Source organism: Panthera uncia, chromosome D2 (genome assembly GCF_023721935.1).
Source record: "Panthera uncia isolate 11264 chromosome D2, Puncia_PCG_1.0, whole genome shotgun sequence".
Classification (NCBI taxonomy): domain Eukaryota; kingdom Metazoa; phylum Chordata; class Mammalia; order Carnivora; family Felidae; genus Panthera; species Panthera uncia.
In genome coordinates this window covers 58642533-58922419 of record NC_064818.1, presented here as the reverse complement: position 1 = coordinate 58922419, position 279887 = coordinate 58642533, and the positions used below count along the sequence as shown (strand labels likewise).

General features: G+C 49.6%; 11 protein-coding genes across 29 annotated transcripts in view; 5 read left to right on the top strand and 6 right to left on the bottom strand.

Moving 5' to 3' along the window:
* Nucleotides 1–14666, top strand: part of ARL3 (ADP ribosylation factor like GTPase 3) — a 37235-nt gene extending 22569 nt beyond the window's left edge. The window contains exons 4-6 of the mRNA XM_049645652.1: nt 3743–3793; nt 5370–5555; nt 14388–14666. Coding sequence (XP_049501609.1) covers nt 3743–3793; nt 5370–5555; nt 14388–14435 — 285 coding nt within the window. The 3' untranslated portion in view covers nt 14436–14666. The remainder of the gene's footprint in view (nt 1–3742; nt 3794–5369; nt 5556–14387) is intronic.
* A 13563-nt stretch (nt 14667–28229) lies between these two features.
* Nucleotides 28230–42158, bottom strand: TRIM8 (tripartite motif containing 8). Its single transcript, XM_049645640.1, has 6 exons — nt 41255–42158; nt 31589–31684; nt 31002–31235; nt 30147–30178; nt 29898–30013; nt 28230–29545 (listed from the first exon to the last, which is right to left on the bottom strand). The coding sequence occupies exons 1-6, from the start codon at nt 41822–41824 to the stop codon at nt 28938–28940; spliced, it is 1656 nt and encodes a 551-aa protein (XP_049501597.1). The 5' UTR covers nt 41825–42158; the 3' UTR covers nt 28230–28937.
* Nucleotides 42159–50502: 8344 nt separating this feature from the next.
* SUFU (SUFU negative regulator of hedgehog signaling) lies at nt 50503–163287 on the bottom strand. 3 transcript variants are annotated; one of them, XM_049645641.1, is made up of 12 exons: nt 162885–163287; nt 159389–159523; nt 126851–126987; nt 87589–87731; nt 86568–86653; nt 86219–86291; nt 82441–82597; nt 80495–80606; nt 66960–67094; nt 64991–65129; nt 56156–56224; nt 50503–53734 (listed from the first exon to the last, which is right to left on the bottom strand). In XM_049645641.1, the coding sequence occupies exons 1-12, from the start codon at nt 163064–163066 to the stop codon at nt 53645–53647; spliced, it is 1458 nt and encodes a 485-aa protein (XP_049501598.1). In that variant the 5' UTR covers nt 163067–163287; the 3' UTR covers nt 50503–53644. The 3 variants fall into 3 exon arrangements, with proteins under 3 accessions (XP_049501598.1, XP_049501600.1, XP_049501599.1); XM_049645643.1 differs by having other exon boundaries at nt 50503–53082; XM_049645642.1 differs by having other exon boundaries at nt 82441–82594; nt 162885–163286.
* Nucleotides 163288–165207: 1920 nt separating this feature from the next.
* ACTR1A (actin related protein 1A) lies at nt 165208–181409 on the top strand. The gene is made up of 11 exons (XM_049645639.1): nt 165208–165368; nt 173105–173169; nt 173651–173726; nt 174470–174595; nt 175470–175594; nt 177053–177269; nt 178005–178097; nt 178457–178631; nt 178733–178794; nt 179406–179446; nt 179609–181409. Exons 1-11 carry the CDS (start codon nt 165321–165323, stop codon nt 179709–179711), a joined length of 1131 nt encoding a protein of 376 aa, XP_049501596.1. The 5' UTR covers nt 165208–165320; the 3' UTR covers nt 179712–181409.
* Nucleotides 181410–182944: 1535 nt separating this feature from the next.
* MFSD13A (major facilitator superfamily domain containing 13A) lies at nt 182945–195994 on the bottom strand. The gene is made up of 9 exons (XM_049645638.1): nt 195912–195994; nt 188522–188764; nt 188092–188174; nt 187065–187517; nt 186790–186913; nt 186091–186187; nt 185139–185310; nt 184872–185065; nt 182945–183782 (listed from the first exon to the last, which is right to left on the bottom strand). Exons 2-9 carry the CDS (start codon nt 188687–188689, stop codon nt 183520–183522), a joined length of 1554 nt encoding a protein of 517 aa, XP_049501595.1. The 5' UTR covers nt 188690–188764; nt 195912–195994; the 3' UTR covers nt 182945–183519.
* Nucleotides 195995–202819: 6825 nt separating this feature from the next.
* On the top strand, nt 202820–206237 carry CD2H10orf95 (chromosome D2 C10orf95 homolog). The gene has a single exon (XM_049646010.1). The coding sequence runs from the start codon at nt 202843–202845 to the stop codon at nt 203500–203502; it is 660 nt and encodes a 219-aa protein (XP_049501967.1). The 5' UTR covers nt 202820–202842; the 3' UTR covers nt 203503–206237.
* A 6480-nt stretch (nt 206238–212717) lies between these two features.
* CUEDC2 (CUE domain containing 2) lies at nt 212718–220401 on the top strand. Of its 4 annotated transcripts, none has more exons than XM_049645633.1 (9): nt 212718–212832; nt 218415–218501; nt 218857–219000; nt 219094–219155; nt 219240–219370; nt 219456–219638; nt 219778–219839; nt 219921–219981; nt 220067–220401. In XM_049645633.1, the coding sequence occupies exons 2-9, from the start codon at nt 218428–218430 to the stop codon at nt 220211–220213; spliced, it is 864 nt and encodes a 287-aa protein (XP_049501590.1). In that variant the 5' UTR covers nt 212718–212832; nt 218415–218427; the 3' UTR covers nt 220214–220401. The 4 variants fall into 4 exon arrangements, with proteins under 4 accessions (XP_049501590.1, XP_049501592.1, XP_049501591.1 ...); XM_049645635.1 differs by having other exon boundaries at nt 218325–218501; XM_049645634.1 differs by having other exon boundaries at nt 218322–218501.
* Nucleotides 220402–220516: 115 nt separating this feature from the next.
* FBXL15 (F-box and leucine rich repeat protein 15) lies at nt 220517–229887 on the bottom strand. The gene is made up of 5 exons (XM_049645632.1): nt 229873–229887; nt 222514–222644; nt 222188–222341; nt 221362–221867; nt 220517–220853 (listed from the first exon to the last, which is right to left on the bottom strand). The coding sequence occupies exons 2-5, from the start codon at nt 222564–222566 to the stop codon at nt 220664–220666; spliced, it is 903 nt and encodes a 300-aa protein (XP_049501589.1). The 5' UTR covers nt 222567–222644; nt 229873–229887; the 3' UTR covers nt 220517–220663.
* On the top strand, nt 224899–240040 carry PSD (pleckstrin and Sec7 domain containing). 2 transcript variants are annotated; one of them, XM_049645629.1, is made up of 17 exons: nt 224899–225032; nt 226287–227023; nt 227306–227408; nt 227898–228258; nt 228985–229425; nt 230645–230839; nt 231000–231080; nt 231287–231399; nt 231966–232024; nt 232132–232221; nt 235930–235973; nt 237370–237560; nt 237645–237715; nt 237825–237982; nt 238155–238299; nt 238586–238729; nt 239219–240040. In XM_049645629.1, the coding sequence occupies exons 2-17, from the start codon at nt 226370–226372 to the stop codon at nt 239447–239449; spliced, it is 3081 nt and encodes a 1026-aa protein (XP_049501586.1). In that variant the 5' UTR covers nt 224899–225032; nt 226287–226369; the 3' UTR covers nt 239450–240040. The 2 variants fall into 2 exon arrangements, with proteins under 2 accessions (XP_049501586.1, XP_049501584.1); XM_049645627.1 differs by lacking the exon at nt 224899–225032 and having other exon boundaries at nt 225232–227023.
* Nucleotides 240041–240119: 79 nt separating this feature from the next.
* On the bottom strand, nt 240120–248008 carry NFKB2 (nuclear factor kappa B subunit 2). Of its 2 annotated transcripts, XM_049645630.1 has the most exons (23): nt 247916–248008; nt 246480–246595; nt 246124–246205; nt 245967–246007; nt 245605–245703; nt 245374–245525; nt 245039–245145; nt 244771–244929; nt 244376–244480; nt 244162–244247; nt 243937–244075; nt 243588–243716; nt 243240–243449; nt 243020–243161; nt 242480–242594; nt 242158–242371; nt 241849–242018; nt 241624–241726; nt 241344–241495; nt 241146–241215; nt 240742–240914; nt 240505–240616; nt 240120–240402 (listed from the first exon to the last, which is right to left on the bottom strand). In XM_049645630.1, the coding sequence occupies exons 2-23, from the start codon at nt 246498–246500 to the stop codon at nt 240281–240283; spliced, it is 2703 nt and encodes a 900-aa protein (XP_049501587.1). In that variant the 5' UTR covers nt 246501–246595; nt 247916–248008; the 3' UTR covers nt 240120–240280. The 2 variants fall into 2 exon arrangements, with proteins under 2 accessions (XP_049501587.1, XP_049501588.1); XM_049645631.1 differs by lacking the exon at nt 247916–248008 and having other exon boundaries at nt 246480–246810.
* Nucleotides 248009–253673: 5665 nt separating this feature from the next.
* GBF1 (golgi brefeldin A resistant guanine nucleotide exchange factor 1) overlaps nt 253674–279887 on the bottom strand; it is a 119364-nt gene continuing 93150 nt past the window's right edge. For 2 of the 12 annotated variants that reach the window (XM_049645615.1, XM_049645616.1), the window contains exons 7-41: nt 279809–279869; nt 278483–278537; nt 277661–277759; nt 274678–274825; nt 274123–274346; nt 273414–273582; nt 272767–272978; nt 272333–272431; nt 271552–271746; nt 271125–271314; nt 269598–269738; nt 269193–269281; nt 267808–268010; nt 267269–267392; nt 266879–267004; nt 266528–266610; nt 265622–265858; nt 265240–265333; nt 264652–264828; nt 264265–264329; nt 264058–264181; nt 263790–263861; nt 263550–263644; nt 263137–263290; nt 259463–259688; nt 258537–258697; nt 258156–258402; nt 257826–258031; nt 256561–256711; nt 256324–256454; nt 256021–256122; nt 255630–255743; nt 255318–255498; nt 255024–255152; nt 253674–254531 (exon numbers count right to left, since the gene is read on the bottom strand). In XM_049645615.1, the coding sequence (XP_049501572.1) occupies nt 254251–254531; nt 255024–255152; nt 255318–255498; nt 255630–255743; nt 256021–256122; nt 256324–256454; nt 256561–256711; nt 257826–258031; nt 258156–258402; nt 258537–258697; nt 259463–259688; nt 263137–263290; nt 263550–263644; nt 263790–263861; nt 264058–264181; nt 264265–264329; nt 264652–264828; nt 265240–265333; nt 265622–265858; nt 266528–266610; nt 266879–267004; nt 267269–267392; nt 267808–268010; nt 269193–269281; nt 269598–269738; nt 271125–271314; nt 271552–271746; nt 272333–272431; nt 272767–272978; nt 273414–273582; nt 274123–274346; nt 274678–274825; nt 277661–277759; nt 278483–278537; nt 279809–279869 (5165 nt within the window). In that variant the 3' untranslated portion in view covers nt 253674–254250. Of the gene's footprint in view, nt 254532–255023; nt 255153–255317; nt 255499–255629; nt 255744–256020; nt 256123–256323; nt 256455–256560; nt 256712–257825; nt 258032–258155; nt 258403–258536; nt 258698–259462; nt 259689–263136; nt 263291–263549; nt 263645–263789; nt 263862–264057; nt 264182–264264; nt 264330–264651; nt 264829–265239; nt 265334–265621; nt 265859–266527; nt 266611–266878; nt 267005–267268; nt 267393–267807; nt 268011–269192; nt 269282–269597; nt 269739–271124; nt 271315–271551; nt 271747–272332; nt 272432–272766; nt 272979–273413; nt 273583–274122; nt 274347–274677; nt 274826–276006; nt 277632–277660; nt 277760–278482; nt 278538–279808; nt 279870–279887 lie in introns of those variants that run through there. The other 10 variants (XM_049645618.1, XM_049645617.1, XM_049645619.1 and 7 more) reach the window with 10 other exon arrangements.

Below are 279887 nucleotides of genomic sequence, written 5' to 3'. Positions count from 1 at the left end.
TATGAAACTTGACTTTTGAAGGTTTTAAGATCAGTCAGGAGCACTATAAACATTTAACTTTCCCTGATACTTTCAGAGTATTTTTTTTTTTTAGTAGTAGTAGTTTGTTTTGGGATTAAAAACTTTCTTTTTTTTTAAGGTTTATTTATTTATTAATGTTTATTTATTTTTGAAAGAGAGCGTGAGTGGGGGAGGGACAGAGAGAGAGGGAGACAGAATCCAAAGCAGGCTCCAGGCTGTGAGCTGTCAGCACAGTGCCGGACGCCGGGCTCCAATCCACAAACTATGAGATCATGACCGGAGCTAAAGTTTGACGCTTAACCAACTGAGCCACCCAGGCGCCCCTATTTATTTATTTTGAGAGAGAGAGAGTGAGCAGGGGAGGAGCAGAGAGAGAGAGAAAGAGTCCCAGACTCTGAGCTGTCAGCACTGAGCCCGATGCAGGGCTCAGTCTCCCAAACCCTGAGATCATGACCTGAAGTGAAACCAAGAGTCATACACTTAACCGACTGAGCCATCCAGGCACCCTTTGGATTAAAAAGTTTCTAAAAACTTTTTTTTTACATGACTAGATTAACAGCTACTTAAAAAAAAAAAAAAAGATAGAAGGCTACCCTTATCCTTAGCTATTGACCAGAAGAAAACAGATACTTGCATGAAGAAACTGGACAGCACTGGGGAAGGGAGGTGACAGGGAGAACTGCAGAAAAACAGATTTGTGGGATCACCAAAAACTGGCTTGTGCTAATGACTTTTTACTTGGCCCTTTTAATAAATTCGGCAGTTATTTTATAGACTCCAGGAACTACTGTGTAATTTTCAAATTTTGTAAGTTATGTGGGAAACATACTAAATGATAGAATTTATGTGTAGTTGAGTAAAATTTTCCTTTGGAATTTTTTTTTAAGTAATCTCTACCCCTAACGTAGGCCTCAAACTCATGACCCAGAGAGAGATCAGGAGTCACAGACTCCACCAACTGAGCCCACCAGGAGCCTCCTCCTTTTGTATCTTTTAATGAAAATGTTTCCTGTGAAATTTCACGTCAAAGCAATAAATAGCAAGTAATTTAGCAATTTTAAGTTAAAAATGCCTTCTCATTCACCTTCAGACTCTGGTATTTGGTAATCTTTTCTTGTGTGTGATTTAAACCACCTTTCCCGTCCTCACTTCTCTCCAACTGCCTGTTTTTCATCATGTCAGACATCAATTTCCTAACTGTGTCTTTGTCTTCTCAGCCTTGTCTCAGCCTCCTCTTTCCACTCTTACCTTCTTACACCCTTTGCTCCCAAGCAGAGTTTTTCCTACTTTATAATTTCTTTCTTGCCCAATGACCTGCTTCCTGCCTTTGGGCAGCCCTCTGAGCCCAAAACCCCCTCCCAGCGATCACCTGACCCCTCTTCCCTTCCTGGCACTGTTGCCTGAGTGAAGACCATCCTAATCGCCTATAGACCCCCAACTAACTCCAATCAACTCTATATTGAGGTTTACTCTCCTACTGCATTCCTTCTTTCTGCATCTATGTTTATACAACGCCTCCTTTTCAAAAACATTTTTTAAATGTTTATTTTTGAGAGAGGGAGAGACAGAGTGTGATTTGGGGGGGGGGGGGGGGGAGGGGGCAGAGAGATGGGGAGACACAGAATCCAAAGCAGGCTCGAACTCAATGAGCCATAAGATCATGACCTGAGCCAAAGTCGGACGCTTAACTGACTGAGCCACCCAGGCGCCCCTTCAACGCCTGCTACTTTAAAAATGCCCACCCCTCCAGGAGAAAAACAAAGCTACCACCATGTTCTACATGCTTACTTATCAGTCAGTATCAAATCTGGGGTATCTGTGGTGTGCGGAACCCATTAATGCATATATTGACATTGAGTCAGAGTAATATTAACAACAACAATAAGGCTGCAAAAAAAAAAAAAAAAAACCAAGGCCAAACACATCCATCTTTCATTCTCCTGTGATTCTCCATGAAAGACACATAGGTAGAAAAATAGGGTATTCTTCAGAGGAAAGGCTGAAACTTGGTTCCCACTATAATATTGGGCACTAGTTACTCTAAATGAGAGAGCATTAAGCAAAGGAATTTTAATTTTTCTTTCAAAAGAGTGAATTTTTAGAATAGCACAGAATTGGACATGCATACAGAAACGCCTGTGTGCATCACGGTGTACCAGTTTATGTAACTGAAGGGAGGTAAAGGTGAGACTTGCAGATTGGTTTTTTTATTGTTGCTTTTTGGTGAATATTCTCTTTTAAAAGAGTGTTTCCATTAATACCATTAGTTTAATAACAATTCTTTTTTAATGTTTTTAAATGTCTATTTTTTTGGGGGAGAGAGAGGGGGAGAGAGAGAGAGAGAGAGAGAGAGAGAGAGCAAGCCAGGGAGCGGCAGAGAGAGAGGAAGAGAGAGAACCCCAAGCAGGCTCCGTGCTGTCAGCACAGAGCCAGACATGGGGCTCAAACTCACAAACCATGAGATCATGACCTGAGCTGAAACCAAGAGTTGGGCGTTTAACTGACTGAGCCACCCAGGCGCTCCCAATAACAATTCTTTTGCAGGGGCACCTGGGTGGCTTAGTTAGTTAAGCACCTGACTCTTGATTCTGGCTCAGGTCATAATCTCCCGGTTCATGAGTTCAAGCCCCACATCAGACTCTGTGCTGACAGTGTGGAGCCTGCTTGGGGTTCTCTCTCTGCCCCTCCCTCTCTCCCTCCCTCAAAAATAAATAGATAAACATCTTTTTAAATAAAAAGATTTGCAAATTTGATAATTTTTAAGATTAGCAACTGGGAAAACATTTGTCATTTAATGAAAAAAAGGCCTACAAAATTATATCTCTAATTTTTTTTAATGATAAAGAAGAATTAGAAGGGAACTTTCATAAGAAATTAAAATAATTAACGTGTTTGGGTTCTAAAACTATAGATGATTTTTCTTTTTTGGTCTTCATTTCCCTTGTTATTATAGGATGTTATTTATGCAATTAATAAAATTCAGTGATGGGAGAAAAAGCTTGGGATTTATCATTTTAACAGAGAATCTTGAGACTTCTCTTACTTCCAACAAAGCCCTTGCTATTTCCAGTACTTGATCTTAACCTCCCGGCAAGCCTAAGAAGGTGGGGATGGAATGGAGATCAGAGGGTCTCCTACCTCAGCAACAGGATGTCCTTTCAGAGCCATGATGTTCCAGGACTATAGCACTTGTAAATGCCTCAAAACACCATCCCTTTCTGACATTTTGGGAAGCAGAACAGCAGAGTGCTTAAGAGCACCTGTGGACTTCACTGTCGGGTAGGTCCGGGTTTGAATCCCACTCTTGTTGAGTACCAGATAGAACTTGAACAATGAACTTAACTTCTTTGGGCTCATGTTTGTCTTTGTATAAAATGGGAGAATAATGAAACTGATCTCATAGGGTCATAACAAGAATTAACAGGGTAAATCTAAGCAAGAATGTTTAGTGAGTGCACAACACACATAGCTGTTTTTGTCCTGCTTGGTTCTCCTGACATCTCTTAGCTGGACATATTTTTTGGATACCCCCATTTAATCAATCAATTAATTTGTTAGTTTACTTTGCATGCATAGATGAGGTAAGAGTTTTCAGTTCAGTTTCTGTATGCTGTGCTAATGAGAAATCTACTGACTGGGGATTCTTTGCTCCTTCCGCAGAAAGTGCCCCATCTTTTTCCATATCTGCTTATTAAAGTAACCTTCTCCTTTTACTTTACAGATATATGTAATTGACAGCGCAGACAGAAAAAGATTTGAAGAGACGGGTCAGGTAAATAATTCTTCTGTTGAGATATTTTTAAAATAACTGGGTATTCATTAATCTACCTTGTAAATATATGAGAGTGAGGAAGGTATTGTTGTTTAACCTTTGAGGTTTAAACAAGGCAGTCTTTCTGGCAAGCAGGCAAAAATACCAGTTGCAAAAAAAAAAAAAAAAAAAAAAAAAAACAGGAAAAAAAGGTTTCCTATAAGGAAATTACTTGAGAATCCTTTAAACTATTTTTTGGTTACAGCCTTTGAGTTTTAGTCAAATTAAATAAACCAGGATATAAGCAAATGGACCTTACCACCATGCCCAAAAGCTCTTCCAGTGTCTTCCCAGGCCACTGAGAAATGAACCCCGAGGAACAGTTCATTTGTCATTTCTGGGTACAGTTTTCAATACCAACCTAATTGATCCAAGGGTACCTTTGACAGATTTGAGGGGATCTTAGGAAATATGCAAGCCAAGACTAAGCTGCCCTTGCTTCCAAGCCAAGAGTAGATATGCTTTGAACCCAAATATGGCTTCAAATGCAAAGTACATGTCAACATGATTACACGGTGCAATTTGTGTACACAATTTTAAATGGAGAAGCAGCGGGCATAGACCATTTTACCGAGACTGAATATACTGATAAGGAGCAAGAAGAAGAATGACCTCTTTAGAGAATTGTGCAGAGTCCTTGGCCTGTGTCCTAAACTACCACAGGTGGCCTTCCAAAGGTAGTACTCCCCATGTTTATGTTCCTTTTTCCTGAAAATTAGTTTGAGAACTTTCCAGACTCCTGGAGACAACCCCTCTCCTTTCCATACCTTGATGGTTTCTCTGTCATCACTCATGTGAAGCAATGCTAAACATGAGCTTAGGGGTAAAGGGTGTTATAGAATGATCTGCCTCTTGAACCCTCCAGTTCCCTTTGACAGCCTAAGTATCTTAAGTAGCTAAAATGTGAGTTTCATAGGGAAGAGGGGAGTCCTCTTAGGTAAATACATACCCTCTCCTATGCATATTGCAGACAGAATCAACATACGTGTAGACCCCAACCAGTAACCAAAACATCAGAGATGTTGCCAAATGGATTTTAGGATGTGGGTTTGATGAAGTGCGGTGCACATGCACGCATGTTTTGAAGGTAGAGATTGAGGAAACAGAATTAGTCTATAAAGTCATTGTCATTTTCAGTTTAAAATGTGTGTGTGTGTGTGTGTGTGTGTGTGCATTGAAAGTCATTTGCAGAAAATAAGCTTGAGTAAATTTTAAATCTCCGTCCACAACCTGTGTTTTCTTTTTAACAGCATTTCTTAAAGTATGATCTCTGAATCCCCTATAGCAGAGCCACCTGGGGAGTGTATTGAAATGCAGATTCCTAGGCCCTACCTCAAACATCCCACAGTCACCTACTCTGGGCTGGGCCCAGGAATCTACCAGGGAATTTTTCCACAGCCTCGAGTTTGAGAACCACTGCCCTTGGAAGTTGCTAGTTGATCAGCTTAATACTTTTATTTTTTTTCTAATTAGAAGTACATGGTTAAATATCATCGTTTTCATCCTTCCCTTCCCATCCATTCCCAAAATGATCCAGGAACTAGCTGAATTACTGGAGGAAGAAAAACTAAGTTGTGTGCCAGTGCTCATCTTTGCTAACAAGCAGGATTTGCTCACGGCAGCCCCTGCCTCTGAAATTGCAGAAGGACTGAATCTGCACACCATCCGAGACCGAGTCTGGCAGATCCAGTCCTGCTCAGCTCTCACAGGCGAGGGCGTTCAGGTGAGATTACCAGAAGGCTTGGTTACCTGGCAACGTGGCACCCAACCAGCGTGGTCTGTCTCACTGGTTGGGCTGATCTAGATAGAAAAAGATCTGAAACAAATAGCTTTCGATTAGTAGATGAACCGCTCCAGGATGTGAAGGGCATGGAGGAGTTTGGTTCTTTTTACTTAGCAACCAATCTGATAATCATTAACTGTTCCAGGAAAGCCACAGATAAACCACCCACACACAGGACAAACTACCCCACTGGGTAGGAGGTCAGAACTGAAGACCTTCGGAGATGCTAACTCTAGGATTCTTTGATGATTGGGTTGGGGGTTTATGTTGTGTCTAATATTATGGATGCTAAATAGTTGTGTTCCCGCGGTAACAGCCATCAACAATACACACGCCAGTTATCCTAGAAGTGTTTTGATTTTTCTGTTGGCTATCTCCACTGCCCACGGGGTTGGTGTCTCTTTCCTGTTACTTCAGGTTGGTTTCCCGCCGGGAGGCTTCTGCTGACAGAAAGCCCCATGCTTTATACTGAGGAACCGTATACCAGAAGAGCAGTCTCCCCCTCATTTGTTATTAATTTAGGGCAGAAAATGGTTGTATCCCAGATACCTGAGAGCCTGTATCCTCAAAGAATGATAAACCATTTCAGCTCTGATGCTTCCCACCAGGCAGCCTCAAACCAGTTGACACTCAGGGCTACTTCTTTATGCTGGAGCCCCAGCATGTTCCCCATGCCTCATTTTAAACATCTGGTGTACCTGCCAGGGAAGTGACACAGTGCTGTGAGAACCAGGCAGTACTGCTCTAGGATGCTGTGGGGGCTTAACAACATCTGAAGAAATGGTATCTCCCCTCATTGCCATATGGCGTGTGTCATAATAGCATGGCCGGTTTGCTTTTCTCTCAGCTTGGTTTGTTGGGATTTGATTCTCAATTTTTGTCCTGCAGCCTCTCTCCATTTCCCTTCTAATACCCTTTCTCCCTCTCTCCTAAGACATTTGACATTGATTTGTCTTAAAACTGCCTGACTGCTTTTATCTCAAGCAAATAATCACTTCCAAGAATTAGCTCAGTTGTTCCATCTGTTTGCTGCCTTGGATTTTTTCTTTTTGTTACACAAACAGCCAGAGCCTGCTCCTGTGCTTGGCCTCCAGATCTGAGGGCAGACCAGCCAGCACAGGGCAGGCGCCTCCTCCTCCACACTCCTCAATACCTGCACCCTCGGAAACGCTCCGTGCGCGTGCGCGTTACAGGGCTCTCAAGTAGCCAGACATTACCTTCGCCGCGTCCCCAGAATGGATGGCAGAGCTCTGTGGGTCTCTGTGAGTTTTAGGTTTGGGGAGGGGGCAGGTGTGGACTCTTATTTCTGTCCTTCCTTTCTAGACTCTGATTATAAAAGTAATATATTAAAAGTAATTGTTAATCATATACAAGTATATAAAACCAAAAACTGAAAAGTTCTTTACTCTCCCCTAATCCTGCTCAACAAAGGAACTAATCCCACTAATAGTTTTTTCTTCTCGAGTCTCCTCCATAAAATGGCAGTCACATATGTGATTATAGGTCTATCAGGTTTCAAATTAACTGCATTTTTCAGCTTAATTCACAAGCTGGTCCAACAAGTATGCTACAACCCAGGATGGTTTTGATAGGTAAACTTTAATCATTTTATTTAGCTTCTCACTTAAAAAAAGAAACCCAAGTTTTGCCTAAGGCAGTTACCTGGATTGTGCATAAAATGCTATTCAGGAAGCCTGAGGTTATTTTGGGGAGGAGGAGGCCCAGGAAAAGACAGTAGCTTTCTTGTGTTTGCACAAACTACTTCAGGAAGAGGAGTCTGCCTCTAAATGGTTTAGAATGCAAATATAGAAAGTAGAGAACAAGGATGCCTGGCTGGCTCAGTTGGTAGAGCATGGGACTCTTGATCTTGGGAGTGTGAGTTCGAGCCCCACTTTGGGTATAGATTTGAAAAAAAAAAAAAAAAAAAGAACATCTTGAGATGGGGACTCTAAAGGTGGGACTGGAGGAAATAAATACATTTTGTGTTCATACGCCTGAGAAAGTGGGAACTGACTGTAATCCTCACTGGGCCAGAGTGCCAAAAGGAAGAAAAAGCAAAGCTGGAATTAACAGTGAGTCTCTTGTTTCTTCAACCAGCCTTAGGGATGTCAGAAGGAGGCCTAGAGTTATCTAGAATCAGTATTTAGAGTAGTGGCATTCAAGTCAAGGGTGCTTCTTCAGAGGGGCCTGGAGGTTGGGAGGGAGCCCTTGTCATTGTCTGCCTGGCCTCTGCTCCCCCTCTCCAGTCAGGTGGAGATTACAAGGGTAGAGAGCTCTGTGTTCCTGGCTGTGTCATCACCACTCTAGAAATGGAGTTCCCTTTAAGTCACAGGATCTTTATGCCAAAAAAGACGCAGTGAGCTATTAGACAGAGGGTGGGGGTGGAAGGGGAGGGCTTTAAAATCAACCAGTTTGAATCGAGTGAAATAGTCATGTGTGGTTTGATTTTGTTCAGAAAGTTCTTCTCAGATCAGGACCTTCAGCAACCAGGTTCAAAAGAAATGATATCAAGAGAGATACAACAAAGAACTGTGAACCAAAAAAATAATGATTTTATATGGAGGAGAAATAGTTTGAAGGTCACTTAGTTTAGTAGATAGTACCATGGTGTATAGAATTGGGTAGTTAAGACTGGGATTTCAAGGTTAATGAGATTAGATTATGGTTAATAGAATGATATAAATTTAGAGAATTTAACCATTATTTGAAATGGGTTATTTAATAAAAATGTTAATTAAGAAGGGAATCTGCTGTCTATTGTCCTTTAATGGTAACCTTTGGGGACTGGAGAAAGGTCGGGGAGTTTTCTGTGGAGTCGCTTTTCATTGTGAGGCACTGATTGACCATGTCCCTCCCTCAGGTAATACTTCTGACTCCCTCTCTTGCCCACTCAGCCAGTTTCTTGGTTTTCACTTTAAAAAGAGTCACTTAACATGGAATTCTTTTCCTGCATTGCTTAGTTCAAGTGCAAGACTTTAATGATTCTTAATTCATTAAGGCTTTAAGTATTCCTCAAAATGAAAGGCGTCACTAGAAAAATGTCCATAAGATCACTTTCAGGCATGGATGCTGTGTAATAATTACTAAAATTCCCTAAACTCCTGTTTCCTCCTCCCACTCTACCCTCCCACTTTTCCACTCACTGCCCCCTGAAAACTGGTCAGTAATGGGCAAAGCTTGATCAGGTGTTAAATGGGTCAAGTAACATCTGGCACCCCAGCTCTAATGACCCTGAAAGAAATTGTACAAAGGTTTTAAAAAAGACCTGGAATTTCTGTGACAGTTTCAGGTGTTCAAAGATAATGTCCCTATTTACATTGTGCTTGAGTGTATATGTTTAATCTAAATTCATTTGTGAGACCTGCCTCCTCCCAGAAAAGTGACACCCTCAGGTGGGTGAACGGAGGAGCAGCCACAGATCTGAGCTAAACCCTCCGGACTGATGGGGCAGGTGTATCATTTCTCCTTAGCTGAGTAGTTTAGACACGTAATTTGAGATTATGAAAGTTAGTGATTCCTGGGATGGATTTCAGGTTCTTCTTCTACCTGATATTCTGGAGGCAAACATGTGCGGTCTTTACAAGGACAGGCGGTCCACGTGTTGTTCAATAGCTCCTGCTCTGGGTGTGGAAATTGACTTTTGAGGGCTTTGGGAGAGTTCAGAACAAGTCTTTCTTTGCCTGATTGATGGTGATGAGGAGGCCAGGCCATCATGTGATTAAAGCAGGTTTTCATGGGAAACTGTCAAAAGCAGAGCATAGGTAAAGGGCACTAGAAACTGAAGGAGAACATCAATCTTAGAAACTCTGTCCTGCTGAGAGGCGCATAATCCCGAGGAGTGAACAGAAAAGACCCAGTTATGTCAAGTAGTTGAATGCGGAGAGAGGAGAAACTGAAAAATGTCTGGGATGGGAGACCTGCAGCCCCCTCAGCCAGACTGCCTTGCAGACATGGGGGCAGCCTCCCTCTGTGCCCTTGGGGCTCGGCCCTGTCCCAGTGCATGACATCTGGCTCCAGGACTCTCGTCTGTTCCTGGGCGCCTAGAAAATAGTGAACAAAGGATCTGGCTTAGAGCCAGAGGAAGGTAGTGAAGTCCGTCCCTCTTCCACCCGCAAACCTGAATTGGAACCCCAAACCACAGCTCTCCTCTGCTCTTGTACAGTTACAGCTGTTTGAAGATACTCCCTCTCTAAAACACCAATGTGTATTTAACTAAAATTACACCAGATTATCATTTCATTTCAGCACAGAGATCAGCAGTTTCAACCTGGCCTCTAGCATCAGTCATAACCGAGGTCTGTCTACACCAGTAGTTTGGAGCTAGCAGAAGGTTTCCCTGGGGATCGCTTTCCGGGGCCCTCCACCTTGTGCTCACCTTCTTTCCCACATCTCTCCCACATTCCCTGTCTTCCTTCTCCAAACAGGAGTAACGATCTGGCTCACAACCATCTAACCTACGTAGAAAAGACCACTAGCAGTCTGAGCCCCGATGTGTGAGCTGCACTTCAGAGTGCTTTGCAGATGGCCGTTAAACATTCACTGGCCAAGTTTCTTGTTTTTGTTGCTTTTTTCCTTGATCTAGGGGATTTTTCCCTTAATCAGCCAACAGAATTTCAGTATTAAAAAAAAAAAAAAAAAACCACTTCTTTCTAAGGCCTGACATCAGTTATTTTTGACTCCAAGTGTATGTGGAACTGCTTATCTACAAGTCAGACCTCAGGTTTATTTTTAAATTTTCAAACCTCTCCGTAGACCAAGAAAACAAACTTGGGACATGCGATTTTGCTACCTCTCTGGTACAGTACCCTTTGTCTCCAGAAAAAAAGATTAATAGCAAGCAATATTTTATGTACGCTGCACCCAGCTGCTCCTTGACCCTGGGGGCCCAGTGGCACAACAGGATAGACAGCAGTGCTCTGAGCTCCTTGTCGTCTTAAAGCAATTACTGATGTGACTAACTAGTCCTCATGGCATTACAAGCCAGGCCCACCCAACCACGGCTACTACTGCTCTCTTCCAACCATCAGGCAGTGATGGATGCACTGTAGAGAGAGCAAGCTCAAAGGAGCAGCGCAGTCAGAGGCCACTCTTCCCTAGAAAGGGGCATCACACCTCCAATCTTGGAACGCAGGGATCTGTGTGTGACTCCTTGGCCTCCACCCATGTGGTTAGCGGGAGCCTTGTATGTTTCCCAGCATTTATCATAGGGAGTAACATCATGACATAGTAAAATGCCTTTCCTTTCCATGATGCTAAACAAAGCCCAGTATTTGAGGGTCGAGGTCTCTCTTTAGTCTCTATTATTGCACTGAAGCTAATCAATTCAGATCCAGTTTCAGCAAAGCTGGTCAGAGGTAGGTTGTGGTGGAGGAAGAGAGGGGAGGGCTACCCGTGCCATAAGATTGTCGTCCTGTGACGAAGATCAAATGTGCAAAAATTTGGTCAAACCAGTTTTTAAACAATAAAAGTTCAACCATTAAACAAACCTATGAGTTCATTTCCTTCTTTAGAGGCAAAGCAGTAACCTGCTTCAAGTAGATGATCACCTTTACCCAGTCATCGGTTTTTAAAAAACAAAGCCTTGCCGAGTTGAGGCGCGAGCAGTGTGGTAACACGAGGAGCAGAGAGGGTCCTTCCTTTTAGTTTCCTCTAAACGTGGACTTGCCACCGGAGGCAGTGGTCTGGCACATAGTTAATATGCTAACGATCGCAAGGTAAATATGCAGGCTTCCACACGCAGCAGCAGCAGCCGGGAATCCTGAGAGTTAAGTGGCCAAAAACAGCCTCTGGCACCTGAGCTGCAGCAAAACCGAGCAGGGTGCCTGGCTGGGGGCTCTTCCGGTCTCATGACCCTGTATCAGCTGGAAGTCATAACAAAGAAGACCCTGGATCGCCCTCTTTCCCAGCTTCAGGGCGATTCCCACCTTCTCTCTAAGCTTGAGGCATTCACTGAGAAATGGTAACTGGCTAAAGAGCGAGGGTGCTGGAGCTCTTGCCTGGGTTCACAGCCCGCCTCTGCCTCACGTGATTCTGTGCCCCCATTTCCTCACCGTCCTGTGGAAATTATAATAGTGCTTACTTCGGGCGTTGTTACAAGGATTAATTTAAAAGATATAAATTAAGCGTCTACTGGGGCACCTGGGTAGCTCAGTCGGTTAGGCCTCCGACTCTTGGTTTCAGCTCAGGTCATGGTCTCATGGTTCGAGCCCCACATCCGGCTCCCTGCTGACCGGATGCAGAGCCTGCTTGGGATTCTCTCTCTCCCTCCCTGCCCCTCCCCCCCAAAAGTAAATAAATAAACTTTTAAAAAACTAATTAATTGTCTACTGTAGATCAGATACCATGATACCACGCTAGGTTCTGCGAACACCGCCTCGGGCCAGTCTGACATGGACCCTTGTCTCAGGGATCCTGGACAACACCACTGTCTTTCCTTTCCCGTGGGCAGCTTGGCACAGCCTGCCCTGATTTGATTGAAGAGGCATTATTAACCCGTTAACCGTGGCCTCCCCAATACCTCTTACCTCCAGCTCAGGTTCTCCACTGGATACGAACAGGAAAGGTACAGTTCCCCAACCTCCAGCCGCTTTCAGACCGGGACAACCTCCTCCGAGAGAGCAGCCACAGGGCTTTGCCCTTATTCATTCTCCCCGTGCTTCCCACACTCCTTCAGGTTGCAGGCGGCAGCTGTGCTGGCCTAGGGGCCAGCAGGTCAGCCGGTGGGTGCTGACCTCTGAGCGCCCTCTGTTGGCAGGACTGTGGTTGGAAGGGCTTTGCCACCCCTGGCCCACATAGACATCTGGAAGACACTGCCCCCCCCCCCCCCAGGGCTCCCTGGTTTAAATCCCCTCTGCCTCCATAACAGATAACTGGGGGAAAGCTGCCCCTCACCCTCCACATTCTGCTTTGCGTTCCTGCAGCTGAGTAAATATTTTTCCTATCTCTTTGACTGCATTCATGTTCTGTTACATATAATAAAAAGAACCCTCCCCTCCCCGTAATCAGCCATAAAACGAGGTGGGGGGAAGTGCCATTCATGTAGTGTGGGAACACGGTTCTTGATTTCTCTGAGAAAATTTGATAAAATCTGCAAGTCTCTCTAGAGGAGAAAATATTGAGGTACACACCTTTTGATAGTGTTCGTACGGGTTCCTGAAGGTGGAAAGTGCTACGTAAGTGCTGAGCTATTCAGCTTCGAAGGCAAAGAGAAGATGGTTATCTTATTCATCGCTCTTTTATTTGTAAAATCTTTTTTGTCTCCTGGCAGGTGATCTTTTTTTTTTTTTTTTCCTGGAAACCAATTAGCTACTAAAATTAAACATGCTTCTCTTTAAATTAATCCTTTTCATAAAATGGTCTTAAAATTGGCCTCAGCTTTTCAGAGTAAGTAGCTGACCCAGTTGTAACTGGAGATGCATTTGGAGCCACCTTCCTCCCACCCCGCATCCCCCCACCCCTGCCCCCACCGTTGCCAGGTGCTGTCCACCTTTGGGCTTTGGGCCATGGCCAGCCACATCTTGGCAAACACCCTAAGGTCTGCCCTGGGACAGCCAACGGATTATCTGGTTCTCCTGCCCAAGTGCTCTGATGGCAACTGGCAGAGTTTTAATCACTGTAAATTCAGGTTATGGTCAGATTAGCCAGGAGATAGGATGCCTGCTGGTTGTTTTGCAGTGATGTATTGTTTATGGGATTAATGCTCCGAATGGCCAAGGGTGTCAGCTGATATTTATTACTTTAAGCTGCCTCAGCTGTTCAGGTTCAAGTACTAGCTCCATGGTCACAGGAAATGCGGGGCTCTGCATGTCATGTGTGCCCTGAGATGTGCAAATGTGACTGGGAGCGTAGTGAGTATGTGTTACAGATGCAGAGGAAAGGGACTCATTGCAGGAGCTTCCTTTGATTTTGTGCGAGGCTTCTGAGGGAACTCCATACACCCCTGAAGGTCGGAGGGACTCTGGGGAAAGGGAGAGCATTCAGGGATGGCTCCAGAGGGGGCTGAAAAGGAGGTCATCTCTGGCAGACCTGGCATCCATGAGAAATCATGCTGCCTGCCAGGTGGCTGTAGGCATTGTGTGGTTTTTACCCCTGTCCCTCTCCAGCCTTCTAAGAGAGGACACGTTCAAGGTCACTGTGCCTTTAAGGGAACCTTCTCCCCAGTCCCTCAGCTTGGTAGTGCTTAAAGCTGCAAGAATCAGGCCAGCGCTTTTAAACCTCTGTGTAGCGCTGCCCTAAGAGAGAGAAATGCACATTGCCCCAGTGTGCGTCTCGTAACACACACACTGCAGTTGGCTTGTTTTTCCAAAAAAATTTAATTTAAGCCAAGTGTACACTGTCACACTGTAAACACACCGGGGCACCAGAAGGGTGACTTATTGAATTAAATGCCCTAGCAAAGGTCAGCTTTTAGAAAAAGCCAAAAATGGCTGGAATCTCTGATAGCTCTTCAATCAGGCCTTGGATCCAGGCAGATGTGTTTATTTTTTCAGAGGGAGTTCCTGAGGATCCATCTCAAGTTCAGACACTGGGAACTCCCCCTCCCATCTTCCCCCTGGGCTCTCAGAGGCCCCCCCCCCTTCTCCTCCCCAGGAGGCCACTGTGCCTGGTCGGTCACCCAGGTGGGCCCCTGGGGCCACCAAACTCCCTGGAGCTCAGGGGGAGGGGAGGGAGGACCCAGGACACCCACCCCCGCCCCCCACTCCCTTCCGGGGTTTGAGCGTGTTGTGCCTTTCTTACAACTAACACTGTCTTTCTCTGCCCATTTCCCTCAAGGACGGCATGAACTGGGTCTGCAAAAATGTCAATGCAAAGAAGAAATAAAATCTAGACGAATGGAGACGCGGGAGCTGCGGGAGCTGAATTCTGTCCTGAAAAACACTAATTTGCTGCTTTCTGACCAAATGTTTTTCCATCTGTGTACAGCTACAGCTGTTTGAAGAGAGGGAACAACACAGTTTAAAAAGAATCCCCATTCCAGCAGTAGATTTAACTGATCTCTGAGGTTCAGTATCATTTTTCAAATAAAGGAATTATATTATTTCCTCTGCATAATTGAAATAGTATTAAATGTCTCAAAGCACATGATTAGAAAATGAGATCTTTTAAATGAGCAAGAGATTACATTGCAGTTTAGACAATTCCAGTGGGCTTTTTTTTTTTTCTTTCAAAAAAGAAAGAAAGGAAAAGAGGAAGAAGCAGCTTATGCTGCATTCATTTATTTCCTGACCTGTCCCTTACATTCCCCCCTCCCCCCATGGTTCTGAAGCCACAGACGGTGTTTGCTGGTGCTGGGCGGTGAGTTTTACCATCACTAACTGAGCTGGGGTGGGAAGGAGCTGGGGGGGGAGGGGAGGGATAGCAGATGATTAAACCATCTCGTCCTGCAGGTAGGAGACTGCGTGCGTAATCCTCACCCTTTGGAGAGAGAGGGGAAAAAAAAACCTTTCTTGCAAACAAGTCACCACAGAAACATACCTCCTCCCCGCCAGCCAGCCACACAGGGAAGCAAATTCTTATGACTTTTGACTGTAATGACATCTGGAATGTAAGGAGAGGTGGGAGGTTTAATTCCAGAAAAATTACAAGTTCCTTAAAAAGCCCTCACATCGAGGGCTCAGGCTAGCGTAAACAGGCTTTCTCCAGCTCAGTGAAGCAGTGAGCCTCCGACTCTGAGATTAGCCGGCTTCTCCGTGGCCGTCCTATAGAAGGGATTTCTAAAGCTCAAAGAATTCCGTTTAAATGATCACAATAGGCCGCTGCTATCAGATTTCAAAAATAAATGCAGCTTTACCATGAACCTGCTCCACTGAGAAAAGGCTGGCAGATCGATTTTTAGAAAAGATCAATTTTTACAGTGCTGGCAACTTGGTGTGGGATGCTCATGGGTGGAGAGGGTTTGCTGCTGGGAAGAACACGGTGTGTGTGATTGCCAAGGCCATGCCTAGGGGAGCCAGAGTCACCCCAGCCGCTGGTGTCCTCTGCCTCTCTTCAGCAAAATGTGCCTCTGAGGGGGTCGAGTGGAGAAGGAGGGCAGGAGACTTCTCCCGCCCTGTGTTGCAAAAAGAGCTTGTTTCCCTGAGCCCTAAGAAATCCCCAGCTTCAGACACGGGAAAGCAGGCCAGGGCGACGCTCGGCTCCTGAATTGAACTCTGTTCTGGTGCCTGAGCTCGGGGGTTTTCAGAGAGTGAATAAGAGACTGTTCAGTGGCTGGTGGGTCCCGGGAGGCCAGCTGCCTTCTCATCCTGGGAGGTGGCCCTTCCCAAACCCGCGGAGGCATGGGAGCAGACCGAAGGGGCCACTCCAGCCCCGGGGCCTCAGTACCCAGCCTTTTTTTTTTTGGACCAAGTTGTACAGGTGAGGCTCTAGCAGGATCAGCTTCCAAGATGGTCTGGGGTGAAAGTCATTAACAACGCCAGACATGAAAAGGTACCCTGGGGTGGCTGTGGACAAACCAGTAAGGACTTGCAAAACAAAAGCGGGTGAGGTCTTTTTAAACCCCTGAGCTCCTTGCTCTCTGCAGCCTCCTCCTCTGGCTTCGCCGTCTCACCCAGGTGCCTCTCTCGGCTTTGAACAGAGGCAAAACAGAATGAGAAGGAACCAGCAATCCCTCTTCTGTCAGGCTGGCAACGTGGGTCTAGCACTTGAAAATGGCTTTTCCCTCCAAATAGGGCACCAGGGATGTTACCTGAGGGGCAAAATGCCTGCTTTGAGCTCTGCCATTTGGAACACTGTGACGTGAAACTTTTGATTCTGGCAGTGGACCGCCTGTGAAGTATTTTTGTTCTTTTACCATCAACTTAGGGAACTGTTTGAAAGAGCCCTCTCAAGGCCTTGGCCAGCCCGCAGAAGCCACCGGCCGTCCTCTGATAACAGCCTCTGTGAATACTCAGATTTGCTTTGCAGCTAAAGACAGAGCCATTGCGGATGTCACAAGCTTTCATCTTCCCTTTGAGCCCTACTGAACCCTCCGGGGGCTCCTGGGCTGGAGGAGCGGAGCCTGAAAAATGCAGCTTGAAAGCTCCCATTTGTAAAAACAAAACGCTCCTGAAAGTCCTCTCTCCTCTCCGGGCCCCACCCCACCCCTGCGGCCAGGACCAGAAGGCGGAATTTGAAGCCGAAAAGGGGACACCGGGTCTCGCGCCCTCCCGCCCGCCGTGGGGGGTGCTCCGCACGCCTCGCGCCCGGCGGGCGGCCTCGGGACATGCGGGAACCGGCGGGCGGGCCGCGTGCTCGCGCAGCTGCGGGACAGGCTCCCCTCCCCTCCTGCGGCCGCCCCGGTGCGCCTCCCGCCGGCCGGCGCCCGCGCCCGGCGCCGTACACCCTTTCCCCTTCACTCTCCCTCGGTTACTATGGAAACAAGGGTGTCATTGATGTGGGCTGAGCTGGGGAACATGTCGGCGCACAGCTGAAAGTCAGCGATTATGCCGGCGGGTAGAAATGTGCCGGGGCGGAAGAAGTCCGCAGCTCCCGAAACTGCTGGAAGGACGCGGTCCTGCCCCCTCCCTCCCTCCAACTCCACTTCTCTCTCTCCGAGCTTTTGACAAATTTCTTTATTCCCCTCTGGGCTAAAGCGGGCGGCTATTTTTGTGCCACTCGGTGCCCCACCCTCACTGTCGGCCGCTCCTTATCCGGCCTGGCCTGGAGGGTGACACCGTGTCACCCTCGCCAGGACTCGTCCCTTGATTCCAGTCAGAGTTTGCTTTGATTTCTCTTTCCTTCTCAGGGGCCAGTTCTTACTTCCTTTTATTTTTAGCTCTGCACTCCATGTGGTTTCAGGGTTCAGTCTGATCCATCGAAAGGTTCTTTTTTTATAGTCCCTTTTGAAAATGATAATCAAAGGAAGGGACGTGGTATTTGGTCATGTGGAAAATTCAATGTATAATTTAGACGTCTGTCAAAAATCTGACAAATGAAATTTAGCTGAAAGGAAGGCAGCCTGGAATGTGTTGTGTTCTTTGCCAAAGCTCGGAAAGGGCCTCGAATGTGTTTGTCCTTTCAGAGGTTAGCATTCCTCAAGGTGCTTCTTTCAGAAGGGTGAAATACTAACAGCACCACCACCAATAAAAGCAACGCTTTCCGGAGCCCCTCCTACACAGCGTGAGCCTTACATACCGTAAGGGGCAACAGTAGTCCCACTTTTCAGTTGAGAAGACTGAGGTACCGGCCTGGGTTGAGGAGTTGGCTCCACTTCACGGAACCTTCAGGGCAGAAAAGGGCTGGAGCCTGGTTCCCAAAGCTGTGGCCTTCCAAGTCCACACCAGCAGTGCTCCCCGGGTGCTCTCTGTCCTCACCCCAGGGCAACCATAGAGTTTGTACCATCTTTTTGCACGGGCGGGGAGAAAGAGAAGACATCAAGTATCAGGAAAGGTGTCAGGAACAGCCTGGCGAGAACACTTGCGATTACCTAGTGCCTAAAACTGTGTCTTCCTTTAAGAGAGGGTTCAGAGAGGGAAATAGACTTGCCCAAAGTCACACAGTAGGTGACAGAGCAGGCACCCATCCAGGGCTCTGCCCCTAGAGCAGAAAAGCGTCTATTTATTCCCCTTGGGCAGCCTCACTTCGGCAGCCTAGCGACTCACCAGAATGGCTAGTCCCAAGGGCCCGCCTTTAAAGGCAAGCTGTTGGCAGAAAAGAGGGGTGCTCGAGGCAGAAGGAGAGAGGTCTAGGGTTGCCAGATACATGACAGGACATTCAGTTTAACTTGAATTTCACATAAACAAAGAAATTGTTTTTAATACAAGTATATCCCGTGCAATATCGGGGACATACTTCTAATACTCAAAAATATTCATTGTTTATCTGAAATTCAAATTTAACTGGCCTTCTCGGTTTTTTGTCTGTGTTGTTTTGCTAAATCTGGCAACTCCATCCAGAACACCCTGCTCAATAAAGAGACAGTGAGGTACAATTAAAAAGTCTGTTCTCTGGAGTCAGAGAGGCCCGGAGTTTAATCCTTGCCCATCATAAATCAGCTCTGTGATCTTGGGCAAGTTACTCTCTTGGAGTCTTGCCTCTTCATCTATGAAATGGGACTAAAATGGTAGGGAGGTTTAAAAAAGATATAATGTAAATAAAGTACCTAGACCTGGGGCAACAGCTAGCACAAAGCAGGGACGCTCTGTGCCTTGGTTTCTTATCTGTAAAATGAGGTAACATCAGCTAGTTCTCCAGACGACTGGACGAAGCTATGCATGTCCAGTGTATAGCAGGTGCTAAATCATTGGCAGCTATTATAACTGGCAGAAATTCTGGAGTCCAGACCTTCCCAGGCCCCCAAGACCTCTGCCGCCCCAGCTCCCCTCCCATGTCGTTCCGGAACTCTCAAGGCGACAAGCAATCGGCCAACAGTCTCCTGAAGGTGCCGGCAGCCCCCTCCTCTCCAGGGCTCCCAGGGCCACCCCAGCCACACGTCTTGCGATTAGATTTGTAAGTGGGAACAGGCTCTTGTCAGAGGCTCCTGATTGGCTCCAGGCAAAAACACAGTTTAGCGCTCAGTCAAGCTGCATTTTAGGGCCCCTGTCTCTCTCTCCCCCCTCTCCCCTCTTAATTGCAATCTGTTCAGTAATTTCCTTTTCCAACACTGCAGAACACAGGGAAGCTGCAGCACCAGGAGTTGGGCAGGGAGGAGGGAAAGAGAGTTCCTGCTCCCTGCAGTGAAATCTGCTGGTCCAGCACTGTGACAGTGTGTGCGCGCGCGCCCGTGCATGTGCGTGCACGTGTGTGTGTGTGTCCAGAACCAGCCACACACACGCACGTGTGGAGATGTGACCAACAACCAGGCCCCTACTGCCAGACCAGGGCAAACTGTCAGGGGGACACCCCCTTACACTGGGGACTTCACAGTTACGATCTTATTTAATCCTTTAATCCTTGCAACATTATTAACTGTAGGTATTGTCACAGTTTGGGGATGGGGCTCACATAATTTGAATCGCTTGCTCAAGATCATACCAGCGGGGCAGAATCCGGATTTGCACCTGGGCCTGTTTGCTGGGCCCCAAGTGCGTACCATGACACAGGTATTCGTCGCTTTCCGAAAGTCCATGTTTCGCCACTTCACTTTTGCGAAAGACCTGCATCAGTACCTGTTTTCACTAACCAAAAGAAATCTGCAGAGGATTTTCGCTTTAACGAAAAAAGCCACTACGATACTAATGTAGGTCTTGCATAAAAGCAAAGTGGCGCAACATGCGCTTTGGGAAAGCAGGGCGTACTCTACACCATTTCGGCTTGTGAAGTTTCGTGTGAAAGCTCTACTTTCAGATGGCAGGGGAGTGGCGGGTGGAGGGGGGGGAGCCTGCCCCTTCTCACCTTTTGGCTTCTAAGCTCCGAAAGGGAGCTAAGGAAGCCTCCTGCACAAAGGAACACGGGGAGATTTTTTTTCCCTACGGTGAATAACAGTGTCCAAGGGACAAAAAGCCTTTGCTTAAGAAATAAAACATTCATGACAGAATTGAAGAGATCACGCTAAGTCAAGGAGGGGCAAGGGTTATGGGAGAACTTACTCGAATACCTGAAGCTGAAAGCTGCAAGGGCTGGGGGCAGCTTCGCTAAGCAAACTGCTAGCCCTGTCAGTCAGTCGCTGACTGGATCCGTGGAGTGGCCCTGCGAGATAAGTATCCCCATTCCTGTTCCCTCACTGGGGAAACCAAGGCTCTCAAAGGTAAGTCACTTGCCTGCAATCACAAGGCTAGGAAATGGCTTGTCTGGGCTTCCGGCTGACTGCAAAGCCCGTTTTTCTCCAGGATGCCTTCTCGACTAGACACAGGGCCGTGACCTGCTGACACAGGGTCGTGGTGGGGGTGAGGCTCCGGGAAACAAGGAGGTGGGTGAGAGGCCTACCTCCCTCTTTGTCACACCCCCCTTCGGGACGCACGAGACCCTTCCTGGAGTCCCAGAGGTGGCTGCTGCTCTGGAGACCGCCGGCAGGGGGGGCAGGGGGGCCTGGCCCCACCCCGACAACAAAGGAAGAGGCTGGGAGAGCTGTAGCCCTTTGGGCCCCACCCAGGCATCAGCCACCTCCATTCTTACCTGGGGCTTAGTCCAAACCTATGTCCTGGCCCAAAATGGAAGAGAGGGAGCGCTCCCTCCCTCCTCAGACCACCAGAGGGAAGGGGGAAGGGCAGGCTGCAAACAGATGCACGGGGACACTGTCTGCCTACGGTCTTTCTTTGCCTTGTTAGCAGAATGCATATTCCTGAGACTGGACAGGCCCATCACCTGGGCCACTGCTGACTCATATGGGAGCGGATGCCCCACATCAGGGTGTGAGGCTTGGCGCTAGCTGACAGTCCCTCAGGCACAGGCTGCTCAGCCATACTCAGTGGCCCTGCCCATGACACCAGCCAGACCCCTCCCTGGGTCTGGCTTTTAGCTCTCGCCCCCTAACCCGATCCCTGGTCCCACCTGCTTGACCTGCTCTGGGGAGTTGGAGCCCAGCAGCCCCCCTTCTTCAGCCTTCCTCGATGCCAACAGTGAGGAATCTTGCAAAATCCTGCTGGCACGCCACCCCCACGCCCCTTGGATTCTGTCTGGGGGCACACGCAGCAGCCTGATCTAGGGCTTTCGGTATGAATAAGGCTCCTCTGAGGCCTCCAGATGAGAGGGCCAAAGCACATTTCCTGCCTGGATGCCACAGATGGCTTTGGGAGAGAAAAGGATAAGGAGCTTTGGTTTGTAAGCGACGGCCCATCCTGCGGCCAGGGGGTGGGGACAGAGCCCAGCCCAGCTCTCCCCCTCCATTCCTCCAGCTCCTGGGGGTTCACCCTGACTCCCTGGGCCCCTTTCCCACCCTGAGACCTCCAGATCTCCCAGAGCAGTGGGTTGGGAGGAAGAAAGAGGGAGGAAGGGGAATGCAGGGGCTGGGCTGCTGCTCCAGGCTGGGGGAGGCGTCCGCACAGCTGCAGGCAGGGCCCCCCCTGCCCCCAGTCTGTGAATGGGCACATCGCCCCCTCCTGCCCGCCTGCCACCACTCCTGGAACAGTTGGTCCTAATGAACGCAAAGCAGGCAGGGCAGCTGTGAGCATTATCCATATGCATGGGGAGGTGTTTATTTATCCTCACGTCCCACCCCACCCTGCAGCTGCTGCCGCCCCCTGTGCCAGGAGGGTGAGTGGGCATGAGCACCCAGGCTGCTCCAGGGACCAGGGCCTCCTCTCCTTCCAGCCCTCCCTCCCCAGCCCACGCCCACAGCCTTCACTTGACCCATTTTGGAGGCAGAAGTTTGTGTGTGTGTTTGAGAAAGAGAGAGAGGGGGAGAGAGAGTGCACACATCATTTCCCCAGTTGGTGCTTTTGATTTCCTCTGAAGTATCTTGATTGCAGACGTACAATGGCATCTTGCTGCCAGTGCTCCCTCAGCAGCTTCTGGCTCTGCACCGCCTCCTCCCCAGGGCCCGGGGTTTTCTGCTGACTCCAGGGCCCATGGCTCGCTGGCAGGGAAGGAGAAGGCCTGATCCGGCCTTCCATTCCTTGGCTGAGCAGTAGGACCTGGAGGCCCTTCCCGTCCTTGGGCTGGGGCCAACCTGCACCCTGCAGCCCAACCTCCTCTCTCACTTGGGCCTCCCTCTGCCTCCTTGCTCGCCATCTTCTACCCTGCTACCTGGCCCTCACCCCCTTAGGGCTCAGAGCCATTGTCCTAAAACACAGTTCCCCTGCTCAGATGTCTTCAGGAGCCCTGCGGCACTGGGACTTGAGGCCAAACTGTTTATCCTGTCATTCAAGACCCCTCTGATCTGACCCCAAACCTTTTTTATAGGCCCGTCAATCATGGACTCTCACACATATCCTGACCTTCACATGAGGATCCTCGCTGTCCCCCAACCTATCCCCCCCCAGTTTTATGTCCCCACCTTCTCCCTGGAGTGTCTGCCCCCTCTTTTGTGCTTTTCTTCCTCCTCTTTTAGGGCATGATTAAATTCCCATATGCCCAGGAAGATGGCCCAGTACCCTCTAGTCCACAAGGCTCCCCTATGAGCTCTGAAAGCCTAGGCATTTGGCATGCATTCATCCAACCATCCATCCATCCATCCATCCATCCGTTTATCCATCCATTCATTGGTTCATTCATTCAACAAATTATCACTTGAGCGGAGGCAAAGCACTTATAACGTCTCATGTCCTGGCTCTGTTCCCTCATGCCTTTCTGACTTCACTGCTCACTGCTCTGCCCCTCACTCTTTCCAGCCACTCACACTCCCCCTTGCTGTTGCTGAAACGAGCATCATCTGCCTCTGGTCTTTGTGCTTGTTCCCTCTGCCTGGAATACTGTTGCTTCAGATACCCTGAGACTTTGCCTCCTCACATTCCAAAATATGTGCTCAGTGTCACCTTCTCAGTAAAGCCATCCTCAACCATCTCCCTATACAAAAACTCCCATGCCCCCTTGCCCCTACTGACATGTCCTCTCCCCTCACCTTGCTTTACTCACCTTCACAGTGCGTATCACCAACTCACTGTATTGATTTATGGTTTGTCATCTGTCCCTTCCCCACTAAATTCTCAGCTCCAAGAGGGCAGAGAATTTGTCTATTCTGTTAACTGATATATCCTCAACGCTGGACCAGGGCCCAGAACTGAAGGCACCTCGATAATTATTTGTTGAATAAATAAACGAGTGAATGAATGAAACAGGCACTGTCCTAGGCTCTGAAAAATCACAGAAGACTAATATTTCATGTCCTCCGGGGACACACAGGCTAGATGGACATGTAAGCTATGCAGCTGGTAAGCTGACATGTAAACTGCAATAGTTAGAATACCATGTGAGAGCCCTAAGTGCATGGGTGTGTGTTTGGCCCACAGGAACGTAACCATTGTGATAGCTATCGATGCCCCAAAAGTGGACGGTGCCAGCAGCAGACCGGGCACTTAGCATGCATCAGTTCACTTTTTCCTCACACCCTCCTGGAGACGGTAGGGAGGGGTACACAGAGGAAGCAAAACTCTGAGTCTAGGTATACAATCCAGGCAGAAGCCTCGGCAGAACCACCGGGGCACAGAACCACCCGGGCTGCTGGAGGACCGACTCTAAGCCTGGGATGTGACAGGTGGAGTTTGGGGAGCTGCAGCTCCTGGAGATGGCATTTAGTGTGGCTGGAGAGTCCCTATCTGTTAGGCCTTGCTGCCCATTTCCATCCGAACCCCCTCCCTACTCAGTGCTCCGCAGCAGACACAGACATGGAGAGCGTCTGATGACAACATCCAATTCACAACCAGGCAGCCAGGACATCCATACGTCAAATGACGCACGGCCATTTTTTTTCCAGGTCGACCAGGAGTCCACACCATCCTTCATGCTTAGGTCTTGGACACCTGCTCCTGCATTTCACTTTTTACCTGCAATTCTGCAATGTTGCCAATGCCGCTACTAACACCCTATTCTACAAGCTGTTGAAAACTATGCCACACACCACCCCGTGCACCACCCTCTTCTTGCCTCCATGTAAATAATGAAAAATAATCTATGGCACTGAGCAGATGGGTTCTTTCTTAAGAAAGACCCAATTATTGAAGATCTAATGCAAGGGGAAGTCATAAATATCCTGGTTTGCTGCAGTGGAGAGGAATTAACGACACAGCAATTAAAGAAAACGGGTTGCCCATGGAGGAAACATGCAGACTTCCAGTGCAGAACTCAGGGGGAAGCCCATTGTCAAGGCCCTGCGTCATAAATGCCAAGGACAGAGGATTTTAGAGAAGAAGCCCTGGGCTCTTGAAGGCTTCCCTCACTCAGTGGGTGTAATTCCCATATACCATGGAGAATATGGTAGAGACCAAAGCTCTATCCACCAGATTTCTATTTCTATCTGTGAGAGCTTTCCCTGCAGAAGGAGTTTCTTGAGGAATTCAAGCACAGAGTGACTACAGCTTGCTCGGGAAGGGAAGAAAGTTTTTTGGAAAGGGTAGAGTTTTGGGAGGAAGAAGGAGAGAGGCTGAAGGAAGATCATGATATTCTTGAGGCCAGTCCACCTTCTGGTCCCAGTCTAGAACCTCTCCCCTGATGACCCGCCTGTCCTGGCTGCCTCTGCCCCACACCCGGTCTGTCTCTCATTTCCTTCAGCCTCCATGGACGTTTATGAGATCTTAGCCCTGAATCCCAGGGCCTTGCCAGGCACTTCTGCACAGAATATAGGGAAGGGGCAAACCAATAGGGTCCTTAATTTCCTTCCCTGCCCCTTAATTCAAAGAAACAGAACTCACAGGGTTCTAGAACCAGTATAAGGATCCCAGGTTCTAGAGACCACTGCTTCTAAGGCGCCTCCAAGGGAGAGTTTTCCAAAATCACACAGGGAGACACTCACCGTAGAAGAGGGGCTAAAATGTGATGGGTTCTGTCCAGGGATACCCAGGAATCTTTTTTTTTTTTTTTTCTACCTCCCTTTACTTTGCAGCCCCAGGAGGATCCACATCCCACCTCCCCTTTCATTTTAGGCCTAGATCACTAGGCTGGGTAAGGACATATCCTAGACTCTCCATCCACCCACCCGGAATTTACAGGACACAGAGGTAGGGTAGGGAATCCCCCAGGGGCCAGGTTTGGTCCTGAAAGTGTTCATCGGTTCTCCCCCACCCTCAGATGGGAGAAACTGACGGTGGCTGAGGAAGTGGCATGGTGACAACGACAGGGCCTGAGTGGGTGGGTGTGAACAGGGCTGGAAGAACCCGCAAGTGAGCTTAGAAGGTGGGGTCTCGCTCAGGAGAGGGGCCTGAGGCGCTGACTCAGCGGCGACGCCTGCAGGGTGTTCCCGGCTGCCGCCCCGCCCGCCCCGCCCGCAGGGTGCCCTTTGAAGCCCGGAGGGGGCTTTGATCTGGGGTCTGCCCCTCTCTCAGCTGGCCCGGCCAGATGCGCTGGGGGGAGGGGCGGAGGAGCCGACCACCCCCCGCCACGCCTTCCCCGCCCCCCTGCATCCCCCCTTCACCGCTCCCCGCCCCCCCACCCCCGGGCCCCAGGACTGTTTCCGGCTGTTGCGGGGGCACCCGACCCTCCCCCCCCACGCTTTGCAGCTGTTCCCCAGCTGCGCGGCCCCACCCCAAAGACAGCTGGGAGAGAGGCTGGGGGCGGGGAGCGGGGCACAGCTGCTGGCCCGGGCTCGGACCGGGAGGGCAGAGACTTGAAAGGGCTCGGGCGGCGCGGGTGGCGGGCGGAGGAAAGCCCCCGGCGGTCGCCTCCCCGCTGGCTGCGCACATCTGGGCCACAGCAGCCGCCGCCCCCCACCGGTGGGGTGGAGGAGAGGCGCTCCCGACACCCAGCCCTTCCCGGAAAGGGGAGGAGTGACCGCCTCTAGGGGAAGGCGGGAGGGCAGCGCCTGGGGTGTGAGAGCCAGTATCTCTGAGTCGTTCGCGGTGTGAGGCGCAGGGTGTGCCTGTGGGTGCCCAGAGGTGTGGGAGTATGCACACCAGGGCAGGGTGGGGAAGGCCCCCTTCACACCTTCCCCTGCAGGCCTTGTGTCTTGGGGCAGCTCCAGCCTTTTCTGGGCCTCCTCTGCCCCTGACCCTTTTGGGAGGAGGGTGACAGCTGCTCCTACAAAGCCGGGGACAGCTGGGTGGCTGGGGACAGCTGGATGGGGTTAGTGTCTCCCTGCTTCCCTGGCTGCCCAGGCACCCCCAGGCTGGACTACTGGCAGCTGGCTGCTTTGCCTGCAGCCTGTGTGCTTAAGTGTGTAATTGTTGGGGGGTGGGACCTGGTGGGGCTCAAGCCGTCCCACCCCCACCAGAGTTTCCCTCCATATCCCAGTCTGACCCAAGTATCTGGAGAGAGGAAGGACCCCTCCCAACAGCTAAAACGAAACTAGGCCAAGTGGGAAAGAAATTGGGCAGCTTTCTGCCTTGGCTCCTAACCCTTGGCACAGAGGGCGTCCTAGGGTCCCTGACAACTATAGAAAGGGAGAGTGAGACAGGAGCAGATGTGAGTGGAGTTAAATGTCTATCTGGCCACCAGCACCTGCCCCCAGGCATCCTTCCACCCCTGGGCTGCAGGGGCCCTGTGCTCCAACCATCTGCCCTCTCGCTGTAGCCCCAAACAGGTGCAGGGGAAGAGAAGGGGGCAGGCCAGCTGTTGTCATCCTGTCCTGGCTCTGGCTCCCTGCCAAAGTGAGGAAGGGGAAGCAATGAAGGAAGGGTCCACCCACCCCACACTGAATCGTTTTCTATTCCCACAGGACGGGAAGACGGCTTCTACTTAACAGGACTAAGACTCTGGTTTGGTTGGCCAACCCAGCTGGCCAGGGGAACATGGCTTGATCATGCCTTCCACCCTAGGTCGTTACTTGTATGAGAAGGGGAGTAACTAGGGCCGGGTGTGGCTTGGACCCCTGGCACAGGACTCACTCATGGCTTTTGGGGGTAGGAGGCATTCAGGCCCTGACTACCCAGACAAGGGGAGAGAACTAGGCACCAGCAAAGGTTGCCCCTCCTTCTAGTATGGAAGGGCACAGGCTGCTTTATGACATAAGATCCAAGCAGAGTGTTAGGTAACAAACCAGAGATCCTTTTTAAAGTTCACTTCCCGGCCCCAACAGAGGAGTGCCTTGGAGTGCTCCAGCCCCTCCTTCCACCCAGGGGTCCCTATAACAAGCAAGAGCCTAGCAAGTCCTTCATCGCAGCACTTTTAACTGGGGAACTAAAACGCAGATTCCTGGGCCCTTGAGTCCCACGGAGTCTAAGCAGGCCCCAGGAATCAGCCCTTTTAACAAGCTCCCAAGACATGGTCGAATTTGAGCAGTTCTGCCGAGGGGGATGGGGTAGAATGTCTTCACCTACCTCCACGTGTCTCAGAGCCAAGTATTTTCCTGTCTGCTCTTCTTCTATGCGCGGGGGCAGGGGCCTAGACCCAAACGAAGCATGGAGTTGAGTGACTCCCCCAGTGGTGGCCAAGGCCTAGTTCAACTAAATCCCCAAAAGAGGGTCTGCTCTGTTTATGCCCATGGCCCCACACAGTGCCTGGCACTTAGCATGTGCTCAATAAATATTTGTGGACTGAAGGAGGTAATTTTGCAAGACTCAGAGAGGTATTTCTTTCTTTGTCTGTTCTAGCTAAGAACATGCTGGCAGAACCTCAAAGAGATGCCAGGGCCTATGCAGCAGGGGGCTGGGCCTGGGAGGCCCTCACTCAGCAAATATTTGTCAAATGAACCCAAGGCTGAGAGTGGACGTAGTGCCTGACAAATTGACATTCACAGGCCTGGAACAGACTAGGCCGAGCACAGAATCAAGGCAAGGAAGGCAGGGGCTTCCTTCCCTCAGTGCCCTTTCTTGGACCAACACCTAAAAACTCCAGGCCTGGGGGAGTGGGCGGGGTAAGAGGCGAGGCAGGGAGCGGGACTGCGCCATTATGTTTATTAGAAGGTTGGATTTCGGTGTGTGCTCTAGATAGATTACAGAATAAATACCTGCGTCTTGAGAACAGGAAGTCCACGATTCATACAAAGTGCTCACTACAGGAAGTTGCTGTGTCAAAATCCAGGCAAGGACTCAACTCGGGGCAGCCCCTCCTCCCCCACTGACCTCAACAAGGGCTGTGCTATGGTTTTTTTATTTTATTATTTCTTTTATTTCTCTTTATTATTATTAATATTATTATTATTTGCTTTTGCTGTGGTCACTATCATTGGCAAAGTTCCTTTTCCCCTTTCCTGGACATGGGGTTCCTGTCTTTAAGATTCCACTCTGAGGCTGAAGGTGCCAAAAGCTGCTTGAGAAGTGGCCTTTGAACTCCATCTGGGAGGATGTTGAGAAGAAGGAAGCAGGAGAAATCATTCTTGGTTTTAAAAAAATTAAAAAAAAAAAAAAAAAAAAAAAGCCCCACAATCTACAGGTCATTCCTTACTCAGTCAGTGATCAAACTGCCCAAAAGAAAAACAAGACGAGCAACAGGCCAGTGGGCACTGGTCCATCCTCCCCGGGCTGGGTGAGGAGGGTGGGATCCCCCAAGGCTTTAGGGGAAGCTGAGGCTCCTACCAGCCAAGGGGGTGGGAAGGGGAAGGAGTAGAAGAAAAAAGGAGAGACAGAGAGAGAGAGAGCTCAATGCCTTGAAGTAGATGCTTTCCCAACTCCAGGGCTACCTGCAGCCCAGCCCAGGCCAGCTCTCACTGTCACCTCCGCGTCCAGGAGATTCATTAAAAAAAAAAAAAAAAAAAAAATCAAAAACAAAGCCCAAAACAAAACAAAATCCAAAAGGAAAAGACTTGGGGGGGGGGGGGAGGGGGGAGGAAGGAGGAAGGGAGGGAAGACAGGAAGGTAGAAGGGCAGGTCTCTGGATGCATAATTCCCGAGCCACTGGGGGCTAGGGGGGAAGATTCCCCAGCTCCCCACTGCCTGCGTGGCGTTAGCTCGTCACGTAGTGTTTGGTGGACGGCTGCCCATACACCCTGTAGAAATCCTGGTGGCCAGGCTGCTGGGAGGCGTCGAGCCAGTCTCTGACCGCCAGGCCAGGAAGGGACTGGGGGACGGAGGGTGTGGGCGGGAGCGGGTGTGAGTACTCCTGTGAGGGCACTGTCCAGGGAAAGTGGCCGGAGCGGGGGTAGGGCTGGTGGCCACCATGGTTGGCCACGGAAGAACAGTAACAGTTGTCCACAGAACAGACGAGAATCTTGCGGCCGCCATACTGGGGGAGCATGGGCTGCTGGGTGGCAGAGCCATTGGGATACTGTGATGGGGGGAACACAGGACTTGAGTGCACTGGTTGGGCGCCGCCCGGCAGGGCCACCAAGTGCTGCGTGGAGCTGCAGGGCCCCAGGGGCTGCCCTGACTGGCCCTCGCCGCTGGCTGTGCCTGCTGCCCCATATTGGCTGCCCACAGGGCCTGACGACGTCTCTAGGAAACTGGCCTCAGGGAAGGCCGTTGAGTGCTTGCGCTTTTCCGCCCCAGAGCTGCTCACGCCACAGGGGTACAGGGGGACGCTCTGCAGGAAGGGCACCGGTGTGCTGAAGGGGCCTGTGGAGAGTTTGGGGCAAAAGTCGCCAAAGCTCCCATCCCAAGCAACCCAGGTCTCCTTTCCCCACTTTCTGTCTATAGGACCAAGCTCGTTACATCATGCACCATCTTGGTCAATGCTGACTACTCCATCAGCAGGTAGATACTATTATTATTCCCATTTTACGGCTGAAGGAACTGAAGTTTAGGGAAGGCATGTGGCTTTTCCCAAGGTCCAATAGCTAGAAGGGGCAAAGCCAGGATATGAAGAAAAGACTATCTGACTAGGCCATGCTGCCTCTCAGAGAGAAGGCTCTGGCATTTACCCCTGCCCAAGGGGTTCTCTCCTTTCCATTGAGGATACCACCCTCACCTTCTAGCATCTTGCGCAGCTGCTTCTCCTTCTTGGCCACCTCATTCAGGAAGAGCTTGGAGTTCAGGTGGCCGATCTTAGGGGGAGAAAGGCTGCTGCCCGTGCAGGTCTGGGTCCTGGGGGCAGTGGACGGGGCATCTGCTGTGAGGAGGTATCACCGGTGAGCCTGCCCTACCTCCCCCCGTGGGCCTGGCCCTCCCTGCCCTCCCCCAGATGTGTTCCCCTGGGGGCTGGTGGCCATCTGCTCACCTGTCCATTAGGATTTTCACAGACTTGGTGTTCTAGGGGGAGAGAAAAGGGTTAGTCAGCGGGTAAGGCAACATGAGAAAGCAGAGCTGCCCCATGCTCCCTCCCCCCAGGCAGGGCTGACTGTCTGATTCCCCCAAAGTATGGTAAGGGCCGATGGGGGGTGGGGTGGGGTGGGCAGTCCTCCATTTCTAGAAGTTAAGAATAGCTAACGTTTATTGAGCACTTACTACGTGACAAACACGGTTAAGTGCTTTCTATACATCCATCATTTTATCTACACAACTACGGTAGCAAGGTGTTACAGGCACTCAGTCTTTTATCTGAAATTCATGGGGCCACATGTGTTTTGGAATTTGGAAACTGTTGGATTGTAGGAGGGAAAATATGGTGCCTGTTCTATATGTTACGTATTATCCCCAGTAGGACACCATCATCCAATACATCAATGTTTCTGCAGCAAAATGTTTGAATACTTGTGTCAAGCAAGATAAATAAAGACCATTAATTGCCAACATGAGCTCAGGTCAATTTTTTTTTTCTGTTAAATGAGTTGTCAGAATTTTTCCTATTAGTTTTCAGAGATCTTTAAAATTTGGAATTGTGGATAAAGGATTATAGATCTGTATCATCAACCCCATTTTATAGGTGAGGGAATTTAGGCATAGGGAACATATATGACTCGCCCCCAAGCTCACGAAGCTAGAAAGGGCAGAGGAGGAGGGTTCTGAGTCCATGCAGGCTGGCTCCAGAGCCCTGGGAGCATACTGGTGGGGGAAACTGGTTGGGAGCAAAGAATGCCAGACTCCGGCTGAGGAATGACCCGGATCCCACCGGCTGGTCCCGGTCCCAGCCCACCTTCATGAAGCTGACGTCTTCTGTCTTGTCGAAGAGCAGCTGCAGGGAGCCCAGCAGCTTCTTGGCCTCCTGCATGCGCTCCCCGAGGTGCAGCGCCTGCGCTGCGTTCTCGCTGCAGAACTTGGCCTGGGCCTTGTCCAGGACCTCCACCGTCTGCCGCAGGTCCTCGTCCAGCAGCTGGTGTAGCTTTTCATACTGCAGCCGCACCTCTTCCTTCAGCTGGCTCACCTTCTCCTGCGGGCGCAGGGGCGGGAGCGGGCGGGCAGTGAGTGCCAGGGACCTCGGGCTGCGCTTCTGCCTGTCTCGCGTCCTGGGCGGTGGAGTCTGGGACCCCGAATCCCCAGGCTGCCCACGGCTCCCCACGGCGAGGTCTGAACCTGCTAATTTCCCTGCTGGTAGCACAGGGCTCTGGGCCGGCTACCCCTGACATCAGTGGGGGCTCAGCAATCGACAGTTCATTGAATAACTGACCAAGGGATTCTGGCACAGCATCGACCACACAACAGATCCTAGCCCCAGCAGGGAGCCAGCCCAAGGCCCTGCACCCAAGCCGGTCCACCCCATACCACGGGCTTGGGCTTAGCTACCTCCACTAGGCGCTTGTCGGACTCGAGTTTGTACAGCTGGTCCTCAATGTCCTGCTCTCGCTCCTCCAGACGGTCCTGCTGCTTCATCAGCATCTTCTGCAGGGACAGGTGGGGAAGGGGTGTCAGAGGGGACTGCGGCTCTATCCCTTACCAAGGATGGGTGAGCACCATCCTTCCTGCTACAGAACAGACTCATCCTATAGATTCTTGGACTCAGATGACCTAAATTTCTGCCATCCAACCCTTTCTGGCCCCCCATGCAATCCCAGGGGCCTGGTGACAGCTGTCTGGGAAGCCTGTTCCCAAGAACTGAAAGCCTGGAATAGCTTCCCACACGTATCTAAACCATGAGCTTTCTGAGGGCAGGGTCCAGCCAGCCCGTTCTGAGTGCTTTTCCTATACAGACTTATCTAATCATCCCAGTAATGCTGTGAGTTAAGCACTACTATTATCTTCATTTCGGAGAAGAGGAAACCAGAGAGATTAAGCAATCTGTCCAAAGTCACACAGCTAGGACACAAACCTAGGTGATTCAGCATGTACAAGTCATGCGGCTTCTCCGGGGAGCCCCATCCTAGAGATGAGTACCCTAGGTTGAAGAGGGACAAACAACCTTCCAAGGTCATCCAGGCCCGCTGGCCTAGTCCAGAGATATCACCCTACACTTGCCTTACTTGCACTTAAGGGCATCAAGGGCAGCTTTGTTCTTGACGCTGAGGGTTAGGCCTCTGAAGTCCTTGCTAAAGCCTCAAATGAGCCTCCAAATGAGAGCCTCAGCCTCTCATTTGGACCCAAGTGGAAGGGAGACTCTGTGGCTTGCTTAAGAACCTGAGGCCAGTCTACTGGAAGGTGCTGGATGAAGCTGTTATTCTCAGCCCTTGATCTCCTGTCTCCACAATCCTCCCCTCCCGGCCCTGTCCATCCTGCCTGTTCCATCCATCCTGTCATCCTCCCTTACCAGACATGCTTCTTCGAACACGGTCTCTTCCTGCTCAAGAACCTCAATGACTCCCTCCTTCCAATATTTTGGCAATGACGGCTCTCTTACAACTTGACACCACCCCCCGCCCCCCAGCCAGGTGGGCTGGTATCCTGTCTCCAATGCTCTGTGCACACTTGAACTCCCTGCACTCTGCTGACGTTTTTCTTTTTTCTTTTTTTAACATTTTAATTTATTTTTGAGACAGAGAGAGAGCATGAACAGGGGAGGGTCAGAGAAACAGGGAGACACAGAATCTGAAACGGGCTCCAGGCTCTGAGCTGTCAGCACAGAACCCGATGCGGGGCTCGAATCCACGGACCGCGAGATCATGACCTGAGCCGAAGTCGGACGCTTAACCGACTGAGCCACCCAGGCGCCCCTCTGCTGACATTTTTCTACAGCCCACCAGTGCCCCCTTCCTCCCTCTGTCCGTCCTTCAAGGCCCAACTTAAGGCCCACTCCCTAGGAAACTTTCCATGGCCCCTGTTCGAAGTTTGCACAGGTCACTCCCTGTCCTTGCCATGCAGTGGGGCTGTCACAGCGTGCCTTCCCTCGCAGCTGTACTGTCCAGTATGGTAGCAGCTAGTCACATGCGGCTATTTAAATTTAAATAAATTAAAATAAATTAAACATCAGTTTTAGTTGTACCAGCCTCAGTTTGAGTGCTCAATAACTATATGTCACCAATGGCTAATGTTCTGGACACCACAAATACAAAACATTACCATCATCACAGAAAGACCTATAGGACAGCACTATTCATTTTTAAAAATCATTTACTTATTTATTCATTTTATTTTAGTGAGAGGGAGAGTACGAGCGGGGGAGAGGGGCCGAGGGAGAGAGAATCTTACACAGGCTCCACACATAGTACAGAGCCTGACGCGGGGCTTGATCCACACCCCTAGGATCATGACCTGAGCCAAAATCCAGAGTCTGATGCTCAACGAACTGAGCCACCCAGGCGCCCCAGGACATTATTCTGTAGCCTGCCTCTCCAAGTTGGTCTGATTTCCCTGCAAAGCTCTGAGCCTGCTGAAAATAGGGTTTGCTGCGGTCTTTTTCTACCTCCCTTCTCAGCCAGGCGACACAGAGACCCCAGCACTCGACAGTTGCATAGCATGTTGACTGAATAAAGGCACGGTTTTGCCCACAAAAATAAGGTTTGCAAAGCAGGTTACACAGAACCTAGCTCACAGTAAGTGTCCACTCAACAAGGAATCGTTCTTTTTCTTCCTCTGCGGGGGCCTCAGAGTGACCCTCAAGTTTGACCTAAAACCCCCATTCCCACCCACACCCAGCTGGCTCCCCAGAGACAACCACTAATCCCTTCCTCACTCTTCTGACCCATTTTACATTTGGGGAAACCAAGGCCGGCAAGAGAGTTCAGCAACCTCGCTGCGAGTTGCTGGCTGCCCCAGAAACAAAAACCCGGGGACAGGAGGAGGTGGGGAGTATGAAGCCGGATTCTAAGCTGGAGAAGCCTGGGATACTGTCTGCCCCATCAACTTGACCAATGACCTAGGACAGGACCTGTAAGAACCAGCCCCAGGAGACCTTGCCCTGTCCCGGGCACTTTGCCCTTCCAGCAGGTCCCCACACCAGCCCAACATGCACAAGGGTCGCTGCCAGCCTGAGAGTCAGAGCCTGTAAGGAGACACAGCTGAGTGGCAGGGAAGGAAAGAGGCAGTCATGCGTCCTCCCTGCCAGTGAGACTGCCCACAGCTAGAGCAAGAGGGTAGCAGCCCCTGGTAGAAGTGCCCAGAACACACACAAGCACGCATCGCCACTTGGGCCCTGGCACCACCTCATGCACAGTGCCGCACAGAGCTACACGTATACTTGCATCCGGCCCCCTACAGGTGAAGACTGGGCCTCCTGAAGGCCCAGACACTTAAGGGAGGCCTGCCATAAAGGCAAGGTGGCCAGGACACCCCTTCAGGAACAGTAGGGCTTTTTACCTCCCTTGTAACAACTGGCCCTCAAATTTTTGCCTTCTGGATGCCTTGTACCCACACTGAGAGGACAGGGCCCCTCTCTGCAGATGTGTCTCAGACAGCGGGCCATTCCTGCCTTCCCAATGCTCAGGATATTGGAAAGCCCCCCACCCCTGACTCCATCCCATACATCTGCGCACTATGGTCTCCCCACCTAGCTAATTCTCATGACCAAACCCATCAGTATCAGATTAGGGGCACACCTGGGGCTAAGTCCCAGATGAGAGACAGGAAGGAGGCAGCACCAAGGTTAGCTTCCCAGCCCAATTTCCCTCAGAGGACTGGAATGGGGGCTGTTCCACTCCCATCCTTTGGAGCAGTGGGAGGCCCCTCTCCCGCCCCTCTGGAACCCTTCAAGGAACTCATGGCTGACTCCTCAGGGAAAAGCCAAAGGAGGCACCTCCTGTCCAGTTCTAGGGGTGGAGCTCAGCCCCGGCCTTCTTCCAGACCTTTCTCAGAGCCTTTCCTGGCAGTACTTCTACTCTGGGACATTGCCTGCCCAGAGCCCTCTGGGGTGGGAGCCCAATCTAGGCCTAGCAAAGGCAGGGGCCACACTCTCTAGCAAGTGGCTGGGTTTCACTCCCCCTCCCCCATCTCAGAGGACATGGAGCTCCTGTCTCTGCTGCAGGGGTAGGTAGGGGAGGGGGTAGGAATGGGAAGGAAACTGGCCAAGAGTTGCCAGTCATCACAGAGGGCTGGGAGGAGGGCCCAGGGACCCAGGCTGGCCAGTTCACCCTTGCAGGGATGGCCCTCTCTTGGGGCCAGATGATCTTAATCCTGCCACAGACAAAACCTGAGGGAGCCAGAGGGTTGGGGGAATCACTATTACCTCAGGCACCGGGAAACTGGGGGAAGGGACAGGAATATTCACTTGTTGCCTCTTCATTACCCCTCACCTCAATTCCACCAAATGACTGAATCAGGCTGCTGAGAAGCTGGAAGACAGGGGCAGAGGAAGCAAGGCCTATACCCCTTCCCGCTACCAGCAGCCTCTTTCCATCCCAATGTCCGAGGAATCGCTGAGAGCTGAGGCCCCATTTCCCATCTGGGAAAAACCCAAAGCTGAGAGATAGGACCAGATTTTCCTGCTTGATTCAGAGCAAGGGCTCTCAGTGCAGGGGGTAAGGATATGGGGGCTCTTTACAAACCCCTCCCAGCACTCAGTGAGTCACCTGGACTGTGGCACACCTCAAGAGTGCAGTCCAGGAGCACAGCGGAGTGGAGAACCCTGGTCTAGACTAGCAGCGCTGGAGGGACCAGGCCTCCAGCAGGAAGGAGGAGGGGCGATATGAGGCCCAACTCCACTCAGAGGCGCTTGTCCCTTAGAACCTAAGTAAGGCCTTTTGTGGTCTCCTCCTGGTCCCGTGAGGGCAAAAACATCAAGAAGACATGGGGGCACTCCATTCCCATTCCATCATACATGACAGGTATGAAGAACAGGCCCCAGGACATCCTGATCCTCCTACCTGTCGCCCAATGTTCTAGACTCCGCCCGGAGCTGCTCCCTCTGAGAGAGGGGCACTCCTAGCTCCTTACATTCCTGCCCCAGGAAAGCCTCACATCCCTCTGGAGTCTGACTGGTCAGGCCCAGCTGGCATTGTTGATGCCAGACTGGACTGGGCAGACGGGTAGGCCATGGGGACTCTGGGCTGCATAAAAGTTAATAAATAATAATACTAAAACCCTCAAGTCAACCTTGAAGAGAAGCAAGGTCAGGAGGGAACAGGGCCCCAGGGGTTGGGCCAGAGGCAACCCCTGTCTGAGATTTTCAGACAGGGCCAGTGCTGGATCCAGCAGCCCCTGTGGTGGTGGTGGTGGGGAAAGTCATGGGGGGCAAGAAGAGGGGGCTGGGCTGCTGAGCACCTCTCTCTGCTCACACCCCTGCCCAGAGAGCTGCCATTTCAGCTCTAGCTCTGGCTGCAGCCCCTGCTCAGAGCTACCCCATCCTGACCCCCTCCCCAGCTTCCAAACCTGCCCCCCACTCTCACTATAGGCCTCGTCCCAGGAGCATGCTGGCCTCCTCTCTCCCTGGGCCACAGCATTCTCCCCTTGTCACAGGGCAGTTTCCAGGCCTCGGCCCTTACCTTGGGCTACCATGCGGACCCCCAGGCAGAGGCAACCACAGACGCAGGGGGAAGAGGCTGGAGGGCAGAAGCCAAGGCAAGGAGAGAAGCAGGCTCTCTGAAACAAGCCCCGGCAGACCCTAGAGAAGGTTTCCCAGCTGCAGAGTGGAATTAGCTTTTGCCATGCAGAGAGCAGCGCTCTGGGGCAGCAGAACAAAGAGGCGAGAGAGAAAGCCCCCCTTTGTCTGGGTTTGAATACCAGGCCGGCCGGGAAGGAAGGCTTTCCCAGAGCAGGGAGGAGGCCAGCCAGGCCTGCCTGCTTGGTCCAGGGCAGGGGCCCAAGCCGGGCTCACCTTCTTCCTAGGCCCACCCACACTGCCCCCAACACAGCATCGCAGGAGCCACCTGGACCTCTGCCTCCGATACCGGCCACAGGCAACAAGCTCGCCCGAAGGTGAATTCCATCTTTTCTTCCCCTCCCCAACACCCCCACCAGTTGAGAAAGTCGCACAAGTCTCAGAGCCCGAGCAGGCAGCCACATGCTAGCAACATGGTGCTGACAGTCACGCAATACAACCTCAACTTCCAATCACAGGTATACAGCAAGCGGGCCGTGCAGTCAACCTCGTCTCTCACAGACGCGCGCTTGCACGCCTTCTGGACCCCACAGCCACACGCAGGACAGCTACACAATTAAGTCGGTCACTCACGCTGTACCTTCTCAGAGATACACACAGGAGATACAAGAAAATCGGTCACATGGGGGATGCACAACCAGACACTCCAGTTACATGCGTGCGCGTACACCTGCAGACAGACATGGACGCACGGCCATCCAGAGCTGCAGGAGGCCGAGTAATCAATAGGGCGTGCACGACAGGCGCCTGGCTGTGTCAGCAGGATCCTGGGGTGGCGGTGGCGGTGGGGGCTGGGCCTCTGCCTCAGACTCCTCTCTGCCTGGGGCCCAGGGAGGAAGGCCGAGCCAGACCCACCTTCCCTGCAGACTCAGGATGATCAAGGAAGGGACAGCTACATTGCCATTCACCTTACACAGGTCAGCTGCCTCCACACCTGAGAGGTCAGGAGTCTGGTCTGGGGAGGAGGGAGCAGTGGGGTCTGTGCTGCCTGAGTCAGCTGGGCCAGGGCAGCCTCCACCCCCACAGCCCACCCAGAGATGGACACATGGGGTGGAGACCTAGGGTCCCCGCCAGGGTCCCAGTGCAAGCCCTCCAGCCAGGGGCAATGGGGGCAGTGAAAGCGCCACCTCGCCTCTGGCAGCTACAAACCCCAAGTTGGCCCTGAGCAGTGGGATCCTCTCCCTGCCCCCCCACCCCACCCCAGGGAACATCTCTCAACATTAAACCTATGAGACATTTAAGGAAAAGGGTTCTGGCAACATTTCCAGTCTTGATCTGGGGGCCTAGGAATGACACGGGGGCACTACTATGACCTGAACACACACACACACACACACACACACACACACACACACACACCCTGCATAGTCCCTCATACATATAACTAGGTCTTCTTTTCTTGTTGAAGGAGGTCATGAGATAGGGATACTCCCGGCTTACACCAGTTCCCTGTTGCTTAGATGAACCCCTAAACCTGAGGGCTGGAAGGGGCTTTGACTACCTAGGGCTGCCAGACTCAGGCCCACCTGGATAGCCCCATTTTGGGCCATTATCCTCTCATAGCCCCAAGGGAGAACACATTTGGGGTCTGGGCATGTCCCACAGAGTGGTCTCTGGGGCCAACCCAATGGGCCTCCAGGCTTCAGGGCAATGTGGTCTACACAATGGCTTTGCAAGGGCAGAGTGGGGCAACAGAGTTGGCCTGACTCCCCTGCTAGTGCCCTAGGCTGCAGAGAAGCCCTGCTTGCCTCCCTGCTGGGCTCCTGCTCTAGGCTACTGGCCTTTGCACATGTGGGTGCTTGTGAGTATGTGACTAGAGCCACCAAGGAGAGGTTGATCAGAGTTTCCTATTTCTAACCGATAGGACGTTTCAGCAGCACCTCCCACCCCTACCCCACAGAAGACATAAGAGGAAACACAAGAAGCAGAGCCGTATTTTAAGGCATGTGCCAAGTCTCCATGTATCTGCTCCTATATCCCGGAGAATTCTGTTGCTCTCATCCGTATCCACGGCATCAGAGGCCCTCAGGCAAGGGAAAAGAGGCCCAGGAAAAGGCCCTTCTCCCTGGCTGGAGGAAGGACAGTGTGATGGGTTCTTCCATTCAGATTCCCTATGGCTCTTCCCCTCTCCTGAGGGTGAGGCCCCTTTCTCCACGTTCAGTAAGTCCAACTCAGACTGAGGGGTGCTGGCCTGTTGGAAGGGTTTCCAACTCCAGTGCCCTGAGTCACCAGAGAGAATCCAGAGGGCCTGGGGTGGGGGCACCCGGAGGGGAATAAGACTCAGGTTGCTGGGTACACAGATGCTGGGTGCACAGAATTGCACATCTGGCCCTGATGCAACCCCCCTACTTGTGCGCCTGCCCACATCAGGAACAGGAATGAACACACACACACACACACACAGGCATGCTCACAGGGGCTGACAAAGTTCAGCACTTCCTTCCCAACCAGTTCCTTCCACGAGCCAGGATCATGGACCTGGTGGTGGGAACCCCAGAGTATACTCTGCATGCCTGGGCAACCCCTTCCCCCACCAATTATACAGACGGGAGACAGGTGCATTTAAGGGCAAAGCAAGCAGTCTCAGAGGCACTTGCAAACATAGACACACATCTAAAGATACCCTCCTACTACCGAATCAGGCACAATTATGTTTTCTCCCCACCCAAATGAAAAGCACCCCTAGCACTCAGACACAGTTAAGAGCAAAAGCGTGGGTGCAGGCACAAATTCACTCATCATCCTGGCTGCTGCCCCCTCCTTGGTTCCTTTCAGCCACATCTCGGTCTTTTCCCTTCCCGTCACTTTCCACTGCCAAACCCAGGACAGAGAACTGGACAGCGCTCCTTTCTCCTGCCTTTGCGCTTTTCCCTTCCTCCCCCAGTCTTTCCATCTTTATTAATACCAGCAGCTTCCCCATACTGAGAAAAGTCTGGGCTCTGCCTCCCGGAGTTGCAGGTGGGCACTAGGGGTTCACTGCTTTCCCTAGGCCTCTGATTCTCAACTCCAGGGAAAGGAAGAGAATGGCTCCTCTCTCTATCCCCTATGCTTCCTTTAAGAAACCATAGGTCCTGTCCTGTACAAAACCCAGAGTTAGCCCATCCGATTGGAAACTAATTATACAGCAAATTTTATTTGTTATCCCTGCCCTCAGCTTGCGGTGGCTCTCCTGCCTTTTGTTAGTTGTAAGTGTATGTTTTTTAATTGCTAAACAGTGACTCATTCTGACTGGTTCCCCCCCACAGGAAACAGCCCCCATCCACAACCGTCCAGGCTCAGAGCTTCCTCATACCCAAGCTCCCCACTGGTCTCAACTAGCCTCCAGGGCCCCCACCCATTAAACGCTCCCAGTGCAACCAAAGCCCAACCTCACCCCCATGATATCACACCCGGGCTCCAAGCTGGGGCTTCTGAGATGGCTCAGGCCAACCCCTTCCTTCTGGTATGACTCAATGCTGAAAGCCAGGGGACCAGGGAGGGACCTAGGAGGAGCCCCCCTCCACGGAAGGGGACGGAAGTATTGCCTCAGTCCAGCTCCAAAGCCAGGCCCAGAGGCCTGAGGGAGAAGGCGGTTTTGACATTGGCCGCTGCTGCCGGGTGTATACAATGGGAGGGGATGCGGTTCTGTAATCACCCAGCCGGCAGCCCAGGGGAGCCAGCTGCCTGAAACCAGATTGCAAGGCAGCTCAACCTTAAACCCACAGGATTCTTTTTCCGTCTTCCACTTCCCCTCCCCAAATGTGGGAGGGCTGTGATAGAGGGCTGGGCTGGGAGAAAAGGGTTCACAGTGATGAAGACACATACTTTAAGGTTTGTTCATGCAGACGCATGCAATATACACAGGCACACACAGAGCAGTGATTCTCACAAATGAAGAGTGGGCAATTGGGAATAATCAGAATGGCTGAGACTGTTCAGTGATGCCGCTGGCTGTCCAGGCCTTGTCCAGATAGATACCAGAGTTCTGTTCTCCCTCCGGAAGCTCCCCTCCACCCCACCCCCCCCGCCCCCAGTGTGTTTCCAATCGGTCTTGAAACTAACATGGCTGCTTTTGTTTACTTCCTCATTGGTATGCCAGCATCATGGATCATGTCAGCCACAGCAGCGGCACCAGGACACTCATTACATAAACAGCAGCTGGAGAAGCAGGACCTGGGTCACTGCCTTGGTGACTTCCCATAGGGCCCACAGAAACAAGGCTGGGGGAGGGAGCCGTGCGCAGAACAGAAAAGCAACACCCAAACTCTACCCCTCACCTCAATTCTATAAATGACTCAAAAGATGGACTCTATGTGCACAGGTGCAGAAATGTATCAAGTAGTGGGAGACCTTTCTTCCCAGGACCTTGCCCCCAAACTTTCAGGGTATAAGAGTTTGGAAGGGTGCCTCTGGCCTGATGTCACAAGAGTTAGCCTGTCTGGAAGGGTGGTCCCGAGGAGGTAGGGAGTGTGTGTGTGTGTGTGTGTGTGTGTGTGTAGGGTACTTGCCCGGATCTCATTCCTCCGGATCTCCACGTCGCACACCGAGTGTCCCTGATGCGCACCGCTGTAGTAGCAGCAGTACTGGCACACGGCCACCTGCTCGGCCTCGCAGTGGTAGAGGCGGTAGGCGTTGTGCTGGGGGCAGCTCCAAGCCCGCACGTCGTCCGCCTCCACCAGGAGGTGCCCGCGGGCGGTGGAGGGCTGCTGCAGGTGCGTCTGCACGTGGGACTGGCAGCAGGGCGCCTCGCAGCGCAGGCAGACCTTCTGCGCGGGCAGCGGGGGGCCGCGGCGGCAAAACACGCAGTGCAGCGCCGCCGGCGGCTTCTCCACGTGCAGGGCGTTGAACTTCTCCACGATGTTGGTGAGCTTCAGGTTCTTCTCCAGGCCCGGCTTCTGGTTGTAGGCCTGGTTGCACTCCGGGCAGCGCACCAGGCCGCTGTCCTTGGCCCACGCCTCGCCAATGCAGCCCCGACAGAAGTTGTGTTTGCACGGCAATTGCACCGGCTCCACGAAGACATGCAGGCAGATGGGGCAGATGAGCTCCTCCTCGAAGCAGTTCTTCCAATTCTCCGCCATGGCTGCTGCGGGCAGGGGGCCCGGGCAGGCCTCCCTAACTGCCCAACTCTGGGGGGCCGTCCGGTGCAGCTGCAGGCCCACCGAGCCCCGAGCTCCGGCCCCAGGAAGCCCCGACAGTCGCTCAGTCACCAGCGCCCTCCGCGCGTCTGCCCCCCAGAGGAGGGAGCCTCGGTCGTCCCGCCGCGCGCGCAGCCGGCTGCGTCTCCTCCTCCTCGCGAGCGCCTAGCGGGAGGCGGCGGACTGCGCCAGGGCCGCGGCCGGGCACCAGCCCTGGAGGGGAGCGCCGGGGTCCAAATTCCATATAAGAGGCCGGCCCCCCGACCGCGCGGCTAGGCCAGCGGCGGCCCGCGGCCTGCGCCCGGCTTCGCGGCTGACATTGGGGCGCGCCCCGCGGCGGACAGAGCCAGGGAGCCGCACACTTCCTCCAACGACGGCGGCGGCGGCGATGGGGCTCCCTCTCAGGTCGTCAGTGCCGCACCTCACTCGCCTCGTCCGGGGTCCGAGAGGCCGGGGAAGCGGGAGCGGCCGCGCCGAGGACGGCTAGATCCGGAGCGGGCGGGCGAGGCGAACTGGCGGTTCTCGGGCTGCGGCGCGGGCGTCCCCCGGCTGGCCGGCCGGGTGCGGGTGCGGGCTGCGGGGCGCAGGCGGGCCGACTCCGGGGCGCTGCGTGCGCGCAGGGGCAGTCATTCAGATGAAATTCCAGTCCTCGGCCAGAGACACCAGCCCGCCTCTGCCTTCCTCCTCCCTTCACAAATAGAAACGGAAGGGGGAGGGAGAGAAGTGGAAAAAAAAAAAAAAAAAAAAAGCCAACCAGAAAGGGAGGGAGAAGCCCCGGCGGTGCTCCGGCCTGACCCCCTCTTCGCGACTTCTGCGCTTCCCGGAGGCCCGGCGCCCGGCGCCCCCGCCGCAGAAAGACCCCGCTCTCGGTCTCCGCGCTGGGCGGGCGCCTCGGCTCTGCCGAGGAAAACAAGGATTGATCAAACTAGAAAGGAATTTTTCTCAACTGCTAATGAACAGGAGGCTCGGCTCCCGGCCCTCCCCTCCCCCCCGCCCCGGCCCTCCCCCTTCGCCACCCCGGCCCCCCTCCCCCCCACTTTCTTTTCTTCTCGGCCTCTGCTCCGGCCTGGAAGGCTCGGGGCTGCGGTCGGAGCCAGCCTGCGGCGGCGGGGCCGGGCCGAGCCAGCCGGGCCAGGCTGCCTCCCTCAGAGCCCAGCCATCTTGGGCTCCTGGCGGCAGCCGCGGTGGCCGGGGGTCCGGGCGCGCTTGCTCGAGGGTCCTGCAGCGGGCTTTCTCTATCTCTCTCTCTCTTCTCTCTCGGTGGGATTTTTTTTTTAAGGGGAGGGCTGGCGGCCTCCCTCAAATTAGGAGAGAGAGAAGAGAAAATGCCAAGTCCCGATTTCTCTCCACCTCTGCTCCACCCACCCCGGTCCTTTCCAAAAAATAAAAAAAGATTAGAATTGGAAGAAGTCGGCAGAAAGGCGAGCGCCGGCGGCCCCCGGCTGCTGCCCAGGCGACGCGTCCGGGGCGGGCCCACGCCAGTCGCTCGGTCTGTGGGTCCGTTTGTCCGCCCGAAGCTTCAAAACTGAGGGGAGGGCACTTCGGGCAGGGTCTCCGCAGCGGCAGTCGCCTCAGAGCTTTATCCTCAGATCAAAAAAAAAAAAAAAAAAAAGGGGGAAAAAAAAAAAACCCAACAGTCTCATCAGGGCCACCTTCAGCCATCTTGCGCGTATTATTATTATTTCAGAAATAATCTGTTTAATAAAAATAGCTGCGTCTCTAGCCCCCTCCCCCGCATCCTGCGCTCCCCGCCCCCTTTTAATAATAATCTCGATAATAAAAACGAACTGCGCGCCGGGCAGTTCTTTTCCTGCCTCTGCTCTCTAGGGCTCCGGCTCTCCTTCCCCGGGGAAGGGGGCGTTGGGGGGGCGCCGCTGGGGATGGGGGGGGTTGAGTCCCTGCTGCCCGCCTGTTGGCCCCCTCCGCCTCTGCACCGAGGGAAGGGCGCCCTCGCCGCTACCTCGCCGTTGCAAAGAGGGCGGGCGGGGGAGGGGCCCGGCTCGTGGGACCGCTGGAGGGGCGCACAGGGGTCCCCGATCTTCCCGCCACGGCCTGGCTTCGGAGTCTGCAGCCGGGGGCGAGGGGATACAATGGGCTCGGAGCAGAGTGCGGCCGGCAGGGTGGGGATGCGGGCGGGCAGGGGGCTGCAGTGAGCCGGACTCTCGAGCTACAGCGGAGACAGGAGGAGGGTGGTGTCCCTACATCAAGGCCGGTCCCGCTACACGGGAAGGGGGCGGGGAGACCGGGAGGGGGACGCGAGGAGAAAGCGGCATCGCTACGGCGGCGCCTTTAATCGGCACCCGCTGGTTCTGCCCACCCGGCACTGGAGACCCAGACCGACGGAGAGGGGAGGAGGATGAAGGCGGAGCATATTGTCCGGAAGTGCTGTTACAGCTGCTGTGGCTCCCGGCTCCTCCCCTTTTCCCTGTCTGGAGTTGGGGCTGTTCCGGAGGCTGCTCCTGCTATTGGTCTCCAAGCTGGGGCTCCGCCTCTTCAAGGCGGGGCAGCCCCCAGAGCCTCACGTGACTAGCACTTACTTCGGTACATTAAACACTAGGGTGGGAGGAGAGTTCCGCGCTTCTTAAAAGGGCGATGGTGCCGCTGCGTAGTGGGACCTCTTCTTCCTGGGCCTTTTCACCCACAGCTGTTTTTACCTGGGAGGAAAAGGAGGGTTTATAAGTGTGCACCTTCTGTCTGAGGGAACTGAGCAAGGAACTGCGAAGGTTCTCTGTGGGGCAGTTTCCTGATGTCCTTAACTTTTCCCCACATTTCTGACGCTTAAAACTACCAAGCAAAATAGGCATTATAATCCCCCTTCTATTAATAAGGGAATGGAGGCTTAGAAGTAGTCTGCTGGAGGTCCATTGGTCAGTTAACAAATATTTAACAAAAGCCTTTAAGTGCCCGGCATTTTTTAGGGGATTCCCTGGAAAACATATACATACATACATACATATATACACAAAAAATACTAAATATGTAAGAATTTCTGTGATAGAGCTTAAGGGGCTCACAGACCTCTCTGGAAAAGCAACATCTGAGCCAAGACCTGAATGTTCAGGAGGAGTCAGGCCATTGACAACCTGAGGAAAGAGTGCTTCAGTCAGAAGGAGAAACAAATGGGAAAGCAATAGATTAGGCATGTTCCAGGGCAGAAAGGAGGCTTTGTGGTGAGAGAGAAGACGGTCACCGCCAGAACACACAGGGCCTCGTAGGTCACGGTAAGAAGTTTAGACTTGAAGCTAGTTATAAGAAGCATCAGATTTGGGATATATTTTGGAAGTAGTGCCAACAGGACTACATATGGGTTAGATATGGGGGGGGGGTGGTGAGTCCGTGCTGCCCACCTTCCCCATACAGAAAAGGGATAAGAATGGGATCGAGATGTGCTTTTCACTGTATATAGTATATCCTTACGAACTTTCTGTCTTTTTTTTTTTTTAAGTTTTTATTTATTTTGAAAGAGACAGAGTGTGAGCAGGGGAGGGGCAGAGAAAGAGGGAGAATCTCCAGCAGGTTCCACACTGTCAGTGCAGAGCCCCATGTGGGGCTCAAACTCAGGAACCATGAGATCATGACCTGAGCCAAAATCAATCAAGACTGAGGTCACTTAACTGACTGAGCCATCCAGGCACTGACCCCCAAAATGTTTTTAAGTGATTGTTAGGATTTGGGCTTCAGCAAGAGGCTGGATGGTCGTGTCATTTACCAAGAAGAAGAGAATTGAAGATAATTAGCTCTAAGTTGAATTTGAGTTGGCTCAGATATCCTAGTGGAAATGTTGGGACGACAGACTCAAGGGGAAGGTTTGTCCTGAGATTATAGATTTTGGAGTCATCAGCAATTAACGTTCTAAATGGTAGAACTGAGATTCAAATCCAATTCAGTATAACCCATGGGTCACTGATCCTTCCATAAAACCAGAGAGCCTCTCTGCTCTAGGACCTCCATCTCTTTATTCCTGATGGGGGGTGGGGTGGTAATGTAGTCCCTTTATGGACAGAGCCTCTGTCTTCAGCACTTGGCATCCCCTCACATGGGAAATCTTATCCTGAATGGATGAATAAATGAATGCTTGCATGTCTGAATGAACAAACAAGGAGAAAATGGCTTCCAAGTCCTAATTCTTAATTCCATGTTCTAAGATGGTGAGGAGAAAAAACAAGGTCTATCTTAGAGCAACTACAGGGTCCTTCTCTGTCTTCCTCACCAATGCCCTCCAGGATAAGGATTCCTTGCATTCCTTACCTTTCTAGACCGCTCCCCTTAACTTGTAAGACATCACACTCTTCTTCTGATTTTCTTCTTATCTTTCTAACCACAGACTTCTCCCATTTCCATCTCATAAAAGTTGACAGTCCGCAGAGTCCTGCCCTCCAACCTAGTCTCTTGCTAATAATCGACACTGGCTACCTGGAGCCTTTGGCTCCTAAAGCTTTATTTCTGTCTACTGGTGACTCCCCAGTCAGTATCTCCAGCCCACACATTTACCCTCCTGATTGCAGATCAGGTAGCCAACCAATGCTGTCCACCCAGATGTCCCACGGGCACTTTGAATTCAATGTATTGGAAACTAAACTCATCTTCTTCTTCACATTCCAGCCTGTTCTACTCCACTGCGTCCCCCATCTCAGTCAGTGGACCTGTCAGCCACTTAATCACCAAGCCAAGGATCAGGGAGGCTACCTTAATATCTCCCTGTCTTTCACCTCCCTTATCCATTCAATCAGTCATCAGGTGTTATAGATCCTTTGTTAAATATCTTTCAGATTATCCACTTGTATACTAGTTGCCTACTTGACATCTTCACTTGGAGGTACAATGAATATCTCAGTCATCATGTCCTAAATTGTACTAATTTCTGCACACTTCCCCCCACTCGCCCCTCTCCCACTGCCGTCTTCCACTTCTCGGTGAACATTCCATAGCTAAACCTTCAGCAAATCTCGACTACTTCTTCACATCTCCATTAGTTCACCATAATCTCTAGCCTGGATTGTTTCCTAGATCCTGACTGGTTTCTCTGCTTCTGCCTTTACCTTCTGGAGTCAGTTCTCAACACAGTAGCCAGAGAAATCTTTTAAAAATGTGTTAGATTGTGTCACTCCACTGCTCAAAATCTCCCAATGGCTTCCCACTTCAACCAGAGTAAAAGTCAAAGTTTTATAATTGCCTGCAAGGTCCTACACAATCTGCCATCTGTATAAGTAATCTCCCGTTATTCCTCTCTCATTCTGCTCTAGCCACACTGGCTTCCTCTTCTGTTCCTTAAGTAAACCTGGTGTGTCTCCCCCTACCCCTGGGGTCTTTGCAGTTGCCCTTTACTTTGCCTGGACCACGTTTCCTCCAGATGTCCCTATTGCATGCTTCTTCCTATCATTGAGATTGTTTGCTCAAATGTCACCTATGCAGCGAGGCCTTCCTTGACCTCTGTATTTAAAAACACACTCCACCCCAACCCTCACCGTCTCTCCTCCTCTGCTTTATGTTTTGTCCAGAGCGCATATACCCATGTACTCTGTATTCTATTTTTCAAAAACTTTTTTTAACGTTTATTTATTTTTTGAGAGACAGAGAGTGAGTAGGGGAGGGGCAGAGAGAGAGGGAGTCACAGAATCCAAAGCAGGCTCCAGGCTCCAAGCTGTCAGCACAGAGCCTGATGCAGGGCTTGAACTCAAGAACCACGAGATCATGACCTGAGCCAAAGTCAGACACTTAACCAACTGAGCCACCCAGGCACCCCTCTGTACTCTATTTTGAACAAATATTATCCACCTCCCAACACTAAAATATAATATCTGTGAAAGGAGAAAATTTTTTTTAAAGTTTTATTTATTTATTTATTTATTTATTTAGTAATCTCTATACCCAATGTGGAGCTCAAACTCACGACCCTGAGATCAAGAGTGCCATGTTCCACCACCTGAGCCAGCCAGGCACCCCAGGAGGAATTTTCTTTTAATGATGTATCTCTGGTGCCTAGAATGGGACCTATCACGTAGTAGGTGCTCGGTAAATATTTGTTGAATCAATGAATGAGTTCCATTCTCTCCATCCCCACTGCTTCTCCCTTAATCCGGGCCTGCCTGGGCCTTACCTCTAATCTTGCTGTCTTTCAAAATGTTCTCCATCCAACAGGCAAGGGAATGGCTCTCAAATGAAAGCTTGATGCCCTAAACCTAAAGCAATTTGAACTCTACCGATCCCAAGAAGAGTTGGGTGGGCCTTTGTCCTTGTTCCATCTGCCTGGAGGGCTTTTGAAAGTAAAGACCCCTCTTCATCCTTAAGTATCCTTCAGGTTTTGACTTAGATGTCACTTCTTTCTGGAAGCCTTTTTTAATCTCCCCAGATGGGGTTGGGTACCTTTCCTATGTCTGTACCCTAGCATAGCCCTTTAATAAATGGTTAACGCTAATTGAGCAATTACTATGTGCCAGGGGTCTCATGTGTATTGTCTCATATAATCCTTGCAAAAGCTCTGTGAAGCGAATATCCATTTGCAGATGAAAAACCTAAAGTCATACTGACAATAAGTGGTGGAGCTGGTGTAGGACGGAAAGCGGCTTACTGCCTTTCTCTTTTATGGCTCTTCCTTGCAATTGTTTCCCTGTTTTCCCCACTGCACTACATACTCTTTAAGGCTGGGCCTGTGTCCAGTCTCCCAGAGTATAGCAGAGGGCCTAGCATGCATTTGTTCAAAGAATGAGTGAACGAACACAGACCATGGACTCCCACCAGCAGGCATCTTGCCCCCTCCCCCATCCTGTCCTTAGCTCTCTCCCAAAGACTTCTGGAAGTAAGGAGGAGAGAAAGGGACTGTCCCATGGTACCCCCAAGGAAGGGGCCTGGAGATGGTTGCCCCTCCCAAACCACATCCTGACCTGCCCCGCCCTCCCCCCTTCCCCCCTGCCCCCCCTCCCCCGGCCCCCAGCCTCCCCGCTGCTGTATTGGGACAGATCTCTCCCTTTTCCTGCCCTGCGCCTCAATCCCTCACCCCCACCCTGGTCTCCCCACCTCCTCTGGGCTGCAACCTGTAGCTGCCTCAGTGCCTGGCAGGCTGCACTGAGTCACTTCCAGCTTGCATTCTCCTTCTGGTCAGGCTAGTCTGGCAAATCTCCCAGGCTCCCTAGCCCCATGGCTCTGGAGCCTGTGGGTTCCCCACAACCCAGGGCCCCTGAACCCCATCCCACCCCCTGCCCCCCAGATGGGGCAGAGCGACACCTGGAGGAATGTACAGGTCTTTTGGAAGCTACATTACGTAACACATGGCAGATTTCTAGGGTGGGGTCTCTGATATAGGCACAGGAGCCTCTTTCCAGAAATAACCACAGCCTAGTGCTGTCTCCTGGAACTACCTAAACACAGAATCTTGCAATTCTGTACTCTCTGGGGCAGGAACTCTCTGGCCCTGGGTCCTTCTAGGTTGGTCAGATGAGGAAGATTAGATAATCACCCCCCAACCTCCAAGGAGAAAAGAAAAGGGGAAGGGGTGTGGCCTGGGCCGCCCTGCGCTTGTCAGCCTGGCTCCAGACCCTCCCAGCTCCCTTGCTCTGACTGCCAGAGTGACTGAGGGCCCCAGACAGGACCTGCCCCACTGTTCCAGGGGCCAGCCACAGTTCAGTAGGAGTTCACAGGGAAGGAGTACTGACCTCGGCTTGGGGAAAGTCCCCCAGATACGACTGGTTCTCAAAGAGGACAGGGAGTCCAGTCCCTTCATAAGAAATGACACCCTTTGCCCCCTCCCTTCTTGTGATCCCCCCAGGACTTCTGCCAGTAGCTCCAGCAGAAGCCTCTGGGTGCTACGGCTCCATCCTGAGGACCAGAAAAAAGGCCCTGCTGTCCTCCCAGACAGACAGCTAGGCCTAGCAGGAAGGGAAAGAACACGTGAAGGCCCAGAGCAGTCCTGCAGGTTCTGGGTACCCTGTCTGGGTGTGGATCCTCTCCTTCCTGCCTCTGAGGTCCCAGGCTGTTGTCTTCTCCCCACGGGCACTGGGCTCTGTTGTTCCATGCCAGGCCCCGAAGAAACAGGAGCCGGGCAATCCACGGAAGGAGGATCCATCACCTCCTCACCCAGGCCACAGGAAGGGAAGGCTGGCTTCTGTGTCGCCCAGTGGGTGTGACGGCTCTGAGGCTGCCCCCTCCAAACTGCTATCAGGCAGTGGGTTAGGAGGCTGAACTTAGATGGTTAGGGGAGTGGCTGTCTCCTGGCCCTTGCTGGAAGGGACACGAGGACTCTAAAATGGGAGGTAAGGAAGGCCCACCTTCCCAAGGGGAAAGGGCTTTTTGGTGAGAGGAGGGCAGAAGGGGAATAAAGAGGGTCTTGACCCACCCACTCATCTCCCCAGACCTGTGCCTTGCACCTACCCCCACGACCTTAGAGGAATTTAAGACCAGTGAAAAGGAGCCTGTCCCTGCAAAGTCATTTCTGCATGACTGAAGAGTCACCAGCTGCGTGATCCTGCTCCTTGGCACCCCCACCACTCCCGACAACAGTCTTCTGGGGCCTTCCCCCATCCTGGCTTCTTCTAAGTGGCTGCGTCCAACCCACCCCCTCTACCAGGGCCCCAGGCTTTCCGCTCCCCTACTCCAGGCATCCAGAAAGGAGCACAAGATCCAGGCACTTCTGCAAATATGTTTAATGCACTTAGATTACACAGAGGAAGAGGGAGCAAGAAGGAAACGACATCTAAGTGAGTCACCCAAAAATTCTTACAAAAGTCCCAAGCTGGCTGCAGCCCCCAGGAACCGAGTCACAATTGACATTAGAAACTAATATAAAATTTTACAAAAGTCTGCTCACTGCAGCATTCAGGTACTTATACAAAAGGAGGGCTCTCCCTACAGGGCTCCTGTCTTGTAACAGGGACCCAGGTACCTCCCCTGGCATAGAGGACCTGGAAGCCAGAGAGGAAAGACCACCAGATAAAAAAATACAGTCAAGGGAGTTCTCTACTGGTCTGCCCCATAGGGGCACCAACCTTCAGGGTTTTTTCCCTGCTCTCAACTCAATCTCAAAACCCAGTCCCAAGACCCTGTGTTTATTTTTTAAAATGCTCTAGCCCTTTAGACTCTCCCCAAGGCTTCCTGGTTCCTGCCCTGAAGGCTTGCCTTTGGAAGAGGAAGAGAAGGGCAGGAAGAGGCACCCAGCTCCCTGGCCAGACCTGAGACCTTGCATGAGCCGCTCTACCAGTCAGAATGACAGCTGGGTCTGTGGTCCTCTTGTAGCTCACACTGGACCTGAGAAGTTCCAGAGTGTATCATATGTACGTGGAAGTCCAACTGCATGGGGGAGCCCCTTCCTCTCAGAAGCTTTAGCCACAGGGACCTGGAGGGAGGGACTGGGCAAGCCACAAGGAAGCCTCTGAAAGGTGCAGATTTGGGGAGGGAGGCTTCTTACCTCCCCAACTCACTATGTCAGGGCTCCCAAAGAGCTGCAGGGAGGGAAAGAGGCATTTAATGAGTACCCACCATATGCCAGGTGCTATGCTGGGCATGCTACACGGTCGGCCTCACTTGGTCCTCAGTGAGGGTCCCTTCTCCCCAGCCAGAAGCTCAGTAGAGAGTCCCCCTCCCAGAGAAACCTCTGGAAGGCCAGGTCAGAGATGGTGTATGCTCTGCTACTCCACCAGAGCCAATGCACTGTAGGGAAAGGAGATGGACACCTGGCCTCAGCCGGACCTTGGAGGTTCCTGACATCACGGGGCAGGAAGGGGCCACAGGCTTCAGGCTCATTGTCTCAGAGCTCACCTGCTTCCCGCCTGCCTCCCATACTGATGACAAAGCTTAGCCCAGAAAATACCCTCCTCCCCATCAGCCAAACCAGACAGGAAGAGGCAGGTCCCCAGAAGGAAAGCATTTGTGGAGAGGCAAGGTCAGGGTGGCAAGGAAAGGAGACAAGCTAAGGGCACCTCTCTGGCCATGAAACATCAGATGACAAGAGCTTCAAAGGCAGTGATTCTATGGTGCGCGAAGGCCAGAAAAAATGTCCTTTTGGAAAAGTCCTTGGAGCAGAAGGCACAGCTACTGCCAACATCAGGTCCAAAGGAGCTTCCTCTTCATTGGTGGAGGCCTGGAGCCTATCTTTCCCCCTACTCCAGGCTGATCTACCTTGAAGCTCTGAGTCTGATGGAGTTAACTGAGTAGCCCTGAGGGTATGTGCAGAGAAGCAGCCAGGCCCCAGTGGTCCCTTGGAGGTCCAGATCTTGCTCCCTGGAGGGCCTGGCCACTGCCCTCATGACCCCTAGAGGCAGCTCTTTGGCTGAATCTCTCATCAGAGGGGTCCTGCCCCCCATGGGCCTCCTATAGCACTATGGTGGTGCCCACGTGTGTATGGCAGTGCAGATGGGGCAGTGCGTGGTCCTATTAGGTCCCCGACAAGACAAAAGGAGTTTGCTTTGGAAAGGCCTGAGGGGTGATCTTGAAATAGCAGTCCCTAGAGTCAGAGGTAAGAGGGCACGAAAGGGGCTTGTTGATTCCAGGTCAGAAGTGGGAGATAACCCAAGAGGAACCCTAAACCCACGGGCCAGAGATTGGTCTGTTTCTGGGAGGAAGACCATGAGTTCTGCAGTAGGGGGGCAAGAGACAATGAGAGGCCAGGATGCAGGGAAAGAGACCCAGGGAAGGAAATGGGGAAGGAAAGACGAGAAAAGAATGGATGCAGGGAGGAGGAGGGCGGCAGAGTGCAGTGTTTGCAAAATCAAAGTGAAGGACATGTTGAGAAGTTGATTTTTTCCATTTTTAATATGCCAGAGTCCTGCAGCCTGGAGGCTGGGAGGCCCAGGGGATGAGGAAATGGGACCGGACTGGTCAAAGAGCTGGAGACCTAGGCCCTGAGGGGCAGGTGGGGATGGTCTACACAGTGCTGGGCCTCACCCTCTCAGGCGAGCCTGGCTGGGTGGACAAGGCCCGGAAGATGGGGCCGGGGCTACCAAGTCTCTGAGACCCTGGTGGTCCTTGAACTCTGCCAGGGGCCTAGTCCACTTGAGAACAAGCAGCACGTCCTCCTGGCCCCAGCGAAACTCGGCTGAAGGCTGCATGGGGGCGGAAGTCAGCTCTCCCCCTGCCCCAGGCTCCACCAGGCCCAGCTGGGAAGAAAAGCCTCTCTGTGAAGCTGGCTCCTCTGGGCCCTGGGCTGGCAGGCGGACACCGGCACCTTCTCTGGTGGTGGCTCAGGGAGGGCGAGACGGCCCTAGGCCCCTGTCCTAGAGAATGAGAAAGTTCATCTGGGAATAAAGTTCTGTTTAAAAAACATTATATACACGGCTTCTGGACATCTTTGAAGACCAATAAAATACCATCCGGTTTCTACAAAATAAAATAAGGAGGAAGAAAAGCAAACACGGCCGGAGGAGCTGTTCCGTGGCCAGAGGAGCTTGCCTACCAAAGGCTTCCCAGAGCAGAACTGGGCAGGACACACACGCGGCCACTCCACTCCCTCGTGCTGGACTGCGTGGCAGGGGATAGGTGAGGATGAGGCCTGTCTCCACCTAAGGGCACATCGAAGGTCCAGAGTCAAATCTCAAACCACAGCCTGTGGCAGCAGCTGGAGGGGAAGGTTTGCATTTGCCGGCTCCCAGCCCAGGGGGCTTGGCTGGCTGGGGGGTGAGGCCCCTGAGCTGCAGGTGAGGCGGGGGTGCGGTGGCTGCGCAGTCATCCTCACACTTGTCCTTTTATTTGTGGGAATCTCTTTTACGCAGTTGTTATACTGGAAGTCACCGGGGAGCAGCTGGGCTCTCCCTTGGCCCCTGCAGGGCCCAGCCCAGGCTAGTGCAGTGGACTATCGAACACCACGTCGGGCAGAATGGAGACTTTCAGCTTCTTTTCAGGCCAGCTGTACTCTTTGGGAAGTTTGAACTGTGGAGGGAGCAAGCACAGAGCCAGAGTGCACACAGTTAGCAGAACTTACTGCCTTCTTTCCAGGCTGCCTAAAGAGAGGCCAGGGCCCTCACCCATGCTCTGTCCCCCAGGTGCTGGGGGCAAGAGAGGCCACTGGTTGCCTGGCTTCAACTGCAAATGCTATTCCCAGGTGGGTGGCTGGGGTCAAGCTGCTGGAGTTCGGTGACCCCTTCTTTCCCCTTGCCCTGCCAATAATTAACTGGGGTTGGAGGAGGCATGTTTTCTAACTCTTTCTTGACTGTGCTGACCTCCCTCCAGCTCACTTCCTTGGTTCTGCCTCCGGCCACAAGCATGTAAGGAATCTGCTCCCTGAGGCCCTGGGGCTGGGGGGATGGGGGGCAGGGGGAGGGTGCAGATGATACAGGGAAGTGGCTTGAGGTCTGGAACTTTGTGGTCCTGTCCCTGCCATGGCTTCTCTTCCAGAGGCTAGTGCAGAAGGACCCTGGAACCTGCCCTCTGTGCCCTTGGCCAAAGGGTCCAAAGGGAAGGAGGCCCTGGCTTGGCCTCAGTGGGAGCAGGGGAGCAGGACAAGGGTGGCTGGAGGTGATTTCTTGGGCCTGGTGCATCCCCATCCTGCTCTCCTTGATTCAAGCTCATCTGTTACCCAGGGTTACCAGCCTGAGCATGGTGCCAGCGGAAGCCAAAGAGAGTCCAAGTTCTTCCTACCCCAGCCCAGGAATCACGGATTTGCTTACACTTTTGTTTCTCCGGCTTCTGTTTAGGGTAGGGGAAAGAGGCTGATACATCTTATTCCCTCTCCAGGACCTTGCATGTGGTCTGGTACACAGCTGGTGCTCACTAGATGCTCACTGACTTGGAAACTGGGTCTGCTGTTTATGTCTCCTACTGTCCCAGGGCTAGGTGAGAAGTCAGCCCAGCCTGGAAAGGTGGGAAGAACAGGGCCCTCAGCCTGCCTAGAGCTGGGGCTGGAAGTGGACGGGCCTAATACTTCCTGGCTGGCCCCCTCTCCCTTCCTCTGATGGGGGACTTGTCCAAGCCAGGACCAAAGTGAGTGGAGAGTGGGGCAGGATGTGGGGACAGCCTCTGGACAGAGAAGCAAAAAAAAAAAAAAAAAAAAAAAAAGTCATTTTTAGTGACCTACTTTCCTAAGCTCCCCCTGGCTCCTGTCCCTCCTGCCTGGACTGTCCCCCTCCTACCCCTTCAACACCCAAGCTCAAAGCAGCAGTCTGGCACGGTGCCATCCTAGTGCGACACGGCCTCTCCGGAAGCACTTCTGGGCAGCTGGCTCTGGTCTGAGTGAATAGGAGCCAGGCCTCAGGGACCGATGACTTGTGGGGGTTGATTGGCTGGCACAGACTGGGTGCTTGGTGACTTTGGAATGTATAAATGAGTTAATTTATCAAGCCACATCCCAGAGGGCAGAGGTGACCTCAGGTTCTGAGGAGTTCCTGTCCACCTGGAGACCTGGATAGGACAGTCTCACCCTGTGTTCTCTCCTCCACCTGGTGGACATCAGAGGCCACCATGTCCTGGCTGATACGGCCCTGGGAGCCCTGGCAGCTGTAAACTCCAGCCCTGGCTGAAATCTAGCCCCTGTATGGCCTCCCTCTGGCTTGAAAGCCTGGCTGCTGGGAGGTGAAGGAGTTCTCCCCCAAACACACTTCCCGGCAGAAAGGCCAATAGAAGCATCTGTCTGTCTCTCGCATAGGCAGAGGAGGGCCCTCCAGAGGCCTGGCTAGGTTGCTAATGTTCCACTAACCTATGGGGCATTGAGGCCAGGAAGGCTCAGATCCCACTGGGGTGCAGCTTAGTAGGAGGCCGGGGGAGGGGACGGGACTTTCCAGGATGAGGTAAGTCCCTGCAAATGAGGATGCCAGGAACAAGGAAGAAAAACAAAGGGGATTATGGGCTCCATTCATGTACCCCAGATGAGTAGCCAGGGAAGGCACAAGCCCCCACCTGGCCTGCCAGCTCCTCCTGCTGGAAGAGGCAGACCAAGAAGGGAGAGCTCATGGCTGGAGAAGGAAGGAGGCTGGCTCCTGGGTGGCCTGAGGCGAGAGCAGGAGTCCCTTACTGCCCACCAGAACTCCCCAGTGGAATGTTCTCTGGCAGCAGGCGTGGGCTTTCTGTTCAGAACCTGCCAGGGAACAGCAGGGGCTGAGGAGAACCACTAGCCCAAAGGCCCTGGCTGCCTCTTCAATGAGGTTCTCAGAGCCACCTATTTGGACAATTTGCTGGGTGTCCTTATGGCAGCTGGGGTGGGGCAGGGGGTGGTGGGAAGACAGAAATAAAGCTGTTTAACATCTCCAGGGTCTCCTTTCCAGCCTATCCCCACACCTTGGAGACAGACAGACGGAAAGACACACACAGGCTCCTGGAGACTGGAAGCCGCTGTTAGAGAGAATCAAACAGGCTTACTTCCTCTGGAGAAGTCAAATCTTCTAAGTCCTCCAACATTTTCTCTACAAACTCTTCAGTCAACAGAATCTGGGAAGAAGGCACAAGACAGGCTTTTATTATTATTTCTTAATATATGGTCTTTTTGCCAACTGCCAAGCTGTGGATCTTTCTTCTGGCCACGGAGGAGATATGAGCCCGTGGTGGATCTGTTCTAGGGACAGAGGGAAGTGCTGGAAGCCTATCCCTGACTGTCATTTCCCCCCAACTCCCACCAGCCTGCCATATCAGAGGGACGAGGACAGTGAAAGAGGGCTGTCACAGGACAACGGGGAAGCAAGGTGCAGGTACGTGGGAGAATGGTACTGCCGGTCCCCAGAAGGGACAAAGGAAAGGGCAGGAAAAGAGCCTGTTTGGCAGTTCGGGCCCCCTGCACGAGGTAGTGCAGCAGAGGGGAAACAGAAAAGCTGATGGCTGGGGAACGGAGATTGCCAACCATCCTCCGTGCCCAACTGGGCTCACATGTTCCTCTTTACCCCCCACTTGGTAGGACAAAAGAAATCTGTTTGGATTTGGAATACAAGCCTCGCCTGGAATCTAGAAATGCCCCAGAAGGTACATCCAAGAATGTGTGAGCCGGAGAATTTGCAGATTATGCACCAATCTCTCTCATTTTACAGATGGGAAAGGGGCTCTCAACCTGTTTCCCTCCGCAGTATCCACATCTCAAGCTGGAAGCTCCCAAACCCCTGCCCTGCTGGGCTCACTCAGCCACTGAGCTCTCCAAAGCTTCCTTCGAGAAACCTCTCCTCCAAGTCACCTCCCAGCTGTCCCACTTCACTGCTCTAGTCTGATGCCTTGTCACTTCATGCTTTGATGTTCAGGACAGCCTGGCCCCACTACTCAGCTGGCACAACCACTACCCTCACAGGCCTTCTTCAAGCTGGTGGGCCATTTCCCCAACTGGCTCAGGCTGGCTCTGCAGAGCTAGGCCAAGCTCACACCAGGCCTGCACCACAATGGGCCCAGGCTGAGGATGTCTTTCCTCTTCCCAACCTGACTCTCTCTTCCACCCTTTTCCTTCCTGTGCTGGTCCAGGAGCCTCCTGGTCTCCACACCTGACCCTTCCCTACCCTCCAGGCTGTGGCTCCACCTGCCTCTGTTCTGCCTCCTCCAGCAAACTCTGAACACCTTGGGTGAGGCACAGAGGAAGAAGGACAATGGGGTGAAGACCAAGGTGAGTGACTCTTCTGAGGGAAGCCCCTTTAGAAGGATGGGGATTGAGAACTTGAGAAAATACCCTTCAGGTTTCCCCTGGGAGTTGTCCACTCTGGGAAGAAGAGAAGTTTCAATATTTGGAACACAGTCAGCTTGTGAGATGAAGTAAAATGGCAGAGCAGTGTGGGAGAGCAGCAAGCAGGGTTGCTGGGGACCACAGAGGACGGAGGGCTCCAGAGGAAGGAAGTTGATGGCCTGGAGGTGGGAGCGAGGAATGAGAAAATGACCCCGAGCGAGCAAACCACCTCTGGACCAAGCACTGTGTTAACTGCTCAGTGTATCTTATCCCCTTCAGTCTCCTCGCAGATGAGGAAACTGAGGCACAGACAGGTTATGTAATTTGCCCAATGTCACGTGGCTTGTGCATGGCTGAGCTAAGACCATATCCCAGTCGTGTCTGGACTCTAAAGTCATCCCTGAAGTACTGGTCTTCCCCCCACAACATTTACACATTTATTCATTCTTCCACTCATCTGCCCATCAATCTGTTCAATCCCACAGCATTCCCTGGGTGCCTCTGCTAGGCCTGGCCCTGGGCGGAGCCCCAGAGACATAGGCATGAAAGCAGTCTACACTCTACCTGGACATGCACCCTCTCCTGGTTGACAGGGAGCCAAAGGACATCCTCCCAGGCTGCAAGCCCACAGTCAGCAGCAAACCGGCTCTGACCATTGGCTCCCATCTCACCGAATTTTTTTTTTTTTTTTTCTTCTGTTTGAGGAGCTCAGGCCTCAGGTGAGGGCAGAGACCAGATTTAAACAGGCAAAATCAGTGGAGAGAAATGCCCACTTGGGGTGGGGGTGGGGCCCTCCCACCCACATTCTTCTTCCAAGTGCACCTTGAGCACTCCCAGACTCCAGGGACTCTTTCCTAATCACACGTCAGTCTTCCCACTGCCAGGGCCCATGCCCCTCCATTATCCCAGGGTCCCCCCCTCTCAAAGTCCAGAGTTTCCCTACCAGTTATCGCCAGTCTGCGGGAGGAGTACAAAAGTCACATTCATGGTTTTGGCATTTCCGGGGCTTGCTGCCATCTCTGCAAATGCTAGCACAAACACGAGCATACCTAAAACCCAATTACATTACAATGGCTCCAGTCTGGGCCAGGCCGGGCTGATTTCTAAGCCACAAATAATCTGGAGGGAGGGACTTTCTGCCAGAAAGGTAAATAGGTCTGGGACTATAGTGCTGGGCTGAGGTGGAGGGGAGGGTTCACCGGGACTGGACCACCCAGTGAGACACCAAAGAGCCATTTTTCGACAAAGGGAAAGGCAACCCCACTAACGTGGAGTTCCGTCCTAAGCCAGTTCCTGTGACAAAGGTCTGGAATAGGTGGGGGAGAGAGGGTACGCTATGGTGGCTTTTAGCAGAACAACCACCAAGCGGGTACCCTCTGTGTGTGGACTCATTTTATACCCGGCTGGCGGAAGGGATGGCAAGACCAGAAAAGGGGACAAACCCTAGTTACTCCTCAATTTTCACTTTTGGTGCTTTGCTGGTTCCTGCTGGAAACTTCACATTATTTTAAAAGAATTAAACAGAGAAAATTATACATAAGATCTGCATGATATTAAGGGTGACATTCCCTGCAAAGAAACACGACAGACTGTCATAGCTGCAGGCAGCTAATTTAATTTCCTTTGGGAGTTAAACCTTAGAAGCTTGGATTGAACAAGCAGGCCCTGTTCTTTGTATATTTCAGACCTGGAGCTGAGAATGGTAACAGATCTTATCCACAGGACACTGGAGATAGACAACTGTGACGGAGCAGCTCCTGGGCGCTCTCATGAGCAACAGACTCGCCGTTGTGATGCAACTGTGGGAAAAGCCTGCGATGCTACGCTTGGGGCTCTTGAAGCTCACTGGGTCCCTGTGGAGCTGCCTGGCTCTGCCACAAATGAAAACAGGATGGTTATGATGACAGTGGCAATGATAACACCACCAGTGGCAGAAGCAGTGGTGCCTCCTCCATGTGCGGGGCACTGGGCTAAGCGCTTGACTGGTATTGTTTCACGGAACCCTCCTGGCAGTCCCGCAAAGGCGGTAACTATCGCCCCCATTTTGCAGACGAGCCGGTGTCGAGAGGAGACAAGGCTCCTGGACTTTAGAACAGTGATCTGACCTCATGGTGGTAGAGGATACTCTTTTTCCTGTCTGGAGAAAATACCTCAATTCTAGAAGCCTTGTTTACTCACAGCTAACTCTTCTCTCTCTCCTCTGAAAGGGGAGGTAAAGGTGACTTTGGCTTCTACCGATGGCCTGGAAAACCAGCCATCCTAACCCCAGCCAGACCTGTATCTCCTCGAGAAGAACAACCCTGATTAGCTCAAGACGGCTGAGTACCATAGACACCCAGCTGCTCAAAAATTGAGTTGGCCAACTGGAAAGGAAGGCAAACCATGTCCAAAGATGGTTTCCAAGTGGGAACAGCAAGGCAAATTTCCAGGCCAGCTTAGTGAATGCATACATAAGGGAACATTTACTCTAACCCAGAAAAGAGCAGTAGAAATAACAGTAATAATACTGAAAATAACAACAGCACTCAGTAACACGTGCAGTCCCCATGAGCTGGGCATAAAATGCTTAGGTTTCTGTATAACCAGCCCTTGGAGGCAGGAGGCTCTCTGGTGAGAGGAGAAAGCTCCCACCAACCAATCTGAACAGCAAACTCCCCTGGCAAGCTTCTGAAAATATGAAGATGCCATCCAGACCTTCAGTATTGGAATATCCTGGCAAGGCCAAGGCATCTGCACTTTTGAGACACCCCAGGGGATCATGGGTGGGAAATACCCAGGCTCACAGGGGAAGGGGGCTTGGGCACAGGCTTAACCAACAGGGGTGAGGTGGTGGCTGCAGCTTCAACACCTTCTATTTGGCCAAGATGTGAGGGGAGCAGTGGCTCCCTGCTCCCCACTACCAACCCCCACTGTTGGTCAGAAAGGGGGCTTGGGATCCAGATGGCAGCTTACTCCACGTGCTCACACCAGGTGCCTTAGGACAACCTGGCTGGCTGGTGATGAGGGAGGGGTGTCAATAATCTCCCAATTCCCCAAGCCCCAGCAAGGTCCAGAAGGAACCCAAAAAGTGATCTTTCATGGGGCCTGCCCTGGGCAGGCCCTGCTGTGCCGCAGACAGGAGCCCAGCTGCTGCAGATCTGATTCAAACGTCTGTGGTTGGTGCTATTTCTGAGTCTGCAAACAGCGTTGACAATGCCCACTCCTTCCCCTTGATACGACAATCCACACTTTGTCCGGGGCCCTGTTTGCTCTTCGTGTTGACACGTTGTTCTTGCTTCCCAACAAGTTTGGCTTTCTTCTTCCCTCTCTTTCCTTCTCTCGGAGGCGGAAATGTGTTGTTTACAGGGTAAGGCCTGCCAAGGAGCTGCTCTGGCACCCACAATGGCCGAGGAGGAGGCAGGACGAGGAAGCAGTCCGGTCTGTGTCCACCCCCCTCCCCAGACTCCAACAGGCCAGACGAAAGCCGGAAAACAGCCTGGAGACCCCCCAGGCTTGGGGGCAGAGGTGTGTGTGGCACACACTCATTTCCTGTTCTCAGTGGGTGGTGAGAAGTTGGCTTTGGTGGCCAGGAGCAGGCTCAGAGCCCTCCTGCTCTGGTTGCCGGCTTGTGAGGGCAGAGTGGGCCATCACAGTCTTCTCCTAAAGGGAGGGTGCTGTACTCCCCAGGCACAGTGCTAGGATTTAAACCCTGATGGGTGTACCCTGGGACAGTGAGGTCCCCAGGACGGCAAACGTCTCCAGGGAGAACAAGTTGTGGCCGGGTTTACCAGAAGAAGGAGAAACAGTAGAGGCACCGGAGAGGAGCTGCCCAGGGCCTGGGCCAGGGACTGCCAAGTGTCTTCCACACAATGTCCAAATGGGTGGATGAGGACAGAAGGCGGGGGCTTGTCCAGAGGACAGTGGTGAGTCAGCCACTGGGCTAGGACGAGAGCCCAGTAGTGATTCCCAAACTTGGCCTGGAGCGGTGAGCCCACTCAGAACAGCAGCTGGGCATCGTATCCTGAGGCCGGAGCCTCCCATCAGGGCTGGCAGGGAACGGCTGGGAATGGGGGCTCCACTTGGGTGAGCTATCAGACACCACACAGCTGAGAAAGCATTGCAGGGCCTAAAAAAATATTCTCATATTTGGTGATATGACCTCCATGTGACCTCTGGGGCTGACTTCTCCCCCCTTCAGATCAACCCTGGCTGGGGATAGACGAACGACTCAGTTCTGGGCTGGGCTCCTGCTCAGAAGACTAACAACCCAATGTTGACAGCCTCAAGGGAGAGAGGCTTGTTAAAGCTACCGGGATGTGGAATGCTGGGGGAAGGTGTGCAAGAGAGGATGCTGGCATGCCTCCCCCAGGGCCTGGAGACCCTCCTGAAAAGCTCTGGAGCTGGCTGACAGGCTTTACAATCTCCACGAGGATGAAAACAGCAGATGGTAGGGCAGATGGAGTCAAGGTGTTGACCTCCGGAAACTGAGAAGCCTATGGAATTGGTGCAGGATTCCTGACTCTCCAGCTCCTCCAGGAAGCAGGGAGTGTCCACTGAGCTCACCCTGGGGTTGCAGACGGCCCTGCCTTTCTCTGGGCTGGAGCCTTGACTTTCCTGCGGCTGGAGAGTGGGGGAAGGGGAGGAGCATAGAGGGTAGGTGCAGGCCCAGGAGAAGGTGGGTGTGGAGGCCTGTGTGGGGCCACTCTGCACACTCCAGTGAGGGCCCAGATTCCCTCACCTTCTGCCTTTTCCTCTCAGCCTCTCCTTTGTCACTCTTCCCCCATGTGGGGTGTCTTTGCCATGCCTTTTCCCCAAGAGATAACAGGCCCGGGCTGGTAGCCAGAACAAGGTGCCAAGGCTGGGAGCAGGGCTTCCAAGGCTGTTGAGGCTGATGTAAGAAAGTCATCCCAGCCCCTCCCCATTCAGCTGGGATCAACAGGGAGAGTTCAAGCAGCAGCCAAGAAAACAGAAGTCTAGAGCTCTTCACGTTCTTGGGCCTGCCGCATTCAGCTCCTTCCTGCTCCTCTGTCCCTAACAGGCCTGGCACACAGAGGCCAACGAGACACCCCAGATCCTGGGAGCACGCGCAAGAGATGCCTGCAGCGGGGGGCTGTCCTCTCTGTGTTGGGGAACTCCCTCCAGAGGGGCTTGGGGCCCTTCTTGGTCCAGTGGAGAGGCCCCTCTTCGGTAATGAGCCTAATCCCAGGCCTCCAAGAGGTCCTGCAGACTCCTGGGGAGACAACCAACCCCAGAGGGAGCCCCAGAGGCCCACAAGTAATTACAAGCCCAGGTTCCCACAAGCTAGGCAGCTGCCTGTGACCACAGTGGCAAGACCCTAAAGGGGAAGGCGAACTGGCAGTCAGATGCAGAAAGTGCTGACTGCTTTGAGGGCAGGGAGGAGAGCTGTTTGGGTGTTGGCTCCATGGCTGAGGACTGGCGGACGGAGAGTGGGGGGTACGGGCAGAGGGTTTCCCAGGGCTCCTTAGGCCTGAGAATCCCCTTGGTGAGTGAGGGTGCAGGCTTGGGGAATGGGGCCCCAGCCAGCCTTCCTAGGAGCTCCCCTGTGAGCTGGCCCGTGCTGGACCACACTAATGAGCCCATAACACAGGCCTTTGATTAAGCAGCTCCCCAGCACAGCAACTTTATTGAAACATGCCGAGGCCAGCGGCTGGTTCCCACCGCTCCGGTTCCCTGGGCAACAGTGCATGGGAGGGGCCGTGCCCAGTGCTTCAGCTCCCTTGAGGGGGCTGCCCCAGGGTGAGGGGAGTGGGGCTGGGAGTACAACGCCAGTAGCCCGTGGATAAGCGGTTGGATTCAGAACTCTGGGGGCCCTGAGGGGCATCGTGACATCTGCTGAGTCCTCTGGGGGCTGGGGCTCCTAGGCTGATGAGAATGGAGATGATGACCAACCCCTCCTCAGGGTGAGAAGACTTTCTAAGGGGGATGGCAAGACTCTAAGGACAGGTTCAGAGTTGAAGATGTAAAACGTACTGGGGGTAATTTCTTCTTGAGTTTGGGGAGACCCTGGTCCCTACTTTCCCAAGAAAATGTGCTTGAACCTCCAATGCACACAAATGCCATCTGAGGATACTTCTGAGACCTGTCAGCACAGTCATCTACTGGGAATGATGACCTGTGAACCCTTCTGCTGGGTCCCCACCTCCCCCTTCCTTACCAGCAAGAGGCAGCCTGGCTTCCTGGGACATAGCTGGGGTGGGGCGGTGGGGGGCGGGGAGGCCCTTTCCACTTGTGCTGGGCTAGTTTCAAATGTTACACTTCAGAGCTTTTGCTACAGTAACTACCAACACCACATGGACAGAAATCTAATGTTACCAAGTGGGACTTTTAAAATGTATTTATAACTTTATGGTTCAAAGTAATTTTGTTATGAAACAATGTAATAACAACAGTGGAAAAAGGCAAGATAATTTATGGAACACAATATTCCTAAAGCACTAGCTTCCATTTCTTCCTCACTTAGTCTGAGGAGTGTGGTTGGTATTCTTTGTTTGCTGTTTGTTTTAATTAAGGGTTAGTATTTGTGCAGGGGGGCGGCGGGGAGGGCTGGCCTGAAGGAGGAGAAATTCAGTGGCAAGCTCAACCACACACACACACACACACACACACACACACACGCACATCGACAGTTAAGTATGTTTCACAGACCCCCCCCCCCCCAGACAGGGTTAACCCCACAAAACCAGCATAATTCTCTTCTCCGCTACTATAACCATCCTTCCATACACCATAAACAGGGCACAGGCACAGTCAATTTCTGAATTACGGTCAGATCCCCTTTCTTGATACTCCTCAGAGAGGTAAGGTAGAGTTTTCTTCCTCCCACGCACCCAACAAACAAAGAAAAAAACAATGTTCCCCTAATACATCTGGGAGTGTGCTGGACCAGCCAAGCACCAGTTATAGACCTGGGACAGGGGTGGGGGCTGGAAGGAGGCCTGTGGCTCTCAGGTCCCAGCACCCCACTTGGCAGTGGCTCTGAAGCTGTGCTCCAGCCAGAAGAGCAAAGGAAGGACAAAGTGTTCTGGACAAGCCAGCAGGTTTCTGTGCAGAAAAGCTGGGTTTCCATTAGGAGGAACAGGACAACCATTAGATGAGGGGAGTGGGGAGGCTCTGTCTGCTGAGGCCTGCCCAACCCAGCCCCAGTCCAGGTCCACACGTCCATTCTCTAGGAGTTCTGGTGGCATTTCCACAGAGACACCTGCAAGTGGCGTCCAGACTCCATCTTATCCTGCTTCACCCTTGGTTTCCTGGGCTTTGGTTTACCCGGGGTGCGGAAAGTCTGGTACCTCTCAAACCTAGATTTCCATGGCAAACCAATGGCCAGGGCCTAGAGAGTTATCCCTGGTGTCTCAGGGGATGGCGGAGAGGCCAGGAAGTACTACAGCTGATGGGATAGGCAGCAGCATCCACACTCCACATGGCTTCTCATAACCAGCCCTTCTGGAAGGGAGTCAACAACAGCTGCCAAGGGAGGGGAGGGGGAGGCAGGTGTGGGAAGAGCCCACGGAAGACAAGGTAGGGAGGGGGAAAAATAAGGTAGGGAAAGAAAAGGAGCCTCTCACTTGTAACCAGGGTCCATGGGCTGCGTAAGGGTGCTCCTCAGTGGCGAAGGCACCTTCCACTCCCGTGGAAACAAATGTGATGGCCATGTCACCTGTGATACTTTTATACGTAAAGTGCCGTCCATGCAGGAGCCTGCCCCTGGAGGTAGGAACACAGAGACAGTGAGCAACAGGCCTGGCCAAGGCTCAGGGACTGTGGGGGCTGTGCTCCCTGGGACAGGGTGCCTGGCAAATGCCCTCCGGACTGCCCACCTGCCCGCCAACAGGGGACTGTAACCAAACACGGTCCAAGAGAAACCTCTCACGAGTTCTCTACTGCCATTCTTCTGAAGTGCTCAAAGCTAGCAGAGACACTAGATCAGCATTCAAAGGGCCTGCAGGGGCAGTGGAGTACAGCTCCTTCACGTCCTGGTGAGGAAACTGAGACTAGAGAAGGCAGTTAGCAATATGGCCAAGGCCATGCCCAGAACTAAGAGCAGGGTCATGTCCCCCTTTACTTTGAAGGTGGGGGTGAAGCAGTACCTAAACAAACTTCCCAAGCCCCAGGGAGGATGGCATAGTGCCTTCGCAGCACAACTCCTGTGCTCAGGGCAGTGTCTGCCACCTGCTCCTGGGACCTCCCACAAGAACAAAATGGCTAGCCCCGGGGCACCTGTGTGGCTCAGTCAGTGAAGCATCAACTTCAGCTCATGTCAAGATCTCGCTGTGTGTGGCTTCGAGCTCCACATCGGGCTCTGTGCTGACACTGCAGAGCCTGCTTGGGATTTTCTTTCTCTCTCTCTCTCTCTCTCTCTCTCTCTCTCTCTGCCCCTCCCCCACTCGTGCTCGCTCTCAAAATAAATTAATAAACTTAAAAAAAAAAGGCTAGCCCCAAGGCCACAAGCATACCTCAAAACAAACGAATAAATCATAAATCATAATCATCACCATCATCATCATCATCAAAGCTGAAGCCAAATGGGGTCACTCTGAGGGAGCCACAAGAAGCTCCTGTTAATCCCCAGTCTGGAAATACACCTGGGGGAAGGGCAGGCAGGGACAACTAGTGAGCCAGAGATGCCAGTCAGCAAAGGAAGCAAAGCCTGCCCTTGGCTTTCTCAGGCTGCCTTGGATTAACCCTTTACCAGTCTAAAGATCTTGAGCTTGGGCCAGAGAGGGAGCTGGGGAGGAAATGGCTGGGGTCCTGGGGCAGGGGGCGGGGGGTCTTTCCAGCCCTTGTTCATTCTGACCACTTGCTATCTTTGCCCTGCTGCCCAGGGTGGTTGGCCAAGGTTGGTTAGCATCCAAACTCTTTTCTCAGGCTCTGGGCTCAGTGGGGAGGGACCAAACCAGGGTAACCCCGTTCTTCCTTGTCATGTTGTCTGAGTTCAGAGTTATTCTGGTCGCCTCCCCTGCTATAAAAGTGAGGGTGGAAACCCCAAGGGCTATGCAAGAGGCCAGCTGAACAGAGTCAGCCCAGTGCAGCATCCCCAAACAGAGAGCTGAATGCTGGCCACAGGGCTGGGTTTTCTGGCACTGTGGACAGCAGCAGAAAGGACACAGCTGGGCTTCTTGGTCCCTCAAGGAGTTTGTTGTGCTGGCCACTGGGTTTGGAGAACTGAGCGCTATGCATGGGAAAAGCAACAAGAAGAAGAAAATAGAGCCCGACCCACCAGAGCCCTGCCCTGCTATTCCAGTGCTACTGACATTGGGCTTGTGGGATGGCAGGGGCATCTGAGATCGCCGAGACCACTGAGCCTTCCGAAGAGAGTAAGGCTGGAGGGACACCTCTCTGGACAAAGGAGTGTTCTTCCACACAGTGTGGGCTACAGGCTGGTTCAGAGTGCACAGGCCCCCCACAGGCCCAAGATGGAACTGCCTGACTGGCTCTCCTCCCTCCCTGGGTCCCAGACTCCACCCAGGTGTGTGGGAGAAGGCACGCATGGGCCCGGTGGCTCCTTGAGGATGAGCTGTGTGCTGTGGGGCTCACCTTAGGCAAAGTGGAATGAGAGCCCCTGACTCCTGGTTGAATTTCAGATGCACACTCTCAAGTTGTCGTGTGCGGATCAGCTCATGGGGAATGATGGCCGTGGAGCTGTCGCTTTCCAGGCTGTCTTTGCGGCTTCTGCAAAGCAAGCACAGGGACAGGTTCAGCACAAGGTAAATAAATACTACAAGGAGGAGCAAGATGGGAGTCTCTCAGGGTGGGCTCCCGAATAATGACAATGACCGTGACTGATGATAGTGGTTAACAACACCCACCATTCACCGTGTGCTGGCCAAATGCCAGCAGCTGTGCAAAGCACTTCTCACTGACTACTCTCAACATCCCCATGAGGTGGGTACTATTGTTATATCCCTTTTACAGATAAGGAATTGGGAGATCAGAGAAGTTAAGTAACTTGTGCAGCTCCCACTGCCAGGGAGCATGGAGCTGGAAGCTGGTCGAAGTTAGATTGGGTTCCAAAGCCTCATCTTTGGCCAATACACTATATAAAAGTTTACCTCGCAGTGGCTTGTTCTTCCCTATATAGCAGCAGGAGCATCTGGGAGCCCTTTCTCCCCACCCTGGAGTCTCAGTTCCCAAGTTCTCCAAAGCTGGAGTGCTAGAGTACCAGAAGGTGCGGCTCCAAGAGCTTCCTTCCAGCCGACCCTGAAAAGGCTATGACTTTCAGCAGGCTCCCAGCATGCTCGCTCCTGCTAATGGCTAGGAGCTGCAGTGACATACACATCCTTCATCTAACCAGGAAATGATACAATCCTCAGTGAGGGGGTGGAAACCAGATTCCTAGGAGTCAGACCAGTGGGCCTGGCTGGGCAGCAGAACCAGGCCACCATCCTGCTGGGTTTTGAGGCCCCAGGGGCCCTGTACTAGATTCCTCCTGCCTGTGGCCTTGGCCACAGTGAGCTGTCACTGCTGCCTCACACTCCCTCCTGTCCTGCTTCCCGCCAACAGCTTGCCCACAACTGGGCCACGGGGTCCCTTTGCAATCTAAGATATGTTCTTTCAAATTCAGCTGCCCCCACTGACAGCCTCTCAAATCTGCCTCAGCCGGAAATGAGGGTTACCCACTGATCCTATTCAAAAGGCCGGATCCTAGTTTGGGCTGTGAATCGCAGAACAATTCCCCAAGTGTCCATCAAAACACTGGGTAAGAAGCTCTAGTTATTTATCATTCAAGGGGCAGGAGCCATCCAGGATGTCCAGGCTCCACAGTCAGACAGTCAGTGAGGGGCAGGCCCAACCTCCTCACATGCTGGGGGCGCTGAGGTGCTAGGGCCTTTGGCCAGTGAGGCACCCCGACAGGCAGAGAACCTCCCCAGAGGGAGGGTGTGAGGTCAGCAGGCAAAAGGATAGAGGGTGACATGGGGCAGCCAGGGTCCTGCCAAGGCAGTGGTTTACGAAAGCCCTTGAGGTAACGGGGACCAGTCCTATCAGCTGTGTGGATCCACCCCCAGATGTAACCGCTCTGTCAAAGTGGTCCCTTCCTCTGGTTTGCCAAAGTGAATTCTGAAACTGCCCTTTGCCCTAGCTTCTCTTTTGACAAACCCTTTCACAAGACCCGTGAAGGAGACAAATGCTACGTACGGCCAAGCGGGTCATGGAAGTTCAAGACTGGCAGGAAACTCTGAGGCGGTTTAATCTACTTTTTTCCTTTACAAAAGAGAGCTGGAAACAAGTCCAAGGCCACAGAGATGGTCTGTGGCAGGCCAGTGTGGGAGCCTAGGACCTCTTGCTAGATCTCCTTCCCTTACCACCAAACACCACATCGCAGTGGGTGCCCTCAGGGCCCAGACAAGAGCAGAACTCAGAAGACAGCAGCCCTATTCTGCCCCAGAGCGAGGAGGCCAGAGACTCACTCCTGAGTCCTCACAGCAAGCATCCCCTATATAGGCTATGGTTAACCCTTCTTTCACAGATGAGGAAAATGGAGGCTCAGAGAGGTGAGGTGACGAGCCTGAGGTCAGAGTGAGTTTAAGGGGAAGAGGCAGGGTGTCATTCTTACAATCGCTTCCCTGTGCCATCTCTGACAACGGGCCCAGAGACATACCACCGTGTGCCCAAAAGGAGCTGAAGCCTGGCTGCCAGGCGGGGCCTCTGAGCCTATGGGGCCCACTAGAGGATCCCCGCCTCTCTGGCATGGGCAAAATGCTGATGAACAGCAACTGGGGTAGGGGTGGGGGGTGGAGGGCTGAGAGAGAAGAATCAACAGCACACAGGGCTAGAGACATCTCACGCTGGAGGGAAAAATAAATTGTTGAAAGTCAGCTAAAGTCACCTTGGTAACTGCTACAACACACTCACCCGGAACGAGGACATCAAACCCAACTGCAAACAGCTTTAAAGAAATGGAAAAGAACTTAATCATCTGAAGAATTAATGTGACAAGTGCCCACATTTACACCTCCCACCAACCTTCAATCATTTGAAAACGTACTTTAATCTTTTAAGAGAAAAAAAAAATTGCAAAATGCTAGATCTGCAATCCTGGGGCTTGGGTATTTCCGGCATGCTGCTTCAATGGAAACGCGGCTGCTACACACACACACACACACACACACACACACACACGCACACGCGCACACACACACGCAGGAGCCCAGCTTTTTGCTGATTTGTTTTTTCTGGACATCGATGCAGAAGCATGAATTATTTGTGTGGCTGGGTGAGGTATTAAATCTGCAGCCGACACAGGTTTGCAATGTTTTGCATGGTTGTCAGCTTAATCTTAGTCATAAAAAAATAAGTACTGTGCTCGCCAGCGTGGCCTAATTTTTCAGCTGGGCTGTTTTTGCCCTGAGCTCCCCGTGGAAGAGAAGGCAGAGCTCCAGGGGGCTGGAAGGGAGAAGGGCTCCCAGGGAAGCACGCCCTACACCCACTGGGGACTGCTAGGGATATGGGGCCGGGGGTGAAGGACTGCTTCAGGTGGCAGAGTGGCTAACGTGTAAGTGCTGGGTTCGACTCTCTTGTGACCTTAGGCAGATAATGAACCCTCTCTCTAAGCGCCAGTATCCTCTTGATGGGGATAAATAATAATACGCTTTTGTTATGGGGACTGAACAAGATGACCAACATGAAGCATCTAACGGTGCCTGAGATGTAGCAGGGGCTCAAAATATATCTGGGCTGGATCAGGGGGCTGCCTCTAGAAGTCTGTCTGCTCTTCCTGCAAGAATGCTGATAGCTTAATAGGGACTTATTTGCCTTTACCAGCTGCCTCTGCCAAATCAGTCTTTACTTCTGAACAAAGGTCCTTGCCCTCAGCTTGGGAGACGGGACTTCTGAGATTGGGTTGGAGGGGCTCCTGACTCCCTGAGCAGACACAGTGGGCCCTGGTCAACTGCTGGTCCTCTGAGAGCGCCCGACCACAGGCCAACAAAAACCCTTGAGGCCTTTGTTCTGCTAAGGGAGGTACCGGCAGGGCCGTCTTCCTTCTACAAAGCACAATGGTCTTCCTGCAATTCTCATCTGCTGGACCTCAAACTACCCAGAAGTAATTTAATCTCTCCTCCCATGATAGCCTTTCAAATCCCTGAAGCTGCTCCCACAGGCCATCATCAGTTTCTCTTTTCCAGTATCTGTGGCTCTGACTTTCAACTATAATCTTAAGACATGGCTCTGAAATCTTCCAGCTATCCACGTCACTTTCTCTTGCGTTTACTCTAGCACGTCAAAGCCAGAGCATCATGTCCAGAAGTGAAGTGTCGTGTGTGGAAATAAGTATAGCATGTGGTCTAACCAGGGCAGATCAAAGAGGGACTATGAGCTTTCTTGTTTGGGAAACTTTATTTCTATTAAAACTGTCATCAAATTGTCTATTCTTTATAACTTCGTCATATTACCAACTTTTACAGCACACCCTCTGTCAACATCTCCCTCAGGCTCTCTCCCATGGTCTGTGCTTGGACCTCCTCTCCCCCATCTTGTATGTACTGTGGATTAGTTGGAGCTGAGAGACAGACTCTGCATTATCTGGCTACTGTTTCAAGCAGTCCAGGTATTTCTGAAACCTGACTCTGGCATCCATCATACTGCCATTCCCTCCTGACTTCAAGTCACTGACAAAACTGATAAACTCACCATCAATGTTCTCATCCCAGGCTTTGATTAAACAGTGAACGGGACAGGGTCAGGCAGACAGGCTGACAGACTGACATCATTACTCTCTGGGTAGGCTCATCCAACCAATTATAAATTTGCCCAACCGTCCCATCACCAAGTCCTTCACCCTCCTGGATGCTCTGTGGACATTCCTCTGTCGTGCCAACAATGATGTCAGAAGACATTCTGAAAATGTCTTGCTAAACCCCACCTATATATCTATAGCACTTCCTTTGTCTATCAGGTAGAAATAGGTAACTATTTTTTTAAGGGGAATTTAAAAAAAAGTTTTTATTTGTTTATTCATTTAAGTAATCTCTACATCCAATGTAGGGCTCAAACTCATGACCCTGAGATCAAGAGTCTCAAGCTTCTCCAACTGAGTCAGCTGGGTGCCCCCCTCTCCGCCCTGGCCCTCCCCATAACTATTTCTAAAAATAGATGAAGATGGTCCAGCAGGCCTGATTCTGATTCTTCGTGAATCCATGCCAACTCTCAGGGTTCACTGTGCCTCTTAAAGAGTATTCACAGCCTGTTTGCCTTATAATCTAGTCCAGAATTTTCCCTGATGGCTGACACTAAGCTCACTAGTTTGGAGAGTGCAAGATGCTTTTTGCATTTTGAAACTTTTGAGTGCTTTCAGTCTGCCAACACCTTTTTCTTATTCCCTCAAAGGTTGGGGACACCAGCTTCATAAATCCCATCTGCCAATTCGCCTGGTGTTCTGGGGCACAATGCATGTGGACCAGGCAGTGTGAAATCGTGGCTTTCCATCTTCTCATCAATTCTCATCAATGCCTGTGTGACTCTACTCTGATAACCATTTTTTTTTTCTTGAGATGGAAGCATAACAGAACTGGAGTAAATCTTGCTTTCTCTCTGTGTTACTGTGTCCAAACGATGGGGCTTAGGTTTTCTTCTTGTTGCTCCAAACAGAAGTACAGAAAATAAAGTCCTTTTTGCTGGTCACAGCACTGTGTTGCAAGACTCAGTTCTTGCGTTTCAGCCTATTTTGACCCTGTTCCTTAATAGTCTGTGCTGGTATAACATACTTCTCCTTCTAGATTTTGTTCAAATTCTTCAAGAAATCTGAGTTAAGTAAGATTCTCTACATACCTGTACTGGTCCCTGGAGGTATTACACCTCCTTTTAGTTTCCAGGGGACTAGTCACAATGCTAATAAGAGGGGCCCTTTACTGAGTGCAGACCGTGGTGCCACGTCCCCACGAAGACCCTTTATATACTTTGCTTCCTTTCATTTTCATGGCAACTCTGTCAAGAGGTATCCTTTTCCCCATTCTACAGATGAAGAAACTGAAACTCAGAGACTTAAATAACTAGCCCAAGGTCACACAGTGAATGAATAATGGGCTGAGACAAAATCCCCAGGTCTTCCTGACGCCAACTATAACAACCACAGTATTTCTCTTAAGAACTTCCCATCCCTTTGAGTGGGCTTTCATTCTGGGCTTTCAAGGCCCAAGGACACATCTATTTTTTTCCCTGAACTCTTAAAAAAAAAAAAAAAACCCAACCTACTTCGTAGAAGCCAAGGCAGGGCTTCCCAAAGGGTATTTGATGGCATCTTAGTTTCAGGGAAGCTCCTGGAAAAGCAGATGGGGCAAGAGCCGGATGCAACACACTGGGTCTCAGGTTAGAGACCTAAAATGCTGGCATTTTGAAGACTCTGAGGACTGCAGAGGGCAAACCAGCCAGTTTCATTTTATGTAAGCCACCATCTTCCAACCTTAGTCATGGAACCCCCTTTTACTTAACACCCAACAAAACCCCCTAAAAGGCTGTGACGACCCTCTATCTGGGGACGACGGGCCTGGCACTGCTCTGACAGGGCACAGGGTTTTCCTTCCTGATCTCGCTCTGCCCAGATGCTCTCTTCCAGCGCCCTATCACTTCCACTCCATCCGTCTCCACTGCTGGTCAGCATCAGGTGCACAGCCGAGTGCCCCTCACTGTTCCCTTTATGCCAAGATAGCTGCTCTCAGGAGACCTGTTGGGCGGTTACCGGCTGCTAACCTTCAGCTCTCAGCCCGGTGCTGGGGCAGCTGAAGTGCCTCTACATGACCAGGGCTGCCTTGGTGCCAATTCTGTGATTTTCAGTGAGAACAGGTTATCCTTTCCTTTCGGTGGACGGGGTGAGCTGGAACAGCTCCTACAATATCACTTCTTGGACTTTTATTTATGATTCTTTTTAAAGTTTAAAGAGTCACAGAGTCCTGGCAGGTTCATTCCAACAGGCAGCAGTCTTCCCATCCCACTCCTCGGAGACAACCACAATCCTCTCTGTAGGCTGACTCTTTTGATGTTTTCCTCGTTATTTCTGATATACTTTATTTCTTTCTACTTCCCGATATTCCCCTCTCAGGTTTTACCTATTGACTTCCTACTAAGGAATATGAGCTTTTAGCTCTCTTCTGTCCCCTACTCCAGCCCTCCCACCTTCCCAAGAGAACTGTATCGTAAGTTGGTTTGGATCAGTATCAAGTGTCTACATTATTATATGAAACCAAGGCTGTTTACAACTGAGCCTGTTACAACTATGATGTCTACTCTTAGTAAAGTATACTTCTCTGGTGCAGTTTTCTATTTTCCTTGGTTTTAACAACAATCTTGGTTTTCTACTGTGTTTATTACTAATTAAATCCTAAACTACCAATGGTCTAGAGATTTCCCCAAGACACTCATATACATCAAGTATTTATCAATTTTATCTCTTTTATTAAATTTTATTTGAGAGAGAGAGAGAGAGAGAGTGAGCGAGCAGGGAGGAGGGACAGAGGGAGACAGAGAGAATCTTCAGCAGACTCCACGCTCAGCCCGATGCAGGGCTCAATCTCATGACCCTTGGTATCATTACCTGAGCTAAAATCAAGAGTCAGACACTCAGCTGACTGAGCTACCCAGGTGCCCCTAAATTTTATCTTTTCAAAGACCTTCCTCCAGAGGTCCTTCCAAACTGGCTGCCTTCCATTCTTGCTGCACAGCTGTCCTCACCGTCACCCTGGTGATTCCCCTTGCCTCTTTCCCATGCTGGACCCCATTTCCTGTACCCCACTTGTATGCCTCACTCATTCTGCTGGAATAGTGAACAGAGTTCACTGTAGTTTTTGGTGTGCTTTTCTCAAACAGTGCCCGTTGACCTGCTACCCTCATGGGTTTCGAGGCAAACTAAGATACCAGCTTTACTCTGTACAGTGGTGTATAAACTTCCAAGGCCTACTTTCCAGTTACTTTTTCCTATGATTGGTAGGAACCCCCTCCACTTTATCCTCTTTTAAAGGCAGCACCCAAGTGGTGAAGAGGCCTGGCTCAAACAACCCAAGGTTCAAATCTTGGGTCTGACAATTATTCCCAGCTTACTGACCCTAGATAAGTTATAAAATCTGTCTAAGCCTCCGTGTTGTAATTTGTACAAACGGGGACAACAGCAGCCCACAACACGGGGCCTGGCACACGGCAGTGCTCGATAAAAACTGCCTGCACAGCCACAAGAACCTGTCCAGCCCAGGATGCTTCCTGTAGTGGGAACAGTGAGGGGTGGTGTATGGGACAGCTTAGATGCACACCTCGGTAATTCAGGAATTGATCTAAATCTTTCCATTTATTTCTTTACCACCTGTCTATGTAACACATTCTATATTTATGCTTCCCACTACATAAGGTGACTTTTTACATATCCTAAAACACTCTCTGCTTCCAGTGTCAAGAGAGATTCCTGATTTCTAGGACTGTATAGTTTATGGCACATGCTCTGTTCACCCTACCCACACTTTACAGACCGACAGAACTGTATCCATATTTCCTCTCCACCCAGGTCTCTTCAGATCAAAAAGTCTTAACTTTTCCATTTAAGCCTAAGGGTACTTATTGGTCATATTCTATCAATGGCAGCAGGCATGGAAAGGAGAGCAGCTGAACCTCTGAGGCTCCCTTTAGCCACAATCCCAGTCCCGTGACAGTGGTGACATCTGCACTGGCCACACGACTCGGGGCCTCCCCCTTGGAGATGCCCGGGAGTGGGAACCAGGGCATCAGAGTTGGCAACTATTCAATAGTGAAGCGGGTTTGGCATGCGGAGCCCAGCCCAACCTCTGGCTTCCGCCTCTAGCCTGGGAGATTATTCCTTTTGCTTTCAGACTGCTGACGAAAGCTCTGAACTTTCCAGAGAAAAAACCAGCTGAAGGTCCCCCTTCAGGGCAGGATTGGGACAGGGTATAGGTGTGGGGTCGGGGTAAAGGCACTAGCTCACCTCCACAGCTACTACTAAGCCCAAGGCTGTATCACCTGGTAAACACCAGTAGCCAAACGATAAAGAACCGTATTTTCACCGTGAATACCCCAAGGGCAGGACGTGACAATGGAACAGCGGGGCAGGGTGTGACTAAAGAAGAGTGAGTGAGCAAAATTGCCATGATGGTGAAGGGATTCCTTCAGCAACCATTAACTCCTCTGGGCACCAGGGACCCCCGCCCCCTTGCCCAGCCCCCCAACTTGAGTGGGAGATGAGGATGCCTGCTTTCCTGAGTGAGCCCACTCTCACCAGAACGCCTAGCTTTCTGTTTTCTGAGACACTGAGTCATTTCCTCTCTCCAGCTCTCACCTTCGAGCCTTCCTTTTCCCTTCCCTGGAGAAGTGACTCACTGCTGAAGTGTTGGGTGACACTGAGGATCAAAGATGGGCGATAAAAATACTCCTGATTGTGCAACTTGAAGAAGGGGGATGCAGTGTAGACTGAGGATTCAACACGCTGGCCATGAACTCTGAGGCCACGGCTCCATGTCTCTGGGATGGTGGAGCAGAGCAAGGAGTTCAAACACCAATCGGCCTGGGCCGGATTTGCTGTGGGGCCCCTTGTTCTGTCCTCTCAAATGTTTGTCTCTGAGAAAGGCACACAAAGGCAGGCACTTAGCACAACATGCGTGGATCACAGAGGCCTGGGCCCTTCCTCCCATCAGCCCTGCGGAGCCTGGCTGGGGCCCTGTGAGCAGGGCTGTTTCTTTCTGGGTTTTCTCTCCAGTGAAAACAACCGTACTTCCCCAGCGTGGGAGTGGTGAGGGAAGCCAACGTGACAGACTCAGGCTCCGGGCTGGCTGCTGCACTGATGTGATGGATCCTTTGAGCAGGGTCACCCACAACTCCCTGCACGTGAGCCCTGCGCCCCAGTGGCCCAGCTGTTTTCCCGGACCGAAACTCACCTTCCTTCACCCAATTCGCTAGATGCAAACTGGATATTTTCTTCTCCTAGTGAATCATCACAGACCTCATAGGGTGAGCAAAACAAAACACAAGTTTCTCTAAAGGATGACTCCCTGGCCAGGTTATAAGCTATTCAAGATGGGAACAGAGGCAGCAAAGTCACTCCGTCCAAAAGGCAAACAGATGGGAGCAGAGACACTCATAAAAGTAGGGAGAAATATATGTGCACGCGTGTGTGTGTTGGGGGGTTGTGCAGTGGAGACTGTCACAACCAGAGAATTCATGCTAAAAACCTTAATTCTTCAGGAAATTAAGGCAAAAAAGCAAAAATGAAAAAAAAAAAAAAAAAAAAAGCCTTAAAAGCCGCTGGCATGATCCCAGAAGACTGAGAAACTTGGCTCAGAAATGATGGTTAGTTTGCTTTTTAAAGATGCCTCAACTACAAAGTGGTTTTCTCACAGTCAGGAACCTTCCCCTGCCAACACATATGTACACACACGCATGAGCCCTGCCCTTCTGTGGGAGGGTATGTGACCCAGAGAGCTTTGTAAAGGTCCTCCAACCTCAGTCAAGTGAGACCCTGGCAGAGAGAGGGGGAGGTCCTGGAACACTGCTGCAGGTTCCCAGCATCAGAGAAGTTTATGAAAATGCAAAGCTCCCCACCCAGTGCACCTGACCACACACATCCTCTGAGTCCCTGCGAGAGGCTAGGGAGCAAAGTCCAAACTCCACAGAACAGTCTAGGCAACCTCAGACAGAGAAGATGCCCGGGGCCTCTTTTCCCCCTCAGGTCCCTACCACTGCCGGCAGGCACAGTCCTTAAGCCAGGCTCTCAGTGGCCAAAAGGAGTTGCTTCCCATGCTTCCCAAACTCACCCGGGGAGGGCAGTGGGAAGGGAGGCGCCAGTGAGCCGAAGGAGGCTTTTCTCAACTGATCATCTTGGGAAAAGCCAGATACAAATTTCACGGCTGGAATGCAAGGGTTGTGAAACCCTGAAAGAAGCCCCAAAAGGGGCCAAGGACTCTCCTTCCAGGAAGGCGGTGGGAGGAGGGCTGGCAAGCGCAAATGGGAGAGGAGCAGGTTACCCAGAGGGGCCTGCCTTTCTGGGAAGCAGGAAGTAAGGTCAAAAGAAAGAAAGGAAGAAAGAAATCCCCTAGCCCTGAGGTGGTAGAGGGGACAGAGATAGGGTTGGTTTTGCTTCTGAACATAAAGAAAACTAGGCTTTGTGTCAAAAAGTAATTCTGGTATAAACGAGCCAAATATGATACAGCTCGTTATCTCTGGGATTTGGAAGCACCGAACTGACCACATGTCCTCCCTAGAGTTAAATAAGCATAGTAAGCTTCTAACATGGGACTTAGTCTTGTCCTCAGTGTCATGTGAGAGGTTCCTAGTCCTGCTCCAACTAGTTAGATGAGGTCCCCCAATGAGGGTCACTAGTACCTCAGCCTTGTGTGTCCCTCATGCGGTCCCTGAGAATGGGGTAAGGAAGGTCACAAGTAGGGAAGACTGCCCTAAGCTCCACCCTTTTCTAACCTTGGACAAGTTACTTACTAGCCTCTTTGTACCTCAGTTTCCTCACCTATAAAAGGGGGATAATAAGATTATCTACTTCACAAAGTGACTCAGAGTAAATTAAGCTCATGTGGCATAAAGCACTTGGAACATTACTTGGCACACAGTAGTCACTATGGAGACGTCAGCTGCTTTTGGGGTGTGAAAAGAGCAAGGGCTCGACGCCCCCCTCAAGTGGGCCAGAGTTCACACTAATGCCCAGGCTCCATCGGCTCTTCTGAACTGTAGCCTTCTCAGACCATACCCAGACCCATGTGGAACCAGTGCGCCCCAGCCTAGAAAGCCTGACTAAAGGAAAATCAGACATGCACACACAATAAGGCCCACGCTGGTTGTTCCCCCACAGGGAGAGGAGCAAACACGAGTGCCAGCACATTTTGGGCCGGCTTTCTCAGTCGCATCCATGTGGTTTATCTGAAACGGGGTCAGGTCCCAGAGTGGGCAGCATAGATATTACAATCGTGCTTGCTGATCTAAACTGAGTCCATCATCATCGATCGTGAGATAACAGCGAGCTACAGCCTCGAGACACTTGAAGAGTGTGTTGGAAAAGGTTCTTGGCAAAGCAGGAAGAACCATTTCTCAACCAATTGCTAACAAATTGGTAACCAGTACCGAGAACCTCAGAAGAGACGTTCTGATTCCCTCCAGGCTGCAGATTCCAGCACTTTGGAGACCTGACTGGGCACTTGAGCTGCAGGGAAGGGAAATGACCCCAAAGGGCCAGCACCCCTGATCTATTTCCACCCATCTACAGACAGCCCTTGGACCAGATCCAATGCCCCTCTGCCCAGTCAGGGGTGGGCTGAGTCTGGGCTGTATGTATGCATCCGGGAACCCTGAACCCTTGGGTCCCCACAACGGGTGGAAGTGCAGCAGCTGGACGTATGCCCAGGACAGGGAGCGAGATTTCAAGCCTGTTGTACAAATATAAGAGGGGCAAGTGGGGTGTGTCTCTGCAGGAGCCCCTGCCCTTCTTCCCAGAAACCTGGACCTTCCAGAGTTGACAAGGCCGTCTGAACTGAGACAGTCTACAAGTTATAGGCAATATGCTTAAGCCTTTAAGCTTTCAAGTACCTCCCGGCCTCCCCGCCAGTGCCAATGGGGCCTAGAAGGAGAAGCCAAGCTCAGGGCATGGGAAGGAGCATGGCCCTGGGACAGGGTCCAGACTCATAGGTGGAGAGCTTCCAGATGCCCCACGCCTCAGCCTGGCCATCTGCTGCTGCCAGGGGAAGATCATGGTGCCTCACGCCAGCTAGTTCAAAGCAGATGGCTGGAGAAACCCACTGGCTGGAGTTGAAAGCTGCTCGGAGGTGGCAGTGGAGGCTTCTCCAGGCTCTTGCCAAAAAGTTCAACCCGCCTGGCTTCTGGACGGCAGATTCACCAGGTGAGCCATCTTGGGCAGCCAGAGTAACCAGCCCTCCCTCCTCCACAATCTGCTCCCAGGTTGAAGCTTTGACTTTAACCAGCCAGGCCTCCCCTGTTCCATCCACGTCAGCTCCTTCTCCTGCTTGAAAGTTCTAGGGCACCTTCAGGGTCCGTCTCATGTTCTTGCTCCTCCAAGAAGCCCTCCCTGACTATTCCAGATCATGCTGACTTGTCTTTTCTGTAGACTAGTAGATCACTACCACTTCTGGGGATCATGGATGAGGAGATGGAGCTAGAATTCAAAGAGGTAGCTATTTCTAACTAACTGCATCTACACCCAGACTCACACCAACTTCAGTTCACGCACCCCCAAAGGAAGAGCCTATATCCTAGGTGGCCCTCTGGGCCCTGAGCTTGCCACACAGCAAGCATGTAATAAAGACTTCTCAGAAGAAGGATAGATCACCCTGGTCTTGCAGGAGTTCTGTGCTTCCCTTTTAGCCCAGGGTGCAGCAACTTCCTCCCTGGCAGGCAAGGTTTCTGCTCTGGGCTGCCAACTCCCAGGCAGCCCTTGCCAGCATCTATTCCCTATAGCTTCCCTCAATCAAAGGGCAGAAGGGGGTGCCCAGCTCCAGCCCTGCCTACCACTTATCACCTATCAGAGGAAGAGAGGTCAGCAGGAAGAGGATCTGACCTGTAGGGGTGGCCACAGTCTCTCCCAAGGGCTATTGGGGCCCCACGACAGGCAGCAGAGGCCTGCAAAGGACTTCCCTTCCCTTCCCTGGGCCTCATGGAAGGGAGGCAGGAAAAAGGGCCTCAGCAGCAGGCATCCACTATGGGCCTGGCCAGACAGGGAGGCCCCTGGGGCTGCAGCTATCAGCCGGAGACCAGGCTCCAGGAAGGAAGGAAGGGCAACTCTGGCCGAGGCCGAGATAAGGAGGGGAGTCGTGCTCAGCACAATGGGCTCCCACAAGGCTGGGATTTTGCCCCAACTTGGCCTCCCGTCTGCTCACACAGCCCATGTAAATATTTACTGATGTTTATATTTCTGGTCCGCTAGGTTCCCTCTGAGGCCCTTTTATGACCCACAGATCTGTGTGCCCCAGAGACCCTGGGCCCATCCAACAAGGGCTATGGGCATTGTTCTCTCTCATGCAAGCCCCAGGGACGGACCCTTCAGAACAAAACTTCCCCCCACTTGTACCAGCCCTGGAACACTGCTTTCAGGAAGCTGTACTAGCCCCCTCTGTGGGCAAGGAACTTACGGGGCCCGGTCGTGGGTGAAGCCGTTCTGCCGCTGAGGGTTGATTGGCGGAAGGACAGGTTTGCTGTTGATCTCAAGTCCTCTCCTCAAGGTCTCCCGGATCTGCTCCGTGTCTGCAACAACACCACTAAGCTGCCTCATGGGCTCCTAACATCCCACTTGGAACCTGGCTCTGCAGACATGCTGGGGAAAGGCCCTGTGAAGCCCACGAGCCCACCCTAGAGCTGAGTGAGAGCAGTACGAGCACACAGGGCAGATGAGGTACCATGCTCTCAAGAAACTTCTGGTCTGAAGAGTGCCATTCTTGTAGAAGACAATAGGAGGTGACCTCCAGACTTCAGAAGGGCACCTTCCAAGACAGGGCTTTTCACTGTCCTTCCCCTTCCTGGGCCACAAGCCCTAGGTTTACCCTTAACATAGCCCCAGAGAGTGACTAACAAGGTCTTTGCCAGTGCCCAAGATCACTTAGGGATGCTTCCCACTGTAATGGGTGCCACTAAGGGCTGCAAGTGTCTTGCCATAAATGAACTCTTATATAGTTTCTGGGTTCTGGTTGGTCATATGGTATCTGGCCCTGCCACCCTTCTCCTTGGGCTAGGTCAGTGGGATGATGAAGTCACCTCCCTACCTTGGCCCGGGAACCTTGTCTCTCCATGGGTCTGCCAAGGGCCAGGGGGTGAAAGAGGAATCTCTTGGTGGGACTATTTCTTTGCAAGGTGCTTTGCTGATCTTTGGGATGAAGCTCACTATTCTGGTCCCCTACAGAGATTTTGGTCTAAGACTTACCTCTGCAAACTGCAAACACATCCAAAAAAGCAAATTAATGCTGAGTGCTCCAAGGATGGGCTTAAAGTGGACTACAGAGGTAGTAATACTCACTTTTCTAACTGTCTGCCTTGTTACAGTGATGCAGGTACTTGTATAATTTTTAAAAATTAGCCAATCATGAAATTGGCTAATTGAAATTGTGGACAAGACTATGAATCCCTCCTTATACTACCGCTTTCATCAAAAGCAACTGAATGATTTTAATAACTGCTGACTTTCTCTCGGAACTTCTGATGGGTTTAGCACACCAACAGAACAAGCAAGAAGGCAAAAGGGAGTCAGATATTTGCACCAGGGGTTTAAGTTTGTCCTTTATGGAAAGAGAAGTGCTTTTGTGCTATCACATGTGTAGGTATTTTATTCAGGACTGTGGGTATCTTACTCTTCAAACAATAAGAAAAGGTGGAGGAATTCGAGAAAGAAAGTAGAAAAAGCTGTGAACACACGTATATGTAAAGGCCTGCTTTCCTTTTGCAGTTTGGTAGGGATGCCCTTTGCTAAGAACCACAGCTGTTTCTGCTGCCAAGACCACCTTGGTGAGCTTCTAACAGGAGAGCCATATCCTCCTTCCCCAAGGCCCTGCTCAGAAGGCAGTGGGTACAGGGTGCCCGGCACACAGCCACTTACACTATATCTGCAGGACAGTGAGGCAGGGAAGTTAGTGGGCTGGCCTCACACTCAGGCCTCTCTCATCTAAGGCCTGGGAGGGCCTGAGGCCATAGTGATTCTTGGGTCTGGCATGGCTTTCAAGCCGGAGCTGGGCCCTGTGTCAATTCCGTGGGTGGCCGATGCTCGTTCTTTTGCGCTTGGGTGGACTATGGTCTTTTCCTGTAACTGTTCTGTGGCTTCCACTCACCTCCATGACCTCAGATAGCAAGGAGCAAATCTAAAACACAATGGTCACTGCTCGTGGTGCATCTGAAATACACACAGGAAACACAGGAGAAATGGCCCAATAAAGCTCTCCTCATGCCACCCTTTGGAAGGCTTCACTTGCTGTTTAGATCCTGCCAGGAAGGGAACTATTGAATGGGCTGCTGTTGTTAGAGACTCGTCCTAGAGAGCCCGAAAACTGGGCCTGGGGCAAAGAGAAGGGGAAGGCTTGGTGGTAGCAGCTACCTTTGCCAGAGAGCCGCCGTGGCTGCGTGCCGATACAGATGCTCCGGCTGTCCTCGTCATCCTCAGGGGGCCGGCTCAGGTCATCCCAGGCACATTTGGCACTGACGCCACTCAGGTTGGAGCCATCCGTCTCGATGCCTTTGTCAACTCTCTCCTGCTTGGAAAGAACCAAAGAGCCAGAGTTCCTTCAGCGAACCGGTGGCCCAGGGTCACCACCACCCTTCTGGTATTTAACGATTCTTGTAGGTGCTGAGCACAGGATAGGTGCTGGAAGAGCAGGATCTCTGATCTTGTTCTGCCCTGGTTACTAACACATGACAGTCTCTGCCAGCCACTGGACTCCTCCAGGGGAACCAGGGATCAGGGGAAGCCAGGAAGCATGAAAATCCCAAGGGAAGCTTCTCCTCTAGCTCAACCTTCCAGTAAAATGACCTGCACACCTGTTTCGGAGCTCTAATTCTGCCCACCTCATGCCAGCCCATGGAGCTGATGCGGCAGAGAAAGGAACTATTTCCCTGAGGAAAGGTACAGTCCTTCCTCTCCTCCCTGGTTAGCCAGGAAAAACCCCTTGTTACTGCTACAGAGAACGGGGCGGAAGCCTGCCAGGTGGGAGGGGCCAGGGCTCAGCCCAACTTCTCCAACCTCACACCTGCAGTTTCCTCTTCTAACAGCAGAGGGTGTGGTCACCCACAGAAGCGTCACCAGAGAGCAGAAGGGCAGGACTTCCTCTAGCTGCATCACTAACTTGTTTGGCAAAGTATTCTGGATGGAGTTTCTTTTCCGTGTCTTAGACTGAAATGGGGGCCTGGAGGGCAGTGACCAACTACAGACCCCACCAGAGGCCCTTCCTTTGTGCAGGCCTTGGCACTGTGGAGTCCAAACACTCTCCAAATCGCCTCAAGGAAGAGCTGTACCCAAACATCCCTGGGATTTCTGGTAAAACATAGTTCTGTGATGCTGGGCGTTGGATGAAAGGTCATCTGGAAGGCTCTAGCAACATTGCTTATAAACAGCCACGTGGGCCAAATAAAGCCCCTAAGTGAAAGCACCTCAATAAGAGTCTGCACCCCGCTGTCTGCCTGACCCTCTCCCTGCGGCTCCACAGGCATCACACCAGCCTGCTGCTCAGCCAGGGAGCTATGTGTGGAAACACAAGGAAAGGTCCTTATTTCTTGAGACCAGTAGCAGATGGCCCCGCCCTGATGCCTCCTTTCCAGTGCTACCATCAGCTTAGGTGAAGCTCAGGATTCTTTTTTTTTTTTTTTTTTTTTTTTTTTTTTAAGATTTTATTTTTAAAGAATCTCTAACACCCAGCGTGGGGCTTGAACTTGAAACCCTGAAATCAAGAGTTGCATGCTCTACTGACAGAGCCAGCCAGGCACCCCAAAGCAGGGGATTCTGAGCAGAGACAGGGAGAGGCCGACGGCAGGAGCAGCCCCATGCTCCCGGTAGGAGCATGTGGGCCCTGCTTTGCTCAGGGTAGAGTCTGAGTTTTTCTCTTTCCATTGGCTGCCCTGAGGACACTCACCTAAGCAAAGAACTGAGGAGGTCTCCTGACTCAACTAGTTCAGCCCACTTACTTTATAAGTAAAAAAAGAAAGAATTAGGACCCGGAGAAGGGACTTCTTTAGGCACACAGCTGGCTGGTAGCAGGGCCTGGAGCAAAGGAACAGGAGCCAGCTTTAAAATGAACTGCCTATGAGCAGGCCCCAGACAGCTACAAACGAGTACAGCACAGTTCCCCTTGGTGCACAGGGCAATCAGGTAAGAAAGCTGGACTTTCTCACCAAGGTCTCCCCTTTTTTTTTTAATTTTAATTTTTTATTTTTAAGTAAACTCTACACCCAATGTGAGGCCTGAACTTATGACCCTGAGATCAAGAGTCGTGTGCTCTACCACTGAGCCAGCCCTCCAACACCTCCTGCTTGCTTTCAAAGACCAGTAGGTGCTCTGGGTCCTGTTGGCTGGTCTCAGCAGAGCCCCAAGACTAGGATGGAGAACTGTTCTTGGCATGCAGAGAAGGACGGGCTGCTTATCCTACTAGTTCAAAGGACCAAGTTCTTTCTTAGTACTTGGCACTTATGACAGGGGCTAAACAGTGGCCCATGTTGGATCCCAGTGTGGCTGCCGAACAGTGACATAGGGAAACAAACCTTCATGGTTCCTGGTTTTTGCATAAGCAGAAGCTACAGGGAAACCAAGTATAAAGCAGTGATAACAAAGGATCCTCCCAGCAATCTGAAAACTTCAGTGTTACAGGCACTAGGAAAATAGAGGAGCATCATCTGTGAATGAGGAGGGCTTCTGCCCAAGAATTCACAGGTCTACAGTAAAGAACCCACAGGGACTGCTGGCTGTATGTCTGCCTGCCACCTCTCATTCCTCCTGAAGGACATGGAGCTCCTAGTGCCTGCCCACGGCCTACCAGATTTTTACAGAAACATAAAAGGTTCAGAGACGGCAATGACCTGCAATTGGTGGGGGGAAGTAGAAGAAAGCGTACACAAGCCAGGGACATTCTTAGTTGTCTGCTGTCCTGTTTCATGAGCAGCCCATTAGGAAGGAAGTTATGCTCTAGGTGGTTTTCAAAATTAACTTGCATGCAAAGAGTGTTTCTTCTAAGAAACCAAAGATGTCACTGCACAGCTGGGTCACAGTGAGTGGGCAACTGCAGGCCTGCATGTATACAGACTTCCTTTAGACATCAAAGAATGCCAGCCTCCCCAGGGGAGGAGCTTGGAGTCTGACTGCCCAAGGGGAAGATGTATCTAAAAGGGGGGAATACGATCATTAGACCCATCAGAATTCCCACTGCAGCTGGGTCATGGGGTCAGTATCACCTGCTCCGTCTGTTATGGGGTGCTGGCAGTGGAGGGGTGGTTCCCTGAAGGGCAGTCTATATTCTTTTAAGAAAGGGGAAGTGGGAGGAAGAATACTGGGCAAGCAATATTGATTTTCTGTAGCTGCTGCTGATCTTTTTTTTTTTTTTTTATGTCAGGTGTACTTGACCCCGGGGACAAGATGCCGTTGTGTGTGCCGATGTATGATTTACATACAATAAAATTCATCCTTTTTTTATCCTTAAAAAAATGTTTTTTATGTTAGAGACAGAAAGAGAGAGAGAAAGAGAGTGGGGGAGAGGGGCAGAAGGAGAGAGAGGGAGAGAATCTTAAACAGACTCCATATTCAGCAAGGAGCCCGACTCGGGGTTTGATCCCACAACTCTGGGATCATGACCTAAGCTGAAATCAAGAGTTGGATGCTCAAATGACTGAGCTGCCTAGGTGCCCATTTTCATCCTTTTTTTTTAATGCTTATTTATTTTTTGAGAGACAGAGACAGAGCATGAGCGGGAGAGAGGACAGTGAGAGAGGGAGTCACAGATTCCAAAACAGGCTCCAGGCTCCAAACTGTCAACACAGAGCCTGACGCGGGGCCCGAACTCACGAACCGAATCGTGAGATCGTGACCTGAGCTGAAGTCAGAAGCTTACCCGACTGAGCCACCTGGACGCACCCTGCCACCCCCCCCCCCCCCCCCCCCCCCCCGATTTTCATCCTTTTTAAATGCAAAAAGACACGTGTCAGAGGCAAGTTTCCTGGCCTGAAATCTCTGCTCCCTGTGTGCTCTGCAGAATTCAAGGGACAAGTTGAAATCATGCCATATTTCTATTCACTCACAAATAAAACTCCTCCATTTTCCCAGCATGAAAGCCAGTGTTATTTGGAAGAGGCCTAGGCAGAATGTGCTAGAAAGGTTTTCCTCACTCAAGACATACTTGCAGGTGTGGATCGATCTCAAATATGGTCTCTCCCCTCCGCATGTCAGTTATCAGCCAGGGGCCGCCAGCGCTGTGGACAAGGAAAGGGGAAAGGATGGTAACTGAGGGCCTGGGGCTGATGGTCTGGGGATTCAGACTGCCCTGTTTGCTGCCCTAGGCCCAGAACACAGGGGAGCAGTTAGAGGTCAGGGGCTGTCAGGGAGCAAGTCGGTAGGAATCCCTGATGTGAAAAATAGGTGCCTGAAAAGCAACGTAAGGGGAAGCCCACATATGGGGTTAAGGAGGAACCCCCACCCCCAGGCCCAGGGAGCCAGGCCCCCACCTCATAGGCTGGGGGTGTACTCACACAGGCACCGTCCGCAGCAGCTCCAAGATGCCCTGCCCGTTCCACTGCTGGGCTGCGTGGAGCTCCTCGGTACAGACGCCAACAATCTGAGACCCCGGGGACAAGATGCCGTTGTGTGTTAATGACCACTCCCCTTCCGCCCCACCCCCCGCCCCAGAAGAACCACCACCTAGGCTCTTTTAGGGTCAACTCAAGTTGGGGGACCACAGGCAAGATCTGTGGTCAGAGGCTGGTCTATGCAAAATGGGACGGTTTCCTGGCTAGGAGGGAATAGCTGCCTGGCTAGGAGATGGAAGAATTCACAGATGGGGCACTAAGGCCTGACCCTTGCCCCGTTATAATGGGCCAGACTTGTGTCTGGGTGACACAAAGTCTAGCCCTAGACTACAGAGGCAAAAATCAGTCTGGGTCCTCAGCCCGTCTCTGGAAGCAGGGGGTGTTCAGCGAGATGTTCCTGCCTGGGCTGTGATCACAGGGAATGTAAACAGAGGAGATTCTGAGACCCTTCAAGCTCAGAATGACAACCAAAGGGCCCCAGAAGTTTGCAGAAAAGCTTCCTTCCTCGTCAGGGGCTGGGCCTTTATATAAACCTCAAGGGAAACAAGTGAACCTTCACACAGACAGCATCATGCCCACAAGCGAGCCCAGATGCAGCCAGAGTGGAGGCACACCCCTTCGGGTGAGGGCAAGGCCAGCCCGACGCTGCCTTCCTGCTAGGAGGTCCTGTGCCTACTGCTGTCTGGGTCTTTACTAGTTCATCAAATACCCACCCTGTTAGCCACTCAACTACAGCCATTCTCCAGCCACCCCCACATGGCCCCTTACCTTTCCCCCTTCTCCCATCTCAGCAGGCTAAATCAGACCATCCGACTATACCTGACGAACCATCAGAGGGGACAGAAAATGCAAGAAGACCGAAGGAAATCTCCTGTTCCCTTCACCTCCCCTACCCAAGCCCTTCTGTCCTACTAGGACTTCTCGCCCAGGGAAGGCTTGAGCCCATGTCCAACCCGCGCCTCACCTGGAGGAATGTAACTACCCCAAAGGGTGTCTGCACGGGCTGCATCTGTGGGTCTTCTGTCAGCAGCATGTGCTGAATTCTTGACTCACTGTTATCCAAAGGGCTGTGCCAAGACACGTGGTCCCCACTGCAGAAGGTGTTCTCTGTGGGAGAGACATGGCGATGCTCAGTGTTGGAAGCCTCGCATCTAGGCCTGGAACCCTGGTATCTGAGAAGCCTGGGCTGGGAAGCTGCCCAGCCTTCCAGGGGAAGCATTCACTCATATGGGAGAAAATATTGTGGATATTCCCCCAAAACCAAACGTGTCCCTGCTTGCCAGTTCTGCCAGCCTTCAGTAGACTAGGACAGCCTGCTAGTGTGGACGCTCACTTGGCCTGGCACATCCAAAAACTTATTTGGGGTGGGACGGAGCCATGATCAGGTCTGCCAAAAAAGAATAAAGTGCTTTAGTGTGGGACCACCTGGCCAGAAATCCTCAGGGAGGCTAGAGGGCAGTGAAAGCACTTCACCTTGGAAAAACACATGCGTGGTTCCAATCCTTTTCTGTGCTGCTGAAAGTGTTCTAAAAGGAACCAACAACTGTGGAGGGCCTTTGAAATTGGTCACTGGCTTCCCACAGGTAGACAGATACAGGGATTTCTGAGGAACATTGGAGGCTTCAAGTACATGGAGGTCTAAATTGGGCCTCACACACCTCAGCAGAGATGTATAGTCTGGAGGGACAGGTGTTTCCATGAAAACACAGACACTGTGCCCAGGAGAAATGTGCCAACATGGCCAACTCACAGCCTCACCCCTGCACTTCACACAGGCTCATCACTTCAAAAAACTGTTTAGGGTACCATAACCACACAGAAGAAAACACCCATGTGGTATGAAGTCACCCCTGACCCCTGACTCTTATGTTCGGCACCCTTCCAAAGGTGCTCTGCATTTACCAGCCTGTGTGCATCTACAGTTCTCTCCACCCCTTATTTTATTTATTTATTTTTGTAATACAAATGACAGCACACTGTTTTGCATGTTTTGCTTAATGATATATCTTGGGGGATCATTTCATATCAGCACATAATAAGCTACCTCATTCTTAAAATATGTTTTAAGTTTATTCATTTTGAGAGAGAGAGAGAGAGAGAGAGAGAGAGAGAGAGAGAGAATCCCAAGTAGGTTCTGCACCATCAACATGGAGCCCGACTCAGGGATCGAGCCCACGAACTATGAGATCAGGACCTGTGCTGAAATCAAGAGTCGGAAGCTTAACCAACTGAGCCACCTAGGCACTCCAAAAGCTACCTCATTCTTTTTTTTTTTTTTTTGAGAGAGAGAGAGAGAGAGAGAGAGAGAGCGAGAGTGAGTGGCAGAGATAGAGAATCTCAGGAGGGGCAGAAGGAGAGACAGAGAGAGAGAGAGAGAGAGAGAAGTGGGGCTCACCCGAAGCAGGGCTCATGTTTTTACCTGAAGCGGGGCTTGTGTTCACCTGAAACAGGGCTCAAGCTCACCCGATATGGGGCTCAAACTCATGAACCATGAGATCATGACCTACCTGAGCCAAAGTCAGATGCTTAATGAGTGAGCCCCCCCAGGCACCTGCTACCTCATTCTTTAAATGGCTACATGGTAGTTCATTGTGGTCTATCACTTATGACCTGGGAACCTTAACAGCTGGAGAATCTTCACTTTTTATCGATATTTAAGGCAAGGCAGAACATGAAAACGCGCGCGCGCACACACACACACACACACACACACACACACACACACACCAGCCAGGGAAACCTGAGAGAACTTCTGCTCTCACTTGTCTCGGTCTGAATACTAATTCCCTCCTGTGTCAGGTGTGGTTATACAACTACTTTTTCCACCTAAGAGGCTCAGTTTTTTGGTCCTAACCTCAAAAGCATTCATTTATGAGGGTGAAGGAAGACTACTTCATCTAGGAAACATGGGTGATAAAGGGAGAGAAGACACATCTCCAAGCAGAGTCAACTAGAAACCTTCAATTTTCCCAATTCCTGCTGTGCCTGCTCTTCCCAGATTCCTTCTCCTTTTACAGAAACGTGTGTCTACAAGCAGCTTGCATGATCTACAAGTTAGAAACAAGGCAACAAGTAAAAAAGATTGAATTAGTTAATTCAAAAGCTTATCCCACAATAAGCTTACCCCATATGGCCTCACTGGCAAATTCTACCAAACATTTAAAGAATTAATACCAATTCTTCACAAACTTTTCCAACAAAAATAGAAGAGGTAACACTTCCAAGTCTTTCTATAAAACCAATATTACCCTGATACCAAAGCCGGACAAAGGCATTACAAAAAAAGAAAGCCATAGACCATTATCCCTTATTCATACAGACATAAAAATCCTCCACAAAATAGTAGTAAACCGAACATAGCGACATAAAAAAAAGGGTTATATACAATGACCAAGTGAGATTTATCCCAGAAATACATGGTTAATGTAACATAAGAAAATCAATGTAATACACTACATCAATAGAATAAAGATTAAAAATAACCCCACAGGATCATCTCAATAGACAAAGAAGAAGCATTTGCAAAGTCCAATACTCTTTTATGATAAAAACACTTAAACTAGGAAGAGATAGGAACTTCCTCAAACTATAAAAGCGCATCTACAAAAAACCTACAGCTAACATCATATTTGATAGTAAGGACTAAATTATTTTCCTCTAAGATCAGGAACAGAACACAGATGCCTGCTCTTATCAGTTCTATTTTACATTGTCCTAGAGGTTCTAACCAGGGCAACTAGGCAAGAAAAATAAGCAAAAATCTGGGTAAACTGGAAAGGAAACGAAAATGTATTTGCAGATGACATGATCTTGTACATAGAAAACCCTAAGGAATCCACTAAAAAACTATCAGTATAAACAAGTCCAGCAAGGTTGCAGGGTACAACAGCAATGTACAAAAATCACTTGTATTTCTGTACATTAGCAGTGAACAATCTGAAAATGAAATTAAGGGGCTCCTGGGTAGCTCAGTCGGTTAAGCATCCGACTTTGGCTCAGGTCATGATCTCGCTGTTCGTGGGTTTGAGCCCCATGTCAGGCTCTGTGCTGACAGCTCAGAGCCTGGAGCTTGCTTTGGATTCTGTCTCCCTCTTTCTCCACCCCTCTCCAGCTTGTGCTCTCTCTCTGTCTCTCAAAAATAAATGAACATTAAGAAAACTTCCATTTACAATAGAATCAAAAAGAAAACAATGCTTAGGAATAAACTTAACAAAAGAAGTGTAAAACTTGTACACTAAAACTACAAAACACTGTTGAAAGGATTTAGAGAAAGCCTAAATAAATGAAAAAATGCAGTATTCATGGACAGAAAGAGAGACTTAATATTGTTGACCGTAATATTTCCCAAATTGATCTACAGATTCAATGCAATCCCTATCAAAATGCCAGGTGCCTTTTTTACAGAAATGTACTTGGTGATTCTAAAATTCATATGAAAATGCAAGGGACCCAAAATAGCCAAAAGAAGCTTGAAAAGACAAACAGGGGTGCCTGGCTGGCTCAGTTGGTGAAGTGTGCAACTCTTGATCTTGGGGTTGTGAGTTTGAGCCCCACGTTGGGTGTACCAATTATTTAAAAATAAAATCTTTAGGGCCCCTGGGTGGCTCAGTTGGTTAAGTGTCTGCCTCTTGGTTTCGGCTCAGGTCATGATCTCACCAATGTGGGTTTGAGCCCCATGTCAGACGCCACAGCTGCAGCGTGGAGTCTGCTTGGGATTCTCTCTCTCTTTCCCTCTCTCTTTGCCCCTCCCCCCACTTGTACTGTCTCTGTCTCAAAATAAATAAATAAACTTAAAAAAATAAAATCTTGGGGCGCCTGGGTGGCGCAGTCGGTTAAGCGTCCGACTTCAGCCAGGTCACGATCTCACGGTCCGTGAGTTCGAGCCCCGCGTCAGACTCTGGGCTGATGGCTCGGAGCCTGGAGCCTGTTTCCGATTCTGTGTCTCCCTCTCTCTCTGCCCCTCCCCCGTTCATGCTCTGTCTCTCTCTGTCCCAAAAATAAATTAAAAAAACGTTGAAAAAATAAAAAAAATAAAAAAATAAAAATAAAAGGAAACTTCATATTACTACTAAATCAGGAAAATAAAAGGAAAATCAGTGTTGCTTATGGTAACTGCAAAGCAATTTCCTGAAAACAAATTTAATTTCTAACAGCTACTGTTATCTACCTGACATTATTAAAAACTGAAATGAACCAGAGTTGAAGAGCTATTAGAGGTTTAAAGAGTCATATCAAACTGATAAATCAGAAGGATTGAATCAGAGACTTGAAGAGGGAAGAGAGTCCTCACTATTTGGGTCATTGAATGCCTTGTCCAGTCATGAACTAAAATCTCCAGCTGGCTTTGGCAAACCCTGGTGTCGTGGTTAACTTTGTAGTTGGGAAGGCCCAGTTCCTATTTGCTTCTGCCCCTTACTAGTTATAACTCTCAGCAACTTGCCCAACCACAATTCCCAAGCCAGTTTCCTCATCTGTAAGCAGGGAATAGTGTGCCTCAGTTTGCTTTCCACTGTTGCATGTTATTCCTATACTGGAATACGGTACAGCTATTCCTGCCCAGGTCCTAGTCCCTCTACCAGAAATCAAGAACCCGCCACAGAGCCTGTAGCTCACAGCACAGGCCAGTAGGTGGCACCATCGCTCCTGTTTTAAGAAAGAGTTGGTCAAGTTCTCTCCCCTGACCCACATCTGGCTGTCTGGTCTATACAAATATACTCCAAACCTGACAGGAACAGAAATTGGAAACAGGGAAAAGGCTGAACGGGTTTGGAGCCATGATGTTTTATTAATCAGAACTGACCGGGTTTAAAAATAATTGTTGTACAAACCCAAACTGTTTAAATGAAATAAGAATGACCAAAAAAATACCTCGTACAGGTTTAATTTGGGAAGGGGCTTAATTTAGGCAGCTGGGAGGGGAGACCCTAAGGCAGAAAAGGGAGACGGACCCAGTGGCTGCTCTGGGACCAACACACGTGGGATCAGGGGTGAGTTAAAAAGAAGGAAGGGAGAGGAGAACGCATAACCACACCAGAAAGGTTTAGAGCGTGAGACGCTAACAACCTTCCAGCATAGGACATGGTCTTTCTTCCCCAGCCCTGCCTGGTGGGGGAACCAGACTTATTAGCTCTGCTGTGGCCAAGAAACAGTCTTTCTTAACAATGAAAGAGCCTTGGTCACAGTTTTCAAGCCTGGGACAAAGCCACAATGGGCTCATTCTTGAGTCCAGTCTGGTCTTTATGCCCTGGATGCTCGGCCCCATTCTGTGTGGAGCCACTGCGGGCCTCAGCACTCAGGCCCCAGCGCCCACCCCAGGAAGCTCTCAGCCCCTTCAGATGGGTTTTCAAATGCTAATAATGCCTCGGTCGGAGGCCCAGCTGTTCAGTCCAGTGGTTAGAGGGGCGCCATTTCCTCTCTCTTCAGCTCCCTGAAGTGTCCTAACCAAGACATTAGGATGCAAATCCCTGGGACCTCCACCCAAACCACATTAGCAGAGGGGCCTTCTAGGGTCTCAAGGCAGGCCATTCCAGGTGAAGCCTGGATGCTCACTTTCCCTTCCCTTCCCTCTTCCTCTGAGCTCTAGCTCCAAGTACCCTGAGAAACCTCCCTCAGCTGCTGCCTATTGGGCAAAGTCACAGGGGGGAAGGCCCTCCAGGCTGGCAAAGAGAGTCCAAAAACTGCTGGGTATACTTCTGCCCCTTGCTTAGCTGAAAGAAAGGGTTCACTACTCTGTGTCTCCTTCCCCATTAGCAAACAACCCCCTGGCAAGAACTGTATGGGAACGCGAGTGCTAACAGGCCCCTCAGATTGGCCCTCACCCTACCCCCACCTCCCAAACATCCAGCTTTAGTCTCGCTGTTTGAAGTTGCGCTGTGCCGGATATAAGAAGTTAGCAAAATCTAGGGAAATGGGCTGCAGAAGAAAACAGCCATTGTTTGTAAAATAATTAGTGCTGCCTTTGAAACACTGAGGAACAAATACATTCTCTAAGAGTTCTTAATTCATCCCAACTCTGGAAAATGACTGTCGGTCTCCATTCTGTGTGAAAGTACAGTCCCAGCGATGATGTTTTCCACAACAGTTTGGAAAGCGGTGCTCCACCCCCCACACCCTTTACTCGAATTAATTCACTTGGTCGGAAGAGAATGGGTTAATGTTGTCTTCCAGAGCGGGAAAGAGTGGGTTTCTCATGGCTGAAGCTTGGACCCCTGAAGTCAAAGGCACTTTTGAGAGAGTGCTCTGAGAGGATGAAGAGGATGAAGGGCAAGGGCAGGAAACCCTGCTGAATTGTGCCAGGTGTCACATGAGTGGCTGGTATACAAGGGGGATTTTAGAGAGTGCAGGAAAATGGGAGGTGGTGCAAAGCAGGCTGGCAGACTGGAGTCTGTCAACTCCAAGGTCAAATTTTTGAACGATGGGGTCGCCATCACAGTCTCTCAAGAATTGGTCTCCAGTTTTCTTGCCTTCTTGGCGCTCACACATCACACCCGTGCTCATACCTGCTTTGACAACACGGGCTTAAGTGTCCTGTATGAAGACCCAGAGCTGGCTGGTTACTAGGAGGGCTCAGCAGTTCTTCCCTAAAATGCCAAATGTGCCAGACACGCCCCCAGCAACACAGACTGCTGATAGGGAAGCGTCAGGAAGCCTGTCCTCCTGTCTCCTGAAAGTCCCAGCATGAAACCAAGGCCCAAGGGGAGCATCTGGCAACTGCCTGACCCCACCCTCCTTCCTGAGAAGGCCTAAGAGGCTACTGCAGCCACTGTGGCCTGCTCGGCGGAGCTGGGTCCAAAGGCTCCCTCTGAGATTAGAAGACGGCCCCTTAGAGTCAACTGAAGGCCCACAAACTGAAATATCCTTATGGGGGCTGAAACAGAAATCTGCACAGTCCCAGGCAGCCTCATGACACCCCAGTGAGAGGAGACAACCTGGGGGTTTTGCTGAATGAACCAGCCCTGGCCAGAGCAGTGGAGGAGGCAACGTTCAAAGTCAGTCCTGTTAGCCTCTGCCCAGCCCAGATGGTCCTAACTGCCCCCGCTGGATCTCTCACGGAATCCTATCCTAATTTCTAAAGCCCAGGTGCTTTCTCCTTGCTCTATGCCAAGCTGTGGGGAAGGGAGGGATGTGTGTGCCTTGTTTACTTGTTTCTCGAGCCTACAAAATTTTAGGAGGGCATAGGGTGTAGGACAGCCTAATGTCACTGCTACAGATTACATTTCTGGAGGCCTCAACACAGCCATGAGATGCTATGCCAATTCTGGGGAGAGTACGACCCCAGGCACTGCACTAAAAACCAGGGCCTCCTCCAGGTCTCCACTGCTTTCACATGACAGCACCCATCCAAGGACCAGTGGCACAGACCCTCTTCTCGCTGGGGAAGATCAGCAGCTCTCCTTCCTCCAGGAATCCAAACAAAGCGGTGGGTAAGCACTTCCCTGCCTGCCGGCCCTTACTTCCCATCTCCAAACCAAGGCTAGGATTTCAGCTTAGAGACTTGCAGCAGTGATAAGGCAAGGCCCATCTCAGGAACTTGGGATAGCAGTTGAGAGCAGTGAGGAACGCACATCACAGAGGAGCAAAAAATAAATATGTCCTGGGTTGATTCCCCTCTAACACTTCAGCGTGGCAAGGAGAACATATAAAAGGATGGGATATTCTAGAGCTTAGAGGCTTCAGCTGGTACAAAACAACAGAATTTGGCGCCCCCGCTCTTCTTCACACACACATGCACAGCAGACAAGATGCCTGCAGGGAAGGAGATCTCAGGAGCATGATGGCACACCCCCCCTTGCAGGGTTTCAGATCAAACTTCTCCAAAGAAAGGCCATTTTCTTTTAAGAAAGAAAAAATAGCAAGAAGGCAGACAAACTGTGGGGGGAGGGAGAGAAACAGGTTCCCTGGACGTGTGGGGCTGTCCGGCAGAGTTCTTCATAGCTGGATGGCGTGGATGGTGGCTGGCTGACAAGTTTCTCCAACCTGGTCGAGCGGTAGAAGAAAGAATGAACTCCTCCCGGCCCCTTTGAAGGTTCTGAGTGCAGTTTCATGACTTGAAAAGTTAATTTGAGTGTTTGGTTAGAGAGCTTTCCTCAACCAGTTCTGTCTGATATTAATTTGGCTAAATGTGGTTGCAAGACACTGCGAGGGAAATGAATGTGCTGTACCACTTAATTAAATAAAGAAGAGCGAGGGGACATGTTTGTTCTTACAAAACTGAAAGGAAACGTAAAGGATATTCCTTCTAGGTTTTGCCCAGAATCAAAGGAATCGCCAAGGATTAGAAAGCCAGTCAAAAGAGACTCAAAATTGTTTCCCTATGTATGTATTTTCTCAAAAACCTCTGGCTCCCCAGCTTCCTCCTTCTCCCTCAAAGCCACAATCATGAAGGCAAACAGTGAAGTGTAAGGAAAATCCCTTTTATAAGCAGAGAAGCTCAGCAACCTGGAATAGGGGTCAGAGCAGTGGAGGCAGGAGGCTGGCGAGCTGCTGGGGTCTCGGGAGACTCTCACCCACAAGTGAGTCTCTGGGGCCTGCAGGACTTTTAGGACTGGCAGGACAGCCTCACTCCCCACCCCACACCCCCCGCCCCAGAGGGTGAGCCCCTCAGTGCAAACAGAGCTCAGTAGGGTTTACCTGCCACAGCTTGTTGCTGTCACAAATCCTGTCCGTCCACCCTCTATGTGTCATGCTCTTCTATGAGGAATACGGATCCTTGCTCTCCATTTCCAGAGAGCCCTGAGTCCTAAGCTGGCAGATGCTTTCACTTTTCTTTTAAGGCAGCTCCATCTGTTTAGACACCTGTCAGTACGAGAAGGAGAAGTCTTTTGCCCAGAGGCTTGTAACTGGGCAAAACCCACTCCTGCTCCTCTCACGCTCCTGAGCCGGCACGGAGGGCCTGCCAACTGCATGCAGGTCCCTTTGTTCTTAAAGCCAAAATAACTATAGAGGGTTTTAAATGTGCAGTCCCTATATACATTTCAACCCCCCCTCAAAAGTGCCAGGAGATGCTTTGAAGCTTTAAAATCAAGCACATGCTTCTACTCTTTCCATCTTTTTCCTGAAGAGACTAGGTAGGTCTACATCTACAACAGATGCTGCCAAGCATCTGTAAAGTAGCACAGTCACCTTGGAGGGCCACATGGCAGAATCTATTAATATAGAAAGTACTTTCCCTTTGACCTAATCGTTCCACCTCGTAGTATGTATCTGCCCTAGAGCAAAACACGTTCACAAGGAGGAATGAATAAGGATGCTCACAACATCTGTGTGCTGTTTGTGATAGTGAAGAAATGGAAACAATCTGAATGTGCATGAAGGTTAAAATATGGCTTATCCATACTATAAAATCATGAGCAGCAGTAAAAGGGAATTAGGTAAATCTTTATATGTTGAGGTAGAAAGATCTCCCAAGACGCACAGTTAATTAAAAAGTCCAATTGTTAAGGACAGAACAGTTTCGCTTATATTAAAGAAGGAAAGAGGCACCTGGATGGCTCCGTTGGTAGAGCATGGGACTCTTCATCTGGGGGTTGTGAGTTTGAGCCCCATGTTGGAGATACAGTTTAAAAAAAAAAAAAGGAGGGGCGCCTGGGTGGCGCAGTCGGTTAAGCGTCCGACTTCAGCCAGGTCACGATCTCGCGGTCCGTGAGTTCGAGCCCCGCGTCAGGCTCTGGGCTGATGGCTCGGAGCCTGGAGCCTGTTTCCGATTCTGTGTCTCCCTCTCTCTCTGCCCCTCCCCCGCTCATGCTCTGTCTCTCTCTGTCCCAAAAATAAATAAAAAACGTTGAAAAAAAAAAATTAAAAAAAAAAAAAAAAAAAAAAAAAAGGAAAAAAATATATACACAAACCCAAACCACTCTATAGGTACCCAGAAGGAGGTGAATGCACAGAAGAAGTCTGGTCTGGTGCAAGGAAGCCACCATACAGATAAAGTGGTTTGGGGAGGGGCCTGAGATTGGGTTGTGTGGTCAAGGAGGACTTTGGCTTGATTCATAGAGTCTGAATTGTTAACTTCTGTTAACTTCCAAGATGGATTTATGTATTATCTGTATGCTTAAAAAAATAAAATGAGAAAGCAGCACTCCTCCTTCACATCTCTGGCATGCAGTGCGAACTCCTTTGGCGGCTCCAGCAGCCATCACACTGGCTACCATGCCACTCACTCTGAGTGCAGCGGTTACAGAACTGGGTGGTCCCAGAACCCAGGTGCCCATCCTTGGCTTGTATCTAAAATGTCACCAGTGGCACTTTCACCAGCTAAGGCATTTAAGTTCTTGAACAAACACCGCACCTTATCTTAAATTAACTAGGCTAATGATGCTGGTACTCTTGCCACAGACTTCAAACTTTTCTTGTTTTTCTTCTTCTCTTAGTGGTTATAGTCAGTTACATTAAAACAATCCCCTTTCTCTCCCTTGCTGTTTTTGTTCTGAGTCCTATTTCTGTACACTGTACATTTTTTTCCCATTAGCACTTGCTAAAATCTAACATCAAAATGGTAGACACATCTATAGATCAACAACCAGACAGGGCCAGGTGACGATGGCTGCACACATCCATTATTCCCATTTGTTAGGGGTGGACACAGCTGATGCACTGCATTTATAACATTCTTTTTTTTTATTATTTTTTTAACGTTTATTTGTTTAAAAATTTTTTTTAACGTTTATTTATTTTTGAGAGAGAGAGAGACAGAGCATGAACAGGGGAGGGGCAGAGAGAGAGGGAGACACAGAATCCGAAGCAGGCTTCAGACTCTGAGCCATCAGCCCAGAGCCTGACGTGGGGCTCGAACTCACGGACCGCGAGATCGTGACCTGAGTTGAAGTCGGACGCTTAACCAACTGAGCCACCCAGGCGCCCCTTAATGTTTATTTTTGAGACAGAGAGAGACAGAGCATGAACAGGGGAGGGGCAGAGAGAGAGGGAGACACAGAATCTGAAACAGGCTCCAGGCTCTGAGCTGTCAGCACAGAGCCTGACGCGGGGCTCAAACTCACGGACCGTGAGATCATGACCTGAGCCGAAGTCGGATGCTTAACCAACTGAGCCACCCAGGCGCCCCTGTAACATTCTCTTAAGTCGAAGACCTTTAGCATAGTCCTCATTCTGCCTAAATTCCAAGGAGGAAAGGCATTTTGCCCCTTTGCGGTAGTCTGGAAATCTGGAGGGACAGCAGACACACTACTTTAGGATAAACTTTTTTGCTTTGTTGTCATTTTGTGTTTGTTTTTGGGAGTGGAGAGAGTATTCTTGGCACTTACGGGCTAGGGAGGTGCAGGCAAAATAAGCATCTTTTTTTTCCCTTCAGGAAAGAGGATGATGAGGACAAAATGTGGCTCTGGCATCTTTCAAAAGGAGAATCTGGTTCTGCCCTGACCCTGTGTATATAAAGCATTTAGTTTCCAATTAATACAAAAAGAGAAACCTTCTGGAGCCAGGTAAGAAGTTAAGTAGACCAAAGCAGAAATTGTTACCTTGAGCGCTACCCTCATTACAGAAAAAAAGTCTATCCTCGCCTAGACTGCAAGTTCAAGTGTAGCCAAGTATGGAACTATTCAAGGGCAGGCCTGCTGTGGAGCACAAGGTTTTACCCTAATACTCTCAGGAAGAAGCTGCTGCTGAGTGGGTCACTAGATTCAGCCTGGCAGCAGAGAAAACTGGATCAATCAAACCAAACCAATAAACTTCAATCCTTCTTCCTATCCACCAACCATACTGAGACAGTCTGAAGAGAAAGGAAAGCAGGTGGTATGAAGGTGACATGAGTACTAAAGAAGACGGTTTCCAAGGAATTCTTTTCACATAATCCACTAGGGCTTGGCCAATGCACCATACAGCTTTGGACTTCAAATGTCTCCAAAACACATTAAAAACATTATTTTCCATTCCTGGTCTGAAACTCAGGCTTTGAAAACAAACACACACACACACACACACACACACACACACACACAAATAACTTGTTAAGGCGAATTTTTAACCAAAATCGAGAAAATAATACAATGAACTCCCATATACCCATCCCTTGGCCTCAATGGTTATCAATTTATGGGCAATCCCCAAATCATCTATAACCCTACCCCCAAATTCCCACACGATCCCCATAGGATTATTTTGCAGCAAATCTCAGACACCATATCATTTCACCCATAAGTATTTTAGTACAGATTCTAAGTGGTAAGTACTCTCTTTTAAAAACATAATTATGATTACAAGCATCACACCTAAAAAATTTGGCAGTAGATTCTTAGTATTGTCAACTATTATTGTCTAAATTGACTTTCTATAAATGTCTTTTATAGTTGGTTTGTTCAAATTACTATCCAAATAAGGGCCACACAGTGCATTTGGCTGGTTTAGTTTTTAAGTCTTTCCATCTAAAAGTTTTTCCCTCTTCCTCCTTTTTTTTTTCTTATTGAAGGAACCAGGTTGTTTGTCCAGTAAAATTCCCCAAAGTCTGAATTTTGCTGATTGCATCCCCATGCCATCATTTAGCATGTTCCTTTGTCCCTTGGTGTTTCCTGTAAAGGCCAAAGGTTAGAGCCAGAGATTGTGAGGTTAGCACCATGATGACAACTGCTAGATCCAGTATTTCATTAGAAGGTTCCAAAACCTATTCTATCACCCTTTATAATTTTCTTGCTGGAAATCTTCTTTAAAGGTACCCTGAGGTAATTTATATAGGAAAGGCAGAAAGTGTGGTTCTTTTCCATTATTCACTAACTTTCAGAATAATAAATTATCAAATCTTCTAAACATGGTAAGTGAAGTTTTCCATTGTTTGTTTGCCTTTTTAAGTATTATTATGAACACATGGATTTTAATATATTTGATATGTTTCAATCCACTGCAGTTGTGACTGTTATTAATATTTATATTATTCCATCTTTGGCTGGTAGATGTTTCTAAAAATAGAGACTCTCTTGGGTCTGTTGATATGACCCTGACAATCTTTGGTAGCTGCCTTGTTTTCTGGTATAAAAAGATGTCATAGGCTCATCCTGTATATTTTCTGCCCCAGAACTGGACATTTCTCCAAAAAGCCTTAGTTTGTTTTAGAAATAGTATATGGGGACCACAATCTGGAACCAGAAGTGTCTACTGCTACTGGATTATTGTTTCAAGACTTTTTCAGTAAACAAAGATAAAATATACATTTTTTAACAAAAAGAAAAAATAATCTCAGGTTCATCAATATTTCCAGCTAAAATTTAAGAACACAGAATTTTTATTTATTTGATTTTATATTTGTGCTTCTTTTTCTCTTACTGAAAATCTTGGGTTTTTAAAAAATTTTTTCAATATTGTTGATTTTTTCTTGTGAGAGAGAGAGACAGCATGTGAGTGGTGGAGGGGCAGAGAGAGAGGGAGATACAGAATCTGAAGCAGGCTCCAGGCTCTGAGCTGTCAGCATAGAACCGGACCTGGGGCTCAAACTCATGAACCTCAAGATCATGAATGACCTGAGCTGAAGTCAGACGCTTAACCAACTGAGCCATCCAGGTGCCCGAAAATCTTGGTTTCTAATATAATCATTTATTTGCTTTATCCTATTATATGCGTATACTAGTTTCAGAATAACACTATTATTAACAATATGATCACTGAAAATAGGTTTTTTTGCCTTTGTGATAGATTAGAGGTCTACAGTCACATTACTGTGTTTTAAAATCTATGTGTATTGTTATGATATCAATTGGATACGCTATGAATTTCATTTGTCTCATTTTGCTTATAATTTTTAGGAAGTGTTGGTAGGCCAACTTTAAGGTGGCCCCCAAAATTCCTCCCTACCTCCAGTGTGAACAAGACTTGAGTGTGAACAAGACTTGTAACTTGCATTTTGCTAACAGAATATGGCAAAAGCGAAGGTATTTTACAGGTATAATTAAGAACCCAAATCAATTGATGCTTTAATTTTTTAATTTTTAATTGTAGTAAAATACACATAACATAAAATATACCGTCTTAACCATCTTTAAGTTTACAGTTCAGTAGTGTTAAGTACATCCACATTGTCATGCAACCAATCTCTACAATTCTTTTCTTACAAAACTGAAACTCTGTACCCATTAAACACTAACTCCCCACTCCCTCTCTTCAGCCCCTGTCCCTGTACATTAAACTACTTCAGGTACCACATATAAGTGGAACCATCCAATATTTGTCCTTTTGTGACTTTTTTCTAAGTACTTAGCATAATGACCTCACAGTTCATCCATGTTGTAGCATGCTCAGAATCTCCTTTCTTTTTAAGGCCTAATAATTTTCGCTTATATGTATATACCACATTTTGTCTATCCATTCATCTGTTGATGGACACGTGGGTTGCTTCCACCTTTCGGCTTGTGAATAATGCTGCTATGAACATCGGTATACAAATATCTCTTTGACACCTTGCTTTCAATTCTTTTGGATGTATACCCAGAAGTAGAAATGCTACATCATATGGTAATTCTATGTTTAATTTTTTTGAGGAACCGCTATACTGTTTCCCATAATGGTTGCACCATTCTACATCCCTCCCAGCAATGCACAAGGGTTCCAATTTCTCCACATCCTTGCCAACACTTGTTATTTTCTGGTGTGTGGTTTTTGTTTTTTTGTTTTTAAGATTTTATTTAAGTAATCTCCACACCCAATTGTGGGCTCAAACTCACAACTCCAAGATGGAGAGTCACATGTTCCACCAACTGAGCCAGCCAAGAGCCCCTTTTGTTTTTTAAATAGTATCCATCCTAATGGATATGAGGCCAAATCAAATAATTTTGAGTTAATTAAAAGGAAGATTATCTTTGATGGACTTGACTGGATGAAGGTAAAAGGCCTTAAAAAAAGGACTGTACATTCCACCTCACCCCCACACTTTTCTGCATTGCTTGCTTTGATGAAGCTAGCTGCCCAGAATCCTGCAGCTACAAGGAAAGGAGTTCTGCCAACAACCTCAGGGAACCTGGAAGCAGATCCATCCCTAGCAGAGGCTCCAAATAAGAATGCAGCCCAGGGGCGCCTGGTGTGACTCAGTCGGTTAGGGTTAAGTGTCTGACTTGGTTTTGGCACAGGTCATGACCTCGAGGTTCATGGGATTGAGCCCCGTGTCAGGCTGTGTGCTGACAGCACAGAACATGCTTGGGATTCTCTCTCTCCCTCCCTCTCTGCCCCTTCCCCACTCACATGCATGCTCGCTCGCTCTCTCTCTCTCTCTCTCAAAAGTAAGTAAATAATCTTAAAAAAAAAAAAAAAAAAAAAGAATGCAGCCCAGCAAACACTGAGTTCAGCCTTGTGAGCTTGTGAGACTCTGTGAGACCCCGGTGAAGTCTAAGCAATACCCAGATTATTGACCCAAAGAGGCAATAATAAATGTGTGTTCTTTTAAGCCACTAATTTAGTGATAATCTGCTTTATAGCACAAAAAAAGCTAACACATAAAAATACTCATTTTGATTTGTCTTATAATTATATAAAATTTTAAATGGTTCCAAAGTCATAAATCTAAGAACAAGATATATTCAGAGAAGTTGGCTTCCTGTCCTCTCCATCTGTTCCCTCCTTCTCCCATAGATTACCATTTAAAAAATATTATGGTTTACCCTTCCATTTAAAAACATAAAGAAAAACATGTTTTCTTATATAAATGAAACTCACTATAGACACTTTTCTCTGCATTGCTTTTTTTTTTTTTCTTTCTCAAGATTGCAACGGCCATAGTTTTATTTTGGTTACACTACCACCACACACTTGATTCCATATCCCTGAATATTCAACAAATCTTTAGGCTATATGAAAAACAGAATTCTTTGCTTGATTAATTTGCTGGACATTTTAAATAACTGAGAACATTGCACAGATATTCTTGACGAGGCAGTTCCACTGGTCATCCCCATCGGTGTTACCATTATTGCCATCAAATCTTTTACTGCACAGAATGATAAGGATTCATATTCCCAAATATAACTGGCTAATGTATACTGAAATATCTGAAATAGAGTAGTTGGGTTTATACATTTTAAGAGACATCTTGTTAACTTAGAGTGTATTCTATTTATATGATCAAGATCATAAATCTATAAACCATGCTGTATGAATTACACGAAAGACTGCAAATTCCCTATGGTAAACTGATTGCATTAATGGCCCCAATTAATACCATCTCTGAGGGTATTAATTTTGTAACTTTGTAGTCCCCTCCCTCCCTGACCCTAGGCTTGACCATGGGACTTACTCTGGCCAATGGGATAGTCAAACAGAGGCTTGACTAAACATGCACACATTTCCACTTCCTCTCATGGCCCCACCGCTGTCATAAGAAGATCCTTGTGCTAGTTATTACAAACACTGCTTCAGCTAATAGCCATTTGTGAGTATCTTTTCATGTTTTTGCTCATGTCTTTGGGATTCCTAGAAGTGGAAGTGCTGCATCAAGGGGTAAATAGATGTGTTTTGCTGGATATTGATATGTTCTCTTCCACAGGGAGAGCACCATTTTGCATCCCACCATGAACACATGGAAGTCCCTGTTTCCTCACAGCTTGACAACAGGATATGCTCTCAAAGTTGGAATCTACCAATCTGACAAGTGAGAAGTGGTATCTGAGGGTAGTTTGACTTGCATTTCTCTTATTTTGAGTGAGATGACATCTTTCTTTTCATGTGTTTATGGGCCATTTGCTTGAAACATCAACATTTAACCCAGAGAGCTTTTTGGTTGGCGTCATCTCTGGCAACTTCAGAAAAGATAAATTAATGAAACACTGACTTCTCTTAGCTCTGTCACTGGCCACCATGGTGTGAGGTAAAAGCATCACTCAGCATTGACTGATTTTATTCTACCAGATCATGGGGGCAAACAGTCACCTTAAATGTATGATATTTACCCTTAGGGAAAAGGCAAAAACAGATCCTCGACTGAAAGGTCTCCATGTAATGGTACTTCCCTTTGCTTTATTCTTGGGTGCATTTTTCTTTGCTGTTTAAGGTTACAACCTTAAACAAATCATTTAAATTCTCTGCATTTTGGGGCGCCTGGGTGGCTCGGTCGGTTGAGCGTCCGACTTCGGCTCAGGTCATGATCTCGCAGTCTGTGAATTCAAGCCCCGCATCGGGCTCTGTGCTGACAGCTTAGAGCCTGGAGCCTGTTTCAGATTCTGTGTCTCCCTTTCTCTCTGCCCCTCCCCTGTTTATGCTCTGTCTCTCTCTGTCTCAAAAATAAATAAACATTAAAAAAAAAAATTCAAAAAAAATTCTCTGCATTTGTTTCTTTATGTATCAAAACATAATCATACTATCTACCTTGCAGGGTAGTTTTTAGAATCAAATAAATGAATTAAAATACATAAAAATTGCCCTATGTGCTGAATGTACTATACAAATTAAGCAAGTGCTATTCATTGGAAATATTCTATCACTGGAAAACACAACCACTGTTTATAAGAAAAAGATTAATCCATCCACTGTGGCAGAGCAGACATCTTCCTCAGGGAGCCAGGACTCTACTTTTTGGCTCAGGAAACTAACCTACTTCCATAGTTTACATCAAGAAACACAGCTACGGTATTTATGGGTGTTCTCAGAGATGACCCAGCTGGATGAGACCTGGAGGGTTGTGGGACAGAAAGCATCAAGGAGGAGGAGGCAGGTTATTTGCAGAAAGCCAGACTGGAGCACAGCAGAAGCGGTCATAAGCACACTGGATTGGAAGAAAAATCAGCAGGTATTAAGTGGCATCTGGGCCCAGTGGTCTGAACTCCCAGATCACCAACCCCATACTTAGCACTTAGAGCCCCTCTACAAAGGCCCTGGCCAGCAGCTGCCCAGACTTTACAGGGGCAACTTCAGAGATGGTCAGTTTACTGCCTCCTGAGGCCTATGCATGTTAGAAAATGATTCTACATCCAAAAGAATAGTTAACAGCTTCCTAGTTCTCTTCTCTGGGCAACAAAGAAAAAATCCAATTCCTCTTCCATATGGCTAGACCTCAATATTTTTAAAACACCTGTTGTAGGTCATAGCTCACCACTCCCCACACCTCATCCCAAAGTCTTTTCTTCTCCAGACTAAAATGTTTCCAGTTTCCTTACTTATAAAGCCATTTCTCACAGACCACAGTTTAAGAGAGCTTTTGCCAGTCTGCAAGTCACTCTTCTGGAGATATGTTCTGAATTGTCCATGCCCCTTGCAGAATGTGGCATCTAAGGGACTGTTGGGTTGGAGACGGAATATGAAGCAGGCACTTACTTCTGGGCATATGTGTAAAGACCAGACGCCCCAATGTCTGTGTGTCGGCCCACATACTTCCAAAATTCCCTATCAATCAGACACAGGAAGAGGGTTGTGAAAATAACCAATTTTGGGTGATATGGGTATGGGAAGAGGCAGCAGTAAATTATGCGTGATAACATTTTGGTGCTTAGGCCAGACTCCTTGCCAGGACACTTCTTCTTGCCTGGAGGGATGGAATAGGGAGTGACCATGAGGGTGAACTTGGAAGTTTAGCTAGGTTTTCCAAGAGCCATGGAGTCTGCTAGGCCTAAAGGCCCCAGCCTCAAAGAATTTCCTTAACATTGGAGTGAAGCCAGCCTTGGAAGTTACCGAAAACTGGAAGGCTCTCGTGACTCATTCTTTGGACTTCAAAGGCTACCCAGTGCTTCCTTAGTGCTGGGTTGCCAACTGGCCATGACTACAGGTTATGGCACAGGGGCAGTTGTGGCCAGGGGCCAATCAGCCTCATGGAATGTCCTTCATGGAGGAGAGCTGGGCATATGTGCCAAACTGCAAAAGTGCAGACCTTGTGACCCAGAAATCCCACTTTAGAAATTTATTCTGAGATAACTGAACATGGTTGCCAAGACGTACATACATGTTCCTTAGAGCATTGTTTAAAGGGAGGAAAACTGGGGTGCCTGGAGGGCTCAGTCAGTTAAGCGTCTGACTTCATCTCAGGGTATGATTTCGTGGTTTGTGAGTTCAAGCACCATGTCAGGCTCTGTGCTGACAGCTCAGAGCCTGGAGCCTGCTTCAGATTCTGTGTCTCCCTCTCTCTCTGCCCCTCCCTCACTTGTGCTCTGTCTGTCTGTCTCTCTCTCTCTCAAAAAATAAATAACAAAACATTTTAAAAAAGGGAGGAAAACTGGAAACTATCTGAGGGTCTGTTTGCACTGGAGGAGTCTGTTATCTTACTATCTGTGGTATCAGGATATAATAAGAAATATATATTTTGGCTTTGGTCCCTGGCTCTTGGCCAGAGCTCTTAACACGTTTGCCATTTCCTAAGTAACAAAGGCGTTAGGAGCATCTTTTGTGCTTGATCTTTGACCCCAATTCATGACACAGAGCTCCTAAATTCCTTGGAATTTCTTGAATGATAGGAGTGTCTTTTGTTGTAATGAGGCAATTCTTATGGGCTCCTCGGTAGCTTCAGGATGGAAGCTAATAACTAAAAAGACCAAGTCATGATGAGAAGCTTGGAACCTTCTGTCTCAACCCCCATACTCTGGGAAGGGGAGAGGGGCTGGAGATTGAGGTAGTAATTGATTATGCCTACATGACGAAGCCTCCATAGAGACCCCTGAAGTATGAGGTTCAGAGATGTTCCAGCTTGGTAGTCAGATGAAGGCACTATGAGGGTGGCACTTTAGACAAGCATGGAAGCTGTGCTCCTTCCCACATACCTTGCCCTAAATAATACACCGCTTCCATCTGGTTGTTCCTGAGTGGTATCTTTTCTTTTATTTCTTGTTGAGATATAAATGGCATATGACATCATGTTAGCTTCAGGTGTATAACATAATGATTCGTATTTGTATATATTGCAAAATGAGCACCACAATAAGTCTTGTTAACATTCATCACCACATGGAAATCATAAGTTTTTTTCTTGTGATGATAAATTTTAAGATTTGCTTTAGCAACTTTCAAACATATAATACAGAATTATTAACTATAGCCACTATACCATATATTGCACTCCCATGACTTATTTTATAACAGGAAATTTGTACTTTTTGACCACCTTCACTCATTTAATTTGCTCTCTATATCTATTAGTTTTTTTTGGGGGGGGGTATTTGGTTTCACATATAAGTGAGATCATATGGTATTTGTCTCTATCTGACTTATTTCACTTAGCATAATGCCCTCAAGGTCCATCCATGTTGTCACAACTGGCAAGATTTCCTTCTTTTTATGGCTGAATAATATTCCAGTGTATGTATATACAGCATTTTCTTTACTCACTCGTCTGTTGATGGACCCTTACATTGCTTCTTTGTCTTGGCTATTGTAAATAATGCTGCAATTGAGTTGTATTCTTTTATAAGAAATCAGTAATCTAGTAAGTAATAAACTATTTTCTGAGTTCTGTGAGCTGTTCTAGCAAATTATTGAACTCAAGGAGGGAGTCATGGGAACTCCGATTTATAGCCATTTGGTCAGAAGTATAGGTGACAACCTGGGGCTTGTGACTGGCACCTACAGTGGGAGCAGTCCTGTGAGACTGAGCCCTAACTTGTGGGATCGGACATTAACTCCACAGAAATAGTGTCAGAAGTGAATTGCATTGTAGAACACCCAGCTGGTATCTACACAGAACTGGAGACTTGTGTGCTGTGGCCAAACCCACACATTTGGTCACATAAGTGAGTAGAGCAGTGGAGGACAACAATGCATTTTCCCTTCACTACCATACAATGGAATGCTGTACAACCATTATGAACACTGCCATTGATCTCTATTCACTCAACTAGAAAGACTTCTATGATGTGACACTGGGTAAAGAAAGCACGCTAACACATATAGCATTAAGTTAGTAAAACTCTATTTTCTGTGTAGAGACATGTCTAGAAGGATGGTAATCAAATGCTAAGAGTAGCTATCTTAGGGGCTAGAATTTAGATAATTTTTTTTAATGTTTATTTTTGAGAGAGTGAGAGAGACAGAGTGTGAGTCAAGAAGGGGCAGAGAGAGAAGGAGACACAGAATCTGAAACAGGCTCCAGGCTCTGAGCTGTCAGCACAGAGCCCAATGTGGGGCTCAAACCCACAAACCACGAGATCATGACCTGAACAGAAGTCCGATGGTTAACCAACTAAGCCACCCAGAAGCCCCAGATAATGTTTGGGTTTTTTTTAACATTTACTATTTATCTTTGCAAGAGGAGAGACAGAGAGAGAGAGAGGGAGAGAGAGACAAGAGTGCAAGGGGGGCGGGGGGAGCAGACAGAAAGGGAGACACAGAATCTGAGGCAGGCCCCCAGGCTCTGAGCTGCCAGCACAGAGCCTAATGCGGCTCAAACCCATGAACCGTGAGATCATGACCTGAGCCGAAGTAGGACACTTAACTGACTGAGCCACCCAGGCGCCCCTAGATAATGTTTATTTTTCATTTTCAATTACGTGCCTATTTAAATTACTAAGTAATACAGGCTTATCACACAAAATTCAAACAACAGGCCTATGTATAATGTAAAAAAAACACAAAACTCTTTTCCCATCAGTCCCATTTCTCATATATAACCACTGTTAACGTTGGCATGCATTCTTCAAGATTTTATTTTAAGCATATACAATCAAATTCATCATTTTTAATTTTTTTAAATTTATTTTTAAAATTTACATCCAAGTTAGTTAGCATATAGTGCAACAACGATTTCAGGAGTAGATTCCTTAGTGCCCCTTATCCATTTAGCCCATCCCCCCTCCCACAACCCCTCCAGTAATTCGCTGTTTGTTCTCCATATTTAAGAGTCTTTTATGTTTTGTCCCCCTCCCTGTTTTTTATATTATTTTTGCTTCCCTTCCTTTATGTTCATCTGTTTTGTCTCTTAAAGTCCTCATATGAGTGAAGTCATACGATATCTTTCTTTGACTGATGCATTTCACTTAGCATAATACCTTATAGTTCCATCCATGTAGTTGCAAATGGCAAGATTTCATTCTTTTTGATTGCCAAGTAATACTCCATTGTATATATATATACCACATCTTTATTCATTCATCCATCGATGGACACTTGGGCTCTTTCCATACTTTGGGTATTGTGGATAGTGCTGCTATAAACATTGCGGTGCATGTGCCCCTTTGAAACAGCACACCTGTATCCCTTGGATAAATACCCAATAGTGCAATTGCTGGGTCGTAGGGTAGTTCTATTTTTAACTTTATGAGGAACCTCCATACTGTTTTCCAGAGTGGCTGCACCAGTTTGCCTTCCCACCAGCAGGGCAAAAGAGATCCTCTTTTTCTGCATCCTCGCCAACACCTGTTGTTGCCTGAGTTGTTAATGTTAGCACTTTTTCTTATTTAAAAAAAATAAAGGGGCGCCTGGGTGGCTCAGTCAGTTAAGCATCTGACTTCGGCTCAGGTCATGATCTCATTGGGTTTGTGAGTTCGAGCTCCGCATCGGGCTCTGTACTAACAGCTCAGAGCTTGGAGCCTCCTTCAGATTCTGTGCCTCCTCCTCTCTCTGCCCCTCCCATGCTCATGCTCTGTCTCTCTGTGTCTCTCAATAATAAATAAACATTTAAAAAATTTTTAAAAATAAAAAATAAATAAAAATAAAAATACACTCCTATCCACTGTTCTGTGACTGGCTTTTTTCAAGTTTTAAACAGTGCTTGGATTTTTTTTAGCATCACTTTTTAAACCGGACAAACAATAAAATTATTTTTGTTTGGGGGAATAAAAGTGCATCAGCCAGGACAGAACATAATGCATGTGTGATCTGAGTGGCCCTGTGAAGAGAGGCGCAGGACAAAGGCTTCCTGTGTTCAGATCACCATGCTGACCAATATGGGTGGAGACCCTGACATGCTCAGTCAGCTCAGGAAATTGATTAGTGTCCTGTTCTGCCTAAATCTTTGAACCCACAGAGGGACTATCAGAGGTAGGTCCAGGGCTCAGGAAGGCCTAGACACTGGGCTGCAGCCTGTCCCAGAGATGCTTCCCCTGCATCAGGGCCCCTAGGTACAACTTCCATAGGCTCAAGCAGGACAAGGAAGAGGAAGAATACCCACCACCGTCTGGGAGGCCCCCTGCTACACGCCAGCAAACCACCACCTGCTGCTTGGGCTTGCTGCAGTCCCTCTTGAAAAGTACCCAAGGTCCTTTCTCTTTTCCTCCTCTGGTTCTAGTTTCAATTGTTATATTCCTGGAGAAGGGGCTCTGTGAGGGGTCAGAAATGCTGCTGGAACCTCATCAGAACTCTGCAGGGAGGAGCAGGCTGGCTCCTGGCCCCTGAGTCCCGGAGAGAAATCAAACAACAAGTCTGTTGCCACATCTGCCCTGTAAGGCAAAGAAGTCAGGCCTGGCCATGGAGACCCAATGCCAGGGAAGCCAGAGCAGAACTGTGTCTGGCTTAGGGAAGCCATTTATTTCCCACTGAGAGAACTGTGAAGAAACTGAGCAAGAAAGCAGAATCCTTTGCACTGGCAAACCTCTGCATGGTATTCAAAGCTTGTTCCAGTAAACGCGCCAGAAGGCACACCCTGAGGTGGTGACTTGCCGTGTGGTAGTGGCCTGGGGCCGCTTCTCAGGGCTCACTGTCCTGTCCTCTGGGCAGCTCTCTGAAAAATTCACGTGTGGTTATCCTTTTGGTTTTTCTTTTCTGATAGTAACACCCATGCTCTGTGCAGAAAATTCTAAAATGACAGGAAGGTCCCAAAAGGAAAATGTCAATGACTCATAACTGTGTCATCCTAAAATGGCCTCTGTGATACATCTTCATGTGTCTCTTCCAATCATCCACGTGAACATGTATATACTGTTAAGATTAGGACCGGACTCTATACAGTGTTGTTTGGGTTTTTTTTTTTCCTTTAAGCCTGTTTCCTTTTTTTCCTGCAATATACTTCTTAAACAACAATGTAAATAATATTAATTGCTTCCATCTATTATTCCAGATATAGTACCAGGAGTATTAAATATATTGGGAAGTAGATATTAATATTACCTCATTCCATAGATAAAATAACCAAGTCTTAGAGATGTGCACTTAAAAAAAAATGTCTATTCATTTTTGAGAGAGAGATAGCATGAGCAGGGGAGGGGCAGAGAGAGAAGGGGACAGAGGATCCAAAGTGGCTCCGTGCTGACAGCTGCAAACCCGATGTGGGGCTCAAACTCATGAACCTCAAGATCATGACCTAAGTCGAAGTTGGACACTCAATGGACTGAGCCACCCAGGCACCCCTTAGAAATGTGCACTTTTGACCCCAGGTCCCCCAAGTCCCACAAGGTCAAGCTGGCAACCTGCCTCCTGGGCTCCTGCTCCCATCTGCACTATTCTCCAGCCCTCGTCATTGAACATCTATTCCATCATGAGCCATTTCAGGGTACCAAAGGGCTCACTCACCTCCTGCAGAGGTGCTGGGTCTACTCCTAACTCTCCAGCTGCTGGGCTCTACTTGCCCGAGGCTTGCACCGCCCCCTGCAGGGAGCATCCCTGAAATGCAGGTGCTAGAGACAAAGGAGCCACATTCTGCTTAGAGCCAACAAATTAACACTCCACAGGGGGCCAGAGATCAGAGAACTAGCCTGAGGGTGAATCATCTAGCTTAAAGGCTGTTTCAACCCCCCCCCTTTTTTAAAGAGTTTATTTTTAAGTGATCTCTATGCCCAACATGAACCCCCAAAATCAAGAGTCATATGTTCTACTGACTGAGCCAGCCAGGAGCCCCTCAAATAACCCCTTACTATTAAGAAGCTCAAAGCATTTCATGCGGTTCTCCAGGTAAGATACTGATCCATGTAAGCTGAAGGAATTTGCCTCAGATCCTGCAGCAGCTCAGCAGGACATGCCTTCACCCCTCCCCAGCAAACCTCTAGGTACTGTGATCCTTCAATCCTGGGCCCGGGCACAAACCCCAGCTAAGGTAATTCATTTCACAGGGCATCTGGATATATCATAGAGATTTAAAGATGGCCACCCCTCCATGTAGGTAGTTATTCAGAAGTGGAAAACACGAAGTCAGAGGTTGGCAGACTTATTCAGTAAAAGGCCAGATATCAAATATTTTACACTTTGAGGGCCATATAATGTCTGTTATAAACTACTCAACTCTGCTGTTGTAGCACAAAATATGCCATAAGTAGTATGTAATGGGCATGGATGTGTTCCAATTTTATTTACAAAAACAGGTGGGTATCAGGATTTGGCCCGCAGGTTGTACTTTGCCAACCCCTGCTTCTGGAGTTTGAATCTTCCCTAAAAACACCTAGACTTACTATTGGATAGACTAAAATTTACATGCAAACCACCTAAATTTTAGGGAATACGCTCATTTCTGAGGGTTTGGCTCCTCCCACCCTCAGTGGAGTATCTTTCAACTATTAATCTAAAATCTTGGGAAACTGCAGAGAAGTCAAGGATTGTTTAGCCTTATAGTTGGTCGGTATTACTAACAGATGAAAGGGAAAATATTTTACAGATCCATAGCAACCAGAAAAGAGGATAAATCAGGCTGAGGGAAAGAAAACGTCAGGAAAATTAAAAAGAGTACGAGGAAGAAAAATGATATTAATATAACCAGGCAGTTCCATTTGGCTTCAGTTAGCTGACTGGGGCGATGGGCAGCTTATCCAAACCAGGAAACGAGAGACCTTGACAGCTCTCATTGGCAATGATGGAGCGTCTCCTTTCAGAAAACTTTACTTGAGGCAAAGATATTAAGATCACATCCACTTGGGACCTCTAGAAAGAATGCCAGGTAAGCTGCTGCTGAGAGCTAAACTGCTGCCTAGCAACATCTCACACCTGGGGACATGCTCTAAGCTCCTCACTCAATCTTCCTGACTTCCTTCACTCACCTGCAGAGCAGGAGTGAGGAAGCAAAGCCTGATCTGCCTCCTGGATCTGGAAAGAGATCCCTGTGGTATGCGGTTGGGCATAGGTATGCAGAGGCTGCTTACACCCCCAACAGAGAGGAGGGGCCCCTCCCTAGGCTGGAGGGCCTTACAAGAGAGGGGCTGGGGGGCAGGATTATACTAAGTTAAGGTCCCAAGCATTAGCAGGGCAGCACTGAGAGGAATCCCGGGGACTCCAAGTGCTGCAGGGGGCCGTAGCACCTTCTGGGGAAGAGCCACTCCCAAAATCAGGCAGAAAGTCTCCAATATGTCGAATCCAAGCACGTCTTAATTTTTTAAAAAGGGGGAGGATGGTTTCAATCCCCAGACTAGTCATTTCACCTTCCTCTTTCAAATGCTTTCTACTGCCCTTTGAATCAAAGTCAGACTCTTCATGAGACTTTAAGCGCCTGCAAGCTCAAGGTCCAGCACTTCCCCATGCCTGCTAAGCCTCCAGCTCTGCCTGAGCCCTCTCTGCCCCGTCCCCTACTTCCAGCCTCAGGAGCCTTCTTCCAGCTCCTCATATGCCTCCAGCTCTTCCCCTCTTCCGGGGACTACATACTGTGTTCCTTCTGCAAAGAATGCTTCTCACCTTTTGCCTTCATCGTGTCCTTGCTTGACTCTACAATTTAAAATGAGCCCACCATCTTATTCTTTTGAAGCACCTTGATCTTTCCCTTCTATCGACCTTATAGAATCAGATATTTCTGTGCCTGTGTTTTCAGTGTCTCTCTCTAACGCCTAAGGGGAGGGACACTATATGTTCCACACAACTTCCTTGGCATCTGGTACAGTCCTTGGCATGTAGTAGGCCTTAAATAGAAAATACAACTGATGAGGGGCACCTGGGTGGCTCAGTCAGTTAAGCGTCCGACTTTGGCTCAGGTCATGATTTCACAGTTTGTGAGTTTGAGCCCCGCGATAGACTCTGTGCTGACAGCTCACAGCCTGCTTTGGATTCTCGGACTCCCTCTCTCTCTGGCCCTCCCCCACTTGTACTCTGTCTCTCTCCCAAAAATAAAGTCGAACATTGAAAAAATAAAAATAAATAAAAAGTATATACAACTGACAAAAAAATAGCTCCTTTCCTTCAAGTCCTCTCTTCTTTAAAATGGATCCGTGGAGGCTCAAGAGACTACAGCATGCAAACCAGTGCTGGTTAGGGTGTTCCTGGAGGCTCGCTCAGCTGCAGGAAATTCTGCAAGGCTCGCCACTTCTCTGAGCCCATATTCCCATCTGAAAAGTGGTGGCAATACTAATATCTTCCTCATCAGGCCACCTACTGAAGAGGTTAAATAAGAGAATGCAAGTGTCTAGGATAGCTTGGTGCGTAATAGCTACTGTTCTATTCACTTACTTTAAATTATAAAAAAGCAAGTGAAAAAAAAAGGGGGGGCCTCAACAGGAAAAGACTTAACTGTAAGAATAACTTTAACCTTAGAAAAGGTAGGAGAAGGCAAAAACTCAAGAAAATGCCATAATTCACTGAGATTCTGTATATAAAACCTGACCAGCTGTCAATATCTGGAAAAGTCTCTCTGACTTCAGGCAGCAGGCTGTGTCCCTCACCACTTCCAACTTCAGAGCCAAGAAGCATGATGGATGTGTTCCTGTGCTAACTATAAGCCATATGAGACACTGTATAAGGGCCTATTCCCTTCCCACCCCCAAATGTATGCCATTTAACATGTATTAACGATCTCTCTTACGCCAAAAACCTAAGAAAGGGGACCAATTCTCAAGTACTCAGGAGGCTACTTTGTCGTTATAAAAACAATTTTATATAACAACTATTCTGTTGTTTGTTGAAAACAAAAGCATTTACTACACAATCACAACAGTATTATTCTAATAATATAACCACTCATCTCAACAGCTATTAACATGTAAAATGTTCATTTCACCTAACCCAGCAATCGTGCTTCTAGGAATTCATCCCACAGAAATTCTTAGGCAAGAGTATAAAGACACACATACATGTGTGCTCACTGCAGGTTTGTGGTAGAGAAAAATTGGAAATCACCCAAATGTCCAATAATGGGAGACTAGTTAAATAAAGTACAGTGTAGGGCGCCGGGTGGCTCCATTGGTTGAGCTCTGACTCTTGGTTTCAGCTCAGGTCGTGACCTCAGGGTCGTGGGATAGAGTCCCCATCAGGGCTCTGTACTGACAACTCAGGGTCTGGAGCCTGCTTCAGATTCTGTGTCTTCCTCTCTCTGCCCCTCCCCTGCTCATGCTCTGTCTCTCTCTCTCTCAAAAATAAATAAACATTAAAAAAAATTTTTTTTAAAAAGAAAGAACATACTAACATAGGAAGATGTCCAAAGATAAAGTAAAACAAGCAAGCTGAAAAACACTATGAAAAGTATGGTCCACTTTTATAAAATAATGACTATTCTATATGGATCTATGCATTGAAAAGAAAATTTGGAAACAGGATAACCAACATTTTCTCAGGAGGGAGATGAATTATGAAGGATTTTCACTTTCTGGGTCATAAATCTCTACGTTTCAGTTTTCATAATGAGCAAATATTTCTTTGGGAAAAGGAAAGAAAATATTAAAAAAAAAAGAAGTCTCTGTTGGCCTTAGTCTGTCAATACCACAGAGTTCAATCAGCTACCGGCTCTGGTAACTCAGGACGCTCCACTGTGCTGCCCTGTCCCCCTGCTTGGGCCCTAATCACAAATTGAGCAGACTCAGCACATGTCATGAGGTTGTCATTAAACAGCAGCAAGCGAAGGCACTGGAATTTCCACAGTGTCAGTTACAAGGTTGGGGGGCCATGTTTCTCCTAAAACTCAAGTGAAATTGCCTCGGAATCTGTGGTTAAGGCCCACCAATGGCAGAACAGGGAGCAGACAGCCTCTCCAGCAGAATTCTGAAGCGCAGCTTGGAAATCAAGCCCTGCTGAGTTGGGGAATGGTTTCTCTTTAATGAAACCCAGAGGGTGGGGGGCAGGGGAGCAGTCACTGGCAATCTGAGAAGAAGGAATAAGCTGATCATAAAATTAAAAGGGAATGGGAAGTAAGAGAAACTGGCTGCAAAGTGGGAAGGAAAGAAGCTGAAGTGTCTGCTGGTAGTTCCTGATGTATGTACTACAGAACTTACCAAATGATTCATGACGGAGGCTGGATTTGATTCTAAATCTCCTGTAGCAGGTGAAACGACAGCTCCCCTGTCCTCGTGACTAGAACATTCTCTTTCCACTTGACACCTTAGTACTGGCCAAGTGTCCTGATCAATATGCAAGGGTCCTCTGACCCCAGGCTGGGAAAGGGCTCCTTGGGTGGGAGTGCAGATACTGTTTTGCCCACCTGGAGCCATTCCCTTCCTTATTAACAGAACTCCAATTTTCTTCCTCTGCCTTTCCTTGGCTGGCCCCTCAGGGCACCAGGGCCCATCTCAGCCCGAGGAGGTGGATACTAATTTGTAAACCAACACGATTGCACCTTCCTGACATAACCCTAGCCAAGGAGATGTAAGGGGAGATCAATAAGGGCGGTTCTATGCAGTTGTTTGGTCTTTAAAAGAGACACAGGGCAGAAGTGTCTCTTACTGCTTATAGACTCTGTCAAATGTGATTCCAAGATGCTAGAGATAATGGTAGCCATCTTTGGACTATGAAGGAACCAGTTTAAAAAGGCAAGCCAAAGTGCTGAGTAAGGCAGAGCAGGAAGTCAGATGGAACTCAGGTCCTAAACAACTTCACTGAACAGAGGACAACCAACCCAGGAACTGCCCCGCTTCTAGATGACTTGTAAGACAAGTGCCATTATTGTTAGGCCATTTTACTCAGGATGTTCTATTACCTGTGGTCAAAACCATCCCAACAGATACAACAAGGCAGAACAAAAGGCACCCGCTCAATCTATGCACTCTCTAATGATTGGACTTCCAAGCATAACTGCACACCAAGATTACTAGGTAACAGATATCCCTGTGGCCCATGAGAGCTGCTGATTTTGCCTACCCAGAACTATACCTAATCTTTTTCTTCCAGGAGTTGCTCTTTGCTTTAGAAGACTTCTTTCCTTCTCCATGTAGTTGGAAGTGAGGAGAGGGGAGAAGCTTAAACATAAATTCTGGTGCTCCATCTCAACCACCTCCAACAACCAGGGTGGTCACATGGCCCAGGCACAACTAATCTGAGTCCTTCCCCAAGACTGATGTAGGAATGTTGGAAGAAAAAAGCCTCCTACCTGCTGGGACTACAAACTGAGAGAACCAGGAACTAACTGGTGGTGTTCAATTTTCCTGGAATGTAGGGAGAGTCAGTCTATAGTACAAGACCAATACGTGAATCAGAGCCTTGAGGACACTGTTTGAACAGATAGATCAAGCCATGCCTGAAATCCTGGACATCCCATTTTCCTGAGCCATAAAGTCTGTTATTGTTTAAGGTAGTTTGAGCTGGGTTTCTGTCATTTCCTTTTTTTTTTAGATTTTTTTTAATGTTTATTTATTTTTGAGACAGAGACAGAATGCGAGTAGATTAGGGGCAGAGAGAGAGAGAGACACACACACACACACACACACACACAGAATCCGAAGCAGGCTCCAGGCTCTAAACTGTCAGCACAGAGCCCGACACGGGGCTCGAACTCATGAGCTGTGAGATCATGACCTGAGCCGAAGTCGGACGCTCAACAGACTGAGCCACCCAGGTGCCCCTGTCATTTTCTTACAACTAGAAGCAACCTGACTAAAATAAACACTAACCTGCCCCGCCCCTACGGCTTGAATCCTTCACCTTCTCTGGATATTCTTTCCCAGGCCTCTCTCATTTCTACTTCCTTTTCTCTACAGCTCAACTTCCCACCTCTGAGCAAACCAACCAACCGTCCTTCGGCTAAGTTTCAGGACCATTCTGAGTCATTCTTCAGAGCTGGCTTCAGAGGCAGCCTCACACGGCCCCACAACTGGGTGTGTGCCCTGCCACCCACCACCACACTCCCTAGAGCTTTGTCCCTCTTTCCCTTGCCTATCAAGTGCCCTGATGCTACTTCCAAGGCTGTGGATGCTATTTAGACCTGGAAAAGCAGGTCTAAGCATTCCACTTACTTGATGACGCTGCTCAGCATGTTCTCACATGCAAATGGGTGGAGTGCTCCATATAAAGTCACTGAGTTTAAGGTAGGCAGCACAGGTGAGGCAAAACCATCAAGCAGAATAATATTGTTAGTTACACACGTAGGTATACCTGTGTACACATCAAACCTAAAATATGTGTTCTGTATGACAGCATATGTGTAACCCTTGTAGAGGGTACCCACTCAGGGCCAGAGCAATGCCCACTCACTACAAGGGAGGTTCTCTGCAGCATCAAAAGAAGGCTCTGAGAAATCCTGAAAGGCCTAAACTCAGTCTTACAAAACAGTTACAATAGGGGCAATTATTCACACTAAAAAGATTCGGGGAGCCTGGGTGGCTCATTCAGCGGTTAAGTGTTTGACTCTTGATTTAGGCTCAGGTCATGATCTGACGGGATGTTCATGAGTTTGGGCCCCACGTGGGGCTCCACCTCGGCGCTAACAGTAGGAAAGCTGCTTGGGATTCTTTCTCTCTCCCTCTCTCTCTGCCCCTCCCTGGCTCATGCTCGCTTGGGCATGTGCACATGCGTGCTCCCACTCTTTCTCAAAATAAATAGACTTAAAAAACATAAAAATAAAATAAAAGATTCTTCACCTAATAAAAGGAATTACTACAAGGCCCCACTAAACTGCATGGGCTCTATTGCACTTAGAATATGAATTGATCTGTATAAGATTTTACAGGTACTGTCAACGACATAAACCAAGGAGCCAGAGTTAAACTGAATTTGTTTTTTCGTTGTATGTGATGAACACAAGGTAATTTATTTGTACCACTATTACTGATTCTCTTTGTGGCAGAAAGATAATGGCATCAAATATCATCATATCAGCTGAGACAAGCATCTGATTCAGGGACAAGCAAGTCACTTCCTTCCTAACAGGGTTTTGCTGTCAAATGGCATCTTTATTGTCATTGCAAAGAAAGATCAAGGTACCGACCTTCTCCATCCATACAGTTTTTAATAAAAATATTAATAATATTACATATTTATAGTAATTGTAAATTATATATCAATTATAAATTTATATATGTTTATATTATATATAATAAATATATAATAACTACAATATTATTAATATTACAGCTAACACTTATATAGTTCTTACTTATATATCAGGTAGCATTCTAAACGCTTTAGAGGTATTAGCTCATTTCATCCCCTCAATAACTTCATGTGTAGTTACTATTATTACCCCTCCTTTACAGATGAGTAAATGGGTTACACTGCCCAAAGTCAGGAGGTAGTAACTGACAAAGCCAAGAATGAAGGCAGTGGATCAGGGGCCCAGGGCCCATGCTCTTAACTGTCATACTAGGCTGTCCCCTTGATCTGGCAGTCACACACAGGATGGTGAACAGTACTCTTGGTTTAGGAGCAGAGGAGTGGAAACGGGGGCTCCTTAGCTTAGTACCAGGACTAATACATAATACAAGCGCTCAGGACTTGTATTATGCAGTGAAATGGGGGGAAAAAAGGAAAGAAAAGAAAAGAACAAGGGACGGTGATTAAAAGGAGGCTCAAGGTAGGTTTCTGGAGAACTAGCCTGTTTCTTGATTTAGGTGCTGGTTATATGGGTGTGTTCAGTTTGCGAAAAGTCAATTTTCATATACGTGTAATTTTTATATACATTTTTTCATGAATGAAAAGTTAAAGGGTGGAAGGACGGATTTAAGAGGATTTTGGTGATATCATGAATGGTTTCTGTTCGCTCTATTTTTCAAATGTTCCAGAGTGATAGAGTGAGACATGATGGAGCTCACAGGCCATGTGAACCAGTGGATTCATCCACAGTCTCCAATCTCATTGCCCAGCCTGAGACATCCAGCGACCCAGACAGCAGCTGAGCCACAGGAAACACAGCCTCATGGTTAAAAGAACGGCATTAAGAACTAACCTGCCTGCATTCAAATCCTGCTTTGCATCTCCTAGATGTGTGATCTTGCACATGCTACTTCACTTTTCCATACTGTCTTGCTCTCTGCAACTGTAAAGCTGGTATAACAGTGCCTAACTCATGGGGCTTCACTACATATTCAGTGAGCATCTGTAATCGTGGCTGGCACATGGAACACACAACTAAATGTGAGCTCTTGTCCTTACCATTTAGGCACACAGCCACGGTCTCCTACCTTATATTGGTTACCATATACTTTTAAAAGTCATTTTCCCATTATTTAAATAACTTATTATTCCCTGCCATGTTCCAAAAAGAATTTCAGCTAGACTTGTTTTAGCTATTATTTAAGTTGTATTATCATATTACAGAAAATCTGGAAAACAGAAAATCAAGTATCACACTTTTAGGAGTGTAGTCATCCTGCTGCTGCTGTGCAATGCCTGAAGTGATCTGAAGTCACATTAAAGACACCATGAAAGGGGCCACTGGTCCAGAAGGGACCGTGGAACATACACCAGCCAGAGTACACTCAAGGAACAGCCTCAACTTTTTATTTAAAAATTTCAGTCACATAGAAAAGTTAGGTCAATACGGTGAATACCCATATACCCTTCACCTAGATTCACCAGGGTCATTAATATTTTGCTACATTTGCTTTCTCTTCTCTCTCCACACGCTATTTTTTTGCCTAATCATTTGAAAATTAAGTTGTAGAATTTGTGTCATTTTATTCATAAGTACTTCAGCTTTTATCTCCTAAGAACAAGCACATTATCCCATATAACCATTATATTATATCACACCCAAGCAATTTCACAGTTGTATGATACTTTTATCTAATATACAGCCTATATTTATACTTTTCCAATGGACCTAAAAATATCCTTTTTTTCCCCAATTCAGGGTGCAATCAAGGATCAAAGTGCATTAAAAAATTTTTTTTAATGTTTATTTTTGAGAGAGAGAGAAAGAGAGACAGAACAAATGGGGGAGGGGCAGAGAGAGAGGGAGGCAGAGGATCTGAAGCAGGCTCCACGCCGACAGCAGACAGTCCAACGCGGGGCTTGAACTCACGAACCATGAGATCATAGCCTGAGCCCAAGTCAGAGATGTTTAACCAACTGAGTTACCCAGGTACACCCCCTGTTTTTTTAAAATTTTTTTTAATGAAAAGTTCATTTAAACTGTTATGTGTCAGGGCACCTGGGTGGCTCAGTCTGTTGAGCATCTGACTTCGGCTCAGGTCATGATCTTGCAGTTCATGGGTTTGAGCCCCGTGTTGGAACCTGTGTTGACAGCTCGTAACCTTTAGATTCTGTGTCTCCTTCTCTCTGTTCCTCTCCTGCTCACGCTCTGTCTCTATCTCTCAAAAATAAATAAAGATTTAAAAAAAACCAACTGGGGTGGCTGGGTGGCTCAGTCGGTTAAGCGGCCGACTTCGGCTCGGGTCATGATCTCGCGGTCCGTGAGTTCAAGCCCCGCGTTGGGCTCTGTGCTGACAGCTCAGAGCCTGGAGCCTGTTTCAGATTCTGTGTCTCCCTCTCTCTGACCCTCCCCTGTTCATGTTCTGTCTCTCCCTGTCTCAAAAATAAATAAAACGTTAAAAAAAATTTTTTTAATAAAAAAAAAATACTGTTATGTGTCCTTTAATCTAGTATAGACCCCGACCCCTGCCCTTGTATTATCTTGCATAGCATTGACATTTTTGAAGGGTCCAGAAAGTTGTCTTGTAAAATATTCCTATCATCTAGATTTGTCTGACTGTTTGCTCATGATTCAACATAGGTGAAACATTTTTGGAAAAGTGCTACACACTTGATATCTTAATGATTATTTTTTAATGTTTATTTATTTTTGAGAGAGAGACAGCACAAGTGGGGGAGGGACAGAGAGAGAAGGCGACAGAGGATCCAAAGTGGGCTCCGTGCTGAGAGCAAAGAGACGAAAACAGGGCTCAAACTCACGAACTGCAAGATTATGACTTGAGCCAGTCAGGCGCTTAACCGACTGAGTCACCCAGGCACCTCTCCCACCACCGTTGATGTTTTATACTTCACACTGTCACACATAAGAAGGTACATAAATAATAATTTATTTCATTATTAGTATTGCTATGTCCTAGCATTTGGTTAAGGTGATGTCCAACCAAATCTTGTCATTGTAAATGTATTTTTCTCTATAGCAAATACGTAAACTGTGGAGGGTTTCTCTGAGTCCCTGAGAATATCTTGCTCCCCAACAATCTTTTTATCCAATGGTTTTTTTTTTTAATTTTTTTTTTTAACGTTTATTTATTTTTGAGACAGAGAGAGACAGAGCATGAACAGGGGAGGGTCAGAGAGAGGGAGACACAGAATCTGAAACAGGCTCCAGGCTCTGAGCTGTCAGCACAGAGCCCGACACGGGGCTCGAACTCACGGACCGCAAGATCATGACCTGAGCCGAAGTCGGCCGCTTAACCGACTGAGCCACCCAGGCACCCCTTATCCAATGGTTTTAAGCAACTGTTGATGATCTGCCTGAATCAATGATCGCATTAGTGGTTCAAAATGGTCACTAGTGATGTTTACTGTGTGAGTGAAATGAACCACTGCAGGTTAAATCTTACTTTTCCACTTACTTGCACTATTACTTCAGAACTATAAAGGAGAACTATTTCAGAAGTTCATCTGCTTGACTTCTCCTGACAGTGATTCATAATACCCATTTTTACCTTTCTCTGATCTCTATCTACCCGAACAGGTACATTAAATGGAAACAAACATAAATGCACTGGCTTAAGCAGTGGGCAGGGAATTACCTGTCTATACAAGCAAGACCTAGTCTTTAGAGCCCCCTTTCCTACAGCAGATCAAATTCCCCATCAAGAAAAGTCTATTTTTCCAAAGACAGGTTTTTTTTCTAATGTTTATTTATTTTTGAGAGAGAGTGGGGTCTGAGGATCCCAAGCGAGCTCTGCACTGACAGCAGCAAGTCCGATGCAGGGCTCGAACTTGCCAACCGTAAGATCACCACCCAAGCCGAAGTCTGATGTTCAACAGACTGAGCCAACCAGGTGCCCCTCCAAAGACAGTTCTATATTAGAGTCAGCCTCAGGCATCCCAAGAAGGGAAAGAGGGAGGACACAAAGGGTTCAGGCAATAGACTCTTGGCACAATTTTATTTTATTTTGTTATTATTATTTTTTAAATTTATTTATTTTAAGACAGAGAGAGTGAGAGCAGAGAAGGGGCAGACAGAGAGGGAGAGAGAAAAGATCCCAAGCAGGCTCCACACCGTCAGCACAGAGCCCAACATGGGGCTTGATCTCACAAACTGTGAGATCATGACCTGAGCCAAAATCAAGAGTTGGATGCTCAACCGACTGAGCCACCCAGGCACCCCTCCTGGCACAATTTAAAAGATTCTGCAAACCACATTAGGACAGTACCAAATCACATGGTCCACTGCTTCAAGCATCCTGCTCCCCCTTCCCCTGTGAATGTTACTTCTTCCTGGTCAACCATCCTTTAGACCCCAAACATCATCCCCAGACCAGCTGCATTAGAATCCCTTGGGAAGCTGATTAAGAAACAGATGCCTCAGTCTCATCTCTGATCGATCAACTGAATCACAGCCATTCAGGGGGTCTGGGAATCCGTGTGTGGACAAACTCCCCAGAGGATCTCATGAGCAGCCAGGTTTGGGAACCCTTGCTTAGAAAGGGCCTCCTATAGTCTCCCAAAGGGGACTATCCTATAGGACACACAATGGTAGATAGTAGTTAAGGATCAGTCCCATTATGTGACAGTCACCCTGCCAACAACTGACCTCAGGGGTCTGGAACAAGGACAGATGAGTGCAACCTAAAGGATCTATTGCACCTCCAATTTATAACGTACTTAAAGCTGTGGGGGGAAAATCACTCTACTTATTAGAGAAGCTGCCAGATCTATGGTTCTCCAAATTTAGTCTCTACCAGAAGCATCTGGGAACATCACCTCTAAAAGACTGAGTCAGAGGTCTGTCTCCTTGGGGCCTACGAATGTGTGTTTGTAACAAGCTCTCTAGGTGCTTCTGATGCAGGGGATCCAAGGACCACACTTTGAGAGACCCTGGCCTAGATGCTGCTCATTTATGGCAACCAAAGAGCAAATGAGTTGGACAAAAAAGTCTTGGGCTTCATCTGAAGGCTACTTACCGAACCCAAGAAACAAAATCTGAGGTCATATGGGAAATGTTTCTCAGCAATTAATTAGCCGCACAGAAACATTCAGATGATAAGAAACCCTTCATAAAAGGTCCAAAATTTTGCTCTAACGTTTCATCCCATTGAAAGACTATAGGCAAGCTGAGCTAAGAGTGGGAGACCAAGGTGCCAGCACAATGTCCCCACTTCAGGTACCATGTTAGCAGTCTGCAGAGGGGCAGTAGGAGCACAGGACCATCCCCTGGAAGCCACTTGAATCATGTGAATCAAATTTTTCTGACGTCAAGGTCCTGCCTGATTCCAGCTTCCCCTTTACACTCTGAGGGAGCAAACTCTTGGCAATTCTCTCTCTCTGCCACACCCTCTACTGTTAATCCAAGCCTTAACCAAGAGTAACACATGAGCTTGTAACCCCAGAAATAGAGATGGCTAGGCCACTGGCAGCATGGAGCAAGGACCATGCTAATTATGGGAAATGGGACAGAGAAAGAGCTAGTCAGTTCCATGCTGAGTTGGAATTTGGCTCACTGGGCATCAGAAGAATGGCTGGCAGTCTGCAACAAGGGCTCAGGGTATTAGAATAGTGGCAGGAACCAATCTTCGACAAAGCAGGAAAGAATATCCAGTGGGAAAAAGACAGTCTCTTCGGCAAATGGTCTTGGGAAAACTGGACAGTGACATGCTGCAGAATGAACCTGGACCACTTTCTTACGCCATATACAAAAATAAATTCAAGATGATGAAAGACCTAAATGTAAGACAGGAAACCATCAAAATCCTAGAGGAGAGCAACCTCTTTGACCTTAGCTGCAACAACTTCTTACTAGACATGTCTCCAGAAGCAAGGGAAACAAAGGCAAAAATGAACTACTGGGACCTACCTCATCAAGATAAAAAGCTTCTGCACAGTGAAGGAAACAATAAAACTAAAAGGCAACGATGGAACGGGAGAAGATATTTGCAAATGACATATTGGATAAAGGGTTTGTATCCAAAATCTATAAAAAACTTACCAAACTCAACAACCAAAAAACAAAGAATCCAGTGAAGAAATGAGCAAAAGACATGAACAGACACTTTTCTAAAGAAGACATCCAGATGGCTAATAGACACATGAAAAAATGCTCAACATCACCCATCATCAGGGAAATACAAATCAAAACCACAATGAGGTGCCACCTCACATCTGTCAGAATGGCTAAAATTAACAACTCAGGAAACAACAGATGTTGGCAAGGATGTGGAAAAAGGGAAACACTTTTGCACTGCTGGTGGGAATGCAAACTGGTGCAGCCACTCTGGAAAACAGTATGGAGGTTCCTCAAAAAATTAAAAATAGAGCTAAACTATGACCCAGCAATTGCACTACTAGGTATTTATCCAAAGGATACAAAAATGCTGTTTAGAAGGGGCACATGCACCCCAGTGTTTATAGCAGCATTATCAACAATAGCCAAATTATGGAAAGAGCCTAAATGTCCATCGACTGACAAATGGATAAAGAAGATATGGTATATATATTCACAATGGGGTATTACTCGATAATCAGAAGGAATGAAAGCTTGCCATTTGCAATGTGGATAGAACTAGAATGTATTATGCTAAGCAAAATAAGTCCGTCAGAGAAAGATAAGTATGATACGATTTCACTCATATGTGGAATTTTAGAAACAGGACAGATGAACTTAGGGGAAAGGAAGGAAAAATAAGATAAAAACATAGAGGGAAGCAAACCATAAGAGACCCTTAAATACAGAGAACAAACTGAGGTTGCTAGTGGGGTGTTGGGGTGGGGGATGGGCTAAATGAGTGACGGGTGTTAAGGAGGGCACTTGTTGGGATGAGCGCTGGGTATTACATATAAGTGATGAATCACTAAATTCTACTCCTGAAATCACTATTACACTATATGTTAACTAACTTGAATTTAAATAAAATAAAACAAAACAAAACAAAACAAAACTGTGGCAGGAACTCCCACTTGCTGCTGGAGGTCAGAGCAGCATACCCTTCTCTTCCCTGACCCAGGTAGCTTCCCACCCAGGAAACTCCAGGCAAAACAAGCCACCTTCATAGCACAAATGGGATATGGAAGTCCCAGGAAAGGTCACTCCACAGCTATCAAAATATACCTATGAGTTCCCCTTTAAAGCCAACCAGGCTTATGGCAAAAGAACCCCCACACCCACCAGCTCGTGGGGCTCTTACCTGACTGGAACACGTATCTGGCCAAGCCCTGCATTAGCTCTGCTGGCCATGTTGGGGGGGCAGACTCTCCTGTTTCTCTCTTCAGACGAAATGTCAATTCAAAGCCAAAACCACTAGGTCCGTCTGTTCCTGTAAATCTGAAAGGAATAAAAAGCAAATGTTTTTAGTTCAACTACCTTAAGAAAACACTGTTTTTAAAGTTCATTAAAGTTCTCCCCTATTTTTGGTGGCCTCGGCATCCAAACCCCTTAATCAGAGGACTCTCCCTCAATAGCCTGTAAGGAGCCACAATACTAGTCTTGCCCTCCGGCCAGCCACAGTACATGGGTATGACCTTGGCCCAGCCAATCAAATTCCCCTGGTGGCACTCTAAATTATGAGTTCCACATTTTGTGGCTCTGGAACATTCCTCTGTGTGATTAAGGCTCCATTACTGAAAATCTTCCTTATTCACACTCCTTATTCCTTTGAACTGTTATTAAGTACCTACTTAGTGAGCTAAGGATACAATCCTACTGTATGCTCTGTGAGGATGAGATCCTTTCTCCACTCTCATCTGTACTCTGTCCCACAAGGGTACATACAATCTTTGAGCTGGGCTGGCTGGTCTCCAAACTCAGCAGTTGTGGACACATCCCCAGGCAGATTCCAAATACTGGGAAGGCCTGTATTCTTCCTGAAACCCAGCAAGCCACATGCACTCATCGATCGGCACATGCTCTTCCTGAAAACTGGCACCCTGTGTATACCTGTCAATCACTAGAATACGGGGGGAAGTATGGTTTGCTCCCACTTCTCATCCCCAGGTGGCCAAGAATGATGACAGTTACTGCCTCTGTGGCCACACGCATCACAGTGACGATGAGGCAAGGGAAGAATGCCTGCCTCTGACGGCTAGGAAACACTCAGGGGCCCCAGGTCTTCAGGGAAGCCCCTGAAATGGACTTCTGCCAGAGAGGAAAACGATGTAGATGTGATAGCAAGGCCTGGCTGGGGAGTGGCATGCCCCCTTATGTGAGGGAAGAGTCCAGGGAAGAGTTCCTGAGAACTCAGGAGGCTTGCCAGCATGGGAAGGGTTAAAAGTTAAAATATGTTCATGATATAATTTCCAGTAATTATATCTTGTACAAACATGAGCCACAATGATTATACACATGTAAACTCCTCAGCAGACAAATACAAACCATAAACTAAGATGACAGCCAGCACCTCCTTGCTAGACAAGCTACCGGAACAGGCAGTCCGCGGCAAGAATTCTGAAGGGAGGGTGATGATGTCCAACCCTGGAATCCTGCGTGGCACCTTTCCTTCATCATCATCCTCATCAGCCTCAAGAGGCCAGGCCAGGAGACTGGACAAAAAGAGAGTCCAAAGTCTCCGAACCTCAGACACCTTGCTTGTGTGCCTGGGTGAGCTCAGCCGTCCTGCACTTGCTGCACCAGGGAGATCACCTCTGAGAAGCCACATCCTCCAAAGGACTGAAAAGGAATCCGTCCTTAAAGTTGTCATGCTTGTGCCTAATTACATCTAAAGGAGGTGTCCATGGTTTGCAACGTGGGAGACAGAATCCATTTTGAGGGTACACACCTAGAATTTCAGAGACCAGACTAGAAGTTGTTTGGCATGACACAGTATGAGCTATTTTCTTCCCCCGATGAGCTGTCAGGTTTGGGGGCAATTTGATGCAGGGGGGCTGAGGGAATAGCTAAGCAAGCAGAGGCCGGGAAAGCCACCTCCCTGCGGCTGCAAGCGTGAGAGGAGTGTGAAAATCCGAGGTAAGGCAAGACTGACTCAGAGTTAAAACTCCACCAAAGAAGATGGGTCACTAGGCCAAAGGGAAGATTTCAAGAAGCCTCCAATTAGAAGCAGCTTTGTAAAATGTATTAGACCATTATTCCAGGGCTTTCATCTTGGGCCAAGAAAAATACATGATTTCTAACCACAAAAACTTGAGAAACAGACAAAAAGAACATGTTCCTCAGGCTGCACGATGGGGAGAACTCTCCGATGCAGAGAGAAATCATATGCATCCAAGCAACATCACCTCTCTAAGGAGGCTGTGCACACACACATGCACGTTGGGGTGTGCGTGTGCGCACGTGCACATGTCCACCATCTGCCTGCATGAAGGGTGCTTTCTGGGCCAACTCTGTGGTAGGCAGGCCAGCCCTCAGTTGGTTGGCTGGGAAGGACAGGCCGGGCCAGATGGTGTCCACCTGCATTTGATTACCACCCACCAGGCTGGCTGGAGGCAACCTCTAAACTCTGAAACATGCGTTTGGAATGGCCCAGCCTCAGGATAAACACACAACCTGGAGCCTGTCAGAAGGTCTCTTTTTCAAAGCAGACTGCCGAGGCAATAGCCAAGTGACAAGGTCATTCAGTCTTTAAAGTCCCCCGGAGAGGCCTGGCTTCATCTGGACTTCCTCACGTGAGCGCTTCTCCAGCCAAACCGGTTTTGTCTGACCAGAGGACGAAGCCCCTCCTAGGGGGTGGCTGTCTCTCACATCCTCTGAGAAAGAAAAGCATGAGAGGAAACTGGCACACGCTGCAGGAGGAGGAGGGAGTTGGGTCAGAGCAAAGAATGTTTCTAACACAGAAGGCTGCTAAAATACTAGCTGGTGGTAAAGAGGGCCAGTGGAGTTTCTTCCTACGGAGATTTTAAAGGAATACAATACAGACTCTCCCCAATCTGGTAGGAGGGGGTGAGGGGTTCTAACGGTCTTGTTGCAGAAGGATGGTTGAGACCGTTTTCAGCTGAAGAACTTCAGATCCTGCTCACTGAGGTCCCCAGGGGAGAGGCTGGCTTTGTCCCAGCAGTTTGGTGAACCTAAGAACGGATGTGGCAGCCTCAAGAGTAACACCAACCTGTGCACAGAGAGAACCTGTGCCTTTAATCCCAGACACAGCTGCCCGGCACTGGAATCTGCCCCAAAAGCCTGCCCCAAGCACCTGGACTAAGAAGGTATCAGTCAGCCTCCAAGAGGCCAGAATGACCACTAACACCAGGCAGAAGATGAACAGGAAACCAGGAGACACTTTCTGGAGGAAACACAGCAGCTGGGGTGGGCAGAAAAGAGCTGACCTAAAAGCTGGCATCTCACACGCAACACTGTTAGTTAATAGGGAAATTCAAATCGAAACCACAGTGAGGTACCACTTCATATCCTCTAGGATGACTAAAATAAAAGACAAGAACAAGTCTTGACAAGGATGTGGAGAAACTGGAACTCTCACACGCTGCTGTCAGAATGTAAAATGGCAGAGCTACTTTGTAAGACAGTTTGGCAGGTCCTCCTAAAGTTAAACATAAACTTGCCATAGGACCCAGAAGCTCCACTCCTAGGTGTACACCCAAGAGATGGAAAATATACGTTTATACAAAAATTTGTACATTAACGTTCATAGTAGCATTATTCGTAATAGCCACAGAAAGTGGAAGCAACCCAATGTATCAATGGATGGACAAACAAAATGTAGTCTATTCGTACAATGGAATAAAGAAGAATGACGTACCGATACAACACAGATGAACCCTGAAAACATGATGCTAAGTGAATAAAGCCAGATACAAGAAGCCACATAGTGTATGATTCCATTTATACAGAATGTCCAGAATAAACAAATCCAGAGACAGAAAGTAGATTAGTGGTTGCCAGGAGCTAGGGGGAGTAGAGAATGGGGAGTGACTGCTAATGGGTACAGTTTCTTTTTAGGGTGATGGAAATGTTCTGGAATTAAATAGTGATGATGGTTGCACAACCTTATGAATATACTAAAAAAACACTGAACTGTATACTTTAAAAGGATAAATTTCCGGGTATGTGAATTATATCTTTAAAAAAAGGAAAAAGCTGATGTCTCAGGTACAACTAAGTGCTAGAGGAGGTAAGGCCAACCACACCAAGTAAGCTGGGTTTACCTGACTCTACCTATTAATAACCACTATGATTAACTGAATGCCTGTTAAGTCTGAGGCCTTGGGCTAAGCACTTTTCTTATAGCATTTAATTTTCCAAGACTCACCCACTGTTATCTTCATTTTAACTCACATGAGAAAAAGACACCAGAGAGAGTTTAAGTAATATTCCACATGTCACACAGCAAGCAAGTGATAGAGCTTGGACTTGAAGTCTGCCTGACTCCAAAGTCCATCCTCTTATTGCTATGTGACCTTAGTGAGACATTTAACCTCTCTGTGCCTCACTTTCCTCATCCATTAAATGGGGATAATAACAAAACAGTCACTATATCAGAGTTGTTATGAGGATTAAATGTTAGAAACGACCTGGAATACTGTAAGCATTACATCATTTACGGTAAGTAAAAGGAGCCAGTCACAAAAGACTATATACCGGGGCATCTGGGTGGCTCAGTCGGTTGAGCATCCAACTTCAGCTTAGGTCACTATCTCCCAGTTCCTGAGTTCGAACCCCACACTGGGCTTGCTGCTGTCAGTGGCAGAGCCCGCTTCATATCCTCTGTCCCCCTCTCTCTGCCCCTGCCCCACTTGTACTACCTCAAAAATAAATAAACACTTAAAACACATTTTTAAAAAGACCACATATTGTATGATTCCATCGATATGTGACGAATGATATAACTTGTAATATATAATACATATTATGTGTATATTATATAAAATGTCCAGAATAGGCAAATCTGTAGAAACAGAAAGCAGATTAGTGACTATGTAGGGCCAGGGGACTGAGGACAAACGTGGAGTGTCTGCTAATGGCTATGGGGTTGCTTTTTAGGGTAATGAAAAAGTTCTAAAATTAGATAATGATGATGGTTACATAACTCTGTGAATGCACTAACAACCACTAAATTATACACATACATGATATATGACAAGTATGTATTATATATGACAGGTTTATGTTAGGTGGGTGAACTGTATGGTATGTAAGTTATATCTCAATAAAGCTGTTCTTAAAAATTGAGAGGGAAAAGAAAAGATTGATAGTAAAAAAAAGGACAAACTATAGATATATAGATACAGGTACAGATATATCTGCTGTAAGCATACAAGGAGATGTTCAACCTCACTCATAAGAAAAATGCAACTTAAATACAAATTAAAACAAGAGACACAATTCTCATCTATCAGGTTGGCAAAAATTAAGACGTAGGATATCATTCTCTTGATGAGGCTGTGGACAAAGAGGTATTCTCATACACTGCTCGTGGGGATACAAGTTAGCACAACCGTTTTGGAGAGCAAGGTAGCAATACCTAACAAAATTACATATATTTTACCTTTTCTTAGAGAGAGAGAGAGAGAGAGAAAGGTTGCAAGTGAGAGAGGGTGAAGAGAGAGAGAGAGAGAGAGAGAGAGAGAGAGAGAGAATCCCACAAGGGGCAGAGAGAGAAGCGGGGCTCGAACTCACCCAATGTGGGACTTGAACTCACGAACCGTAAGATCATGACCTGAGCCAAAGTCAGATGCTTAATCCACTGAGCCACCCAGGTACCCTATATTTTACCTTTTGACCCAGAAATCCCACTTCTAAGAATTTGTAATTGCAAAATAGCGGATACAATCTAACTGCCCATTCAAAGAGTATTAGGCAACTATGAGGGAGAGCTAACAAACTGATATGGATACTGTCAAGTAAAAAAAAAAAAAAAAAAAAGTACTACAGAATACTACCTGTTGAGGAAGAAAGAGGGGGAAGATAGGAAAATATACATATATCTGCTCATTTGTGCAAAAAGCAACACAGGAATAATAAATCAGAAACTAATAATATTGGCTGTCTACAGGCAGTAGGCAGGAACTAGGTGGAAACGACTGCAGAGCAGGGAGCAGGGACACTTCTCTGAATATATATCTTGGTGTACAATAGGTGCTCAGTAAAGACGAAAAGAATGAGCTAACAGACTCAGGCAGCAACCCTTTCCATCAAGAACGAGCCTGACCCCAGAAGAAGTGGCCCCTGCTGGTCTCGAGATACTCTAATATCCAGTGGAAGTGCTCTGGCAATCCTATAGTGTAGCTGGCAACAAGCCTTATCCCTCTCACGTCACAAATGTGACCACCCACCTATCTTTTCAAGATGTGTTTGCCTACTGCCAGCCCACAGCTCAGGATGTTGCAACATACCTGAGCTGCACAGCAAACACTCTAGGCATTGTATAATTACACTCAGCTGTGCTCTGGGCAGAAAAATTGTGCTGCAGGGGAGGGTTAGGCTGTTAGCCAGCCCAAGTATCCGGGGTCCTTTTACACCCCTCTCCAAAAAGCAGCAAACACCCACCAACCATCAAAAGACAGTTAGTTACAAAGAGTCATCACATAATCTGATCCACTGCTCTGCTGGGCAGTTTAAATTCCAGAACACCAAGTAGGAGCCCTGGTCAGTGTGCCCAGAAACAAATGTGGACAGGTCAGGGAACAGGAAGTGTATCTGGCAACTTCCTCTCATCCTTCTGGCCATCACCGGCCTCCCATGATCTGGGGAAGCTCCAGCTCTTGACCTACTTACTAAAAACACTTCATCATGGGCCCCAGGACTCCAGTGTCACTGAAATAGGGTGACCAACTTGTCCTTGTTTTCCCAGGATTTCCTTGGCTTTAGAACTGAAAGCCTCATGTCTAGGGAAAGCCATTAATCTTGAGCAAATTTGGGCAATCACCCAACACTGAAGTGTCACTATCTGACCCACACAAAGCAAAATGTTGCCAAATTAGAAAGCGCCAAATATGCATCAAGAACCACCAAAATGTCAGCAGTGCAGAAAAGAAAGTCTCTGGAGCCAGGTGACCTATGCTCAAGTCCTGGCTCTACTACTTCCTGGCTGGAGGGCAAATCACCTATCCTCTCTGTGCCTCAGTTTCTTCATCTATAAAAATGGGGACATGAAGAATAAACCCTAAGGTAAACTACGGAGTATGGGTGATAATGATGTGTCCGTGTAGGTTCACCAATTGTAACAAACATACCATTCTGGTACTGGATGTTAATAGTCAGGATGGGGCACCTGGGTAGCTTAGTCAGTTAAGCATCTGACTTCAGCTCAGGTCATGATCTCACAGTTCACGAGTTCGAGCCCTGTGTCAGACTCTGTGCTGACAGCTCAGCGCCTGGAGCCTGCTTCAGATTCTGTGTCTCCCTCTCTCTCTGCCCCTCCCCTGCTCGTGCTCTGTTTCTCTCTCGCTCTCAAAAATAAATAAAAATATTTTTAAAAAATAGTCAGGGAGGCTGTGCCTGTGTGAGGGCAGAGGGTATACGGGAACTCTACTTCCACCCAATTTTGCTATAAACCTAAAAAATAAAGTCTGTTTAGAGAAAATAAACAAACAAACAAATAAATAAATAAATAAATAAAGTCTATTTTCTAAAATGGAGATATGAGGGGCACCTGGGTGGTTCAGTCGTTTTAAGCGTCTGACTTCGGCTCAGGTCACGATCTCACAGTTCGTGGGTTCGAGCTGGGCTTCGGGCTCTGTGCTGACGACTGAGAGCCTCGATGCAGCCTGCTTCGGGTCCTGTGTCTCTCTCTCTCTCTGCCCCTCCCCTGCTCATGCTCTGTCTCTCTCAAAAATAAACATTAAAAAGAAAGAGCGTGAGTCAGGAGGGGCAGAGAGAGAAGACACAGAATCCGAAGCAGGGTCCAGGCTCTGAGCCCTCAGCACTGAGCCCGAAGCAGAGCTCGAACCCATGAACCGTGAGATCGTGACCTGAGCTGAAGTTGGACGCTTAACCAACTGAGCCACCCAAGTGCCCCTAAAAAATTTTTTACTGGAGATACAAGTAGCTATCATATGGTAACTACTTAAATGAGTTAATATATATGAAACACTCAAAACAGTGTCTGGAATACAGTGGGTACTGTCTCAAGTGTCAGCTATTATCTATAGTAGTTCCCAGTTCTGGAAATTCACCCTAAGAGGATAATCTTGTATTTGGAAAAAGTCTTTTGCATAAATATATTCCATGGTATTTATAAGAGAAAAGAATTTAGAAACAGTCTAAATGTTCTATAAGCTGAGGTATTCTAAGTTCTGGTGCATGTTGTGGTGGGACATCACAGAAACATTCAAAATGAGAGTTCTGAAAACAGGAGGACTAATCTCTTAAGCTTTGAGAAGCCAAGGGCTTTGCACCTCTAACTGGTGAGGAGAGAAGGGAAGATGATGTCAGAACCCCACTCTAAAGCCTCTATTATTTGCTGTTCACCTATTGTTAACTATAGAATAAACATATAAATAAAGTGGTCATGACACTAGAAGTCTTGTGAGTTGCTGACGGGAATGCAAAATAGTGCAGCTGGAAAATAGTATGGTGGTTCCTCAAAAAACAAAATAAACATAAATCTATCATATGATTCAGCAACTCCACTTTTGAGTATAACCCAAAAGAAATGAAAACAGACTTAAACAGATACCTGTATACCAATGTTCATAGCAGCAATATTCACAATAGTCAAAAGGTGAAAACAACCCAAATGTTCACTCACGGGTGAATGGATAAAGAAAATATGGTACATCCACACAATGGAATAGTATTCAACCTTAAAAAGGAAGGAAACTCTGACACATGCTACAGCATGGATAAACCTTGAAAAGGTTTGTATCACTTATGGCTAAGTGATATAAGCCAGACACAAAAGGAAAATGTATGATTCCACTCATAAGAGGTACCTAGAGTAGTCAAATTCATAAATACATAAAATGGCATGATGGTTGCCACATCTCCATTAAAAAAGGAGACAAGACTAGCTAGAATAGGGGTGGGGAGAAGGAGGAATAGGGAGTTACTGTTTAACGAATACAGAGCTTCAGCTGGAAGATGAAAAAATTCTGGAAACGGATGGTGACTGCATAACAATGTGAATGTATTTAATTCCACAGGACTGTACATCTACAAATGGTTAAAATGGTAAATACAGGGGCACCCGGGTGGCTCAGTTGGTTAAGTGTCTGACTTCGGCTCAGGTCATGATCTCCTGTTCAAGAGTTCGAGCCCTGTGTCAGGCTCTGTGCTGACAGCTCAGAGCCTGGATCCTGCTTCGGATTCTGTGTCTCCCTCTCTCTCTGTCCCTTCCCCACTCATACTGTCTCTCTCTGCCTCTCAAAAAATAAATAAATGCTAAAAAAAAATTTTTTAATGGTAAATACATATTTTACTACAAATGGTCATGAAAAAGCATGAACCAAAATTTAATACAAAATGTAGTTCAAAATATTTGTGCAGGGGCACCTGGGTGGTTCAGTCGATTGAGTGTCTGACTGCAGTTCAGGTCATGATCTCACAGTTCATGAATTCAAGCTGCACATCGGGCTCGCTGCTGACAACGAAGAGCCTGCTTCTGATCTTCCGTCCCCTTCTCTCTGCCACTCCCCTGCTTACGCTCTCCCAAAAATAAATAAACATTAAAAATATATACTTTGGGGGGCATCTGGGTGGCTCAATAGGTTAAGCATCTGACTTCGGCTCAGATCACGATCTCTTGGTTTGTGAGTTCGAGCCCTGCATCGGGCTCTGTGCTGACAGCTCAGAACCTGGAGCCTGCTTCAGATTCTGTGTCTCCCTCTCTCTTTGCCTCTCGCCTGCTCGCACTCTGTCTCTATCTCTCTCAAAAATAAACACTAAAAAAAAATTTTTTAATATATGTATTTGTGCATACACACACAATGTAAAAATACATAAAATATATGTATGTGTGTATGTTTGTGAAAAAGAAAATACAATAAAATTATTATAGTGGCTACCACAGTCAATTTTTCTTTCTCAAAGTCTTTGCATTTTCCACATTTTCTGCTGTTATAATCTCTGGTCTAGACTGTAAACCCCACAAGGACAGGGCTGTGTCTTATTACTACTGTTATCTGCCAGACTTCTCATAGAATCTGTTCGCTGAGTGTATATATTGGACATTCATGATATGACAGGAGAGGCCCGTGGGCAGTGCACCCTTTCCCTGGTGGTGGCTTGGATACGTCCATTGGTATCTGAAGCAAGGAATGCTGGGCCAGCTAAGGCAGCTGTGAAGGCTCCGCCTTGAGAAGGTGGTACCTCTAAAGGCAGGTCTAGGGACAGTGGCTCAGTCTCAAGCTCAATATTGTTATCAAAAGAAAAGGAAGAGTCGACTATTTGCCTCAGGAAACATAGGGCACAGGAGGCCAGGCCAGTCCAATTTCAGAACCAGGAGTGATGTCACTTCATTCCCTACAAAGGCTCCTCTTATCTCTTCTTCCCCCTTCCTCTTTCCCTACTCCCTCGTCGGTCTTCCCTTCTAACCAGCCCTTCTTCTTGGAAATTAAACTTAGTTCCCAGCCTTTCTGGGTTGGATATTCTCTCCCAGAAGAATGGAGCCTTTAAATCCTATCCCTGGGAACAGACCTACAGACCTTTTCCTTTGGTGGCTTCCCTCCAAGGCCACATACACCCCCCCATGCATATCTCTAACAGGCACAGGGCAAAGCCTAGCCTTAGTCCCAGCTGGACGCAGAAATTACAGAAAGACCTCAACCAAAGACCTCCAGTAGCTCTGGGGCTCTGCAAGGAGACTACCTCTTCACCTCTGCCTCCCAGAGCATGCCAAATAAATTCAACGGCCTCTCATCCAAACTCTGGCACTTGCTTAGAGCACCAAGTTTCTCAAAAGTCAATTTGCTCCAAAGTTCTCAGTGCTGCCCCAAACCTCATGATACCCTGGAATTAGCCACTGCTCTGTCCCTTATACACATGCAGAGAATATAGATTTGCTTGGCAAAAGGAGGGCACCATTGGAAAGCACTTCCTCAGGGAAAACAGAATGTGAGCATTTCTCTGTTCATGGTCTTCACCCGTCCCCTAGGGAACTCTGTAAGTGAAAAAAGGACAGAAGCCAAAGCCCCATTTCCTGCAGTTTCTGCCATCTCCTTACCACACGCAATCTCTGCAGGTAACCACACAAAGTGGCTTCGGGCACCATGCCTCTGTTAAGGATTCCCAAATTTATCCCCAAAGGAGCAGACTCTAACACCTCCAACTCAATATATGCAAATCTGAACTCAGTATCTTCCCAAACCTGGTCCTTCTCCATCTTTCCCTAACTGAAAAAGAGTACTGTCATGGTAGTCTATATAATGGCTCCCCAAAGATGTCCACATTCTAATCCCTGGAACCTGTATATGTTACCTTACATGGCAAAAAGGACTTTGCAGATGTGATTAAGTTAAGGATCTTGAGATGGGAAGATTATTCTGGATTACGTAGGTTAGCTCTATCTAAGCACATGAGTCCTTCAAAGAAAAGATGAGAGATAGAAGATGTGGAAGAATAGGCAGACAGGTGTGGTATGAGGACTTGGCCTACCCTTCCTAGCCATGAAGATGGAGGAAGGGGCATGAACCAAGGAATGAGTGTGGCTTCTGGAAGATGGAAAAGGGAAGGAAATGGGTTCTCCCTTCAGCCCCCAGAATGGAATGCAGCCCAACTGACATCTTGACTTTAACCCGGTGAGACCCATGTCAGACTTCTGGCCTCCATAACTGTGAGATCATAAATGTGTCTTTAAGCCACTAGCAATAGGAAACTGATACAGCTATGAAGCCAGAATCCTAAGTGTCATCATCCAGTCCTGCCTCATTCCCCTGCATAGCCAGACAAGCAGTCACCAAGTTGTCACCAAGTTGTCCTTCCTCCTCAGCAGCTCAAATCAATCCTCTTCTCTCCATCCTAGCTGCAATACCATAGGTTGGCCTTCTGCATTCTTCCCCTGGATGTCCATAACACTCACTGATCTGCTTCTTGCCCTCCTTAGTTATTTGCTCTGACATTCCCCAAAGGGAATATATCTCCCAGCTGCTTAAAAATCCTCTAAAACTCCCCCCACTAAATCTTCAAGAGAAAGTCCAGACCTCTACCCAAACCTCACAATGACCTGGGTCCCATCCACCTCTTCTGCCGAACACTCTAAGCACCAAGCCTAATGAATGGAATGGCAGATATCTGGATACCCTAATGACCTCCTTGCCTTTGAGACTCCACACAGGTTGTTCCCTTCTTCTCTGCCCTCTGCCAACCTTCAGGAAGGATCAGGTGTTAATCACCTTCTCTGCACCAGGTGTCTGAGCTGAATATTTTGTTTGCCCGTCCAGATCCATCCTCATTATAGCAGATGGATCCTGAGGTGGCGCCTGTGATCTCTGCCTCCTCTCCCTGAATGACAACAGGACCTGTGACCTGCTTCTAACCAACAGAATATGGCCAGGTGATGGGTTATCATGCCCATGAGGATGTTACATTATATAAGACTATGTTTTGTTAGCAGTCGCTATCTCTGTTGTTGGCTTTAAAGAAGCTTCTGTAACCCCTATAGCTACAAGAAAAGGTGTTCTGCCAACAACCTGAGGGAGTTTGGAAGTAGATCCTTCCCCAGTGGGGCCTCAGATGTGAATGCAGCCCAGCTGATACCATGATTTCAGCCTTGTGAAATCTGAAACAGAACATTGAGCTAAGCTACGCCTGGACTCCTAACCCAAAGGAGACTTGAGGTAACGTGTGTTGTTGTAAGCTGCTGAGTTTATGATAATTTGTTATGCATAGAAAACCAATATACTCACCTTGCTCTCTGCCTTGTGAAGCTGACCTGTGTCGGGGTCCTAAGCCCTCTGGCTTCTGATTGGGTTCAGTCAGTGGGAGCTCTGACAGGAAATTAGAGGGAGGCAGGAGAGAGAAGCCAGGGCTCACTCTTGCACGACTGCCTAGGGCTGGCGATCTCCCTCGATAGAAGGTCACTGCTAAAGGTCACTCTGAAGAGGAACACCCTACACAATTCTTTCTTTGCAGGTTCTCAAATCTCAATCCCTCCTCTGGTCCCTTCAGCGCTAGGAGAGTGGCAACCAAGCCAATCACTATACCCTCAGACAATAAAGAATTACTATTTTCTTGGTTCACAAACGTGGACAGATTTTTCATATTGGAAATCATTTTTGCTATTATGAAAGGAGTAGAACTATCATATACTACAAAAGAGGAAATTATATATGCTCCTTTACTTGACCAAGGCTTTCTTGTAGGACAGGCGGTTGCTTCCAAAGCTGCACTCTTTTGTGCTTTGGCAAACATCTTGACGCATATTGCTTGTTTTCTTTTTTCCCCTCAAATAACCCATACTGGAGGAAATCCATATCATTTGCTTGGGTTTAGGAGTCCCAGAATAAGAGATTTCAGAAGTTGGTCTATGAGCAATAAGGAAAGAAGGCATCATGACTAGGATCCAAGTGTGTGTGTGCGTGAGTGCGTGCGTGTCCAAGACTGTATCATGTTATCATGTGTGGCTAACTTCATCCACCATTTTGTGCAGGGTCACCAAACTGGTAGGTCAAGAAAATGAGGCAGGCCACAGGTGTTGTGCAGCATTTCTGACATTGAGCAGCCTTTCTGCTCCTAGGTCCATACCATTACCAACACTACGCCATGACACCCAGCAACCCCCATGTCCCAAACACATGATCCCATGACTACTGTTGACCTCCCACCCTGGAAGGCCCTTCCAGTCCAGGCTTATCTTCCCAAGTCCTCTTGTCAAAGCCCTTCTCAATTACCACGTCTTTAAGTGAAACTATGCTCTTTTTTCCCACATTATGTTCTCTCAAAGCACTGTTTTATCTCTAATACAATTCTTTGTGTGGTCTCCCTTACATTTTAAGCAAGGGTCTCTCACATTATACTGTGGAGTCCTGCCATTCTTCTACCTCTTTGTAGTCCCCCAAAGTGACACACACTGAACACAGACCAATGCTGGGTACTTAGTAGGTGGCAAAAGACATCGGATGACTGACTACTGGTGACGTGCACACACTGAGACCAAACAAAGGTTTACTAACTACATTGAATCTGAGAAAAGAGGCAAAGTTTTATAATATTTAGAATGGTAGGTAAGGGGTAAGGAGGGAAATGCTCACCCAAGGTTATGGGCTGAAGGGCTTAGGCAGAGTGGTGAGCCCGCCAGCAGTTATCAGGAAGCGGGAAGTGAGGAAGGTAGATGTCAGAAATTCTTAGTCTTGATCTCCCTGGGCCCTTTGGAGGTCCCAGGGTAGACTTAGGGTGAAAATTACACAAAATTATACTACTCTAGCATCCAGTAAGATGCCAGAGACGAGTCCAGCAATGTGGGCAAGAATATTGGCAGAGGAAGATGCCTGAGCTAACACAAGCCCAGTCCACTACTCCCTCGCTGCTCCTTGGGCAAGTTAAGTTCCGCATGCCCCCATTTCCTGAGCTATTAAACTGGGATAAGGATACTTGCCTCAAAGGGCAGTTAGGAGGCTTAAAATGGGATGGTCCAGTGTCCAGCACCTGGCCAGGGCCCCCCACCTCCCAGAGAAGCTAGTATTCATCCTTCCTTTGTTTAGTGCTCACTAGAAGCAGTCTCTGCATATCATTTCTCCCTTAAAACATCAGCAGATGACTCTAGGTTCCCAACTTCTAGGCTCTGGAGTTTAATCAGCTGCATCCTTCAAGGGCTGCCCATGTCGTCCAGCTTTGCCCAACTTCCCAATCTTGGACCTAAACATTTGCAAAGGTGACATTTTTATTTTTGAACAATTCACATTTACAGATAACTTCATTAGCTGTTCTAAAATCGTGTTTGGTGACTTACACAAATATTATACTGGGTAGTGAAACTTTGTACACTTCTTTTGAAATATGTTTTATGGTAATATTTTGACATAGCTAAGATTTTTTTAAAAACTTCCAGCTATATTATAGTAATTTTGTATAATCATAACAAAAGAAAGGGAGGAAGGGAGAAGGGTAGAAGGAGGAGGGAAAGAAGGAAGGAAGGAGGGAAGGAAGGAAGGAAGGAAGGAAGGAAGGAAGGGGCGAGGGAAGGGCAAAATAACACCCGCCAAGACTGCATTCTCACACTGAGCTGGGAGTCTGATGAGGCCACGGGGCAGGGCAGCGGCCTCAGAGTTTTAACTCTGAGTAGTAGATGCTCTTTCCACTACACGGCACCCAACCAGATTCATGGAATGCATTTGCCTCACTCAAGTAGATGTTTCCTGAGATCCCTTGCTGGGAGCCAAGGACCACATTCCCAAAGCATTCCTCAAGTTTAAAAACAGTAGCTCACAGGACTGATTCAGCTGAGAAACCAGCCGAGTTCACCTGGCTCTCAACACTTAGGGCATTTAACTCTATCCCAGGCTTTCAGTGAACAAAGAGCTTCCCCAGACTGAGACACTGAGTCTAAGAAAAACACCAGGCAGTCAAAAGGTACAAACTTCCAGTTACAAGGTAAGTCCCAGGGATGTAATATACAACATGATGTCTGTAGTTAGCACTGCTATATGGTATATTTAAAAAATTGGGGGGGGGGTGCCTGGGTGGCCCAGTCAGTTGAGCGTCCAACTTCAGCTCAGGTCATGATTTCATGGCTCATGGGTTCAAGCCCCGCATCGGCCTCTGTGCTGATAGCTCAGAGCCTGGAGCCCGTTTTGGATTCTGTGTCTCCCTCTCTTCCTCTCCTGTTCACACTCTGCCTCTCTCTCTCTCTCTCTCTCTCAAAATAAATAAACATTAAAAATTTTTTTTTAATTTTTTAAAGTAAGCTTCATGCTTAGCTCCAACATAGGGCTTGAACTCATGACGCCGAGATCAAGAATCACATGCTCTTACTGGGTGTTGTACAGAAGCCAATTTTGACAATAAATTATATTAAAAATAAAGAAAATAAAAAGAATCACATGCTCTTGGGACGCCTGGTTGGCTCAGTTGGTTAAGCATCTGACTTTAGCTCAGGTCATGATCTCATGGTTCACGGGTTGGGGCCCCGCATTGGGCTCTGTGCTGACAGCTCGAAGCCTGGAGCCTGCTTCAGATTCTGTGGCTCCCTCTCTCTCTTCCCCTTCCCCTTGTCTCTCTCTCTCTCTCTCAAAAATAAATAAACATTAAAAAAATAAAAAAAATAAAAACAGTCACATGCTCTAACCGACTGAGCCAGCCGGACGCCCCGATGTGAAAGTCACCAAGAGAATAAATCCTATGAGATCTTATCACATGCATACACACACAAACACATATACATTTCTTTCTTTCTTTCTTTCTTTCTTTCTTTCTTTCTTTCTTTCTCCATATAAGATAATGGATGTTAATTAAACTTACTGTGATAATCATTTCATAAAATATGTAAGTGAAGTCATTATGCTATACACTCTAAACTTACACAGTTGCTGTATGTCAACTATATCCCCATTAAACTGGAAAAAATTTTTATGTTTATTTGTTTATTTATTTTGAGAGAGAGAGAGAAAGCAGTCATGTGCAGGGGAGGGGCACAGAGAGCAGGAAAGAGAGAATCCTAAGCAGGCTCCACACTCAGCACAGAGCCCGATGTGGGGCTCAATCCCACGAACCGTGATATTATGACCTGAGCCAAAGCAAAATATCAGACACTCAACCGACTCAGCGACCCTGGTGCCCCAGGAAAGATTTTTGAATAAAATAAAATAATTTTTAAAAAGGAAAAACACCAAGCCAAGAGCAGCACCTTTTCTGCAAGGTGGTGAAGCTCACAGTTCAGCCTCCCTTAGTGGAGACCTACTATACATTCTCCCCTCTACTCCCAACTACCAGCAAGAAACCAAAAGGTTGGTCTCCAAGCCAGCTGGTGCTGTATAAGAATTCTGGGCCAATGAAGAGCCTAGTGCTTGGGTTTCTTGGCATCATTACAATAGCTCCCACTCTTGGCTTTGGCTTAAACAACATCTGTACAAAACCTTTTTAAAAATAAGAATACATTAAAAAAAAAATTAAAAAAAAAAAGGGGGGGGGCGCCTGGGTGGCTCAGTCAGTTAAGCGTCCGACTTCAACTCAGGTCACGATCTCGCGGTCCGTGAGTTCGAGCCCTGCGTCGGGCTCTGGGCTGACAGCTCGGAGCCTGGAGCCTGCTTCCGATTCTGTGTCTCCCTCTCTCTCTCTGATCCTCCCCCGTTCATGCTCTGTCTCTCTCTGTCTCAAAAATAAATAAACGTTAAAAAAAAATTTTTTTTTAAATAAGAATAGATTGGGGCGCCTGGGTGGCTCAGTCGGTTAAGCGTCCGAATTCAGCTCAGGTCATGATCTCGCAGCTCGTGAGTCGAGCCCCACGTCGGGCTCTGTGCTGACAGCTCAGAGCCTGGAGCCTGTTTCAGATTCTGTGTCTCCCTCTCTCTCTGTCCCAACCCACTCACATTCTGTCTCTGTTTCTCTCAAAAATAAACATTAAAAAAAATAATAAGAAGAATAGATAAGGGGGGGGTGCCTGGGTGGCTCAGTTGGTTGAGCCTCCAACTCTTGACTTCGGTTCAGGTCATGATCTCATGATTCATGAGATCAATCTCCGAGTTGGGCTCCAAGCTGAACATGGAGCCTGCTTGGGATTCTCTTGCCCTCTCTGCCCCTCCCTGCTCACTCATTCTCTCTCTCTCTCTCTCTCTCTCTGTCTCTCGCTCAAAGTAAATCAGTAAACATTTTTTAAAAATAAGAAATGATGGGGCACCTAGCTGGTTCAGTCGATAGAGCATGCAGCTCTTGATCTCCGGGTCATGAGTTTGAGACCCACGTTGGGTGTAGAGGTTGCTTAAATAAATAAACAAAAAAGAAGGAGGAGAAGGATGGGGTTGGGGAGGGGGGTGTGGGGAGACAGGCTAGGCCAACGGTGGCAATACCAGTCTGATATGGTAAGCAAGATGCCACCTGCATACAGGTGTACAGCTCGGGGCTTCTTACAGACCCAAGGGCCAGAGCATTCTGCCCAAGGGCCTTTGTCCACCCACTATCCTCCAGGACCCTTGGAAGCCAGCCGCCCCAGAAGATCAAGACATCTGAAAGAGGATAATGGGAAGAAACAAATCTTTTCAGCATCTCAGTTCCCCAAGGGCAAGGACTGTACTTTTTGAGCTCTGTACATGGGTACATTATGTCACAGCTGAGCAAATGCTAAATGGTAATCATATTCCCATTGCCATCCAAAGAGATAATAAGGCTGAGACATTCAACAACAAGCAAGATAAGACAGTATTAAAAAAGCAATGAGCCTTCCTCTCAGTCACTATCAAAATGACTTAGTGGCATTTCCTTTGAGCCACTTTTGCTGCTGTTTCCTTTTTAGGGAAATAAAACACATCACTCGACTCTGTTCCCATGCTTTCCTACTGGTGCTGAGGTCCCACACTACTGGAAAAGTTTCCTAAAACCATACTCCTGCTTCCCCTCATCACACCATCCCTTGACTTCCCTCGAGTCGACAGATAATTTGTTGAATGTCACATTCTTTACATTGCCTTCAAACTCTCCAGCCTCATCATGCTCCATTGTCCTTCTCTCTTACCAAGTCCCAGACATACTGGCGGGTGGTTTTTTTGTTTTTTTTTGTGGGTTTTTTTGTTTGTTTGTTTGTTTGTTTGTTTTAGTTCCTTAAACACCTCAAGGTCCCTCCTGCCTCAGGGTCTTTGCTCTACCTATTTTCACTGCCTACAATTTTCACATGGTAGAATGACCAAAGCATTGTACAACTCCAAGGAGCACCAAGTGCACAGAATAATATGAATGGTGCCCGTGGACTTGAATAACGTGACAGCCCTGGTTACCACTTTGTCAATGAGTTCAAATGTTATATCTTCAGGGAAACCACCACTGGTTCCCTACTAAACATACCCTCTCCACCCACCTCAGCTCCTACTTCCACTCATGTGCTCCCTAGCACATCACCCCTGCTGTATTTTCAACACAGCACCTGCACTATCTAAACCTATATAAACCTTTTACATGTTTTTCCTATAAGAATGTAAGATCCATGAGCACAGAAACATTGCCTTCTTACTCCCATGGAACTCTCGGCATGTCACAGAGCACCACACACACATTTAGATAATGTGCACTAAACGGGTACAGAAATCAATTAAAGGTTTATCGTGTCCCAAGCATTGTGCTAGATGCTGGAAGTACTCCACCACCCCGATAAAGCAAAGTTCAGACATTTTTACCAAAATCACACCCCTCCTCTCAAAGGAACGCTCTGACTCTATGAAAATGCTGTGCACTTGGATTATGTCCCCTCTTAGGGGAATAAGGGTCCAGACTGAAGGAATCCTCCCGAAAGCGCTAAATGCTCAGGCTTGATGCTGAACCGAGAGAATTCTTCACCTCCAATGTGAGAATGCTTTCTCAACAGCCAAAGAAACCCCAAAGTTACCAGTGGGAAGCCAATGGATGGTTCTGAGCAGGGGAGTGATATGAGTAAGATGCTGTGGACAACTGCCCTCAGCCACAGAGCTAGCACAGAACTAAGGGATCCATATCAGCAATGTTCCTTCAAAGCTCCAAACCCAAAGGCTCCACGTGCAGCTACTGCCTTCCTTCTGGGCCTTTTCTCTGCACAAAACCCTGGCCACGGGAATGAAAAATTGTCAGACTGGCTCCAGGAGGGCAAGAATCCAGGATGCCTGCAACCTGATATATTGGAAAAGCTAGAGCAGAAAGGAGAAGGGGTTAGGGCAAGCCACAGCATCGTTGGCTGTCAGTTTTCACTACACTTTCTCCTCTAACCAACCAGCTTTTCAGAAGCATTTAGGAGTCAAATCCATCACAAGCAGAAAGTGCAGCCAGCTGGCTTGACCCCCTGGGATCAGATGGAGAGCCTGGGCCAGGCCCCATTCTCTAGTAGTTACCCCTCCCCACAGGCATGGCTCCTGAGCTCCTGACCTCATGTTAAAAGGCCTGAGATCAGAGTAAGGGAAACCGGTGGTCAGAGGCAGGGCTCCAAGTGCCCCCAGGCATCACAGGGCGGTCAGCCCTGGAAAAACAAAAGCATCTCCTTGACTGGCCTTCTTGTGGCAAAGCCGGTTCTATGACCGGAGCCTCAAGAAGCCTGAGTAACATGGAAGGGAGTAGGAAGGAAAGGGAGCTTTGAAGGCCACTTTTACTAACACACTAATATAGAGCTTGGAGTCCAGTGGAACACGTCCCTCTCAGAAGTTGCTATGAACCCACTTTCTCCCCAACAAATGGGCAACTGGTCTAGCCCCAAACACAGGCCTCGCAATGTTTCTGAGTCTCAGGACTCCTGCTTGAAAAAGCCTTCCACCAGGCTTCAAGGCAGGGACTGCAGAAAAGAAGGCAAGGAGGTTCCGTGTGATGACCTCAGGCTCCGAGGCTGTTATCAGGCCCACCTGCCCATAATGTTTTCCAGTTCAAGGACTCTTCAGCCAAAAAGACTGGAGGCTCCATGAAGACCAGACCAAGAGTATGCTGCCATTAATATATACCTCATGCCCAGAATTGCCCAAGCAGTGACTATCTCTGTACCAAATGAATGGCTGGCCTCCAAACAGGCCAGTGATTAATGCTGAATGAGAATCAAGTGTCCCCACCCATCAATGGGAGACCCAGTGCCAGGAGAGATCTACTATTGTTCAATCATTTGATTCCTGTGTATGGCAGAAAGCCTCACAAGCCCTGAATGACAGCCCATTTATTTCAGGCAATTACCTGAAAAGGATCTCATCCTTTGTGCTTATACTTGTGCTCATACCTATGAAACTTCTGTGCACATTGGGTACGAGGAGCCTGGGGCACTATGTAAGCCATCTCAGTCTTCTGTATCCACACACCCAAGAAAGGGAGAAATAAGGAGACTCATGGTGTCCATTTCCGGGTGATGGTGATCACCAGATCTAATCACCGATCACATTTCTAAAGGGAAAACAACAGTTGGAACAACACACATCCTCAGGGCTACCACCACCAAGCATGGTGATTTGTATTTAAGGGACTAGGTATTAACTGAGAGGTGGGTAGCCAGCACAGCACATTTACTATGGAAACTGCTCCTTATACCTGTGAGAAGTCAATCAGCTAAAGCAGGGGGGCAGGGGGCCGAGAACGAGGAGAATGTAGTTAATGCAACATGGCAATGAGTAGGAACCATCTTCCCAAACAAATGTGCTGTTTTCAGAATTTGGAAACCCTAGCAGCTGTGGGCTGATTGAATTTCGAAAAGAGCATTAGCCATGCAGTGGGGAAGCTCTGAAAGACGTTAACTCCCAAACTGAGGGGACTCGAAAAAGACAGAAGCCCTACACACACCTGGGACAGCAACACTCATCACGAATTACTTATGGAAATCACCGTGAAGATAGATATAGGATCACAGACAAAAGGTGAGAGGATTAGGAATACTTTTTTTTCCTCCCTTCTCTAATTTCCAACATTTTGGGTAAAATGGTTCAACTGTCTTTATGAGTGAAAAAAGCAAACTTATAACTAAAAAGTAACAACAATGATGGATGGAACAAGAGAGGTACAGGCCAGGAAAGTTTTGGATTTTGGAAAATCTTCTCAATGCTGGTTCAATTAAGACGGAGAGTTTGAGGTCTGGCTGGGACCTCAAGGAGCCTGCTGTATTAATTTCTCATCTAAAGCAAGAAGAAACTCACCAGGACCTAGAGTGGAAAGTTTGCTCACAAGTCCTTCTATCATCTGTACTGGAAGGCACAATCAATCTTGAACCTTGGTCTTGAGACTATGGGTCCCAGTACCAGCTACAGATTTTATGGAAGACGCCATGATCGGGGAAAAGGTAGAGAATTCACGAGCTAGCCCCAGTTAGTACCAATAGAGACGGAGGAATTCTGATGTGGACTCAGCATCTACTCAGGGGAACTAACTTACTTAATAGCTTGAGAAGTGACCAAAGGGCAAACATGCCAAAAACATGATTAGCCCCACTGTCTGAACCCATAATGTGAGAAAAAGGGTTTGTGTGTTTGGGGGTGAAGTGGGGAGTGGGAGGACGTTAGGAACAGAAACCAAGTCACCAAAGCAGAGATACAGATGGCAGATAAGCAGATGGAAAGATGCTCAACATCATATGTCATCGGGGAATTGCAAACCAATACAACAATGAGATACCAATCCACCCCGATTACAATGGCTAAAATCCAAAACACTGACAATACCAAATGCTGGTGAGCACACAGAATAAGAGGAACTATTATTCGCTGCTGGTAGGGATGCAAAATGGTACAGCCACGTTGGAAGACAGTTTTGCTGTTTCTTACAAAATTAAATACAGTCTTACCATATGATCCAGCAACTTTACTCAAATGAGTTGAAAACATGTCCACACAAAAACCTGCATATAAATGCTTATGGCAGCTTTATTCAAAATTGCCAAAAACTGGAAACAATCAAGATGTCCTTCAATAATAAATAAATTGTAGTACATACACACACAATGAAACATTATTCAGTGATAAAAGGAAATGAGCAAGCCACAAAAAGACTTCAAGGAAACTTAAATGCATATTGCTTGTAAAAAAAAAAAAAAGTCAGTCTGAAAAGGCTATGTTTTGGATGATTCCAACTATGTGACATTTTGGAAAAGGCAACACGGCAAAATAATTAGTAGTCACCAGAGGCTTGGGGAGAGGGAGGAAGGGATGAATAGGCAAAAAACAGCACATTTTTAGGGCAGTGAAACTATTCTGCATGATACTATAATGGTATTTGTCAGGACATGTATTTGCCAAAACTTACAAACCTGGGGGCACCTGGGTGGCCCAGTCAGTTAAGCGTCCGACTTTGGCTCAGGTCATGATCTCACCGCTGGTGATTTCGAGCCCTGCGTCAGGCTCTGTGCTGACAGCTCAGAGCCTGGAGCCTACTTCAGATTCTGTGTCTCCCTCTCTCTCTCTGTGTCCCTCCCCCCACTCACACTCCGTGTGTGTGTGTGTGTGTGTGTGTGTGTGTGTGTGTGTCAAGAATAAACATTAAAAAAATATTTTAAAAAAACTTATAAAACTGTATAACACAAAGAGTGAACCCTAATGTAAACTGTGGACATCAGTTAAAAATAATGTATCAGTATTGGTTCATCAATTATAACAAATGTATTGCACTAATGCATGATGTTAATAACAGGGGAAACTACAAACAAAGTAAAGTAAAGGTGTGTATGGGAACTCTTTGTCCCATTGTTCAATTTTCTGTTAAGCCTAAAGCTGCTCTAGAATATAAAGTCCATTGAATAAAAATAATCATTACATTTCATTCATAGGTGGAAATTAAGAAACAAAACAAATGAACAAAGAAAAAGAGAGACCAAAAAACAGACTCTTAACTATAGAGAACAAACTGATGGTTACTAGAGGGGAGGTGGGGGGAGGGAGGGGGAATGAGTGAAGTAGGTAAAGGAGATTAAGAGTATATTTATCATGATGAGCACTGAGTAATGTACAAAATTATTGAATCACTATGTTGTTGTACACCTGAAACTAATATAACTCTGTATGTTAACTATACTGGAGTTAAGATTTTTAAAAATAATGAAACAAAATTTTTTGAATGTTTATTTTGGGCAGGGGGCAGAGAAAGAGGGAGAAAGAGAATTCCAAGCAGGCTCTGTGCTGTCAGTGAGGTTCAATCCCACAAACCATGAGATCAGGACGTGAGCCGAAGTTGAACGCTCAACCCGCTGAGCCACCTAGATGCCTCTAAAGTTTTTTTTTAATAAAATTTTTAAAATGGCTAAAATGGTAAATTCTATGTTATATACATTTTACCACAATAAGATAATTAATTAATTACAGAAATTAAAGTGTTTTTTAAAGTAATAAACTAATTTGCATTAATATAAGGACAGAGGGAAAAAAATATCCTCTCCAGGGTAAAAAGACACCTTTATATCAGAAAAAATATCCTTCCCAGATTAGCACTGCAGACGCCCCAGCCAGACGGTGTAGGCACTCCCAACTTTGAAGTGTTCCTCATTTCCACACGCCCTCCCTCCCCAGAGAGAATGATCAGAGACCCCACACATCCTGGTCAGGACACACTCTGGGCTGATGGAATGCTGGGCACATCCCTGGCCACTAAAGAAGCATGACCATGTGAACTTGACACCCAAGCTGGAAGCATCACCTTTGTGCTTTTAAGAATTGCAGACTTTTCCTGGCAACTTACTAAAAATGACTACACTAAGGCAGCAGAGGCCCTGACTGGAGAGATGACACAGGATCCTGTCACCTACCCTCTAGTTTTACCCTCTTGCCATTACCCAGCAGGACTCTTTCTTCTCTACAAAGTTGCTTCAACATCCAGTTCAACATTTCTGCTACAAAGCACTTCCTGCTTAACTATTCACACTCCATTAAGCCAAGATACTTTTGAACTTAGGTGCACAACTGTAACAGCTGCCCCCCACTCTGCCCCTGTGCAAGTAGAGGAAGGGACGGGTGAGGCCTGCTGGAGCCAGACTGCCTGGGTTTACGGCCCAGCTCCAGCATTCACTGGCTGGGTGCACAAGTTCCTTAACATTTCTGTGCCTCAGTTTCCTTACAAAAAAGATATCAATTCCTATCCCACAGAGCTGCTGAGAGAAAGAAATTAGAAGAGTGCCTTGCACATAGTGAGAACTAAAGTACTTACAATTATTATTACATATTTTGAGTTTCTCAAAGCCCTGAAGTTCACAGGGTGAGGGGAGGCAGCCTCCAAGCCACAGAAATCAGGCAAAGCCAAAAACACTGCTCCCAGCCCCAAACCTCATTGTCTTCTTTCCCAGGGTCTCGGCCCCTTTTATCAAGCAGATGTTGGGTGTTTTGAGGACAGAAGGTAGGTGTAACTTCTCATTGTCCCCCCACCCCTCTCCAAACACATCACCTTCCCAAATGTTCTGTCTGACGGGGACCCTCGAGATAGTTTTGCCGGGGAGGTGTGCTGTGCAGCTCCAGGCTCTGTGTCAGAAAGCTCGGCAAGCAGGGCAGCGAGCTACAAAGGTACATGCCGCGCGAGGAGACCATGCCTGTGGAGCTCGGGTCAGAGAGGACAAGGTCACATTGCACACATACCTTGGGACCCGACGTCAGAACTACACTACTGAAATAGAAAAGGTAGCTGAGTGGGATACCTCAGAGGCAGGATGGAAGAATGAATTGAGGAATCAAAGATTAAAGTCCAGAGTCATGAGCTCTGAGTCAGAATTCTGGGCAAGGCAAACTGAGACCCAGAACACGGCCGGTGCAAGGACCAGCAATCGATATGGAAAAAGCCTCATGTGTGGAAGACGGGAGACTAGCAGGGCAAGCTGAACAGGGAAGATTCCTGGGACTGAGAGATCCAATCATGTAAAACCCATAAAGGCTTCCAAGTCTTTGTTTCTCTCTGTGGAAAGAGAAGGAAATCTTCCAGTGCTGACCAGCCCAGTGTCGCTGTGAGTGGCAGTCACTCCTGATAATCAGGCTGCTCAAACTTTTTAAAGTGCGTTTGACTGGGCCAGCTCAAGGAACCTCTTCCCAATTGTCCGCTATCCGAATTGTCTCAACTGTCTGAACTGAAATATCTGGAATCCTTACCCCATGAAGGAAGAGATGATCCACACTGCAAATGAAATGCTTTTTCAGGCCACATACCCACACAGATCTGCTGGGAGCCCCACACTTCCTTAGGTCTTCCTGAGGTTACAAAAGAAACAGAATTCTCAACATTTCAAAACTCGGAGATCTGGGCCCTGAAATCCAACCCAAAGTGGTGGTTTCAGCTTCAAGAATTCTAGCCCTGCTGCTGGCCGTTACTCTCTGGGCAAGGACCAATGGCACCCCACTTTCTCTAGGTAGTCCAGACCCTCTGCCCTTAGCAGAGAGCACCACCATTTCACACGGTCCTCCCAAAACTTAACGCCTCTGGGATGAAAGGCTGAGGGGACCAAAGCTTCAGGGAGGCCTGCCCTGCCATGAGCCTGCAGAGCACTTCCTCAGCCTGCTGTGCCAGCCAGGAGGAGGGCCAGGGCCTGCCATCTGTAGGTGGCTTACAGAAGGGATTCCGGTTGTCAGTTTCTCGAGAGCTCTGGGAAGAAAGCAAAGGTCCGACCAGAGGATGGACCACGCTCCTAGGACAGGTGTGTTATGGCAAAGGCAGGATTTCCACTGGAAACCCCAGGGGATGAAATGACACATTAAAAAGTTCCTGCAAACCCAGCTTTAAGGAGGGAAAATTAGCATTTCCCAACTGCAGGGGACCAAGGCCACACAAAACAACAAGTGGAAAAGTTAATCTGTATCCAGTATTTTAATAAATAACTCATTGGTACAGAGCCCAACCTGAAGGGAACCTGAAGGGAAAAGGAGGTCCTCTACCAACCCAGCAGGGGCAGCCACAGAAAGCCGGGCAACAACAGTTCCAGCCCCAAGGGGAGCAAGAACAACTCCAAACTCCAGACATACCCACCAAGAAGCCAGCGTTTGTGGGGCAGGGCCCAGATCGACCATGGGAGGTAGAGGTGAGGCTCTAGCCTGTGGAGCGGCCAGCCTGTGGGCCAACACCACACAGAGTCTGTCTTTGGAACCAGCCAACATGTACAGCAGATGACCTGCTCAGTGGAATCCCACCAGGGAAATCGGCCTGAGATCACAAATACACTGTGCAACTGGCCAGCCTCTTGCACCCTGGTTAGGCCTCCTGTCGTTTGGGTCCAGCTAGGGCTGCTGGAAGCACCAGGGCAGCTAGAAATCCCCACAGAGAGTGGTGCTGAAGCCACCTCTTCCACAGCCCTGCAAATCTTCACGTCCCAGTACACAGCTGCCGGCCACAAAGGGAAGGGCCAGAGCTGGAAGCTTCCAACAAGCACTTGGCAGCTGACGCTCACACCTCCCAGCCCAGGGGAAGGGCAACACGACAATCCCGGCCGCTAAAGTCAGCTGAGGGGAGCCTTTGGGGTTCCTAGAAAAGCACTCCATTCTTGCCCGTGGCTGCCCGGAGCTGGAACTTGTTCCATCTCTCCAACTTCAGAAAGAGTCTCTTAAGAGCCTTTTAATTCAAACAAGTGCTCTCTTGTCCTGTTTCCTTTGGTGAATGTGAAGAGGGAAAGAACCTGGCCATCTCAGGGCTCATGCAACCAGCTTGCTCTTCACTCCTTTTAGGGCTACCAGGGTGGGGGTCCCCTCCTGCTCCCAAAGCAAGCCTGCTAGGAGCAAGAAGAAATGCAAGGGACCCCTGGACTTCTGCTTGTCCTTATCCTCGACAAGCTGTGAGAAGGGAAGATCTTAATGGGAGGAGGCACGCTGTAGGCATTTAATAAATGCCAGTAACTCATTAAAATGGAAAGACAGGGACGCCTGGGTAGCTCAGTCAGTTGAGCATCCGACTTTGGCTCAGGTCATGATCTCACAGTTCGTGGGTTCGAGCCCTACTTTGGGCTCGCTAATGTCAGCCTGTCGGCATGGAGCCCGCTTGGGATCCTCTATCCCCCTCTCTCTGCCCCTCCCCTGCTTGTGCTCTCCAAAAAATAAATAAATATTTTTTTAAATAAATATTTAAAAATAAGTAAATAAATAAAATAAGATAAAACGCAAAGGCAATACAGCATAGTGGTTCAGAATACAAGCTGTGGGATCACTAGACATGGCTTCTAATTTACCACCAATGCAGTAAGTTCACTAAGCCTAAATGCCTGTATCTATAAGCAAGATGTAATAAGAATTCCTTGTGTCGTAGAATTACTATAGGGATTACATAAAGGGATAACTTTATAAAAAGAATTTAGCACTAACCTGGAATATAGTAAAAGCTAAAAAAAAAAAAAAGTTTGCTTATGTTATTAGGTTAAAAACAAACAATATCCATGCATTCCTTTCTTCCCATTCATGAAAGAGAGCTTAGGAGAGTGGGGACTCTGGGAGACCCTGCCACTCTCATTTGGTTGTTGTATGGTCTTTAGCAGCCTGCTGTACTTTCCTCCACTTACAATTAAGGGACATGGACTAGATCAGTGTTTCCTATTTGTCTGTGACAATAATAGTACTGAATCAGGGGCACCTGGTGGCTCAGTTGGTTAAGCGTCTGACTTTGGCACAGGTCATGATCTCACAGTTTGTGAGTTCAAGCCCCGCATCAGACTCTGTGCTGACAGCTCAGAGCCTGAGGCCTGCTTTGAATTCTGTGTCTCCCTCTCTCCCTGCCCTCCCTTGCTTGCGCTCTGTCTCTCTCTCTCTCAAAAATAAATAAACATTAAAACAATTAAAAAAATAATAATAATAGTACTGAATCATTTTTTTTTTAAGTTCCCTTTACAATTCACTGTCAATTTTTCTAATCATGTCTAGGGCCAGGCTTTATTTGGTGTTAGTGTATCTTTTTAATACCTCTCTCATACTTGCTTATCTCTTGAACAAAGAGAATGCTGGCCGGGGCACCTGGGTGGCTCAGTCGGTTGAGCATCCAACTTCGGCTCAGGTCACGATCTCACAGTTTGTGAGTTTAAGCCCCGCATCAGGCTCTGCGCTGACAGCTCAGAGCCTGAAGCCTGCTTCAGATTCTGTCTCTCCCTCTCTCTCTGCCCCTCCCTTGCTCACACTCTGTCAATCTCTCTCTCAAAAATAAATAAACATTAAAAAAAACTTAAAAAAAAAAAAAGAAAGCTGGCCTCAGATTTAGAATCTTCTGTGACAGGCCACAGTACTAAATCAGAATTTAATAATATTGCTTTGTTATCACTGCATTTATTTCTATAGTTACCTTTAAATTATGGCAAGTGATACTGGTTTCCATACATGGTAGTGACTGAACTTTTATTTATTTAAAAAAAAATTTTTTTAACGTTTATTTATTTTTGAGACAGAGAGAAACAGAGCATGAATGGGGGAGGGTCAGAGAGAGAGGGAGACACAGAATCCGAAACAGGCTCCAGGCTCTGAGCGGTCAGCACAGAGCCCGATGCGGGGCTCGAACTCACGGACCGCGAGATCATGACCTGAGCTGAAGTCGGACGCTTAACCGACTGAGCCACCCAGGCGCCCCATGACTGAACTTTAAAATATATATTTAATATATATTAAACTTTAAAAAATATATTTATAATAGTTTTTAAAAGGGGAGAGTCAGTTAGTTTGTTGATTTTCAGTGAGCTCTATGCCCAACGTGGGGCTTGAACCCATGACCACAACATCAAGAATATCACGTTCCTCCCACGGAACCAGCCAGGCACTCCAAAAGGGGGGTTAAAGAGAACATAGAATAGATGATCTTACTACATGGCAAAAATCATGAAGGCAGCACTAGAAGTTTGGGAAACACTGGGCCAGAAGATTTTTAAAGTCCCCTCAATCCTGACAGTGAGTGCTGGCACCCTGAAGTGTCAGGTTGCAGATTCCCCCTGTGCCGTTCCTACTGGCCTGCAGCTTGCAAGTGCCTCTCAAACTTCACCTCCTCCCTGGAGCTTCTTCCAATCCAGCAGCTTGACTAAAAGTCACGCCCTCTACTCTGCTCCCAGGTCATGTTCTTCAGCCATGGATTACGGCATTTATTACCCAGTACTATAAGCCTCTCTTTATATTCATCTCCCCTCTAGAACATGACCTCCTTAAGACAGGAATTACGTCTTGGCATTTTATCCCTCAGACACCTATTAGGATGTTCTGCGTCTGGTACAAAATAGGTGCTTAACGAATGTATGCTGAATAAATGAACCAATGCTTCGGCCCTTTTTTCACTGAATGGAAAGAGAAAAGACAGTGGGAGAAGAGCATTACCAGAGACTCATTTGCCATAATTCCAATTCAACATTTCTTAGCACTTAAACTGGATGATAGAACACTCGCCTTTCTAACCTCAACTTCAAACACTAAATTAAATAAGAATTTTTAAATCTGTTTCAAAGAGGCCTTGCCACATGAAATGTTTGGAAAAGCAAACTTTTCTTTAAGAAACTTACCAGGATCGAGAAGAGACCAGTCACACCAGCACAAGGCCAATTACAAAGGTACTTTTGACTTCTGTAACATAGACCAGAACTGGGTAAATATCCAAGAACACTCCTTCCATGTCCTTCTAGATGTAGGACATAATATCAGAAAACACTAGATTCCAGTGGTGAGATACAGCCCAAATGGAGATCTCACTATTGTCATAAATGACATACAAATATCAAAGTGTTTTATCAGACAGAAATTGTACACATATAAAGGGGTACTTTCAAACATGAAAAAACAGTAAGGAAGGCCGTCTTTAATTCAGAGGTTACCCCCTGTGAAATATGGAGCTTTCTCAATTATGTTCTTCTTGTCACTTTAGGCCTTGGACCCATACCCCATAAGCAGATAGAGTGTAAGAAGCTTTAACCCAAATAGGAAATGATATTCCTTTGACTGGAATAAATCTGTCAACAAAAAGGTACAGGCTCACTGCACTCTGCAGGTTCTTATTAAAAATATACATTAAAGTCCAGCATAGTGCCTTTACTCCCCACATCTGTTTGCTATTTTATCTCCATTATTAATACTGTAATGCAGGGTCCCCATTCAGGCAAGATTAATTCACTGTTCCCAAAGCCTTCTGCTGACATTGCAATGGATCTGTTTGGAAGGCTGTAAAGGCAGGCCCAGGCATTGCTCTCGACATGTGATCAGTAAGGAGATGAGGCCTGCGCCCCCAGCTTAACAAGAGAGAAGAGGAAGTTGGATTGGACCTGTGATCAGAGAGGTAAAGTAGCCCAGTGGTTAAGAGCTCAGACTTTGGACTCAAGACAGCTCAAGTGAATCCTAGTTCTTTTATTTTAGGCAATTCATTTACCCCTAAGTGACTCCGTTTTCTCATCTATAAAACGGAGATAACAAAAGAACCTGGTAAGATTGTAAAGTATTTGATGCAATGATAAAGAAGCTAGTAAGAACTACAAAAAGCAAAAAAAAAAAAAAAGATTATTATCATCTTCTTCATCATGATACCATGATCATCTCCAGAACCAGCCTCTTATGCTGAGGCAGGGCAGGAAGAACCCTGCTAGTCTTTCAACCTACACATGCTAAGTAGTCATCACCAAGATACCAAAATGATAGTATAGGAGGCAAAAGGGGACAAGAAACAAAAAAACAGGAGAGGCTATGATAACAGAAATAGAATCAGCTCTTGATTAACCATGCTAACAAGGGGGAAGAGAAGGAAAACATTTATTTGTTTGTTTGTTTTGAGAGAGAGGGCGCAAGTGAGCAAGGGACAGTGAGAGAGGGAGGGAGAGAGAAACCCATGAGGGGCAAAGAGAGAGAGAAGGAGAGAGAAGCAGGCCTCACCGAAAGTGGGGCTCAAGCTTGTCCGAAGCAGAGAAGCAGGGCTTGTGCTCACCAGATGCGGGGCTCAACTCATGAACCGTGAGATCATGACCTGAGCCAAAGTCAGATGCTTAGCTGATGAGCCACCCAGGTGCCCAAGAAAACATTTGAATTGAAGAAAAGAATCCCTCCCATGAAAAGGTGTAGATGGAAACAAAAAAAAAATTTGTTTTAATTACAGACAGTAACTTACTGGAGTACATGACATAATTGTTTAAGAAATGGGAGAGCACAGTCATTAAGAATATGAACTCTGGATGGGTGCCGGGGTGGCACAGTCGGTTAAGCATCCGACTCGTGATCTCGGCTCAGGTCATGATCTCATGGTTCATGGGTTCAAGCCCCATATTAGGCTCTGAGCTGATGGCACAGAGCCTGCTTGGGATTCTGTCTCTCCTCTCTGCCCTTTCCCTGCTTGTGCGCTCTCTCCCTCAAAATAAACTTTTTTTTTTTTTTTTTTTTTAAAGAGTATGAACTCTGGAGCCAAAATGCCTGCATTAGAATCCTGCTCCACCACTTCTAAGCTGCGTGACCTTAAGCAAGTTATAGATTCTCTTTGTGTCTCAGTTTCCTGATCCATAAAATGGGGCATATATGAGCATCTACCAGTATTACATGACTGTGTTGAAAATAAAATTAGTTTATATATACAAAGTGAAGAGAAGAATACCTGGCTCATCATCAATACTTAATAAATGTTAGCTTTCATTATTGTTAATGTAACTTATTTTTTGAGCGGACTTAACACTAAGTTGATGTTTAACTTAATATTAAAAATTGTTTAAATTCAGTGGTTATAGAGGGAAGTGGGGAAGGCAGGTGTGTACAGAAATGTACAGGGCAGAAATGTACAGGGCGGAAAATGGGACTAGACTAGACTAGAATAAAAAATGTACTATAGATAATCTGAGTACAGACAACCCCAGGTTAAAAGGAAGTAGACAAGGAGTAGATAAGATCAACAGAAGGATAGAGATGGATATATTCATAATAAAGCAAGTAGGTAAAATGTTAATTGCAGAATCTAGGTGGTGGGTATTTGTGTGTTCACTATAAAATTCTTTCAACTTTGCTTTATGTTTAAAATTCTTCATAATAAGCTAGAGGGAATAAAACAAGTAGACCTAAAAGCATCAACTCAAATTCTGGGTCATAGCTATGCTGACTGTCCTCTGGGCTCAAACACCAAAGCAAGCTTAGAAAACTCTGATGGTTTTGGAACACTTGCTCATCATCAACACTGTCCCACACCAGATGAGCAGAGCTCGGGTGCTGACGTGGATCACTCTGGCATATGCAGGTATAAGCAGAGGGCAGAAACCCAGAGGTTCCACCTGAAAAATGCCAACTTCACAGAACTATGACATTATCACCCCTGCTGAGGGAAACCCCAGAAATAAGGCTCAAGGCTAAGAAACAGACAGGTGGAGGGTGGGCGGGTGTCACACACTCACTCATGGACTCTGCTGTCACCATAGAGATCACTCAGGCCAAAGCTGATGTAGTGCCAGTGTTCGGGGATATTGGCAGAAGGGCTCCCCACGTTCCTGTACATGCTAACATAGTCCAAGGGGTCTGGGCCGCCCAACCTGCAAAACACAAAACACAAGGGAGTCAGTGTGAGTCTGAAAGCAGACAATGTGAAGCTAAGCAGTTATGCCTTACAAATCTAAAGACCCCATCGTGGAGGAACCTGGGATGAAAGATAACTAAAAGGAGGCCATACCTCTCTGGGATAAGACCAAGGGATGGGCAGCTAGAAACTGCCCGATTCCGTAAGCACAAGAGGCTCCCTTCTCCTGTCCCCTATATGCAGGAACTCTTTTAGAAATAAAACAGAGTGGGTGGTTGTCCCTTTTGATTGCTCCTGTTTCAAATTACCAATCCCAAACGGGATTGGAAGGGATTATCTCTCTTCCATGGCGCCTGTAAACATGCCAAGCTTCAAAGCAAGAGGTGCATTAGTCAATCAATTGGCTTCTGTTGAAAGACCATCCTGAGCATCCCCAATGGGCATTGTTCCTGGAAGCAGAGGCTCAGCTCCACTCCTGCCTCTTAGACAGCTAATTCCTGAAAGACTATATTGTGCCCTATGTTAATTACAGTTTGTTCTAAACAAACCCAATGCTTCTAGACCCCAGCCTGCACCCCACAGACCAAAGCTCGTCTTTTATCATGCAAGTGACAAAGGCCAAACTTAGGCTAGCCCAGCTCTGCACAGAGAACCGCAGCAGGCCAGGCTGAGCCTTGTGAGTGCCTGCATTTGGAAGATGATCCTAGGAGACTGTTGCCTCAAAGGTAGAGCTAGAATATTAAATGATTTGGGGCCTCTGAGGACCACATTAAACTTCCCCCATAATTCCAACAGAGAAGCAGCTGAGGAAGAGATTCAGTCATTATCTCACTCTGAGGATTTAATTCCATAAGGGTTTATTCCTTTATTCCTTTAGTAGAGCAATTAGTGCTCTTTAAAAAAAAAAAAAAAAAAAAAAAGTCCTATGTTTCTTCAGAATGAATAGGGAAACTTGGTAGACTTGAGAAACAGACTAAATGGAACCATCAGCGGAAGGAAGTCTGCATTTAGCCCACAAACACTCTGCATTTGAGCTGCCTTGGACATCTGACTGTTTCACAGACTGCAAAAACTCTGCCTGCCCCTGGGACATTGATGGAGTGCACTTTGCAATTGGGATCATATGCTGAAGGAACGCTAATGATCAAATAAAATACATGTTACATGTGATCCCAGCACGTGTGCCAGTATCATGCAATTTAAATACTATTTAAAACTAGTAGGTCTGGTTTCATCCTCCTTTGTCAGGGTATTACTTGCCTTTATAGAAATCCTTATTCTCTGCTAGGAAATGCTGAGTTATTTATAGAACTTGTAAGAGAGTTGCTACAAATAGCTAAGAATATGAACTGAGTGGATCAGGAAAAGGGACAAATCTCTGTGTCTTCCCTTAACTGTGATTTGGCCAAATCATGAGACTATTTCCACAACCAGTTGGATACAGAAAAGTTTGCTAGGGAAAGGAGGAAACAAAAGGGTAGCTACCCCGAGAAGAACCACATGGTAGTTGCCGAACCCCAGAACAGATGGGAGTGCCTACAGGCTCCATATCTGCTTGGGTTTCCTGCTGCAAATTCCCAATCTTGCTCCTTCTTCAGCCTAGGTCCATCCAGCAACAAGTAGAAAAGAGTATCTACAGTTCCATACTCTATCTGCCACACCCCTGCAGCCCTCTTTCTGGCCAAGTCTCTCAGAGGATATAGCATCACGTAATGAGGCTTTATCTTAAAACTATAACTGCAGGGAATAACCAAGAGTCAGACAAAATTAACCTTGTCCCAAGCACAGAGTGTTCTGTTCTTACTCATAAACCTGATGGGAAACAGATGAGTATATAGAAAATAATCACATTTTGCACTTAGAAAAAGATGTTATCCAAGGACCCAGAGAATCCCTTGATGCTCTTCCTTGAACTTACTTCCTTGAACACCTAACTACACCCCACAAGGCAGTTGCAGGACTGTAGTGACTCCAGGTCACTCCATGCTGTCAGCCTCTTTACATCCTCCTACTGACTCACGGAACTGGCCTCAGCCCTAGCCAGTCTAGTTTCTGCCACCTCCAGATGAAGTTAAGAGGTTATCCTGGAGAAGACTCAGCCCTAAAGGGAAAGGTAACCAGCAAAGACATCCATTCTATCAACCTCCCCCTTTGGGTCTACCTGCCCCGTTGGCCACATTCCAAGCTGCTTCCTGAAGAGACAGTCTTTCAGGACTCAATGAAGGGGATCATCTAACACAATGCATGAATGCGGTTCTGGACAGATTCAACCAATTCCTCAGTCAATTTGGTCCAGAAAGACCATGAAGACAGGCTCTTTGTCAGAGTCCCTATAACACCTGTTTTGCCCAGAGGCTGCAGAAAGAGAAGGTTGCAAACAGGAATGGGAAACAAGAAAGGACCATTCCTACCCCAAGGGCAGCCCTTCTGTATACAGGTCTGATCTTAACAGGGCCACTTGAGGATTACTCTCTGCTTCCCTTAGAGACTACAGCCTAAATCCTGAAGTTTGTGGACAGGAAGCTCCTCTTAACATCTTAACTGCACTTCTTTCCTCCGTGTCCACGTCCCAGGTTTTCATTTTTTACTGTGGTCCTCTTCAATCCCAAACCATGGCTCTCCCGGATCCTGCCTCTGTTCCAGTCAATGTCCTAAAGCAAAGCGGCTGCAGAGCCAGAGGCAGCTCTGCTTGAAGAAAGAGAACCGTGCCGAGTAAGCAGAAAGTTTATCGAGAAAACTTGCTCCGTGAAACTTCAAACGCGAAAGCACGGCACCGATCTGACGTCTGAGCTCACTGGGAAGGTATCAAAAGAGACGTCCTCCTCCTCTCTTCACCAACACAACTCTCGAAACTTGCTCCCCCTCTTAACCTACGGGAGAGCCGGGGTTCCCAGAGCCGCCCCTACCCTGTGCAGTCTCCAGCCCTCTGAGCTCCGCCAGCCGCACTCCTCCAAAGCCCTCTCCTATGCTCCCCAGGCCCCGCCTCGCCTCCCCCAGCCCACTTCAGCCGCCCCCCGCCCCCGGCTTCCCCTCGCCCACTAATGACCCCCTACAGGCGCCCCCTCCTTTCACCACGTTTACAGTTCCCTCTCTCCTGTCGCCCCCCCCCACACACACCCCCAACTCACTCTATTCTCCTAATCCTAGTTAACCCTTCATCCTCCCTCGTTAACCCTTCGCTACCCACTGGCTCCGTTAACCCCTTTGTCCCCATTCTCAACTTGAGCCTTAACTCCTTCCCTCGCAGCAGGACGCCCTCCTTCTAAGTGCTTTAACCATTCTTCTCCACCTCCTTCTCCCCAGCAAATGACTTCGCCCTCGGCGCTCTAACCCTTCCCATCCCGCCCCTGTCCTTCTCCCCGCGGCCCAGAGCATACCAGTACTTGACGATAGCGGTAACCTGGAGCGGGTTCGGCTGGTCAGGGTAAAGGCGGCGGCACTCTCCGTAGATGGCGTGCAGTCCCGGGGGGAAGAGCGAGGCGAAGGCCGGGGGCGCATTAGGGCCAGGGGCCGGGGGCGCGGTGGGGCCGGGGGCGCCGCTAGGCCGCAGCTCCGCCATCCGGGCGCGTAAGGGCGCTGGGGGGACCGGGGAGGGTGGACGAAAGGGAGAGCACTGACGCGCCAGCAGGCGGACTCCGTGGGTGCGACTCCCCGAGGCGATGGGGGCTGCAGCGAGGTCTAGGCTCCGCGCCTGCGCACCGCGCACAGTCTGCCCAGGCCGTCGCCGCCGCAGAGACGGCCAGAGGGTGCCTTGGGGGCCGCGGGGCGCTCAAAAGGGCGGGGCGTCGGAGCGCCCTATTCCAGCATCCATTGGCTAGTGTCTGTGCCAGTCACAGGTGGGGAAGGCGTGACTTGACAGTAGGTCCCGCCTCCTTCTCCTTGTGTTGGGGCGTCCCAAGGCTCTTGGCCTCCCCCTAGTGTTAGGAGGAACCCAGGTTTAAATAGAGATGTTGCGGCATCCTGAGGTGCTAGGGTCCCACGAAAGCAGTGGGAAGTGCGCCGCCAAAGAGTTTGTCACTATTCCAACATGATGCTAACAAGAATTTAAACATAAATCTGACAATAATGGATTGATTCATTCACTTCTTAGTGTGTCATTAGTTTTAACAGATTATAAATCTGAATGTTTCCTACCGTCTTTGAATGTCTTTCTGACATTCTTACTGACTGACACTAACACCGCCAAATTCAGGAGTCCTATGTTGAAATACTTATTTTGGACTCCTGTTAAAAGTGGCAAGAGTTAGTTAAACTAGGATCAATTTAAAAGACTTGGTAATTTTTTTTAAGTTTGAGAGAGAGAAAGAGAGAGAGAGGGTGAGAGAGCACGTGAGCAGGGTAGGGGCAGAGAGAGACAGAGGGAGAGAGAGAAGATCCCAAGCAGATTCCCAAGAGAATCTCCACTGACAGCGTGGAGTCCTATGCAGGGCTGGAACTCAGGAACGGTGAGATCAGTACCTGAGCCAAAATCCAGTCAGACGCTTAACCGCTTAACCAGGCGCACCAAGACTTGGTAATTTTTTTGATAAATGCTTTTAGTGATGACAATCTCTTCTTTGTTCTGTTTTATGCAGATGTATGCAGATTGCCTTGAGGAACACCAAAATTCGTTATCTACTATGGATCTGCTCTTTCCCATTACCTTTGACTTTCTGTAACTGGGAGAAGTTTTAAAAATATTTTATTTTTTAAGTGATCTCTACACCCACCGTGGGGCTGGAACTTACAACCGCCAGATCAAGAGTCATATACCCCACCGATTGAGCCAGCCAGGCATCTCTGGGAGAATTTTTAGTTCCTAAGGCACCGGGTTGAGAATTATTTTCCTGTGTACAGTAAGGAATTCCAAGAGAAAGGAATAGAAAGAAGTCCTGATTACCAGTGCTATTGACTAAAGGGTTCTTGCAATTTGAAGGGGCGGGAGGAGGGAAGGGTGCCTAATCTGGAGAAAAATGCATTGGTGTCATTTGAAAGTAGTGACACAAAACTTCTCTTCACCTCCATTTTCTCATTCATCAATGTCAATTCTAATTCTCCATGAAAAATAGAGATATTAAAGCAGTTCCTGAAGCTATTAAATGAACGATGTTTTAAAGAACAAAAGATCATCTGTACCCGTAGTTACAAATGCCAGTCTTCAGACCAATGTTAACCTGTTGCAAAGTCTACACCTACCCAGGAATAAATGCGAAAAGAAGCAAAAAATGTGCCGGTTTTTTCCAAAAAGCAAATTTTATAAAATGCATTTTCTTTTGTTCTGAGAGTATGTCCTCCTTCCCCGTGTGCGTGTATTAAATGTTCCTTTATTAGAATGTGATGCTGATAAATGTTTATTAATGTCTTATTGACCCAAATAAAAATACAGCAATTGTCCAGGAGAACTGGTGGCAGGGACTGACCTGGAAAATCTAAACATCCACGAATTACCGGCCAATTCAAACCCAACTACAGACAAGTACTCCAGAAGACTACATACTTCAGCATGCACTGGGAATCCCTTCAATGGAACTACAGATCCAAGCGTGCAATACAGTCATCAATCTGCGTCCCCGTCTATTCATCGAAGGAGACTACAAAGCCCAGGGTACTGTGCGTCGAAATGCGACGCCCTACTCAAACTGGGCGGGGCTCCAAAGGGGCCTGGCGAGTTAAACCCAGGGGTAAGGCATGCTGGGGGTTGTAGTTCTTCGGAGGCGAGGTCTGGCCGCTCCCTAGCCGCCTTGGACCGGCGGCTAGACTGCGCATGCGTGTCAGTGGCGTTAGCAGCAGACCCGGCTGGCAGTTCCTTCCTCGGAAGGAGATATTCTTCTGCCATGGAGTCCTACGATGTGATCGCCAACCAGCCTGTCGTGATCGACAACGTGAGTTGCATCTTTCCTATCTCTAAAGGGGTTTATGCTCTCTTCCCCAAAGGGATCGCTCCCGGGTTTCGGCCTGGGCCACCGGCTCTTTGTCACTGGCCCAGCCTGTCAGGCGGGTTCAACCGCCGCCACCTCCGTCCTCCCTTCACCCGTAGTCCATAGGCAGGGCGGCTGGCCAGCAACCATGGGATGGAGAAGTTTGGGATGGATAAAGGCAAAGGCTGTAGTCCGAGCCGGGTTCTTGGGCCCTTGGCTCGAGGGGCCTTAACCGCTCTGTGAGCGCCCGGCGTCCGCCCCGTCCCCTGTTTCCGATCATGCTATTGGTTGTTCTGGCTGTCCATCTTGGCCGATGACCCCGCCTCTGGGCCTTGCCGGATGAGGGCAGCCCTCCGCAGTGATTGGCTTGCGCCCCTGCCGTTCTTCCGGGCCGCCATAGTAGTTCCTCTCTCTAAGGGGCGGGCGGGTGCACGAGGGCTGTGGGGATTGGCTTCGGGAACTCACAGCGGAGGGGCCTGACGGGCTAGGGCCCGCCCCCTGGTGGGGAAGGGCTAAGTTTCCTTCGGTCCCCAGCAGGGCGGGTGGCTTGGTGGTGTGTATGGGTGGGGCTCGGGAATCTGGTGCCGGAAATGGCCAAAGGATTGCAGTTATTTCTGTGATAATAAATTACAACGTTAATAAAGATCCAGAAGAAAGAGTGACCAGGCAAGCAGGGAGATACTATCCTTTTCGGAATGTGGGAAAAAATTACTAGACATATTTGCCAGGTGCTCTAGCACGTACAGGGGGCTTTCACATACATTTGAATTGAAAAATTGGGTGCACAGTTAGGCAGGAAGTTTGATCCTCGTTTTACGAATGAAAAAAAAAAAAAAAACCTGAAGCACGAAGAGGTGAAGTGAACCCAAGGTCGTACAGTGGAGGTGACCTAAAACCAGTGCTTTATCCGCTATTCCTCCTGCTAGTAGCCAACGTATATGCATCTATAGTGACAAACGGAAAGAAACTGAATCCTGCTTTTATTTTGGGCGGAGGGTGACTTTTGTAAAACAACTCAATTTCTACCTTCCACTGAAAGGCTTCGTATCGCTGAGATTGGTTGGTACCTTCTGTGCCCCTTGAGGCAAAACTGCCAGTTCTGTCCTAAGCTATCAGATTCATTCTGTTGATCCAGCCTTGAGACCTTAGGCATGTTACAAGGTGCTTTTGTTTGCATCATCTCCTTGAAGCGTCAGCTCTAGTAGGTGGATAAGAATTACTTTCCCCCCGTTTATGCAGAAAAGTGAACCTTAGAGGTTAAATAACAGTCAGTATTGAAGCCGCCTGTCTTAGAAGTTGAGCCAAGACTCAAACTGAGATCGATCGGGTTCCAAGTTCCTCACTTTTTTTTTGGGGGGGGGGGGTCTCCCTCACTAGACTGTTAAATGCTTGGAGGAAAAGATGGTATTCCTTAATTTTTTTGTTACTCTCCCCTTCCCGCCCTCCTTCATACACACAGCATCTAGAGCCTATCACCACTATGTGCTCAATAAATGTTTTTTGTTGGATTGATGAGTGGGTGGATGAGTGACCAAATGTCACAGTAACAAAGATGCCCCTAAATAAAGATTTGAGGTGGGGAGAGAAACCTAGTCAGTTGCTGCAGCGGGCTGAGTAGGGGTCCTTGTTAATTGATTTTCAGAGAACACTATTTCTATCTTCAGCCAGTTTATGGGTACTTCATCTGCCTTTTTCTTAATTTTAAAAAGAAAAAAAATAGAAATTATGATTTCCTGTTTCCATCAGCGATGCAGAAGGAGCAGTCTGTCCATCTTATTAGATCCTTTGATTCTGGAATTGTTGGGCAGGAGTTCCATCTGTAGCCATTTTCCTTAAAGTCAATTAAGCTAATGCTTTTTAGTTTCTCCTTTGTCTCTCTCCATAGTATATCTGAAATACATCAAAGCAGTGGTGCATGTTGAGTTTTAAGACTTAAAGAATTGATTTGTCTATTTTCTCTGGGAAAATATTTTTTTATTATGCCAATAATAATGCCAAAAATTGAAGTAGGAGAAATTCTCTCACATTATTATTTTTTTTTATGTTTATTTATTTTTGAGAGAGAGAGACAGAGTACGAATTGGGGAGGTGCAGGGAGAGAGAGGGAGACAAAGAATCAGAAGCAGGCTCTAGGCTTCAAGCTGTCAGCACAGAGCCCCACACAGGGCTTGAACCCACAAACTGTGAGATTGTGACCTGAGCTGAAGTCGATTGCTCAACCAACTGAGCCATCCAGGTGCCCCTCTCCCACATTTTTAGATCTGGGGCCTCAGATAGTTCTTGCTGTTTGACATTTAGAGAGCTTTATTTTGTTTCAAAGTGAAATAAGGATAGGAAAAATAATTTGAAATATTTGAGCCAACTTTATATTATTATGAGAATGGTGTGTATCTAGCAGATTTAACTGCCCCATAGCTTAATAGATTGCTACAATTTTATTTCTGGGCTACAGAGAGTATAATTAAAAGGAAAGGAGAGCAAAGAACAGGAGAAAGAGAGAAGAGGCTCATTATCATTTCATAGCCTTTCTCAGTCTTAAAATAATTGTTGACCACTCCTTTCTACCTATTCTGGCACCAAACCAATTCATCAGAATTTAATGAGGAAAATGGAAGGGGAGGTGTACATACATGTACTTTAATGACAACGATAAACTGATAGGTGTTTTTAAAAACTAAATACAAGTCATTCTTCCCAAAAGTATGTAATGGATAGTAATACAAAAGGAGGGCAGCTCCCAGGCCACATTTTGAGGACTTATTTTTCAGCTTTCTTCTTTTTATTATAGAAAATGTGAAACATAAACAAAAGGAGAGGAAGAGTATAACAAATATCCACATATTCACCTAGCTGTAACAGTTATCAACTTGTGGCTAATCTTTTTTAACTTATTCCCACCTACTTCCCACTCCCATACCTTTTTTTTTTTTTTTTTCTTTTTTTTTTTTTAAATTTTTTTTTTTCAACATTTTTTATTTATTTTTGGGACAGAGAGAGACAGAGCATGAACGGGGGAGGGTCAGAGAGAGAGGGAGACACAGAATCGGAAACAGGCTCCAGGCTCCGAGCCATCAGCCCAGAGCCTGACGCGGGGCTCGAACTCACGGACCGCGAGATCGTGACCTGGCTGAAGTCGGACGCTCAACCGACTGCGCCACCCAGGCGCCCCATTTTTTTTTTTTTAATTTTTTTTTTTCAACGTTTTTTATTTATTTTTGGGACAGAGAGAGACAGAGCATGAACGGATTTTTTTTTACTTTTTTTTAATTTATTTTTTAAGTAAGCTCTATGCGCATTGTGGGGCTTGAACTCACAACCCTGAGATCAAAAGTCACATGCTCTACCAACTGAGCCAGCCAGGTGCCCTCTCCCACACTCTTCTAAAGACATAATCAGTATACTACTATCAAACCTAATACAACTCATAATTCCTTAATAACATCAAATATTTTGTCAATGTTCAAATTTTACTGATGGACTCAATTTTATTATTATTAGCTTTTTACAATTTGTCATCAGCTCTTGAGATGTACTGATTCACTTAAGTTTAAGAAACACTAGAATTAGCTGAGGAAATGAAGTCACTATATTTATTTTCCACTGTCACTTGCAATGTGATATTGACCCCATTGGTTGTACAACAAGCAACAGCAAGAATCCATCCCGTTTGTTGGAAAGGCTGAGAAGAGGTGACTTATAAAGATAGCTCACTGTTCAATTATGTGTATTTTGAGAGCCAAGGATGTGCTTCACACCAACCTAAACACTCTGAGGGTAAAAAAGAAACCAGGTATCATGTGGAGGGGGAATATATCATGAATTAGTTGCTGGCAATGCCTTGAATAGGAGTTTCAAACTCAGTGCTTGCAGAGGCCAAGCAGGCACACAAAAAGGGGGAGGAAGAGAGTACCTTTAAAGAAGTCTTGAGGAATCTGAAAGGTGCTTTGAGCATGTCTAACCAAAGGGCCGGCTGCTTTTCATTTCCAGCCAGTGGTCCCCATCCAGGAATGCAGGCCCAGTGTTGCCGGATTTTCTGATGTTTCAAGAGAAATCAGAAACACCAAATTTTATATGCAGTCTCTAATTTGAACTGTTGGAAGTTAACGTAAAAGTAATTCGTGGTCTGCAGAGACGGAAAGTAGATTAGTGGTTGCCTAGGACTGGTTGGCAGGAGAGGGCAGGTAGGATGGAGAGAGTGACTGCTAATGGGTACAGGTTCTGGGATGATGAGGAAGTTCCAAAATAAGATTGTGGTGATGATTATACTACTCTGAATATACCACGAACCATTGAGTTATATACCTTAAGTGGGTAAATTATACGGTAGCGAATTTTATTTCAATGAAATTGTTTTCCAAAAAGTACTTTGTGGGCCAAAATATATCTTTATGCCCAAATGAGCCACTAGTGCCCTAGAATCTGAGGCTCCACCTCTCAGCATCCTTTTCCCACTTGTAAAATGGAGACAACTAGCCTCTTTGCTAGCATGTCAAGAATAATCAGGAGTGCTTAGGCTAAAGGTTGCCCAAGCCCCAGGCCCATAGTTAGCAGATAACTGGGAGAGCCTTGCTGAGGGATTTGCTGTCTGTTTGCCTGCTTCAGAAAGAGAATGGTCATTGGTGACTGGCCGCAGACTTGAATCCTCAAAAATCAAATATTTATTATGAAACTGCTTTTTCAAGAAGCCTCTGCAAGGCGTTTGTTTACTTGGCTTTGCCAGAGTGAATAACAAAGAACGTGGCAGCTCATTTGCCAGGTACATAGTTCCTAGTTAACAAATACTATTAAAGAAATTGACAGGGCCTTTTTTATAATCTTTGGTTTGAGCAGAATAGAAGCCGCTCAGCCGCCTCCTCCGTCCCACTCATTCTTTCCCCAACTGCTGGCCTAGCAGGCCAGCTCTTGGGACTGCAGGGACAAGCCGGGTCTGGCTCCACCTTGTGCATCATTCCCAATGCTGCCTCCACCTAACCAGCACCACCTCTGCCTGGGGCTTCTGGCATTCCAGCTGCTGGTTCAGGTTCCATATTTTAGGCTTCATCTGCCAATCGTTTGAGCTTGGATTTAATTTTAGGCAGCCAGCATCTATTTGAGTACCCTCAAATGCCAGATACTGCTGATATAGAAAGTCTCTGAGCTTGAGGACCTTGGGCTGAAAACAGGCAAAAATGGAAACCATAAATTCAAATAGAAGGCAGAAGGAAGGGGCGCCTGGGTGACTTAGTCGGCTAAGTGTCTAACTCTCGATTTTGGCTCAGGTCATGATCTCATGCATTCGTGAGATCAAGCCCCACATCTGGCTCTGCCCTGACAGCCCAGAGCCTACCTGGGACTCTCTCTCCCTCTCCCTCTGTCCCTCCGCCTCCCCCTCCCTGCCCCAGTGCGCTCCAACACGCGTGCTCTCTCTCAAAATAAACCTTAAATAAAAATAAACATTAAAAAAAATAAATACAGCAGAAGGAAATGCAGACTACCTTGTGGTATTGTGGTACAGGTAATGGTGATTCTGTGAAATAATAGGAAGAGGATAATTAATTCCAACGGGATTATTCTTCATGAGGAAGGCGATGATATTTGAACTGGGTCTTTATACTCTCTTGCTAGGAGGGCCAGAGAGGAAGAAACGAACCTAATATCTTCATTTGCCTTAATTTACTCAGACTCTAGTCTGATTTTGCTATTAAACTCACAATTAAATATCCAGGAAAATCGTCTCTTCAAAATATCTAGAGTCTGAAATGTAGGTCTCATCTTTACCTTTCTTGTTTTCAACCTCTGCCAGGAGGTCCAATTAGTCTGTTGGCATCACCACACCCAGGTGAAGGCAGTGAACAATTACTGGAAGCGTGAGCCAACAAGTGCCCGGAGTTCTGTACAGTGCTGTGAGCACTACCCATGCCACCGTCCCAGAGCCCACAGGCTGCGGTACGATGGTTCTCCCTCCTTCCCAGTTTCTCAGCTCAGTTTACAGCTGCACCTTTTCCAGGCTCCTTGCTGTCCTGCCCAGGCCGATGAGTTTGCACATTGTCTCCTGTTTTTTCTGTTGGCAGAGGTTCCTGCTGTCTTAGAGAACTGGCATTCCCTATCCTTCAGCCACCCCATCCTCTCTGTTTTGCCAGAGTCAGGCACCAGAATGGCCTATCTACCCGCCCCCCCCTCCGCCCCCGCTTCTCCTATAGAAGAGCAGGAATAAGAGACAGAGAGGGAACCAGGGATATTGCAGGAAAGCCTTTGGTGCAAAGATAACCTTGGCTATTTAGCATCTCCTGATGTGTTTACTGCTTGCTGCGTGGGTTTGGAAATACCGCTCTCTGCCCCAGGAGAAGTGGTTAACAGGCAGCAGGAAAAGGCTTGCCCCTACTACATGTGCAGCTGCAAACCGTGTTGGGGTAGAAGGGTGAGCATATTGGGTGTAGTGGTGCAAGAGTTAAGAAGGAAGAAGACAGGCTATATTTGCAAGCAGTAGCAAACCTCGACATCTGTCCTGCACAGAGTTGGTATCTGTATCTAGAGTCCCTGTTTACTTTGGTTGGGCCCCAGGAGGTACCAGAGATGGTGGTGGGGAAGTCACTCTCTTCCCCACCCGACTTACCAAGTATTGGAGCAGCAGGATTGTAATGTGGGGTCTCTTTGTAGCTGATGCTTTAGAACTTCCCTGCTCTTTACAATCAGGAGACCAGTGAGTAAAACAAAGCATAATAAAAAACAAAAAGCAACCACAATCCTCCAAGAAAGTGTAGAGGTTTGCCCCTGCAGTAAAAACCAGACAACATGTGCTCCGTCGGAGTCAGCTTCAAGCATGGCAGTGTTCCATGGTGGTGTCTGTCATAGAGACCCTGAAGGGCAAGGAGAGTTCAGGCTTGAGCTGGGAAAGTAGGTTAACAGCGTCTTGGTGGTTTAACAGAATCATGCGTTCTTCCCACCTTGGTTATGTTCCTGAACTTGGCTGCTCTGGTGCTTCTAGGTACTTTTCTCTTCTCTCCTCAGGTTTTCTCTTTTTCTTCCCTGTGTTAATAGTATTTTTTTTATGTTTATTTTTGAGAGAGAGTGAGCATGCACATGGGGGAGGGGCAGAGAGAGAGGAGGACAGAGGCTCTGAAGCAGGCTCTGCACTGACAGCAGAGAACCTGATGTGGGGCTTGAACTCATGAACAGCAAGATCATGACCTGAGCCGAAGTTGGACTGAGCCACCCAGGGGCCCCAATATTATTTTCAATTCCAGAAGTAAAGCATGTTCAATGTAGAAAAGTCAAAGAATAAAAAAAAAAAAAAAAAAAAAATCAAATAATACTTTGAGTGTGCAGTGAAAGCTCTCCTCCCCGTCCCTAGTCCCACTTCCCTCCTGGTGACACGTGTTCCCTCTATAAATGCTCATACAGATGGATATACTATACGCAGATAGAAGGTCATCTCTGTTAAATAAAAATGGAACCAGGGGTGCCTGGGTGGCTCAGTTGAGGGAATGACTCTTGATTTCGGCTCGGTCATGATCTCACAGTTTTGTGAGTTCGAGCCCAATGTCAGGCTCTATGCTGACAGTGTGGGGCCCACTTAGGATTCTCTCTCTCCCTCTCTCTCTAACAAAAAAACTTTAAATAAATAATAAAAAATGGAACCGTATTATACATATTGTATGATATATATCTCCTCTTGTTTTTGTCATACTTCTGACTTTTCTTTGTCTCTCCTCTCTCCTCAGGGATCCGGTGTGATTAAAGCTGGTTTTGCTGGTGATCAGATTCCCAAATATTGCTTTCCAAACTAGTAAGTAATTGTGTACCTTAGTCAGAAGCTTGAGAGGTATGTGTTGTCTGGCCGGCTCCGTTGGTGGAGCACGCGACCCTTTATCTCAGGGTTGTGGGTTCGAGCCCCACATTGGTATGGAAATTACTTAAAAAATAAATAAAATCCTTTAAAAAAAAAAAAAGCAGCAGAAGCTTGGGAGGCTTGTCAGCTTTGTTATGGGGTCAGCCCTCTACCTTTTGGAGAGAAGGGATCTCTCGTTTGGGTCAGAAATTTGAAATAATATACAAAAAACTTAAAATAATACATGTTCATTGTAGAAATTGCAGGAAATGCAGAAAAGTAGAAAGAAGAAAATCAAAATCAACTGTAACCTCACTCCTCAGAGATAAACACAGTAGAACTGAGTCCAGCTCTTCCTGTCTAAGCATACACATCTGCACATCCTTCCTGTGTTATGTCATGAAAGGAAAAGTGACGGTCCCCCTGATCTCTTTTATAGTGTGGGCAGACCCAAACACGTTCGTGTCATGGCCGGAGCCCTGGAAGGTGACATCTTCATTGGCCCCAAAGCCGAGGTAATTCCCAGTCCTACTGTAGAAGCCTCAAGCCAACAGAGGACCTTCATTATTCCCAACATGGGCAGTGTCCCAGCAGTGGGACAGCCATGAGTAAAAGGAGCAATTTCCTCTTAAATCCCCCTTTGGTCCTCTCATCCTAGGTCTGATTGGTTCATTTCTCTCAGGAGCAGCCTCTGGTTTTGGAGAGGAAATATCTGGAAACCCACTTTGGGAAATAGAAACCAGTCTAGAAAATAGGGCTTTTGCTTTCCTTCTGTATTCTGTCACTACCTTGCCAATGATGAGATTAGCTAGCTTGGTTCTTGTTTTGGCAAAAGGGATTCAGGGGGATATCCTAGCTGGGATACCCTGGGGATGAGTTAATTAGCATAGTTTGGCAGAGCCCTGGGGCAGCCTCTGGATACAGAACAACAGAATCATTATTGCCAGCCTGGGCTGCAAGTGCTGACGCCCAGAGGTGGGAGCCAGGAGATTGTGTCCTGGGATCAGGCAATGAGAAGGGTGCCTCCTGTCACTTGCCATAAGGGCACCCAGGGCCCAGGGAAATGCAGAAGCCCTCTGCTTTGCCAGCTAATCAGGCAGTGAGAACAGTTTACAGCATACAGTTTAGAGACTTGGCAAATGGGGGCCTGCCTTTAGCCCTGGCTGAGGACTGTGGGGTGGGAACTCCCTGTGCTGGAAGAGTGGGCCGCCTGGCTGAGAGACTGGCTGCTGCTGTAACTCCTGCTCTCTGCCCCCAGGAACACCGAGGGCTGCTGTCCATCCGCTACCCCATGGAGCACGGCATCGTCAAGGACTGGAACGATATGGAGCGCATCTGGCAATATGTCTATTCTAAGGACCAACTGCAGACTTTCTCAGAGGAGGTGAGGGTCCTATGAGCACGGCACCCATGCACAGTGTGAGAGCTGGACAGAGCCACTACCCCAAAGAGGAGGAGGAGGAGGAGGAGGAGGAGGAGGAGGAGGAGGAAGGGGAGGAGAAGGAGGAAGGGAGGATAACTGCCAGGAGGGTTTGAGTCTTACCGTGGCACCAGGCCATGTGCTCTTCAGACATGTTTGCATTCAATCTTGAATAGGACACCAGTCCTATGAAATACAGGTAGTATTATCTCCATTTTACAAACAAGGGAACAGAAAAAATGTTCAGAGAAGCCAAGTAGTCTTTCCAAGATCACCTAGGGAATAAAGTGGTAGAGCTAGGATTCAAACCCATGTCTTTCAGACTTCAGAGCTTATACTCTAACTTCTAAGGAAGAAACTCTCAGCTCAGGAAAACAAAGGAAGGTGTGTCCTAGACATCAGAATTTCCAGGGGAAGGAGATACAACGTCTTTCAAAAATATATTCAATATTTAAATGTAATTTTCTATTTAGAAAAAAATTTTATACTATTTTTTGTATCATAGTAATTCCAAATTTAGAGTTTAGTAAAATCTTCTGGACAATTGGAGATTTACAGTAAATACAGAGGCCTATGTAAGAAACTTGGAGGATAGGGAGGGGAGGAAGGAGGCAGAGGCAAGGACGGAATGAGACTTCAGAGTGAGCGTGAATTTGGAAGGCTGACAAACTGGCTCACGCTGGGGTAGATGGCAGGTCCAGCTTGCCTGTTTTTGGAGGGAGGCTCACAAAGTTCCCCTCGGTTCTCTAGCATACCACACAGGGGCCTCCTGCCCGGGTGCTAATGAGAGGTAGAGATCTCACTTGGCCCTGATTGCCCTCTGGGCATCTTTCACCAGCACCCTGTGCTCCTGACGGAGGCACCTTTAAACCCACGGAAAAACCGCGAACGAGCTGCTGAAGTTTTCTTCGAGACCTTCAATGTTCCAGCCCTTTTCATCTCCATGCAAGCTGTGCTCAGCCTGTGAGTAGCAAGCAGCCTGGCCCCTTGCGGGCAGAATGGAGGCTGCCTCTCCTTTGGGTAGGAAAGGGGGTATGGAGATCTTCTCCCAGTCTCGCTTCTCTTATTCTCTCAGTGGTTTGGTGCCCAAGCCTCTCTGCTGTGCCTGCTGGGAAGGCCACACGGTGCTACAGCTCTTCCTAAAGTCCCCTGTAACTTATTGAGATATTTATCCAGTGCCTGTTTATGCCAGACGCTGTGCCAGGCTGGTGACAGAGTCGTGATGAAAACACCACCATAGTCTCCGTCTTCATACGCCTGTCATGCCTGTCCTGCGCCCAGCCTGCCTCACACTAGGGTTAGATCTAAGGCCAAGATTATACACTGGTGAGCTGCAGATAGGATGTGTTTGACCCTAGTGAGCCAGCATTTTAAGTTTACTTATTTATTTTGAGAGAGAGAGTGCATACATGCGAGCGAGGGAAGGGTAGAAAGAGAGTGGGGAAGAGAGAATCCCAAGCAGGTTCCACGCCCAGCGTAGAGCCCAAAGGAGGGCTTGATTTCACGAACCATGAGATCATGACCTGAGCCGAAATCAAGAGTCAGACGCTTCACTAATTGAGCCACCCAGGCGCCCAAGCCAGCATTTTAAAATTGGGAGATTTCCAGGGCACCTGGCTGGCTCAGTCAGTAGAACATGAAACTCTTGATCTCAGAGTCATGAGTTTAAGCCCTACATTGGGCATGCAGCCTACTTTAAAAAAAGGAGGAGGAGTGGATTTCCTATCAACATACTAATTTCTGGAAAGATCTGGCAATACTGGGCATGTACAAAACATAGGACAAAAGTCAGCTAGAGCTGAAATAGCCACTGCCATGTTAGGTAGTTTGCAAGTTTGACTTCACCGCAGCCTGCTCTATTCCCTGCTGTCCTCCCAGCACGAGGCAGCGTCAGTTGCTACTTATCAAACATCATGGGTTTTTTCCCTTTGGATCACAGAAATATATATCTGTACCTTTGTCTTTACCAAAAGAGGAAAAACAAAAAAAACAAACAAAAAAAAAAAACAACTACGGACCTAGGAGGCCATGTGGGAAAAAAGCAAGTGTTTTGTGGAAGTGAAAATATTCTTATTTTCCTTTCCTACCTGGCCCCTGTAGGCATTTGAGTTTTTTCTTCTTGTCTGGGAAGTAAAAACTGCCCCTGGGCTGGGACCCTGAAGCAGTTGAAGGCTAGGCTGTCTCCTGAGATTGGAAGGCCTCTTCTTCCGGAACAGGGGAGGGGCTGGGAGAGGCTGGGCTCCTTTCATTCAGGTTTTTCAGGCTTGCTTATGCTTGGACTTAGTACTGTGGCCAGTCTAAGGCCCCTAGAGAAAGGCAGGCTGCAGCTTAGCTTAGCTAACTTTGAATTCTAAAAAAAAGCTAGTGTTTTGCCATAGTAAAGAGGCAGGGGTTAGTGACGATTTGTTCCCTGTGCTGCAGTTATGCCACAGGCAGGACCACAGGTGTGGTGCTGGATTCTGGGGATGGCGTCACACATGCTGTACCCATTTATGAGGGCTTTGCCATGCCCCACTCAATCATGCGCATCGACATTGCTGGCCGAGATGTCTCTCGCTTCCTTCGCCTCTACCTGCGGAAGGAGGGCTATGATTTCCACTCATCTTCTGAGTTTGAGATTGTCAAGGCTATAAAAGAAGTGAGTGCTGCCCCATGGGCCCAGGGATGGGATGGAGAATGGAAACAGGGCAGCCGGGACCTCTGTGACCTGGAGTGAAAAGAGGCCAAGCCCCTGTCTTGGGGGGGGGGGGGTCCCTAGTCAGGCTCTGTTCTCCCCAGCCAGGCCTCCTGGCTACCCTGTGATCCCAGCTAGGCCCCCCTCACACTGACGGTCACTGTCCCCAAGTGCTGCCATCTTGTGGGAAGAAGGGAGGTGCTGCTCTTTCTTAAGCTGGTGATGGGTGTACCAATGTTCATTATGTTTTTATACCTTATGTCCAAATCAGGTATGTTCTTTTACATCTTTGAAGAAGTCACAATACAGTTTTCTTTTTAAGTAAACCAGATCCTTCTGCCACCCACGGCTCTAGGGAATCCTCTGAGCTGGGTAGACAGGCCCCAGAACCATGAGTAGTAGAAGGAAGAAGCCTAAGTCTAGATTAAAATTGGGTTGTGGTCTCAGACCCGGCTCCAGAGAGCCAGTTTCCACGCCTGCCCACAAGGAAGGTGGAGCAGGTAGGAACTCCTGTCCGAAGTGCCACCCAGTGTAGGCCGACAGGCCATCCTGCCCTGGCTCCAGAACAGCAGCTCTGTGGACCTTTAGGGCAATCACTGTGGAGAGGCTGATATCTGCAGGAGTGCATCTGGCAGCCCTGGGGCTTCGACCAGGTGGGCCTAAGTTTCATGCCTGCCTGACTCCTGCTCGGTTCTGCAGAGAGCCTGCTACCTGTCCATAAACCCGCAGAAGGATGAGACACTAGAGACGGAGAAGGCTCAGTACTACCTGCCCGACGGCAGCACCATTGAGGTAGGCGTGGATCTCCCTTCAGTCGTCCCAGGCTGTCAGAAGCTCTGAGCCCAAATAACTCCCCAGGGGGAGGCTGGAGTCAGATGCACCAGCCCTTTTACACCCTCTGCCTGGAGCACCGGAGCTCTGGAGCAGCACTGTCTCCCGCAGAACGAGGCGTCAGGAACTTTGCTTCTCCCGTGTAGAGGAGAGGAAGCATCAGGGGCATTTGCCTAGGTCAGGAAGGGGTTCGGAAGAGGGTGGTTCGTGTTCTCCATAATCACTTGGGCACAGTATAGTGTGAGCTGCCTCTTCTATTTTCACTCCCAAAGGGACCTCAGCCCTGGTCCCAGCCTCTGAATTTGCTCTCCACCCTACAGATTGGTCCTTCCCGATTCCGGGCACCTGAGCTGCTGTTCAGGCCAGACCTGATTGGAGAGGAGAGTGAGGGCATCCACGAGGTGCTGGTGTTTGCCATCCAGAAGTCGGACATGGACTTGCGGCGCACGCTCTTCTCTAACATCGTCCTCTCGGGAGGCTCCACCCTGTTCAAAGGTTGGTCTTTGCTCTCGGCCCATCTCCAGGAAGTTTCCAGATCTTGCTGGGCCCAGACGCCCAGAGGATTGACATGAGATTCTCCTGTCTTGCCCATTCAGGTTTTGGTGACAGGCTACTGAGTGAAGTGAAGAAACTGGCTCCGAAAGACGTGAAGATCAGGGTAGGAGCATGCTGGGGGCTGGCGCTGGGGCTGCGTGGAACCGGGGCTCCCCTCCAAGGCTACACAGTTCCCAGATTCCACATTGACCTTGAGGTCTGCCAGCGGGAAGAACCCATTTTCCCTCTCCTTCCCCACAAAAGGGGGCAGTTCTGAGACCCTGATGTGGCAGGGTGTTAGGCTAAGGGCCCACGTGTGGTCTGTCAGAGAAACTGTAGCATTGGCAGGCTGACTCTTGCCGCTCTCGTGACACAGTCCGACATCTTGGTGCCTGTTGAGGGGAGCGAAATGTTGGAGTGTAGTTCCTGCCATGGAGTCTGCTTCCCATCAGCCCCCAGCAAAGCTGGATCTTGGCCCCTGTTAGCACCAGCTTTCCTGGGAGCTGTAGATACTTAGCGCTGCTGGAAATCTGCTTCTCCAGATGAGTGTCAGGTTGGCCACAATACCCCCCAGAGAGCCCACTGGGTCCAGCAGGGACATAAGTGAAAGCCTGTTGTGTGAGACAACACATCCACTGCCATGGGCAGTGGAATGGGCCGTAAGGATGAGCGTTGGGCAGAAAAAGGACAAGGAGGTTGAAAGTCTCAGATTCCTCTTTCCACCCACCTTTTCAGATATCTGCACCTCAAGAGAGACTGTATTCCACATGGATTGGGTGAGTAGTTCTCCTAGGGAATAAGAAGTGAGGGCATCATTACCACTCACCACCCCATCCCTTGAAAGCAGAGCCTCATCTGCTTTGGCCCCACGGGGACTGGCTGGCTCCACGAACACTTCCTCCCTCTCACAACATTCCTTGGGATTCCCTCCACTCCAGGGGCTCCATCCTTGCCTCCCTGGACACCTTTAAGAAGATGTGGGTCTCCAAGAAGGAATATGAAGAAGACGGTGCCCGATCTATCCACAGGAAAACCTTCTAATGTTGGGACATCATCTTCACCTCTCTCTGAAGTTAACTCCACTTTAAAACTCGCTTTCTTGAGTCGGAGTGTTTGCGAGGAACTGCCTGTGTGTGTGAGTGTGTGTGTGAGTGCGTGGATATGAGTGTGTGCGCATATGCGAGTGCCGTGTGGCCCAGGGATCCCAGGGCCCAGAAAGGACGATGAACTACCCATGATGGTGATGGCCTGAGGCCTGGGGTTGACCACTAACTGGCCCCCAACAGGGAAGAGTGCTGGCAGAGGGCCACTTCGTCAGCTGGGCCTTTGGCTGGCTGTGTGGGACTACGTTTACTACCATAGGGAGACAGAGAAGGTAAATCCCGGGAGACCTTGCTGCTGCCCATCCCAGGCTGGGCTAGCCCCACCCCGTCCCACCCCCAGGGTGCCCTGAGGCCCAAGGCAGCCGCTGCCTCCCTTGCTGGGCCTTCTGCTCTTGATGCCAATCAATCATGGACTGAGGACTGGGGCCAGGGTTGAGTTCTGTCTGGTTTTGTTGCAATTTGGGTTCGGGAGTCTGGAAAAGCACTCCAGGAGCTGTTACTGAGACTCTGGGGTCAGGAGACGGCAGGGTCCCCTCAACCTCACCTGGGGACCAGTACCGTGCTGGGCATTCAAAGAGGCAGGAGTAGTGCTACTTCTGATTGGTGGCAGAGCGAACACCCCAACCCTTAGCCCCTGTCCAGGGGGGTCTCGGGAGAGTTTCAGGAGTCTGTCAGCCCCAGGCCCTGTTACTTGCTTTTCATCCATCCTTGGGCAATGCCATCTTCAGTTTTATTTATTGAAGTGTTTGTTCAGTATGGGACTGGAGAGAGGGAGCTCATCGCCTCCTGCCCACCAGTCACCCTGTTCACACTAATGTTTACAGCACCTCAGTTTAGCATAGCGTCCAGGGCCCCGCCATTCCCTGCTAATGGTGAACCGACAAGTATCCATAGGCCTCGGGCCTATTTAGGATCAGAGGCTACATTCAAAGTCACTACCGCCAGCCTCTTTTTTCCTCTTCCTTTTGCTCACTGCCCTGGAATCAACAGGCTGGTTGCCGGTTAGATTTTCTGAAACAGGAGGTAGAATTGCTCTTTGGCAGAGGCCCCTAGCAAAGGAGGGGTACTGGGATCCAGCGCTCTTAGGACTAGAGAAAGAGCTGCAATTAACCAGGTTGCCTTTTCCTACTCTAGCTGACCCAGGGGGGTAGGCTGTAGAGGAGAGAAGGCCCCCCCACTGGGCTGATTTGTGCCATTCGTAATTTTGGACTTGTCTAGTTAAGGAGGGAGGGGGCCAGACCAGAGTGCCAGGAACTAATGGGCCTAGGCTCATCTCCTCTCCAGTGGGGCCCGGTGCCTACCCTGGACTGGGCTGGCCTAGCAGTGTCCAAAAAGGCTCCTCAGCCCAGATGTGCAAAGCTGGGGCTAGCAGATCTTCACCGGCACCCTCACCTGTGACACCGAGACCCGCCCCAGTCCCAGATTCCAGGCAGCACTCCCCCCATGCCGTCCAACGACCAAAGGCCCTGCCAGGTATGGGCCACAGCAGCAGGTGTGTGTGAAAGCGATGTGGCGACCCGCAGACTGCAGTGTGCTTAACCAGCTCACCTCCCTTCTCTTAGCCCAAGCCTGTCCCTTGCACAAACCACGTTGCCTGGTGGGGCCCAGTGTACTTAAATAAAGTCGTTCCAATAGACCCGGCAGCTGGGCCTCTGTCTCTTGGTGCTGGGTGGGAAGAGAGGAGCTGCAGGCCCTGAATCTGAGGTAGTGATTGGGCCTCATCTGTCCTCTAGAGGGCACTCTTGTACCAGCAAGACTTATCTAGCTCTCAGCCCAAGTCCCGGCCTGTCAAGTGGATACAAAGAAGATGGTGTTCATGCCAAAAACCCAGGGACTGAGGGTCCCAGCCCTGCACACATACACAAAAACCCATGAGTGAGACCACCTCGAATGAGGGGAGCAGCTATTGACATCCCTGAAGTCAGAGGCTCTCAAAGCTTCCACATGGATGAGAAGCTCAGGAACTTATTAAAATATAGTTCCTGGGGCATTCTGACTAATCAGTTCTCCATTTGAAACCTGTATGCTTGGGGGGGCGGGTGGCAGGGATTGCCAGGCATTTTACAAACACTAACGTATTTGATCCAACAACCCTACAAAGTGTGTAGGTATTTTTATTATCCACCTTGCAGATGGGGAAATAGAGCCACAGAAAGATTATGTAATTTCCCAAAGCTCTGCTCTTTATTAGCTAGGATATGAACCCAGGCAATACAGCCCTAGAGCCTAAATCTTTAGCCACTGTATAGACCTTGAAAAACCATTGGCCTTGAGCAGTAAGTAGTTCCCAATCAAGCCAATTTTGCCTGTGGGACACATTTGGTGATGTCTGGAGACATCTGGTTGTCACAACTGGTAGTGAGATGCTACTGGCATCTAGGAGAGGCCAGGTGGGGCGCCTGGGTGGCTTGGTCGGTTAAGTGTCTGACTTCGGCTCAGGTCATGATCTCACGGTCCGTGAGTTCGAGCCCTGCGTCGGGCTCTGTGCTGACAGCTCAGAGCCTGGAGCCTGTTTCAGATTCTGTGTCTCCCTCTCTCTCTGCCCCTCCCCTGTTCATGCTCTGTCTCTCTCTGTCTCAAAAATAAATAAACGTTAAAAAAAATTAAAAAAAAAAATAGGAGAGGCCAGGGATGCTGTTATAAATATCCATAACAAAGAACTATCTGGCTCCAAGTATCTCTAGGTTGACAAACACTGGCCTAGAGCACCTAGAGCACTAGGGGCATTAGTCACAGGTGCCCAGTAAAATCACAGAGCTTTCCAAAACCCCAGTGCTCAGGCCATACCCCAGATCCATGAAATCCGAATCTGGAGGAACAGAACTCAAGACCTCAGCATTTCTGAGAGCTCCCAGTGACTCCAGGGTTGGGGACCTCAGTCTTGGAAGCAGCTGCTCTTGCTCACCGTGTCTGGCAGTGGTGTATAGGAAAGGCACCGGGACATGACCACAGGCCTCCAAGTCATTTCGCTCCCAAATACCCATGCAGATACCAGTCTGCATGCTTTTCCTGCTCCCTCAGTGAAAAATCTGATGAGGGTGCCCTCCCCCGTCACCACCACCAACTCATCGGCAGAAGAACGTTCTCAGGGTACTTTTCCTATTAGGTGAGGAGTCCTGTTCCCCAGCCCCACCAACCCACTGCTCCCACACACAGCACACGCCTCAAGAATGGGAATAGAAATGACTGACTTTAATCAGTCTGCGATGAAATGAGCCTCTTTTAGAGGCCAGGTGGGGTGGGGAAGCCCTGCAGCAGCTAGGGCACACTCCTTCAGGCACAGCTTGAAGCAGACAGCTCAGAGAAACCACTGGAAAGGTGGAGGGAGGGGGCAGTGGGACTCACAGCTTCCCCTGAGTGGGTGAAAGTGGCTTCTGAGACCGCACAAAGCACCGGCCCCAGCCAGGTAGTGGGATAGGCCCCCATGCTGCCCATGCAGCAACCCCGTGTGACCACAGGGCGGCCCCATCCCTTCTTGGTTCTCTTCTTCCTCCAGCCCCAAAGGGGGGAAGAGGTCCCTGAGCACATACAGCCCAGCCCTTGCCCAAGCTGGGTCAGACAGCCAAGCAGGAACTTAGACCCCAGTGACGCTCCCGGCTCAGCCTCAGAAACTCCCACTCTGCCATCTGTCCTCCAGGCTGTGCCCCAGTAAAGGCACAGCGGCAGGATGGGGGGCTGGCAAAAGTGGCTTCTGACCAGGGTGGCAGACAGTGTCATCAGCAGGATGGCCTTGCTGTGCCTGCCTGTCACACCATCTTAACCTCCAGGGTTTGGGCCCGTGATAGGTTCTGGCGCTGGGCTTTGACCATGTGCAGGCGTCTCCCGTGCAGCGTGAACTGGGACCAAGTGAACAGCTGCAGCACAGCACAGGTGATGGGCACCAGCACCAACAGGTAGAAGCAGCCCTGGCGGAGCGTCGGGGCCTGCGCCGGGGGCGGGGCCGGGGGCTCTGGCCATGGCTGAGCACTCCCCACAGGGGCCAGCGGGGGCTGCTGGAAGAGATCATGACCTAGGACAAGAGAGCATGCAGAAAGAACAAGGTCAGCCCTGGTCTCCTCCAAAGTCCACAGCACAGCGCCACATCTCAAACAACACACGTGTACGTCTAAACCACAACTCAATTCCTCCCCAAACTTGCTTCGCCTCCGCTCTTCCCTTCTCGGTGTCTGGTACCACTGTCTACCAAAACCTCAGTCTTCCTGGGTTCCTCAGTAAACCTCACCACTCCCCAAAAGCCAATCCTTCACTTCCCCCCAATTCCAAAACACATCCGGTACCGGGACACTTTCTTCCGGCCCCCTTGGCACCGCTTGCTCCAAGCTTCCATCGCCTCTGCCACAGCCTCCCCACAACCCATTCTCCACACAGCAGTCAGGGTGAAGTTGAAAAAACATAGATCAGACCACGTCACTCCCCTGCTTAAAACCGTGGCAAATAGAATCTCTTCACAACGAGAATAAAATCCAAACCCTGTCCTGATTTACAGAGCCCTCTACTTTCCCAGCCTTGTCTCCTAACCACCTCTGATACCTGGGGCCTTTGCACTTGCCTCCCCTTCTGTCTGGGATTCACTGAGGTCTTTCAAGACCAAATCCTTGCTCTTCAGTCCACATCCTAGGTGTCATCTCAGAGAAGCCTTCCTGGACCACACTAAAGTAGCTTCTCAGTCCCACTATCCATTGTACCATTGATTTTACCACTACCTGCTGTTTTCTCATTTGGCTGTTCACTGCTAACCCCATCCCTCCCCCCTGACTAGAATAAAAGTTCCATGATGGCAAGGCCATTGTTATTTCCCTAGAGGACCTGGAGCAACTCTTGGCAGAGAAAGTATTCAATACACACTTGTTGAATGAATGAATGACTGAACGAATGAACGAATGAACGAACGAACGAACTATTGAAAGACTGGAAGACTGGAGACTCAGTTCCTCTACCCACGTAGGGAGAGGCCGAGGAGGAGTGGCCCAGGCACAGCTTCTGTCGGCCAGCTGCCATTCTCTCTCCCTTGCTGGACCCAGTTTGTCTGCTGGTGTGCCAGGTAAGCTTTGACCCCTGGAGCCTCAAGAGCCCCTGCGCCAGCTCCCAGGGCCCTCACCTGTGTAGAAGCAGAGCAGCCAGGTGCCCAGCAGCGGGGCGAAGGTCTGGCCTGGCTTGGTCACCAGGGCCACCATGCCAAAGAGAAGAGCTGAGGCCGCCTGTTTACGGTGGTTCAACACCAGGTCCTCGTCCACCAGGTCAGTGACCACCAGGGTCAACAGCTTACAGGTGCCCTCAGTGAAAACACGGTTACTGCCAGCAGAGAGAAGGGGCGAGAATGAAGGGGTGGAACAGAGGCGTGGGGGTGAGGGAGGGCAGTGCATACCTGGCAATGAAGATGCAGAGCAGGCCGGGGCGGTCAGGGCCAGCCAACAGCATGAGCAGGCTCAGGCCCAGCTTGAGCAGGAAGAGCCCCCGCACCACGGCGTAGACGCCCCAACGCCGGCACAAGGGCAGGAAGTAGAGGTTGTTGAGGTGGGGAGCGACATAGGAGATGCCTGGGCAGAAAGGGTGCGGCTTTGTCAGGGGCCACTGCCATAGCTTCCACAATTACCCACATCTTGGGGTAACCCGGGCGTGGGGGGAGGAGCGCTCAGTCATTTGAGCAACCAACTTTGGCTGGGGTCATAATCTCACAGTTCATGGATTTGAGCCCTGTATCAGGCTTTGCACGGACAGCACAGAGCCTGCTTCGGATTCTGTCTTCCTTTCTCTCAGCCCCCTCCCCTGCTCGAGTTTTCTCTTTCTCTCAAAAGTAAACATTAAAAAAATTGTTTTTAATTATCCACATCTTAACGATCAGAATCAGAGTTGGCATTGATTGAACACTGACGACGTGCCAGGCTCTGTGCGAAGAGCTTCACATCCTTTTCTTTAATCCCTACAACTCTTTAGGGTAAGTACTATATTATTCCTACTTTACAGGTGACAAATGGAGGCCCCAAGAGTTTAAATAAAACATACCCAAGGCCACACAGTGAATAAGCAGAGTCAAGAAGCACACCCAAGCCCCTCAGCCTGTAATCCTAGTTGTTAAATAGCTACTGCGGGGGGCACCAAGAGAGCAGCCCTACCCTACTCACATCGCAACAGGCCCCACCCCTCCCCCCCGCAAACAGGGCCGGGTGGGGGCTGGACATGCAACCCCACAGCGGCCTCTGCCCCCCTGCCCCCTGCCAGCCAGGCCCCAGCGCGGGAGGGAGTTGCGTCTGCAGCTGGGGGAGAGGTCCTGGGGTGCAAGCTTCAGTTCCTCCAGCCTGCACGAGGCGCCCACTCACCCAACAGGAAGGAGCCCGTGGACAGGGAGATGTGGTCCGACAACAGATGCTCCAGGAAGAGGGGGAAGAAGTTGCTGTTGAAGTGGCAGTGAAACACCTGCAAGCCGACAGGGGCAGTGAGGAGGCCGCTGGGCCGCAGGGCTGGGCAGCAAGGGCACGAGCAGGCTCTATCCTCATATCCCTCCACCTGGAGCATGCCAGAATAAAACCCCAAACCAAATTCCTATTGCTTATCTAATTTTGCTAAAAGGTAGAAGGAATGATAAGATGATCCACGGAATGATTAAGTTTTTTTTTACTGTTTAGTTTCAAATACTTGAGTAAAACAAGCTTGACAGTATAAACACCATCTATGTCTAGGCTGGGTTAGCCTCTGCACTGCATGTGTTTTAGCTATGGCACTTAGTGTTTTAAAAAGACTGTCACAGAGTTCCCAAAAGGGCACCCCTTTTTCATATCCTCACTGTGCAGGTGAGGACACCCAGGTCTGCCCCGACAGACCTTCCCAAGATCACACAGGGAGTTAGAAGCTCTGAGGGCGCAGGAATCCAGGCCTCCTAACTACCCAACCTGTGTATCCGCTATCAAATTGCCCAGCAGTCCTCACACGAGGCCCAGAACTGCTTTCCCAGCTTTTGAGGAGCCTGTTCCCTCGAGTGGAGCGCGGCCTACCTGTCGGGCAGGGGCCTGTTCCCATACCTGCACCAGGTCCATGCCCACGAACCACAGGAAGTTCCGGTGGCGTGCCAGCTGCTGGAGGTACTGGCCCAAAGTGATGCTGCCTGCTTCCTTGCAGCCCACAAGCAGCTCCTCTCCACACAGGCTACAGGGCAGAGGGGAATCACTGATGGCCTAAGGCTGGGCCAGAGCCATCTGCCACCCCAGGCCAGCCACCCATCAGCCAGGGGACTCAGCGTTGAAATCACACTCAGAAGTGTTGGTGGGAACCAGAAGAGCTGGGCCAGGCCACTCACCCGCCATCTACAGCCAGGGCTGGGCACTCCGGCTCCCTACCGGCTGCCTCAACCCGCCTCCTAAGCAGCCGTGTGGCCCCCACAAAGCCCAGCCCAGAGCCAGTGGCCAGTGCCACGCAGAAGGTGCGGAAGGAAGAGAAGTCTTCCTTGTTCCAGAAGGCATAGGAGGCAAAGACGGAGAGGGAGCCAGCTGCACTGAAGAGGGAGCAGTAGAAGTTGAGGTGGGTACGGTCATGGGCAGAGAGGGCCAGGTCAGCCAGCAAGGCATGATGGTGCAGGTCCACGAGAGTCAGAAAACCATCATAGAGGCACAGGCACAGCAAGAACTGCAGGCCAGCTGGGGCCCAGGGCACCCAGAATGCCAGGAACGACAATGCCAGCAGCGGCCCGTGCCAGCCCAGGGCCCGCACCCTTGCCAGCACCACGGCCCTGGAGGAGAGCCCGGCACCCGACCTGCCAGAGAGAGGAGGAAAGTTGGGAGATGCTTTTACAAACTTGATGAGCCCCAGTCCCCCCCTGCCCAGGCCCCAGAGGAAGGACAGAGGCCCAGAGTATGGAACTCACACCAGGGTGGTCCCACTGAGCCCTGAGTCCTCAGTGTCTGATTTAGGAAGCACAACTCTCCAGGGGGTACACTCTCTTGTCTGGTCCCTTGCCAAGCCTGCCAGGGCTGATGGCCAAAGGGTGGTGGGACACCTATTTCTCAGGGTTGGGGGCAGCGGTGGGCCCAAACAGGATGGGGTAAAGGAATTTTCCAGAAGCAACAGAGAGTGTTTGCTGTACAGCTCCCAGTTCTAAGGACCTGACAAGGCAAGCTGAGGTAAATCTCTTCCCATGTGAGCAAGGCAACAGTTAGTCAAGGCCATTCTCCCACATGGCCAGAGCCTGACTGACCTTGGGAAGGGAGGGAGCCTGGTCAAAAGCTGAAAATGGTTTCCTTTTTCTCTCCCCACCCCAAACACAGGCACCCCCTGGGGAGGAGTGGGATGGGACAGGACCCGTTGTGACCCACCCACAGGACACAAACCGGGGCTGGGAGCTGAGGAACTGACGGTCACTCAGCCAACCGAAGAGGGGGTCGTTGAGGCTGTTCCAGAGGAGAAACACCGTCTGTGGGCAGAGAGGAGATGGGGCAGGTGGGCTCCAGGCAACCTCCTCTCCGGAGGTTTCCCCACCCAGCCTGCTCGCCACCCCTCAAGATGAGCACAGCTTTCCTGCCTGCAAACCTCCGCTCAGGTCAGCCCCTCTGCTAAAACCCACTCTACCAGCCACCGCCCCCCCATCAAACTCCCACCCATCCAGGGTGAATTTATCCAGCTGATAAATGAACATTTATCAAAGCTCCAGCTCCAGCTTTTCTTGCTGAATTGAGGTGGGCAACCTGGCCAGCCCCAAGCTCCAGACTGGGTGGGACCCAGCCTTGCAATCCGCCTGGCTCCCACCCAGTGCTGGCCTACCTCTCCAACCCAGAAGGCAGTTTTGTTGATCTTGTACACCGAGACAAAGGTGTCCACATAGTAAAGCAGGAACACGTTGTGCAGGACGGAGATGAAGAGGGCCAGGGAGCCATAGACCACAGCCGTAGGCAGGCCCAGCATCCAAGCCTGGAGCCTGCCCAGCCCCATGGCTGCCAGCTCAGCCTCAGCCCCAGGAGCACTGAGGAGCGCTCACAGCCAAGGGCAGTCTGGCCATTCTTGTCCCTGGGGAAGAAGGAGCACGTTAGCTGCAGGGATCAGAGCCAGCTCTGTTCCCAACCCCAGACCTCTGAGTCACTTAAAAACTCATTTCTACTGGGAGAAAGTTTGTACATCAAACCAAGCTGGGGAATCATCACTGACATCAATGACTGTACAGCGGAAACAGTGCTGGGCTGGATACCACTGAGAGTAACCCAAGAAGACTGATAAAGTCGTGGCAAAAGAAGTGCTGAGCCAGGTCACATGCTAGGGGAGTGTGCTCAGTATCTTCTTTCATCCACACTATCTTATCACACACACCTTCACAATCTGGATGTGATGACTGTGGGCCTGGGCACACAATGTCCCTGTAACCTCAGGCAAGCTACTTGACCTAAGCCTCAGTTTCCTTTTCTGTAAAAGGGCAAAGGGGATGATCATGTCCACTCTGCAGTGGAGGGTAAGGGTCAAGTGAGGTAACTCACAGAAAGCATTCAATAAATGGATGGTGGTGGTGTCATGATTATCCTTATAAAATCCTACAATACAAAAATTATAGCACAATTACGATGTTATTGGAAAGCACCCCCAAGCCCAGATATGTTAAGTAATTTGCCCAATGTCAGACAGCAGAAAAGTGGGAGATTTAACCCCTGACCTGTCTGGTTCCAAACCCTTTTCTGCCATTTGACCTTTCAAATCAGGTTCCTGTTGGGTAGAATAGAGAAAGTTGCTACGATGTCAGGTTCTGTAGGTATAGAAGAATGATAAGATCTGGCAAAAGTCCACACCTACTCATGCACTTTGATTCTGGAAATTCCACTTCAAGGAACTAGGCCCAAAGGAATATGTACAGAGACATTCATGGCAGCAACAGTAATAAACAGCAAAAAGTTGGACACAGCCCAAGATGCAACAAAGGGACTGGCTCAGCAAGGCCAATGCTCTCCAGAAAAGGCAAGCATGTGGGCCACCTTGACACGCAGGAGAGAAATTCAAGAACATGTTACATGAAAAGAGAGAATAAAGCACAGTGTGGGTTCCTGTCTTCCAACCAGGCTGACTTGTACACAGAGGCGGGAAGGCAAGACTGGCCATGAGTGGGAAGGAAATAAATCAGATTTTTATTGGAGCAGGACTTCTCAAACTGGAACGTACTTTCAAGTCACCTGGGTACTTCAAAATGTAGATTTTTGACTCAGGAGGTCTGGGGAGGAATCTGAGATTCTGTATTTCTAAAGGGCACCCAGGTGGCGTTGGGCTACTGGGCCATGACCACACTTTAAGCAGCGAGGCATTAAGTCTGCCTTTAAGCGAGGCATTAAGTCTAATCTTTTTTTAGATTCAAAGCTGCTGTTCTCTTTTCAGAATAACCCGTGTGTGTTTGTCTGACCCCCCAAAGGGAAGCTATGAGGACTTCCTTCTAACTCCCTGTTGCAAGTTAAATCAATGTCCCCCCAAAAGATATGTTCAAGCCCTAACCCCCAGTACCTGTGTGACTTTATTTGGAAACAGGATCTGTGCAGATGTAACCAAGTTGAGATCATAATGAATTCGGTGGGCTCTAATCCAGTGATGGGTATCCTTACAAGGAGACAGGAATTTGGACACAGAGACAGACACACACAGAAAGAAGATGGCCATGTAAAGACAGGCAGAAATTGGAGTGATACAGACACAAGCCAAGGAACGCCAAGGGCAGCAGGCAACCACCAGGAGCTAGGGAAGAAGCAAGGGAGGATTCTTCCCTAGAGCCTCTGGAGGGAGCACAACCAACCAGAGTTGATTCAGACTGTGAGAGAATAAATTTTAAGCCACCCAGTTTGCAGTAATCTGTTACTGCAGCCCTCTGAAATTTACACATACTCTCAAGGACTATTCCTCTTAGAGCCCTTGTGACCCAAGCCTAAACTCAGGCACACTGATGTGCGCACACACACACACAGTTGAAACTTCTGCTTCCCATCATGGTTGGGCCCTAGAGAGCCAATTTCAGCCCCAGTCCAACAGTAGTGACCCCCAGGACCTGTCCTTGCCCCATGACCCACTATGGCTCCCCCTCCATGTCCACCCTTCCAGAGCCTCTGCAGTCTGGCTTCTCCCTGCCTCCCCGAGTCTCCAAGTCACCCTCTCCTCTGGCCAGGCCTTTGTCCTTGGTGGTACTCCTGCCAGAAGTGGCCTCCCATATCCCATCCTTCAAGAGACCACACCATATCCAGACTTTCTCCAGCCCCTCACGGATGTCTCCTGCCGAGACTCTCCTGACTGCCTCCACTCCAACCTGTGGGTTTCTAAGAGCAGGGCCTGCTTCTTTGCCCGCCTTCTCCCTCAGAGGGCTGGACTCCACCACTCTCTGGTAGAGAAACAGGCCCTGAGGGGAGAATAAGTAAGGAATCCCAGAGGGATCTCTCAGGCTCATTGGAAAATGAGGGCAGTTCATTCAAGAGATCCAACCTGGTGCTCCTCTTTGCCTAATGGTGGGGAATGAGGGAAGGAAAAGCAGATGGAACAACCTAAAACCAGCCACGTCTGTGACAATGTCTCCTGAGCTACAGTGATCCTACTTTGGCATCAAAGCCAGAAGATGGCCAGGTAGCCTCTCTCTGGGGCTCTTGAGCCCCTGAAGAAACATTTGTTAGGAAATATCCCCCCCCCGGTTTTATTGAGGTATAATTGATACACAATGATCTGCATATATTCAAAGTCTGCAGTGTGATCAGTTTAAACTGTTTACACCTGTGAAACCACCGCCACAATTGACATCATGAACATATCCATCACCCTGAAAGTCTCCCTGGCACTTTCTAAGGAACATAGCAGAAAGAAAACACAGTTGAGGGTCTTGTAAGTCCTGACTCTACCATTTACTTCCTGTGTGACATGGAACGATTTGCTTAACCTGTCTCTGACTTTCTTCATGTCCAATGTGGCGCCGACTATCGTTAGCAGTCTAGGGGAAATTATTCTAAAGCCCTTAGCACATAAGTGTAGTGAACACTCAAACTCCAGACATTACTGCTATTGAGCCTCTCAGACCTTCCAAACCCACCACACAAGGATGGGGTGAGTGTTTAAGTAGGCTTCACGCCCAGCGCGGAGCCCAACGAAGGGCCTGAACTTCTGACCCTGAGATCAAGACCTGAGCTGAGATCAAGAGTCAGACGCTCAACCAACCGGGCTACGCAGGTGCCCCAAGGATGGGCTATTAATCTAAAGGTGCTTTGGGGCTGTGAAGCACAATTTACACCTCTGTTGCTATCCTTAACCCAGGTCACTTTCTCTGATTCCCCAGGGCCTTTCAGAACCCCTTGCCCCCACACACACCCCACCCCACCCCACCTCACCTCCAAAGCCTTTGTCCAAAGGGAGTGAAGGCTCCCAGGCCCCTACCCAGATGTCCAGTGACCTGCCCTGGTTGCTAGAAGGTAAACCTTGCAGGCAAGTCCCCAGCCTCCACCAGCTGGCTTCCTGCTGAAATGGCAGAAGAAAACCTCAGAGGGGGTTGAAGTGGGAGGGAAGGGTGTGACTTTTGCCATCAGAAGAGGGCGAGTTTAAATCCCAAATGCACTTCCTACTAAGAATGTAACCTCAGGCAAGTCACTTAACCTGTCTGAGCCTAGGTTTCCTCCTGTGTAGGATGTGAATAATAATACCCACCCTTTTTTTTTTTTAAACATTTTTTTCATTTTTGAGAGACAGAGACAGAGCACGAGCAGGGGAGGGGCAGAGAGAGAGGAAGACACAGAATCCAAAGCAGGCCCCAGGCTCTGAGCTGTCAGCACAGAGCCTGACGTGGGGCTCCAACCCACGAACCGTGAGATCATGACCTGAGCTGAAGTCAGACACTTAACCAACTGAGCCACCCAAGTGCCCCATAATACCCATCCTTTAAAGGAATGCAGGAAGGATTAAACTAATGTCCAGAAGCCCAGAGCACTGTTACATGGAAGATGTTTAGAAACTGGCTTTTTCTTGGGCTCACTCATAAAAGATCGGAGTAGGAGCAGGGGAATATCTTGGTAATCCAGTCCCTTCTCATGGTAAGGCAATTTGAGAGAAAAGACAGGGCACACAAGGGTAAATCAAAAGAGAGAATCTAGGGGCACCTGGGTGGCTCAGTGGGTTAAGTGTCCAAATCGAGTTCGGGTCAGGTTATGATCTCATGGTTCGTAAGGTAGAGCCCTTTGTCCTGCTGGGATTCATTCTCTCATTCTCTCTCTCTCTCTCAAAAAAAAAAAAGAGAAAAAAAAAGAAAAGGTTAAGAAAAAGAGAGTCCACAAGTAGCAGGAATGCACGCAAAATTCAGGAGTGCCAGACACAAACCCGCGCCACAGGCCAAAGCTGGAGGCAAAACAACCTGTCCAGATAAGCCCCTGCCTGGAAGAGGAGCTGGGGAAGGAGTGTCCAGGGTCCTTCCAGCAGTTTCTCTTCCAGATTCTGCTCCTCCCCCAGGAAACACCTTCTCCTACTCACCCTTCCCACCCTCAATACGCCCCAGCAGAGAACAAGAGCTCAGCCTCTCCAGGGGAGGAACAGCTTGGAACCCACACCAGCTCAGGTGCATAACCCAGGGGAAATATCCTGTAACCAACTCCACCCCTACCTTGGCACCTGGCAGGAGAGCCTGTTGGAGGCCCCCAGGGCCTACCCCCTCCCCCCACCCCCTGCTGGTATGGTGCCAGTTATGTGGCTTTGAGCCAGCCTCTTCTTCCTAGGCCCGGTCTCCTTATCTATAAAGTGGGATGATAATGCCAGCCTCTTGGATTGCTGAGGGGCTGAAATGCAAAAACGCACCAAGCACAGAACCTGGCACATACAAGTTCCTCAATAAATAGTAGCTACTGTTACTCTTTTTCGTATCTCTGATGTCTGGTTTCTTGGTCTTTCTAGCACCCAGCACTGATGCCTCTTGCTGCCATCCCTCAAATTCTCTTTTAAATGCCACCTCCGCACCTTCGTTCATGCTGTTGCTTCCACCTAAAATACCCAAGATGTAACTACATATCATTGCTCAGGCATCTGGGTATGCCTGGCTTTTACATCCATCATCAAGAATCCTTACAACTCGTTACGATTCCCATCTCCTAAGTGAAGAAACCAAGGCTCTGAAGGTTAAATACCTGGCCCCAAATCACAAAGCTATTAGGTGCTGGAGCAAAGATTCACAACAGGTGTTTTTGACTAGAAAATCTCAGCATTTCTCACGTCACTGTGCCCAACCCCACCACCATCTTATGAAACTCTGCTGATTCAAGGCCTAGTTCGGTGGCATGGCCTTCCTGAGTACACCTACTCACGTGTTCTCTCCCTTTTCAGGTCCCTTGGCTTCTTTCTCAGGATCCAAATACCTCCTGTACCCTCCTCCAGTACCTAAGCTCCTTAAGAGCAGGGCCAGGTCAGACCCGTTTTCTACTCCCTGCCCCCACCAGGCTTCTTCACCACACAGCAGGTACTCAATTAATACCTGCTAGGTCAATTTGCCCCAAACAGGCCGCTATGGGCATCCCCAGCACTAGGGAAGAGTAGCAGCCATAGGAGTGCCACCCCCAAATCCCACTGTACCCCTCAGCTCTGCCTGGCTGTGGGAGTCAGAAAAAGGCAACCTGGGGAGCTGTGATGTACCCCGCTGAATAAAACATGTACAGCAAGGCAACTGGGGCACAGAGAGGAATAGTGATAACAAAAAGTAACATTTATTCATCTCGTACCATGTGTTAAGAAAGCAGATACAATATGGAAAGGGAGCTCAGAGCAAGCAGGCAGAAGAAAGACACCAGATCAGGAAGGGTTTTGCAGACTACACACAAGATTCTATCCTGAGGACAATGGGGTGGGGGACACGGCGGGGGGGGGGGGGGGGGGGGACAGAACCAGATCCGTTTGGAAGGAATCCCGTGGCATAAAAACTCTCTCCTCTTGACCCATCGGGCCTCTGGAAGAGAAAGAACTAGAAAGGACGGAAATCGTAGCATCTCCCTGATTTCTGAAACTTTATCAGGCTTATAGTGGGTAGGGGGCTGGTGGATTTTGTGGAGGAAACCAAGAATGCCAGACTGGGACCCTCGAGTGAGGGGCGTGGGGAGGATGGGTGTTGATTCCCTCCAAAAGGCCTACTGACTGTAGGCAAAGCAGTTTAATGCAGAGGGAAAAGGCCACTGACAAGCATAATTTAGAGTTAGGAGCCCTGAGTCAAGTTTGAACATTATCACTACTAACTACCTGAGTTTATTCCTACATCTGTGAAGCAGGAGAAAACAATTCCATTCTCTACCTGTCCTCAGGGGTATCAAATGAAATTGAAAGGTGTAACTCCCTGTGCAAATATTAGGTGTCCTTTTCTCAAGCAGCTGACCTCTGAATTATCTGCTGCATTTTCTGTTTCACAACCACCTTGCCTCCTTGCCCAGTCTCCTCAGAGCAGGGTCCAGGCCTGGCAGGAGGACCTCCCCTGGAGGTGGGGGGGGGGGGACACCCTCCATTCCAAATACTCATGGGCCTATTCTCCTCACTCTGGAAATGAACTTTCTACTTACTGGGGGAGGGACCTTCCTCCTCCTCTCCCTCCCCAACAGGTAACTACAGCAGCACTGGATGGTCAGCGACTTCACCCTAGGACCACCTGTCCCCACCAAGCCACCGAGCAGTCTGGGGCTAACCCAGAAGCTCTTTACTCAATAGCTGGCATGCTGCCGCTGAAACATGTGGTTCTCCAGCCCGTCTGTACATTAAAATCACCTGAGGAGCTGCTTAATATCGAGGTCCAGGCCTCACTCCTGACCAATTTAATCGGAATTTCCAGGGATGGGGCCCAGCATCAGTGTTCTTTTAAAGCTCCCCAAGTGGTTCTACTATGGAAGCAAGGTTAAGGGCCATTATGTTAATGAAAAGGATCCCAAGCCTGATGCATCCCGCGACCTCAGCTTCCCCCCGCCCCGGGGGGGCCTTCTGCAAAGATGCCACCCTCACCCCTTGAGCCCAAGCTTCTCCCACCCTGACCCGGGGGCTCTCCCATCCCACAACCTCATCACTTCAGGGACCCCCCGCAGACAGCTCCCAGGACTCCCAGAGCAGAGAGCATTCCTATCCCCCTCGGGTCCGTTCTTTGTGTGTTACCGGCCCCCAGTCCGGCCCGCTCCTGCCCCCGCGCCCGGGCCACGGGAGAGCCCCTCACCGCAATCGTGGCAGGCGAAGCCTAATCCTGCGGCTGCCTGGAGCCAGGTGCGAGCCAGTGCGCCTGCGCATTCCCCGCCGGAGGCTTCCCCAGCCTCTCCCTCCGCCCCTGCCCGGCGATTGGCTCCGTGCGGTTCCCGGGACCGCGCCCCGGCAGGTGCCCGCGCCCGAGGCTGCCGCCGCCATATTTGTCACGGGCGCTTACCCTTAGGGACCGGAAAGAAAACGTGGTTGCTGGCCAGAAGAGCAGTTGGCTTGGGTTCCTGACGCTTCACCCCTTCTCTTTCAACTCTGTGAAAGCTTAAAGCCAATTTCAGTTCAAATCAATAAGGCTTTTCTGAGCGCTCCCCCTTCTCTCCCCCGTCCTTCCTTAGTATTAATTCACAGAATGGAGAGCACAGCACCTTCCTACAGGCCTTGTGATCTGCCTAGATGCACAGCGAGGCAGGTGAGGAGATGGCAGTGGAACGACCTGGGACTTCCTGACGCTGGATTGTGAGCCCCTCAGGAGTAGACGGTCCCAGCTTAATGTATGGGCACCGGGGCTCAGGCCACAGATGCCAGGCCCGGAGAGAGCAACCTTACAGCCCAACTATTTCGTATTAAAAATAGTAATGATAAGGGCTCCTGGGTTGCTCAGTTGGTTGGCTTCCACTCTTGATTTCGGCTCAGGTCATGGTCTCCTTGTTTGTGGCCCCAGGACAGGCTCTGCGCTCCACAGCTTGGAGCCTGCTTGAGATGCTCTCTCCCTCCGTCTGTCTCTATTCCTGCCCTACTTGTGCTTTCTCTCGTTCGGTCTCAAAATAAATAAACTTAAAAAAAATTTTTTTTTATAGTAATGATAAAATACAAGGTGTACTGAGCTCTCACTATGTGCCCTGTACTGTGTTAAGCCCTCTACATGCATTATGTTGTTGAGTCCTCACATCCCTGGCAGATAGGTGATATATCCCCACTTGACAGATGAGGAAATAGGTTTAGAGAGATTCAATGACTTTCATACAAGCAAGAGGCCCAGAACAACTGGAACCCAGCTCTCCTGACTCTCAGAACATGAGTCTTTCCTCTTCCTACCACTGCCCAGGCCCTAAAGTCAAGTTTTGTTTTGCTCAGTCCAGTCTGGTGAGGATGTCTCATGTCTTCTCCCAATAAACCTATAAGCCTCATTAGGTTTCCAGGCAATCAAACAGCACACACTTCAGACCTACTGTTTTCCAATGGAGCAATGCACCTGGCCTTTAGCTTCTGGGGGACCTGGGGCTCAGTCCCCTAGCTCCATTTCTTTGTTAAGGGACCCACCTTTTGTGAGCCTCTGTTTTATGCCTTATAGGGATTTTGTAGGCATTAAATGTGAAGTGGGAGTGTTAGTGTTTTGCAGGCTTTTGGCTTGTCAACAGCCTTGATGGTTGTCATCAGGAAAATCGTCCAATTCCTCCTGCCTGACAACCTGGCAAAGGGCCCACCGACAGCAAATGGTCCAACAAAAGAGCCCTGGAGTGCAGGGATTAGAGTCTGTCCAACCAGTTCCTGTGGAGCCCCAGGGGTCCCATGAACTTTGCTCCCAGCATCCACCTCTCACCAATCTGTCTCATTTCCCTCCTCCCTAATCCTGCCCCTTCAAACCTCCTATCTATTCCCTAAACTGCACAAATCATCTCTCTTTTAGACTTCAAGCGATTTCTGGAACCCATTCTGTTCCAGAAAGCCCTCATGAGCAAAAGGAAGGTGACCATTATTCCCCCATCCCAAACCCATACCCCCATCTGTGCTTTCCTGGCTGAGAATACAAGGCAGCATTCAGCATGGTGTCTGGCACACTAGAGCCTCCAGAAATTGACGAAAGGAGTTCCCTTTTCTATCTCAGACCAGCATGTGTCTTTGTTGCAAAGCAACCCTGACTCTTTACTCAGCCCTCCCTGGGTGTCCAGTGGGGAAACAGGGGACCAGGAAGGGCTGCCAAGGGGCCAGAACTTAAAGTGACCCAATATGAAAATCTTTGGCCCTCATGTTGCACTTAACGTCCCACAGTTACACTGAGGTTTCTCATCCCTCTGATTTTATAGACAATGCAACCAGTTACCCTCTTGTGTCAGCACTGGGACTGGGTCTTGTAATTATCTCTGATTTCCCTTCCTGGTTGCCAACCAGAGCTAACTGGGAGGTGACATAGGGATGCAACTAGGGAGTCACAGCATCTCCCTGAATTCTTGAGTCGTATCAGAGTCCTTGAATTGTGGGACAAATAGATACATAAACACTCTCTCTCCTTGAAATTCTGTCCTCCCTTGGCTTCTGACCTCTCTGATCTACGGTCCATCATGTTCTCTCCCTATCTCTCTTCCTCAGTCCCCTTCCCTGGGTCACTTTTCCCCCCGAGGCTTTCTAAAAGTGGAGGGCATTTCCTCGAGTTTCCATTTTCAAAACTCTTTTCATTTATTCTCTCCGACTTGTCAGGCCAGGGTAAAAGGGACTTCAAAAACAAGATTGCTGCCTTCAAAAGGCAGCAAAAGTGGAACCCAACAAATTGGCAGCCATGATGACAAAGTGAGGTGTGGGCCAGGAAGCAGCTGTTCCGGTCCTTCAACTACTATTTTTCCCTCCATGACTACCCCACCTCCCATCTCCAGCCCGAATACAAAACTGCCGACAGGACAGCTCCCCAAATGAACCACCTGACTGCATCATTGCCTTAACTTCCAATCACCCACTAGGTTTTTTTTTGGTTGTTGTTTTGTTCTTATCTCCTGGCTTGCCTTGATTATTCTCCCAGACAACCAAGCCAAAAACATGTGCATCCACCCCTATTCTACCCTTTCCACCCAGGCAACTATATGGGATCAACTCTAGGTGAATCTCCTCCCCTCTCTTTTCCAACCCGTTCTCCTGTTTTGGGTGTCAGTTTTCCTGGGCTAGTGTGAGAACCTCCTCCGCAACTGGCTTCCAGCCTCTCTCACCAAACCATCCTCTACTTTGCCCACAAGACAGCCTCTGAGCATGCGGTTTGCTGTTCAAAAACCTCTCAGGGCGCTGTATTTTGAAATTTTTCATAAAATGCTGGGGAAAACACTCAGGGTGTATTGCTGATGCAAGCATCAGAAGACTCCACTCCATGGTGTGAGAACCCAAACTTTTACTTTTCTAAGGACTTAGGGTGATGGTGCTTTGTAATTAAAAATAAAAGCCTATTTCATTATGTCTTCTATAATTAAATTTATATAAAGGAAAACACAACTGGCTATGTGGGGAAAGAAAAAATAAGACTCCACTCAAACCAGATTAAGCAAGAAAGGAATTTATTGGGGGGGGGGGCATAAGGAGGAGGCATTGGATGAAGGTAGTCCAAGGTACAAAATCCAGTTAAATAAGTACTAGGGATGTAGTGCACAACATGATTATAATGAACACTGCTGTTACGCTGTATGGTATATATTTGAAAATTGTTAAGAGAGTAGATCCTAAGAGTTCTCATCACATGAAAAAAGATGTTTTCTTCTCTATAAAATTGATGGATATTAACTAAACTTCATGTGGTAACCATTTCACAATATATAGAAGTTTAACCATTATGCTGTACACCTTAAACCTATACAGTGGAGTATGTAAATTATATCTCAATAAAACTAAATGGGAAAAAAAGAATTTATTGGTTCATGTAACTTTATTTAAAAAAAAAATTTTTTTTAATGTTTATTTATTATTGAGAGACAGAGAGAGGCAGAGCGTGAGCAGGGGAGGGGCAGAGAGAGAGGGAGACACAGAATCTGAAGCAGGCTCCAGGCTCTGAGCTGTCAGCACAGAGCTCGACGTGGGGCTCGAACTCACAAACTGTGAGATCATGACCTGAGCTGAAGTCGGACGCTTAACCAACTGAGCCACCCAGGTGCCCCAGTTCATGTAACTTTAAAGTCCAGGGTTCAAATGATGACATCAGGACTCAATTTCTGTCCCTTGGTTCCACTTCTGTGGTGCCATGCTCAGCCTTTACCTCTCCACCCAGACTGCATACTTTCAGATTTCCACCCAGGGGAAAGAGAGCACTTCCCTCCACCCCAAGACAACAAAGTCCTGGGCCTGGCTCCCACTGACCCAAACTGAGTCACTTGGCTACTCTAAACCAATCCCTAGGGCCAGAGGGATGGCAGGTGCAATTGATCTTGCCATAAATCATCCCTAACTTTAAGGACAGAATAGAGCCAACTCCCCCCAGAGCCACTTTACTGCGTAGATTATGGCACCGAACCCCAAAAACCTAGGAGCTGTTACTGGAGTCAGGGTGAATGAATGTTGAGAAACTCAGTTTGGTCCTTATTTTTCACATTTTGCCTGAACCACCTCCAGACCAGCAGAGGTCTTCAGCAAGCGTGTAGGGACGAATTGTTAAAACACAGGCTTCTCACCCTCCCAAACTCCCAACTTGGGCTTGGTCTCACACTTTCCCCACTTCCCACCCAGGTGTGACCAAATCCCCATGTGGGAGCAGGTGGAGAAAGGAGCTAGCCCCATAGGTCCCATCATTGAGCTCCAGGCTGGGGTGAGGTCAGTCTATAGGTAGTCTTGGACATTCCTCAGGCACTGAGATTTGGAGAGGGCAAAGCTGTAAATAGGAATGGGGAGGGATATTAATTTCCTATTGACACTGTAACAAATTACTAAAAACTTAGTGGTTTAAACAACACAAATTTGTTATCTTACAGTTCTGGAGGTTAGAAGTCTGCCTCATTAACTAAAATCAAGGTGTTGGCAGAACTATGTTCCTTTCTGGAGGCTCTAGGGAAGAATCCATTTCCTTGCCTTTTCGAGTTTCCAAAGGTCAAAAGCTCACGACCCTCTTCCATCTTCAAAGCTAGCAACAGCTGGTTCATCCTCATCACTCTGACTCTTCTGCCTCCCTCTTCCACATTTAAGGACCTCTGTGATTATATTAGATCCACCTGGATAATCCAGGATAATCTCATTTTAAGGACAGCTAATTAACATTAATACCATCTGCAACCGTAATTCCCCCTTGCCATGTAACATATTCACAGGTTTGCAGGGATTAGGCTGTGGACACAGCAGTGGGAGGCCTCTCCCAGCAAAGGCCACTGTGTTCTGAGACCAGTTCTTAGCGTGCACGGAAGGTAAGGCTCCCTTCTTGGAGCTCTGGGATAGGGAGTGTTAGGTAGATAGTCCAGCCCAGTCCCAATAGCTGTCCTCACTAGGCCAATGGCCCAAGTGAAGACTTGAGAAAGCAGCTCACTCGGGAATATAAAAGTGTGACATCACCAAGGTTGAGTGTAGAATTTCCCAGAGGGCAGCTGGTCTTTGAGGGATGCTGAGAACTTAGAGGAGAACCTGTAGGGGTTACTGCTGATGCTGCTTGAGTCAACAGAAGAGGAAGAAGGAAAGTATGATGGCCTCACAGCCCACCATCTGGGAGAGAGTATCAGTTTTTAACCATCCAGCAACTACCACCCACCTCACTGGAGAAGAGAGAGGTGGAGGGCTGTGGCTTGCAGCCAGAGGAGCCTGGAGCTTAGACAGGGTTTCACACTGCCTGGATGAAACTGTCTGGTTTCACCCAAGCAGCTTCTGGGCTTTGGCCTTAGTTGGACTGGGTTCAAATCCCACTCTATTTAGACGGTGTAAACCTTGGAAAGGTTCTCACCTTCTCTGAGCCTCTAGTTCCTTATCTATTAAATGAAAATGGTATCACCATGTTCTTCACATGGCTATTAAGAATTAGTTCTTGGGGGGGGGGGGCGCGGGGGTTGTTCAGTCAGTTAAGGGTCTGACTCTTGGTATCAGCTCAGGTCTCACTCATGGTCTAGCTGATGAGATTGAGCCCTGCGGCCTGGTTGGGATTCTCTCCCCCTCTCGCTGCCCCTCCCCACCTCAAAATAAATAAACTTAAAAAAATAAAATTAAAAATAAATTAAAATAATTAATTATAATAAATAACTTAAAAAATAAATTAAATAATTCTAATGCAACATTCTAGAGGCAAAGATTATGAGATAGTGTGAAAGAAGCCCCAGCATGGATTAGCAATAAAGCTACGTCTTGAGACAGACATGGGGTTGAATTTTGCCCTTACCATAACTAGTTGTGTGAGTTTGGGCAAAATATTTAACCACAATAAGCCTACATCACTGGGAGTGTTTCCTAGTCATAGAATATGTTTCCTGTGTCCCAAATCTGAGGCAAGCAGCTTCCTATTTAAATGGGGAAAATATTAGTACCTCCTTCCTAGGGTTGATGTAATCTTATAGATGCTCATAAGCAACTTGATTCAGTGCCTGATGTACGAACTTCACTCAAGTTAGGATAACTCAACCCATTTGGAGGAGCTGGGAGGACGGGACGTGGGGAACAGAGGGCTAAACTGATTGCAAGATATCCTCAGGGATGTAGTGGTGAGGGCATCCCTAAGCACAGGCCTCTAGGACAGGCCAGTATGAACAGCAGGCTCACCCAGTGTGGGCACAGGCTGGCTGGCTTTTGGCCAACAAAATGTGTTTCCCTTTGCCTGGAAACCAGAAGGTGTGGCTGAGGCAGGGCATGGAGAGGAGCCTTCTCTGGACCTCTCTGGTTCCCCAAATGCTGGGGACCAGCTCCCCCCGGGCTGAAGGAGACAAGTTGAGTGGGAAACCACCTGGAAGAACACTTCACGGCTGAAGGCTTGAAAAGGCCTTGGGTCCTTACTGCCTACTGGGAGTCTAGGGTTCAGGTCCAGCCCTGGGACAACAGGTGAGATGGAAGCTGAACGCCTTAGGAAGAGTTCCCCCAAGCCATGATGCGCGGTGGACGGGCTCCTACTGTGAACTAGAGCCCTGGGTTAACAGGCCCCAGGGACGGGTGGTGGAGCTAGAACAAAGGATATCCACGCACACTTCCCACCGCAGGTGTGGACCAGGAGCCAGTATAAATGCCCGCTGCCTGAGCTTCAGACCATGTACTCGTACAGCTGCCTAGAGCCCGGAGCGGGCGTCTGGCCTCCGCTGCAGCCCCTCACTTACTCCTACCCGTCCCGCCCTCTGCTGCTGCCCCTCATCCACGCCCACAGCTGCTGCTGCCGGCTTCCGAGCCTGACCGCGGACGAGTGGCCGGCTCCGCGGGAATACCACTGCTTCCACAGCCAAGGCGCGCCCCTGGCGGCCGCGCCGCCCTCGTGGGCCTTCCCGCAGACCTACGCCGCGGCCCTGCGCCCGCCTTACCCCACGCCCGGCTACCTGGGGCCATTCCTACAGGGGTGCGCGGCGGAGGGGATGGCGGCCGCCCAGCGCAACGCGCCGTGGCCCGAAGGCAGTAGCTTGCAGCTAGAGCTGCGATGGGGCCGCCTGGAGCGCGCTCTGGGCCCGCGCCTCCAGCTGCCCGACGTGGTGCGGCGGGAGCTGCGGCGGATGTACGGCACGTACCCGCGCACCGACGTGCGCGTCACCTACCGCGGCGGCCAGTTCCTGCTTCAGGCCGCGCCGCGCGTCCCCGAGCCTGAGTACAGTGTGCAGAGGCGCGTGCTTCGGCCGTCCGCCAGCAGCGGCAGCGAAGACAGCAGCCCGGCCGCTGAAGCGGCAGAGCGTGGCCGTCGGAGGAAGAGAAAAGGCCAGAGCTGAGGACGCTGAAGGGTCCGGTGGCCGGCCGGGTGAGCACGCGTGCGGCTCTCCTCCCCTGCGCGCCGCTGCCCACCCGCGACGAGGGAGACCTCCGCGGTGCGCGGGCGCTGGGTGCATCTGTCACTCGCCTTTTTTTTTTTTTTTTTTTTTTTTTTTAACCAAAACTGCACGCCTCCCACCTGCTGCATTTCCCCGATTTCTCTCATTTTATTGCTGGATGGCGGGGGGAGGGCTAGAAGATTATCAAGGACATCTCTTCTTGTTTCTCTTCCCTTCCGCTTGGGCTTGGGAAGCCTGGGTTTGGGGTGGAAGAAGGGCCTGGGCCCTTTGTTTCGTCTCTCCCTCCTCCCCATCTTAGAAGCCTGCCCTGCACCAAGCCCCCACTTTCCCTTTTTCCTCTCCTCCCTCTACCAAAGCTCCCAGAACTGCCCAAGTTCCTTCCCAAGCTGAGGGCCCACTCATCCACAGATTGTAGTGAAAAGTAAATAAATGAGTGAAGTGTATGCTGCGAGATCACTTTTCTGTTTGGGGTGAGTGCGGGTGTTCCCATTTGTGTATGTGAGCCCTACTTCCCTGCCTCTGGAAGAGCCCGTGTGCCTCCTCATGGGCCGGGCCTACCTCCCTTCTTCAGCAGCTCTTCTCCAGTGTGAGGGACGACACACTCCTAGGCCCTGCAGCCAGCCAGGTGCCCCGCCACCCACGGAGGTATTGCGAGAGCATAAGCTCTTTTCTTGAAGCATGGGTGGTAGGCGCAGCTGAGGAAGGAATGCCTAGGATGTAGATTTAGGGCTGCCACTGACACTTTCTAGTCATGTAACGAGTCTTTCTGAGCCTCAGTTTCTTCGTCTGTAGAAGCATAATATCAACCTAGTCTACCTGGAAAGTTCACTAGGGTTGAAATTTAAGATGAATGTCACTTTTCGCCTCCTAATTCTTGCTAACCGTCTTTAACAGGCTGAATTTGCAGTATTCCAGAAGTTTGCGGGAGGGGTAGGCCACACATCCTATGTGAACTATGGGTCTGACCAGACCCCACATCTGATGCCCATGCTGTACAAATTTGGCTCCTCGTTAAATTGCTTTTACTGAACTTCCACTTGTTGGATGGAAACAGCTAGCCTGGGTATACAGGTATGTTATTGAAGCTGTGCACCCCTTGACTGATTACTGCTATATCTGTGAACTTCATGGAGACGTTCTCTCAAGCCTCACTACTTGGGAAGGGTGTTTCTCCTAATGAGTGGTTTACTTTTATCTTGGAAGCACCAAGTATCTCATAACTGGTCATATTTTTCTCTTTGCCCTGGCTTCTAGGGAACTCAGAGGCAAATTTGCTTAGCATCTTTTGTGTAAAGCCTGGATCATGAAATTAGGATCATCCCTAATTTCATCTTATTTTCCTTTCCTTTTTTTTTTTTTTTAATTATAAAAATACAGGGAGGTGGTGTAATGAGTCTGCTGTGTGACCTTAGGTAAATTGCTTAATGTCCCTGAACCAATTTCCTCATCACAAATGGGGGTGATGGGGACTTCTATCTCATGAGGTTATTGAGAAGATGCCATGAAATGCACAAAATGTTTACCACAGCGTCTGGCATGTATTAAGTGCTCAAATGTTAGTGTTTGTTTTTAAAATAAAATAGTTGGCTATATAGAAATATATCAAATAGGATAAAAGTCTTTTTTATATCCTCAACCCCAAATGATAAGTAGGTTCCAACCTATTATTTTTCCAATTTTTTTTTTCTGTGCACATAATATTAATTGCATAAAAGGAATTTCACCGTTTTACCTGTTACATTTTACAGTAAGTATATTTTGGACATCATTCCATGGTAGTGTACCTGGAGCTACCTCATTCTTTAACAGCCACCCAATATTCCATAGCATTTGGATTCTTTCCAGGTTTTAGCTGTTAAAAGTCCATCCAACAAATGTTTTGAGTGCTTATTATTTTTTTAAGTTTATTTATTTTGAGAGAGGGAGAGAGTGAGCGAGCAGGGGAGGGGCAGAGAGAGAGGGAGACACAGAATCTGAAGCAGGCCCCAGGGCCTGATGTGAGGCCTGCACTCACGAACTGTGAGATCATGACCTGAGCCAAAGTCAGAAGCTTATCCGACTGAGCCGCCCAGGCACCCCGTGAGGGCTTATGATTTGCCAGGAACTGTTCTAGACCCTGAGGATACAGTGATGAATGAGACAGCCATGGCAGTTTCTGCCTGTACGAAGCTTACATTTTAGGGGGAGAAATGAGGATGGGGTAACAGGCAAATAGATGAAGGGAAGTTGTTATAAGTACTACAGCAGGAATAAGAGGCTGAAATAGAAAATGTGAGCAGAGTAGTGGAGCCTAGAATAAGATAATCAAGGAAGGTTTCTCCGAGGAGGTGACGTTTAAGTTGAGATCTAAAGAATGTGAAAAAGGTAGCCATGCAAAGAGAAGGGTGAGGGAGAAACCAGGCAAAGGGTATAGTGGGTTATCTGTGGGAATATAGTGGGAATGAAGAAAGTTATCTTCATTCACTCAGGAGGCAGGTGAGAATCCATAGCATGCCAGGCCTCATTCCAGGCACTGGGGTTACAGGAGAGAAGCAAACAAGTCCCTGCCCTCATGGAGCTTATTTTAGAAGTGTAACACAGAGAAACAGAGACTGACAACAAGCAAATGGGTGAAACTATGATGTAATATCAGATAGTGATAAATGACGTGATGCTCTTTTTTTTTTTTTTTTTTTAAGTTCATTTTGAAAAAGAGAATCGCAAGCAGGCTCTGTGCCCAGCTCAGAGCCTGACGTGGGGCTCAACCTCACAAACTGTGAGATCATGACCTGAAATCAAGAGTCAGATGCTTAGGGGTGCCTGGGTGGCTCAGTCAGTGAAGCGTCTGACTGCAGCTCAGGTCATGACCTCATGGTTCGTGGGTTTGAGTCCCATGTCAGGCTTTGCGCTGACAGCTTAGAGCCTGGAGCCTGCTTCGGATTCTGTGTCTCCCTCTCTCTCTGCCCCTCCCCTGCTTGTGCTCTGTCTCTGTCTCTGGGAAATAAACAAATGTTAAATAAATAAAAACATAAGTAAAAGAGATGCTTAACTTAGCCACTCAGGCAACCCTGGGGTGCCGTTTTCAATAGGATAGCGAGGTAAGGTTTCTCTGAAGAGGTGATTCTTAAGTGGAGACCTAATAAAGACCTTTACAAGCCATTTGAATACCTGGGGGAGAAAAGCAGGTACAACAACCCTGTGGCTGGAGTGCCCTTGTCCTGTAAGTGAGCAAGAAAATAATGATTAATGAGATTAGAGATGAAGCCAGATCCCGTGGTACCTGGAAGCCGTGTTGAGAATTTTGGACTTTATTCTTAGGGGTGGAGGGTTATAAGCAGAGGAGAATGTGATCAGATTTTTTTTTTTTTTTTAATTATTCTGGATGCTGTGTGGAAAAGAGACTGTAGAGGGGCCATTGTGTAAATAGGGGGACAAGTTAGGAGGCTTTTAAAGTCATCCAGGCAAATTCAGATGGTGGCTTGGTCTTATTTGGAAGCAGTGAGGGTGATGAGAAAAGGAATGTCCTTGAATATACATCTTTGTTCACATATACAAGTATTAAATTGTTGAATATAAAGTCTTAGAATTAGAAATTGAATCATTGAGCAATGACACCCTGGTGGCCACAAGCACAGCCAGCACCCAGATCTTTGGTTCTAAATTCCATTCTCCACTGAAAGAAACCAAGCACATTGGGAAAATGGCTGTTTCCAAGGCTGTAGCAGGGAAGGTACAAGAAGAGCCTGGAACAACTTGTGCCAGAAAATAAAGGACTCCTCAGAAATGTCAAACAAAGGAGCCAGCTTGAAGGGACCTCCACTAGCCAAATCAGGAACAATTTAAACATCAAAACGATCACAGTAACAGATTAGTATCTACTGAATAAAATAATATCTATAAGTACATACTAACATTAACTAAATAAACCAGTGTGAAAGGAAAGCTTGCTCACAGCAGGAGGAACAATGAGCTTAGAAAATCAGCCCAATCAGTAATTGATTCCGGTGAGAATCATTCATAGATACTAAAATTATTGGGCAAAAGTTTGAGGATAAACAGGCTGTTATATAGTTTAGAGGTATGTTCCAATAAGATATTTATTAATTACAAAGAAAAAAGTAGTAACTTAGTAGAATCGTAGGGAAAACGAGGATAACACTTTAAGCCCACTGCCCAAGTGGTCCCTCTTGAATAAAGTCATTCTCACCATCTTTAATGAGTGTCTTGAAAATTTTTTCTTTAACAGAGACATCATGTGCTTTCTGGTATATTGAACTGAGAAAACACAACATCAACTCAGCAGTAATGCATAATCCTGAGGAAACATCAGATAAATGTAAACAGATAACCACAGTGACCTTTATTGTTCAAAAATGTCCATGTCATAAAAGACAAAAGAAGGCTAAGAAGCTGTTTCAGGTCAAAGGAGACTAAGAGACATGAAAACTAAATTCAGGGCATGATCCTGTTTTGGATCCTGGAACAGAATGAAAGTCGTTATGAAGGAGGTGATTGGGACAAGTTGCAAGATTTGAATAAGGACTGTAGATTAGAGAAAGCAAAATGGCAAAAGGTTATTAGTTTCTGAATCTGGAAGAAAGGTAAGCAAGAGTTCTTTGCATTATTCTGCAAACCTTTTTACCTCCAGCCTCCAGCCCCAGTGAGGGAGGAGGGCCAATGATTACAGGCTTTTTGAAGGAGGTACTACCACTCAGCTCAGTCCAGCATGCTGCCATGCACGTACTTCCAAATCCCAGTGTTTGCCCCAGGCCATATGGATGTAAAAGAGCCCTGAAGGGAGCCTAGATGCCCCCTTCTTTGATCTTTTCTTTGAACTTAACCCTTAGAAGCTTATAACTCATAAAACATCTCTGCTGCCAGGGACCTTGCTGTTCACCTGGTCCAATGCCCTCAATTTACATTATGCTGGGAATCCAAGGCCAGAGAGGAGGAGTGACTCACCCAAGGTTATACAGTAGGTGGGAATCCAGAACTCCTAGATCTCAGTAGGGCTTGGTCTACCAAACCTGGTCCTGACAGCCTCCTCCTGATCTTGCCCCAGCCTTACCTGACCTTGGTATATGGTCTGGAACCCTTCACTCAGTAAACCCTGACTGATCAATTTTAAGCCTTAACCCACCCCCCAAAAGAGTAACTCACATTCTACTAAAGGAATAATCCTAATAAATTCACACACATAACTGAGAACTTACTGTGTGCAAGTACTGTGCTAAAGCCCCAAACGGAAACTATCAACTCATCTAATTTAATCCTCACAAAACTTTGATGTCTATATAATTATTTTTTTCCATTTAGAGATGAGGAAACTGAGGCCTATAGAGGTCAACAACTTACCTGAGGTCACACGTGGAGAATGCACCTGGGAAATCTGGCCGTACCTTAACTTCTAGGCCAAACTGCCTCTTCATACCTAGACACACTCAACAGAATGTGAGGACAATTTTTTGAACAGCTACTATGTGCCGAACCCTGGACTAGACACTATGGGCTCATGAATTGAGCCCCGCTGGAGAGGTGTGTGGAGGCTTGGCAGGAGGTCGTCTGCACTGTTGGGAAGTTGAGGGAGGCTTCTTGAAAGAGGTATCTTGAGAAGACTTTGAAGGATGTCTTTGAAAGTCTCTCTGAGAGAGACCCTGTGTCCGAAGGATTTATAGGATCCTAACAGGTAACGATGGGAAGGAGGTGTTTCAGGATGAACTGAGGAGGGTTCAGCATAAGTAACAGGGAGCAACAGGGTTTCAGTAGAGGGCAGGTTATGACCAGGGAGCAATTGAATCTTGGGCTTGAAAGCTAAGTGGAAGCCATACTGTGGAAGACTTTAATGACAAAGTAAGGAGTTTGGGAGAGCCATTGAGATCTTTGAGCAGAAGCATAGGCCAAGTTGGTGTTATTAAAAGATCTGGCCAGTGCCTGGAGGAGCACCTGGTTGGGACTCCATGAGCCTCAGCCAGCAGCTTCCATGACCTCTATATTGATGTAATAGCACAGCCGAGCACCAGAACTGAGTCCCTAGGCCATTTGCTTGAGCTTACAGCCTATGGAATTCAGTTCTCAGAGCCAGGTGGCCAACGTTCTCTCAGCCTTGATTCTGCCCTCCTGTGCTCTCTTCTGTGTATTTTCCCCATTCCCAGGGTGGGCCAGATGAAGAACCTGGGTCCTATCCTAGAGAGGATAGCTCCTAATAGCTAAGCTCAGCTCCTGAGCTTAGAGCTGAAAATAGGGCTCACAGCCAGGGAAAGGGGCAAGCGTTTTCTGAATTCCAAAAGGATTGTTACAGGATATGAGGAGAGGAGAGGTTGAGGGCCATGGCAGGGATTCCATGAGTACTATGGAGTCATTTCTTGCCAGATGTGCTCCTGGCGGGACCAGATGTGGAGATGTACTCCAGGAGGAGTCAGGGCTGTGGGAAGACCCAGAATATATATACTGAGAAGGACATCTCTCTGGAGACTGAGGGGCTTCCTGAGCCAAAGGGTACCCCTAAAACATGGATCCTGAAGATAGGAGCCCAGAAGTTCCAGCTCCCTGAAAATTTCCCCACCACAAATGAAGATCTGAGATACCTGACATAGATAGGGGAGTGGAAAAGAAACCTTTCCCTGAAACACACTCTTATTTCTGGAGAGTTAAACAGAAGGCTAGGTGCTATTCCCACTCACCAGGCAGAGCTGTAGCCTATCCCTAGAGAGGGAAAGTCAAGCATGCAAGCTCAGGAGCCACCCTACCCCCACCCTGCTTGTGTTGTGAGTCAGGGCCCACACTTACCAATGAAGCTTCCTCTCCTGTTCCTGGGGCTGGATCTGCAGTGATGCTCTTAGAGAATGCTCCTTAAATAGGGCCCCCTCCCGGCCCTAGCCAACTCCCACCCCCGCCCCATCCTGGCTCTTCTGAGAAAGGAGGAAGGTGTGGGAGGGCTGGGCACCTTGCCCAGAGAGCCCTTTCTGACCTCCAGCAAGAGCGGGGACCCCCTTTTCCCCCCCATCCTTTTGAAGTGTCCCCTTCCTCACCTCAGTCTCTGACTTTGTCCCTCCTACCCCTTGAGACCAGCCAGCTGGGCTTTTATCTCTGCTCTGAATGTCTAGGAAATCTGCCCTTCATGCCTAATTCAAGCCCAATTCCTCATTCTGAGGTTGGATGATGGGGAATTGATGTTCCAGGGGAAGCTTCAGCATAGGCTTCTAACTTTTCCCTTCAGCTGAGGGGACCTAGGTCTCCAAACACCAGCTGCAAAATTCACTTGAGGGAATGGGAGGAGAGGAGTCATCATGTCACCTTCTTTCACCTTATGTGGCTTCCGGCAGCACCCAAAGGGCAGGTGGAAGTCTGTTCCTATCTTGGGGATGGAGAGACTAAGACCTGAGGGGACAAAAAAATGAGGGGCTTAACGTCCAGCCAGCTATGGAATGCCAAGCAGGACACATGTTCCCCAGAGCCCCTATTTTACAGTTCGTGTGTGTTGTGTGGTCCCTCTCCTCAGCCCATCCTCTATCCTCTGACCCCAGAACCAAACCCCTGCTGCACAGAGTCAGGACGCTTCAGAATAGGAGCTAGTAATCAAGGGGCTCCTCCTAAGAGGTCTTTCCCATCATCCTTCTCCCAAAGCTCAGGAAGTTCTTTCTGATATCTAGCTACATCCAACTGCCATCCAAGAAACACGCCCGAGGGGAGGGGGACGAAAGGCACTGGGATGGCTGCAGGGATCTTGGGCTAGAACTAGGCACAGCTCTACTAAGGAAACGTTAAAGTTCCCGTAATGGGGGTGGTAGGGAGAGAAGAGTCATCTGCATTGTGCAATGCTGGGGGTGGGGGGTGGGGGGTGGGGGGCGGGGGAGGATGGGGCTGGGGGAAGGGAGGGATGGCCAAATCTTTAAAGGGCTGGCTGGCAGAGGCCTGAAGCTGATGAAGCTAACCTTCACCCCTTCCCAGGGGCTAGCCTAGCTCAAGTTCAAACCGGCTGTCACCCCACCCCTCATTAACCCTAGCAGCGCCAGGCTGGCAGCGGCAGTGTTTTTATGGGAGAAGCAGACGCCAAATGTGCTCCTTCCTCCCTCCCCTTTGCTGCTCTGTCTTCCCAGCAGTAATTGTCTAGCTTTTTGAGGCTAGAGGATCCTGGTGGGGGGAGGTGGGAGCCTACAGCGAGGGACAGAACTGAACGCTTCGATCCTTAGTCCTTCTCCCTTGGGGGAGAAGAGTGGATAGGACTGTCTACCTTGAACTATGAGCTCCTGAGGGCAGTGACAGTCTCTGAGTACCCCGCAACTTATGAGGGAACTAGCCGAAGGGGCTCATCCCTGTTGATTGGGGATGAACTAGCTCACCCTTGAAGGGAGCTCTTTCCTTCATGACCCATTGCAGGATTCCTGGGAAGGGATGGCTGCGGGCTTCCCCACAGGATAGCACCAGGAAGCTGAGGCAGCAGGAACAGAAAGAAGAAGGCGAGGCCTTGCTGGGTCCTGGAGTTCATTTGTCCTGTCCTAAATGAAAAGTCCTGTCAACATAGTCATGAAGGCCCTGGAAGTAGGCATGGCCTTTAGGCTGTCCTGGATCTGAGCTCAGGTCATCCTCACCCAGAGCACCTGCTCCCTGCTGCCCCCATCCAAACCAGGCTTCATGGTCCCAAGACCCAGACCCTGCAACCCACCCTAATTTGGGGGAATACATCGCTGTTAAGGGAACGCAAAGGGGACAGATATGGTGGGGAAGTAATCACCTAAGAGTTGATTGCATGACGGGGCTTGAACCTAGACTGGACCTAAAGGGGGAGAAACACTGGGATTTAGGAAGAACACCAGGTCTGGGTGTAAAAGGGGCCACCAGATCCAGTCAGGGAGCCAGGCCTGTGGAAGAACGGTAGGGATAAGGGGAGAGAAAAAGCTATAGGATTTGAGGGGACAGAATTTGGGGAAAGGAAAGTGGACGAGAAGACAACTGGGTGGGGTCTAAAGGTTCTAGGTGTTTGGCGCTGACAAGGAACTGGGCGGGGATACCGTCAGCCACTGAGACTCCACCCACTGGCGGGACCTCCACGCCTAATTTCTCCCAACCCGCAACAAAAATGGCCGCCGCGGGAGCCTGTCCAAAACCCTAAAACAAATGAAAACGGGAGCAGAAGCCCCGCCCAGTTACGGGCAATTGCCCTTCTCAAAAATGGCTACCGCGGCGCTTCTGGAAGGGAACCGCTCTGGGCCCCGCCTTTGATCTCGTTGGTGGGGCTGGGGGATGAGAGCTGTACCGCGCGGGACAAGTCGCCGGCGGCGCCCGACGGAGCAGGTGATTTCCCCTCCGGCCCCCGGCCCAGGGCTAGGAGAGTCGCGGAGAACGCTGACCCAGGGTACCCGTCTTGTGTGTCCCCCCACGGTACTCCCTGGGGCCCGTCAGCCCCCCATCTCTGATTCTCGCCAAGGCCTGTATCAAGGCACATCCCAGCTTACTCAGGCCTCCCTAGTCTTGTGTCCCCAGGGCTGCAACCTCATTCCGGTGCCCTCGGGCCCACTATTCCGTACCCTTAGGGGTATCCCGCTAGCTTGTTTAGGGAGCTCCTGCTTCAGGGGTGGGCCGTCATCGCGGTTCCACTTCCTGTGCACCCCACTATCCCCGTTTGTGCGCCCGTCTGACTTTGGATACCCGAATCCCTTGTAGCCCTCAGTGTCCTTGGCGCCTCTAAGACTTGACTTGGGGGTCAGAGGACAATGATGTCCTCTGGAACCTGCATTATGGGACTAGGGCCTCAGGAGCTGGGCTTTTGAAGACCTCCATGCTGGACCCTCTGAGGGCCCACACTGGTTCCCAGGACTCCTCCCACATGGCCTTCTGCTCTCCCTCCACCTTGAGCACCTCCCCACCCCAAGGGAACAGCATAGTGCTCCTTCTCCCAGTCTCACTTGAAGTGGTCCAGAAGGTCTGTATGGAGCATCTGGAGAGTCCAGGCTTATGCCTGGTCCTGGGGCCACTCTCACGCCAGCCAGGGACAGGGAGGATGGGACAGTCAGGGTTGGCTACAGAGAGGAAGTGAGTCCTGCAGAATGAGAGTAAGAGGAAAAGGCATTCTGAGTGGGGAGAACGGTGTGAGCAAAGATTCTGAGGGAGGCAAGAGGGCAAGCTAGGCAGGACAGGAGGATCAGAACATGGGCTGGGGCCACATCATTTACTTCATGAGAGGTGGTATAGCGTAGCGTTAATAGTGAGGGTTCCGGAGCCAGAGTCCTTGGGTGCAAATGTGCCATTAACTTACTGTGTGACCTTGGACAAGTTACTTAACCTCTCAGTGTCTCCATTTCCTTGAGGGTAAAATGGGATAGTATAATACTATTAGTATCTGTATTTTAGGGTCATTGTGAAAATTAGGTAAGTTAACACATGTAAAGTGCATACAGCAACCCTTGGCACAGTGTAAGCATTCAGGAATTGCTAACTATTACCATCATCAGAGGTATTTAAACAGGACTCATGACAAGATGATGATCGCATTTCATGGATGCTAATAATCCAGTGAGCCCTGATTTAAAGACCCCAGGAAATAATGGAGTTCTGCGGACTATATCTAGAATTCGAAAAGTCCCATGGAAATCATGTTCTTACCTGGGAGAAGCCTGGCTGCTTAGGCTGCAGCTTTCCCAACTCAGAGACTGTGGAGGAGAAATACTAGGAGAAACTCCTGGGCAGGAAAACAATGCTAAGGAAGGCTAGGGGGATGGAGAAGGATGAAAGAAAGAAGTGGCAAGCTTTGAGTGCTGGGTAAAGTTTGGGCAGCCCTGGAAGAGGAGAAGGGAGGTGTTGCCTTAGGAGATAAACCAGAGCAAAAGCTTAGGTGAGGAAGACTTTCTTTGGGACACAGTGAGGAGTTTCCCAGTAACAACTCCCTGGCCCTCAGACCTTGATTAGAAACCTGAAGTCATCAGACAGATCCCTTTTTCCCTAGAAACTAGACTTTCTTGCAGCACCCTTTGTCCCAGCAGAGATTGCCAAATAACTGACAGCAGCCAGGATTTGATGTAACTCGGGGTGGATATAGGTCTCTGTAGGGGGCTGACCCCTTGGGGGAACTGCATAATGGGATCTGGTACGCCTGGTGTGAGCAGTTCTGCTCCTCCCCAGGGCCCATGGTAGGGTCTGGAGCAAGGGTCGACATTCCTCTTGGTAGGCTAGAGCTTGTCAGTTCTGCTATCCAAAGTGAGCCCCGTGCTGTCACTGCAACACTGTGTTACTACTCAGGGGACCCGGGAACTGTGATCACAGATCGAAGCTCTGTCTCAACCCACTTGGAAGTCTTGATATCCTCTCGTTCCCTGGAATATACACTCAGCTAGGTGACCTGGATTTAAATCTTAAGTACCACAGTTCAGCCAAGTGATGTTGGGCCAATCATTAAACTCAATGAGCTTTAGTTCCTTTGTCTGTAAAGCGGGGAGTGACTGTTTGAGTGTCCTACTTCATGGGATACTCAGTGTACACTGATTAATAAGCCAGGAGTGGAGTCCCTGCCCTCATGAAACGACTGGAAGAAACATTAAACATTGCCCAGAGGATGATTTAATTATACCTATGAAAAGTCCTGCTAAATAAGGAAAAGTGTAGTCTGCAGTGAGGGTGTATGATGGAGGGACCAAAGCAGTTCTACAGAGTCAGGGGCAGCATCCCTTGAGGCAGGAATTTTTAAACTGAGACCCAATAGGTGAGAAGGTGTTGGACAAGTGAAAGGGTAGAGGTGGAAGGTTGCCCAGGCAGAGGAAACAGTTTGTGGAAAGGCTCTTGCCGTGAAAGAGCTTGAATGTTGGCAAACTGAGAGAAAGCCAAGGTGGATGGGAGTGATCCGGGGAGGGTGTAGTGCATGATGAGGCTAGAGAGACTGTAGGCAGGGGTAAGGTCCTGAACTAAAGGCCACAAAAAATAATATGGGCTAATCAGAAGGGAGGTGGGGGGTGGAGCACCTGCGTGGCTCAGCTGGTTAGGGATCCATTGGTTAAACTTCAAGCCTAGCATTGGGCTCTGCACTGATGGGGTGGAGCCTGCTTGAGATTCTCTTTCTCTCCTCTCTCTGCCTCTCCCCTGCTTGTGCTGTCTCTCTCTCCCCAAAATAAATAAATAAATAAATAAATAAATAAATAAATAGAAGGGAATTGGGAAGTCACTGAGAGATATTAAGCAGGAAAAACATGATTTTTTTTTTTTTTTAAACAGATCACACAATTGTGATCTTTGTAAAGAATAGGTTCTTGGAGGCGCCTGGGTGGCTCAGTCAGTTCAGCATCTGACTTTAGCTCAGGTCATGATCTCACAGTTTGTGAATTCAAGCCCTGCTTTGGGTGAGCCCCGCTTCTCTCTTTCCCTCTCTCTGCCCCTCATGGGATTCTCTCTCTCTCTCTCTCTCTCTCTGTCCCTCACTCACACACTTTCTCTCTCAAAAAAAAAAAAAAAAGACAGAGAGAGAGAATAAGTTCTTGGTGGGGGGGCTCTTGGGTGGCTTAGTCGGTTAAGCATTTGACTCTTGACTTTGGCTCAGGTCATGATTTCACAATTCATGAGATAGAGCCCTGTGTTGGGTGCTGTGCTAACAGCACAGAGCCTGCTTGGAATTCTCTCTCTCCCTCTCTTTCTGCCTCTTCCCCCCTTGCATATGCTTACTCTCTCTCTCTCTCTCTCTCTTTAAAATGAATAAACTTAAAAAAAAAAAAAAAGAATAGGTTCTTGAGGAAAAGACAGTAGTGGGGGAAGGGTTAGGAAGCTCTGGCAGTGAAGACAAAAGGTGGAGCAGAAAGGGAGGAGGGATGGAGAGAAGCACACGTGTTAAGGTGACAGTCAGGCCTTGGTGCCTGGATGTGGGAAGGCAAGGGGTAGGATGGTACCAAGGACAATTCCCAGACTTGTGGCAGGAGTGGCTGGGTAGGTACATGGACATGTATTTACTGATGACAGTCTTGGAGGAGCAAAGGACTTGGGAGGACGTCAGTTTGGAACAGGTGAAGTCACTCACACGGAAGTGTCAGAGAAGTAGATATGCAAATATGTAGCTCAGAGGGGGGACCTAGACTAAAGGATTGGCATTTGAGGATTGTGACATAGAGTTGGTTCATAAACATGTGGCCCAGACAAGGTCTTCCAGAAGGAGAGGGTGCAGAGTGAGGAGGGACGAGGAGCAGCTTTGAGCCTGAGCTTTCCTGCCAGTAGAAGAGAGGGGGACAGAGAAGGGAGCCTGGGACAAAATGGCCAGAGAGGTAGAAGAGAAGCAGGAGAGTGTGATGCCTCAGAAACTAACAGTGACACTGCTTGAAAGGGCAAGTATTAGGTGAAGCCATAAGAAATTGCCTTTCCTTCTTTCCTTCCTTTCCTTTCCTTCTTTCTGTTGACCAAAAACAAGCATACTGGCAAGCTTATAGGGTTCAACCTGAATAGACCCAAACTGAAAAAGTAACTCATGACCTTAGACTGAGAAATTTTTGTAGAGACGTTGTAGCAGAAGCCAGATGAACTGGGGAGAATGGATAGAAAGGACACTAATAAGGGAATAGAATCGACAGGATTGGTGATCAGCCGAGTACAGCAGGTAGAGTTGAGAGAGGGTGAAAGCAAGGGTAATTTCCAAGTTTCAGGTTTGGCAGCTGAGTGAGTGAATGGTTGGGTCAGCCAATGAAGTAGGAGGGGGATGTACACTAATCGTGAAAATATTGTTGAGTGTGGGGTAGATGGAATGTGAGGTATCTCTGAGACTTCAGAATGGGATGATGAGCTGACAGTTGGACCTGTGGCTCTGGAGCCATTCATTACCATCTATGTGTTCCTGACTCCTACATATGGACTTTGGGGAGTCAAAATCATGTAGGTGGAAATGAACTCAGTCAGTCAGTGTTTATGGAGCATCTACTAAGTGCTGGGGTTACATCAGTGAATAAGACGAAGTCCCCCTGTACCTTGGAGCTTATTACATTATATCAGGGAGGTCAGACAATAGGCAAACATAAAACAACATTAAGCTGTAGTAAATGCCATATAGAAAATAAAGCAGGGTGAGGGATTAGGGGGTATGAGGAATACCTATTTTTGGTAGGTTAGTCAGGGAAGGTCTGTCTCAGAGGGCAACATTTGACCAGAGCTCCAGAGGAGGTGAGGGGGTGGGTATATGAAGGAGACAGGTAGGAAGAAACTGGACAAATTTGAGGACTAGCAAGGAGGCTGGTGGGGCAGGAGTGGAGTGAGTGGTGAGGTTGGAGAGGCAGGCAAAGGCCAGACCTTGTAGGGTTTTACAGGCTTTGGGAAGGAAAATGGAAGGGCCTTTGTAGATAGCCTTTTGTGCAGGAAGAGAGAATTCCTCAAAGACTTCCCCTTCTATCAGAGCCTTGTAGCCAGAAAAGCCCCTTTGTGCGGAGGGTGGGTGGGCCATTCTGGGTGGGGGAAGGCTGTGCTTGGTCCTGGGGCCTGCTCTTTGGGGGGCTGGACAATGGGCCCCTTGTGGTTAGACTTGAGGGCCAAGTGGCCCCCTCAATGATGGGATTCCTCAGCCAGGAGGCATGTGACCCCAAGACCTTGGCTTCTTGCCTGAGGGTCTGGGCCTGCTGCTGGGGAATGGGGTGGCGAGATGGGGAGAGGTTGGGGGAAGGGTGAGGGAAACCGCTTGGGAGGCCTTCTCCTATGGCAGTGCCCTGTCCTGTCTCAGGCTGAAGGAGGTAGAGAGATGGGCAGGGAGGGGGTTGTGGCTCTGCTTGAGAGAGCGGGGGAGGGCTGGTGAGCTGGGAGTTATGGACAACAGTAACAAATGGTTTCCACAGCAGGGCAGGAGGGAGGAGCTGGCCGCCCCTGGGCCTAGTGGGTAGGAGCAGGCAGAAGAGGCCCTGACAAACCTACATCTTCTGTCCCTTCAGAAGAGGAGAGAACATGGAGCTGGAGAGGATTGTCAGTGCAGCCCTCCTTGCCTTTGTCCAGACGCACCTCCCCGAGGCTGATCTCAGGTAGAAGCAGCTTTCCTGGGAGGATCATGCTGGGGTCTGGGTTGGAGCTGCTGGGCAGTACTCTGGGCCCCAGCCAACGGAAAGACTGGGATGGCAAGCACTCAGCTCTATTCCTGAGGTGGGGGAGGGCTGATTATGATTTGCTGGTATGGCCTTACATCTTAACCTGTCCCTGGCACCTTGTTGGACAGGTGGAAAACCAAAGCTCTGTAGGAGGATGGGATACTTTCTGGCTTCAAGACTTGAAGTCTGGCTCATAGACCCAGGGAAGCCGAGGGCTCGAGTCTCAGGCTAGGTGGGGGTGCTGGAGGTATCCCGTGTCCTACCTAGGACTTGTCCTGTCCCCTTCCTGCAGCGGCTTGGATGAGGTCATCTTCTCGTATGTGCTTGGGGTCCTGGAGGACCTGGGCCCCTCAGGGCCATCAGAGGAGAACTTCGATATGGAGGCCTTCACTGAGATGATGGAGGCCTATGTGCCTGGCTTTGCCCACATTCCAAGGTGGGATCTGGCTGGGGTGAAGAAGGGGTGGAGGGCTGGCTGATTGTGGAAGGTAGGCAGGGGTGTCCTCTTACCACCCTCCTATCTTTTCAGGGGTACAATAGGGGACATGATGCAGAAGCTCTCAGGGCAGCTGAGCGGTGCCAGGAACAAAGGTGAGCTTGGGGATTGGGCACTTGGGAAATTCATAACCCCCATCCCCCAAAGCCCCGGCAAACCTGATGCTCTGCTTCTTTAAGAGAACCTGCAGCCACAGAGCTCTGAGGTCCAAGGTCAGATGCCCATCTCCCCAGAGCCCCTGCAGCGGCCTGAAAAGCTCAAAGAAGAAACTAGGGCTTCTCCTACTGCTGCTGGAGACACCCAGGAAGAGGTACTGGTAGGAGAAGGGACTGGTGAGGGAGTCAGGGGCCAGGAAAGAAGGAAGTACCGCCTCTGGTCAACATCTATGCCCACAGGCAGCCAGTGCCGAGGAGGAGCTGCTGCCAGGGGTGGATGTACTCCTGGAGGTGTTCCCTACGTGCTCGGTGGAGCAGGCCCAGTGGGTGCTGGCGAAAGCTCGGGGAGACTTGGAAGAAGCTGTGCAGATGCTGGTAGAGGGGAAGGAAGAGGGGCCTCCAGCCTGGGATGGCCCCAACCAGGTATCCTCTCCTAGACCCCCCCTTCGACCCAAGTAGCCTTAGCTACATTCCACCTTAGTGTTAAGCCCCCACCCCTAGCCTATCCCTGCCTGCTTCTGCTGGTGCCCTAGGGTTTAGATGAAGCTTCCCTTCTCTGCAGGACCTGCCCAGGCGCCTCAGAGGCCCCCAAAAGGATGAACTGAAGTCCTTCATCCTACAGAAGTGAGTCTGGGCTGGGCTGGGCTAGGCCCTTAGAGGGTCATCCCAGGGTGGCAGGAGCTTCACCCAGCCAGTTTTTGGCAGGTACATGATGGTGGATAGCGCAGAGGATCAGAAGATTCACCGGCCCATGGCTCCCAGGGAGGTAAGAGAGTTTATGGCTGCTAGAGGTGTGAAGTGGGTGGGACTCTCTCCTGGCTTCTGCTACTCACTCCCCAGTTGCCTCCCAGGCCCCCAAGAAGCTGATCCGATACATCGACAACCAGATAGTAAGCACCAAAGGGGAGCGATTCAAAGATGTGCGGAACCCTGAGGCCGAGGAGATGAAGGCCACATACATCAACCTCAAGCCAGCCAGAAAGTACCGCTTCCACTGAGGCATTCGCCAGACTCTGCTGGAGCCTTCTTGGCTCAGATCCCAGAGGGATGCAGGAGCCCTACACCCCCACACAGGGCCCGCCCTAACTCCTGTCCCCCTTCTCTACCCCGCTCTCTACTTCCTTGCCCCACTATGTTGACCTCCTCTTGGAGCTGCCCACGGGCACAGTAAAGGTGGCCCCAGGAAGATGTGAGTGCATTCTGGTCATTTCTGCCTCAGCTGGGGTGCTGGGGTACTGTGTCTGTCTGACCTTCTCTCCCAACTTCACATTCCTTATCTCCAACACGGCAGCAGCGCCAGGCAAGAGGGGGTAAAAAGCTCTTTATTTGAAGCTCCAGGGTGGGGCAGGGCATCCGCCTCTAGCCAGAGGCCTCCACAGTCCAGTTTCCCTACAGTTCATAGTCAGGCCCCCGCCACACAGTCCAGCTGTGACCCATCGGCAGGCAGGTCAGACCTGCAGGTTGACAAAGGGTGCAAAACCAGCCATGTCCTGCAGGAGCACCAGGGCCTGATGCAGCGGCGGCTCCACGTCGATGTCCACGCCGCGCTTCCGCAGGCGGCTCAGGCTGGGCTCGGCCACATGGTGGCAGTGCCGCACCCGCAGCGAGCGCAACGCCGGGCAGTACTCGGCCAAGGTCCTGGGGGAGGAGCTGGGTGAGGCTAGGGGCCAGAAGCTGTTTCGCCCACGGTGGGGGAGCCAGCGAAGCCCCTGCCTCCTTCAAACTCAGAGCATACTTTTTCCCTCCATAAACCTGGATGGGGGGGGGGGGGGTTATGAGGGGGTCTGGATGGGGTCATACACCAATGTCTCCAGTGAACTCGGGACTTCCTCCTATCTCTTAAAGGGGGAACCTGCTCCTCAGCTCCGCCCAGGATTTCAAGGTTTTCCCCTTGTTGAAAAGAAGCCTGAGAGTCGACTGTGACATCCGCTCATGCGTAAATACTGGTTCCAAAAAGTTTTTTAAACTATGGGTTCTCTGGCCTCGGCAATCCTAGAGATCTTTCCTGGTCTGAATGGGGGTGTCGTGGTAGCAGAAAAACCCAGAAACCACAGTTCTGCCTTTTGACAGCTGCACCCCGTCCCTAAACCAGAGGCTAAAAAAGTGATTGCCCTCTTCCCATCCCACCAACCCAAGGCCCAGGCACCTGACGCCTTCGCTTCCGACGCGGAGGCAGCCGGTTAGATCTAGGTGCTCGAGTTCCGGGCAGTTCCGAGCCAACTCCTGGACGGCGGCATCCCCCACATTGGCGTTGACTGCCAGCGAGAGGCTGCGAAGGCCTGCGCCGCGCCTCTGCGCCAGGTATACGATGGCCTCATCCTTGAGCTGACGGCAGGCGGTGAGGTCCAGCTCCTCAAGGGCCGGACAGCGGTCGGCGAGGCCGCGCAGCGCCAGACCGTCTACCCAGTCACAGTGCGCAAGGGAAAGGCGCTGCAGGCGGGGGCAGCCCTCCGCCAGCGCCCCCAGCGCGCGGCGGCTCAGTTGCCCGCAGCCGGCTAGAGCCACGCTCCGCAGCTGCGGATTCCGCGTCAGCACCGGCACCAGATCCTCATCCGACAGCCATTCGTGACACGGTGCTAGGGCCAGCTCCTGCAGCCCCTCAGCGTCCCGCAGCAGCCAGGCCAATGCGGCCCGCGGGATCTGCGGACCCACCTGCGGGCAGGGAGGCACCTCGACTTTCAGCTAGTCCCGAGGGCGGGGCGGGCGCTGCCTCTCCGCCCCATTAGAGTTATTTCCCGGCAGCAACCTGCCTTCGGAGTTTGCCCCCTGACTCCCAGGAGAGACCCCACGTGCCCTCTGAGTTGATACCCGGTACTCGCCCTTTGAGAGTACTTCCCGAAGGGTGGGTCGCTTCCCGGGAGTTGCTGGACGCGCAGGGGGTCGGGAAGGGTAGACAGCTGGGCTGGGGGCTGGGTTGGAGGCGGGGAGGGGGCGGTACCCGGACGGGGGCGGGGCTCTGGCCCCTGGCTCACCTGAGCGGCGTCGAAGCGGCGCAGGCCAGCCAGGTGCAGCTGCACTAGCGCCCGGAAGGCCCGGCTGACGCGCTGCAGCCGGAGCAGCTGGCGCAGCGGCACCCGGCTCAGGACGTGTGGGAGCAGCACGTCTTCCCAAGGCAGGTCCAGGAGCCTGCGGGTAAAGGGGCGTTGGCGGTGGCGTTCCCGGGCCGCTGTTACCTGCGAGTCCGCCTCTGTTATGCTTCTGCGCCCCGGCTCCTAAGAGCGACCCCCAAACCCGGCCCAGTTCAGCTCCCTTCCCCCAGGTCCTTCTTCCCTCTCTCGGCCCCTCCGGTGCTCGGTACCTGACGGCTCCGGGCTCTTGCTCCCCTCCGGACGGCTCCATCGGTGGCTCCATCGGCGGCCTATTGCGCGTGCGCACTAAGGTCCTCTCGCTTTGGCCTTGGAGCGGCCTCAGCGAACCCGCCTCTTCGGGCTGTAGAGACAGACCGATTCAATCGAGTGTGGTCTCACTGAGGATCCTATCTGAAAGCGTTCCGGATGGATATCAAAACTGAGGGCGGAGCCGACCGGTGGGGTAACATCAGACCTCGCCTTCTCGGCTACAGGGCTTGAGACCTGAAGCTGGAGAATGCGATGGTGCAGCAGAGACTGGCTCTTTTTTCGTCTTGGGCCAGTGGCCGCCGCTGAATGAAGTGGTGATGGGAGGAGCAGGCAAAGCCAAACGCAGAAGGGGCGGAGCCATGACTCCAAGGTTCTGGGCCTATTCTCTGCCCTCTGGTCGCGCTTAGCGACTTTGAAAAATGGGGAGAAACTATCCAGGCTTTTACTGTCTCGTGTGTAGTAGGTGCCCAGTAATTTGTTGAATGAATTGAATGGGCGAAGCTAGAATTTTTCTTCCTTCATCAAGCAAAATTGCCCAAACCCTCATTCCTGGTTAGTTGTCAAGTACAGGGCTGTCCAGCCCCTTCCACTCCCAGAAGATTTGGAAAAGGTTTGCATCTTGAGGGGAGGGGCGTAGAGGGCGCTAAAAAGGACTATCTTCCCAGCTGGGTCCCTTTCTTTTCCCCAGGAGGTCTAGAGTCCTGAGAACAATGAGTGCTCAGCCCAGCCCACCAGGAGTACCGCTTCTGGGCTGACCTGGGGATTAAGCTGTGGGGTTTGGGGCTGGGCCCGCCCTGGGGCAGTGATGCCCCAGAACTCCAGGCTCAGACTCTGGGCCACCCTCTCACCGCGTCCACAGTTCCTGGTTCCAGGGTCCGCTCCGGGGAACCTCCAGAGTAGTGCTTTCCCCATCATCCACTGGTGGGGAGAGTATGAAGGACGCTGAGGGCTACCGCTGTCGCCGAGAGCTGCACCCCAACAGGGCTGCGCTCTCCCTTCGTGCAACCGCTTCACCTGCCTCTGCATAACGAAAACTGCTTCCCATCCATTTTTTCATCAGGGTCGGGCACTTCTGCAAGGTGAGCAGGTCTGTGCTGTTACTCCATTTTAAAGATGGAACCGAGGCCCTTGGAGAGGACGCGCCTTGTCCAGGGTCAAGCGAGTCGCGATAGAGAATTCAGGCATCCTAGTTTTCCCAGAATCCCTTACACAGTCCCCCCCCCCACCCTACCCCCCAACGCAGCAAGAAGGGAGAAGCCAGCAGCGGGGAGGGACCAAAGCGAGTTAGCTTGGGTAAGGGACTTGTTTCCTCTTCCTCAGCCTGCTTGGGGAGGGGGGAGATGAGAGGACCGACCTATGCTAAGATAGAGCCTTGTAGGCGCGCACCACCTCGGGCCGCGCGCCTCCTCCTCCTCCCAGCTTTGTTCGCGCCTCTGCGCCTGCGCAGTGCGACAAATCTGGCGCTGTCCCCTTCAGCACCACGCGGAGCCCGCGCCCCCCCCTCCCCGCGGTGAGCCTCGCGCGCCCCCGCCTCGCACGTCCTCGCGCCCCCTGACCGCCTGAACAGACCCCTTGTTCCTTCCGAGGTCACCACCTCCTGCCCTGGCGTTCCCAAGGAGAGCAGTTGCCATAGGAACTCTGGCGGAGCTTTCTTAAAATAGCTGGGCCCCTTTCTACCTTGGCCAAGGGCACAAGGGTTGCCTGTTCCCCACTTCCTCCACTCCAGGCGTCATCCCGTCTAACCTTCTACCCCATATGGGCAGGACACCTAACTCAGGCAGCAAGGAAGTTCTTTTTAAAGTCTGACTAATATCCCTCCTGCTGCATCCTGAGCAAGTGGTCAAGGGTTGGGTCTCCTGGGTCCGAGACTCAGAACCCCTTAGGGTTTGAGGCAGTGTTTCCTAGATCTCTTCTCCATAAGTTGATGGTCTCCTGGATTTAGGGGGCGGGTCCGGTCTACACCCATACGGTGTGCTTGGCGCGGCCGCGTGCTCGTGGGGGCGGGAGCGCGTGTGGCATGTAACAGGTCATGTGGCAACCTCCTAGGGACACGCGTGGGGTCTGGAGCGGGACACGCGTGTGCAACTGGGTCCGGTGTGTGGCTCAGGGGGCGGTGGAGGAAAGGGACGGGGACAGGATTAGGGTGGGGCACGTGAAGGTCTGGCGAACTGAACCGGGGGTTCCATATATCCTCCCCCTCGTCAGGGGCGGGTCTCAGGTTGGCGGGAGAGCCCAGTGGGGACCTAGCGTCGAGAAGGGGGGCTAGCCTCCGGGGCTCAGGGCCCCGGGAGAGGGCGGGGGGTGGGGTGGGTGGGGGGATTATCTCTGCCTGAGCCGCGCGTAGGGGGGAGGAGGAGGGAGTGAGAGGCAGGCGGGCCTGGAGCAAGCGGGAGCAAGCGGGAGCCGCGCTGCCTTCACAGCTGAGCTGGGCCCAGCCTCTTCCCTGCCTTTCCTCGGCCCCAGCTCCAGGCGAGCAGCGGTGAGTACTGAGGCAGCTCCAGTCGGAGCTGCACTGGGGATGCCCTGGGCCCCCACTGAGCTTCAGAAACCTGCCTGGCAGGGTTGCTGCTCCTGACCTCTGCCCCTACCCTGCATTGCCACCAGAGGCCCCTTTACCCCCTTTAAAATCTATCATTCCCTTGAGAGGGAGGAGGGAGAGGGGTCTGGTGGTCTGGTGCAGCCTTCCCACCCAGAGACAGGTGACTGGTGGGGGTTGGGGGAGAGGGTGTGTGTACCTGCTGAAGTATGTGTGAGCATGCATCTGTATTTGTGTGTAACTGTGACCATAGGTTTCTGTGAGTGTCTGATATGCCTGTGTCTGTGTGCATTGGAGAATGAGGGCCTGGGTGTATATTTGGGTATCTCTTTGTGTGTTCTTGTTTGATGACAGTGTGTGTGTAAAATAAGCATGTGCCTTTACATTACACGCATATTTGTTATGACTGTGAGACTGTATGAGGGTGTGTCTTTGAGCAATGTGTGTGTGTGCCTGGGTCTGTGTGCACTGGAGAGTGTTGCCTTTGAATGTGTTTAACTGTGTATACTGATATTGTCTCCTTGTGTGTGTGTGTGTGTGTGTGTGTGTATGAGCGTGTGTACCTGTATGGAGAAAAAGAATGTCTCTTTCCCATTTGGCATGTATATTTTGGGAGTAGGGGCCTCAGTTCAGGCCTTTCTCCTCCCCTTCACCCTATGTCTTTCAACCCCTCATGGTCCCTATATAACACCACCCCCCGCCATCTTCCTGCCTTTCCTTCTAGGATGGCTGGGTTCTCTCTCACTGAGTAAGGGGCCTCCATAAGAGAGACTTTGGGGGACCCGTGGATTTATGATGATTATGAATGGCTGACATTCCTGGTCCAGAGTGTGGGGTACCAGCCTTCCCCAGCCCCCATCAGAAGTAGCTCCAAAATGCCACAGGGATTCTGAACTTACTCAACTTCTGAAATAGCTTCCTTTCTCCTCCCAGGGTGATGCTCAGGGCCCCCAGAAGAAGGAAAGGAGCCAGGGGCCTATTAGGGGTATAATTCTTTTCTCCTCAGGCCTCCATGGAAGTAGCCCAAATAGGAGGCCTGATCACCTCCAGGGGTGGAGTCAATGATGCTATATTCCAAGGGTGGGCTAGGCCCCCTGGCACTCAGATGGCTTATCCAGCTTTCCCCTCCCTATCTGTGCTCTCCTGCCCATCCACCTCCCCTGCAGCTCACCCCCTGCTTCCCTTCCTCTCTTGCAGGCCTGTCCGAAGAGCATGCTGCCCCCTCACTCCCCGCCTGGCCTTGCCATCCCTGCCCCCCCAGCCTGACCCCCGGCCCCAGCATGGCCCAAGGTGCCATGCGCTTCTGCTCCGAGGGCGACTGTGCCATCTCCCCACCACGATGCCCGCGCCGCTGGCTCCCCGAAGGCCCAGTGCCACAAAGCCCCCCAGCCAGCATGTATGGCAGCACAGGCTCCCTGCTACGGCGGGTGGCAGGGCCAGGTCCCCGAGGCCGGGAACTGGGACGTGTGACAGCACCCTGTACACCCCTGCGTGGTCCCCCCTCACCCCGTGTTCCTCCTTCACCCTGGTCACCCTCTTCACCCACTGGGCAGCCCCCACCGGGGGCCCGGAGCTCTGTGGTCATATTCCGCTTTGTGGAGAAGGCCAGTGTGAGGCCATTAAATGGGCTACCTGCTCCCGGAGGCTTGAGTCGGAGCTGGGACCTGGGTGGGGTCTCTCCTCCCAGGCCCACTCCAGCCCTTGGGCCTGGCTCCAACCGGAAGTTGCGGCTAGAGGCATCCACATCAGACCCACTCCCAGCCAGAGGAGGCTCAGCTCTGCCTGGTAGCCAGGGCCTTATACATGGGCCACCAGCCCAACCCCAGGTTGGGGCAGATGGCCTTTACTCCTCTCTCCCCAATGGGCTGGGGGGACCTTCTGAGCACCTGGCCAAGCTATTCCCAGGACCTGCTGACACTGGACTCCTGAACCAGGTATGCGACCTCCCTTGGGCTCCCTGGAACTCTAGAGCCCCAGAAAAGGGGCAAGGCTTGCCCCTTTGGCAGTCCTGGGCCTGTCAGCTCTTCACTCTAAATTCTTTGATCTGTCCTAAATATGTCTCTTTCTTGCCCTCTGTGTTTGCCCCTGTGTCTTGGCACCTCTATTATCTGTCCTTGTGTGTTTTTCTTTCTGTCTTTCTGTCCCATGTTCTTGTGTCTTTGTATGTGTGGCTTTATCTCTGGATGCCTGTGTCTATTTCTCCCTTCTTGGCTTAGGGGGACACCTGGTCCTCCCCCCGGGAAGTTTCCTCTCATGCCCAGAGAATTGCTCGAGCCAAATGGGAATTCTTCTATGGCTCCCTGGACCCCCCAAGCTCAGGTAAGGTCCTGGACTGAGACAAGGGGAATAGGGCAGGGTCTTCTCCCCAGCAGCTGAGGCATGGTAGGGGGCCTTCCTTTAAACCTCCCTCAGTCCTTCCTGGGGTCATGAGTTGGCTAATGCCTCTCCAGGCCTCAAACTTTCCATCTGTCTTATGATGGAGGGTTGGGGGGTCACAGCTGGGTTGGGCACCTAGAGGAAGCTAGATAGAAAGGAGGGCATGACAGGATATCAAGGGTCATTCTGCGGAGCAGAAAAGAAGCTGGTCTCCCGCAGGCCCCTCAAAGTTATTCGACAAGAACTTGATTTGAAACGAGCTCCACTGGCACAAGGAACAAGCTGGGTTCATAGCAGGAGGAATGGTGGCTAGACAGTGAAGGAACTTCCTGCCAATATGAGGCAGCGGGGAAGAGCTCCTTCCTAGAACAGAATCAGGACAGGGAGCTGACCAGGATAATCTGCTGACCGGGATGCCTATGCATACTGCAGGTGCTAAGCCCCTGGAGCAGGCCCCCCCATCTCCACCTGGGGTGGGCTCAGGGCAGGGCTCTGGGGTGGCTGTGGGGCGAGCAGCCAAGTACTCCGAGACGGACCTGGACACGGTGCCCCTGAGGTGCTACCGCGAGACCGACATCGATGAGGTGCTGGCTGAGCGGGAAGAGGCTGACTCGGCCATCGAGAGTCAGCCCAGCTCTGAGGGCCCACCTGGCACTGCCCGCCCACCTGCTCCACGTGCCAGCCCATGCCTTGGCCCTTGTCCCAGCCTGGGCAGTGGCGATGAGGACGAGGATGAGGCAGGTGGGGAAGAGGATGTGGACGACGAGGTGTTTGAGGCCTCAGAGGGGGCCCGGTGAGTGCGGGAGTGGGAGAGGACAGTGGCTGGCCCCTTTGAGCTGGCCCAGAGGCAGAGCTGGGGGAAGAGGGCTGGACTAGAGATGAGGGCTGGACTGGGAGGGTCAGGACCAAGCTAGTGGTGCCGACAGGGCGATGTACCTGGAGACCGGACAGAGGCCCGAGGCCTGGCAGAATGCTGGGGACGTGGAGGGTGTTGGCAAGAGCCCATAGGGCAGGGAGTAGCCAGGACAGGGGAGGAAAGGGGTTCTAGTAAAGAACAGGAGGCAGAGTGAGAGGCCAGGGTTCAGATTCAAGCCTGGGGGCACGGGAGCATCAATCTGGATCCTGGCTTCTGGCAGGAGAGTGGGGAGCGTGGGGGCTTTCTTCTCCGTCTCACACCCCACCGCAGCCTTGGAGCCTCATCTTCTCCTAAGATGTTGCCGGAAATAGAAACGGGATGGCAGGAGGGGAGAGGATCAGGGAGGAGGAGAAAGGGAGATTAGCAGGGAGGAAGAGAGGAGAGGGATTGGGTATTGGGGACGGGTAAGGCTGGGGTTCCTCAGGGGCACTGAATAGCTTGGTGAACCTGTGGTGGGGACTCCCTACCCAGATTCCTTAGAGGGCTGGGATCTGTGAGAAGGAGAGGATAATCCCCTCCACAGAGTGGTATGAGAATTCAATGAAATGCTACCTAAGAACTGTCTTCTGGGCCCCTGATCAGAGACTCTCCCTGCCCCTGCAGGCCAGGCACCCGGATGCCTCACCCTGGGCCTCTCAAGTCGCCCCTGCCCTTTCTGCCTGGGACCAGCCCCTCGGCTGACGGGCCTGACTCTTTCAGTTGTGTGTTTGAAGCCATCTTGGAGTCACACCGGGCCAAGGGCACCTCCTACACCAGCCTCGCCTCCCTGGAGGCCCTGGCCTCACCTGGCCCAACCCAGAGCCCTTTCTTCACCTTTGAGCTGCCTCCCCAACCCCCTGCTCCCCGGCCTGACCCACCTGCTCCCGCCCCACTTGCACCTCTTGAGCCAGATTCTGGTACCAGCTCTGCTGCTGATGGGCCTTGGACACAGAGAGGGGAGGAAGAAGAGGCAGAGGCTGGAGCCAAGCAGGCCCCAGGGAAGGAGCCCCCTAGTCCCTGCCACTCGGAGGACAGCTTTGGGCTGGGGGCGGCACCTCTGGGCAGGTGAGTGATTCCTTTGGTTCCTCAGACTTGAGGCCCCCCCAGAGCCCCAGGAACAGTTGCTTCAAGGGAAAGATCCTGAGTGGGAAGATGCAGTTTATATTCCTGACCCCTGACAGAGTGGTTAGGGAATGCCGATGTTTGTTTTTCCATTTGGAGGACTACTTCCTTTGGCTATGAGGGGGAGCCCCTCACAGCCCACCCCTAGGACCCCCTTGGTCCTAGACCCAGTGACTTGACAAACAATGATTCAGGATTGAATGGGTCCCAAGAGAACACTCTCCTTTCCAGAAAGGCCCTTCCTACCACAGGCAGAGACTTTAACCTACTTAGAATTCTTGTGACCTTACCCCTACCCAGCCTGGAGGCTTCTCCCAAAGATGCAGCCACCAGCCTCTCTCATTGCCTCCCTCCCATGTTGCCTCCCCCCTTCAGTAAGGAGTTTCTCACCCTTCTCCAGGAAGTCCTGTCACCAGTCTAACCTTTCTGCTCTCCCTCTGCCAGCTACCCTCTCAGTCATGGAAGCCATGGCAACAGGAGGGGGTGGCCAGGGAGACAGGGTTGCCTAGCAACCAGGAGTTTCCGGCCTCTGTCTCTGGGGTGACAGGTGGCTTTGCTAGTAGAGCAGCTGGGATGGCGGGAAGGGAAGGGGAGGAGGAGACAGGGGATGAATGGAGTGCACTCTGACCCCCAATCCCCTCTGCTTGTTTGTGGGTGGAAAAAAAAGACCAAGGAGGAAGAGCCTCCTCTCCCTAAAAGGCCAGAAGAAAAAGACATAGGAGTGGGAAGGTGTCCCTGCTGCCCTCAAATCATGGTTTGACCCTCCACTGTTCCTCTCTGGCAGCCTATCTATCCCACTTTTGCCCATATTCTCAGAGATAGAGGACTATGTTCTGACTAGGGCCAGTGTGACAATGGGGAAACTATGCCTATGCCTAAGAGCAAACCTAAGACCTAAGGGCTTTGGGGAAGCAGCAGAAATCCCCACAGCAGAAATATGGATGCTTATTTGAATTTGATGCAGGCCTTCTACAGAGAGATGGTAAGGATGGAATCGGCTGATGGAGGGAACCCATACAGTGTCCTTCTCTGGAGAAAAGAAAAATGCCTTCTCTGTGTCCCAATCTCCCCCACTCTGTCTTCTGGGTTTGGAGGCAGAGGAAGGATCTGGATGGTCCCAGAGGGACTGCCCCACCTCTGAGCTGGTGTTTTACCCTGGCAGTGAACCACCGCTGAGCCAGCTGGTGTCTGACTCGGACTCAGAGCTGGACAGCACAGAGCGGCTGGCCCTGGGAAGCACAGACACCTTGTCCAATGGGCAGAAAGCCGACCTGGAGGCTGCGCAGCGCCTAGCTAAGAGGCTATACCGACTAGACGGCTTCAGGAAGGCTGATGTGGCCCGGCACCTGGGCAAGAAGTAAAGCCATTGGCCGGGATTGATAATACGGGGAGAGGGGATGCATCCTGTGGGCAGCACCTCCACACCCCCTCTATCTAATGCCCCCAGGTCTCTAGGTAACCCCATCTGGCCCCTTGACCCTTTCCCTTGAGACTCCACCTATCTGCCCTGCCCACAGCAATGACTTCAGCAAACTTGTGGCTGGCGAGTACCTCAAGTTCTTTGTCTTCACGGGCATGACTCTGGACCAAGCTCTCAGGTGGGTGTTAAGCCCTTTGAAGGCAGGCCCCACGCTCCAGCCCTGCTTTGCAGCGCCTCAGTTGTGCCTTCTCTGAGCACCTGTGCCTTCCCTAGGCTGCCCTGATGTCATCCTTCCCAGGCTATCAGGGCATGGCTAAAAGCTGGGGCTGCCTGGTTAGGGGACCTTGGGTAGAGGTGACATGCTCCCTCTTTCCCCCTTCCCAGGGTGTTTCTGAAGGAGCTGGCCTTAATGGGTGAGACCCAGGAACGGGAGCGCGTGCTGGCCCACTTCTCCCAGAGATACTTCCAGTGCAATCCAGGAGCCCTGTCCTCAGAGGGTGAGGAAGCCAGGGGGCAGGGCTTTCCCAGCTGGTCACTGAAGCAGATGGGCACAGTGTGTGCACATAGGAGCATGAGTGTGTTTGTAGAAGTGAATGCATGCACAGGCTTGCAGGCATGTGAGCATGCGCGTGTGCGGTGCTGACATGGCTACGTGGTTGTGGAACTGAGCATGCGGGCAAGCATTGCTAGGGTCTAGTGTGTGTTGCGAAGAACCAGGTGGCAGGTGTATTTGCATGCCATTGTTCACATACACGTGCAAGACAGCGTTTGGCTTGAGTGTGTATTCTGTTTGGCTGCACTGATCTGCAAACTGTGAGGGGCCCACTGGCTTTTGTGCATACTCACAGAAGCATGTAGGTGTTGGGGAAGATGTCCCTTTCAGGGATCTGCTGGAAGAGTGAGGTCTTTTGGCTGAAGGAGGTAGGGTTCACTATGGGGTTCAGGACTTATAAAAGTATGATTGTGGGCCAGAGTGGGCTGGGGGTGAACTGGAAGGCTGGGGAAGACAGCTGTGGGAAGAGTCCCTGGGAGGTAGCTGAAGCCGAATGTCAACTTTCCCTAGACGGTGCGCACACGCTGACCTGCGCCCTCATGCTACTCAACACTGATCTCCACGGCCATGTGAGTGAGAGGCTGGCAGGAGGGAACCCCCCAAAAACAGACTGCCTTGAGACTTAAAGGCCTGGGAGCCCAAGGCCCCCCTCACAGGCCTCTGTGCCCTTCCTTAGAACATTGGGAAGCGCATGACCTGTGGAGACTTCATCGGGAACCTGGAGGGCCTCAATGAAGGCGGAGACTTCCCCAGGGAGCTGCTCAAGGTGGGGGCCGGGGGTGCGGGTGGCGGGCTGGGGAGGTGGGGCAGGGTAGAGGTTGCTGGAGGGGAGGGATTGGGACCAATCGGGCAGAGTGGAGGTTGGAGGCTCCTGCTGCTGGAGCCTGGGCTCCCGTGACTCAGCTTGGGGACCGCCCCCTCCCCCAACCCCAACACGCAGGCTACCCGGGAACATGCGCACTCGCGTGCAGTCTTGGCCGCTCAGCGGGGGAGGGGAGACGGCTCTCGAAATCCTGTTTTCTGGCGGCCTTGGACCTTGCATTTGCCTACTTCGGTGCCCCTCCTCCAGTGTTCACTGAGGATAGGAGGGGTTCCAGCACAGGGCAGGCATACTGCTTCCCTCCTTCTCCTCCACCCCCTGCCCCAGGGTGTATGACCACAAAGGCCCTTCTGGTATGTTGCACAGGAGGGACCCGGAGGTAGAGGGGCCCAAGAGGGACAAAGGCTTTTCCAAGGTCTGGAATCCAGTTAACCTCCAACTTGGGACTAGATACTGCTCTCCTGACTCCCTTGTTGCCAGGCCCTGCGCCCAGGCGCCCGCACTTGAGGGGTTAGCTACACAGGGGCTAATATGCATGGGAGGAGGAGAGGGCACCCAGGTCTCATGGATTCACTCATTTCCTTGATCCAGTGGTTTTATCCAGGGATGCCTGGACCTATTTGAAACGCCTATGCTTGGCAAAGGGGCTCTGGGCCACCACATACATGTGACGCACAAGAGTGTCCTTGGGCGCGTCTGTGAGCTTGGGGTGTGTCGGGCTTCTGAGTTTGGAAATTTATTTGTGTTTGGGGGTGTCCATTGTGAGTTCGGGGTGTCAGAGAGTTGGGGTATATGTTTGAATTGGAATATATGCGCTTTAGGGTGTTGGTAAATCCGGGGATTTGGCTGGGGTTTGTTTGTGCTTACGATTTAGAGAGTGTGTCTGAGCTGGGGTGTAGATTGGGTGTTTCTGTGTATTAGAGTGTACATCTACAAATTGGCTGATTTGTGACATGTATCCATAATCAGGGGTTGTTTATGAGTTAAAGACTAAATTTTGAGGTGCGTATCTGAATTTGTAGTCTCTGTGAGTCGGGGTGAGTGTGAATTGGTGCATCTGGTTAGTTGGGGTGTATATCTGTAAACTGGGGTGTGTGTACGTAAGTGGGGGTATAGTATAGCCTTGAGCATCTGAGCTGTCTTCGGTTGGGCGAGTTGGATGAGGCTGGTGCCATTCCACGGCTGCCTCCATCCTGCGCGGCCCCTACTGCGTGGCCTCTCCTGGCTAGGCGGGTGGGGGTGGGGGGGCAAGAGGACGCGTTCCTACCTCTCCAGCCCCTGGCCCCCCAACCCTGACCAGCCAGGAGGGAGCTGCAGACCCTACAGGGTCAGCCCGCCTTTGCAGCAGCAGGCCTAGGGACTCCCGGTGCCATCCGCAGCATCCCCAGAGCCGCCCACCCTCTGGCACTTGCCCGGGCTGGCCCCCACGAGGCCCCGCCCCCGTGGCTGCGCGTAGCGCCGCGGGGCCCCTGCGCGGTGGGACGCCTCCATTTTGCGCCGTCCCCGCCCCCAGCCCTCGCCCTCCCTCCCCGTCGGCGGCCCCCTCCCTCTCGCGCCGAGCCGCAGAGCCGACAGCGCCGCCGCCGCCGCCGCCGCCGCCGCCGTGCGCTCCGTGCGTCGGTGGGAGCCGGGCCGGGCTCGGGCCGGGCCGGGCCGCTCGCGCCGGCTGTCGGGGGAGCCGTCCGCGGGCCGTCCGGGCCGTCCACGCCGAGGGCGGACGGGGGCATGGCCGGGGGCCGCAGCGCGCCGGCCGGGCCAGCATGATCGGTGTCAACAGCATCCACAGCAGCGCGGGGCGGCTGCGCTCGCGCTCGCTGTGCTCCGTGCGCTACGGGCGCACCCACCGTGGCGCGGAGACCCTGTGCTACGGCTGGCCGCAGCGCTCTCGCAGTCTCAAGCCCGTGCTCTACACCGACCTGGTGGTCAGCCGTCTGCAGAGCCGCAAGAAGAAGAAGGCGGTGAGGGCGTTGGGGCCTTGGCCCACGCCAGGCTGGGGGGCGGTCGAGGGGGTTGTGGAGGGCGGCGTGGCTGAGGGGGCGGCTTGAGGGAGGCACCGAAGGTGGCACGAGCTGGCGGGGGGGGGGGGCATCGGTCAGACCAAGGCGGGAGGCCAGCAGGGACAGAACCCATGGGTAGCCAGGAGTGGGCATGGACTGGAGGGGGAAGGGCACACACCGTCGGATCAGTGTGGATATCTCAAACCAAAGGGTCTTTGGGTCTTCTGCCTGGGAGCATGACATGGGGCTCACCGATGGGGTTTAGGACTTTGGAAGGAAGACATGGTTGTGGGCCAGAGGTGGTCCTTCGAGGGGCCAGGGGATGAACTGGAAGGCTGGAGACAGGATGGGTCTGGTTGGACACTTCAATCTCCTGGTCAGAGTTGGAGAGAGGATTAGGGTCGGGGTTATGCCGGGCTTGAGCTGGGGATGTGCTGTGAGGGCTGTGTGTGCACAAGGCTGGATTGTGCTGTGTAGGGGGTGGAGGTTGTGGAATGTACCCATCCCTGGACAGGGTGTGCACATGTGGGATGCCTGGCTAGCCGTGTGGCTGAGTGTGACAGTAAGCAGTAAGATAGTCAGAGACTGTGGTATGTTGGTGGTGGAGTGGGGGACTGTGTCCCATCACGGAGAAGGCACCGACGTCACCACTGCACCCAGCTCACGCAGGCAGCATCACACGCCACACGCATAGCCCAACACGCACATGTTGGGGACACACCCACTCACAGACAGGCTGGTGGAATCGCCCCCACAGTGGGAGGTGCTGCTGTGGACGCATGCTGCAGGCCACTCCTGAGAAGAGGGGTCCCCTATACAACTCCTGGAGTCTATTCTCTACTCAGACCATCCCAAGGCCCCCACAGGTCCCCCATGCCAGCTCTACAGAGGGGAAGTGACTGGTCCAGGAGCTCACAAAGAGCTTGGGGTATGCAGGGTTTGGAAGCTGAAACGTCTGCCTTTTAGACTAGTGTTCACTCTCCAGTAACATGAAGGATGTGGGTGGGCAGGGCCCTGGCCCACCCTGGCATTCAACTTGGTGGGGGTCTCTGGGTTGGGGGAGGTGCTCAGCTTGCCCTGGGGTTAGGAGTCATGAGAGTGTGTTCTCTACTAGCCAGGGAGGGAGGTGACAGGGTGAATCCCTGTTGCTGGGCCTCAGTTTCCCCATATGTTCTGTGTGGGTTTATCCTATGGAAATAGGCCAAAGCACATGGTCCGGGAAAGGAGAGCTTCTTGGGAATGCTCTTTTCTATTCCTTCCAGGGCTGTGCTTCTCCCACCCAGGATCTGGGCAGGATGATCCCTAACAATAACAACAGCAAAGATAATAATAGCAGCTGCCATTTATTGTGCATCAGCCATATGCCTGGATGCCCTGTGCTAATTGCCTGCCCTGTGTTACACACCTGTTAGTACGTTTGTTCTCCCCATGGATACTTGCCCAAACTCATGCAGCAAAAGTGACACAGTACCGTCTCCTAATACTCTGTTCCAGAGCCCGTGTTCTTGGTCCTTACACCCTGCTACCCCCATCCCCACCCCCCATTGTCTCCTCCCCTCGAGTTTGGAGGGAGGGCTCTGAGTTCTGGCATTGGGGTACATAGTTTGCCTCCCTCAGGAGTGACCCATACCTGCCTGATTTGTTCCTCCCTTCCTAGGCCTTGTACAGCTCCATCAAGAATGAAAAGCTGCAGTGGGCCATGTGAGTCCTGGAGCTGTGTGGTGAGGGAGATGGGGTGCAGGGAAGGGGCTGCCTGGAGAGGCTGAGAGCACTGAGGTGGGCCCTGTGAGTCCAGGTTGGATTGTGGGGCAGGGAAGGCGGGTGAGGCCATGAGAGGCACTGAGGCTGCTTCATTTCCTTCTTTGGAGATGGCTGCCTGGACTTGGGGTTCTGTGTCTTTTCTCTAGCTGGGTTGTTATGACAAGCTAGGTTGGGATGGATGGCCACTGTCAGCTGGCCTGGGAGGGGGGATGCTGAAACAGAAAGGGGAGGTCCCTTGCCAACCCAAGCGGGAAGACAGAAGTCTCTGGAGATAGAGCCCCGACCAATAGCGTGAGAGCCTCCTCTCAGGTCCTAGGGAGTCCAGAGCATCACAGAACAAGGGACCACATTGTCTACTCTTGGCCAGGAAACAGATTCAGAGTAAGTCTTAGAGGAGTCCAGTGTAAGGGAGGAGGTCCAGTTTAATGTTGGGCCCCCCAGTCTGAGGGTAGAGCCTCATCTAAACAGTCAGTAGGTCACTCATACTTGCTGGTGTCTGCTGAGAGTTCAGTCACAGATCAGGTCGGTTGGGAGCTCCCAGTCTGCAGGAAAAGACCTCAGAGGAGGCAGAGCTCAGCACTGGGATGCAGATTGGAACTTGGGGCAAGCCTTGAAGGAAGGGAAGCATTTGGAGAGAGAGAAGTTGGTATTTGGGAGGCAGATATGTGGTGGCTGAAATGAGCGTGGGTTGGGGATACCAAGAGGAGGCAGGCCTAGCTGGCTGGAGAGTGGAAGGAGAAAGAGGCAGTATGGGCAGGGATGTAGCATAGGCCTCACGCAGGCAGAAATAGGGAGCTACTGCAGGTTTTTGATCGATGGAGTGACAGGATAGAACCGGATTCTTTAGATGGTACCTAACAGAGCCTGTGGACCAGGAGGTACTAGGTGACCACTAGGAAGCCACTTCTGCCACCACGTAGCCAACAAACTATGAGCAAAGCATGCTGCTGGGTATAGTTGGGACAGCCGAGTCAGACATGTCTGCCCTAGTGGAGAAGGGTGTGAGGGCTGGTGTGCAAGTGCAGAAACAGAGGATGGGGAGGAAGGGACAGACATGGCCCTACCCTTGGGAGCTCTAACCTGAGCAAGGAGATACGCTGCCCGGAGGAGCCCTCATCTGAGCAGGGGGTCACAGCTACCCCTGGGGAGATCTGGTGCGAGGCGGGAAACAAGGCTCCAGGAGCCTCAGGTGGAGGGGAGCCACACCCTGTGAGAGGGGCAGTTCCCCCATTCCCTCCACAGACAAGAGGGCGCTTTCCTGGGTGGGCAGAGGCCAGGACTGAAGCGGGGGTTGTGGCTGCAAGGCCAGCCCCCTCTGAGGTGATCACACCTGCAGAGACGAGGAGGAGCTGAGACGCTCTCTGTCTGAGTTGGCCGACCCCAACCCCAAGGTCATCAAGCGGGTCAGCGGGGGCAGTGGCAGCGGCTCCAGCCCTTTCCTGGACCTGACTCCTGAACCCGGGGCTGCAGTCTACAAGCACGGGGCCCTGGTGCGAAAGGTGCACGCAGACCCTGACTGCAGGAAGAGTACGTGGCTGGGTGGGGAGGGTCTGGGGGATGGAGGGGAGGGGGCCTGTCTCAGGCCCCCTGACCTGTCTTCCTTCCCCCCAGCACCTCGGGGCAAGCGGGGCTGGAAGAGCTTCCACGGGATCCTCAAGGGCATGATCCTCTACCTGCAGAAGGTGCGGGGCCAGCCCGAGGGGTTGGGGCTGAGCTGGCTCAGGGGAGTGTGGGTGGGCTGGGCCAGGCTGGGGTGGGACCATGGCCAGGACAAGATGGGCACCCCTGCAGGAGGAGTACCAGCCTGGGAAGGCCCTATCAGAGGCAGAGCTAAAGAATGCCATCAGCATCCACCACGCGCTGGCCACACGTGCCAGCGACTACAGCAAGAGGCCCCATGTCTTCTACCTGCGCACAGCTGATTGGCGGGTCTTCCTCTTTCAGGCCCCGTGAGTGCCCTCTTCCTGCCCATCCTGGACCCCTTTGCCCCACTCCTACCTTGCTCCCCTCCCTTGTCCCTGGATTACCTCCTCGCTTCCCAGGCCGCACCCTGAGCCACGACAGGCATCCCTGGACAGGAAACCTGGGGCCAGGTCCTAAGTGGTGGTGTTGTCTCCCCAGGAGCCTGGAGCAGATGCAGTCCTGGATCACTCGCATCAATGTGGTGGCTGCCATGTTCTCTGCACCCCCCTTCCCAGCTGCTGTTAGCTCCCAGAGGAAGTTCAGCCGCCCTCTGCTGCCCAGCGCTGCCACCCGCCTCTCCCAGGTACCCCCAGCTCTGTCCACCTGGTGCCAGCGGGATGGAGTGTGGCAGGCCCAGGCCGACTGCACTCAGGGCTGCCCTGTGTGATCATGTAGATGTCACTGCACCAGGACACTGGCCATGGGGGGTGAGTGAAGGCTGAAATCCGGTCTCCACTGCACTTGCCAAGGTGTTAACCTAGATATGGTGCTTTGCTCATCCAAAGGCAGGGGCACCTTTCTAAAAAAGCTTGCACAAAGGCACTATATGTGCTCGAGTGACCCTGACCAACACTCCCCCTGGCCCCTAGGAGGAGCAGGTGCGGACCCATGAGGCCAAGCTGAAGGCCATGGCAAGTGAGTTGCGAGAGCACCGGGCTGCGCAACTGGGCAGGAAGGCCCGAGGCAAGGAGGCTGAGGAGCAGCGGCAGAAGGAGGCCTACCTGGAGTTTGAGGTGAACCTCCCTGCCCTGGCACCTCTTTGGCTCCTTTCTTCGTCAGTGGGGTCTCACTGTTGCCACATACAGGCTCAGGCTAGTGGTTAAGGGCACGGACTTTAGTAGGAGAGTGGGACCAGCTGGGTGACGTTCGGCAGGTTGCCTAACCCCTCTGAGCCTGTTTCCACGTCTGTGGGCCAGGGAGGACGTTCTTTACCCGCTAGGGTAATGAAGGGAGCTGAGGTCTGTCAAGGGCTCAGTTTTTCCCAACTCTGGTTCAGGCCTAACAAGTATTAGATGTCATAATATGCAGTCTCGAGAGAGCCCAGAGAGGGTAGCTAGCTTCCGAGGGGATCGTGTCATAGTCCCTGGGGGCTCTGGGGGCCTCAGAGTTGGGCAAGAACCTGTTGTCTCCTAGCCTTTTTTGGCATCCCTCCTTGGTCCAGATTGGGGTGAGATGGGCAGAGGGTGGAGAGCAGGCTCACAGCCCCTGCCCCTCTGCTTCAGAAATCCCGCTATGGCACATACGCAGCGCTGCTTCGGGTCAAGCTGAAGGCGGGCAGTGAAGAGCTGGATGCAGTAGAGGCAGCACTGGCCCAGGCCGGGAGCACAGAGGATGGACTCCCTCCACCTCACTCCAGTCCCTCCCTGCAGCCCAACCCTGCCAGCCAGCCCCGGGCTCAGTGTCATGGCTCAGAGCCTCGTGGAGGGGTGATCAGTGGGCGGTGGAAGCTCTGAGTTGAGGGTAGGAGCGTGGGGGTTTGGCGCCCACTGGGCACCTGCATGACATAGCCTTGCCTGAGCCCGGGCCGGCCTCGGGCCACCCACGAGGGGCCCCCGGCCCAGGGCCCGACCGCGCCGGACGCGGTGTCCGGGGCAGCGCAGGGCTAGGGCGTGGGCCTTGGGAGCCTAGGCCAGGGGCCCCTCTGAGACCCCCATTTTGTGATAACGTTTTGCACTTTTTCGTACGGGGGCTGGGGTGGGAGGGGCCAGGGCCCCTTGGACTTTTGATGCTTTTTTTTTTTTTTTTTTTTTTTGGGTGGGGGGAGGCCTGACATTTCTGCTTTCTGCTGAGACCACCCACACCCAACACCAGCAATCCCCCCTCCATCCTGGGGCCTGGCTCAGATAGAGGCCAGGAGTTGGGGCTGAGCTGGTTTTCCCTCCTTCCTCCCTGAGGCTCACCCTCTCTCGTTCCAGAGGTGGAGGAAGGGTATCCATGCCTAGGCCCCCATACGGTCTGGGGGCAGCATGGCCTTGCTTTCCCTCCTTCAGTGGGCCCTGCCCTTTGTACAGCCTCTAATCCCATTAAAACTGCTCTGGACTTGCTGGCTGGGCCTCCTTCTCCATTCTCCAGTACCTGGCTTGGGTAGGCAGCTGGTTCCAGGGACAAGAGTCACATCAGGGGTTGCCATAAGTTAGGGAGGGAGCCAAGCACCCTCCCTTTCCCATGAGAATCTTTATTTGCCCCAACTGAGGGGTGGGCATGGGGTGTTAAATAAGAACTAGAATAGGTAGGGATGCTGTACAGAGGGGCCCAGGGAGGGGAGCTGGTGGGTGGGCAGCAGTTCAGTGCACCTGAGGCTGGGGGTGCCCGTGGCAGAGCCCTCCTGGTGGCTCAGGGGGTGAGCCCAGCTTCTCTGTCTCCTGTTCCACCGACTGGCTCCCGTATGCACTGTCCTCTTTCACCTCTGCTAGTCGAGTGTGCACGGGGAAGGGGATAGGGAACAGTCAAGGTCTCAGGCCTCCCCCTGTCCAGGCCCAGACCAGCCTACCAGGTGGGACCCCTTTACCTGTGCTGGGCAGCTTGTCTCGGGCCTCAGGGCCCCTCAGCAGCTTCACTCCTTCCTCCAGGCCCATTTCAGATAGGGCATCCAGCAGGCCCGCCAAGTCCCCACCAGCCAGCTGGGGAGAAGGAAGAGGCATGAGTCTGAGTGTGGGGGCAGGAGCCCTGGGGCCAAGGGAGAATCTGGGATCTGAGACTGGGGGAAGGAAGCCAGGCATGCAGCAAGGGATGGGGACCAACTGACCTTGTAACTGCGCAGGAGGCTGCCGCTGGGTGAAGCTGTCTTCCGATATGTATCCACCAGACTGCGCAGCCCCAGCCGTTCTGCCAGCTCTGCCCAGCTGCCCTGGGCTCCTGGCCCATCTAGCAGATGCTCCAGGTTCTGTAGGACTGTATCCTCAAGGGGCAGCTCTGGCCCTGATGGGAACATAGAGACGTGTCTGGTACGCCCAGAGATGGGCTCAGGCAGACACTTCTTTCTCAAGGTAATCTGATAGACAAGGCGGACAGAGTACTAGGGCAGTGGGTGGCAACAGGAATGGAGCAAGGGACACCCACCCCCCCCACCCCCGGCTCCTTCAGAGGTCCTGAAGAAGAGCCCTCTGTGAGCAGGGGTCTGAAATCTGGCAGTGGGTGAAGATATCTCACCTGCAGGGCTGGGAGGGGTCAGGGGGGGTGCTGTGGTGTCCTGAGCAGCATTTAGCAGCAAGGTCTTCACCTGGGGAGACAGCCTCAGCTTGATGACCTCCCACCCCAGTCCTCAAGCCCAGGTGCCAGTCATTTGGGCCCCAGCCCTAAGCCCAGGTGCTCCATTCCCTGGTGCTTCTAGTTCTGGGCTAGCCTCACCTTGGTGCTGCGAGTGAGGTCAAGAGGTGTGTGGCCCCGGAAGCTGCCTCGGGTGTCCCTCTCAGGTCCCTCAGAATCTGAGTCACTACCAGAGGTGGGGGGCGAAGGCAGTGGGCACAGGGGCTCCTCATTCTCTGCGTGGATGTCAGCACCTGAGGAGGGAGGTAGTCGTGGGGAGGTACAGTGAGAGCCCACATTAAGAACTGCCAAGTGGGGGGACTGGTAGGCACCCCTTTTCCTCCCCTCAGCCCTGTTCATATGTCCCAAGGATGAGGCTCACCAGCCTTTAGAAGGAGACGGGTGAGGGTGGGAGATCCCAGTCCAGCTGCCAGGTGTAGGGGTGTGTTTCCCGCAAAGGTGCGGGCATTCACATTGGCACGGAGCTGTGGGGTTCAAGGGAGTGATTGATGGCACCACTCACTGGCCGCCTCTCCCCCTGCATCTTCACTGTCCTTGGTTCCTCCACAACCCTTGGCCCCACCCCTTCAGCAATCCTCAGTCCCACCTTGGTAACCAGATGTGTGACCAACCCCAGCTCCTCCATCTCTGTGGCTAAATGCAGGGCTGTTCGGCCCCCCTGCCGCTCTGCAGCCTCCACTTCAGCCCCACCGTCCACCAGCAGATCCAGGCACTCGGGGCTTCGGGCACGGACCGCCAGGTGTACTGGGTACAGGCCTAGGAACATAGATACTTCGCCTACAGCTGTGACCCCATCGTGGCCCCTGACACCTCACGCTCACTCTAGGCACTCACCAGGTACCCTCCCTGGTCCCCACACCTTTGCCCCCCGGTCCACATGAGGTGATGAACTCACCCTCAAAGTCTGGCATGTGCAACAGCTGGGGAACAGCGGGAACCCCACTGCGCAGAAGGACGCGCAGCAGTTCAGGGGCACTGGCACCAGCCCGGAGCGCTAGGTGCACTGCGGAGTCTCCATGCCGATCCAGTAGTGCCGGGTCTGCGCCCACCTGCAGCAGGAAGCTCACCACGCCTGTCTGCCCAGTGATCACCGCCAGGTGCAGCGGCGTCTGGAAAGGCAGGCAGAGTAAGCCAGGCCCACCCCTGGCCTAGGCCCACCCCTGGCCTAGGCCCACGTGCCTTCCAACCCCTGCCCCTCACCGATCGGTGCCCCTCACCTGGTGCAAGTGATTGGTGAGGTTGACAACACCAAGGTGCCGGGCGTGGTAGATGACATGGGCTATCTGCTCGATGACACTGGTCTGCCCGTGGATGATGGCTAGGTGCAGCGGCCTGAGGGTTGGGGAGTGAGACTCTGGCCTAGCGAGCCCAGCCACTCAGAGCACCCTCTAGCTCCAAAACCCCACCGCCTCCATAATCTCCGTGCCTAGGGCTTCTGGAGCCCAGACGTCTCCAAGGACATCGCTGCCTCTGAACTTAATCCTCCCGAGCACCTTGTGCAGTATATAAGTACTATCATCTTGCTCTTTTAACAGTCAACAAAACCGAAAGGTGGAGAGATCAAGCACCTTGAGCAAAACTAGTACATAATGAAGCCGGACTTGGAACCAGGTCTGTCCGACTCCACGGCTCTGGCTCTTTGCAGGGTCCTTTCCCGCCCCGTACCCCGACCTACCGTCGAGCTCCAAGTCCCGGACCCCCCTCCCACCCCCCTACCAAGGGAGCCCGGGTCGCTCTCCCTCCCTTCCCCCACCTACGTGTCTCCGTTCTCGTCTTGAGCTGTCAGCAGGTGGCGCTGTCCCGCCAGCAGCGCCCGCGCGTCCGCCGTGACGCCGTAGTCGAGCAGGGCTCGGGCGCTGCGCTGCGCCAGGCCGAAGAGGCGTGCGTTGTACTCCCGGGCTGGGGGCAACAGGGACGTGGGCGCGGGCTCGGTCCCCACCCGAAGCGTCCCGACCGCCCGGATTTTAGGGGCCGTACCTCGCTGCAGCAGGTCCGGGGTCAGCGGTTCGCGCTGGGGGGTCAGAGGGGACGCGCTCGGCTCTGCTGCTTCCTCCCCGGCATCCACGCCAGGCGCCTCGGCGGCCATCTGCGCCCCGCCCCCGCCTCCCGGGTAGCAGCCCATCGGGGCCGAGCCGGACGGGTAGGGGCTATAGGCCAAGGAGGAGGGGAAAAAGCCGAGGCTGCCACCTGTGGATATAGGCCGGGCTGTGGGTATAAGGCACCATCCAGGACTCTCCCCGATTTTTTACCCCACAACTTCTCTCCCCCTTACCCCTCCCTCCTCCATCCCCCTTCCCGCCACCAGCACACACCCCCCCCCCTCACCTCCTCCTCCAGCTCCTCCATAACCTCCGGCTGAGCCCCCAGAGCCTCCACCCATGTGGGAGCCACCCCCGAAGTGCTGGGAGAAGGTGGGCAAGGCTTTCCTTCGCTTCCGCTGCACCTCTTCCTTGTCTGGGGCCAGAGGGAAAGGAGATGTTAAAACCCCAACTCCTGCACCAAGCCTCAAGAACTCTGTCCCCAGTAAGGTCATGGCCCTCCCTCCAAAAGCCCTCAGGCTAGCTTCTAGGACCACCTCTTCCCGGGCCCTTCTCCACTCCTGACTTGACTCATGGGTCCCCTGATCTAGTCTGGGGACACTCCAGCCCAGCCCCCATCTTAATTCCAGCTCCACCTTCCACCAGAGGGTAATAGGTGAACTGTTTGGAGTCCGAGACATCCCCCCCACGCTTGCGTTTCAGTTGCAGGAACACGGTTACAGGACGCTCAATCTTCATCTTGTGATAGGGTGGTGTCCGGAACACAATGGCATACTGGCAAGGGGCATAAGGAGGGCATAAGGTGTCATTGAGGCCTTGGTCTAGTTCAGCCCCCAGCCCTGGCCCTGGCCCTAGGGTACCTGTTTATGAACATCTGTGGGAGAGAAATCCCCAAAGGCCTGCCATCCATTCTCATCATCCTCGTAGAACCGAACCTCAATGTCATCTATAAGGGAAATTGAAGCTTGGCCACACCTCCTAGTAGAATCTCCAGGGCCTTTTATCCTAGAGCTGCCCTGGCTCCCCATCTTGATACCCAGCATCCCTAAGTCCCAGCCTGGGGTCCAGTCTCACCTTTCTGCACCTTGTCACAAAGCAGATAAACTTCATCTCCACCCCGCACAGAGCCAGCTGTCTTGTCCATTCGAGAAATCTTCAGGTTTGAGGCCCCAGGAGACTCTGTGGGGGTGGGATATCAATTACTTGAGCTGACATAATAGTCATGGCCCCATTTATGGAGCCAAGTGTTTTGCATTATTATTTGAACAACCCTAAGAGGTACAGAAACTACTAGTATCTTCATTTACCCAAGATGGAAGCCATACTCAGGGGAAATGACTTACTCAAGATCACTCAGCTCATATGTGGTGGGTCAAGTTGAAACTCAGGCTGGACTCCACAGCCTGAAATTGCCCCCCATGCTTCCTCTGGCACCTAGCCCTGGCACCCCAGATGGTCAGGATACTCACTGCTGTCGTGGATGGGCTGGGAAATGACCGGCTTCAGGGGCAGGGAGAAGGAGCCATCACTGGCTCGAAGGAAGGCAGAGAAGCGCAGCCTCACAATGCTCAGGTCCATCACCTTCTTCAGCTCCTTAGCCTCCTGCTCCAGCTCCCGCCGCTCGGCCTCTGTGCGGTGGATGTACACGTGACCCTGGCACTCCTCCTTCTCCATTCCTTCCATGACCACCTCCCATGACTCCCTCTCTCCCTACAAGTGCCCCCCCCCCCTCAATACCCGTAAGGCCCTGGGGCCTGGAGCGGAGTCGCTGCCTCTGAAGTTTCTGTATCATAATCTCCATCATGTTCTTCTTGGTCACATGCAGGACGCCCAGGTTGTTAAATCTGAGTGGGGGAGTGGGAGTCAGAGCTTAGCAGGCATTTCCTTCCTGAAGCACCCTCCCCACTGCCAGGGCTCAGCTCAGCCCTACTTCCTCCAGGAAGCTTTCCTGGTTTTTACTTGGGACCTTGGGTTCTGGGGCCAACCTAAGTCTCTCCCCTTGGTCAGATGCTAAGCTCATAGAAGTGGGCTGGGGCCTAGGACAGGTGGGCCTAGGACGGAGGGGCACCTACTGGGCAGTCATGTCCTTGGGCCCCACAGACACGGCGCAGACCCCCAGCTCCGAGCATTGCTTGCCCACCAGGCTGTGGGCATGAGCACGAGGCGGGTCACTGTGCGTTACCAGGTCCACCTCGATCTTGGCTGGTCCCTCGTAGTTACAGATCTGGGGGAGGTGAGGGCTGTCAGTGATGTCCCTGAACACACTATCCACTAGCCCACCCTCCAGCACCATCCTAACTCACCTTGACTGTGGGATAAGTCTTCCGGCCCTTCTCACTGGAGGCACCTGGCAATCCTCCATGGGAGGGGCCTTCACAGCCATATCGAAATCGGAAGCCACGCTGAAGGTCCCAGGGCAGATTGATATTGTGACCAGGAGAGACCCCCACCCCCCCTAGCCAGCCACGCTCCCAGCCAGCAGTGACCATAATCATTGGCAGCGTCTCTCCTGAACCACAACACAACCATTGTGATTAGCAGCAGCCAACCATCCCAACCTGAAGCGTCCTCTGGTCAGTGACCCTCCCCATGGCCACCCAACTACAACTACCCCACTTGTCCCCAAGGCTGAAGTCATCCCACACCATCCCTTCCATTCACTCACCTGTTTAGGCTGCTCCACTATTACCAGGTAGGGGCCATCAGCTGGGGAGAGAGGGGCCTTGTTGAGCCAGGATTTCTGAGCCCATTCCCAAGGCAGAGGGCACATGCTCCTCCCTCCCGCTCTCTCTAGGACATGGGAAGGTTAGGAACTTACTAACCTGTCTCTGGGGCTGGCTCCTTGGGCTCCACAATGGACGGGTCGAATTTGAAATCATCGTATTCAATCATGCCATCCAGACCCTGGTTTGGAGACAGACTGGGGTGGCAACTGATTCTGAGCCACCCCAGAGCCCTCCACTTCCCAGCCCTGAGTAACCACTCCCTTTCCTCCCAAGGCCGTTAAAAAAGCTCCTAGTAGAAGCAGTTTGCAGATAGACAGACTGACTGACAGGCAGGTTGAGATAATGAGAGGGCACTACAGGTGTAGGGAAGCAGAGAGGACTCCGACAGACAGGCAGACAAAGCAGACAGACATGGGGGTAGCCGGCTGGCTTCAGGGCCAGGTGTGACTCACTGGGTCGTAGCAACTTTCCATGTCTCTGGGCTAGGCCCGGCTCTGTCTGGTGGCTCCGGCCGGGTTCTGTTTCCCAGAGTTTCAGGCGTCCGCCTTAGGGGGGGAGGGGGGAGGGACTGGCGGGGGGGGGGGAGAGACAGATCGGGGCGGGGGGGGGGGGGGCAAGGGGAGCCCAGATTTGGGGGAGGGTCTGATCTCTTCCAGCCACCCGTCCGGGTGTGGCGGGCGAGATCCGGTGGAGAACGAGATCCGGAGCTGGGCTGGGTTGGGCCGGGGAAGCGGCAGGAAAGTTAGAACAGCTTAGGAAAGTCCCGAAAATACCAGAGGGAGGCGGGGCCGGAGGGGGGCGGGCCTGGAAATGACGCCACTAGCCACGCCCCCGAGGCGGGAGGGGCACGAAGTCTTTGCTGGCCGGCTAGCTCTGGTAGCCTCTCTTCGGGCAGAGGGGCAACCAGACCCAGGGAAGCGTCCTCGGGTGTTGGTCCCCACCCCCTCGTGTCAGGGCGGGCTCCCGGGACTGGAGGGTCTTTCTAGGCCGGAGGACGCTCTTAGGCCGAGGCCAGGCCCGCCTCCCGCCCCCTTCGCCTCCCCCGTCCTGGAGCAACCTTGGGATTTTCTACCCCGAGAGAGGCCACGGCTGATTCACCCGGGGGCTTTTGTGGGGACATTCCTGCTGTAGGAAGGCCTCCTTTCCGAAGGCCTGTAGGCGGGGGCTCTTCCCAGTGGGGGGCCCCTGGGTTCTGCCCCAAGAACGGACTCTGGGCCCGCTGGGCGGGGGAACGAAAGGTGTCTGTTTCTTGAGATGGGGTCTTCTGTTACCTCTCCCCAAAACGTCAACAGCCATTGGATTCCCGCACCACACCTGCTCTGGGTGCCCACGCCCCCTGCCCCGGTCCCGTATCCGTGCATGATACTGGTGTGTGTCTCTACCACACGTACAGAGTGTGTGTTGTCCCATGTGCTTGCGTGCATGTTGTGTGTGCGTAGTGTCAATATGCATGTGCAAGTGAGCATGGCTGTGTACAGGTGAGCGTCCTTAAAATTCTCATTGTGGAGGCGTCTAAGCTTGTCTTGATATATAAGAGCACAGGTGAACATATTTGAGTTTGTGCGTGAAAAGTATGGGTCCAGGCACCTGTGCACGGGTGAGCAAGTTTGCGTGTGCATATGTGCATTCTGAATGGACAATGCTGTGCACTCGCCAGCACACGCGTAGGTGCACGTATGGCTCCGCGTGTTTTTTTATACAGGATGTCGATGGGTATCCATGTGTCTTGTTTGTGTGCGTACTGTGTGTGTGTGTGTGTGTGTGTGTGTGTGCGTGCGTGTGTGCGTGCGCGCGCGCGCGCGCGCGCGTGCATAAGCCGCTCTCCAGCCCTGGGACTCGGTCAGTTAAAGGCCCTCCTTCCGCCCTTCGCCGTGTCCTAGCCACTCACCGCGGCGGCGGATCCGATTCCGGCTTCTCTCCCGGCCCGACCCACCTTGGACGGGTAGCGTCACCTCTCCACAGCCACTGAGGCTCCAACCGGGAAAGCCCCTTTTCCACCCCCGGGAGGGGGGAATTCCCGTGACGTTCCCGTGCGTCACGCCCCGTGCCCTTTTTCATTGGCTGAAAGTTTAACTCCGGACTCGTGCAGCCAATCATGAGCGACTCAGGCGCGCCCCTTAGAGGGGAACTATTAGCTGCGCCCCGGGAGCCTGGAGCGAGGTTGACCGTCAGCTAAAGCGCGAGCTCTGGCTTGGGGACCTGCTGAGGCTGGATTCTCTGACCAAGAAGCATCCTCCGGCCAAGGGCCCTGGCTCCGGTCTCCTCACCCACCCTGCCTGTCCCAGACGGTTGACAGTCCCCGCTGCTACTTGGTTTATCTGCTGGACCTAATGCTTGGTCACCTCTGAAGCCGGGGAACCCCAGGGGGAAGCTGGCGGGCCCCAGCCCTCCGGTCCGCCCGGAGCGGGGCCCCACTGACGGGAAGAGTTAGGGGAAAAGGAAATTGATCTTGCAGTCGGTCCCGGGGCGCCATCTGGCGGTCCTTGTGAAGCCTCAAGGAGACTCCATAATCCTTTTTCTTGCTCAGTCTCTCTTACTCAGCCTCCCCCCCTGAAGAGACCATCTGAACCTAAATCTTATTCTATAAATGCCCGGGTCACAGAGGGCCAGATTTTCAGATCTGAGCTCCAGAGTTCTGGGCAGAATGAAGAAAAAGAGGTGTTTATCTGGGAGACTCAGGTCTTGCTCATCCATCACGGAGATTTGTAATATTAGAATTGAAAAGGCATCCAGGGGCGTCTGGGTGGCTCAGGCGGTTAAGCGAAGGGACTCTTGATTTCGCCTCATGATCTCACGGTAGTGAGATCCAGCCCCACGGTTGGGCTCTGCGCTGGGCATGGAGGCTGCCTAACATTCTCTCCCTCTGCCCCTCCGCCCCCAAAAAAGAAAGAAAAAAAAGTTTTTTGAAATGGCATCCAAAATCCTAATAGTTCAAACTTCCTCCAATGTAGGAAATTTCCTTTTATATAGCTCCCAACTGTGTTTGAACACTTTCAGTGGCAGCAAGATCAGTACAGGATTACCTAAAGTAGGGACTCTGAGGCTGAAGATCTGTGACTGGTAGAGTTTCCCTTTAGGGGGTCCATGAGCAATCTCCTCTCCATTCCTGGAGTAGTCCTCCCTTAGGCTCATGACCTTAGGCTCATGGTAGAACACTGATTTTTTTTTTTTTTATGTTTATTTATTTTTGAGAGAGAGTGTGAGTGGGGGAGGAGCAGAGAGAGAGAGGGGGGCAGAGGATCCGAAGCAGGCCCAGCGCTGATAGAAGCAAGCTGATGCTCTGCTCCAGCTCCACAAACGTGAGATCATGACCTGGGTCAAAGTCGGATGCTCAACCGACTGAGCCACCCAGATGCCCTGGACACAGACTTTTGTTTCAGAGTTCCCCTGCAACTTGCCTCTGACCTTGGTAATGGAATTACAGGCCTGCATGGGTCTGCATAAAAGGCAGACTGTTATGGCCCTTGATGTGGGCTATTTCCTGTTACTTCCCCCTCCTCTTCATCTTCCCTGCAAATGGAATGTGTCAGGTAGTGTGTTAAGGTACTATTAGTATAAGTTCTTATTCTTCCTCCCAACAGCCCTTGGAGATAAATATTACCTTTACCGATGAAGAAATTAAGGCTCAGAGAGGTGAAGTAACAACCAAACACAATAGCTAGAAATGAATATACCCAGTCTACTAATTCTAGGATGAAGCTCTTCCTTAAACTGATATAAAACAAAGCAGGCCTTTCCACTGTGAGCCTCTCAAGTCAATATCATAAGATACCACTGAAAATTTTGCTGACATCCAGGGATATTGCCTACTACATTCCCCTGGTAAGTCAGATCCATAACCCTTACATTAAAATGGAATGAGGTTGGTTTGATAAACTCCAACTTAGTGAGCCTGTGCTTGTTGCAATGATCACAACTGTCCTTTCAAAGTGCTCATAAACTACCAGCTGAAATTGGCATCAATTCTTCCAGTCTCCATGACTGCCTCTTAAAAAAGCCCATACAAATTGAGCTATTTTATTTTTAAGTAATCTCTCCACTCAACATGGGGCTTGAACTCACGACCCCGAGATCAAGAGTCACAGGCTCCACTGACTAAGCCAGGCACCCCAAGGTTGAGCTATTTTAGTTATAAGATTCTGAGTTGTAATTTATCAGAAGATTAAAAAAATTTTTTTACATTTATTTATTTTTAAGAAACAGAGTGAGACAAAGTGTGAGCGGGGGAGGGGCAGAGAGAGAAGCAGACACAGAATCTGAAGCAGGCTCCAGGCTCTGAGCAAACAGTCAGCACAGAGCCTGAGGCGGGGCTCGAACCCACAAACTGTGAGATCATGACCTGAGCCAAAGTTGGATGCTCAATCGACTGAGCCACCCAGTTGCACCTATCAGAAGATTTTTAAAGCAAAACTATTATAGAAAATTTCAAACATATAAACAGTGGAGAGAATAGTATAATGAACCCCCACTTATCTATCAGTCAACTCCAATTCCCACTATTTTGTCTGGAGATTTTCACTGATTCAAAGTAGTTTGTCAGTTACTATAGCCTCATCTATCTGGGATTAAGAAACCTCTTGTTTATTCCACTAATTTCCAGCCTAATGATTATCTGTTTCTGTACCTAGCCCTATCACTATACCTGGCCCCAAAGCAGAGGCACCATGAATTCACTCCATTCATTCACTAATAAATAGTGAGGGCCTACTCTAGAAAATAAGGTCTTCGTTTGTAGATAAAAATCAAATGGGTTATATCAGTTGGTGATAAGTGCTAGTAGAAAAATAAAGTAGGCAAGGAGATAATAACAAGGGTTTTCTTTGTAGCAATGAGGGAAGACTTGTCTGATGAGGTAACATTTGAACTATGACTTGAGAAAAGTGAGGAAGGAAGTGATGTGGACATTTGGGGGAAAAGCTTTCCAGGTGGAGGGACCAGTTTCAACACAAATGTGTTTGGTATGTTTGAGAAAGAGCAAGAAGCTTAGGTAGGTGGGATAAAATAAGAACTTTGGACTCTATTCTGATGAGATGTAAAGCCTTTGGAGGTTTTTTTTCTTTAATGTTTATTTTTGAGACAGAGAGAGAGAGAGAGAGAGAGAGAGAGAGAGAGAGAGAGAGAGGGGGGGGGGGGGGGGGAGGGCAGAGAGAGAGGGAGACACAGAATCCAAAGCAGGCTCCAGGCCCCGAGCTGTCAGCACAGAGCCCAACCTGGACCTTGAACTCATGAGCTGTGAGATCATGAACCTGAGCCCAAGTCAGCCGCGCAACCAACCGAGTCACCCAGGCGCCCCTGGAGGGTTTTGAGCAATGAAGTGAAAATGATATGACATGTTTTAAAAAGATACACTTGCCTGCTGTGTGGAGAGTAGAGAGTACAGGACTGGAATAAAGGAGGGAGACCAGTGGTCCAACAGATGGTGGCTTAGACTTGGGCGAAAATGGGTGAGGATGGCGAGAAGTAGGCACATTCTAGATAAATTTGAATGACAGAAGCAACAAGATTTGCTTGAGGAGTCAGATGTAGGATGGGAGCGGTTTGGATGAGAACCTGGAAGAATGAAGTTGTCCTTTAGTGACATGGGGCACACTGGGGGAGGAGTGGGTTTGTAGGGGGTGATCAAAATTTTTCCTTTGAGAGCCTGAGGCATGCAAGTGGAGATGATGAGGGGGAGTTGGACAAAAAGTCAGTGTAATGGATGGTATTTAGTCTTGACAGTGGACAGTATCACCTAGCAAGTGAGTGTGGAGAAAGAATTTGAGGAACAAGGGCCAGGCCCTGGGGCATTCTAATGATTAGGACTGAGGAGCCACCAGCAAAGGAAACTTAAGAGGTATGGCCAGTGAGGCAGAGGAGAACCAAGAAAAACTAGTGTCTCCGAAGCTGAGCGAGGAGTATCGAAAGGAGGTATACTTGAACTAAATAAAATTCTTTTTCTTCAACTGAAGCTCAGGGGCTGAGTGGTTTTTACTTACTCATGGCCACCTGTCTCTCAAGCAGTGAACCCAGAACAAAAGCAAATACCTGAGGGGTGCCTGGGTGGTTCTGTTGGTTAAACGTCCAACTTCGGTTCAGGTCATGATCTCACTGTTGGTATGTTCAAACCCCAACACTGGGCTCTGCACTGGCAGTGTAGAGCCTGCTTGGGATTCTCTCTTTCTCCCTCTCTCAAATAAATATTTAAAGGCAGTGCTTGTGAGGGGCGCCTGGGTGGCGCAGTCGGTTAAGCGTCCGACTTCAGCCAGGTCACGATCTCACGGTCTGTGAGTTCGAGCCCCGCGTCGGGCTCTGGGCTGATGGCTCGGAGCCTGGAGCCTGTTTCCGATTCTGTGTCTCCCTCTCTCTCTGCCCCTCCCCCGTTCATGCTCTGTCTCTCTCTGTCCCAAAAAAAAAAAAAAAAAAAAAAAAGTTGAAAAAAAAAATAAAGGCAGTGCTTGTGGAGCTCAAATGGGAGAACAGAGACATCATAGCTCATAGCTGAAGCAGAGGGCCCTAGTGTCCACCTGACTGAAGATCCAGGCCTGTCTGCATTCATACAGAAAAAGTGCAGATCAGGGGTGTAGCCATTCTCCTAATTTTCCTAGGGATAGGGTCAGGCAAGGCTTCTGGTTAGTGTGGAAACCAGGCATGGTCTGGACTACCTGGGGAGAATGAAGGAAGAGGGGAAAAACTAGTGTAGGAACTTCACGACGTTGCATGTATTTTTCCACATCAAGCTCTTCCCATTTCCAAGGTGCCCTTTTCTATACGTGAGGAAGGTACTTCCTGAGGTTTAGACTCCCAGCAACATCCAGGTGGTGGTAGTGAGCAAAGGGAAGCCCGAGGTCCTGAATGATCATATAGCCAGCTGGTCCCAAATGAAGAGGGTGAGTGCCCATAACTCCCCATGGGGGAGGCCAGCCGGTAGTACAACAGGTAGTACCACTCCCTTGTCTCCCCGCAGAGACGAAGGGACCACTTTGGAGGAAGAAGCCAAAACGAGGTAGATGCTTCATCCGGAAAAGCTCAATACATAGCATTCTACATCCCACCCTCAGCCCTGTAGGAGCCACTCTGCCTGCCCCCAACACACTCCCACTTATCTTACCATAAAACAAAGGGGAAGAATGGGAGGGGTTCTCCAATCATGCTTCAGTAACTGAGATGGATGGACAAAACTGTCCCTCCTCAGTCTGGGGCCAAAATGAATGCCCTGTGCCCAGAAACACACGATCACAGCTGTGGACAAGATGGCATCCTTCCTAAGCCCCACGGACTCCCCTTTGTGCTCCTGGACCACGAGGCACATCTGAGGGAAGACTTCTGAAGAACTACAGCTCAGCTCTGGTTCACTTTCCTTTTGACCCCAGTCTAGGCTGTCTCAGGTGTCAACCTTGGAGCAGTTAGGGAAGAGGACAAGTGCCCAAACCCTTGAATATCCCTGGTAACAAGGGCGCACTGCTGTTGTAGTGGTGGTGGTGATGGTTGTAGGGCAGCAACACTGGGGAAGGAATCCTGACTGGCGCCTGGATGGCTGGTAGCCTGGGGCCATGTGGGCCAGACTGTTGGTAGGCCAGCCTCACTTCTGTTCATGCAAGGTCCAAGCCCTGGGTATCCCAATAACATGGTGCCCATAAGTTCAAGAAGGAAACCAGAGGGAAAAGCAATGACATTGGTACTAAGACATTTATTACATCATAAAAAGTCCATTGTTGTCCTGTTTTTCCATATGTACATGCTCCTGTGGGTAGCAGTCCCTCTGTCCAGCCCCACCTGCCAACCCTCCATGGTGCCAATCAACTCTCCAAACCGACCAACTAATTAATAAAAGAGGAAGAACTGGAGGAGGTGGCCCAGGGCTGATGGGAATGGAGATGGGAGAAGGACACAAAGTGCAGAATGGTTGGCTTGGCTATCAATGCCTGACCACAGGGCAGGAGGGGCAGGAGGGCAGGCACTGCAGGCTGGCATAGAGATGCCTCCCCAGGGCTGCCAGGCTGCAGGCAATACCTGAGTGCGCTCTCAGGTTAGAACCCCAGGAATGGAGAGCAAAGGAAAAAGGTTCCTCAGCCTGATTGTGGATTCCAGGAGGGGCTATAAAAATTCTTTTTCAGGTCCCCATCCAAGTAGCAGCGACAGCAGCTCAGGCTGGGCCTGAGAAGTTTGTGGCCCTTGGGACAGGTGGGAGGGTGGCCGAGGACAGCCTGATAGGAAGTACTGGTCCTGATCTCTGAGGAGCCTGCCTTAGTTGACCTCAGAGGTGGGCATGGGGTCTGTGGGGCGGGGTGTAGCCAGGAGGGGCACTGGTGAAGTGGCCTCAATGAGAGCAGGGTTGAGGATGATGGGCAGAGTCATGGGTGGTACACCCACCTGCAGTGGGGAGGCCAAGGGCTGCAGGATCAGTGGGGGCTGAGCCAGGGGAGGAGGCCCATCTGGAGTAGGGCTCAGTCTGCTGGGGCTAGACGCCACTGGTGATCCAGGGGAGCTGCTGTTGGCAGGCCGAGGGCCCTCAGGCTTCTCAAAGTCTACAGGGAGAGCGAGGGGCTGGTCAGACTCCCTCACATTCTCCAGCTGGCTTACCTAACCTCTGCTTTTCCCCATTGCTGTGAACAAAATGACTCCTACCAGGCTATGTAGTTGGCAATCTCCCCTTTAACGCATTAAAAAATGCAGTTACCTTATACCTACCCTCTATCTCCTTTGCTGTACCTCCAGTCAAGTAAATTATGGTCTGAAATTTACTAGGATCCCTCCTGAAGGGCAACTGCTGCATATTTATGTCAAGTCCCTGATCCAACCTTCTCCTCCCATGCCTGAAAATCTCAAGCAGGTAGCTCATCAGAGCTTATTTGGTCCTGTCACTTCCCACAGGAAGAGCAGGTGACCAGAATACTCTGGTTCCCTCCTTTCCCTGGCTCACAGCCCATGCTCAGTGGCAATCCCAAACTACCCTGGGCTTCCTCTTAGGCCTCCTACTTCTTGCTCAACACCCAGGAGGCTAGCTCAGAAGGACTCACCACAGACCCCCAGCTCAGAAGGCATCTCTGGAGGAGGTGGATGGCCAGGTGTCCTTGTGTCCCCAGCAGCAGGAGCCATGTGGGCTGAGGCCATAGGTTTTTGGGCATGTGGCTCCATGGGCATGGGGTCTGGGGAGGGCAGAAAAACCAGATGGCAGCTCTTAGTGTTTTCCTTCAAGCAGAGCCCTGGCTACCCAACAATCCTCCCACAAATATGAGATACAGAGAACTATTTATTAGCTCCAGACTCTCTGATGGGGACTCTTTTTGATAAAATTGAGCTAAGCCTCCTACCCTGGATGACAGTCTGCTTGAAGAGCTCATCTCGTAGGTGGGGCAGAAAACAGTCAATGCGCTCCCAGGTAATCTCCCAGAGGGCTGAGGGGCTGCCTCCTCGGGCATCTGCGTTGTGGAAAATCTCTGCTGTGTCCATCACCAGGAGCATGTTCTTCAGAGACTCAGGGATGGCCTCTGACTGTAGGTGGCAGTGGGACCATGTGGATGGGAAAGAGGGCATGGTGGAATATGGTAAGGAGGCATCCATCGAGGGAAAACAGCATGTCTTCCCAGCAGGTGGGAGAGGAAGCAGGCAGTGGTAGAACATACCAGTAAGTCACTGGAGCCTGCATGCATATACTTGTCCATGAAGTCCAGGATGGTCAGCCAGAGGGCCGCAAAGGTAGAGAGTGACAGCAGCGGAGACAGGTGCTGCAAGAAGACCTATGGCCCACCAGCCCCTTTTAGCAGAGGGGTCGGAGCAGTCTGCATCCCTCTCCAAGGCTGGGAAGGAAGCCTGCTCTATCTTGCATGGGAATCCTATAGCAGAGATTCCTCTGAATTCCAAGATCCTCCCAGGTCTCTGGGTTCTGCCGAGTCTCCATAGCTGGGGATCCTGAGCACCCACATTGCATCTCTAGGTCCTAGCAGAAGCCCAGCTTCCCTCCTTGCAGAGAGGCAAGTATGGGGAGAGTGGGTGGGTGAGGGCATTGAGCAGTACCTTAGAGAGCAGTGTGGAAGCCCTCATTCGAGTCTCCTCCATCCCACCCACATCTGCAGGGCTGATGTTCTCCAAGAGTTTGGTCAGTAGAGGAAACAGCACCTGGTAGGTAAAGAGCCAATGTCTCCCTAGCAGGGTCAGTTGGCAGCCTTGCCCCAAGGAAGCCAGGGGGTGGGGTGGATAAGCACAGAGCAGAAGAGAAAAATAGGATGCAGGCTGAAGACTGACATCAGGGGCTCTTCAGGCTGCCCAGCTCTATCTTAAGGCTTTGAACTTTGCCTTAAGACTAGAGGGGAGTCCTACCTTGTTAAAACAGGACTCCCACTCCAGGGCATCTAACTTTTGCAGATCATGTACCAGTAGTGCTCGCTGCAGATAGGTCAGTGCCTGCATCCGCACCTGGCGCCGGGCATCACAGCACAGGCAGGCGATGCCTGAGAGTGAGAACAGGCTCAGGATCCTTCAGGCATCCTGATCCTGGTGCTTCCCAAGCTCCAGCTTCACTTCTGCCCCTGCCCTGCCTGCTCCCCTGATGTTTACCCTGCAGTAAAGGGCACCAACAGTGGGCCCAGAGGGTGCGTGAATCTGCTTCGATCTTCCGACCACCTGTCTCCAGGTGGCGCTGCTCCTCCGCCCACGAGCTGTAGATAGAGGCCGCTCTCGTGTGTAGGGTGTGCATCAGGTCTAACAACTGGGGGTCACAGGAGAGGCAGGATGAGTTAAGGTCCGTGGGTGCCCCCCTACCCCCAAAACACTGTCCCTGACTGAGTCTTCAAGGGAGACCCTACTACCAGTGACACCATACTCTACCCCTCCCACCCCTCCTTTTCTCTTCAACTTCATGAGCTAGTTGCCCCCTTCCAGCCAGTGCTTCCCGAAGTTGGGTATTACTCCTAGTGCAGGAGACGTGAGGAGGTGTGTGGAATAAGTATTTAGTAACAATGCATTACATGGTGAAAGAGGTACTTTCTTTTCAATTCTCTTTCATACCTTCTGATGACAGATTAAGCCTCATCTTATTAATTTCACCTTACAAACAGAAAGCAAACATCAGACTCAGAGGCTCTGGTGGGCAATAGTGTGTGGTCAACTTTAATAATTTTTTTGTTTTCAGGATTTTTCTACAGTTATTAAGGCAATTAGCTCTCCATTTATTCAGTGATATGAAGTCTGCTTGTAAAATAAATTTTATATACCTTGAATAGACAAAGAATAGCTCTGGAAGGATAGACAAGAAACTGGTGGCAGTGTGTACCTCTGGAGAGGGGAACTTAGCAACTGGGGGCAGAAATGGAATGCGACTTTTTTTTTTTTTTAAGTTATGCGTGTTTTTTTTTTTAATGTTTATTTATTTTTGAGAGAAAGAGAGAGAGACAGAGAGAGGGGGAGAGAGGGAGCAGAGGAGGGGCAGAAAGAGAGGGAGACGCAGAATCTGAAGCAGGTTCCAGGCTCTGAGCTGTCAACACAGAGCCTGACGCAGAGCTCGAACCCACTAACTGTGGGATCATGACTGGGGTCAAACTTGGATGCTTAACTGACTGAGCCACCCAGGCACCCCGGGACTTACTTTTATCTGTTTACCCTTTTCTACTTTTGAACTTTGTACATATGCATGTATTACTTATTCAAAACATAAACCTTAAATATTAAGGTCTGGATATTGGATAGGGGAACACTGTGGAGGTGGTGGCCAAGGTCCTGGGTTGGAAAACAGGTCCTTCTCAGCCTTGGCTGTCCCTGGCTCTGCCCAGGCTCCCAATGTCACGAGGAGGGAGAGGAGAGCAAGTAAAGGATGCCATACTTACGTCCTGACTGACCTGTAAAGACACCGTATGGTAGCTGGCAGGCACGCCTTCATCCTCATCATCGTCACTATGCCCACCTCTAGTGGCATGTTGGCTGGAGGTTCGAGGCCGCCGAAGCACTGAGCCTTCCTTGGATTTCTTCTTGAAGCGGTTTCCTTTGCTGTCATATTTGTGACTCTTGCCACGTTTCTCCTGGGACTTGCACCCTGAGCAGAGCCAGACCCAGGTCACAATTCTACATCCATGGACACAGACGGCCTACCTTTTCCTCCCTTTCCCCCGTATATTCCCATGGTTACTCCCCAACTGCCCCTTCATTGGGTAACCCACCGCCATTCAGACTGGCCTCCACAAAGATGCGGAGAGTCTTGACGCAGAGCTCAAAGTTGTCAGGTGTAATGTGGGCAGCATCACGCACAATGAACGACAGAGATTCCACACATTTAAGCAGGGACTTAGTGTCATGTGGCCCGAGGTCCAGCCCCACTGTTAGGCTGTACTGATTGACCAGGGGTGAAGGGCCTAGCCGGCTGGGCCCAGGACCTGGCTTGGAGTTATCGATGTCATCCTTCCCCACCTGTAAAGTACACAAGAGTTGCTGGGAACCCAGGCTTGAGCCTGATCTTCCCCCAGATGTCCTGCTGGAGGACCAGGAATCTTTCCCACAGGCCAAGGAGGGAAGACTCACCCACTACCTGTATGCTCACTTACCACTAACCAACCGCTGTTGACCACATCAGCATCTGTGGCTGATCGGTGGATCTTGCCAGGCCTACAATGGTCAGCATAGACCTCTGAGTCAGAAGTGTATCCTCGGTCCAGGCTCACATCATTCTGATGGTAGGATGGGAGTTCGCTGTCTGATTGGGCCCCTGAGTCAGCAGGGAGAAGGGCAGAGTCAGGGTGGAAAGGGGGACACTGGGATGAGGGATGATTTCAGTTCTGAGAAGTAGGTGCTGAAGCCTGGCCTCTCCTCTCTCTTGGTCCAGCTTAGTTTCAACCCTGTCATCAGAGGGCTGGAGGATGGTCTGGACAGATTTTTTTTTTTAAGTTTGTTTATTTATTTGGGGAGAGAGAGAGAAAGAGACAGAGACAGAGAAACAAACAGACCATGAGTGGGGGAGGGGCAGAGAGAGAAGGAAGAGAGAGAATCCCAAGCAGGCTCTGCACTGTCAGCACAGAGCTTACCATGGGGCTTGATCCCATGAACTGTGAGATCATGACCTGAGCCAAAGTCAAGAGTCAGATGCTTAACCGACTGAGACTTCCAGATGCCCCTGGACAGATTCTCTCTTGACCAAATGTGGCAGCAGGCTAATTTGGGCTCCTGATGGTATCTAGTAGCAGCTGTCAGGGGGTGCGGGTGGTGGTGAGGACATAGTTTCTGATAAAACAGTCCTCAGGACAGTAGGAAGCCTGGTATTATAGCTGTTTATATTGCCTACTAGCTTTCATGCTGTTTAACCCATGGGTGCTGGGGAAAGGCCAGTGGGTACAGGAAGCTCTGGAAGCAGATGGCAGAAGCCAGGGGTGTCTAATCTGCTAAATGCAATAGCCTGTATTTTGTTTTCCTGTCTCAACCCCTGGGGCCATAACTGTTTATCTGCCAATGTGGGTCTCCCTGGGAAAGGGCTTACCAGCATCAGGTGCATCAGCCCTGGCTGTGGCCTGCAGTGCAGCTGGAGGTTTTACGCCTGAGCCAATGCATTCCAGTAGCGTGAAGAGGGTGGCCCAGTCATCACCTGAGTGGATGTTGGCTGCGTTGGTCTTAAGGAGTTCATGGAGCCCATAGGCTACCTGGTGACTGACTCGGGACAGCACGCTGGGCTTCATTAGTAGCAAAATGCGCAGGGAGAGCAGCACCTAGGTGGATGGGAAGCAGGAAGTGGGCACACAGCTTCTTGTCTAGTCTCCTTTCCCACCAGTTTTCTTAGGCCAGTGAGGATGGTTTGGCTAGGACCCAACTGGTCCTGCTGCTGGTCTTTTCTTTTTTTCAGTCTTTTTTTAATTAAAAATTTTATTGAGCTATGGATTCATATGCAGCTGTAAAACCTAACACAGAGAGATCTCTTCTATGCTTTGCCCCATTTACACCAATGGTAACGTTATGTAAACTATAGTATATGATAACCAGGATACTGATATTGATACAATCCACTGATCTTATTCAGGTTTCCCCAGTTTTACTTTACTCATATGTGTATTAGGTTCTTAGTCACCTAAGTCACTTAGTCAACTTAGTCACCTAATTTTAGGTCTATGTAGCCTTCGCTAGTCAAGATGCTGAATAGTTCCACCAGCACAGGATTCCCCGTGTTGCCCTTTTATAAACACATCTGCCTCTTTTTTGCCCCCATCCCTATCCCCTGGCAATCTGTTCATAACTTCTAAAATCCTGTCGTTTCAAAAATGTCATATAAATGGAATTATATAATATATAGCCTTTTGAAATTGGCTTTTTTTCACTCAGTATAATCCCTTGGAGATTCATCCAAATTGTTGTGTTTATCAATAGTTTGTTGCTTTGGTTACTGAACAGTCTTAAGGACTTAAGGACATATGTCCCACAGTTTAACTATACCTGTTGAAAATCATTTGGGCTGATTCCAGTTTTGGGCTATTACAAATAAAGCTTCTATGAACATTCATGAATAGGTTTTTATGAGAAAGTAGGCTTTAATTTCTTTGGGATAAGTGCCCAAGAGTGCAACTGCTAGATTGTGTGGTAACTGCATATTTAGTTCTATGAAGAAACTGCTGACAGAGGAGCTGTACCATTTTACATTCCCATCAGCAATATATGAGTGACCTTTACCCTTGCTGGCATTTGGTATTATCACTATTTTTTACTCTAGTCTTTGTGGTAGGTGGGTAGTAATATCTCATTGTGGTTTCAATTTCCATTTCCCTGTGGGGTAATAATGTTGAACATCATTTAAGTGTTTTCATGTGCTTATTTGCCATCTGTATATCTTCTTCAGTGAAATGTCTATTCATATTTTTTGCCCATTTTCTAATTGGATTGTTTCCTTACTGTTGTATTTTGAGTTCTTTTATTTAGATGTTAGTCTTTTCTCAGATATGTAATTTGCAAAGATATGCTCCTTATCTTTTCATCCTTTTCACATTAGCTTCCACAGAGTATAGTTTTAATATTGATAGAGTCCAATTTATCAATATTTCCTTTCATGGATTGTGCTTTTGGTATCAAGTCTAAGAATACTTTGCCTACCTCCTGAAGATACCCTCCTGTATTTCTTCTTAAAGGTTTCGTACTCTGGGGCACCTGGGTGGCGCCTGAGACTTTGGCTCAGGTCATGATCTTACAGCTCGTGAGTTCAAGCTCCGTGTCAGGCTCTGTGCTAACAGCTTGGAGCCTGAAGCCTGCTTCCGATTCTGTGTCTCCCTCTCTCTCTGCCCCTAACTCACTCGCATTCTGTCTCTGCCTCTCTCAAAAATAAATAAACATCGGGGCGCCTGGGTGGCTCGGTCGGTTAAGCGTCCGACTTCAGCTCAGGTCACGATCTCACCGTCCGTGAGTTCGAGCCCCGCATCGGGCTCTGGGCTGATGATGGCCCAGAGCCTGGAGCCTGCTTCTGATTCTGTGTCTCTCTCTCTCTCTCTGACCCTCCCCCGTCCATGCTCTGTCTCTCTCTGTCTCAAAAATAAATAAACGTTAAAAAAAAAATTAAAAAAAAAAACATTAAAAAAGTTTAATAAAAAAACCCAAATTACTTAGCCTAACTATATTTAGAAAAAAAAAAAAAAAAGGTTTCATACTTCTACAGTTTACATTTAAATCTATGATTCTTTTTTTTTAATGTTTATTTATTTTGAGAGAGAGACGGACAGCGCACACAAGCATGAGCAGGGTAGGGGCAGAGAGAGGGGGAGAGAGAATCCCAAGCAGGTTCTGCACTGTTAGCATGGAGTCCCATGGCGGGCTTGATCTCATGAACCATGAGATCATGACCTGAGCTGAGATCAAAAGTTGGACCCTTAACCGGCTGAGCCACCCAGGTGCCCTCTAGGATTCATTTTGAAATAATTTTTCTATAAGGTATAATACTTAGGTCAAGGTTCACTTGTTTGTTCCCCACCCACTGATTTCAATTGTTCCAGCAACTGAAAAAGCTATCCTTCCTCCACCGAATTGTTTTTGCACTTCTGTAAAAAAAAATTAGTTGAGCTGGGCACCTGGGTGGCTCTGTCAGTTGAGCGCCCGACTCTTGATTTAGGCTCAGGTCATATTTCCCAGTTTGTGAGATCGAACTCTGCATCAGGCTCAGTGCTGACAGTATGGAGCTTGCTTGGGATTCTCTCTCTGCTCCTCCCCTACTCACGTGCATGCTTGCTCTCTCTCAAAATAGATTAAATATATAAGCTGAAAATAAATTAGTTGAGCATCTTTGTGTGGGTCTATTTCTGGGTTCTTTCTTCTGTTCCACTGCTTTATGGGTCTGTCTCTCCACAAATACCAGTCTTGATTACTGCAGTTATACAGTAAGCCTTAATAGCAGATGGAGTGATTCTTCCCTCTTCCTTCTTTCTCAAGATGTCTGGCCATTCTAGGGCCTGTGTTTTTCCATCTAAATTTTAAAATAAGCCTAGGCCTACAAAAAACCTTGCTGGGATTTTCATGGATTTTCTCCATTGTATTAAACTTACAGATGAATTTATGGGAGAACTGACATCTTTACTATGCTGAGTCTTCAAATTCATTAACATGGTATGCCTTTTCAGTTATTTAGATCGTCTTTGATATCTTTCATTAGAACTTTATACTTTTTAGCATACAGATCCTATACATGTTTGTTAGGTGTGTATCTCAGTATTTCACTTCATTTGAAGCACTTGTAAATATTGTGTTTTTGGTTTCATTTTCTATACGTTCACTGTTAGTATCTGGACATGTGATTAATTTTTTGTGTTAATCTAATATCCTGTAACCTTGCTGAAGTCACTTATTAGTTCTATGCTGGCTGTCTTTTATACTTGAGCCAAGAGATCTCAGGAGGGTCCTAAGCATGAGAACCAGGAAACCAGGTATAGGGCTGAGAATGCCACAAGGCAGTAACCATCCAGCCCTACAGAGCAGAGCAGATACAGAACCTGCAGAGATGCTAAGGACCAGCTTAGGCTCATCCCCAATGCCAGCTGTTAGATTTCCTCCAGCCCTGTGACAGGTCACTGGGCTCATGCTATTTAGCACTAAATGTACTTACTCTCTGTCTCGGGCATTACCCATAACGGACACTGTGGCTTTAGTCCCTTGCATAACTGCCTGCCCTCCCAGCTGCACTCTGCTTACCTGGCCACTGATCTCTTCTCTGCGGAGCAGTCGAATGGCCAAGCGCAGCAGCCCCACCACTGCCCGCTCCACAAGGAAGCAGAAATCCTGTGCCTGGACACATAGGTGATACAGATGGTCTCGAACAGTCTGCCACACACAACCCACACGGTCCCTGAGGAACATAAGGGTGAGGACAGTTTCAGTTGGAGAGGCCACTAGGTAATAAGTCTCTTTTTTAGATCCAGGTTAAGCCTTTCAGGGCTCATTGGTTATTATACCCTAAGCAGGCAGGTATAATGAGCAAGCTTCTCCTCCACTGTCTACAGCTTCATGTGCTTCTTGCCCCTAGAGCCCACTCAGCAAGATGGCTCCAGTCTTCCATCCCTTTGGCACAAGCCCAGTATGAGGCCTGCCTAAAGACTGCCTTCTACCTGTTCTCCAGCACAATCCTCAGCAGCATCTCCAGGCAGAAAGCAGCATCCTCCTCATCATATGTCTCTTCATCTGGTGTCACTGAGACTAGAGCCTAGAGGAGAACAGCAGGAAAGCATGGAGAAACCAGCCCCTTGGGCCTGCCCTGACAGAAATTAAGGCATTTAAACATCACTGTCCCCACCTCCCCTCCTAGACACAGCCAGCCCTTTCATCTCTCTTTCCTCTTCATTCTGTACCTTCATGAGCTCCTGCAGTGACTCCAGCTGAAGAAACTTGCTTTCTGTGATCATTTTTTCTGGGTCACATTGCTAGAGGGGGCATGAGAGAGAGGGGGTCAGTGACAAGCACTGGAGGGAAGAGAATATTCCCAAGAGGTAGGGAGAGAGAGTAGGAGTGAGCTCTGGCCACAAGTCCTGGGTGATTCTACTCTTCAGTTCCTAGGGCAGCATCTATCTAGTAGGGAGGGATCTAGGCTTGTTTACCAGGGGTAGGCAGGCCAGTTACCTTGATACAGTCTAAGGCTGCTCTTTTGGCCTCTTGGTTCTCAGTGGATGGGCCTCGCACACTAGACTGTTCAGTACCACTTAGTGTCAGCCAGCTCACAAAGCTTAGCACTGTTGACTCTCCTCTGTAGAAAGAGTTCAAGCCCTGGTGAGCTCCAGAGTTCTGACCTTCCCTTCCCGAAGCCTTTAGCCTCTGATCTGCCCTCACCGATTTGATGGTGTCTCCTCCCTCTGTAGAGAGATCTTGCCATTGGGATCCACGAAATCTTCTACCTGGAAAATCAGGCCAAGAATAATTTCTCTCCATATGCCCTTTGCATTTCCTGCTCCTCCATGTAAAGTTCTCTGGCTTTCTTCCTGAAGCTCACTGCCCCACATTACTGACTAGACCCCCTACAGTTGGTGACCGGCAATGGTTTATACCAGCCTTCATTTATAGCTATCCCTTCACCCAAGATCTGTGGTCTCACATTTGAGGTGTTCTTGGTAAGCTTCAGCAGTCATCAGGCCCAGTGCTACTTTCAACCAGTTCAATACACAGATAGCACAGAGTTTACAGGCTTTTGCCTTGTTATTAGTCTCCTATAAGAATTACCTCCACCATAGCTTTGGGTAGCAGTTGGGCCCGGAAGAGCTGCAGCATGGCCTCCATGATATTCTTCCAGCCCTCCCGCAGGATGTCACCGTGACGATGGGCTAAATGGAATACCGTCTTAGCTGCAATATGGGCTTTGGGGTTGCTTCCAAACACACTAGGCAGGTTCTCAATAGACTAAAAAAAAGAAGATGAGAAAAGGCTTAGGGTCTGGTAAATATCTAGAAAGAAGATCTCTAGGACTCTGCCTATGGCTCCCTGAGGGCCCTTCTGTTTGCTACGCTTCAATCCCTCCTAATACTGGTCGGAAGGGCTAACCTGGACAAGGCTTTCCCCAGTGATGTATCTCCTCTCCCATCCCAATTACATGAGGTGACATTATTCTCATCCTAAGGGGTTACAATACATGAGGTGACATTATTCTCATCCTAAGGGGTGTGAAACAGAAATGGCCTAAGTGCTGCTGTAGTCTAGAGGGAGTGAAGGAATACTCTGAGAGAAAACAGCTCCACAGATAAGGATAGATCCATGACTAAAAGAGAGGTCCTCCTTTGGAACTCTAAGTACATAGTTCTTGCCGCTGCTCACCTCACTGCTGAGAGCTGTGAATTTGCACAGAGATATGATGAGATTGTCAAATACATCGCTGAGGCCATAGTGGGCGGAGATCATGGCGCACTTCCTGTAATGTCACATCCCAGAAACAGAGTGAGTCACTGGAAGGCCAGGCAGCCCTTCCAAGTCCCTGAGGAGGCTTACTTGGGATTCTTCCCCAATCAGTTCCAGGAAGAAACCTTCTACTCTTGAGTTTGTTTAAGACTGAGCTTTCTCAAGCTTCGGACTCCCTCCAAACACTCAAGAGAAATCCCTTTCTAAGAAACTTAAGAGCAGGAGTCTGAAAGGCATGGAGGCAACCATGTTAACTCAGAGAGGTGGGAGGAGGTCAAGACCAAGGCCAAAGCTGAACTACCTGAAGCCCGAGATGGCTTTCTGGATGATTGTTTCCTCAAGGCTTTTGTCAAAGACGTAAGAGAGAGCAGCAATAGTGGGGCCCCAGGTCATGGTGAAGAGGTCAAGATCATAGCTGCCAGCAGGCACATGCAAGAATATGCCTTCTGGGGTGGCACCTCGATGAAGCAGCACATTCCACACATAGTTCTCCCGAACCAAGCCTGTCTGCTCTTCAGGCATCACAATTTCCTCATTCCTGTCCAGAGGTAAAGGAAAGAGTAGGTGTACTGCTGTGAACCTGACTGGTTCCAAACTAGGACAACAGGTTTGGCCCATACTGGTTCAATCCGTCAATGAGAGGTCACCAAAACTGCAGCTCAGTGGTCTGCTTCCTACTCACCAGTGGGACCAGGGAGAAAAAAAGGGAGTGTCCAATAATCCCCCATAATCTCAAAGCCCTGTCTCTAACTGTGGCCTTTAGTCCTCTAGTGAGATCTCACAGTCTTTCTGGGTATGACAGGATGAACATTTCTATCTTTTCTGATTTACAGTGAAAAACCTAAGTGTCCATCTCTGACTTCTGACCCAAACCTCACCCTCCAGAGCCCCTCTTGTGTCCTCTACCAGCTTCAGAATGCATTTTGTGAGCTCGACAAGAAAACCCAGCTGCTTTGGGTTCAGAAAATGAGCCCATGATACTCTACTTAGCAGGGGCAGTTTAGATCCTGGCTCAGAATCCTAGAGCTCCAGTGTTGTTCAGGCTTCTTTAAGGAAAAAATGGGAAGGAAGGGGCTGCCCAGCTGAGTCTCAAGGCTGAATCCAGGGCATATGAATCACTGAAGTCTGCTGTGACTCTAAAATCTGGAAAAGGAAGCAGTGTGCTTCTGCTTAATAGAAAGCCAAACTATTTTCCACAAATACTTACTTGATGGCATGATACATGTCCTCCAGAATGTCTTGCTCAAAGTCCTTGCCTCCGTTCACACCTTTTAGGTTTTTGCGAAACTCCTAAAGACAGGCCAATAAGCATTTCCCCCCATGTGTGAATACTGAAGCCCCCCCAAAGAACTCCTGGGTCTATGGTAAATAGGACTCAGGAAACAGAAAGTGAAAGAACCCACCTCCCTAACACAGTTCTTCTCTTGGATTGGTCAGCCCTCCCTAATTCCCCTGGACAGACTCTGTCCATTGCACCCACTGGAAATCCCATGTCCTTCCTGCTACACCCCCAAAACTGTGCTGGACCCTCTCTGCCTTGGCTGGGATCCAAACTTACCTCTAGAGTCATGGGTGCATTCTGTTTGCGAACATTGTGGTTGTGCTGGTCAGTATTAAGCATGATGACAGCATAGGCCAGGGCAAAGCAGGCATCGCTATTGGCAAATGGGGAGCCATTACAATTCTGAAAAAGCAAAGACCCCATCTGTGTCAATGCCCTTCTCTGGCCAAACCCTTACTACCAACCCAATGGCCAATGCTAGGTAGAGTAGGGCTCCCAGAAAGAAATCTGCCAACCTCTTGCCAACTCCTTAACAGAAGCTGGCCTTTCTATAGAAAGCTCACTGATGCTGCTCTCAGCCTTCTAAGGAGACAGCAGCAGGAGCCATAAAAACCCTCAGTCAAATGAACTTGGGATGCTGGGCTCAGGCCCTACCATTCAACTCACCCTCCAATGCTCTGTGAATGCCTCCAGCAACCTCTGGATGACTGGTGCTTCCCCAGGTAAGCGGAAGGCTTCCAAGTAGAGACGAAGAGCTTCATCCAGCCGCAGACCCTGAAAGCTGAAGGTGCTACAGGGAAAGGAAGAAGGATGAAGAGACTAAAGATATATAAGCTGCAAATGTTGGGTTCCCTATTAGCTCCAGTCCCTCTAACCTTCTTATACTAGAACAGAGGAGGCTCAAGTCTCTGGAAAAGGGGTCATCTCTATCTCCTGGTCATCTTTAACACAGAGTAGAATCTGACAACTCCTAACTTTAGTCCTTTCCACATCAGTGAGTTCTTGCCTGGAAATCTCACCCACTGGAACCCATAACCTACCTTGTGCTCAGTAACCCTGTTCCATCCCTTTGCAATGCTCTCTATGCAGAATGGAATGGCTCCCAAAGCTATCTTGCTGGAGACACTTTCAAGTCCAACAGACATAAATCATGGGAAGAGGAAGAGTATGTGACCTATGTCCCCCATTTCTTACAGCTTCCTCACCTTACAAAGCTCTCCAACAGGTCAATGTTTTTGCGGTCACTCACAAACTCTCCAATCATTTTCTTGTCCAGCCGAGGGTTCTCTCGGAGCCACTGGGCTACTTCTGTGTTGTCCATTGGGATGGTGAGGAGGCCTTTTTCTTGCAGAAACTGGATCCCCTTCTTTGGTTTCTGATTGAACTGTTCTGTGCCCGTGATTAGCAGCTGGAGGAGAAATACCAGAGGTGTCACAAGATGCTCTGCTCCTAAACCAGACAAGGCCAGGCTGGGCTCCATCATGGTCCACAGTTGGTAACCTAACCGGCTCCTAGGATGTGGTTCTAAGTGACTCCAAAACTAAGGCTGGACCATACCGACTCTAGCTTTCCCCAATCTTCATGTCTAATTAGAACTGGCTGAGGAGTTCCTTTTCACTCATTTCTGAATTCCCAAGATGCATAGGACAGCCCTTCACCAACTTGGGGATCAGGAAAAAGTAAAAGAGAGATTAGAGGAGGTTCTCTTCTCTCCAGTTTTACGGCCATCCTGGCATCAGTTTACAGCCTAGCTTGGATTTCTCTTCTTACTTTGGTTTCCCAGCTCTTAAGGACAAGGTGAACTAACTATGATGATAACTCCACTTTTTATCTGTCTAGTCACAGCCCTGTAATTAAGGGGACACATAAACCAAAGTCATTTAGGCTGACCATAAGAGGAAAAAAAGGTTTTCTTGGAGCTCCTGAGGGGTTCAGTCAGCTAAGTGTCTGACTCTTGATTTCAGCTCAGGCCATGATCTCACGGTTCGTCAGATTGAGCCCCATGTTAGACTCTACACTGACAGCACACAGCCTGGTTGGGATTCTCTCGTTCCCTCTGATTCTCTTGTTCCCTCTTTCTCTCTGCCCCTGCCACATGCATGCTTGCTCACTCACTCTCTCTCAGAAATAAACATTTCTTTTTTAAAAGAGAGGTTTTCTTTGTTTTAAAACACACACACACACACACACACACACACACAGTTATTTTAATTTTATTAAAGCAGCAGATAAATGTCAATTTCCTTTCATTGCCAATCTTCACCTCAGAGCTTGAGATGACCAGTTAACCTCCAGTGACACATGACACCAGGTCCCAGGCTTTTGTTACCACCAGTAACACTTAGCTGTCACCTAGGGCAGATTTTGCCCAGAGGCACACAATAGGGTATGCTTAATTATAAGGCTTAGAAGTGAAGGTCTTCAAAGGAGACTGGGGGGTTGCTGAAGTCCCAAAAAACTGCAAAGATTAGCTTTGGGAAACCATTCAATGAGCTGCTACTCTCCCTTATCCTTTGAGACACAAACCCTACAAAAGACACCCAGACAGAGGCAGGCAGAGGTTAAGCTCTGGAGATAGCGCTATATATACCTTCTTTTTGTTTTTAATTTCAATCAGTTCCCGTGGATCTGGCAGGAGACAGGAAAATCGAGGTGGCTTCCGGGTAAACTTTTTGTCAGCTAGGAATGGGAGATGGGTGGAAGAGAAGAAAATACCCATAAGATCTCTTTTCCCAGGCTTTTAGAAAGGTTGCCAATATACTCTAGTAAAAAAAGGAGAATGACTCAGAAATTTTCTTGTCTTCATCAGTCTTCCTACAAATCCTATCTTCTAGGGCTCCAAACATTTTATTTCCTCTCTCCAGGTTTGAGGGCATGGGTGAGCAGCCAAGGTTTACCCACATATTGCCCTAGGGTGTCTGTGCACCCCACCCCTCTGCTCTCTACCAGACCCTCCAGTTGAGGGGGCTGAGGATCATGGATACCCAGTACCCACCCCCAGAGTCACCAGCTTCCTCCAGATCACTGCATCCTGGCTTCCCGTGTTCTGCTGGCAGCCGCCCTCCACCTGGTAAATGTAGGCCTGGGACATCTGGGGCTATGCCTACAGGTTTCCTGTCGTTGGCTGCTCTCTCAGCTGGTAAGAGAGAAGAAGACAAATGAAGATGGGGTAGGAAGCCAAACAGAGTTATAGGAGAAGTTGAGTCCCAGGTCAAGGAGACCTGCCTAGGTCCCACATAGACCCACATAGGTCACCAGCCCTGAATAGGACAAACCTAATCCCAAACAAGTAGTCAGGTTAGCTAAGCATTAGATTCTATAATTTATTTTTTTTAATTAAAAAAAAATTTTTTTTAATGTTCATTTATTTTTGAGAGAGAGAGAGAGCAAGCGAGAGTGGAGGAGGGGCAGAGAGAGAGGGAGACACAGAATCAGAAGCAGGCTCCAGGCTCCGAGCTGTCAGCACACAGCCCAACATGAGGCTCGAACTCATGAACCGGGAGCCAAAGTCGGACGCTTAACTGACTGAGCCACCCAGGAGCCCCATATATATATATTTTTTTTCTTAATGTCTATTTATTATTTAAAAAAATTTTTTAAGTTTATTTATTTTTAATGTCTTTATTTATTTTTGAGACAGAGAGAGACAGAGCATGAGCAGGGGAAGGGCAGAGAGAGAGAGGGAGACACAGAATCTGAAGCAGGCTCCAGGCTCTGAGCTGTCAACACAGAGTCCGATGCAGGGCTCGAACTCACGGACTGCAAGATCATGACCTGAGCTGAAGTTAGACACCCAACCAACTGAGCCACCCAGGCACCCCTATTTATTATTTTTGAGAGAGAGACAGAGCATGAGTGAGGTTTGGGCAGACAGAGAGGGAGACACAGAACCCAAAGCAGGCTCCAGGCTCTGAGCTGTTGGCACACAGCCCAATGTGGGGCTCGAACTCACAGACTGCGAGATCATGACCTGAGCTGAGCCACCCAGGCACCCCTAGATTCTATAATTTAATAGAGATTACCCAGTCCCATTCTCTGGTCATCTGCAACCTCAGTCTCAAGGGGATGTCAGAGAAGATTAATTAGGGTAGAAGCAGATACTGGGGTGGGGGACAGTAGGGCCTGGAGCTCTCAGGAACAGAAGTCCTATATCCTTTAATCTAGGTTCTCTTTCCCCCCATAAATAAATAATTCTCCTATGCTGTACACCTGAAACTAACATAACACTGTGTGTTAACTATACTTTAATAAATAAATTTAAATAATTACTATATTTAGTATTAATAATTATATTAATAATTTATTATTATTATTAAATGAAAGCCAAAGTATGGAGAAGAAAAGGACAAATCCATGAGTGTTGCGAACCTGCCTGCCTAGCCTATGATTCAAACCACCAAATCCTGGAAACATAGAACTGGGAGAGCCCCCAGTGGAAGTGATATAAGGAGAGAGGATTTGGTGAGTAGAGAAATGATAAGCATAGAACCCAGGGATCCTCAAAGAAAGAAATGCTTCTCACTATTGCTGGCTTCTCGGATGCCATCTACTGTCTCATAGCCAGGTCTAGCTGCTTCTTTCTTCTCTTGTTGGGTAAGACTGTTGAGGACTTTGGCCTGGCAATGGGCCTCAGTGCTATCAATCACTGTTAACAGGGCATCAAGAGAGAGGAGGTGTGTTGTGTAGAGCTGACCAGACACAGGGAAGGCATTCTGGAAAGTAAACAGATTCAGTAGACTTGAGGTTAATACTTTATCTTTTTCCAAAAATCCTGAAACCACCTATAACTTCTGCATTGCCCTGAGAAAATGCCTTTCTTCTTCCTGTTCCCCAGCTTTCAAGTGTTGTACCCCCCCCCCCCCCCCGCCCGTGTATAATATGCTCACTACCACCAGAGAGATTTCCTTAATAGAGCCTTCTTTCTAGAGGACAGTAATAATGCTCAGCACCTTGGACAGCAGCTTGGTGAGGTCTTCAAAGAGGTTGGAACAGTAATAGTCACAATCATAGTTGATATAGAGCTCAGTGACAAAGCTGGGGATGTGCCAGAGCTGCACAATGGCCTCCAGTGCCATCTCCTTCATCTCGTAAGGCATCTTGGGGTTCTCCACAGTGATGATTTCCATAAGCTTTTTGATGTACATCTGGCAATAACCCAGTAATAGCCATTTGAGTGGGATAAGGATTCAAGACAGAAGAGAAAAATTAGACAGGAAAAACATTAAATACAAGAAGGAGACGCCCAGCCAGGAGGCATGCGTTAACATATCCTTAAAGACATTCCGTCCTTCTCTTTGGCCTCCACATTGGGGGAGGCCTGGCTCTCTACCTTATGCCTGATCCAAAACAAGTTGCCTATTGCCCTCTTTGTGCTTTCTATGGGAGCCTTACCTGGTACTATTCAGAGTTCCTTTTTGCAACTTAGTGGCAAAGCCAGTTTGACTTGCCTGCCTGTGTTGCAGAGGAACTGCTGGGCAGAAAACCTGTACCCACTCATAGTGAGGTTGTCCACCAGTCCTCATATTTGGCTTCTTTCATTTTATAGCCAACCAGTTTTCTCTGGGCTCCCTTTAATTTCTCCACCAAAGAGGACAGCCAAGGAACCAAACTACAGAGGCTAATAGCTCTCTAGGATTTTAGGAGCCCCTAAATCCCATCCCCGCAGCAGGACAGAGCTGAAGATGCTATATATCTTGCTATTTTTTCTTTATCCAAGTTCAAGAAACTCACCTCCAATTGGAACTTGAGGTGCTCCCTCATGCTCTCAAACAGTAGGAAGCATACCCGCAGGGAAGCAGCATAAAGGTTTAGTCGCTCTACACTGAGTAGCTGGAGATCAGAGTAGGGTTAAATCATTAGGTTTCTGAACCTATGGCTCAACCAAGAGAAAAGTAGGATAATAAACTCTGTGAAGTTGCCACTAAGGTCCTGTACTCTAAGGAAACTATATCTAGCCATTCCTATATTTTTCTGGCTGCCAGAGTCCCCAGAGAACTAGTAGAGTCCTCTTGATGATGACCACTGGCCAACTGGGAAGGGAGATTCTTTTCTGGATCCTATACTCTTTTCACCAATCAACCAAACCTCCTTGTGCTCCCCCTGGTCCCTGAGAGACCGTGGAAAATAGCCAAGGGCTCAGAGACCCTCTAGAGGTCCAGTCTTACCTGGAGTAAGTGGCGGCACATCTCATCCTTGATGAGGCCCAACAGGGTTTGGCACTGGGCTACAGGGGCTGATTCAAGAGCCACTGTCAGCAAATGCAATCCCATGTGGATCATAACCTCTGAATTATGGCGGTCGTGTGGATTGGTGAGGGAGATGAGGAAGCGGAAGAGTTCGCGGATGCAGGGAAGACCATAGGGGACCAATGCTGTACCTGGGGAAAGCCAGAAGTAAAGTGGGAATGTCAGGAAACAATTGGACTGAAAAGTTGGCCTGGACTGCCCTGCATTATACAAGGCAATTTCAAATAAGTGATTCTCTTCAAGAAAATTTTTTTAAAAAAAGCTTTTTTTCTGGAAAGGTAAGACTAGTCTCACTTACTAAAGGGAATCAGAATTGATGACCCTACTTTCTGTTAAAAGTCTCAAGCTTTCTATTCTTCCCTCTCACTTCCTATTGTTCATCAAAGTCCCTCTCTGTATAGGTTGGCAAGGGCTCCATCCATGCCAAAGTCCCCCTGGCTTGATTCCATTTCCTGACTAGAAAATGTGGACAGCAGACACCTTGGGTCCAAGATCATCTAGGCTCAGGATGCTTAGTGGGCAGGATGGGGGAGGTGAATAGGCAGAGACTGCTTGAGAGAACTCACCTTCCTTCTGGGAGGACTGTGTAAAGCGTACACCCCGGGGATTGACGTAATCCATGTCATGAACAGAAGCAGAATCAGAGTGGTCAGCAGGGGATGTGCACTCCTCTAACACTTCGGGGATGGATTCCACGGATGCTGACTGGGCCTTTTCCACATGAATCCCTTCCTGCTATGACCAGCAGCAGGGCGATAGGAAGAGGGATGAAGCAAGAGCAACTTGGAACTTACTCCCCCCTGAAGTGTTTAAGCTCCAAGTGTCTCTAATGGACTGCAGGTGTAAGGCCAGCTCAGTGAGCTATGAATCAATGCAAGATGGCTCAGGGCAGGAGTGTGAAGGACTCAGAAAACACTTCCTGAGGCATCACTGACCTAAAGTGACTAGAACTCTAGAAACAATAGAGGCTCTCATAGGCTTGGGATTTATATCATTATCTTCCAAAGCCATGGCCATTTCCCTCCCCTTTGCCTAGTACTACCTGTATGCAAGACTTGATAAATCCCATGAGCTACCTCTTACAGTGAGTCATGCTGTGGATTTTCTAGATTGCACAGCTGATTCTAGGAAATAAGAAATAATGGAGTAACTCTACACCGCACCCCCCCCCCCGCCCCCAACCTGACCTTCTTTTGAACCAAAACCTGGATAAAGGATGAAAAGGGTCAAGCCAATTCTACACTAGAAGATTAGAGAGGGGCCTTAAAGCCATACCTGGGGATCAGGCTGCTCAGGAATCCCCAGCTCGCTGCTGCCAGGCTCTGTAGCTGTGCTATACCCTGGAGAGCCAGGTTGTTCCAGGTCAGTGAGGTCTTCCTTGGAGGTGGTCTGGGAGGAGAACTCCAGGCCACTGTCTGTAGAGGGGCTGACCACTGCTGAGGCAGCTTCTGAACTTGCAGAAGAGATGGGAGTGGGCACATCAATGAAGGGCATTCCCCCTGCCAAGCAAAGTAGGCGAGGCTTGAAGAAAAGAGACTGTAGGAAAAACATAGCCTCCATGGCACTAGGGGCTCTTTTCCTAGACCACATACTAATCTCTGCATACACTGGTCTCTAAAGTAGTCACAGTTCCTCTGGAAGGATAACAACCCAAAGTCACTGCAGAATTGCTAAGTGGTCACAGTCTGAACAGACCTGGAGTTTTCCCTTTTTACTCTTAGCAGAAAGACCAAAGCCCCTCAGTTGACTAGTTTTCAATGTTAAAATGCCTGAGAGAGGAAGGTTTTCTTCTATCTATTCTAATTAGAGGAAGCAACCCAGGGCACTCACCAGTGAGGTTAGAGGATAAGGTAGTTCCGTTGGGGGTGGGCAGCTCTGAACCCGGTGTGACTTTGGTCATATGGCGCAGAGGCCGGGGGGATCTCTTCTGTTTCTTCCACTTGGATGAATCACTCATGCCTCCTGCTCTCATTTTCAGCTGGAAATATCATACCTCATTAGCACTGGTACTCAAACTAAGACTCTTTCCCTAGAAATCTCCCTTCTTTTATTCCTACTGGTCCCTAGAAAACAGCCTATATGCCGTGTCTGTGGCAAAGGAAGAATCTAGACCATCAGAGCACATTCCTATTCCTCCAACCTTGCTTCTACGTCTGCCATTTCACAGGTCAGCCTGGTGACCTCCTAAACATTCTGCTTTTCAGCTGATCACATATTACTCTGCTTCCCTGAGTCCTGGGTGGCAATCTTAAGTCCTGTAGATGGTGCCTGACCCTCCTGCAGAAAAGCTAAGGGCAGAGGTTCCTTTGCCTGAGGCTTCAGATCTACAAGGACTCCAGGGCTTTGCTCCTCAACTATCTGTAGCAGAGCCTTCTACTCCTAGGTTCTTAACCAACTGTGAGAGTCTATTCCTTCCCTGTCACTCTCTTAGCTTCCCTACTGGTTCGTGAACGGGGCCTAGATCCTAAATACATCCCTGACTCTGAAATTTTTGTATCAAAGTGGTCAAGGAAGGAGTTAAGGAAGGAGTGGTATCCCAGCTGATTTTTGGAGTTAAGGATGGAGGGTCATGTCATGCTGCTGCTCCCAATTTTGTACATCAGTGAGACCTCCTGTCTCACTGTTGGGTCTTTCTAGATGCAGTTTTATGTTTTCAGATGGTAAGGCTACTGATTTCTTGTACCTTGCTCTATTCTGTTTTCTTCTGTCCTGCTATATTTCCTATAGCTTCCTTTTAGTTACAAAGGAAAATTTCTAAAACCTATTGTGGGAACTACTCTAGGATATAAATTTTTATGCATTTTCTCCACCCTCAGTTCACAGTTACTTTATTTAAGCCCATTTCATTTTTTCTGGTCCTGATGCCTTCTGTTAGGGTTTGAGACCAGTCCTTTACCAGTCCCTCCACAGTTATACCATACTATTTCTAGACTAAGGGACCATTCCTGGACTGGGTAACTGTAATGGTCGAGGAATCATCAGAATGCTCTAACAAAGTAAGAGCCTCTTTCTAAAGGCCAAATATACACTGTCATCCTTGGCCTGTTCAATTCCTTCTAGCATTTGGGGGATAGGCCTCCTTCTTCAACCTCCCCCAAGCCCTCCAGAACCTGGGTAACCATTAATCCTTTGTTTAGAAACCATATAATTCTTCCTTACCAAAAGCTCCACCCAGAAAGGAGAGAGGTCCAAAAGTTGAGCCTCACACCCAGCTCTTACTAATGTGGCAACAACCTCACACTGGATTTATACTATGCCACCATCGCCAGAATGCCTACAGTCATATACCTAGAATGGAACTTCAAGTGTTCTGAGCACTGTGGTTAAACAGGAACTAGAATGCTCTCTCTAGTAACCACTGAAGCTCATCTGAAGAAAGTTCATGGTAAAAAAAAAAACAAAAAAACAAACGAAAAAAACAAAAAAAAAAACCTATGGGAGTAAGAGTCAGCCAAACATACAGACAGTCAAGAAGCTCAAGAGATTAATGAGGGAAAACAAGAACCTCCTAGCTTTATTGGCAATTGTCACTGAGGTCCAAAAATACTAACATCTGGATCCACTTTTGTGAGATATCTTTTCTCTCTAGGCGGATTCCCAATTTTAGTGACTCCAGGTGGTCCTACTTCCACCGAGAAACCAGTCACTCAATGAGATTCCTTCTGACACCAGGATTAGTCCTGTCTGTTTCCTTCTTTAATCTCTGCAAAACTAGCTCCAACCTGATCATTTCAATTAGTATTCTCTGCCTCCTGGCTGGAGTAGGGGATGAGAAGCTCCAATTCTCACAAATGCCTCAGCCCTGACAAAGTAGTTATGCTCCCTGTTCATGGAACCCTCCAACACCTAATCCATATAACTTTGTATTTCCAAAGGGCAGTATAAGCTTTACAAAGAAAGGGCAGGTCTTAGGTTAATAATCATGGCAAAAGGCAGGGTAGCCACTGAAGAGAGAGCTGCAACTTGAGATGAGTCAAGCACATAAATGAAAATGGACACTGTGCAAAAAGAATGCAGGCCTAGGGACCTAGGTGTACACACACATACACAGTTCTTTTAATCTTCAATGACCTGGATTTCCACAATCACACCTCCAGAATGCCACTCATGTGACAGCCTAAACATAGACAGCCCATACCTCCTTCTCTCCCTCTTCTTCCTAAAGCAGGGATATGGGGTTAGGGGTAATCTTTAACTTGGACCTCTCCCCTAAACTCCTCTACATCTCAACTTTTAAGGGACAGAGAGCATCTCTGCAGAACCCATCTTGAGCTATCCAGCTCCTTCCCCTCCACTTAGAGTCCTAAACCTGGGAATGAAGGAACGCTTTAACACTAACTACGAAAAATAAAAGACCCCAACTAGATGGGACTATCCTTTCCCTCCAAACCCAGTTCAGGTATCTAAATAGAGCCAAAGACTGTGCTTAAGCTCCATATGCCAGCTCTGAGACAGGCAAAGGGTAGAAGAGGGAAGGGGCTTGCTCAGAGGTCCCTCACAGTTCCCCCAAATTGGTAGATATTAACATCCCCGCAAGATGTCAGCAGGACCCAAGCTCTCTATCCAGGCTCACTACATGATATGTCACCAGTTCAAAGCTTCCTTCTGCCTCCATGCAACCAGATGCCCCCAGGGAAATTCCCAACACTGCAAAGCTACAAACACATGCAACTCTTCCAAAACCGTGCTGTGTTATTAGGTAGGGGTAAGTTGTGCTCTGCACAATGGAAATGTGACCCAGATGTTACATATTAAAAAAATAAACATTTAAATAAATAAAAAGGGGGGAAAGGAGAGGGAGAGGGAGAGAGACCTTGAGGTTCTTAAAGAGTAGTACCCTCTCTAACTGGTTCAGGGCTTTGGTCTGCTCCCCACTACTTAGCTCCAGTTTGTTGAGGAGACATGGAGAAATCTGTGAAAGACAGGCAAACGAACGATTTAAACAAAGTGAAATAAATTCAGACACACGCCAATAGGGCATAGGGCAGGAATAGGGATGGAGAGCTGGGGAGAAGGGAAGGTCAGGTGCATGCACCAAACAGCCAAGGGCCATCTCCACGGGAAGAACCTCTTAGGGTTGCAAGTAGAATCCTCATCAGAGGTCTGTGAAGTTCAGGACTTCAGTTTAAAATAGAAAGAGGCCATTCTTCTGATCACATTCTTTTATCAGTTTGAGAACCTTCTGATCTAGAGTCAGGCTTAATTTGTCTCATCAACAGAGACAAGCCCAAGTGTGGGCCCATTCTAATCCAGCATTATGGTGGGACTTAGGGCATAGCCTCTTTAGGCCTCCTACCTACTGACAAGTCTGGGCTTTGAGGGGATGGCAGAACGTTCACTTTTATCAACATACATTTTTAGCCCAATCTGATGGGCCTTACCAAGTTTCCATGAAGGACTGGTTCACCAGCTTATGTGGTGGGTCAACAAAGATAGGCTGGGAAGGAAAGGTTGGGGAAGGAAAGGTATCTGGGGAAGAATAAATTTCTCACTAAATGAATGATAGCTATTTTTTAGATTCCAAGCAGACCTGTCTAGGCAAAAGCATGTTTTTGCCAAGCAAGGGTGTCCAGGAAAATCCCCATAGCACTAAAGTTGAGAGACCAAAGTTTGGATGAGGGACAGCAGCTCATACCTTCTTCATGTTGGTGCCCATATAGTTCTTGGGTTCTTCTTTAAACTGAGGTAACCTACAAGATAGAGAACCCCATGAACTGTCATTAGGGATAACAACAAATCTCCCCAGCATGCTAGCCACAGCCCAAAGATGCAGTGGGCCAGGGCATGCCCTGTCTCTTAGGAAAAGCTAGGAAGAGAAGCAGGCTAATTTCATCCTTTTGAGAACCTTATCAAAGTAAGAAGTTGGGAGACTTATAATACAGACACATTCTTAAAAAAAAGGGAGTCACCAGGGCAAAGTGACTAATGCCCTTGGAGTGTGGAGGCTCTTTTCATCCTAAACCGACCCCTTCCTGCTTGTATTTACTTAACAAGTACAGATGAAAGGCACAATATGGGGAGAGGGCAGTCCATCAAAATCCCAGGAGACTGGACATAGTGTGAGCAGTAAAAGGCAGGTTGAGTTTTGAAAACAATAAATCTGAGCCTGAAGAGTGGGAATGCTTTGTAGCAAGGAGCAGGGGCAGATCTAATGTGTGGATAATAAGAATTATTACTTATGGATCTGAGAGCAAAATGAAATACCATGGGGAATTTTTTTTTTTTAACTAGATTGTTTTTTAGAGAAATTTTAGGTCCATAGCAAAATTGAGCAGAAGGTACACTGATTTCCTATATAACCCTGGGCCGCACAGATACATAACCAACCCCGTTATTAATATCTCCCAGGGGAGGCTTTAAAGCTCTTGCCTCAGTCAGCTCTTCTCAAAGTTAGTCTACTGAAAAGAGGTGTAGGAAACAGGCAGTTAGGCATAATATGAAAAGGCCTCATAGCCCCTAAATTGAGGGCCTTGATGAGGGTAACCAGCAGTCTTGGTTTGCCAGAGAATGAAGTGTTTGCAGGGATGCAGGATTTTCAGTGCTAAAATTGGGAGAGTCTGGGCCAACAAGGTTTGTCACCCTAGCCTTGGTCCTTTCTCACAGAAATCAGACTGAGCTCTGGGAGTTCAGCACCCTGTTCCAGGCTCCCTTGAATTTGGCTTCCTCTCTGCGTTCCCTTTCCCAGCTGCTACCTGCACAGAAACAGACACAAGTTTGGAAAGCAGAACAAGGTCTGTTGGCCTAGATCAAATAACCCCCTGCCTCCCTCTGAGGCCAAGCCAGCTATCTTCTCCTTTCCCCTTATTCAGTAACCCTGGGCCCAGTGAACTATCCCCATCCATAATCCCAGTGGCCCCTGAAGTGGCTGTGGGGTTGGCCAGGTCCCTGAAGTGGCTGTGTGGAAGCAGGCAAGCTCAAGAGGCCCGGGCAGCCGGGCTGAAGCAAACAGCAGCAGGTTTACCTTGTGAAGAGCAGCTGCACCATGTCTACGAGAGTGTGCTCTGCGGATTTTCTCAATAACTCTGCACAGGCAAAAACAA

Bases quoted from the DNA above. Each gene is read 5' to 3' on its own strand.
- TRIM8 (XM_049645640.1), bottom strand. From the start codon at position 41,824: ATGGCGGAGAATTGGAAGAACTGCTTCGAGGAGGAGCTCATCTGCCCC. The intron at 31,236-31,588 runs GTAGCTAAGCCC...CTGCGCCCGCAG, and splicing joins CCGACAAGCGCCTAGTGGAG to GAGAAGGTGAGCCAGCTGAA. The intron at 30,179-31,001 runs GTGGGCTGGGAC...CTCTCCCCCTAG, and splicing joins AAGACGTCAGCTTCATGAAG to AACACCAAGTCTGTGAAAAT.
- SUFU (XM_049645641.1), bottom strand. From the start codon at position 163,066: ATGGCGGAGCTGCGGCCTAGCGGCGCCCCCGGCCCCACCGCGCCCCCG. The intron at 126,988-159,388 runs GTGAGTGTGTGA...TATTCCTTTCAG, and splicing joins GGTGACAGCAGAGTCCATGA to ATTTACAGGAACAGACGGAC. The intron at 53,735-56,155 runs GTAAGCCTGTTT...CTCCCTCCACAG, and splicing joins ATTTGACTTCTCCAGAGGAA to TTCAAACTTCCCAAAGAGTA.
- ACTR1A (XM_049645639.1), top strand. From the start codon at position 165,321: ATGGAGTCCTACGATGTGATCGCCAACCAGCCTGTCGTGATCGACAAC. The intron at 177,270-178,004 runs GTGAGTGCTGCC...TCGGTTCTGCAG, and splicing joins TTGTCAAGGCTATAAAAGAA to AGAGCCTGCTACCTGTCCAT. The intron at 179,447-179,608 runs GTGAGTAGTTCT...CCTCCACTCCAG, and splicing joins CTGTATTCCACATGGATTGG to GGGCTCCATCCTTGCCTCCC.
- MFSD13A (XM_049645638.1), bottom strand. From the start codon at position 188,689: ATGGGGCTGGGCAGGCTCCAGGCTTGGATGCTGGGCCTGCCTACGGCT. The intron at 188,175-188,521 runs GTAGGCCAGCAC...CTCTGCCCACAG, and splicing joins CTGCCTTCTGGGTTGGAGAG to ACGGTGTTTCTCCTCTGGAA. The intron at 183,783-184,871 runs GTGAGGGCCCTG...CTCTTGTCCTAG, and splicing joins GCTGCTCTGCTTCTACACAG to GTCATGATCTCTTCCAGCAG.
- CD2H10orf95 (XM_049646010.1), top strand. From the start codon at position 202,843: ATGTACTCGTACAGCTGCCTAGAGCCCGGAGCGGGCGTCTGGCCTCCG.
- CUEDC2 (XM_049645633.1), top strand. From the start codon at position 218,428: ATGGAGCTGGAGAGGATTGTCAGTGCAGCCCTCCTTGCCTTTGTCCAG. The intron at 218,502-218,856 runs GTAGAAGCAGCT...CCCTTCCTGCAG, and splicing joins CTCCCCGAGGCTGATCTCAG to CGGCTTGGATGAGGTCATCT. The intron at 219,639-219,777 runs GTATCCTCTCCT...CCTTCTCTGCAG, and splicing joins CCTGGGATGGCCCCAACCAG to GACCTGCCCAGGCGCCTCAG.
- FBXL15 (XM_049645632.1), bottom strand. From the start codon at position 222,566: ATGGAGCCACCGATGGAGCCGTCCGGAGGGGAGCAAGAGCCCGGAGCC. The intron at 221,868-222,187 runs GTGAGCCAGGGG...CCCTGCCCGCAG, and splicing joins GCCGCTTCGACGCCGCTCAG to GTGGGTCCGCAGATCCCGCG. The intron at 220,854-221,361 runs GTGCCTGGGCCT...CTCCTCCCCCAG, and splicing joins GTCGGAAGCGAAGGCGTCAG to GACCTTGGCCGAGTACTGCC.
- PSD (XM_049645627.1), top strand. From the start codon at position 226,151: ATGATGCTATATTCCAAGGGTGGGCTAGGCCCCCTGGCACTCAGATGG. The intron at 232,025-232,131 runs GTGAGTGAGAGG...GCCCTTCCTTAG, and splicing joins ACACTGATCTCCACGGCCAT to AACATTGGGAAGCGCATGAC. The intron at 235,974-237,369 runs GTGAGTCCTGGA...TCACACCTGCAG, and splicing joins GAAAAGCTGCAGTGGGCCAT to AGACGAGGAGGAGCTGAGAC.
- NFKB2 (XM_049645630.1), bottom strand. From the start codon at position 246,500: ATGGAAAGTTGCTACGACCCA. The intron at 245,526-245,604 runs GTGAGTTAGGAT...CACCTCCCCCAG, and splicing joins AGACTTATCCCACAGTCAAG to ATCTGTAACTACGAGGGACC. The intron at 242,595-243,019 runs GTAGGTGGGGGA...CCCAACCCTCAG, and splicing joins CAAGACGAGAACGGAGACAC to GCCGCTGCACCTAGCCATCA.